This window comes from Mustela lutreola, chromosome 12 (assembly GCF_030435805.1).
Source record: "Mustela lutreola isolate mMusLut2 chromosome 12, mMusLut2.pri, whole genome shotgun sequence".
Taxonomy (NCBI): Eukaryota; Metazoa; Chordata; class Mammalia; order Carnivora; family Mustelidae; genus Mustela; species Mustela lutreola.
The window spans coordinates 26,982,463-27,229,786 of record NC_081301.1 but is presented as its reverse complement, the minus strand read 5'-3'; the positions used below and the strand labels follow the sequence as shown (position 1 = coordinate 27,229,786).

The 247,324-nt window shown below is 41.3% G+C and overlaps 6 protein-coding genes across 12 annotated transcripts; 4 read left to right on the top strand and 2 right to left on the bottom strand.

Annotated features, from left to right (window-relative positions):
• The first annotated feature begins 10,259 nt into the window (after positions 1 to 10,259).
• Positions 10,260 to 11,213, top strand: LOC131812745 (olfactory receptor 13D1-like). Its single transcript, XM_059142608.1, has one exon. It carries the CDS (start codon positions 10,260 to 10,262, stop codon positions 11,211 to 11,213), a length of 954 nt encoding a protein of 317 aa, XP_058998591.1.
• Positions 11,214 to 19,937: 8,724 nt separating this feature from the next.
• LOC131812732 (olfactory receptor 13D1) lies at positions 19,938 to 20,876 on the top strand. The gene has a single exon (XM_059142590.1). It carries the CDS (start codon positions 19,938 to 19,940, stop codon positions 20,874 to 20,876), a length of 939 nt encoding a protein of 312 aa, XP_058998573.1.
• Positions 20,877 to 46,327: 25,451 nt separating this feature from the next.
• Positions 46,328 to 72,500, top strand: LOC131812563 (protein NipSnap homolog 3A). 5 transcript variants are annotated; one of them, XM_059142268.1, is made up of 7 exons: positions 46,328 to 46,631; positions 50,101 to 50,311; positions 52,111 to 52,269; positions 54,017 to 54,166; positions 70,245 to 70,326; positions 71,487 to 71,573; positions 71,668 to 72,500. In XM_059142268.1, the coding sequence occupies exons 1-6, from the start codon at positions 46,572 to 46,574 to the stop codon at positions 71,548 to 71,550; spliced, it is 726 nt and encodes a 241-aa protein (XP_058998251.1). In that variant the 5' UTR covers positions 46,328 to 46,571; the 3' UTR covers positions 71,551 to 71,573; positions 71,668 to 72,500. The 5 variants fall into 5 exon arrangements, with proteins under 5 accessions (XP_058998251.1, XP_058998254.1, XP_058998250.1 ...); XM_059142267.1 differs by lacking the exon at positions 70,245 to 70,326 and having other exon boundaries at positions 46,343 to 46,631; XM_059142270.1 differs by lacking the exons at positions 46,328 to 46,631; positions 70,245 to 70,326 and adding an exon at positions 46,739 to 46,836.
• Positions 72,501 to 82,651: 10,151 nt separating this feature from the next.
• On the bottom strand, positions 82,652 to 85,129 carry LOC131812697 (phospholipid-transporting ATPase ABCA1-like). The gene is made up of 2 exons (XM_059142546.1): positions 84,909 to 85,129; positions 82,652 to 82,874 (listed from the first exon to the last, which is right to left on the bottom strand). Exons 1-2 carry the CDS (start codon positions 84,999 to 85,001, stop codon positions 82,653 to 82,655), a joined length of 315 nt encoding a protein of 104 aa, XP_058998529.1. The 5' UTR covers positions 85,002 to 85,129; the 3' UTR covers position 82,652.
• Positions 85,130 to 95,096: 9,967 nt separating this feature from the next.
• Positions 95,097 to 105,068, top strand: LOC131812851 (protein NipSnap homolog 3A-like). Its single transcript, XM_059142802.1, has 6 exons — positions 95,097 to 95,268; positions 98,603 to 98,813; positions 100,579 to 100,734; positions 103,120 to 103,269; positions 104,473 to 104,559; positions 104,652 to 105,068. The coding sequence occupies exons 1-6, from the start codon at positions 95,209 to 95,211 to the stop codon at positions 104,726 to 104,728; spliced, it is 741 nt and encodes a 246-aa protein (XP_058998785.1). The 5' UTR covers positions 95,097 to 95,208; the 3' UTR covers positions 104,729 to 105,068.
• Positions 105,069 to 109,120: 4,052 nt separating this feature from the next.
• ABCA1 (ATP binding cassette subfamily A member 1) lies at positions 109,121 to 237,279 on the bottom strand. 3 transcript variants are annotated; one of them, XM_059143293.1, is made up of 50 exons: positions 237,202 to 237,279; positions 216,141 to 216,304; positions 206,947 to 207,040; positions 202,782 to 202,923; positions 201,334 to 201,452; positions 183,920 to 184,041; positions 181,476 to 181,652; positions 167,392 to 167,484; positions 162,881 to 163,121; positions 160,788 to 160,927; positions 160,345 to 160,461; positions 156,765 to 156,962; positions 155,808 to 156,013; positions 154,728 to 154,904; positions 152,840 to 153,062; positions 151,621 to 151,842; positions 150,993 to 151,197; positions 149,875 to 149,988; positions 147,835 to 148,006; positions 146,684 to 146,815; positions 145,723 to 145,865; positions 145,392 to 145,529; positions 144,234 to 144,454; positions 143,135 to 143,213; positions 142,046 to 142,248; positions 140,644 to 140,692; positions 140,336 to 140,449; positions 139,122 to 139,270; positions 137,522 to 137,646; positions 136,392 to 136,490; positions 133,461 to 133,650; positions 132,288 to 132,382; positions 130,704 to 130,736; positions 129,535 to 129,640; positions 128,646 to 128,720; positions 128,030 to 128,199; positions 126,545 to 126,722; positions 124,267 to 124,382; positions 124,026 to 124,170; positions 122,459 to 122,582; positions 121,259 to 121,388; positions 120,878 to 120,998; positions 119,800 to 119,862; positions 119,073 to 119,179; positions 116,325 to 116,466; positions 115,794 to 115,928; positions 114,706 to 114,809; positions 114,090 to 114,182; positions 113,187 to 113,430; positions 109,121 to 112,580 (listed from the first exon to the last, which is right to left on the bottom strand). In XM_059143293.1, the coding sequence occupies exons 2-50, from the start codon at positions 216,204 to 216,206 to the stop codon at positions 112,440 to 112,442; spliced, it is 6,792 nt and encodes a 2,263-aa protein (XP_058999276.1). In that variant the 5' UTR covers positions 216,207 to 216,304; positions 237,202 to 237,279; the 3' UTR covers positions 109,121 to 112,439. The 3 variants fall into 3 exon arrangements, with proteins under 3 accessions (XP_058999276.1, XP_058999275.1, XP_058999277.1); XM_059143292.1 differs by lacking the exon at positions 237,202 to 237,279 and adding an exon at positions 236,950 to 237,179; XM_059143294.1 differs by lacking the exons at positions 143,135 to 143,213; positions 237,202 to 237,279 and adding exons at positions 143,241 to 143,313; positions 236,950 to 237,178.
• Between the last annotated feature and the right edge of the window lie 10,045 nt (positions 237,280 to 247,324).

Sequence of the window (247,324 nt, the reverse complement as noted above, 5' to 3'; positions counted from 1 at the left end):
AATAGCCAAGATGACAGAACAATCTAAATGTCAAAAGATGCATAAACAGTTAAAGAAAATGTGAGATAGATAGATAGATGTGTGTGTGTGTGTGTATATATATATATATATATATATATAAAATATTCTGATGAATATTCCATCGTGCATGTGTATGTATTTGTATATATATACATATACCGCATATATATATATGTGTGTATATATATATATATATATGCGGTATATGTATATATATACAAATACATACACATGCACGATGGAATATTCATCAGTCTTAAATATGAAGGAAATCTTGCCACATGTGGCAACATGGATAAATTTTGAGGACCTCATGCTAAGTGAAATAAACCGGTCATAAAGGAAAAATACCCTCTAATTCCATAATGAATTTAAAATAGTCAAACTCATAGAAGCAAGTGGAATGGTGGTTGCCAGAGGTTGAGGGGAGGAATAAATGGAGAGTTATTATCCCATAGGGTATAAAGTTTCAGATATTTACAAATAATAAGTTCTAGAAATCTGAGATACATTTTTCCTATAACTAACAATATGGTATTGTACACTTATAAATTTGTAAAGAAGGGTTAGATCTAATGAAGGTGTGGTATATATACATATAGTGTATACACACACACACATTACACACACATTGGTATATTACTTGGCCATAAAAAATGAAGTCTTGCCATTGGCAATGACAGGGATGGAGATACAGAGTATTATGCTAAGGGAAATCAGTCAGAGTAAGACAAATACCTGGTGATTTCTCTTATATGTGGAATTTAAGAAACTAAACAGATGATCATGGGGGAAAAGAGAGGAATACCAAGAAACAGACTCTTAACTATAGAAAACAAACTGATGGTTACCAGAGGGAAGCTGGGTAAGGGAAATGGGGTGAAACAGGTGATGGGGATTAAGGAGTACACTTGTGATAAGTACCAGGTATTGTATATAAGTGTTGAATCACTAAATTGTACACTTGAAATTAATATTACACTGTATGTTAATTAACTGGAATTCAAATTTAAAAGTTAAAGATTTAAAAATAAATAAACAAATAAATGCCTTCCTGAAATGGCCAACAGTATCCAGAAAATGAATGAGGGCAGTCAACACTTGTTAGAAGAAACAGCACCAGTTGAGTTTCCCTTTTAGTAGTTTTAAGATAAGGGAAGGACAAAGTCCTTCTACAGGGTAACTAACATTCAGATAGAAAATGCAATCTCAACAACTTAAAGAAACAGAGAAGCGTTTGGGAAGATCACAATAGTCAAAAATTTAGAAGAAGAAAAAAAGACACAGAAAGAAAATAGCTAAAGAATGAGAACCCCAGATTTCTACATAAGCTCTGCCTAAATATTGACTGATCCCTAAAATACACATAAGTACAGCTAAGCTTAAAATATTTGAGTAGAGATTTCAGTGGCTGCCCACCTTAGAGAACACAAGTTTGATATTTTGTTTAAATTATATTTATTTATTTGGCACGGAGAGAGAGATCACAAGTAGGCAGAGCAGCAGGCAGGGAAGCAGGCTCCCCGCTGAGCAGAGAGCACAGTGGGGGGCTCGATCCCAGGACCCTGAGATCATGACCTGAGCTGAAGGCAGACTTAACCCACTGGGCCAGTTTGAAATTTGAGCCCTGCCAAATTACTGCCCACTAAAACAAAACACGAATACTTGTGGCAAATTCAATATCCAGGGGTGCCTGGGTGGTTCTGTCACTTGAGCCTCTGCCTTCAGCTGAGGTTATGATCCCAGGGTCCTGGGAGTGAGTCCTAAATAGGTCTCTTTGCTCAGCGGGAGCCTGCTTCTCCCTCTGCTTGCTGCTCCCCCTGCTTATGTACTCTAGCTCTTGCTCTCTCTCACTCTAACAAATAAATAAATACAATCTTTTTAAAAAATCCAATATCCAAAAACAGTTGCAAAGAGTTATACTCTAACAAGCTCTGAAACTTTGCTACTCCCTCCATCAAGAAGTAGAGTCTTTTTCATTTTTTTATGTATCCCCACAAAATGGAGTGAATATATTTGGCATTGGACTTTAGCAAAGGTCCTGAATCTTAAAATATGAGTAGAATTGTGTTCTTCTAACTAAGGCCTATACAATTTTGGAGTGCTAGAAAAATAGAAGTGTAGATGGAGCTGAAATACTAAAACCTGGAAGTGCACAGCAGGGTCAAGGGCCAGAAAGTTGTTAGGAAGTAAGTGAAGTCGAGGGGACAATGGGAAGCAATAGCAGGAGAGCACTGGAAATTCCTTGAGTTGTGCCTCCCTTTTCCTCACAGGAAATAAAATGAAGGGAATCTGATCCCAGTCCTCAACATTGTCATTCATTCAAAATGCCAAAAAAGTGAAAAATTACTGAGAATCCAGCAAAAAACTGTTTCATTTCTACTTACATTTTTTTCCTATTTATCAGCTGAAGATACTAAGAAATTCATTAAAACTGCCTAATATGGGAAATACACACATTATATTGTTAATTATTTTAAAACTTAATAAATCAAGAAATGCAGCATGGTCTTATGCCTGTAAATATAGTACTTCAATAGATAATATGTCAAAATACTAGTATTTGTTCTATAATAATGAATGACTTTGATTTCTTCCTTGGATTTTCTGGACTTCTCAAATTTCTATACTGAGTATACATAATCTGTATAATCAGGGAAGTAATAATTTAGAGGAGAAAATTACTGTTTATTAAGTTAAGTATAATCAGTTCTTGAAACATCATCCCTAAAGTACCTAAAAGTTACTGCCTTCTATATTATTAAAAGAAATCACTTCTGGGATTACAATGTCTCTTAGAAGAAAACAAAGGAGGATTTAAATTGGTTACCAGAACCACTGGTGGGGCCCTTGAAAATAAATATTTAGGGCCCAAAGGTACGAAAGTACTTATGTGACTTATTAATTTTCTATTGCATATACATTTATAGCATGATGTTTCTCCCTCTTCTTCACCACTACTAATAGTTGTGTGTGTGATTATGGAATACTCAACCTAGGTTTTACTTAGCGTTAGTTCTAAAAAGAAGAGTAAGAAGCCAACTCATTGAGGAGGAGCAACAAATTGTCACAAGAAGTTAGTGAAACACTGAGAAAAAAACAGCAGAGTGTTTTCCTTGCTTTGAAAACTGAAATCCTAATTAGCCATGCTATCTATTATAGATAAAGATGAAAATCCTGAAGATTTAATGGAGAACATTAGGACAAAGGTGAGAAGAGATATTTCCAGAAAGGAAAGGGTGAATGGGAACTGGGAATAATGAATAATTTATTTTAGAAGTGTTGAACAAGACGAAGCAAAAATTAAGGAATTATTGGGCGAAGAAAATATCATGAATATATGTGAACATCATTTTAGATGTCACTTTCCATTATCATGGAAAACGAAAGAATATCACTGTAGGCATTTAAATTAACTAACAAGTGCTACGCATTCAATCTATGCCAGTGACTTTTAAAGATGTTACATTAATCCTCAAAACAACTCTAAAAATAGGTATCATCACCCCATTTTAAATGACACATCATGCTGTGAGATAATGTTTTGCACAAGATTTATAGATCCATTAAGCCAAAGATGCAAGACTGAAGTTTATGTCCTCCAAGCCAAGTACTTCCCAATAAGACAGAGTGCTGCTCTTTAGCAGCTGCTAACGGGACACAGGAGAAAGAGGACTAGGACATAGTAGGTTTCCAGAGACAGAGGGCTATGCACTGTACTATACAGACCTACAGATGGTTAGTGCGTAAAGAAGATGAGCTGGAGGAATTGATCCTAGCAGTGAGCCCAGTTCACTGGAGCTCCCAGCAACAAAGTGTTCTTTGTTTCCACACAGAAATGAAAATGAGAAAACCCGGGGTTAATTCCCAACACCATATAAGAAATGAAAAGAAGCCTTGCTATCAGCAGCTTTGGGGCTGCTACTTATTTGGACAAGCACTGGAGATCTAGCACCAGGGATGTCTGATACCATGAAGAATATGTTTTTCATAAACAGGAGGGGAAACCGGCTGAAGCAGGAGCAGGACACAATGGTACATTTGGTTTCCTTCTGAGGGGAATGAGGCACAGCCTGTTTCAAGAGGTTCCTCAGGTTAAAATCAGGAAGTCTGGGTGAGTTACTGTGCTTTACAAACTTCTACTCCTTTCTCTTGGTAAATGTAGGAAGAAGGGTGAATCCTTCAGGATCCAATTACTCATGCAGTTTGCTTTCCTTCTACAGCTGATCCCTGAAGATGAGCCTCAATTTAAGGATAGACCCTTTGGAGACAGATTGACAAAAAACAGCCAGAAAAGAAACTGAAATTTCTCCTCTTTGGTAGAAATAATGAAGCCGAGGTAATAGTTCTCATTAATATCCCACACACTCGTCATGTTGGGTCTCTCCTCTGCCTTATCTTTCTACTGTGTGATATACTTGGGTCCCACATAAACTACATCCTATCTACACAGCCCACCTGGACATTCTAACTGGTGACCTCTAGAAACTTATTCCAAGTATTGGAACAGTTTCAGTGTCTCTGCTCAGGGTCCATATATTTGTGAAGTGATTGCTTGAAATCAAAACACTGTCTTAAGTCAAGTCTGTGTAACAAATCAATGAAAATTTCTCTCAAATATCCATTAACTATTCTTACCCTTTCTTGGGTTTTAATGAAAACTGAGGACAGAATTCCTTCAATTTTTGCCACAGTTTCCTTAAAAGGACTACTTTAAAATACTTCTGATTTTTTATTAAGTTATTTTAATTCCGGTGTAGTTAACATAGTGTTCTATTAGTTTCGGAGGTGCAAAATAGTGAGTCAACAATTCTCGACATTACTCAGTGCCCATGATAGTAAGTTTACTCTTTTATTCCCATCGCCTATGTCACCTGCCCCTCCACCTACCTCCCTTCTGATGACCATCAGTGTGTTCTCTATAGTTAAGAGTTTATATCTTGGTTTTTCCCTTTTATTTTCCTTTGCTCATTTGTTTCATTGCTTAAATTCCACATATGAGTAAGATCATATGGTATTTGTCTTTCTCTGACTTATTTCACTTAGCACTATACTCTATAGCTCTATCCATGTTGTTGCAAATGGCAAGATTTCATTCTTTTTTGACTGAATAATACTCCATTGTGTTCTTTATCCATTCATCTATCAATGAACACTTGGGCTGCTTCCACAATTTGGCTATTGTAAATAATGTTGCAGTAAACATAGGAGGGCATGTACCCCTTTGAATTAGCATTTTTTTATTTTCGGGGGTAAATACCCAGTAGTGTGAATACTGGATTATAGGATAGTTCTATTTTTAACTTTTTGAGGAAGCTCTTACTCTTCTGCAGTGGCTGCACCAGTTTGCCTTCCTACCAACAGGAAATGAGGATTTATTCTCCAATCCTTGCCAACACTTCCTATTCTTGTATTTTTTATTTTAGCCATTCTGACTAGTATGAGGTAATATCTCATTGTGCTTTAGATTTGCATTTTCCTCCTGGTCAGTGATGCTGAGCATCTTTGCATGTGTCTGCTGGTCATCTGGATGTCTTCTATGGAGAAATGTATGTTCATGTCTTCTCATTTTTAAATTGGATTATTTTTTGGTGTTGAGTTGTATAGGTTCTTCATATATTTTGGATACTAACTCTTTACTGATATGCCATTTCCAAATATCTTTTCCCAAAGGGAAAGCTGATTGCTTCCCTCGCTGTGGAGAAGCTTTTAATTTTGATGTAGTCCCAAATGTTCATTTTTGGTTTTATTTCCCTTGCCTCAAGAGACATAACCAGAAAAGTATTGCTACAGCTAATGTCACAGAAATTACTGACTGTTCCCTATTCTAGAATTTTTATGGTTTCCTGTCTCACATTTAGATTTTTAATCTATTTTGAGGTTATTTTCATGTATGGCATAAAAAAAAAAAAAGTGGTCCAGTTTCTTTTGCATGGAGCTGTCCAGTTTTCCCAACTGGACTTTGGTTAAGATTATTCCATTTGTTGAATTTCCCATTGCATATTCTTTCATGCTTTGTCAAAGACTGATTAACCATATATTTGTGGGTGCACTTTTGGGTTTTCTATTCTGTTCTATTGATCTATGTCATACTGTCTTGATGACTACAGCTTGTAATAAAAATAAACAACCTGAAGTCTGGAAATATGATGCCTCCGGCTTTGCTTTTTTTTTTTCAGTGTTGCTTTGGCTATTCAGGGTCTTTTGTATTCCATACAAATTTTAGGATAGCTTGTTCTAGCTCTTTGAAAAATGTTGTTGGTATTTTGATAAGGATTGCATTAAATGTGTAGATAGCTTTGCATAGTGTAGACTTTTTAACAATGTTTGTTCTTCCAATTCATGAGCATAGAAAGTCTTCCCATTTCTTTGTGTCATCTTCAATTTCTTTCATCAGTGTTTCACAGTTTTCAGAATACAGGTCCTTCATTTCTTTGGTTAAGTTTATTCCTAGGTACTTTGTTATTTTTTGGTGGAATTATAAATAGGATTGTTTTCTTAATATCTCTTTCTGGTACTTCATTATTAGTGTATAGAAATGCAACAGATTCATGTATATTGATTTTGTATCCTGTGACTTTATTGAATTCGTTTATCAATTCTAGTAGTTTTTGGTAAAGTCTTTAGGGTTTTCTATATATGTATCATGTCATCTGCAAAAAGTGAAAGTTTTATTCCCCTCTACCAATTTGGATGCCTTTTATTTTTTGTTGTCTAATAGCCTTGGCTAGGACTTCCAATACTGTGTTGAATAAAAGTGATGAGAGTGGACATTCTTGTCTTGTTCCTGACCTTGGGGAGAAAGTTCTCAATATTTCCCCATTAAGGATGATGTTAGCTGTGGGATTTTCATCAGTAGCCTTTATTATGTTGAGATATGTTCCCTCTGCACCTACTTAGGGTTTTTATCATGAATGGATCTTTACCTTGTTAAATGCTTTTCCTATATCTGCTGAAATGATCATGTGGTTTTTGTCCTTTCTTGTATTGATGTGATGACATTGATTGTTTTGTGAATATTGAAACACCCTTGCATCCTGGGAATAAATTCCACTTGATTGTGGTGAATGATTTTTTAAATGTATTCTTGGATTCAGTTTGCTAATATATTGTTGAAGATGTTTAAAATACTTCTGACTTTCACAGTCATAAAATATATATTCTCCGTGTCTTGAAAATTTGGACAATGAGGGAAAATTGGGGGAAATGAAGAAAAATAAAAAATATTAATAATGCTTCCAAATGCATTTCAGAGAAAACTAGTTAATATTTTGCTGTGGCTCTTTTTCAGCCACATATATACAAATTGTAATCATTTATATCGCTATGAAACTTCCCTTTTTTTTTTTAACCCATTTATTTGACAGACAGAGATCACAAGTAGGCAGAGAGGCAGGCAGAGAGAGAGAGGGGAGGAAGCAGGCTCCCCGCCGAACAGAGAGCCCGACGCAGGGCTCGATCCCAGAACCCCAGGACCATGACCTGAGCCGAAGGCAGAGGCCTTAACCCACTGAGCCACCCAGGCACCCCGAAACTTCCCATTTCAATGTAACATTATACCATGAGTATTTTCCTTTCCCTTTACTCCTCTCCAAAATTACAATTTTTATTGGCTGTATAACACATGAAGGTATGTCATCTCACAAATATAGAATGACCCACGATCAACACAAACCAGATTTCAGCAACCTAAAAGAAAAAAAAATTGCTGCAACTGTTCAAATACTGATCAAACTTGAAACATGGAAGGACGTGCAAAAAATATCAATCAATAAATATTATTTATTTCTCTTACTATTTCTACTTGGTAGATTATTCAGGAAAAAAAAGTTAAATAATAGTAATAGTGCTGGGCACCTGGGTGGCTCAGTGGGTTAAGCCTCTGCCTTCAGCTCAGGTCATGATCTCAGGCTCCTGGGATGGAGCCCCACATCTGGCACTCTGCTCAGCATGGAGCCTTCTTCCCCGCCCCCCCGCCCCTGCCTGCCTCTCGGCCTACTTGTGATCTCTCTGTCAAATAAATAAATAAAATCTTTAAAAAATAATAATAATAATAGCGCTAATATCAATCTTTGATGATGTTTACAAATACACTCCAGAGTTTCGTCATTTTGAATTATGTGGCCCAATGATTTGATAGAGATGATCTTTACTATATTAATTATGTATCATCCCATATCTAGATTTCTAAGGGATTTTACTATAAATGAGTATATTTTATCAAATGCTTTCTGGCATCTTATAAGATGAGCATGTGTTTTGGTTTTTTGTCTATTTGTTTAGTGTATTATATTGATAGACTTTCAAATATTAATTTGGACTTTCATTAATTCACAAAATAAATTATAGCACTTTAGTATACAGTTTGGATGTATTTTATGATTCTTATACATATGCATGAGTAATATTGATCACAGTTTTCTTCTATCCTTGACAATTTGAAATAAATAACAGGCTATTTTAGCTTAATAAAATGGCTTTATAAAACTTTCTATATTTTTTCCACATTGAAACATGTCATATAGCACAGACACTGTTTCCTGAAAAAAGAAACAATTTTTAACAATTTTAAACAATATTTTAAGTTTAGGATAAGCTTAAAATAACTCTCATAAACATTCTACATCCAGCTCCATTTTTTTGTAATTAAATTTTTATATTTAATTCCTTATGAATTTTTATTCTTTTTTATTTTTTTTATTTTTTTTTAAATTTTTTATTTTTTATAAACATATATTTTTATCCCCAGGGGTACAGGTCTGTGAATCACCAGGTTTACACACTTCACAGCACTCACCAAAGCACATACCCTCCCCAACACCCCCTTCTCCCAAACCCCCTCCCCCCAGCAACCCTCAGTTTGTTTTGTGGGATTAAGAGTCACTTATGGTTTGTCTCCCTCCCAATCCATTTTGAAAAATAAGTTTTCATGATGGGATCTCTATTATCTACATATGTAAAGCAGAGCTTGAGCGGTATAGATGAATAAACAAAGGATTCTATGAGAGACATGAAGTACAGAGTGCTGTGAGTGACAGAGAGTGTTTATAAGGGACATCCTCCTCACAAGAGGGGTTGAGATTGTTTTCCTAGAAAAGGTGGTGTCTAAGTTAGGAGAGGTCCTTCTAGCTTAAGAAAGCAACATGTACAAATACATATGCATAAGGAAGAGTATAGTGTTATGGAGAGACTCAAAGAAATAGCATGGCCTCTGCAGGGCATTTAGGGTGTTAGTGGTACCTCCAAACTTCTACAGTAGAAGAATCAAGGGGTAACAATGTGGTTAGTTGAGGAGCTGGAGGACTTTTCTTAAAATTGTTTTACACAGGAAGCACACTGTTTTACATGGATTATATTTTCCTATTAAGATGTTTTTTGTGCTGTTGCTGATGAAGATCATGAGGAAACAAAACCTCCCTTGATACTACCAAAGGAGAAGAAATGGCAAAAGTGAAAGCAAAGGTAACTGAAGTTGAATAGGCCCACATGACAGGCTGCTTTGGTGTTTCTGGTAAACTTATTGTTTCAATTTTCTCTTGTTTTGACCTAAATTCTGAGAAGTGGCTTCCCTCATCTGGGATCTTTTTAGAATAGATAAAGTCACACCTCCTTCATCTTTGTGTGTATATGTCTGTATTACATGTGTACATATTTAATACTACTTTGTTATATGATTATATATTATATATATGCCATGTTGGAACCATCTACTGATGTAGGTGCCTAACGGATTTTACCTAAGTTGATTCCAATGGCAACTTGACAAATAATTACTGCTTTTTCCAAGTCAGCTATGAGCTGAGACTCTGAAAAAATAAACAGTTTACTAAAGTTATATCCAGGTTAAATGACAGGTGCTTGATCTACATAATCTTTTAAATGGAGACCAGTTTCATCAGGAAACACCTTTAATTTAAAATTCTCCATTAATAATGACATCCCCAATATCTACATTTGAAAGCAGTTTGTCTTAAATTTTATTTGGCACTTCCCAGTAGGACTCTTGGAGTATTAATAGCCTTGACACTGTTTCTGTTAGGCCTCAGATGTGTTGGATTTCTCCAAAGCCTTACTACCATCCATCGTCAATAAAATAAATACCATATCCCTCCTCCTTTGATTCCTAGGACTGTTTCAAGATGAATCAAATACAATATTGGAAGAGAAGGTATACTAAAAATCTACATTATAAACTTAAATTTCCCTGATCTTGTCCTTTCCTAAACACTGAAAGTGAAATGGAACACATGAAGATGGGGAATTACTCGCCTGTGACTGAATTCATTCTGGTGGGAATTTCCAAATACCCAGAGCTCCAGCTTTTTCTTTTCATGCTCTGCCTCATCATGTATGTGATAATTCTGCTGGGAAACAGCCTCCTCATTACCATCAGCACACTGGATTCTCGCCTCCACACCCCCATGTACTTCTTCCTTGGGAACCTCTCATTCCTGGACATCTGTTATACATCATCATTCATTCCTCCAATGCTCATCATATTTAGGTCTGAGACAAAATCCATCTCCTTTATTGGCTGTGCTCTCCAGATGGTTATCTCCCTTGGGTTGGGCTGCACTGAGTGTGTCCTCTTGGCTGTGATGGCCTATGATCGGTATGTGGCCATCTGCAACCCACTGAGGTACCCCATCATCATGAACAAAGTACTTTATGTGCATATGGCTGCATGGTCATGGATCATAGGCCATCTGACCTCCCTATTGCAAACAGTCATGACAATGATAATGCCGTTCTGTGGGAATAATGTCATCGACCATCTTACCTGTGAGTTACTGGCCGTTCTCAAACTCATCTGCTCAGATATCACCACCAATGTGATAATCATGACAATGATAAGTATTGTTATATTGGTGATTCCCCTATTGTTAATTTTCATCTCCTATGTTTTTATCCTCTCTTCCATCCTGAGAATTAATTCTGCCGAGGGGAGAAAGAAAGCTTTTTCTACCTGTTCAGCCCACCTCGCTGTGGTTATCTTATTCTATGGTTCAGCCCTTTTTACATACATGAAGCCCAAGTCAAAGGACACGAACACTTCTGATGAGATTATTGGGCTATTTTATGGAGTGGTAGCCCCAATGTTAAACCCCATTATCTATAGTTTGAGGAATAAAGAAGTGAAAGAAGCCATGATAAAAGTTTTGAAGAGACACCAGCATTTATTGAAATCATGAAATGCTTAAAGACATGTGATATCCTAAATGGTGAAATGGATCTTGTCTTTCTTTTTAAATTCAATTAATTAACATAAAGGGGCACCTGGGTAGCTCAGTGGGTTAAAGCCTCTGCCTTCGGCTCAGGTCATGATCCCAGGGTCCTGGGATTGAGCCCTGCATCAGGCTCTCTGCTCAGCAGGGAGCCTGCTTCCTCCTCTCTCTCTGCCTGCCTCTCTGCCTATTTGTGACCTCTGTTAAATTTAAAAAACCCAAAAACCATATAATGTATTATTGGTTTCAGAGGTAGAGGCCAGTGATTTATCAGTCTTATATAATACCCAGTTCTCATTACATCACATGCCCTCATTAATGTCCATCATGCACTTACCTCGTCCCCTCACCCCTCTAACCTCAGTAACCCTCAATTTGTTTCCCCTGATTAAGATTTTTTTATAGTTTGTCTCACTCACTTTGTCTTGTTTCATTTTCTCCTATTTTCCCTTATGATCCTGTTTTGTTTCTTAAATACCATATGATAATTGTCTTTCTCTGACTGATATTCACTTAGTATTATTCCCTCTAGCTCCATCCACGTCATTGCAAATGGCAAGATTTCATTTTTTTTTAAGATTTTATTTATTTATTTGACAGAGAGAAATTACAAGTACACTGAGAGGCAGGCAGAGAGAGAGAGAAGGAAGCAGGCTCCCTGCTGAGCAGAGAGCCCGATGCGGGACTCGATCCCAGGACCCTGAGATCATGACCTGAGCCGAAGGCAGCGGCTTAACCCACTGAGCCACCCAGGTGCCCCAAGATTTCATTTTTGATGGCTGAGTAGTGTGTGTGTGTGTGTGTGTGTGTGTGTGTGTGTGTGTGTGTCTTCATTACCATTCATCTGTTGATGGACTTCAGGGCTCTTTCCATAGTTTGGCTATTGTGGACATTGCTGCTATAAATACTGGAGTGCAGGATCCCTTCAGGTCACTACATTTACTTTGGGGTAAATATCTAGCAGTGCAATTGCTGGGTTGTAGGGTAACTCTATTTTTAATTTTTTGAGGAACATCCACACTCTTTTCCAGAGTAGCTGCACCAGTTTGATTCTCACCAACAATGTAAGAGGGTTCCCCTTTATCCACATCTTCGTCGACATCTTTTGTTTCCTGACTTATTAATTTTATCCATCCTGACTGGTATGAGGTGGTATTTCACTGTGGTTCTGAACTCTATTTTCCTGATGCCAAAAGATGTTGAGCATTTTTTCATGTGTCTGTTGGCCATTTGTATGTCTTCTTTGGAGAAATGTCTGTTCATGGCTTCTGCCCACTTCTTGAATGGATTCTTTATTCTTTAGGTGTTGAGTTTGTTAAGTTCTTAACAGATTTTAGATACTAGCCCTTTATTTAATATGTCATTTGCAAATATTTTCTCCCATTCTGTCAGTTGTCTTTTTTGGTTTCAGTGACTATTTCCTTTACTGTGCAAAAGGTTTTTACCTTGATGAAGTCCTAATAGTTTATTTTTGCCTTTGCTTCCCTTGCTTTTGGAGACATGTTGAGAAAGAAGTTGCTACAGCCAAGGTCACAGAGGTTGCTACCTGTATCTTCTAGGGTTTTGATGGATTCTTGTCACACATATAGGTCTTTAAGGCATTTTGAGTCTATTTTTGTGTGTGGTGTAAGCAAACAAAATGAAATAGGATTTTTACATTTGCCAAGCTGATCCTTAAATTAATGGAAGAGTAGAGAGCTAATAATAGCCAAAACTATGGTGTAGAAAAAGAAAAGCAGACTCACTATACCAGACATCGAGAATGATCATAAAGATAGTGTGGTACTGGTTCAGGTAAAAACAAGTCTATCAAAGGAACAAAGCAAAGAATCCAGAAATGCGTTGAACTATGTATGGAAATTAATATATAACACAAATGAAGTGGTATTTTATATAAATTAGCATTATTAATCAGGATAAAATGGATGAACTATTAAACAAACCATGACTGGATATTGAACATATTATACTGAAAAAATATTAAAACTCTACCCCACACTGTGCCCAAAATAAATTTGAGACAAATTTAAATATCTAAATTAAAAAAAAAACAAAATCCAAAACTATAAAACATCCAGAGAAAAATAAACAATATGCTCTATATAGTTGAAATACAACTGATTGTTCCACTTTTAAAATTATGTGTTACATCCCCTTATTTCTTGGTGTAATTATTCTAGATGAGCTAAAGTCTTCTAGCAGTAACTCTAAAGCCTTTTGTGGAGGTGCTGAAAGAAAATAAATGTAGGAAGAATTAAAATACTAAAACCTACTTTTACTGAAAAAGAATAGACAGTGAAGGATGCTGTTTCCACTCCTCCAACATTGTCATTACCTTCAAAAAGCCAAAAAGAAAAAAAAAAGTGGAAAATTGCCAAGAATTGAACAGGAAACAATTTCATTTCTACTTGTTTCATGTGCTCCCCCTCCCTTGTGTACTTATGTAAAAAGCTATGATAGTCATTAAAAATGTCTAATAAAATAACATTTATTTATACATATTTATTTTAAATAGCAAGTTACAAAACAGGAAATGCATTGTGCTCTAAAGTTTTTACTATATGTAGTACTTGCATAAAAGCAATCAAAATACCAAGTTACATCTGAAATTGTGGGTGACTTTCATTTTATCCATTAGGCTTTTCTTTATTTCCCAAATTTTCCACAATAAATAGGTATCATTTCTATAATCAGGGGAAAAAATGAACTCAAAGAAAGAAAACTGCTTTTGAATAAGTAACATACAATTTAGGTTTTTGGACATTATCTCGAACGTATCTTAAAGCTATTATCTTCAGCAAGGTTTAAGAGTTCAACTTTAAATCACTTCTGGGATTAGAGAGTCTCTTAGAAGAAAACAAAGGAGTATTTAAATTGGCTACCAGAGCCACTGGTGTGCCCTCTGGAATGTTTAGGGCCTAGAGGTTAGAGTACTTATGTGACAGCTTGACTTACTATTGATACAAATTTATAACATGAATCTCTATGGAGAATGAAAGCTTTGTTTTTGATCTGCCCCCTTACCACTACTAGAAGTCAACTGGAACTGTGGGATATTTGCCTGTGGGTTCTAGTAATATGACTATAGCTCTTGGAGAAGATAGTTAAGATTCTAGCGAATCTAAGTAGGAATAGCAGCAGTAACTTCTGTAGGCAGAAAAAGTTAGTGAATCACTGGAGAAAAGAAATGCTGAACAGAGGGATCCATGCCTGTGTCTAAAATGGCTTCTTTGTTTTGAAGACAGTAGTCCCAATAAACTATGCTACCTATTGTGAATGGAGAATTTGAGGATCCTACGCTGATGCATAAATGAGGTAGACTTGAGCAGAGTTGGAAAGAGTCTTTTTCAGAAAGGAGAGAAGATAAGGCAGTTAGGAATTCTGAATCATTTATTTTACTTGAAAAGTTTTTAATAAAACAGTGAAAATCTGGGGAAAGAGGTATTGGTGGGCGAAGGAAATATCTTGGATAGTTATGAACATCACTTTAAATTAGTTGTTTTTCTTTACCATGGAAAATAATAAATAAATAATAAATAAATAATAAAGCCTGGGAGTTTATATTAAACTAATACATATTGTGCACTCCCACTGTACCAAGATCTTCCAACCACGTCATGTTAATTCTCACAATGATTCTACAAAATAAATACTGTCACCTCATTTTTACATCATGTTCATGTTAAGTGTGTTGCTTAGGATTTGTACAACTATTCAGAGCCAAGACTGAACTCTAGGTCCCCTGACTCTAAGACAACTGTTCTTTTGATTCAAATACAACTTACTTGCATTAAGAACAAAAGTGTAAGAGGACTTGGAGCACAGTAGCCCTAGAAATTAGTATATAGCATATTCTAATCAATCCCAGAATTGACTCTACAGGTCAGACAGAAGCTTCTATAAGATAAGAACTTAAAGCTTCAGCTGTGCTACAAGCAACAAAGAATTGCATTTCGTAACCACACAGCAATGTTAGTAAAAACAAAAACAAAACAGAACAAAAAACTCAAGATAATTCTCAAGATCATACTGAAAAAGGAGAAGAGGACCTATTTCTAACTCATCCAGTATTGCTTATTATCCACACCTTTTGAAGCTAATTGGACAAGCATTTAGGATCTCCTGCCAGAGATGTTGTATTATATAGAACAAGAGTACTTTATAAACAGTTGGAAAAACTGGATATAGAATGCAATACTCAGTGCTAAAAATTTATTCTGAAGGAAATCTTCCATAGTGAGTGTGCTACACTCTGCTTCGAAAAGTTCCCTGGGTTAAAAACCGGAAGCATGGGTGAGTACCTGTGCTTTACAAACTACTACCCCTCTTCTGTTGGTAAACACGGGGAGAGGAGTGAATGCTTCGTAATCCACAGTCCTCAAGCAGAGTTTCCTTTCTTTTCATAGTTGAAGCCCAAAGGTGAGAGGACGGATCTAATGACCAGGCATTTGGAAAGAGATGAACAAAACCTGGAGAACAAGAAACTGAATGCTACCCTTTATGGCAGAAAGAAAAAGCATAGGTAACAGAAATGCCTGATGTTTTCCCTCGCTCCTTCCTACCTACCAGGTATCTCTCTTTGTCTAGTGTACCACTAAGCTTGGTCACATTCTAAATGGTGAGTTCTAGAATCCTTTTGCAACACTTGAGTCAATATGTCTGCTGATGGTGGATGTATGTGTGAGACTGACTGAACTTGGAACATTAGTGGCATTAAATTAGTCTATGTAATATAAAGCAACATAAATCCCCTTCTCAATTTCCTGTCCATATCTTATTTCCTACTTGAGTTTTAAAGAAACTGCGGCAGAACCTCTGGATATCTTAGCCACTATCTCCTTCTAAGAAAAATTTGAAAATGTTATTTCTGATATTTATAACCATAAAATATAGGTTAAGTAAGAATTATTTGGAAAATATAAAGAACAGAGAGAAAATTATTAGTGCCCCAAATCCCATATTCCAGAAGAAACTACAATTAAAATTTTGGAGTAGTTTCTATACAAATATGTGTATATATGTGTGTGACCATTTATATTAGTTGTAACCATTTATATTACTTATATTAAGAACTTATTTTTATTCATGTAATATCATGAGCCCTGTCCCTTATCTTTAATTCTTATCCAAGACTACAATTTGTACTGTTGATAATACATATGACATTATGTCTTCTCATGCATATACCATAACCATAACATGCCAGAATGTCAACATCCTAGAGGAAAAAAATGATGGCACCTATTAAAGCATGACTGAACTTGAAATATGATATTACATGCAATGTCATTTATTTTGTTTTTCTATTCTATTGTTGGATGTTTTAGGGGTAAATGTTAAGTAATAATAATAATACATCTTCGAATGACTTTTAGGGAAATAGTTTCAGCATCTCACCCTTTGAAATTATGTTGACCAACAGTTTGAGAGAGAATCTTTGCCATCTTAGTGATTTTTCCTCCTAGACCTAGACTACTAAGGGGTTTTATCAAGAATGAATTTTATGTTCTATTGTTGCTTTGCAGCAACAATAGTTAGATGACTATTTTATTTTTATTACCTGTTTATTATATTAAACTGATAGATTTCCCAAGCATTAACTTAGAATTTCATGTATTAATAAAAATAAATGATATAGTTTTAGCTAAATGGTAAAATGATATCATTTTAGCTTGATACACTTATTATTCTTTGCATATGTATTTATAAATGGGATTGATCATAGTTTTACTCTGACAGTTCTGGGTATAAAGGCAATTTTAGTTTGACAAAATAATCTGCAAAGTGTTCCATAATTTTTTCACACCAGAACATGTTATAGAACACATAAATTGTTTCTCTTTTTTAAGATTTATTTTATTTTATTTATTGAGAGAGAGAAAGAGAGCATGAGAGGGGAGAGGTCAGAGGGAGGAGACTCCCCACTGAGCAGGGAGCCCAATGTGGGACTCGATCCCAGGACTCCAGGCTCATGACCTGAGCCAAAGGCAGTTGCTTAACCAAGAGAGCCACCCAGGCACTCCAAATTATTTGTTTCTTAAAAGCATAAAAAAAAATTATGATAAGTATTCTGCATCTGGTGTCAATTTTGAAAGTCTAGTACTCACAGTGAGACTCCTATACACATCACAGTATTTGTGGCATAGTATGTGTTGAATAAATGAGTAAATGAAGAAAACCAGCAGAATGGAAAGCATAGGGATCTGTGACATCACACAGTAGGGACATCCTACTTAGATCAGGAGGTAAGAAATCTTTCCTAGAAAAGATAATATCTAAGTTGGGAAAAGCCCTTTCAGCTTAAAAATACAGCATTTACAAATGCATGAAGAAGAAAGAGTGTAGTATTTTCCAGGAAGTAGAAGAAATTCAGCATGGCCATTTCAGAGCTTTGAAGGTATCAGGAGTGACTTCGGTATTTCTACATAGAGGAATTTAGGAGTGGCAGTGTGGTTGAAGGAGGGACTAGAGAACTGTGCATGAAGTCATCTTTATAGTAAGCACGTTGCTTCTCCTTAGGTTGTACTTCTCTGTTAGGAAGTCATTTATGGTGAGGCTACTGAAGATTACTGGGAAGCAAACCTACTGAATAATCCTTCCTCGATACCATCAGAGGGGAGAAATAGCCAAAGTGGGAGAAGAGAGCTGAGGGGATTAAACTAGGCTTCTTGTGATGGGTTGTTTTTACTTTCTCTTATTCACCTTGGATTGGATAATATCCTCCCTCATCTAGGACCTTTTCTGAACAGAAAGACAGCCATTCCTCCTTCATACCTTTCCCCTCAACTTTACCCTAGGATACAAGTTTTAAGTTGAATGTGTTTTCTATGATAGTAAAAACTGGCTCCTTTCCTCCTTCTCCTCCTTTACAACTAATGTCTTCAAACAAATTAAACCTTCAGCTTTAACTGGTTCCTTTGTGGAAATAAATCCATGTGCTAATGTGACCGGAAACAGGAATGGAGGTGCATGAAGAAATAAGTATTTGCTATGATCCAGCCTTTTAGAGTTCACTATCAAATTATGCACATCACAAATAAAACTGAGGGCACAGGGCAGCAGGAGGGAGCCGCGTGGGCTGGGGTTCCCATGCCTGAGGTCCTGAGGGGCCAAGGGACCTGGGGCCAAGAACACAGTGAAGGTGTGCGCTGGGAGGAGCGCAAGGTCAGGAAGAGAAGTGCAGGAGGGGAGAGAAGATCTGGACCTCCGCTTTATTAATAATAAACATTTACTATTTGTATAATGTTTAAAAAAAGAAAACAAATTGGGGCACCTGGGTGGCTCAGTCATTAAGTGTTTGTCTTCAGCTCAGGTCATGATTCCAGGGTCCTGGGATCGAGCCCCACATCAGTCTCCCTTTTCAGTGGGAAGCCTACTTCTCCCTCTGCCACTCTCCCTGCTTGTGTTCCCTCTGTCTGTTTCTCTGTCAAATAAATAAATAAAATATTTTTTAAAAATTACAGAAATTAGGGGCGCCTGGGTGGCTCAGTGGATTAAGCCTCTACCATCGGCTCAGGTCATGATCTCAGGTCCTGGGATTGAGCCCCACATCAGGCTCTCTGCTCAGAGAGCCTGCTTCCCACCCCCACTCTCTGCCTACTTGTGATCTCTCTCTCTCTATCTCTATCTCTTTGTCAAATAAATAAATAAATAAATTCTAAAAAACAAATTAGGAAGAAAAGTAAGTGACTTATAGGAGGACAGATTCCAGGCCCTGATTCCTAGACTCCTTAAAATTCTGGATCAGATTATTTCTTAGATCAAGAAATGTTCATATTCTATTAATTATAGCCCCCCAATTCAATGGCTTTCCTAAAATTAAAAAAAAAAAACTAAAGCGATTTTCTTCCTTCTGAGCCAAATAGACTTAAAAGTTACAATTCTATGAACATATAAGTACTTAATATTGTTATATTCTATTACATATTTTATTATAGTGCATTCCATTATATATGTGTATTTTATTTTTTGAGAGAGAGAGCACATGAGCAGGGGAGAGAGGGAGAGAGAGAACCTCAAGCTCCTGGGTGTGGAGCGGGGCCCAAGCTCATCACCCTAAGATCATGACTTGAGCCAAAATCAAAAGCCAGATGCTTAAGCAACTGAGCCACCCAGCCAACCCTATATTGCATATAATTTTAGATGACATGTTATAACTACCTACTATGCATGTTACTTTTAGATGTTATCGAATTTAATTCTCACAACAAACTACCAAAGAGTTATAGCTTCCCTGCCCCTCCCCCTAATTTTATTAGCTGAGACTAGCAGCTGAGCCTCAAAAAAGTTAAGTAACTTAAAATAGTCATACTGAGGATAAGTGTCATGGTACCAAAGATATATATTTCAAATTACATCCAGTTTTATTAGGATGCAGTTACATTTCAAAATATTTATTAATAGATTCTTAGGTAGCTACATTTGGGAGCAGTTTTTGCCTAAGTTTTATTAATTAGAGGCCTGAAACTTTCTAACACAATTCTCAGCTTTCACTGCTATGTGAGCCTCAGTAGTGTTGATCTCTCAGTTCCTGTTTCATCATTAATAAAATTAATGTAATATCCCTATCTTTGCTGATTCCAGAGGCTAAGAATAAAACAAAGTAATAGAAGTAAAAGTAATTTGATAAATCAATTTATTTCCTGAGTCATATCCTTTTCTCAAACGTTAAGGTAACATGGACACAGGAAGATGGGGAATTACTCAGCGGTCACTGAATTCTTTCTGGTGGGACTTTCCAAATACCCAGAGCTCCAGCTTTTTCTGTTCGTTCTCTGCCTCATCATGTATGCGATAATCCTCCTGGGAAACAGTCTCCTCATTGTCATCAGCATACTGGATTCTCGCCTCCACACCCCCATGTACTTCTTCCTTGGGAACCTCTCATTCCTGGACATCTGCTATACATCATCATCCATTCCTCCAATGCTCATCATATTTAGGTCCAAGACAAAATCCATCTCCTTCATTGGCTGTGCTCTGCAGATGGTTGCCTCCCTTGGGTTGGGCTCCACTGAATGTGTCCTCTTGGCTGTGATGGCCTATGACCGGTATGTGGCCATCTGCAACCCACTGAGGTACCCCATCATCATGAACAGAGTGCTTTATGTGCACATGGCTGCTTGGTCCTGGATCATAGGCTGTATGAATTCTTTAGTGCAAACAGCCCTGACAATGGTGTTGCCTTTCTGTGGAAATAACATTATTGATCATCTTACCTGTGAGATCCTAGCCCTTCTTAAACTCATATGTTCAGATATTTCCATGAATGTGCTTATCATGACAGTGGCAAGTATTGTTTTACTGGTGATTCCTCTGCTGTTAATTTTCATTTCCTATATTTTTATCCTCTCTTCCATCCTTAGAATTAACTCTACTGAGGGGAGAAAGAAAGCTTTTTCTACCTGTTCAGCCCACCTGACTGTGGTTATCTTATTCTATGGTTCAGCTCTTTTTATGTACATGAAGCCCAAGTCAAAGGACACAAAAGCATCTGATGAAATCATTGGACTGTCTTATGGAGTGGTAACCCCAATGTTGAACCCCATCATCTACAGCTTGAGGAATAAGGAGGTGAAAGAGGCTGTGAAGAAAGTCCTGAGCAGATACTTGCATCTATGGAAAATATAAAAGGTCTTAAAGCAAGTGATATCCTCAGTGTGAGACCAGATCAGATCTCTTGTGTTCACAGATGAAGTTACTGAAGCTAGTGTTAAGAGAGATTATCTGCTCATAAGTCTAAATACAGGACTTAAACTCTTTTCAAGACAGAATTCTCAAGTAAGCCTTCTGAATAGTCTCATCTGCAGTTTCTAGTTGTATGCAGCTCTGCCATGAGGTCCCATGCAGAGCACAAGGCTTTTCCTCAAGATAAAGCTCTTCTCTCTCTCTCTCTCTCTCTCTCTCTCTCTCTCTCTCTTCCTTGTTTTTCTCTCTTCTCTTCCCCACTTCCTCCTCCTTCTTTTCCTTTCCCCTTCTGCATCTACTTTGTTTCTCCACCTTCCTTCTGTTTTCCTGGTCTCCTTTCTCAGTCAGTTTGAACTGAACATCTATTATTTTGTTTTCTAGTATCCCTTATTCTGGTATAAGAACGTACTTTTTCCTCTGACATTCAAAAGTGCCACCCTCTGAGTCCATGTGTACTGGACGGGGCTGGCCCTACCCCCTGGAAATAGTGGTACAGCTTGAAACAAAAGCAAATCCCTCAAGTTACAGTGATTCATTCATTCAGCATAGCAGGTGAGTTCTGCCAGGCTAATCAAACACAATCCAAGAATGCTGTCTCTGGCTAAGAAAAGAGGCATTCTTCCTCCTACAGTTGCTAAACAGGGTGAAATGTGAGCCTGGGTCAATCTCTGTCAAAAAGAGCAGGAAGCCTATCTGAGAGGCAAAGAAGTGTTGAGAGAAGGAGGGAAAGTATGTGTGTGATCCTATTTTAAGACCTTGATCCAGCTGTGCCTAACATCAGTTCACAATTATTTTATTTAATTTAATTTTTTTTCAGTGTTCCAAAATTCATTGTTTATGCACCACACCCAGTGCTCCATGCAATACATGCCCTCCATAATACCCACCACAGGCTCACCCAACCCCTTACTCCCCTCCCCCTCCAAAACCCTCAGTTTGTTTCTCAGAGTCTACAGTTTCTCATGGTTTGTCTCCCCCTCTGATTTCCCCAATTATTCTTTTTAGCAATATATCAATAAAATGCCTTTATTAAAAAATACTAATTTTGAGTTGGATTTAGCATTTCTTTGTACTCCCTCTTTCCAGTCATATTTTTGAGGAAAATACATGAGGATATATGTTCCCTAAGTGATCCCAAGTTCTCCAGCCTTCAGAGGCTCTCCTTCCTTTAACAACTAAATAATCTAATTTCTATTCCGTGTGGCTATAGGCATTCTCGTCACCTACCCAATAATTTCTGAGGAGTGTTTACATTTTCCTGGTTTGTGGTCTTCATTTTATGTCAGACTACTCTAAATTTCCTTATCATTCCTCTCTGGTAATCATGAGTACTTCTGTGTTGTTTAAGCTCTCAACAATACCTTTTGACCACAAAGAATCTACATAAATCTCCTGAATATCCACATTCAAAAGACCACTACGTTTAACACCTTTATTTTGAAAATAACATAAAGGGATTATGTATTAATTATGTATTAAATATTAACTGTTCTTGGTATCTATTAGCCATCCCTTTTCATACAGGCCTCAGCCCATTTTCCTCTTTAGCTCCTGTCTGCTACAAGACTGAGTTTCTGTTCGTTTCCTCCTCCACAAGGATCAGCACTTCTCTCAACAAAAATGAATGGATACATAACTCAAAACACTCTTCAGCATGGTCTTTCTCAGAACAGAGAGTGAGCTTATCCCAAAAGCAGAATGCAGCTTCTACTCTTAGAGCTACAGGAAAGAACTTCAGGAAATCTCTGAAAAACAGTGCTTCCTCACGACCAATGATTTAGAAATACTGAAGCCCAATATACAAGCACCTTGAGTGATATGTTCTGTTTGTGAAAATACATTAATACACTTTCAATAAAAAATCAAAGAAAGAAAGAATCCAACCACTGCCTGCCGTCTATTATTAGTATTACAAGTATTACAACCTAGAATCTACATGGTTTGTTCTTAAACAAAGAAACAGAATCCAACAATCTAAAGTACTTTTAACATCCCCTACTCGGGTTTCTTAAAACGTATAATACCACAGCAATCTAATAAAAGTTCCATTTGCATTACGGCCCACAGCTTCTCTGGGGTATCTCCTTTCCACCATTTTCTAAAACCCAGTCTTCCTGCTGTTTTCTACCTGTCTTCCCCACCACCCCATCTCACCCTTCCTTGACCACAATAGCCTCTTTCAAGTAAAATAAGAGTGTGTCCTCCAAGGGTAAGGGACTTGGAGAAAGATGAGTTTTGAAAGAAGTAAGAAACAGGGGTGTAAGTTATGTGCAAACACTTGTTAAAATTCCCAAGCTAAGAATTTTTGTCCCCTTATTTTCATCATGATTCACAAATGCCACTTTTTCACCACTTCATCAGTTCTTCCAGGAAGAAACGGTTTCTTCCCCTTTTCCTTCCATTCTTCCATAGATTTTTAAGTGCACTTCTATTACACTTCTTATTATAGTGTATTTTATTTACTTGATATGGCGTCGTTAAAAATTAATGAACAAAAAACATAGGGCTTTTATAAATTCTTAATTCTCCAATTTATTAAGATTATAAATTTAATCTTTCAGATTCTCCATTTGTCCTGACACAAAATGTGGACTTCAGTCTCTGAATAGTGGAACTGTTATTCAGAAGGCTTTATGAGTATTGAATAAGAAAAATTTAAGAAGCAAAATGTCTTATTCAGTGTTTGGTTAATACCACGCAATGAATAATATACTCTTCCCTTAGCTCTTCCCAGACATGCCTGTCTCATCTAATAGACTGTGGGTTCCCTGAGGGCAAGATATGAGTAATATTTATTTTAGGGCCGCACTGCCAAGAAGAGACATTCATTCAGCATTTATAAATTCATGACTGAATGAATCAATGACTGTGTGACTGTCTTCTTATACTGAAGGTAAAAGAGCTGATTTGCCATTGCCTCACTAACCCTCATGACTGCTGCCTCCGCATCTTTGCTGATGCCATTTTATCTCCATCTAAAATTGCCCTCATTTTAACCTATCCATAAAAATTCATAGTGCCCCTCAAAAAAGTATCCTCTGACTTAAAGCCTTTTATTATTGTCCTAACAAGACTCCATCTCTTCTACCAAATTAAATTCCTATAGTTATCTATTTCAACTTTGGGTATTTTTTATGTGAAGATATATTCCTTTTGATTATGTACAAATTTTGATTGTTTTATTGAAATGTCATTAGAAACAGAACCTGTGAGTTATTTTCACTAGTCCTGCAATTATAAACAGAATGGGCTTCAATCAATACATTTATACTTTGGATTTTGCTTTTTGTATAAAGTCTGTTAGTTCTTAAAATAGAATTTTCAAACAATATGGGCAGTATACTGTTACATGTGATATATATAACTAACAATAATCCTGGTTAAAATAATGTTCCATTTTGTTCATTCTAGGCACCAGAAGTTTGACTGTAATAAATCAAGCAGAGTCCATGTAACCACTGTACATACATATAATCCCTTAGTTTATTGGGTTTATAGCTTGATAATGACAAAAATGAAAAGATACTGATATATAGAGTAATGACTCCTACATGTGTCCTAGGATCTAACCTAATAGACATTTCAAATATGGTATATCCAAAACAGAAATCTCAATTTTTCCCATCCTCAAACTATTTCTCCTCATCTTCCCCATGTCAAGAACTGGCAATGCCATACAACCACATCCAATCCACCACCAAATCCTACCAATTCTATCTTCAAAATTTACTCTGAATCTGACCACATCTATTGCTACCACTCTAGTTCAAACTACTATCATCTCACCTAGGCTACTATAATGGCTTTCTGTATCATATCCCTGTTCTACTTTTATTTTCCTACAATCTGTTCTCTGCATAGCAGCCAGAGTATTGTTTCTAGAAAAGTATATATTAAAGTTCTAGAACAGCTAAAAATTAATCAGTGGTATTTTTAAAATAAGAACAGTGGCTACCTATGTGGGAAAGGGATCAAACTGAGAATCTATTTACCGGGTCGGGGCACGAGGGAACTTTTCTAAGGTTATGTTTATGTTCTATGTCTTGATATGAATTTTAATAATAAGCATGCATATTTCAAAACTATGAATATCACATTAAGATTCATGATTTTAATGTATATAAATTTTAAATTAAAAGAGAACTGTAAACACATATAGGTTAAACTCTATATGATACATGTGCTGAAGTATTTAAGGAAAGGGGTAATGATGTCTACAGTTTATTCTGAAATGTACCCAAAATGACATTAACTTAATGGGGGAATAGAAAGGTGAACAGACACTTACATATAAACAAATTTAATAAAATGTTGGTGGTAAAATCTAGTTAGTAAATGTATGATGTTCAAGAAAAGCTATTTCAGGGCGCCTGGGTGGCTCAGTGGGTTAAGCCGCTGCCTTCGGCTCAGGTCATGATCTCAGGGTCCTGGGATCGAGTCCCGTATCGGGCTCTCTGCTCAGCGGGGAGCCTGCTTCCTCCTCTCTCTGCCTGCCTCTCTGCTTACTTGTGATTTCTCTCTGTCAAATAAATAAATAAAATCTTTAAAAAAAAAAAAAGAAAATTAAAAAAAAAGAAAAGCTATTTCAGTTTTGCTTTATCTTTGAAATTTTTCATAATTCAGTGATGGAAAAAATTATACAAATCCTGTTAGAATACAGCTCTTGAACACATGTTCCAATGAGTGAGGCAAGGGTAGAAACTGGATAAATTCTCTTAAAATTAATTGATGAAAAAGTACTACTATTTTAAAAAGGCAAAACTTTTTAATAAGTTATTTATAGCTATTACAAGAGCGAAATTAAAAATAAATTTTAATGGTCCCTGTGAAATTTAATTTTCTACACTGAACTCTTGTCAGGGTTTCAGTTGCTATTCCTGGGGGATGGAAACAAGGAGAGGAGAAAGAAAGGGAAGAAAAGAAGTCTATCAGAAGATTTACCAGATCTACCCAATCTACCAGAAGATTTACTGCCCAAAGGCAGTAAGGAGATTTTTGGCATGATGTGATTTTGCCGTATTCCTTCAGGTGTTTTTGGCTTTTTCTGAGGGGACTACTAATTCCTCAAGAATATCAGATTGCACACACCTTACAAAAGAAATTTAGTTCTTTCTGTACCATTTATTCTGCAATTACACCTTTTTAATATGATTAAGGCCATAAAGTTTTAAATGCCATTCCTATATATTCACATAATAATCACCTATATATCTTGTAACATCACTATTTGTAAAATGACCAGAGTACATAATCACTCACATTTCCCAGGGCATTTTTTTTTTAAATGGAACTTGACTCAGAATTAAGAAGTTGAAGTTCATTCAAACGATGACAAACTATTTCTTCTTTTCTATTCTGCTCATATTCATACCAGATGTGAGACAAACACTGTTTATAAATGTGAGGCACTATATGTTAAAGACAACACACACTAATAGTGATTGTAATATAATAATGATTCTGGTGATGACTGAATATAAATGTTAATGTGTATGCTGTAATGCATAAGATTATTTAAAAATAGAAAATGAGACATTATCAATGTAATACACACTATTGGTACTGGTGATAAAAGGACTATTGAAAATATAACACTTCTCAACAAATGGTTTAAATTTCATAGCATTTTGAAAGATAGTGTAAGTGCACAAGTCAGTGACTGAACAAATGAAAGAAACTATTGAAGCAAACCAGTCAAAACAATTATAAGAATTAGGTATCATACTGATCTTGGTTCAGAATGAAATTATGTTTTCATAAAGAAATAAATGCCTGTAAATTTAGGTATCTTTGGGTTTAATGTCCTTAATTTTTCATACAGTAGATTAAAATTCAGGAACATAAGTCAAAAACATTAAAAACTTCCAGTGAAAGAGAGAAATGCCAAAATAATTATATAAAGGCACAAGGTAAAATAGATTTTAAGGAAGTACTTGTGCTCTATATTTCTTAGGTTTATACTGGCCTAGAAAATTTTACATTTTAAAACTATTTGTCTTACTATAATGGTGAAATCATTAGAAGTCCTAAGAATGATTGTGCAAATGTATGTAGTCTGTGCAAAACTACGTTATGTTTCAGTAGGTATGACATTAGTATTTGCCTTAAATTTCTTCTCTAAGATGTCAAATTAGGAAATCCAAAACGTACTTTTTTCTTTTTACAGTATAAAAAAGAAAAAGATAACCCCTAGAATAAGGTCCTCTGTATAGATACTGCAGAATATATCTTCCTCTCTGTTCTTTCATGTGTATAATATAGATGAGATTTTTATAGTAAGGTTCACCAGGTGCACTTAAATTTCAAAATCCAAAACTTATGAAAAGTTGTTTTGAATTCATATTTTCAAAATGTATATTTATAAGAAAGGAAATCACTTTTTTTCATTTATTTATTTTTTTATATGACAGAGAAGGAAATCACTTTTTAAAAATAATATGCAATAAATGTATAAGCATGTTTTTTTATAAGCATGTTTATAATTAGGCATGATATGGTGAGTAAAATGAGTGCCAGAAAGAAACTATGGGAACTGGTCTAAAAATGTCATGCTTTCCACATAGAATATTTATTGAAACTTTTTAAAAATGAAACAGAGTCTGTTCTTTTTTTTCTTTTTATTTTTGAGTTTTATCTACTTTTATTTTTTTGAGTGATTAATTTTTTTTTATTTATTTTCAGCATAACAGTATTCATTATTTTTGCACCACACTCAGTGCTCCATGCAATCCATGCCCTCTCTAATATCCACCACCTGGGGTACCAGGTGGTAAGTCTGTTCTTAATAATGACTTTATTATATCTTAATGTCATCAAACTTTTATTTTTCTCAAATGCTTCAAAATTAAGAATAGACTAAAACTGACATCAATGAGAAAGAGGCCCAAAGTCAATGAAATATATCTTCAAATTTTTGAAGCAAAATAACTAAAAACTGAGAATTTCACATTAATTTAAACTGTCTTTTGAGAGGCAAAATGAAGACAGTTTTAGAAAAAAATGAAGAGATTTTTCCACAGATAAGAAAGAAAGAAACTGTCCCTAGGTGAAAGGAATGGAATGAAAAAAAAACAGCAAATAAAGAAATTGATAAATGTGTAAGTGAATTCAAACTGTCTCTGTAAAAGAGAGTGAAAGAGAAAGAGAGGAAGAGACAGCATTTGCAACTGGGGGACTTAAAAACAAGGTAAAAACAAAACAACTAATATGGAAGATGATGGGAGGGGTTAGAAGTAAGAGATCAATACTTTAAGGTCCTTCGTATTATTCATGAGGATTGTAGAGATATTAAGGAGAGATTATGTTAAGTTAAACAAACACCTTAAAAAATTATGGTAATCATACATGTGTGTCTGTGTGTGTCACTCTGCAAACAGTAGAGAATGTTTTTAAATACAATAAAATATGTTTATAAAACTGATGATACATAAGAAAAAGAAGCAAGTCTCGGGGCACCAGGGTCGCTCAGTGGGTTAAGCTTAAGCAGCTGCATTGGGTTTGGGATGATCTCAGGGTCCTGGGATCGAGCCCCACATCGGGCTCTCTGCTCAGCAGGGAGCCTGCTTCCCCTCTCTCTCTGCCTGCCTCTCTGCCTGCTTGTGATCTATGTCTGTCAAATAGACAAATAAAATCTTTAAAAAAAGAAAAACTAAAAAAAAAAGTGTAATATATATATGTATGTACATATATATAATGGAATATTATTCATCCATAAAAAAGAACAAAATCTTGCTATTTGCAATGACATGAATGGAGCTAAGAGTATAACGCTAAATGGAATAAGTCAATCGGTTCAAGACAAATACCATATGATTTCATTCATATGTAAAATTTAAGGCAAAAAAAAAAAAAAAGCAAAGGGAAAAAAAGGAGAGAGACAGACAAACCAAGGAACAGATTCTACTATAGGGAACAAACTGATGGTTACCAGAGGGGAGGGGAGGCAGGTAGAGGGATGGGTGAAATAGGTGATGGGGATTAAGGAGGGCACTTGTTGTGATGAGCACCAGGTGTTGTATGTAAGTGTTGAATCACTATATTATACACATAAAACTCACTGTATGTTAACTAAGTATGGAGGAGAAGAGAGGGGAGGGAAGGGGGGGTGGAGGATTGGAGAGGAAATGAAATGAAATAAATGAAATGAAATGAAATGAACCAAACCAATATTGAAAAGAGAAACCCCGAAAATGTCTTTTAAATGTGAAAATGTTGAAACGTACTTTTAAATAATTTATAGATCAGGGCACCTGGGTGGCTCAATTGGTTAAGTGGCTGCCTTTGGCTCAGGTCATGATCCCAGGCCTGGGATTGAGCCCTGCCTTGGAAGGGAACCTGCTTTTCCCTCTCCCCCACTGCAAATGCTTCTCTCTCTCTCTCTATCTCAAAAAAATAAACAAATAAAATCTTTAAAACAAACAAATGAAACAAGTTTTCTCTCCCCAAATACTATTATATCATATAAAGAAAAAATTGATAGGTCAAAAAAATCATGACTAAAACATCAATGTATTTATAACTTTATGATAATGAATGATTATCAAAACTGGAAGAATGAAGGGATTTACAGTCTTAAATATATGTACTGGAAAATTTAAAAGATTGAAAATTAATACACTATGAATTCAGTTCAAAGAGTTATAAAAAGAGGAAATGGAAAATTCTGAAGATAGGTGAAGTTTGAATCAGTAGTTTAAAATTTTACCAGTCCCAAACAATTTCCCTGATTAATTCTAATACATTTTCCAAGAATAGGTAACCCCTACCATAAACAAATTGTTTCATAAAATACAAAAAAGGGGCTGGAAGGTCCTCTAACTCTTTCTATAAGCTTGATAAAACATTGAAACAAAAACTGAGCAAGGACAGGGTAAGAAAGAAAAAATTATGAGCTAATCTCCTGTATAAACATAAACAGAAAAATTATAAATAAAATAGTATCAAAAAGAATCTAACAATCTACAAAATAATAATGCTGAACATCCAGGTAGGGTTTGTCTCAGGAATGCAAGGATGTCTTAACATTAGAAAGTATTTTTTTTAAGATTTTATTTATTTATTTGACAGAGATCACAAGTAGGCAGAGAGGTAGGCAGAGAGAGAAGAAGGGAAGCAGGCTGCCCAACAAGCAGAGAGCCCGATGCGGGGCTCAATCCCAGGACCCTGAGATCTTGATCTGCGTGAAGGCAGAGGCCCAACCCAATGAGGCACCCAGGTGCCCCAACATTAGAAAGTATTTTAATGTAATTCATCACAATAGCAATTAAAGGATAAAAACAAACAATTATTTTAGTAAATGCAGGAAAAGCTTTTGATCAAATTCAAAAGCATTCATACTTTTTTTTTTTTTAGAAAACTTAGCAAACAAGAAACAGAAGAAAACTTTTTTAACTTGATGAAGAGTATTTATCAAAAACTTATAACTAATAAGTTCCTTTTCCCTTTAAATTTCAAATTCAACATCATACAAAACTCCTATGCAGCACAGTACAGAGAGAGGGAAAGAAAAGAGGAAGTGGGAAGGGAGAAGAAGAATGGAGGAAGGAGAGGAGGGAAAGGGAGGAGAAAGAGAGGAAAGAACTAAAAGAAAGAGAAAAATAAGAAAGAAGTAAAGAAGAAAGGAAAATAGGAAAGAAAGAAATAAGAAAGGGAAAAAGGAAGAGGAATGTGGGAGGAAAAAATCTTCAACCCTTCAACCCTTCTTCCATATATAACTCCATTATATATGGAGTTCTCATATATAGGAACTCCACATACATGAGAGGTGCAGACAGAAAAATAAATTAGGTTTATATGCCATTCTGAGCTAGGGAATGGGATGGAGGTCTGGAGCTTCAAAGGGGAAAAGAGCATTAAGAAGGGCAGATGTTTGGTCATTAGATGTTTGTCCTGCCATACAGATAAGCCATTAAGACAAAATTTATTTCTGGTAATAATTCTTGTTCTGGGAAAGATTCCCAATTTAGATTCTTCTACATAGTTAAGAGAGGGACAAAAGTTTCTCTTAAACCCTCACACTCACAAATGCCTTCACTTCAAAATTGTCCGCATTGGGGAGACTGAACCCCCTCAGGAGGAAGGAAAGGAGAAAAGGTGTAAAGATTGTAAAAGGAGAAACAAAATTGTCATTATTGTCTGAAAATAAGGTTTACAAAGTTAGTGAGAAAAAAATATTAAAAAAAAAAACCTTAAAATTTAAACTGAGGCTATAACAAGGCTGCTAAATACATGGTCAACTTATAAAATTCAAAAGTATATTTTACAGCAGTTACAACTGTTTAGAAAATGCACTTTAAAAACCACTTCACGATACCAACAAAAAGTGCTCATGAATAAATTTATAGAAGCTGTAAAAGTATTTATGAATTAAAGTATAAATCTTCACTAAAGCACATAGAAGAACAACACTTCCCACAAACTGGGGAGTTATATTTTGTTCATGTTACGAAATTCAAAAATAAATATGTTAATTCAACCCTAATTTCTCTATAAGTTTAGTGTAAATGTCAATCAAAATGAAATTGGAATTTATAAAAAATGTCTAAAGTTTACCTTCAAATAAAAATTGAATAGTAAAGACCAAGAGTAGCCAAAACAATGTTAAAACAAGAATGATACGGGCGCCTGATTGGCTCAGTGGGTTAAAGCCTCTGCCTTTGGCTCAGGTCATGATTCCAGGGTCCTGGGATCCAGCCCTGCATCAGGTTCTCTGCTCAGCAGGAAGCCTGCTTCCTCCTCTTTCTCTCTCTATGTACTTGTGATCTCTGTCATATAAATAAATAAAATCTTAAAAAAAAAGAATTATATATTTACTGTATCAAATGTCAAGATGAATGATAAAGCTACCATAATTCAGATAGCATAGTATTGGTTCAGGAAAAGATAAATATATCAGTGAAATAGGGTAAATAATTCAGAAATAGCCCAGGTATATGTGAAAGCTTATATGCTAAATAAATGATACTTAAAAAAAGTTGATATTGCAAATCAGTAGGGAACAACCTGTACCTTACAGTGTTACCAAAATCAATTTGAGACTGATCAAATGCCAAAAGCAAAGCTGTATGTCTAGAGGAAAATATAAGATATAGGACATCTTTGGTCTAGGATCTCTTTAAATACTGGATAGGAATAATGATCTTAGATGAGGAAAAAAAGGCAGAAAACAAAGGACAAATACTTCAAAATTAGAATCTATACGGCAAAATGCATCATTAAAAGATTTAAATAAAAGCACAAATGGAAGACTATATCAGTAACAAATGCAATGAAAAGAGGATCAGCATCCAGAATATTAAAAAAAATACTATAACATTAATAAGGAAAAAATGAACAACATAACAGATAATTGGGCAAAAGGTATAAACAGGGACCTCAAGGAAAAGGAAAGCAGCATAGCCTATAAAATTATGAAAAGATGCTCAATTCAGAGGTGCCTGTGTGGTTCAGTTGGTTACATGGTTGACTTTTGATTTTAGCTCAGGTCATGATCTCAGGGTTGTGAGATTGAGCCCCACATGGGCTCTGAGCTCAGCACAAAGTCTGCTTGAGATTCTGTCTCTCTCCCTCTACCTCTCTCCCAACTCATACTCATTCTCTCTCTCTCTCTGTAAATTAAAAAAAAAAATCTTTAAAAAAAAATGCTCAATTACATGAATCAGAAAAATATAAAGTAAATCAATGAGACATTTCCCTGCCAAAAGACAAACAAATATTAAACTTCTAAAAAAATTATCAAGACTGTGAAGAGGAAATCTCATTCACTGCCATTGGGAGTATAAATCCATATTATAAAAAGTGTGAAGCAAACTCATTAATTCCACTTACAGGTATATTCCCAAGGAGATATTTACAGTTACTCACTGAAGCATAATTTATAAAATAAACATCCTCCAACATCTAAATATCAATATGGGAAAGAATAACTACATTATAGTATTAGTTTCCTATAACACAGGATTATAGGAGAGCAATTAAAATGAACCAGCTCTAAATTAATCATTTTGTTAACCTTCAGCAGCTTTTTTTTAAAAAAGATTTTATTTATTTATTTGACAGAGATCACAAGTAGGCAGGGAGGCAGAAAGAAAGAGAGGAGGAAGCAGGCTCCCCCCAGAGCAGAGAGCCCAATGTGGGGCTCGATCCCAGGACCCTGGGATCATGACTTGAGCTGAAGGCAGTGGCTTTAACCCACTGAGCCACCCAGGCACCCCTAGCAGCTTTTTTGAGCTTCTTTTTGCTGCTTTTATTTTAATCTGTAAAATGGAAATAAATACCAATGTCCCAAACTTAAATGAAAGAGTAATAAAGAATTCAGTAGAAAGCATAACATACATGACAGCTCCTACGTGCTATCAGACTCATCAGAACCTGATGTTCTCTAATCTGGGAAACAGGTTTCACTGACGTTCTCTGAAAAAGGGACAGGATTGGGATATATGACTAGATATTTTTAAATAAATATTTACTAAAACTGTTAAGAAATGAGAAGAGCAGCTAAATAGGAGTGAGGATTAAACAACCAAATGAGGCCCTAGTTCCCATTAGAGTCTCATAAAGGAGACTCTAGTGACATGAATCTACCAACATGTCTCAATCTAAAATAGTTACAGGCTCAGTACCATTATTTAATTAAAAAGCACTATGAAATAAAAATTATACTGAGGCAGAGTGTAAAGTTACAATTTTCACTATTTTCAGTTTTTATTTTGTGCTGTGTGGGAACTTCGGATGACTCCAAGCGAGTAGGAAAACTGGAAACTGTATTTTCTTTTTTAAGATTTTATTTATTTATTTATTTATTTATTTGACAGAAACGCAGCGAGAAGAGGGAACATGGGCAGGGGGAGCGAGAGAGGGAGAAGCAGGCTTCCCACTAAGAAGGGAGCCCAATGCAGGGCTTGATCCCAGGACTCTGGGATCATGACCTGAGCTTAAGGCAGATGCTTAATGACTGAGCCACCCAGGCACCCCAAGGAAACTGTGTTTTTAATATCCAGTGTCTTTATATAAAAAGAAAATCATCTTGAATAGTAAGCCTTTTTCTAGGAGCACTATTAAGCTATCTCAAGCAGTCAACTTAGTATGTTTTGCAGAGGCGGTGTCAACCTGAATAGTGCTGACTTCCCATAAACAAAGGTGTCTGTCAAACCTTATAAGAGATAAAGGGACATTGAAACTTAGATCATAAAGTGACCTTGGGAAAATCCTAAGCCATATCCTGAAGGACCTAACAAGAGACAGAAGAGAAAACGGGCCCCCAGTGTTAGGACACAGCCTGCACGACCCATGCATTAATGCTCTGGCCCTTATTACAATGTGAGAGTAAATGAAACATAAAAAATTACAATGATTCAGCAAAAACAATCAATGGTCGTCAAGCAAAGCCAAAACAGATCAAAAAGTAAATTAATTATTCAGCTAGTAAGTATCTATGACAACTTTTGGAGGTGAAGAGAAATACATCAGAGAGCACTAGATAATGGATGTTCACGTGGAAGAGGAACTTGGTGAAAAAGGACCTGCCACAAACTAAGCCCCACAAGTGCCTGAAGCTAAAAAGTGTTTCAACTTACACTAAGGAAAGAAACCAGCCATATTTCTCAATAAAAATCCAAAACATACAGCAAAAGGTCCATAAATACTTCTCTCATAACATTTCTCCCCAACTACAGTAGTGAGGCATAAGGACCACCTAAAGCAAGAGACTTGCAAAGCCTATTTTAGAAAATAATTGCATTTATTAATATGAGGTTTTAAAATATCATTGGTACTAGAATTCACTTTCAAATGCAAAACATTAAGTCCATTAACATATCTAAAAAGGACATTGCTGCTATAAACATTTGAGTACACATGCCCCTTTGGATCACTACGTTTGTATCTTTAGGGTAAATACCCAATAGTGCAATTGCTGGGTCATAGGGCAGTTCTATGTGCTGTGAAGTGTGTAAACCTGGTGATTCACAGACCTGTACCCCTGGGGATAAAAATATATGTTTATAAAAAATAAAAAATTATATTAAAAAAATGAATAAAAATAAAAAACCTTACTAATAACCAAAAAAAAAAAAATCTAAAAAGGGATATAATGGATATAAAGCTCACATTTATGTGTTTCAACAATAAAAACAATTTATCTGGGGGCGCCTGGGTGGCTCAGTGGGCTAAAGCCTCTGCCTTCGGCTCAGATCATAATCCCGGGGTTCTGGGATCGAGCCCCGCATCGGGCCCTCTGCTCAGCGGACACCTGCTTCCTCCTCTCGCTCTCTCTGCCTGCCTCTCTGCCTACTTGTGATCTGTCAAATAAATAAATAAATAAAATCTTTTAAAAAAAAAAATTTACTTGGGGCACCTGGGTGGCTCAGTGGGTTGAAGCCTCTGCCTTCGCCTCAGGTCCTCATCCTAGATTCCGGGGATCGAGCCCCACATCGGGCTCTCTGCTTGGCAGGGAGCCTCCTTCCCCCTCTCTCTCTGCCTGCCTCTTTGACCACTCGTGATCTCTCTCTCTGTCAAATAAATAAATAAAATCTTTTAAAAAGAAAAAAAAATTACTTTATCAATAGAAACATTAAATAAATTCATACTATATTTAATATCGAGCTGCTTACAAATCTTTGTTCCTACTTATTCTAAGAAGATTAGTAGCAAAGAGGCTGATACAGAAATATCAAGACATATTGACAAGTACAAGAAGAGGCATCCAGTCTTTTTCTTCCCCACAGCATCTAACCCAATACTCAACACAAGATGTACTTAATAATATTACTGATATAATTGGGCTACTTGTTAAGGAACATTTTGAAAATTTAATTCATACATTATTACCACTTATTTATACTAATAATAAAGCAATTAATAAAAGTTATGATGGTAATTCAACTTTACTAAAGCTTTTCTCTCTAATACATAATCCCATATGGAAAAACAAAGAAATGTGAACTGACTCCACTCTATATCTTAAGTTGCGGAACTCAAAAATTCTAACAAAAATAGCTTAATTTGAGATTTTAATGATGTAAAAGTAGTCTTTACCACCATCTAGTGGCCTCAGTATATAACAGTATGAAGAAAAGTACTTACCAGGAATGTCACCAGAAATACAAGCATCTAGTTTACATGTAGAGCTGCGGCCCTCCTTCCTACTCATTTGGGACAGCATTGGTTCCACCTCTCTTGCTTCCTTCTGCAGATCTGCATGAGCTGGACCTCTGGACAAAACCATGCAGGAACACCATCAAGGGACTGTTGCCTTTGCTACCTTATGTAATTTCTTCTACCCTTAACTGATACCTATTTGTTACATTAGATGCAAAACCGCATCTTTATACTCATAGAACCAAACTGGCAATAATTAAAATCTGATAAGAAAAACCTCGTACACTGTAGTTGAGGGTATAAATTTAAAAGACAGTTTGGCACTGTTCAGTAAATCTAAATATGTGCATATCTTATGGTCCAGCAATTTCACTCCTAGGTATATAAACAAGAGCAGTGGTTCATAACCTCCAGTACACAGATCCCCAACCAGTCTAGGTATAGAATTCAGAGGGCCTCAAAACTTGGATGAAAAAAAAAAGTTACATCTTTAATGTCATTAACTTCTAACTAAAAATAAGCATTTCCTCTGAATATGAATGTAAGCAACAAATCACAGTATTTTTTTGTACAAATCACATTATCAGCAAGACTAGAAACTATGTAACCAATAAAAATCATAGATATTGTCAAGTTCTCTTGACAGATCAAAATTTCTTATATGCTTATCACTAATTCAAAATTATATCTCATATCTACTGATAGATCTTGCTATTTAGTGCCCTACTAAAGAACTATGTCTACTTCTTTTTGAAGATTTGCTTTTATGTTTTCCAGCTATTTTGAGATCTAACTGACATATAACATTATATAAGTCTGTTTTCTTTGTATCTCTTTCTTTTGAAATTTGTAATTTATTTTCTTTATAAACGTATTCATTTGTTATACATTTAAAAACATCCAGGGGCATGTGGTTGGCTCAGTGGGTTAAGCCTCTGCCTTCAGATCAGGTCATGATAGAAGGGTCCTGGGATGGAGCCCCACAATGCTGAGCAGGGAGCCTGCTTCTTCCTCCTCCTCTGCCTGCTTATGATCTCTCTCTCTCTGTCAAATAAAGAAACAAAATCTTTTAAAAAACAAAAAACAAACAAACAAACAAAAATCCAGAAGGGACACCTGGGTGGTTCAGTCAACTAAGCATTCACCTTTGGCTCATGGTCCTGGGGTCCTGGGACTGAGCCTAGCATCAGGCTTCCTGCTCTGCAGAGGGCCTCTCCCTCCCTCATTGTCTGCCGCTCTCCCTCTCTTTCTCTATCTCTCTGAGTCAAACAAATAAATAAAATCTTAAAAAAATAATAATTAGTAAAAAAACATCTATAGACCCACAAGATTTCCAAAGGGTTTTAAGACACTAAAAAGGTTGCTTGCCCGGAAAAAATACTTCCATTGGATGGAACCAGGAGATATCTACAAAGAAAAGCAGCTTTGTCCGTCTAGTCAGATGGACAAATAAATTAAGGAATGGAATAGTAAAGAGCACAGAAGTGAAATACTACAACTATATCAACAAGGATAATTTTCAAAAGTCTAAAGTTAAAGCCAAGAGTTATGTAACAAAATTTTAAAAAATCTGATTCCACTTAAAGAAATGTCTAAAATAGACAAACCAAAACAATATCTTTGGTAGTGTTATTTACAAATAAAAATTTTAAAGATATCAATGTAATGATTAACACAAAATTAGAGATCATGGTTAATTCAGGGAGATGACAGAGGGTGTTAAAGAGAAAATGTTACCAGGAAGGAAATGTATTGAGCTTCTAAGTTGCTGGAAATATTTTATTCCCTAAGCTTGGTGACAGAGGCACAAATGCTCATTTTATTATTTTCTTTAAAATGTAGATACACTGTGGCTCCTGGGGCTCAGTGGGTTAAAGCCTCTGCCTTCAGCTCAGGTCATGATCCCAGGGTCCTGGGATTGAGCCCCCACATAGGGCTCTCTGCTCAGCGGGAAGCCTGCTTCCTCCTCTCTCTGCCTGCCTCTCTGCCTACTTATAATCTCTGTCTGTCATATAAATAAATAAATAAATAAATGTTTAAAATGTAGACACATTAAAGCTACATTAAATAAACTTTTGTACTGGGGTGCCTGGGTGGCTCAGTAGGTTGAGTGGTCAAGTCTTGATTTCAGCTCAGGTCATGATCTCAGGGTTGTGAGATCGTGGTTAGTGGAGTGTCTTCTTAGGATTCTCTCTCCCTCTCCCTCTGCTCTTCCCCTGGATCACACACACACTAGCTCTCTCTCAAATGAATAAATAAATCTATAAATAAATAAATACATACATACATACATACATACCTCAACAAATTCCAAAAAATCAAATTCATACCAGAATTTTATCTGACCATAACGCTATGGAAGTTAAATAACGTACTACTAAACAATGAATGGGTCAACCAAGAAATCAAAGAAGAAATTAAAATTACATAGAAACAAATGAAAATGAAAACACAACAGTCCAAAATGTTTGGGATGCAGCAGAAGTGGTTCTAAAGTGGAAGTTTACAGCAATACAGGCTTAACTCAAGAAGCAAGAGAAATCTCAAGTAAAGTACCTAACCTGACACCTAAGGAAGGTAGAAAAAGAAAAATGAACAAACCCAAAACCTAGCAAAAGGAAGGAAATAATAAAGATTAGAGCAGAAATAAATGATATAGGAGGAAAAAAAACCAAAAAACTATAGAACAGATTGAAGAAATCAAAAGCTATTTCTTTGAAAAGGTTAACAAAATTGATAAATCTCTAGCCAGATTCATAGAGAGAGAGAGAGACAAAGAGAGAGAGGAGACCCAAATACAAAAAAAAATCACTAATGAAAGAGGAGAAATGGCAATCACCCCAACACTACAGAAATATGAACAATTCTAAGAGAATATTATGGAAACCTATATGCCAACAGATTAGATAATGTAGATGAAATGGACAAATTCCTAGAAATATATAATCTACCAAAAATAAAGTGGGAAGAAATAGAAAATTTGAACAGACCAATTACCAGCAATGAAATTGAATCAGCAATCAAAATACTCCCAAAAAACAAAAATCCAGGACCAGATGGCTTCACAGATGAATTCTATCACATATTTAAAGAAGAATTAATGCCTATTCTTCTCAAACTACTCCAAAATATAGAAGAGAAAGGAAAACTTAGGAATTCATTCTATGAGGTTAGTATCACCCAAAAGTAGATAAAAACACCACAAAAAAGACTACTTCAGGAAAATATTTCTCATGAATATAGATGAAAAAATCCTCAAGAAATTATTAGCAAACTGAATGCAACAATACATTAAAACAATCATACACCATGATCAAGTGGGATTTATTCCCAGGATGCAAAGGTTGTTCAATATTTGCAAAACAATCAATGTGATATGTCATGTTAATAATAGAATAAAAATCACATAATCATTTCAACAGACATAAAAAAGGCATTTGACAAAGTACAACATCAACAAAGTAGGTTTAGAGGGAATATATCTCAACACAATAATCGCCGCTAATGAAAAACTCACAGTTAACATCATCCTTAACAGGGGAAAACTGAGAGCTTTTCCTCTATGGTCAGGAATAAGACAAGAGTGTCCACTCTCACCCCTTGATTCAACATAGAAAGAGAAGTCCTAGCCACAACAATTGGACAACTAAAACAAAATACAAATAAACAAACAAACAAAAAAGGCATCCAAACTGGTAAGAAAAAAGTAAAACTCTCATGATTTGCAGAGGACAGGATACTATATATAGAAAACACTGAAGACTCCACCAAAAAAAATAAATAAATAAAAAAAATAAAAAAAATAAAAAACAAACTAGAACTAATAAATTAATACAATAAAGCAACTGGACACAAAACCAGTGTATAGAAATCTGTTGCACTCTTATACACTAATAATAAAGCCGCAGAAAGTGAAATTAAGAAAACATGCCCATTTATAAGTGTACCAAAAACTATAACCAAAGATTATAAAATATCTAGGAATAAATATAACTAAAGAGATGAAACACTTGTACTCTAGAAACTACAAAACACTGATGAAACAAATTCAAGACAATACAAAGAAATGGAAAGACATTCCATGCTCAAAGGCTGGAAGAATAAATATTGTTAAAATATCTATGTTACACAAAGCAATCTACATATTTAATGCAATCTCTATCAAAATACCAACAGCATTTTTTACAGAACTAGAACAAACAATCCTAAAATTTGTATGGAATCACAAAGTGCCTAGATAGTGAAAGAAATCTTGAAAACCAAAAACAAAACTGGAGGTATGACAATTGAAGATTTCAAACTATATTACAAAATAGCAGTAATTAAAACAGAATGGTATTGGCAAAAAAACAGATACATAGATCAATGAAATAGAATACAAAATGCAGAAATAAACCCACAATTATACGGTCAAGTAATCTTCAACAAAGGAGGAAAGAATATACAGTGGAAAAAAGAGTCTCTTCAACAAATGGTGTTGGGAAAACTGGACAGTCACATGAGAAAAATGAAGCTGGCCCACTTTCTTTCACCATACATAAAAATAAACTCAATGGATTAAATATTTAAATGTGAGAAATGGACCATAAAAACCCTTGAAGAGAGCACAGGCAGTAATTCTCCAACATCGGCCATAGCAACATTTCTCTAGATAGTCCCCCGAGGCAAGGGACATTGACACAAAAATATATTTTGAGACTATATCAAAATAAAAAGCTTTCAGCAAAAGAAACTATCAGCAAAACCAAAAGACAACCTACTGAATGGGAGAAGTTATTTGCAAATAACATATCTAATAAAGGATTAGTATCCAAAATATATAAAGAACTTACACAACTCAACACCCAAAAGATAATTACTCCATTTAAAAACTGGGCAGACACATGCACCCAAATGTTCATAGCAGCAATGTCCACAATAGCCAAACTATGGAAAGAACCTAGACATCAATCACCAGATGAATGGATAAAGAAGATGTGGTATATCTATATGTACCATGGAATACTATACAGCCATCAAAAATGAAATCTTGCCATTTGTAATGACATAGATGGAACTAGAGGGTATTATGCTAAGCAAAATAAGCCAATCAGAGAAAGACAATTATCATATTATCTCACTGATATGAGGAATTTGAGAAACAGGACAGGGATCATAGTGGAAGGGAGGGAAACATGATGAAACAGGGAGAGAAGAGATAAGAGACTCTTAATCTCAGAAAACAAACTGATGGCTGCTGTGTAGGGGGAGAGATGGTGTGGCTGGGTGATGGACATTGGGGAGGGTATGTGCTATGGTGAGTGCTGTGAATTGTGTAAGACCGATGAATCACAGACCTCTACCCCTAAAACAAATAATACATTATATGTTAGTTAAAACAACAACAACAACAAAACAGAAACAAAAAACAAACCACTCTCCTATGGCAGAAAAGGGACAATTAAAAAAAATGGGCAGGAGACATGAATAGACATTTCTCCAAAGAAGACATACAGAATGGCAACACACATATGAAAAAATGTTCAACATCACTCATCAGGAGGGAAATACAAATCTAAAATACAATGATATATCACATCACACCTGTTAGAGTGGCAAAAATAAAAAACACAAGGAACAACAAGTGTGAGAAAGGGTGTGGAAAAATAGGAACCCTGTTGACTGTTGGTAGGAATGCAAACTGGTGGAGCCAATGTAGAAAATAGTAAGGAGACTCCTCAAAAAATTAAAAATAGAACTATCCTACTTCCAGTAATACACTACTGGGTATTTTGCCCCCAAAATAGAAAGACACTAATTGGAAGAGATATATGCACCATGTTTATGGAAGCATTATTTGAAATAGTGAAACTGTGGAAGCAACCCAACTGTCCATTAATAGATGAATGGATAAAGACAATGTGGTACATATATACACAAGGGAATACAATTTAGCCATAAAAAGAATGGAACCTTGACATTTGCAATGATGTGGATGGAGCTGGAGAGGATAATGGTTTTTTTTATTTGTTTGTTTGTTTTAAGATTTTATTTATTCACTTGAGAGAGAGAGAATGAGAGGCGAGAAGGTCAGAGGGAGAAGCAGACTCTCTTTGGAGCTGGGAACCCAATGCAGGACTCAATCCTGGGACTCGGAGATCATGACCTGAGCCAAAGGCATTCGTCCAACCAACTAAGCCACCCAGGTGCCCCTTGAAGGATAATGTTAAGTAAAATAAGTCAGTCAGAGAAAGACAAATACCATATGATCTCACTCATATGAGGAATTTAAGAAACAAAACAAATGAGCAAAGGAAAAAAGAGAGAGAAAGAGACAAAACAAGAAACAGACTTTAACTATAGAGAACAAACTGATGGTTACCAGAAGAGGGGTGGTAGGTGAAATAGGTGATGGGGTTTAAAGAGTACTTATGATGAAATAACATAAAATAAATATATTTAAAGAAAAAATATTCTGAGTGAAATAAGTCAGCAGAGAGAGAAGTATCATATGGTTTCACTTACTTATAGAGCATAAGGAATAGCACAGAGGACATTGGGAGTAGGAGAGGAAAAGTGAGTTGGGGAAAATCAGAGGGGGAGATGAATCATGAGAGACTGCAGACTCTGAGAAACAAACTGAGGATTTTGGAGGGGATGGGGGTGAGGAGTTGGGTGAGCCTGGTGGTGGGTATTAAGGTGGGCACGTCTTGCATGGAGCACTGGTGTGGTGCATATACAATGAATCTTAGAACACTGGAAAAATAAAATTAAGTATATATATGTAAATGGTAGACTGAATTTGTTTTACAATCTGCCTTTAAACCCTGGCTGGGCCACTTAGCAGCAATGAACCTGGGGAAATAAGTTAATCTCTGTGAGTCTTACCTTTCTCGCTTATAAAGGTAGATAAAGCTTAACTTATAGCATTTTTTTTAAAGATTTTATTTATTTATCAGAGAGAGGCAGGGGAGAGAGCGAGCACAGGCAGACAGAATGGCAGGCAGAGGCAGAGGGAGAAGCAGGCTCCCTGCTGAGCAAGGAGCCCGATGTGGGACTCGATCCCAGGACGCTGTGATCATGACCTGAGCCGAAGGCAGCTGCTTAACCAACTGAGCCACCCAGGCGTCCCACTTATAGCATTTTGAGGATGATTAAGGTCTGTGAGAAACTGAATAGGAGACTGTCTTAAGCACCTTATACCACTTAACAATGTTCATCTATCTCTATGTTATAGTTGTAAATTTTACTCCTATGTTGTACGCATTTTCCTTTTAGAAGATCTTTCTGCTGGCTAGATCTTTCTGCTGGCTAGAAGCAATTAGTTATGGATAAGATTCTAGGGAGGAGTAAAATGACAAAGTGAAAGAAATCTGTGTCCTTAATTCAAGATGTATAGAAGAGCTGCCTATATACTAGGAAAACTCACTTTTGGATTCTATAAAAAATAAGTTTGAGTCTAACACATTTTTGGTGTTAATGTGTAAAAGCAAATTCACCTATGCTAATTAACAGATTCCTGAAAGACTACCAATACTGAGATCTCTGGCCTCCTTCCCTCCTCAATGTCAGGAACCTGGCAGTAAAGATTATATACTTCACAGATGGATACTGAAAGTTTCTTTGTAGGGGAAATCTTACTAGACAAGAGAAATAACTGACAGACAGTAACAGTTGAGATGAGAGAAGTCCACTGAAGGTCCAGTCAGGTCACATTACAGTAAAGCCCATTACTTAACAAGACCCACCCATACTCATATAGCTGTCAACTTTTTTTTGTCTCACTCCAAATATAAGCTGATAGACAAAGGTCATGAAACAATAAATTTTTCACAACTTAAAGAGTTTCCAGATTGGAGAGGGTCTACTGAAATAATAGATTGGGGGAGGTGTGAACTATTCCAAGGCACATTATTGTGAAATTTCAGAAAATCAGGAAAAATGAGAAAAACATAAAAGCTTCCAGAGAGAAACAAGTCACATACCAAAAAATCAGGAATCAGAATGGCATAAAATTTTCACTAGAAGCTATACTGCAATGAATCATTACCTTTAAAAATATGAGGAAAAACTACTGCCAATGTAGAATTTTATACCCAACCAAACTATAAATTAAGAGGGTTGATAAAATACAGTTTAATTCCCATGTACCCACTCCTAAAATTAGGAGGGGGCGGGGGGGGGGCAATAGACAAGATCCTGAAAACAGGAGTTAGAAAACAAGGCAAATGTTATTCCCCAGGATATTAGCGAAAGGAGATCCCAGAAGTATTACCATGTCACCTTAGAAAACAACTATCCACACTGGAGCAAGAGCACAAAGAATTCCCAAAAGATAACTCTATTAGAAGAAACTGATAAGCTGATTAATAGGTTTAATCACAGTGAGAAAAAAAAATGTATACTTTTGGCAAAGAATTTTGTCATCAGTAAGCGATAGGTATAAAGAAAATAATAGAAACAAATGAAAGAGAGAGAAAAATAAAATAGTCATCCTCCTATTGATGATAGTTATAGGTTTAAACGATGTAGCAGTGGCTTAAACTAGAAGATGATTTCTCCTGTAAAATAAGTCCAGAAACAGGTGGCCCACAGCTCCTATCATGGTGTTCGAACCATCTCCATCATGTGGCTTCTACCACAAAATTCAAAAGCTTTTCCCATTATATCCACATTTCAGCATGTAGAAATAAGAAAGGGCCAAAGAGGAGAATCACCCCTCCTACACTGCCTACGATCAATTACAGTTAAGTCATAAATGTGCTGGCCAGGACTCAGTCACATGACTACACGAGGCTGCATAGTTTCTACTGCAAATTTTTTAAAAAGGGGACCAGGTGAATGGAAAATGATAAACAGCTAACAGTCTCTGCTACCTCCCTCCAACACTTTGTATTCTTCAGATCTTACTTCGTTCTTCCTCAGAATATTGATTAATCTCTGACATATTTTTCTCTTCCTTTGTTTCCCCTAACCTTTACGTTCTAAGAGGATAAGAATGCTAGCTTTTGTTCAATTCTGTACCCCAGTCACTGCAAATGTGCTTGAAACATAAAAGAAATTTAACAAATATGGGTGGAATGAGTGAATGAGTTAATTCCAGAGGGAGCTAAGAAAATAAATTTAAATATTTTATTTATTTATTTGACAGACAGAGATCATAGATAGGCAGAGAGATAGGCATAGAGAGAAGGGGGAAGCAGGCTCCCTGCTGAGCAGAGAGCCTGAGGTGGGGCTTGATCCCAGGACCCTGAGATCATGACTTGAGCCAAAGGCAGAGGCTTACCCCACTGAGCCACCCAGGGACCCCCAAGAAAATAAATTTAAACATTAAAGATTCAGTCTGGGTACAGATAATTTTGTTTTGTCTGTATTAGAAATGGATGCCCGTCATCCAGAAAAACTGACTCACCCCCTCTGGAATTATAATTTTCAAAAGTCTACTCCCTGCTGAATACATCACCAAAAGGTCTTCGCACAAGGCACAACTAATTCCCTAGTCTTAATAATGTAAGTAACATGCCATTAATGCTTGCAATAATGTAATTATTAACAAGAATGTTAACAGTAACATAATGTAGATACTGCAAATTAATGAAATCAATTAACTTTTTAGTGTAAGCAGTAGACGCTGGAAGGAAAATTATTTTGATAGAGTGGTACATAAGAGGCTTAAATCCTCTTGCATAAAGGTCAACATATTTTGACTATAACTGAAAAAATCAAAATATAGCAGAATACACCTATTATTTAAAAATATACTAACAGGCATTAGAAGAAACAGCTTGAAATGCTGAAGATGTCACCGATCACCGGAGACAGGGACTACTGACTGAGTAGTTCAGAAGTCGGCTGTTTTGCTTTTAAAGTTTACAGAATTCTCTCGTTTTTAACAGCGTATGTTTAACTTTGACTTTTTCACGTCTGGTTCGACACCCTCATTCTTCTGAGCTCCTGAGAAATACAATGTCAATTATGAGAAGCCTTACGGGGTCACGCTGGGGTGACGATTAGGGAAAGAGGATGCACTTCATGAGGTCAAGTGAAGGCTCTCTGGTCTTTACGTCAATCACCCCGACTGAAGATGAACCACGGCAAAGACCTCGAGGATTTTAAATGCACAGCACCACGGGCGCACGCAGCATCCGCCCTCCTCCAAGGGCAGCACTCGCAGTCTGCACACGAACTCTTAAGAACTGATGCTCAGCTGCGCGTGGAGACGAGGTGATGGGCTCAGAGAGGTGGAACAGAAACGGTCTCCGCCTTCACACAATCCTAACGCGCCCTCTGACGCTGGGGTAAGAGAGTCTGAGGGAACAAGCCAAGGACCAAAGGGCACGTGCCTTCCGGAGGCGCCCGGCGCTGGGCCACGGAGCACTCGAGCCTTCCGGGCGGTGCCCGCGCCTCCGGCACCAGGGGCGGAGCTGAAGCCGCCGAGTCCCGCCCCCGCCTGCGTCCGCCAGTAGTCTAGTCGCTGCGCGTCTCCAGGCGGGTAACTCTTAACAGGAAGAATCTAAGAAACAGTACCGGCTGGCTGTCCTTCCCAGCGCCCGAAGCCCCGCCATGCTCGTCCTCCGAAGCGGCCTGACTAGGGCTCTGGCTGCGCGGACGCTCGCGCCTCAGGTACCCGCCGCCCCGACGAGCCCAAGCCGCTCCTTGGGGGAGGGGAGCGGGCGTTAGCGGGGGAACTAGCGGCCACGCGCATGCGTTGCCCAATTTTGCTCGCCCAGGCTTGCGAGAGCCGCGCATGCGGCCATCCGGTTCGTCGGTGCAGATTGCCGGCGTGGACCCGCCGCGGAAGTTCTAGTGCGGGTCCCAGATCCCGCAGGTGGGGCGTCCCGGGACGCGCGGGAGCAAGCGGCGCGCAGTTGGGGGATGGTCCGGTGGCCAGTGTCGCCTCCCGGCCAATTCGCGACTAACCGCGAACAGGGTTTTTCCGGCCTAGGTGCCAGGCGGCCCTGAGGACACCCCTGAAGCTCAGGCTGCTGCGTTTGCTGCTTTGGGACCAGTGCCTGGTGCTTTGCTTGCTGGTCGAAACTTCCCTACTGATTTTGTCGTTTGTCGTTTGACAAGCCACCGCCCCCTCCAGACAGAAGGTAGAAGCAAACTAGGCCAACCATACCAGGGGCAAAAGAACCGCCCCGCCCCCCTCGCAGTTTAAACAAAACTTCCGAGCGTTTTGCAGAGAACCTTGAAGAGGAGGGCCAAGGTGCCGGTGGTGGAACGTCCAGCCCACTGCCTCTTGCGGGGGTGTCTTAGCCCGACGGGGCCAGGAACCTCGTAGCAAACATGATGATGACCTCACTTAACCGTAGATGAGGAACGTACGTAATAGATTCTTGTGATTCAGCCTTAACTGTCGGGACTTGGCCTATTCTGCACATCTGCAGGGTTGTTTTGTTTTTCCCCTGACACTTAGGCTTGTACTTTTCTCGAAGGGGACAAGCAGAAGGGGATGAACCTACTCTAGAGACAGACGGTCTGCTGAAGACCGAGGAACCAACGATGGCCTGTTCACCCAAGATTAGCAATCCAGTCTTTAATGTTTCCTGATTCTCACTCTACTGGGGCAGGGCAGAGTTATTCCGGAAAACTTTATTCTGAACTTTGACTTTATTAAATGTCAGCCAGTGGTTCTCATAAGTGAATTGGAAGTCAGTGCTGTGGAAAATGAGCCTTTCTTTGGAGATTAGGGGGCCTGAAGCATTCATGTTTCCTTCCCTAGCATACGAGTCCTATATTGTGGCTGCACAGTTACCCTCAACAAAGATCGCCGTACCCCTTCCCACACACATAACACATCTCATTGCTTCATTGCTGTTAACCTCTCCCTGAGCTTTCCTATTGTACTCTTCCGCAGAAGATAATAAAAAATGTGCGCCTGTGGTCACTTATTTTGTTCTCCAAATACAAGGTCCATAAAAAAATTCAAAAGCAGTTGTTTCAAGTACCCCATTGGCCTAGTTTTGATACATTTATATTTTATTTATATTTTTAAGCTATAAATATTAAGCAGTTTTCATTTGCATAGCTTTGTTATTAGATTAGTAAAACGGCACAAAAAAGAATGTCTGTCAAACCTAGCAGCAGCTGCCATTGTTTTTGGTGGCAAATGTCAATCAGATAATAAGAATATAATTCATCATAGACATGAATGGTATGAACTCAAAATAGCTTACTATAATTCAGCCTTATACACAAGTAAAATACCATTGTGCTTTGTAAAACATATAGATAGATAGATAGATCACATATATACATATATGTCAGAGCAAGAAGCCAACTGCTTTTGATTGTTGTACCAGGTAGTCAGCGTAAGCCCAAAATTCATCTGTAGCTTTATAGGTATGAAAACTATCATAATAGATTATGCTGATGTAATCAGCTTTAGGAAATGTGCACATGCTAACCAAACTTATGTAAGATGGATTCATAAATTAGAATACCATATGAGTGTATCTGTGTTTACATATATCTGTGTTTATATACATACATATAAACACAAAGAGGATAATTTCTGGAAAAGCATTTCCCACTGAAAGTTCAGTTCACTCAGAGAACCAAATCAGAAATTTACAGAGTGAATAAAGGACTATTAGAAAAGGAACTAATGGTTCTTAAAAAGTATTTCCATTAACATGGTATAACTGGGTGGGTTAAATACCTTTCTTTAGACTGCATCTATAATGAAAAACGACTCAGGAGTACCTGGGTGGCTCAGGAAGGTAAAGTGTCTAACTCTTGGTTTCAACTCAGGTCAGGTCGTGATCTCAGGGTCCTGAGACGCAGCTAAGGGAGGAGCTTCCTCCCTTAGCAGAGTCTGCTTATCCCTCTCCCTCTGCTCCTCCCCACCCCCATGCCCACCCACATCCCCCACCCCTTGCTCATAAGAACTCTGTCTCAGATAAATGGATAAATAAAATCTCTTTTAAATTTAAAAAAAATAAACAACAATTAATCAGACAATTGTGTCTCCGACTTTTTTGCCTTTACTAGCTTTACACATTCTGTATTACAATGCAATTGGATAGGCCACAGTTTACTGTTACATTAGTTAAATTCCTACTAAATTCCTATCCTTTTTTTTTTAAAGATTTTATTTATTTGACAGAGATCACAAGTAGGCAGAGAGAGGAGGAAGCAGGCTCCCTGCTGAGCAGACAGCCCAGTATGGGTGGGGCTCGATCCCAGGACCCTGGGATCATGGCCTGAGCTGAAGGCAGAGGCTTTAACCACCCAGACGGTCCCCTCGCCTTTTTTTTTTTTTTTTTTTTTTTTTTTTTAAGAGAGAGAGAGCACAGTGGGAGAGCCAGATGGAGAGGGAGAGTGAGAACTTTAAGCAGGCTCCATGCTCAGCTCAGAGCTGGAGGCAGGGATCTCACAACCGTTAAATCACTATTTCAGTGGCAATCAAGAATTTGGCACTCAACCAGCTGAGCCACCCAGGTGCCCCTCTATCCTGTTTTTTGACCAGTGGTCTACTTCATTAGATTTAGGAAATACCTTGACTTGACCAGCAATTTCCATTGTAGAAAGAAAGGGAGGGAAGGAGGAAAGAAGGAAAGGAAAGGAGGAAGGGAAGGGAAAGAGAAACGAAAGGAAGGAGAAAGGAAAGCAAAGGAAAAGGAGAAAACATGTTCTGCTAGTAAATACATTTCCCTTGTGCCAGCCAAAATACTATATATTTATAAAATTGTTTTAAATGCTTAACTCTTAACATAAACATATACTATTGATTAAAGATGTAATACTGACTAAATAAGGGATAATTAAAACTATTTGCAAAACTTATTATGATCCTAATTATAATTTTGGGGTAAAGAAATGGCCCCAGTGGATTCTTAGAAGAAACTTCTCATGAAAAAGCAACTAGAGGTAGACCACCTACAAGCAGATAGTAGCTATATATTGGGAATACTTAAAAGTAGTTTACTGATACCTCTCTAAACAAATTATCTATGGAGAAAGGACCACAGAAATACAGATTGTGAGTCTACTGAGTGTCCCTTGTTTCCAGACTCAGATTTGGTTGTGGCATAGTATTACAACCGTACCTTCCCAAAATATTTAAATTTGCCTTATCTTTCTTCAGGTGTGCTCATCCTTTGCTACAGGCCCCAGGCAATACGATGGAACAGTCTATGAATTTCGTACCTATTATCTTAAGCCCTCAAAGATGAATGAGTTCCTGGAAAATACTAAGAAAAACATTCATCTTCGGACAGCTCATTCTGAATTGGTTGGATACTGGAGTGTAGAATTTGGAGGCAGAATGAATAAAGTGTTTCATATTTGGAAGTATGGTATGAGTCATCAGCTTAAGTATTCAGTACAGATTTTCATTCCGTTAGATGTTACCCGTGACTTAGCTACTTAGTTCTTGAATCTATATTGCTATAAATACATACAGGTGAAGTAAAACTTTTAAATAGCAGTACCAAAAAATAAATTCAGTGATTGTGCCTCCCAATGGTATACCTATTGTAACCCATTGCTGGAAACTTCCATTGCCATATGAGAATGTGAAAGTAAGAAAATGGCATCTCAGATTTCAAGTCATAAAATTATGAACCACACTTTAATTCTTAAGAAAAGTTAAGAATAGATTATTGTAAAGATGGTTTATGAAAAATTTAAAGCAGTGATTTCAAGAACCCAGGTGGTTTAAGATCATAAAACGAAAATAGAATTTTTTTTAATTGAAGTTATAGCTGGAAATCAGTGTTTTAACAAATCATTCAAATGCCTGGGGGCTCTAGTGAAATAGAATAGGAGGTAATAATAAACTTTGAAGCCCTCAGCCTTCTGTAAGATATAATAAATCTGTTAGGTTTGGGAACAGTTTTATTTGTATACACAGTTTTATTTCTATTCACTATCATTTTACTAGTTTAGGGAAGTAAAAGAAAAGGAATTAGAGTTCTTCTCATATTGAAGCTGATCCACCTCTGGTTTAGTAGAGGAAGGAGTATGGTTGATGGAATCCCCAGAATGTTTGTTAATCCATTGTCTAATCTTTCTGAAGTCCACAGTAGTACATCATAATATCCAAAAAAACTTTTGATAATTTCATTTAGTATTTGGTCATCAGTGTCCAAAGTTAATAGTCATAAAATACTTTAATGTGAAAAGTGCTCATTCTATACTTAGTAGGTCCATAGTTTAGAGGTTTTTCCCCAATTGTAGTAAAACAAACCCCATTAAAACACAATTTATGCTTTAATGCACCACCAGTTGAATTATATCCCAGTTAAAAACAAAAAAACAAAACAAAACAAAAACACAAAAATCTGCTAGTGCAATCCTCATAAAATTTACTTAAGCTCTAAGATAGATATTATTCTTTATCCTCAGCATGAACCATAGAAAACTATTTTGCCATTAGTTTTATGAAGCCCTAATTGTTAAATGTAGTACTGGGTCCATAAGTTAGCAAAAATATGTAGTTGTTTGGGAAACAAAAAGAAGAGAAATAGTACTAAGTAAAAAGAGGGAATGGCAGAGAAACAGCCCTATTCCTTTGGAAACTTAGATCAAAGCAGTAGCTGTCAAAGTTCATCTTAATTTCATTTACCTCAAATGTAATTCAAGGTACATCTTGACCTGATCACCCCTCATCACCACCACAGAAAAATACTCTAAACTGCTGCTATAATTTAAATGCCTTCAATTAATAAAACTAGTTAATGTATACCAAGTTCTAACAAGGTGCCCAACACTGTGGTAAGCTCCTCTTGTGTACTAATTCATTTAATCTAAACAGTCCTAGGGGGAGATACTATATCATTATCCCCATTTTACAGAGTAAGAAATAGGCACAGAAAGATTTCATAACTTAACCTAAGTCACACAGCTGCCTGCTAAATGGTAGAGCCTGCAGAGCCCACAGTATGACATTATCATTAGTTGTTTACATTTCTACTGCCCTTTCAGGCCATGGGAAACTTGGGAACAGATGTCACATCTGTATGTTATCTCCAGTGATACAATACAATGTCCTTCTGTGCCCCTGATGAACACTTGTTGAATTGAATGAAACCCAGAAAAAGTACAGGTGATTTTAAATTAATAATTTTTGGTTTTCTTACTCCTTTTCCCATAGATAATTTTGCTCATCGGACTCAAGTTCGGAAAGCATTGGCCAAAGATAAGGAATGGCAAGAACAATATCTCATTCCCAATTTGGCTCTTATTGATATACAAGAGAGTGAGATTACTTATCTGGTGCCATGGTGCAAACTAGAAAAACCTCCAAAAGAAGGTAAGTCCTCCCCTCTTAGTCACTTTGAATTCTGACAGAGAAATCATTGAAGATTTTAAGCTATAAAAACTCAAGTTCTACTAGAAAAGAAGTTAATCTTTGTTTAATATAGAACATATGTTGCTTGTTCAGGTAAAAATAAATTGGTGCTCTTAGCTTACCTTTTTTTAAAAAAATGACCATTAAATAATGAAGTGTTTTTCCATATTGGTATCTTATTGATTCTTAAAGCTTAGCTATATGATAGAAACAGTTGACATGGTCAGTAAAGGTTGAGAAGTTGGGCCTTGGGAGCAGAGAATACATCTGTGGGTAGGTGAGGGATAGTATGTGATGTGATACTCTGTCATAATTTTAAAATAATACAAACTTTTAAATATAAAAGTATTTTTCCATAAATGACAACTAATTTTAAATCTTAAGTATATATCTGCTTATTAAATTGACTAGGGGAATGAATTAACTGGAACTACCAAGCTGTATTACTCTAGTCTAACTCTCGTGTCTTCCTCTTTCTTATTTCTCAGTTTGAAAGTAATTCCTAAAGATTTGTCTTCTTGCTGATTTCACTTCTTGCTGACTTAAAGAAATTATTACTTCAATCCAGTTTTAAACAAAGGTCAGATTAGCAAAAGAAGAAACTAATTTAAGTGTTTTATTTCCCCCAATATTCCCAACTTTGTAGTGCATTTTAGATTATAAGAGATTTGAAAAATCTTACTTGGAAATTTATTCTCATAGCTCCCCCTCAGCTTTCAGCACTAACTAAATGAATTAGTTGGCTTCTCAAACAGTATCAAATCTTAGTTCTTTTCCTCTATGTTATTCATGATTCTTCAGTAACTTGTGTATGTTTTTCTTGTATTTTCTTGTATTTCTACTTGTCCCCTGGTTTCCTTCTCTTCACCTGGTCTGTATTTCATCCAGAAGGTAAAATGCTTTTCAAGTATTTACCTGGATATTTAGGAATAATAAAACCCATCTCCTTTAGATTATTTTTTTCCTCAGAACTCAGAGACCGGGGTGCCTGGGTGGCTCAGTGGGTTAAAGCCTCTGTCTTCAGCTCAGGTCATGATCACAGGGTTTGGGGATCGAGCCCCCCAGGGTCCTGGGATTGAGCCCCGCATCGGGTTCTCTGCTCAGCAGGGAACCTGCTTCCCCCTCTCTCTCTCTCTGACTGCCTCTCTGCCTGCTTGTGATCTCTGTCTGTCAAATAAATAAATAAAATCTTAAAAAAAAAAAAAAAAAACTCAGAGACTGTCACTTTACGTATATTATTTGCTTGCTGTTCCTGTTGGAAATGGAATCTTACAGAGGAAATTATATAGAGAGTTAAGTTAATAGAAACTGGTAAGAAGAATGGAACTATAAGACACTAGAAATACTTCATTTTTTTGTAAAACTATAGACTCAGACAACTAAAAAATACTACTACATTATAAATTCTTAATAACTTTTGACAAATTTTATAGATTAAAAATAGATAATATCTGAACTACAGATTCCAACCATTCTTGTTTGTTATGTATGATAAGTTTAATGACTGACCCTTAAACTAGGACAAGGACTTTCTAAACATAAAAGCAAAGAAGAACAATGCAGATTATTAGTAAATATGCCTATAGGTATTCAGGTATGATTCTCAGAATCTATAGATGTAGATAGCCTTCCACTGGAACCAAACTGAACATGATTAGAAATTGCTTGTATGTGTTCTATAAAATAATTATTTTTCTCCCTGTTCTAGGGATCTATGAACTAGCTACTTTTCAGATGAAACCTGGTGGGCCAGCTCTATGGGGTGACTCATTTAAAAGGGCAGTTCATGCTCACATCAACCGAGGCTACACAAAACTAGTTGGAGTGTTCCATGCAGAATATGGAGTGCTCAACAGAGGTACAGTTGTCCATTTCTTCTTTTGAAATTGCAAAATACATGAGTGATCCACATTAAGTTCCTTTGGTCAGTTTTTCTCTGTTCTCATTATGGAGTATATTTTGCTTTTTATTGCCCAAGTTTTAGTTTTGTAATTTTAAGGGTTGAGCAAAGTTGTTTTACATCTTTTTTTTTTAAAGATTTTATTTATTTGACAGAGATTACAAGTAGGCAGAGAGGCAGGCAGAGAGAGAGGAGGAAGCAGGCTCCCCATGGAGCAGAGAGCCCAATGTGGGGCTTGATCCCAGGACCCTGGGATCATGACCTGAGCTGAAGGCAGAGACTTTAACCCACTGAGCCACCAAGGCGCCCTGTTTTACACCTTATTTAGAATGTTTTTCACCTTATAAAATTTTTTTTAAAATACTGTTCTTTTCCCTGATATATCAAAATGATAAAATTTTAAATACTGGAAGGAACCTGAAAGGGTCACCTATTTCTTTTATCACTTTATTTTCCTCTGAGTGTACTTTCAGTGATTTTTTTTTCCTTTTTTCCCCAGTTTTATTGAGATATAATTGACATATAAGTTTAGGGTATGCACATAATGATTTAATATATGTTGTGAAGTGATCATCACAGTAAGTTAACATCCATCACGTCAGAGTTACAAATTGTTTCTCCTTATGATGAGAATGTTTTAAGATCCACTCTTTTAGCTTTTACATATACAGTATAGAATTGGGTGCCTAGGTGGCTCAGTTGGTTAAGTGACTGCCTTTGGCTCAGGTCGTGATCCTGGAGTCCTGGGAACAAGCCCCACATCAGGCTTCCTGCTCAGCAGGGAGTCTGCTTCTCCCACTGACCTCTCTCCTCTCATGTTCTCTCTCTCTCTCTTTCTCTCTCTCTCCCAAATAAATAAATAAAATCTTTAATATATACACACACACACACACAATATAGAATTGTTAACTGGTAGTCATCATTTTATATATTACATCTCTAAAATTTTATTTCTCTTGTAACTTCAAGGTTATGCTTCTTGTAATTTTTTTTTTTTTTTTTAAACTGGGCACCTGGGTGGCTCAGTGGGTTAAGCCTCTGCCTTCAGCTCAGGTCATGATCCCGGGGTCCTGGGATCGAGGCCCACATGGGGCTTTCTGCTCAGCGGGGATCCTACTTTCCCATCTCTCTCTGCCTGTCTCTATGCCTATTTATGAGCTCTCTCTGTCAAATAAATAAATAAAATCTTTTTTAAAAATTTATTTATTTTTAGAGAGAGCACACATGCACATGAGGGAGAGCGGGGGGCGGGGTAGAGGGAGAGAGGGTCTTAAGCAGACTCCACACTGAGTGTGGCACCCAATGAAGGGCTCAATCTCAAGACCCTGATATCATGACCTGAGCTGAAACTGAGAGTCAGACACTTAACTGCACCAGTCAGATGCTCCTGGGATTTTTTTTTTATAAATAGCATTACTTGGGGTAGAAAGATTGTTTATGGGTGAAAAAGCAACATGTAGTTATTATAAATACTGAAAACATGGATAAGCCCAAAGAAAAAAAATTATCCATATTCTACTATTTAGGTATATATATTTTTTATTTATATATATATATATATATATATATATATATATATATATATATAATACAAGCATATGGTTTACTGATTTAATATCTATTTAAGATTTTTTATTTTTTATTTTATATATATATATATATATATTTATATTTTAAAGATTTTATTTATTTGACAGAGTGAGAGAGAACACAAGTAGGCAGAGAGGCAGGCAAAGAGAGAGGGGAAGCAGGCTCCCTGCTGAGCAGAGAGCTAGATGCAGAGCTTGATCCCAGGACCCTGAGATCATGACTTGAGCCAAAGGCAGAGGCTTACCCCACTGAGCCACCCAGATGCCCCTGAGGTATTTAATTTTTTTAAACTTGAAAGATACTCCAATCAGAATTTCAGAGAGTTTTCTTGGTGGCAAACTCTGAAAAATGTTTATAAAGTTTACCTGAAAGGATAAATGACTAAGAATAGCTAATAAATATTTGAAAGACTTACAATATCCGGTTGGCTCTTCATCTTCTCTATTTTATGTCCAACAGGCATCTCAAAACCTAACATATCCAAAACTGAACCTAATCATTGCTCATAAAGTCAACTTCTAATACATGTGTTATAGATGTATAGTCAAGTTGGAAAATATATGAAGAGGAGAAAAAAATATCAGATGCCTGTCTCATACCATATGCTAAAATAAAATCAAGATATATTATGGATTTCAATTAAAAAATTGAATTCATACAATTATTAAAACAAAATCCCAGTGAATTTATTTAATAATGTATATGGAAACAGTATTTCTAAGCAAAAAAGCATATTAAGAGGACGCCTGGGTGGCTCAGTTGGTTGGACGACTGCCTTCGGCTCAGGTCATGATCCTGGAGTCCCGGGATCGAGTCCCGCATCGGGCTCCCAGCTCCATGGGGAGTCTGCTTCTCTCTCTGACCTTCTCCTCATTCATGCTCTCTCTCACTGTCTCTCTCTCAAGTAAATAAATAAAAAAAATCTAAAAAAAAAAATAAAAAAGCATATTAAGAAACTATGAAGGGAAAAAAGAATAATTTTATTTTAAAAGAATCATTTTATGGGGTGCCTGGGTGGCTCAGTGGGTTAAAGCCTCTGCCTTCTATTCAGGTCATGATCCCAGGGTCCTGGGATTGAGCCCCCACATCGGGCTCTCTGCTTGGCAGGGAGCCTGCTTCCCCCTCTCTTTGCCTACCTCTCTGCCTACTTGTGATCTCTGTCAAATAAATAATAAAATCTTTAAAAAAGAATGATTTTATTATTTTTTGCCTCCCAAAATACCTTAAATAAAATAAAAAAGGAAAAAATAAATATATACATACATACATACGTACATACTTCTACAAAGGTAGACACAGATGACTACTAAAAATATATTAAAGAAGATTCAGATTAAAACAATAATGAGATGTCAGTTTTTACCTAATAAGGATATATTATATAGATACAGTATTAGACAGGTTAGAGAGAAATCGGTTAAACTTGTAGGGTTCATATCTGCTTCCTCTTCCCTCAAAAAAATTGTCAATATAAATAAAAGGCTTATCTGTTTGTATTTCACATTTTTTAATTTTTCATTTATTTTTTTAATTTCAGTATAAGTAACAAACAATGTTACATTAGTTTCAGGTGTACAATACAGTGTTTCAGTAATTCTATACATTACTCAGTACTCCTCATGGTAAGTGTACTCTTAATTCCCTTCATCTATTTCACCCACTCATCCACCCACCTCCCCTCTGGCAACAAGAGTTCTTTATATTTAAGAGTCAGGGGGGTTTTTTGGTCTCTTTTTTTTCTGTTTATTTTCTTAAATTACATTATAAGTGAAATCATAATGGTATTTCTTTCCCAGATTGCTTATTTCATTTAATATTATATCCATTAGCATTATATCCATCCTTGTATTGCAGATGGCAAGACTTCATTCTTTTTATGGTTCACTAATAATCCATTAGATAGATAGATGGATGGATGGATGGTTAGATAGATGGATAGATATCACAACTTCTTTTTTTTTTTTTTTAATTTTTTATTTTTGATAAACATATATTTTTATCCCCAGGGGTACAGGTCTGTGAATCACCAGGTTTACACACTTCACAGCACTCACCAAATCACATACCCTCCCCAATGTCCATAATCCCACCCCCTTCTCCTAAACCCCCTCCCCCCGGCAACCCTCAGTTTGTTTTGTGAGATTAAGAGTCACTTATGGTTTGTCTCCCTCCCAATCCCATCTTGTTTCATTTATTCTTCTTCTACCCACTTAAGCCTCCATGTTGTATCACCACTTCCTCATATCAGGGAGATCATATGATAGTTGTCTTTCTCTGCTTGACTTATTTCGCTAAGCATGATACGCTCTAGTTCCATCCACATTGTTGCAAATGGCAAGATTTCATTTCTTTTGATGGCTGCATAGTATTCCATTGTGTATATATACCACATCTTCTTGATCCATTCATCTGTTGATGGACATCTAGGTTCTTTCCATAGTTTGGCTATTGTGGACATTGCTGCTATAAACATTCGGGTGCATGTGCCCCTTTGGATCACTACATTTGTATCTTTAGGGTAAATACCCAATAGTGCAATTGCTGGGTCATAGGGCAGTTCTATTTTCAACATTTTGAGGAACCTCCATGCTGTTTTCCAGAGTGGCTGCACCAGCTTGCATTCCCACCAACAGTGTAGGAGGGTTCCCCTTTCTCCGCATCCTCGCCAGCATCTGTCATTTCCTGACTTGTTGATTTTAGCCATTCTGACTGGTGTGAGGTGATATCTCATTGTGGTTTTGATTTGTATTTCCCTGATGCCGAGTGATATGGAGCACTTTTTCATGTGTCTGTTGGCCATCTGGATGTCTTCTTTGCAGAAATGTCTGTTCATGTCCTCTGCCCATTTCTTGATTGGATTATTTGTTCTTTGGGTGTTGAGTTTGCTAAGTTCTTTATAGATTCTGGACACTAGTCCTTTATCTGATATGTCGTTTGCAAATATCTTCTCCCATTCTGTCAGTTGTCTTTTGATTTTGTTAACTGTTTCCTTTGCTGTGCAAAAGCTTTTGATCTTGATGAAATCTCAGTAGTTCATTTTTTCCCTTGCTTCCCTTGCCTTTTGCGTTGTTCCTAGGAAGATGTTGCTGCGGCAGAGGTCGAAGAGGTTGCTGCCTGTGTTCTCCTCAAGGATTTTGATGGATTCCTTTCGTAAATTGAGGTCCTTCATCCATTTTGAGTCTATTTTTGTGTGTGGTGTAAGGGAATGGTCCAATTTCATTTTTCTGCATGTGGCTGTCCAATTTTCCCAGCACCATTTATTGAAAAGGCTGTCTTTTTTCCATTGGACATTCTTTCCTGCTTTGTCAAAGATTAGTTGACCATAGATTTGAGGGTCTATTTCTGGGCTCTCTATTCTGTTCCATTGATCTATGTGTCTGTTTTTGTGCCAGTACCATGCTGTCTTGATGATGACAGCTTTGTAATAGAGCCTGAAGTCCGGAATTGTGATGCCACCAACGTTGGCTTTCTTTTTCAATATCCCTTTGGCTATTCGAAGTCTTTTCTGGTTCCATATAAATTTTAGCATTATTTGTTCCATTTCTTTGAAAAAGATGGATGGTACTTTGATAGGAATTGCATTAAATGTGTAGATTGCTTTAGGTAGCATAGACATTTTCACAATATTTGTTCTTCCAATCCAGGAGCATGGAACATTTTTCCATTTCTTTGTGTCTTCCTCAATTTCTTTCATGAGTACTTTATAGTTTTCTGAGTATAGATTCTGTGTCTCTTTGGTTAGGTTTATTCCTAGGTATCTTATGGTTTTGGATGCAATTGTAAATGGGATTGACTCCTTAATATCTCTTTCTTCTGTCTTGCTGTTGGTGTAGAGAAATGCAACTGATTTCTGTGCATTGATTTTATATCCTGATACTTTACTGAATTCCTGTATAAGTTCTAGCAGTTTTGGAGTGGAGTCTTTTGGGTTTTCCACATATAGTATCATATCATCTGCGAAGAGTGATAATTTGACTTCTTCTTTGCCGATTTGGATGCCTTTAATTTCCTTTTGTTGTCTGATTGCTGAGGCTAGGACCTCTAGTACGATGTTGAATAGCAGTGGTGATAATGGACATCCCTGCCGTGTTCCTCACCTTAGCGGAAAAGCTTTCAGTTTTTCTCCATTGAGAATGATATTTGCGGTGGGTTTTTCATAGATGGCTTTGATGATATTGAGGTATGCGCCCTCTATCCCTACACTTTGAAGAGTTTTGATCAGGAAGGGATGCTGTACTTTGTCAAATGCTTTTTCAGCATCTATTGAGAGTATCATATGGTTCTTGTTCTTTCTTTTATTGATGTGTTGTATCACATTGACTGATTTGCGGATGTTGAACCAACCTTGCAGCCCTGGAATAAATCCCACTTGGTCGTGGTGAATAATCCTTTTAATGTACTGTTGAATCCTATTGGCTAGTATTTTGTTGAGTATTTTCGCATCTGTGTTCATCAAGGATATCGGTCTATAGCTCTCTTTTTTGGTGGGATCCTTGTCTGGTTTTGGGATCAAGGTGATGCTGGCCTCATAAAATGAGTTTGGAAGTTTTCCTTCCATTTCTATTTTTTGGAACAGTTTCAGGAGAATAGGAATTAGTTCTTCTTTAAATGTTTGGTAGAATTCCCCCGGGAAGCCATCTGGCCCTGGGCTTTTGTTTGTTTGGAGATTTTTAATGACTGTTTCAATCTCCTTACTGGTTATGGGTCTGTTCAGGCTTTCTATTTCTTCCTGGCTCAGTTGTGGTAGTTTATATGTTTCTAGGAATGCATCCATTTCTTCCAGATTGTCAAATTTATTGCCGTAGAGTTGCTCATAGTATGTTCTTATAATAGTTTGTATTTCTTTGGTGTTAGTTGTGATCTCTCCTCTTTCATTCATGATTTTATTTATTTGGGTCCTTTCTCTTTTCTTTTTGATAAGTCGGGCCAGGGGTTTATCAATTTTATTAATTCTTTCAAAGAACCAGCTCCTAGTTTCGTTGATTTGTTCTATTGTTTTTTTGGTTTCTATTTCATTGATTTCTGCTCTGATCTTTATGATTTCTCTTCTCCTGCTGGGCTTAGGGTTTCTTTCTTGTTCTTTCTCCAGCTCCTTTAGGTGTAGGGTTAGGTTGTGTACCTGAGACCTTTCTTGTTTCTTGAGAAAGGCTTGTACCGCTATATATTTTCCTCTCAGGACTGCCTTTGTTGTGTCCCACAGATTTTGAACCGTTGTATTTTCATTATCATTTGTTTCCATGATTTTTTTCAATTCTTTTTTAATTTCCCGGTTGACCCATTCATTCTTTAGAAGGATACTGTTTAGTCTCCATGTATTTGGGTTCTTTCCAAACTTCCTTTTGTGGTTGAGTTCTAGCTTTAGAGCATTGTGGTCTGAAAATATGCAGGGAATGATCCCAATCTTTTGATACCGGTTGAGTCCTGATTTAGGACCGAGGATGTGATCTATTCTGGAGAATGTTCCATGTGCACTAGAGAAGAATGTGTATTCTGTTGCTTTGGGATGAAATATTCTGAATATATCTGTGATGTCCATCTGGTCCAGTGTGTCGTTTAAGGCCTTTATTTCCTTGCTGATCTTTTGCTTGGATGACCTGTCCATTTCAGTGAGGGGAGTGTTAAAGTCCCCTACTATTATTGTATTATTGTTGATGTGTTTCTTTGATTTTGTTATTAATTGGTTTATATAGTTGGCTGCTCCCACGTTGGGGGCATAGATATTTAAAATTGTTAAATCTTCTTGTTGGACAGACCCTTTGAGTATGATATAGTGTCCTTCCTCATCTCTTATTATAGTCTTTGGCTTAAAATCTAATTGATCTGATATAAGGATTGCCACTCCTGCTTTCTTCTGATGTCCATTAGCATGGTAAATTCTTTTCCACCCCCTCACTTTAAATCTGGAGGTGTCTTCGGGCTTAAAATGTGTTTCTTGGAGGCAACATATAGATGGGTTTTGTTTTTTTATCCATTCTGATACCCTGTGTCTTTTGACAGGGGCATTTAGCCCATTCACATTCAGGGTAACTATTGAGAGATATGAATTTAGTGCCATTGTATTGCCTGTAAGGTGACTGTTACTGTATATGGTCTCTGTTCCTTTCTGATCTACCACTTGTAGGCTCTCTCTTTGCTTAGAGGACCCCTTTCAATATTTCCTGTAGAGCTGGTTTGGTATTTGCAAATTCTTTCAGTTGTTGTTTGTCCTGGAAGCTTTTAATCTCTCCTTCTATTTTCAATGATAGCCTAGCTGGATATAGTATTCTTGGCTGCATGTTTTTCTCGTTTAGTGCTCTGAAAATATCATGCCAGCTCTTTCTGGCCTGCCAGGTCTCTGTGGATAAGTCAGCTGCCAATCTAATATTTTTACCATTGTATGTTACAGACTTCTTTTCCCGGGCTGCTTTCAGGATTTTCTCTTTGTCATTGAGACTTGTAAATTTTACTATTAGGTGACGGGGTGTGGGCCTATTCTTATTGATTTTGAGGGGCGTTCTCTGAACCTCCTGAATTTTGATGCTCGTTCCCTTTGCCATATTGGGGAAATTCTCCCCAATAATTCTCTCCAGTATACCTTCTGCTCCCCTCTCACTTTCTTCTTCTTCTGGAATCCCAATTATTCTAATGTTGTTTCGTCTTATGGTGTCACTTATCTCTCGAATTCTCCCCTCGTGGTCCAGTAGCTGTTTGTCCCTCTTTTGCTCAGCTTCTTTATTCTCTGTCATTTGGTCTTCTATATCACTAATTCTTTCTTCTGCCTCATTTATCCTAGCAGTTAGAGCCTCCATTTTTGATTGCACCTCATTAATAGCTTTTTTGATTTCACCTTGGTTAGATTTTAGTTCTTTTATTTCTCCAGAAAGGGCTTTTATATCTCTTGAGAGGGTTTCTCTAATATCTTCCATGCCTTTTTCGAGCCCGGCTAGAACCTTGAGAATTGTCATTCTGAACTCTAGATCTGACATATTACCGATGTCTGTATTGATTAGGTCCCTAACCTTCGGTACTGCCTCTTGTTCTTTTTTTTGTGTTGAATTTTTACGTCTTGTCATTTTGTCCAGATAAGACTAAATGAAGGGGCAAGTAAAATACTAAAAGGGTGGCAACAACCCCAGGAAAATATGCTTTAACCAAATTAGAAGAGATCCAAAATCGTGAGTGGGGAGAAAGGGGATAAAAAGAGGTTCAAAAAGGAAGAAAGAAAAAAAAAAAAGAAAAGAAAAGAAAAAAAAAAAAGAAAAGAAAAGAATTTTTAAAAAAAGAATACACCTAAGAAAAATGTAAAAAAGAAAAAATATATATATTAGATAAACTAGTATAAAATCGTTAAAAAAGAAAAAGGTAACAGTTAAAAAAAATTTTACCCGAAGGCGAGAAAAAAAAAAAAATGAAAAAGAAAAAATTAAATTAACTGCAAGACTAAAAAAAATCACAGGAAAAAAGCCATGAGTTCCGTGCTTGGCTTTCTCCTCCTCTGGAATTCTGCTGCTCTCCTTGGTATTGAAACCGCACTCCTTGGTAGGTGAACTTGGTCTTGGCTGGATTTCTTGTTGATCTTCTGGGGGAGGGGCCTGTTGTAGTGATTCTCAAGTGTCTTTGCCCCAGGCGGAATTACACCGCCCTTACCCGGGGCCGGGGTGAGTAATCCGCTCGGGTTTGCTTTCAGGAGCTTTTGTTCCCTGAGCGCTTTCCGTAGAGTTCCAGAGGACGGGAATACAAATGGCGGCCTCCTGGTCTCCGGCCCGGAGGAGCCGAGAGCCCAGGGCCGCACTCCTCAGTGCGCGCTCAGAGAACCGCGCCCGGTCACTCCCGTCTGCCTGACCTCCGGCCGCGCTCCGAGCTCACCGAGCCTGCGACCGGTTCAAGGTAACACGGAGCTGTGAGCTTACTGTCGGCTCTGTCTCTGTAGCCGGCTTTCCCGTTCCAATACCCGCAAGCTCTGCGACACTCAGACACCCCCGATCCTTCTGTGACCCTGCGGGACCTGAGGCCACGCTGACCCCGCGTGGGCTTCGCCCCGGTTTAGCCTCTGGAGCGATGTCCCTCAGCGGAACAGACTTTTAAAAGTCCTGATTTTGTGCACGGTTGCTCCGCCGCTTGCCGGGAGCCGGCCCCTCCCCCCGGGGTCTATCTTCCCGTCGCTTTGGATTCACTTCTCCGCCGGTCCTACCTTTCAGAAAGTGGTTGTTTTTCTGTTTCCAGAATTGCTGTTCTTCTTCTCTTCGATCTGCCGATGGATTTTCAGGTGTTTGCAATCTTTAGATAAGGTATCTAGCTGATCTCCGGCTAGCTGAAGCAGTCTCAGCTTGCTACTTCTCCGCCATCTTGACTCCTCAGCTCCGATATCACAACTTCTTTATCCATTCATCTATCAGTGGAACTAGGGTTGCTTCCATATCTTGACTACTGTAATTAATGCTGCAGTAAACACCTGGGTATATGTATCTTTTCAAATTCGTATTTTCATATTATATATGTATCTATCCAGTAGTGGAATTACTGGATCCTATGTTAATTCTATTTTTAATTTTTTGTGGAACCTCCATACTGTTTTCCACAGTGGCTGCACCAGCGTGCATTCCAACCAACAGCACATGAGGGTTCCTTTTTTCTCAGCAGCACATGGTGGTTCCTTTTTTCTCCACATCCTTGCCAACACTTGCTGTTTCATGTGTTTTTATTTTAGTCATTCTAACAGATTTGAGGTGATTCCTCATTGTGATTTAGATTTGTTTTGATGATGATGAGGGATATTGAGCATCTTTCAATGTGTCTGTTAGCCGTCTGTATGCCTTGTTTGGAGAAATGTCTATTCATGTCTTCTGCCCATTTTTTAATTGGATTATTTGTTTTTTGGGTCTTAAGTTGTATAGGTTCTTTATATATCTTGGGTATCAACTCCCTATGAGATCATCATTTACAAATATCTTCTCTCATTTAGTAAGTTGTCTTTTAGTATTGATGATGGTTTCTTCTGCTGTACAGAAGCTTTTTTTTTTTTTAATTTTTAAAAGATTTTGAGAATAAGAGAGAGTGTACATAAACCAGGGGAGAGGCAGAAGGAGAGGGAGAAGCAGACTCCCTGCTGAGCAGGGAGCCTGACATGGGTCTTGATCTCAGGACTCTAGGAGTACCCCAGAAGCTTTTTATTTTGATGTAGCCCCAGTAGTTTATTTCTGCTGTTTCCCTTGCCGTAGGAGTCATATCGAGAAAGATGTTGCTATGGCTAATGTCAGAGAAATTACTGCCTATGTTCTTTTCTAGGAGTTAAGGTTTTATTTAGGTCTCACATTAAGGTCTTTAATCCACTTTTTAAAAGATTTTATTTATTTATTTAAGACAGAGAGAGTGAGAGCGGGCAAGCAAGAGAGAGAGAGAATGAGCGGGAGGCAGAGGCAGAAACAGGTTCCCCAGAGTAGGGAACCCTATATTTGGCTTGATCCCAGGACCCTAGGATCACATGAGCCAAAGGTAGCCACTTAACTGGCTGAGCTACCCAGATGCCTCTGGTCTTTAATCCATTTTGAGTTTATTTTTGTGTATAGTGAAAGAAAGTGGTCCAGTTTCATTCTTTTGCATGTAGGTGGCCAGTTTTCCCAGCGCCATTAATTGAAGAGACTTTTTCTTATGCTTCCTTTGCTGAAAATTAATTGACCATATAGATATCAGTTTATTTCCGGGCTCCCTATTCTGTTCCATTGATCTATGGATCTATGCATCTATTTTTGTGCTGGTACCTACTACAGATTTGTAGTGTATCTTGAAATTTGGGACTATGATGCCTCCAGTTTTTTTGTTCTTTTTCAAGATTACTTTGGTTATTGAGGATCTTTTATGCTTCCATATAAATTTTAGAATTATTTATTCTAGTTCTGTGAAAAATGCTGTTGGTATTTTGATGGGGTTGCATTAAATCTGTAGACTGCTTTGGGCAATATGGACATTTTAACAATATTGGTTCTCCCAATCCATGAGCATGGAACGTCTTTCCATTTGTTTGTGTCATCTTCTTTGATCAGTGATTCATAGTTTTCAGAATACAGGTCTTTCACCTCCTTGGTTAAGTTTATTCCTAGATATTTATTTTTGATGCAATTGTAAATGGGATTGTTTTCTTAATTTCTCTCTCTGCTACTTATTTGTATATAGAAGTGCAACAGATTCTGTATGTTGATTTTGTATACTACAGCTTTACTGAATTCATTTACCAGTTCTAGTAATATTTGGTGGAGTTTTTAGGGTTTTCTATATATAGTATCATGCCATCTGCAAATAGTTTTGCTTCTTCTTTACCAATTTAGATACCTTTAATTTATTTCTGTTGTCTGACTCCTGTGGCTAGGACTTCCAATACTATGTTGAATAAAATTGTTGAGAGTAGACATTCTTACCTCGTTCTTGAATGCAGAGGAAAAGCTCTATTTTTCATATTGAGTATGATGTATGATGTTAGCATAGGGTTTTTCACATACGGCATTTATTATATTGAGATATGTTCCCTCTAAACCCACTTTGTTGAGGGTTTTTTTTATCATGAATGGATGTTACACTTTGTCAAATGCTTTTTCTACATCTACTGAAATGATCATACGGTTTTTATCCTCTTATTGATGTGATGTATCATGTTGATTGCTTTGCAAATATTGAACTACCTTTGCATCTTGGGAATAAATCCCACTTGATTATGGTGAATGATTTTTTTTAATGTATTGTTAGATTCAGTTTGCTCATATTTTGTTGTAAATTTTTGCATCTAAGTTCATCAGAGATACTGGCCTGTAGGTCACTTTTTTGTAATGTCTTCATCTAGTTTTGTTGTCAGGGTAATGCTGGCTTCATAGAATGAATTTGGAAGCTTCCCTTCCTCTTCTGTTGTTTTGAATAGTATGAGAAGAATAGGCATTAACTCTTCTTTAAATGTTTGGTAGAATTCACCTGTGAAGCCATCTGATTCTGGACTTTTGGGGAGTTTTTTTATCAGTGTTTGAATTACATCACTTACACAGTCTATTTAAATTTTCTGTTTCTTCCTGATTCACTTTTAGGAAGTTTTATGTTTCTAGGAATTTATCCATTTCTTCTAGGTTGTCCAATTTGTTGGCATATAATTTTTCATAATATTCTCTAATTCTTTGTATTTCTGTGATGCTGGTTGTTATTTCTCCTCTTTTATTCCTGATTTTATTTAATCCTTGCTCTCTATTTCTGAACAGTCTGAGTAAAGGTTTATCAATTTGATCTTTCAAAGAACTAGTCCTGGTTCATTGATATGTTCTATTTTTGTTTGTTTGTTTCTATTTCTTTGCTCTTTTATTTCCTTCTTCTGGTTTTGGTTTTGTTTGTTCCTTTTCTTCTAGCTTCTTTCAGGGTAAGGTTCAGGTGTTTGATATTTTTCTTGCATCTTGAGGTAGATCTGTATTACTAAAAACTTCCCTCCTGGAACAGCTTTTGCTCCATCCTAAAGATTTTGGACACTTGTGTTTTCATTTTCATTCGTCTCCGGTATTTTTTGATTTCCACTTTGATTTCGTGGTGAAGGATTCATTGTTTATGACTATGTTATAACCTCAGTTATATTTGTGGTCTTTCCAGAATTTCTCCTTGTGATTTCTAGTTTCATAGCATTGTAGTTGGGAAAGATGTATGGTATAACTTCGGGCTTTTTTAATTTATTGAGACTTTTTTGTGGCCTAATATGCGATGTATTCTGGAGAATGTTTCATGTGCACTTAAAAAAATGTATATTCCACTGTTTTAGGATGGGGATATTCTAAATATACCTTTAATTCATCTTATCTAATTTGTCATTCAAAGCCACTGCTTCCTTGTTGATTTTCTGTTTGGATGATCTATCCATTGATGTAAGTGGGTGTAAAAGTCCTCTATTATTTTTGTATTACTATTGATTACTTCCTTTATGTTAATAGCTGCTTCATGCATTTGGATGCTCCCATGTTAGGTACGTATTTACAATTGTTACATATTCTTTTGAGATTGTTCCCTTTGTGAGTATGTAGAGTCTTTCTTTAATGTCTCATTACACTGTTTGTTTCCAATTCTATTTGTTGCTCTCCCAGCTTTTCATTTGCATGATAAATGTTTTCCCATCCCTTCGCTTTCAGTCTGCTTGTGCTGGTGTCTTTAGGTCTGAACTGAGTCTCTTGTAGGCAGCATATAGATGTCTTGCTTTTTTATCCATTCAGTCACCTAGATTAGAGTATCTAGTCCATTTACATTCGAAGTAATTATTGATAGGTATGTACTTACTGCCATTTTGTAATTTGTTCTTTTTTTTTTTTTAATTTTTTATTCTCTATTCCTTCTCTCTTCACTTGTGGTTAGGCGGCTTTCTTTAGTGATATACTTGGATTCCTTTCTCTTTATTTTTTGTGTATCCCAGTTTTTGACTTGTGGTCACCGTTAGGTTTAAATATAACAGTCTATATTAGGTTGATGGTCACTTAAGCTTGAACCCATTTTAAAGCACTAAATCTTTACTCCTCTGCCCTCTATGTTTTAGGTATATGGTGTCATACTTTACATTTCTTTGTGAATCCCTTGACTTGATTTTTATAGATACACCTTATTTTACTGCTTTGTCTCTAACCTCCATACTGGTTTTATAAGTGATTAATCTGTTACTTTTATTAAGTTTATACATACCTCTGAAATTTTTTTCCTCTCCTCCTTTTCTTACTTCTGTTTACAGTCTTCCCTTTCCATTCAAAGAATCCACTTTAACATTACTGGTAAGGCTGGTTTACTGATGGTGAACTCTTCTAACTTTGATTCATCTGAGAAACTCTTTCTCTCTCCTTCTGTTCTCAATGATAGTCTTGCTGCATAGAGTTTTCTCAGTGGCAGGTTTTTCCCTTTCAGCACTTTGAATACATCGTGCCATTTGCTTCTCATCTGCCAAGTTTCTGCTGTACAATAAGTTGATACAACCTTATGGAATTTCCCTTACATATAACTGTTTTCTTTGCTGCTTTTGAATTTTTCTTTTTCAGTACTTTTTGCCATTTTAATTAGTGTTTTGGTGTGGACCTCCTTGAGATGATTTTGTTAGACATTCTCTGTGCCTCCTGAATCTCCAGTTTTCAGCTATTATTTCTTCAAATAAGTTTGCTGGCTCTTTTGTCTCTTTTCTCTGGGATCCCTATAATGGGAATGTTATCACACTTTACCATGTCACTGAGTTCCCTTAACCTGTTCTCATTTTTTTAATTAATCTTTTCTTGTTCTCCTATTCAGCTTGATTGTTTTTCATTACAGTCTTCCAGCTTATTGGTCCCTAATATTATTCCTCTAATATATTATATATTCCGTCTAGTGTATTTTTTTTTTTTTAATTTCACTTACAGAGTTCATCTCTCCCTGGCTCTTTTTTGTATTTTCTGTCTCTTTTTTGTGGGTCTCACTGAGATATTTTCTCAAGTCCAGTGAGTATATTTATGAGCATAATTTAAATTCTCTATCAGGTATGTAGCTTCTGTTTCATTTGTTCTCTGACTGGATTTTGTCCTGTTGATTGATTTGGGACATAGTCTTCTGTGTCTTCATTTTGTCTAACTCTCTGTGTCTGTTTCTATGTGTTAGGCAAGTAATGGCCTTATGAAGAACCAGTTACGTAGTGCTCTGCAGTGCAGTATCCCCTGTTCACCTGGACCTTCCAGAGTGACTCCTATGTATGTTGCATCACTGTACTATTGTGGCTGAGCCACATTTGCCTTCAGTCCAGTTGCTGCAATGGTGCTTTTTGCCAGTTGCGAGCAGGGTTTGGTTCCTGTGTTGTGAAGAGGCCAGTCTGAGGCTGCCTTGAGCAAAAAACCTTAATTTTTTTAATCATCTTTGCCAATATTAAGGAAATATGCATGGATATGTAGGTGTGTTTAGTTATACAAGAAGGAAATTTGAAATAACATAAAATATATAGCCATATTTAAATAATGAGATTAAAGGTTTTTTAACATTTCTAATTTACTATAGTGGACACGTATAGTTTTTGCAAGGATTAAGTTATTAAAAATACGTGTGTACACACTGTAATCTTGGGGCGCCTGCGTGGCTCAGTCAGTTAGGTGTCCAACTTATGATTTTTGGCTCAAGTTATGATCTCATGGGTTGTGAGATTAAACCCTGAATTGGGCTTGCCACTTAGCAGGGTGTCTGCTTGAGATTCTCTCTCTCCTTCACTTTCTGCCCTTCCCCCATTCATGCATGTGTGTTCTAAAATAAATCCTTAAAAAAAAAAAAAGAAAGAAAATGTGTCTCTACACACACTTTTTAATCTTAATCCATTCTTAGTGTACTAGGAGAATGGTAATATGCTGCGTATAAATTGGTACATCATTTCTGGAGGACAGTGTATATTATATACACTGTATATTTATAAATGTCTATACACATAAGATATACTGTTTGGTTCTCTCAATTTAAATTTTAGGAGTTTATATTAAGAAAATATTCAGATCTAGACTGCCTGGGTTTGAATCCCAGCTTCACCACTTAAAACTTTGTGACTCTGGGTAAGTTACTTAACCTCAATGTGCCTTAGTTTCCTCATCCATAAAATGATACTAATAATCAACCACCTAAAATTATTATGAAGACTAAATGAGTAATACATGAAAAATGCTTAAAACCAGGTCTGGCACATAATCAACACCCAAGAAATATTACTAGTAGTCGTCATCAGCTTTGTAATTATTACAGATACATGTGTAGATGCTGCTCTAATGTTTATGTCAGTATTGTTTACAATAAAGAAACATTTTTATGTAATATGAATATAATCCAGAAAAATATATGTATCATCTACATCATATATTTATATATAAACTTTTATGTTTGTGTATAAATATTCATAAAAGTACATGTATATACACATAAATATGGAAAGAGATACAGCAAATACAAAAGCATTGTTTTTCTAGGTGGTATAGAAATGACTCCTCTTTTCTCTTTTTATCCACATTTTCCTATACAGCTAACATGTCTTACTTTGTAATAATTAAAAATTTACAAAATGTTATGCACAAAAACATTTATTCCATATTTCAAAAAAAAATAATAAAATGTTAATCTTATTGGTCGGGGGTTTGGATAAGAAGTTCTTATATCTATAGGGAAGAATTCACATAGCCATTAAAAATTAAGGTTACTGCCATGGGAAATATGCATTGTTGAATCTATGGGTAAGTGTAATATATAGTATGACCCTAATTTGATTTTACTCATTTGTTTAAAGGAAATGTGCTAAATTTCAATAGAGGTTCTCTCGAGGTGGTTAAATTATGCTACTTATATTTTGCTTCTTCATATCATCAAAATTTTCATTAGTAAACACAATTTTTATAATCTTCCTTTTTTAAATAAACTAAAATGTATTAGGAAGTCATGAAGCCTCATTCTAGACTTAATTGTGTGTTTAGTGTTATTTACTTTACCTTTCCAGCCTTCTGTTTCTTCATCTATAAAACCAGTTTGATTAATTAATTTATAAATCTCTCTCCCAAATCTCTGACCCCCTCTGAAATCTTATTACTAACATACTTAATGTTACCTTTCTGTTACTCACTATTTTGATTTAAAGAACAAGACTTAATATTTCTGATTAATTTTTCGGTATTTCTTATTTGTGCTAACACCACAGTCTTTAGAAGCTATTTTTGGTTTATTTCTGCAGTTCACGTTCTTTGGTGGAACGAGAGTGCAGACAGTCGTGCAGCTGGGCGACATCAGTCTCATGAGGATCCCAGGGTTGTGGCAGCTGGTAAGCTATTTCTCCAGGCATGAATTATTCATACAACAAATTTGATTGAGTTTTTAACTTTATATGCCTTCTTATGGAATATTTTTTTTTCCAGTTCGGGAAAGCGTTAACTTCCTTGAGTCTCAGCAGAATATGCTTCTGATTCCTATGTCATTTTCGCCACTGAAATAGTTTTCCATTGAAATACAAAGCATTTCACTAACTGTTATAGATGTGCCTGCTATGGTGCTTAAATTCTCCCAAGAGATTCACATTTTTATTTGAAGGAGATGGTAAGTTAATTTGCTATGTCCTTGCATTTTTAAAATCTGCCTCTGCCCATTGTCACTACCATGAGGAAATAGTTCTGTTCATTTTCCCTTTGGCATTTTAGTATCTGTCATACATTAAAAATTCTTGTCATTCCTACAAGATCTTGATTTTTCATTATTTCAGAGTATCTCTTGTACTCTGTTTTGACAACCCTCTGCTTTTATAGAATTTCCTTATGTTGAAGTGACTATGTCACATTTCCATGCCTATAATAATATTTTTTAACTATATACATTGGCAACCTTCTCATGTCTATTTTTCTGAAATTTTAAAAGTTTTTGTCCAGTAAAATTTATTTTGTAATACTGAATGGGATTCATAAAAATATTAAACATGTTTATTATGGAAAAGTACAGTATCATCTGTATCATCTCTATTAATTCTGGTTTTTACATTAATAATTACTTATGTGGAAAATAATGTTATTAGATCCTCATATTAAAAACTGTTGAAGACTCCTTGGTTTATATGCTGAAATATCTTCATTTACAATTTATTTTACTATTACTTCACTTTGGATTACTATTTAACAAAGGTACCTAGAACAATCTATCTGTGATAATGAGATATTTATGGTTATGAAAATGTTTGCCCTAATAAAAGCCTTCAAATACATTCTGAGTCTTTTTTTGTGTGTTTTATATTTGTATCCTCTTACCTGGAACTACTGTGTTGCTATAAGGTAATGAGATAATAATACATACACTGTCTTGAGGCGTCTGGGTGGCTCAGTCAGTTAAGCGGCTGCCTTTGGCTCAGGTCATGATCCCAGGGTCCTGGGATGGAGCCCCATGTTGGGCTCTCCGCTTAGCGGGAGCCTGTTTCTCCCTCTCCCTGCTGCTTCCCCTGTTTGTACTCTCTCTGTCAAATAAATAAAAAAAATCTTCTAAAAAAATAAATTAGACAAATAAATATTCTGTCTTTATTGTAAGTATTAAGTTACTTCAAGAAAACAGCATTCTAATAACCCTACAAGGAGAATTTCTTTCTTTAGTATTGCTGTCACAGATGTACTAGGATTTTTCTACCAAAAAACTTTTTTATTTTAGTTGAGTACCTCAGCATTCTTAAACTAGATTTGGTACTTCCAGGCTCTCATGGTAGTCTATATTTATAACTATATGATTTTATGTTTCTAACATATATTGCAAATATAACATATTAAATTATTAGCTGCCTGAGGGAAAACTGAAAAACAGGAAGCATACTCAGCTCTCACTTACCTGGTCCTCAAGAATTCAAAAGACAGATACATTTCCTAGTGAGGGAAACAACATCCTACCTCTGATAGGTAAAAACCTATCAGAGAGGTTTTGAGTTTTGACTGCTTCTTTAAAAGTTGTCACTTAGCAAATTAGGTGACAGTAGTGTTATCTGCAGTCGGTATAAACAGATATTCTCTCTGGCATAAATCAGCTCTATGTCATGAAAACATACAGCTGCTTCTGCCTTTTTCTTTTTCATTCATTAGATTAGCTAGAACACTTAGAAGAGACAGGGGCTCTCTCATCCAATCCATAGCCCTGACACGGAGATTTAGAAAGCAGCAGCAGGTGGGTGTTCTTACCATGTCCCACACAAAACTGGAGAGCCAGTACGTGACAGTCTACACTCTGCTGATGAATTGCAGCTGTTCTGCCTCACGGACCCACTCCTGGATCAGGAACTCAACAGAGCTGGCTTGAGACGAAGAACATCGCAAAAATGACACAGATGGACACAGGGATGTCCGTGACATGCTCTGCAGAGAGAAAGTCAGTGAAGATTTGAAGAGTCACTGATGGAGCTGAGAACACAATCAAGGAGGACACACACACACACACACACATCTGATGAATAGCCCAGGGAGAAACATCTGTTCAATAAATAAATACATTTCTTTTACTCAGAGTTTAAACATGATTATTTTCAAGTCAAAAATCTGAAAAACAAATGCATAACATCTCACTGGGTTAAAAAGCCCAGTACTGGGGCACCTGCATGGCTCAGTGGATTAAGCATCTGCCTTCACCTCAGGTCATGATCCTGGGACCCTGGGACCCAACCCTGTATCGGGCTCCCTACTCAGTGGGGAGTCTGCTCCTCCCTCCTCCTCTTCTCCTGCTGCTCCCACTGCTTGGCCTGAGAATGGCCAAATGGCATTCACTCTGGTCCACTGTTCCTGACCTTACAAGAGCAGCAGGTTGTAAATTCTCACACATACAATATGGCTTGAAAACTCAGCAAGTACAGAAATATTAATGTGAAACTACTCAAATTCTTCCAGCTATAGATAAACTTAAAACAATAGTATATAGTATATCAATCTACTAGACACAGAAGTTCTAAAAAAAAAAAAAATTCTAAGATTCTGGTTATAAGAATGATCCTATAAGCCCATTACAAAGGGCCTCTTCTTTTTTAAGATTTTTTAATTTATTTGAGACAGCACAAATGTGGGAGGGGGAGAAGGAAAAGTGCCTCCCAACTGAGCAGGGAGCCCCATGTGGGGCTCAATCCCAGGACCCTGGGATCGTGACCTGAGCCGAAGACTAATGTTTAACTGACTAAACCACTCAGGCATCCCACAAAGGCTCTTTTATAAAATTCCTAATGACCTATACTGATACTGTGTAGAAGAGAAAGAATAACTGCCATGCTCCATATACAAGATACACACTTTCAGATATTAAATAGAGTAGCTCAGTCCTGGCTGCCACAAGATCACTAAATACCAGTGATGACTTTGTATGCAAAAGTCCTAAATAAGCTGCTTTATGATCTGACTGACCTACAATAATTCCCACATACCAGCAACTCAGGGCCCACCTTCCTGACAAGTCCTGGACAACTTCAAGTGTTTCTTTACTTGCTTACTGGAATCTTTTGACTCAGAGGAAGTGACTGAAAATTACTGGCACCCAGGCCAAACCCACCATACCTATATTAACAGCCTGATATAAAATGTAGACAGTGTGGAAAATAATACCACTCAGCAGCAGACTCCACATGAATATGTACATGTTTCATTTAGATATTTCTTCTTAAAGAAATATTTCTTCCTCAAAGTTAGAATCTGTGAAAGTTACATCACAGCCACCTCTAATGGATTCTGGCAAACTTTTGACTCTAACAGTTCCTGCCCAGGTTGCTAAGAGAAGCTCCAGTGGGAAAGAGAAGGGACCTGAGCCTGATTATGGACTCTGACATCTGACACACTGAGGAAAGAATAGTTAAATGTCTCTGATGCTTCTCTGACGTTGGTAGCTCAGGCCTGAACACAGGTCTCAAGCAGGCAGATGGGGAGCCAAAACAGTGAGGATCACTGACCACAGTAAGCTAGAGAGGGCTAAACAGAAAGCTATGGCACTTTCCTGGCAAAAGGGCCACTTTAGGGGTCCCACTTTGCACTGTTCAGAGTTCTATGAGTACCAGCTCTTGGGGAAAAGACAAAGGAGGAAAAGTGGGAAAGAGTGAAAGAGCTAAGCTTTGAGGCAGCCATATAAGGCATCTCATTTTCCAGGAGGTATGAAAAGACTTCAAGGATTCCTCCTCCTCTTCTTAAGTCCCACCTGTTCCTTCAAAGCGCAAAGGAAGAAATGGGTTGGAAAAAAACAAGGAAAATAGGTAGTTTTAATACCATTTTTTCAATCCAAGTCTTTGGTCCATGTAAAAAGTGAAAACTGAAAAACTGTCTTGGAATCCACACAACTCTCTGGGAATCTGATTTGGAAGAAAAGTATAACTAGGACAGGAGACTCATACTTTGAATAAAACCAATTTTAAAATCACCTTATTTTATAACATGACTGAACTAGAAGCTCTGCAAATTTAAAGAAAGCACATGTGTCTTTAGGGTAGCACAACTGGGGCAGAAAACAAAATGGATAACAGTGACGCATGTCCCTAGAAAGTGGATCACAGTGTGACCAGACCCTGCCCACAGAGCCAAGGTGCTACCATCAGCCAAACACTGAGGTCTAGTGCATTCTGCCCTCACCATTGGCCGTTCACTTATGCCAAGCCAAGATGTCCCCCAGGAAATTATTCTGAGCTACTCAACAATAGACAGTGGAACATGACTCATTACAGTCACTAAGGCTCTCAGGAAGCAGGATCACTGACTACACCCGGTGACTACTTTGGTTCACTGGAGTTATAATGACGAATAGATTCACCCTTAATTTTAAAGAGAAGTATCCACGACTTAAGTTCTCACACCCATTTACAATTGCTTGTCCTCATCCTGCAACCTAGATGCTGATAAAGCAACAGAGGGAGATCACAAGCAAGCCTCTACCTGAAACTGTTCTCAGAAAAAGGCTCAGAACTGCTCCCCACACTCACAGTCTCAGAGACCGTCAGAGTTTTAAGACCCACAGAAATCTCATGGGCCAGCCTCCCTAATTCAGAGGTGAGGAAACAGGCCCAGGGGCTGAGCGGCCTGTCTGAGGTCACTAGCTCATCTGTGGCACAAGCAGGAATGGAGTCGGGTCTGTCACAAGATATTGTGTCACATTACCTCAGTGGGAGAAACCAGACTGTGCCTTCCAAAACCCATGGATCCAGAGTGCTGAGATCTGGTTTTAACTCAAACAAGTTGTTACTTGGGCTGACTTTTCAAAATAGAGAAAGAAGTTAAACTAAGGTACAGGAACTTGCAGACCAAGTCCCTTCCCCTCAAAACCCAAATGCTATTCTCTCCGATAAGAATTAAGCTCAATGGAGCAAATAATCCTAAAAATTGTATGGAATCAGAAGAGACCCCAAATTGCTAAGGAAATGTTGAAAAACAAAAATAAAACTGGCTGCATCACGTTACCAGATTTCAAGCTTTACTACAAAGCTGTGATCACCAAGACAGCATGGTACTGGCATAAAAACAGACACATAGACCAGTGGAACATAGTAGAGAGCCCAGATATGGACCCTCAACTCTATGGTCAAATAATCTTCGACAAAGACTATACTTTGGTCAAATATATTTATATTATATATATTTTGGTCAAAGATTATACTTTTGGTCAAATAATCTTCGACAAAGATTATACAGGAAAAAAATGGACCCTCAACTCTATGGTCAAATAATCTTCAACAAAGATTATACTTTGGTCAAATATATTTATATTGTATATATTTTGGTCAAAGATTATACTTTTGGTCGAACAATCTTCGACAAAGATTATACAGGAAAAAATATACAGTGGAAAAAAGATAGTCTCTTCAATAAATGGTGCTGGGATAACTGGACAGCTATATGTAGAAGAATGAAACTCAACCATTCTTTTACACCATACACAAAGATAAACTCAAAATGGATAAAAGACCTCAATGTGAGACAGGAATCCATCAGAATCCTAGAGGAGAACATAGGCAGTAACCTCTTTGATATTAGCCACAGCAACTTCTTTCAAGATATGTCTCCAAAGGCCAAGGAGACAAAAGCGAAAATGAACTTTTGGGACTTCATCAAGATCAAAAGCTTCTGCACAGCAAAGGAAACAGTCAGCAAAACAAAAAGGCAACTCACTGAATGGGAGATGATATTTGCAATGACAGTACAGACAAAAGGTAGATATCCAGGATCTATAAAGAACTTCTCAAACTCAACACACACAAAACAGATAATCATATCAAAAAATGGGCAGAAGATATGAACAGATACTTCTCCAATGAAGACATACAAATGGCTATCAGATACATGAAAAAATGTTCATCATCACTAGCCATCAGGGAGATTCAAATTAAAACCACATTGAGATACCACCTTACACCAGTAAGAATGGCCAAAATTAGCAAGACAGGAAACAACGTGTGTTGGAGAGGATGTGGAGAAAGGGGAACCCTCTTACACTGTTGGTGGGAATGCAAGTTGGTGCAGCCACTTTGGAGAACAGTGTGGAGATTCCTCAAGAAATTAAAAATAGAGCTACCCTATGACCCTGCAATTGCACTGCTGGGTATTTACCCCAAAGATACAGATGTAGTGAAAAGAAGGGCCATCAGTAACCCAATGTTCATAGCAGCAATGGCCATGGTCGCCAACCTGTGGAAAGAACCAAGATGCCCTTCAATGGACGAATTGATAAGGAAGATGTGGTCCATATATACTATGGACTATTATGCCTCCATCAGAAAGGATGAATACCCAACTTTTGTAGCAACATGGACGGGACTGGAAGAGATTATGCTGAGTGAAATAAGTCAAGCAGAGAGTCAATTATCATATGGTTTCACTTATTTGTGGAGCATAACAAATAGCATGGAGGACATGGGGAAATGGAGAGGAGAAGGGAATTGAGGGAAATTGGAAGGGGTGGTGAACCATGAGAGACTATGGACTCTGAAAAACAACCTGAAGGTTTTAAAGGGGTGGGAGGTTGGGGGAGCCAGGTGATGGGTATTAAGGAGGGAATGTATTGCATGGAGCACTGGGTGTGGTGCAAAAACAATGAATACTGTTATGCTGAAAAGAAATTTAAAAAAAAAAAATGAATTAAGCTCAAGACTGAAAGACAACCCCCTGACAGGTCAGCCATTCCTTCCTCCCCAGCAGAAACTCCCAGCCCGCCTGCACTGCCATCTGCTCAATCACATGGAGACTGACTCACCTGTGGAGGAGGCAACCCCCCTGCCCCCAGGGGACACACAGGCAGTATCTTCTTGATTTTGTCACTGCTACACTGGCAGATGGGCGAAGGGTTCTCCATCATCCAGTTCCCCTTTTGGAAGAGGTCCACGATGGTCTGGGGGACCGGAACGGTGGTCCACTCCTCCTCCCCCAAGGAGCAGGGCATGTTTCTGCAAAGGGAGGACATCAAAGGTGGCATCACCTGAGAGGACCTGGCCTTTCCTGGAGCCTCGGGAGCACAGACCAATCAATAACAACCACAAACAGGCATCTGTGCCCTCACCACTTGTTTGATCTCCTCACAGACCTGTAAGCTGCAAACTCACCTTATAGTTAAGGATGAAGGAACACAAAGAGGCCCTAAACGCTCATGTACCAAACTCCAGGCAATCCAGTCTGCCAGCATTTGGTCTCTTGCCCCTGTGTTCACTCAGTAAATATTCAATGAGCACATATTATGTGCCAGACAGTGTTCTGCATATTTGAGGGCCTGGGGTGAACAAGACAAAGTCCCTACCTCCTGTAGAGGAATCTGGCAATAAGCAAATGTCACTTAGCCAAAAATAAAGCAAAATAAGAGAACAGTGAATCAGGGGAAGACAGACTACTTCTTCCTAGGAGGGTAATACTTCTTCCAAGGCATGAACGATCAGAAAGAAGCAGCCAGGGAAAGATTTGGGGAGAGAAAACACTACAGGCAAAGGCAATGGAAGGTATAAGTACAAAGTCCCTCAAAGGAAATGAACTTCCACGTTTGAGGAACAGCAGGAGGGCAGTGAGCTGGCACGGGATGAGGTAGGAGGGAGAATGACGGGGAGGATGGTGGAGTGAAGCCGGCGCCAGATGACACAGGCCTGGGAAGGAGTCGGCGCGTTATGCTCAATGTTCCCTGAATCTGGCGCAGAATGGCAAGATTCGTTTTATGGTTTAAAATGAGGACAGAATTGGGGTCTGCAGGGGACGCAGTGAGGATGCTCAGTACATGAAGCACTAGGTTTTCTGCAAGGATCACGAGGCCTTTACGCCTGACGCGAGCTCCGATCACTGTGGACCATCACCAACACGCTTGCCCTCTTGGGTCTTATCTTCTCCACCAGTCAAATAAAAGTACAAAATGACATGTTGAAACATGTCATTTCTAATATCCCTTGCAGTTCCAAGATTCTACAATGCACAGCTACACTCTTTATGTTATTCTTCTATGTACTAAAAACATCAAAGGAACAGATTTGTGCACTGCTCTCTAGTTCTAAGGCACTGTAACTTGATGGAAAAGTCAAAGTAAGACACGATGCCCTCCTGAAGCTCATGCTCTAAAACCTCCAAAAGATGATTGGCTGAGATAAAGAGCCACTGGTAGGTGTCCTACTCAAATCTCCCCTAATTATACCACTTTTTGAAAAACTTCAAATCCAAATTTCAGTAAAGTTGTCAGCACAGAGATCTTGCCTTCAGACTGCCTCCAATACACATCAATGGTGCTCTTCATCAAAGCTGTAGCACTCGAATCAGGGTCATGCCTCTTTTGTCTTTCTAACCTGGACAACTGAACCCACCTCTACCAGCAGCGGGCTCTTTATCTCTTGTCATTGTCTTTATCAGTAATCCCTTTGGCCTCCCCTTCAGACACCTTGAGGGGTATGAACATTCACCAAATTTGCTGATACAGTGCCTTAAAAAAGGATTTTAAAGAAAAGGTTATAAAAAATACATGTTAAAAGAAGAAAATACGCATTTTCCTAAAAAGTGAATATATCATGTTTTCAGGTTGTCAAAGTGAAAAGGCTTATAAGCAAAACCAAAAATTATATATAATGGAGCAGCCCATCGCAAAACTTAGGTACAAGATTTAGTGGGAAGCACCTGACCTTTAAGTATAAAGTGCTATTAAATTAAATATTAATGTGCTATCACAGTTAAAAAAAAAACAGCTATAATGATTCACTTTGCAAGATTTTAGAACATCCTCCAAATGTTCGTTTCTAGATGTTCTGATTAGGTTACTTTATTAGCTTTTTAAAAAATAAACAAAATGATTCAAATGGCAAATGATGGTAGTCAACAGTGTGGCATGCAGCTGATAAATGCAATATTAGAGAGGAAACCAAGTGACAATGACAAGAAGCCAGTAAAGGAGGGTCTGAAACAGCACTCAGAGGATTTGTTTTCCTTCTATATGTTGGATCCTAAAGCCCGCATCTTTCCTGAGGGCATTCAAGAGTTCATGGTGCCCACATTCTCACGAGTGTCATCACTGTGGGTACATAAGAAGCAGCCAGTTCAGTAATTCATTAAAAACAGGAAGTGGGGGCGCCTGGATGGCTCAGTGGGTTGAGCCTCTGCCTTTGGCTCAGGTCATGATCTCAGGGTCCTGGGATCGAGCCCCACATCAGGCTCTCTGCTCAGTGGGGAGCCTGCTTCCCCCTCTCTTCCTGCCTGCCTGCCCCCTCTCTCCCTCTCCCCCTATTTGTAAGCTCTCTCTCTGTCAAATAAATAAAATCTTAAAAAAACAAAAATAGGAACCAGGAGGTAAAGTTTTCCAAAGTAAACACTTTATTAAACACCTCCTGAGTGTTAGGTTCTTAACACAAAAATGAATAAAACACAGACTCACCTATAAGGACCTTGGACACTAGCCATACATTTGATACCAGGATGATAACCAACAATCTAGAATATATAAATACGTATAAGTTGGATATATGTGTGCACATATATCTGTACAAACACACATACATAATACACATTTACATATGTATTTTAATGTTAAGTAAGGAAACGTATTAAGGATCTGTACTTCAAAAGGACTTTCAGGGGCACCTAGGTGGCTCAGTCGGTTAAGCATTCAACTCCTGATCGTACTTAAGTCTTCATCTCAGGGTCATGAGTTTAAGGCCCCCTCTGGGCGTGGACTACTTTCACAAACCTAGTAAGAATCAATATTTCAAAAGTACTTTCACAATTATCCACTGAGGCACTGACAACCAGGACTTTCTACAAAGGTTAGGGAGATTTTATCTGCATGGACAACTAAAAAATACAAACAATAATGAGCACAGATTATAAACATGAGATAAACCCATGTTCTACAGCCATGAGCAACACAAGATGAGCCTGGAAAAGAAAGAATAAAGTAAATCTGAGCCATACACACACAAACACACACACACTACACTATAGTATATATACTATATATGTACACACACATACACATACACACTATGCTATATATATATACACACATACACACTAATAAATATAGTATAAATACTATATGTGTATATATATATACTATATGTACTACATATTATATGTATACTTTGTGTGTATACAATGCGTATACACTATATATAGTATATTACATACATAAAGTATAACTGTTTTAAAAGAAAGCTTCCTTGTTCTTTTTTTAAACATTTACTTGTTTTAGAGAAAGACAGAGATTGTGAGTGTGGAGAGGAGGAGCACAGGGAGAGGGAGAGAGAGAATCTCAAGCAGACCACTGAGCCCAGACCCTGAAACAGGGCTTGATCTCATGTCTCTGACATCATGACCTGAGCCAAAATCAAGAGTTGGACCCTTAACCATTAAACCAAGCAACCTGGTAATCCCAAATTTCCTTGATTTTGATATCACTGACAAGTTTTTCCCCACCCAAAGATTTATAAATCCTACAGATATGAAAAAAAAAAAAATTCTGCCTGACAAGATTACGAAATTCCTATAACCTTTTGTTTGAAGTGTCGGATTGTTTGTTATAAGTAAGGGGTATTTTTGTCAAAAGAACAAATACTAGCTAATATCTAAAACTTAACAGATAAAAAGTGCAATAATTGCTTTGTGGAGAGAACAAAGCATTAAGTTCCTGGAGGTACCCGCGTGCACAAATACTTTAACACAACCACAAAATTAACATAGCTATAAATATCCAAATACATTAATAACTTAATCATAGATTGTAGAAGGGCAGATTATTTTCTTAAAATACATATAACTGTACCTGGCAATACCAGTATAAAGAGGAATAAAGTTCAAATATGACAACAGAGGACTATCATTTCAGGTTTAATTCACTGCCATTCTTTGCATACGATATTAGTTTGGATATTAGTTTGTGTCGGGGCTTTAGAACAGCTGATAAAATCCAACCCACCCTGTTACTCTTGAGTCCACATCCCCTTGGCCCTCAGCAGTGTCAACACTTGGTCTGCCTGAGCTCTCTTCTCTCCTGGGGCACAGAAGGCAAACACGCACCTGACAAATGTGTACTGTTCGTTGTACATCCAGGGCTGAAGTTCCAGGCTGGGGTACCTGCCAAAGGGGGGCACGATCAAGCTGAACACCAGGGCAATGCAGACAAACACAGCTGGCAGGACGATCTACAACCAGGAGAGAGGGGGGGAGAGGAAATGGCAAAAAAAAAAAAAAAAGGTGGGGGGCAAATGTCAGAGAAAGGGGCCTGGCACAAGCCCCTAAGAGTCCAGCCAGCCTCCCAGACCAGGCAGCAAGCAGTGAGTGCCACAGGACCCAGAACAAAGCTCCACCAAGGCATTCATGGCAGGTGGGAAGCAGCAGATCCTGAAACCAAAACCTCCTCCCTCCAGGCCATTTCTGGAGGCTGACAGCACAAAGCCAGAGGCTGTGGTCACCCAGCAGAGACATGAAGCTCAAAACTTTACAGACAAAATGGTGGTCACATGTCAGGGGGACTCCGAACTCTGGGTCCTGCCCTCTTCCCTCTGAAGACCCAAGAAAGACCACGACAGGCCATGAGCCCAGCTCAGCTCAGAGAAAGGCCGACAGAGCCAGCACTGCACCAGGAGCCAGAAGACAAGAAGCTTGGTTCTGTGTCTGCCATGAGTGTATCCATGGGAAGTCACTCCCGCTGTGGCCTCAGTAATCTCACTTGTAATCTACAGACTAACGGACCCAGTCAGATCCCACGCTCTGAAAGGGAACAGCAAACCCTAACACCATGGAATGGCCTCCAAAAGCGTCATTACCTAAATCCTTCTTTCTGAGAAAATACTGTATGACAATTATCTCATTTCATTATTGTTCCAACCCTATCACCAATCAAAAACCAAAGTAGTTGATCTCAGAGAGACTAAGTACCTTGCCCAAGGTCACACAGCCAGTAAGTAGCAGAACCAGAATTCAAACCCAGGTCTCCGTGCTCCAAACTCATACCCCCTCATTACCCACACAGTCTGCAGGGAAGAATTTCTGCAGATGCTTTCTCTGTACTTCTCGGTTTCATACAGCAGGATAACTTTATCCCTGCTGACCAAGTGCCTTAGCATGGAAACACCAACACATAGGCAACAGTGTAATGAGTCTTTTCTGTTTGCCCATTTTCTGCTGACCTGTCTGGCCACCTTTCTATCAATTTGCAGTTAAACATCGACTTAGAGAAAAGTCACGATTCCAAGAAGTTTATATGTCAAGTGCATCTCAGGTTATGAAAACTGAATTTGCCCAGCCAATGTTTCTAAACTCTGTCTGCTGCTTCCTGATGGCACACAAGAGAAGGAGGCACAAACACGTCAACTGTAACAGAGAGTGAGGAGGGGACAACTGAAAGGACTGTGGCTGGAAAAACTCAGTCCAGAAAAACTCTTCAGTCCTGTATTTATTAGATACAAGATAACAACCAACAAAGGAGAAGGTTATACAGTAGCCATAGTAGCCTTCTTGTAGGTAAACAAGAAGGAATTTGAGTCCTATGTTGATCATAAGTCTTATGGGAAAACAAGAAGAGTAGGGTGTGCCTGGTCAACCAGCAAGGAATTAGTAGTTGAGCAAGTGCACTTAAAGGGATTACCTTAACAGCAGGCTTTCTCTGAGGCAGGGGAGACAATGAAAACGGGAAGCAGGTGGTTGGTGTTCGCCAGGAGCCAGCCAGGTGTTCCCCGGGGCTGAGCTTCCCAGATGTGTACCATTCTCTGCAACAGAGGCCCGATGCTAGTACATGTTCTTCTCATGTCATCTTTAAGCATGCTTGCGTGACGGGTACAATTCTTAATTATTTATATTTCAAGCAGTATATTTTTCTGAGGGACGGTTACATCTGTCCTTGTTACACTGTCCTCTACCATAAAACTCACACAAATGTGCACACACACACAGCACGACTAAATGCCAGGCCCACTCTAAGCACTCATTTGAATCCTCATAACAGCCCTACATCATAGGCACCTTATCTTCATTTCTAAAGATGAGGACAAGGAGGCACAGAGAAGTAACTTGCCCACAGATGTGTGAGTGACAGGAAGCAGGACTGGGATTGAAAGGCGAAAAGTCTGGCTCCAGCATTTACCCCATACCCACGACCCTCTCCTGCCTTCACTGGTCAGGGAGTCCGCAGCCCACCCGTGAAGCCAGAGTCGCTGGCCTCGAGCAGCACTTGTCACCTGAGCAAAGAATCCCTTCCGACTCCGTCTGGCAATCAGCAGCCTCTTCCACAGAAGGGCCACAAACTGCTGCTGTGTGAGCTTCCAGCCCATCCCGCTGAGCAGGTCTGTTTCTCTGGATTCTGCAGGAAGCCAACACCGAAGGTCACCTACTATCTGAGGCTGTTTTGATACCGCCTTGCTCTTCTTTTTCAGGCTTCTCCAGCAAGACTTCAAATCAGTAATATAAAGTTGAACAATACAACAGAAAATTGGGCAACAGTAATAAAATGAGATCTCGAAAAATGAAAACAATATGACCTACGAAATTATGGAAAGATGCTGAATTCACAAGAAATCAGAGAAATGTAAATTATTTCTCATATATACATGAAAAAAATTACAAAGATTCCGTTAAAAATAATGATGGTCAAGTAAAGCTAAAACACATTAAAATGAATTAATTACTCAGTAGGTATCTACGGCAGCTTGTAGAAGTGAAAAGAAATATACTGGAGAACAGTGGACAATGGGTCATTTGAAATAGGAACTTCATGAAAAAAATGTATCACAAATTAAGTGCATGACTGTTTGTTTGTTTTTTTTTTTTTTTAAGCTAGAAGTGTCTCATTTATATGCAGGGAAAAAAACCAACATATTTAGTAGCAATCTAAAATAAGTAGCAAAAGTTACAAAAATACTTCTCCCATAACATCTCTCTCCAATACCAGCTGGGAGGCACAGAAATTACTCAAAGCAATAGACCTGCAAAGACTATTTCAAGAAATAATTATATTTATTAATGAGAAACTTAAAATGTTTAAACATTTTAAATAAACTGGCACTAGAATTCACTTTTAAATGCAAAACAAAAAGCCAATTAATACAAGATATCTAAAAAGGTATATAATAATATATATTAAACACATATGTTCATGTGTTTTACTAATAAAAACAATTTAAATACAAAAACTTCAAATAAAATCACACTATATTTAATACTGAGTTACACACAAATCTTTCCTACTACTAATTCCAAGAAGACTAGCAACTAGGAGGCTGGTAGAGAAATATCAAGACATGTTGACAAGTTGAAGAAGAACTCAATGCTCAACACACAACAGGTGCTTAACAAAAATATTCACTAATATGAGTAGAAAACTTAAGAAACACTGAATGAAAACTGAAACAATCCTGCCTTTTCTTTTGCTAATAACCTCCTTGCCCCACCCTCCTTCTGCCTATTCCATTTTGCACAACTCTTCCACAGAGCTATTTACTCAAGAGATGCTGCCCAATTCATGACTTGTTGAATAAAGCCAATTACATCTTCACATCTTCAAATTTTAAACTTGAATTTCTGTCAACAACCTTTACTGAAATGTTTCTCTTCTAGTAAATAATCCTGTATCATGCACACACCAAAAAAGGGAACTGTGAGGTAACTCCACACCAAATGACTATAGCTTAAATTACAGGAACTCAAAAATTACAATAAAAATAGCACATGCTAGTTCCTGCTTTAATGAAGGAAAGGTAGTCTATACCACCATCTAGCGGCCCTTAGAATATTGCACGAAGGTACTTAGCCAGGGACATCACCAAAATACAAGGCATCTAAAGTTCACACGTAGAGCTACTGCCCTCCTTCCTACCCCGTTCAGACAGCACTGGATGATCTCTCCTGCTTCCTTCTGCAGAGGTGCATGAGCTGGACCTTTGACAAAACGATGTAGGAACATCATCAAGTGGGTTATTGCCTTTGCACATGTATAATTTCCTCCAGCCTTTACTTGATACCTATTTCTTATGTAAGGTGTAAAAATGCATCTTCATACTCATCAGACCAAACGGACAAATTGGTCAGAAAAAACCCACACACTATGAGTAAAGGCATGAATTTGTAAGATGGTTTGTCATTGTTTAATAGAGATGAATATGGTTCATATCTTATGACCCAGCAATTCCATTCCTAGCTACATAATCTTACACAGTGCTTCCAGTACACAGATCCCCAAGGTTTCTATGGTACAATAAACAGGGTTTGGTAACTTAGATGGGAAAAAAATTACATCCTTATTGTGTTGTTAAAAAAAAAAAAAAAAAAAAAACAATAACTGGGCTCCTGGGTGGCTCAGTGGGTTAAGGCCTCTGCCTTTGGCTCAGGTCATGATCCCAGGGTCCTGGGATTGAGTCCCGCATCAGGCTCTCTGCTCAGCAGGGAGTCTGCTTCTCTGTCTCCCTCTGCCTGCCTCTCTGCCTACTTGTGATCTCCATCTGTCAAATAAATAAATAAAATCTTAAAAAAAAAAATTAAAAAAAAAAAACTAATTAAAAATACAGGCCCAAAATGGCACCAGTTCAGTTAAGGCCCCAAGTCAGTAAACCAGGACTTAATACCTAATTGCAATACCAACTTTTCCCAGAAATGTAATCTTAACTGGTCAGTCAGGAATTTTCTGATAGGTGCCTCTAAGACTGTCATGTGGCCCTCTCCAAGCCCCTAAAGATGAGGTAATCTGCATAAGAATCCCTGCTCTTCTACCACCCCCACCAAGAGAAAGTGACCTTGCCTCAAACAATCCTTTCTCTTCCTTTGTTTATAACTCTCTTGCCCCACCCTCGTTCCTATAAAAACCTTCCATCTTGTACAACTCTTCAGAGCATCCCTCCACTTACTAGTGGGAGATGCTGCCCAATTCATGAATCTTTTTAAAAACTGATTTATTTAAGAGAGAGCGGGTGCAAGCAGAAGAAGAGGCAGAGGGTGAGGGAGGGAGAGAATCTTCAAGCAGACTCCCTGCTGAGTGTGGAGCCCAAGGTGGGGCTCCATCCCAGAACCCTGAAATCAGGACATGAGCCAAACTCCAGAGTTGGCTGCTTAACTGACTGAGCCAGCCAGGTCCCCCATCATGAATCATTCAATAAAGGCAATTAGATCTTCAAAATTTACTCGGTTGAATTTTGTTTTTTAACAACTATCACCAACTTCTAACTGAAAATAAGCATTTCCTTTAAGTATGGATGTAGGCAACAAAAAACAGTATTATTAATAAGACCAATGACATTATGACCAATAAAAATCATAGATATTGTCAAATTACATCCAGAAGTGTTACAAACATACACAAATTTCTTTTATGCTCATCACTATTTACATTATGATAGGTGTCAAATCCAATGATTCTTCATCAATAATTTATTCTCAGGAGCACCTGGCTGGCTCAGTTAGAGAAGTATGTGACTAGATCCCAGGGTTGTGAGTTTGAGCCTCATGTTGGGTGTAGATATTACATAAATAAATAAACTTTTAAAAAAGAATTTACTTTCATATTTTGATCATTCTAGCTGTATATGTTTTCTTTGCAAACCTGTGTATCTGCTAAGCATGTAAAACATTAGGGTTGTATAAGGGAGCAAGAATTTCTCTCCTCTCCAACGGTTCTTCTAGATGGACTAAGAATCATATTGACAAGAGACAGAAGAACAGGACAAACCAAATCTAATAGCATATGTACAGAATCCAAATAGATATGGAAATTCCGAAGAGGCAAAATGAGGAATATATGTCATCCTGAACTGAAGAGAAATGTGCAGGGTTCTAGAACTTCACAGGAATAGAATGCAATTCATAGGGCAGTAAGAAGAGCAGACATTTGGTATCAGATGTTTGTCCTTCCACACAGATGGGTCACTCAGATAAAATTTATCTCTGGTAATAACCCTTATGCTGGCAAAGATCTTTAGATTTTTCTATGTACTTAAGAGAAGGGCAAAAGTTTCTCTTGAGCCTGCAGGGTTCTGATTGCCTTCAGCTCAAAATAATCTTTACGCCAATGTGGCCCATCTCGGAGTGACCTGACCTCAGTCCCTACAGTTCCATAGGCCTACAAGATTTCCCAAGGGTTGGAGAGACTGGGTGGGTCAGTTGGTTAAGCATCTGCCTTCAGCTCAGGTCATGATCTCAGGACCCGGGGATCGAGGCCATGTTGGATCCATGCTTAGTGGGGAAAATGCTTCTCCCTCTCCTTCTGCCCCTTCTCTCCTCCTCTCCCACTCATGTGTGTATATCCACATGCAGGCGCAGTCTCTCTCTCTCTCTCTCTCAATCTTCTGCTCTCTCAAGTAATAAAATATTTTTAAAGGGAAAGATTTCCCACGGGTGCAATGGTCATTTATGCCATTGCATAAAAAAGGTTAAAAATCCCTGCCATAGAGAAATTCTTCATATGGAAACAGGAGCAATCTATTAAAAAAACTCAAAACATCTTTGTTCATAATATCAAATGTACAAATATATATCCAGACAATGGAACAACATATAGCAGACATATGTATTAATTACTGACTTCATCAAAATGCAGGATTTCAAAAACTTTATGTCAAAGCTAAGAATCAACTAACAGAATGACAAAAGTGTCTGCTTTTAGAAAGTTCGAAAATAGGCAAACCAATGAAATTTAGAGTTATACACAATGTAGTTGAATTTTGAAGAAAATGAGTGCAATGATCAACACAAAATTCTGGGTCATGGCTGCTTCAGGCAAAGAGGTCGGGGAAGGTGTTGTAAGGGAGGAAAATGTGACCTGAAAGGAACACATTTTGGGCTTCTAAATTACTGACAATATTTTATTTCTTTCTTGGTGGTAAGGTAATGGGCATTCAATGTATTATTCTTTAAAGTATACTGATATATTACACCTACTTTTGGGTGTATATAATACATGTTTCATGTTAGACAGGCAACCTTATTCCACGCAATCTAAAATAACTATCTTATTAGCCTATTTTAATATTCCAGAGTTACCTAGTTTTCAACTGTGCCCAAAGTTTAGGATATACAAGGATATACAACATACATTGTATATCTTCTAGGCAATACAAGGATTTGTTTCAAAACAAAATGTCACATAAAAATGTTTCATGTTTTTCTCTGCTTGACTTATTTCGCTAAGCATGATACGCTCTAGTTCCATCCATGTTGTTGCAAATGGCAAGATTTCATTTCTTTTGATGGCTGCATAGTATTCCATTGTGTATATATACCACATCTTCTTGATCCATTCATCTGTTGATGGACAAAAAATAAAAAAAAAAAAAAAAATGTTTCATGTTTTTAAACAGTTCTTAGAGGCTATATTCTACCACTCATATTTTTAAAATAAATGGTAAAATGACCTGGCTTTATAATCTGGCTTTAGACCCCAAATGTGCCACTTAGCAGCAGTGAACCTAAGAAATGTAATTCTCTCAAAACTTCCCACTCCTCACTTGAAGATAAAGTTGAACTCACAGGGTTCTGAGGATGATAAATACCTGTGCATGAATAGGAGATTGTCTTAAGCACCTAGCAGCACTTAACCAATAATTTCCCTCTTTAAGTTCTAGCCATGAATTTTTCAGCGATAATGAATCACAGATAGTGAATCACAGATAGTGATTTGTTATGTATTTTCATCTTGGAAATTCTCTCTACCATTCAGCTGGTTAGATGAAGTTGATGACAGGGTGCCCCGGATGGTAAAACCACTAGGTCGAAGTCTGGATCCTTAACTCTGGATAGAAGAGCTGCCTGGCAATGAGGAAAACCCATTTTAGATTCTTAAGGAACAAGAAATAAAATCCTGTTGTGTCTGAGACATTATATATTTGGTATCTATTTGTTACAACAGTTTAGCAGGTCCTATTTAATATAGTCTTAAAAAGGTGAACCATATTCAGAAGTACCAGATACAGCTAAAGGGGTCAGAACCAGTCATAAACAAATTAAGTGAATGACCACTTACCAATAATGAGATATCTAGCCTTTTTCCCTCCTCAGTCACAGAAAACTGGCAGTAAGGCTTGTAACTCAGTCAGGAATCTGGAAGTTTCCTCACTTGGGGTAACTGACTAAACTTTTAAAAAATGACCTATGGGTGAAAACAAATGAGAGTTTTTCTCCTCAATGAAATAAACAGATAATCTACAAAAACCCTAGAGTGAAGCCCACCATTTGACAGGCCACACCCATACTCAAAAGGCTTTCAAAAAATTTTGTCTCACTGCAAAATATGAGTTTATTACCAAGGATTACAGATACAAAACTATTTTAGGAAAAACACTAGCAAACTAGTATCATGGCTGAAAACAAATCAAATGATAAAAAAAAAACAATAATAAAACTTGAACTCAGGAAGAAGACCCACAACAATAACTAAAAAATAAACATCTGTAATTAATGTCCTCTGAGACAAATTATGAACCCATGAAACAAAAAGAGCATATTAATTCTGATTAAAAAGGGAGAGAGAGAAATAATCTGGGGAAGGCATTAAAAAAAGTTGCTTTTTGGAAATAAATACTGTGAAAGTATACGTTTAAAATAAGTGAGAAGATAAAATTGTGGTACTTTATCCCCAAAACCATAGACCAAAAAGTAGAAATGTAAAGCAGTAGAAAGAATAAAATTAGAAGATCAAGTAGAGGTACAATGTTTGAATAACAAAAGTTCCAAAGATGAAGAATGTAAAAATCCAAGAAACAAAAAATTTTCAGGCTTGAAGAGTACCCCCATTATGAGGTTACACTGAGTGAGGAACACCATATACAAAAAACATCTACTCCATGGCACATTACTGTGAAATTTCAGAACACAAGGAATATAGAGAAAAACATAAAAGGTTCCAAAGAGACTGACAGAAACAAGCAAGTCACTACAAAGAATTAGGAATCAAAATGGCATGAATTTCTTACTAGAAGGTAAAATACAATGGAGCACTGCCTTTAAAATATGAGGAAAAGTTATTTCCAATGCAGAATTTTGTACCCACCCAAAATATAAATCAAGAGGGCTGGTAGAATAAAACACGTTTTACAGATACAAATCCCAAAAGTTTAATTTCCATGTACTCTGCCCTAAAATTATAAGTTAAAAGAAAAAGAAACAAAATCCAGACAACAGGAAGTCCAACACAAAGCCAAGGGGATCCTGGAATTACTACCACGCCATCTTAGAGAACTAGTCCTCACTGAAGCAAAAGAACAAAGAACTCTCCAAAGATAACTCTAAAAGATGAAACTAAAAAAGCTGATTAACAGGTTTAATCATATTTGTTACCGAAAGCTCCAACACAGCTGCTAACTCAGTAAATAAATGGGTAAGCCCTGGTGCACCGCCATGGCCTTTATTCTGTGGAGGCCGAGAAAAATTAAGGACATTCCACCTCAGGTTTAGCCTTAGCGTTAAGTACAGCCATCTCAGACCCCTGTACCCAAGGGCTGAACTTTCCCCTACTTTACTTTAGTTCTAAGGACCCCCACCCTGCTGTAGTAACAGGAACCCATAAATACCCCTGCCTTAACTAATCTCGGGTTCAAGTCACTACTCTGCTGTGTTGGGTATACGTGGGCCCAAGCTTAAGCTTGTTAAATAAACCCTCCTGTGACCGCATCGATGTGGGCTCCTTGGTGCTCTCTCAGACGCAAAAACTTGGGTACAACAATTCCATCCCAGCGATTGTGGAGGGGACAGGACAAATTGGTGGGGTTTGCCAACACCGTGGCAGAACAGTCAAATAAACTCAACTTTTGAGTTGATCTGAGAAGCCAAAAACTCAAGAGATAAGAGTTTGAAAAAGAGAAGGGAGAAAGTTATTTTGGATACTGACAGCCAGGAGAGGTAGCAAGCTCAAGACTTAACAGCCAACCTCTCTGCCTCCAAGATGGACACTTAACAATTCATAAAGGGAGGATGGTGGCAGGGTACATGCAAGAGAGCAGGCAGACAGCTTGTGATCATGGGGGAGGGTTGGTATGCATTCAGCCCCTGATCAGGAGCAAAAAGAAGATCCGTGGGTGTGGTCTTCTAGGTATTACATTGCTATCAGGGCTTTCCTTGGTGTGGTGTTTGGGATGCTCCCAGTTCTTGCAAAAAAATTTCACCATGCTTCAAGAAAGTGTGGTAAGAAATAAGCACAATGGGTTTTAGTTGACAGTATGAGATAAGCAGTCCTGCCTACTTCTGGTTTTAAATGCTGGGGTCTACAGTTGAGGAAGAGGGCTCCGTAATACACTGAGAGGTATATTTTGGCAAAGGGTTTGGTGATTAACAAATGACAGATATAAGGAAAACAATAGAAAGCAAAGATGGAGAAAAAAAGGAGTCACGCTCCTATTAAGATTACAGGTTATCTTAATAGATAGCCTGGGTGGCTCAGTGAGTTAAAGCCTCTGCCTCCACTCAGGTCATGATCTCAGGGTCCTGGGATCAAGTCCCGCATCGGGCTTTCTACTTGGCAGGGAGTCTGCTTCCTCCTCTCTCTCTCTGCCTGCCTCTCTGCCTACTTGTGATCTCTGTCTGTCAAATAAATAAATAAAATTTTTAAAAAGATTACAGGTTATCATACTATCTCACTGAGATGAGGAATTTGAGAAACAAGACAGAGGATCATAAGGGTAAGGGAGGGAAAAACAAAACAAGATGAAACCAGAGAGGGAGACAAACTGTAAGAGACTCTTAGGAAACAGAGGGTTGCTGGAGGGGAGCAGGGTAGGAAGGAGGGGGTGGCTGGGTGATGGACATTGGGGAGGGTATGTGCTATGGTGAGTGCTGTGAATTGTGTAAAACTGATGAATCACAGACCTGTACCCCTGAAACAAATAATATATTACATAATAGTCTCTGCTATCCCCCTCCAGTGGAACTTTCCACTGTTCATGTCCTACATTGTTTTTTCTCAGAGTATTTATTAATCCCTGATATATTTTTCTCTTTACTGTTAATATTTCCCTCAACCTGTAAATTCCAAAAACAGGGATTATGCCTTTTGCTCACCTCCGTACCCCAGCTTCTGGAAAAGTACCTGAGGCATAGTAGGAAATTTAATAATTAGGGGCCAAATGAGTGAATAAATTGTTAATTCAAGGGAGGGGGCAAAGTCCAAAAAAATAAATTTAAACATAAAGAAAGATCCAGTCCAGGCATAGATTATGCTTTGTTTTGTCTCACTTGGTTAAAAACGATGACTATCACCCAGAAAAACTTACTCACTCCCTCTGGAATTATAATTTTAAAAAGCCTCAGGTCATGATCCCAGCGTCCTAGGATCGAGTCCCACATTGGGCTCCTTGCTCCTCAGGGAGCCTGCTTCTCCCTCTGCCTCTGCCTGCCATTCTGTCTGCCTGTGTTTGCTCCCTCTCTCTCTCTCTGATAAATAAAATAAATAAATAAATAAATAAAAATAAAAAGCCTCTTTCTGAGCAGATAATTCAAGTCTTTGAAGAAGGCACAACCAATACAACCACGAGTGATATCACTGTAATAATTCCCTATTCTTGTGAGTATAAGCTGTATTATTTCAATGTATACAAGAATGTAACTTGTCAGTCTAATTATGCACTGTGTAATTGTTATATGTTATTAGTAATAAAAATGTAAACATTAAATACTATAAATTAATGTGACAATCTGTAATGTACCCATTATCAGATGAGGAAGAGGTTGTTATTTTGAGGGAGCGGTATGTAAGAAACCTAAATCCTCATTTTCCAAGCAACAGATACTATCTAAAATTGACAATACCAAGACACACCAGAAAAAGCCTGTAATTTAGAAAACGAGAAGAAAGCATCAGAAGAAACAAGTGGAAAATGTTGAAAACAGTTATTCTGGGAACCAATCATCAGGGATAAGGAGAACAAGATCGGAGGTCTGCTGGTATGTTTTAAGGCTTACAAAACTATATGACTTTTTAATACTAAGTTCGATGCATCCACTGCAATGAGCTTCTGGGAGATACCTTAGAAGCCTTATGAGGTCATGCTGGGTGGCGATCGGGGAAACAGGATGCACTTCATGAGGGAAAATTAAGGCTCCCTGGTTTTTACGTCAATCACCCCGACTAAAGATGAACCACGGCAAAGACCACGATTTTAAATGCACAGAATCACGGGCGCACGCAGCATCCGCCCTCCTCCAAGGGCAACACTCGCAGTCGGCACACGAACTCTTAAGAACTGATGCTCAGCTGCGCGTGGAGACGAGGTGATGGGCTCAGAAATGTCCTCTCTGACGCTGGGGTAAGAGTTTCAGAGGGAACAAGCCCAAGACCACGATACTGCCCGCCCGGACGCGCCGGACACTGGGCCACCGAGCGAGCGACCTTCGGGGCGGTGCCCGCGCCTCCGGCACCAGGGGCGGAGCTGAAGCCGCCGAGTCCCGCCCCCGCCTGCGTCCGCCAGTAGTCTAGTCGCTGCTCTTTTCCAGGCGGGTCAATCCTAACAGGAGGAATCTAAGAAAGAGTACCGGCTGGCTGTCCTTCCCAGCGCCCGAAGCCCCGCCATGCTCGTCCTCCGAAGCGGCCTGACTAGGGCTCTGGCTGCGCGGACGCTCGCGCCTCAGGTACCCGCCGCCCCGACGAGCCCCAACAGTGCTCTAGTTGGGGGGCAGCAGGGATGTCTGCCAGGAGCCAGTGGTGCCGCGCATGCGCTACTGGGTTCGCTCGCCCAGACGTGCGAGTGCCGCGCATGCGCCCAGTCTGTTCGCGTAAGCAGATCGTTCTAATTGCAGAGAGGGTCCCAGATCCCGGAGCTGGGGCGTTCTAGGATGTGCGGGTGGTAGGTTGTCGCCAGTCGGGGAGAGTACGCTGGCCAGTGTCGCCTTCCGGCCAGCTCTCGAGGACCCGTGAACAGGATGTCTGTGGCCTAGGTGCCAGGCGCCCTGACGACACTACTGAAGCTCCGGGTACTCCGTATTCGCTTCCCAGCGTTGCTCAGCTTTCGCCACGTTGGGGCCCGTGCCCGGTGCCTGCTGGTCGAGCCTTTCTTATTGATTTTGTTGTTTGGACAAGCCACCGCCGCCTCTACACCTAAGGCAGAGGAGAAATAGGCCAACCAGCTCCTGGCAAAACAAAACAGCCTCCCTGTGTTTAAATGAAACGTACGTAACTTCGGAGCATTTTGCAGAGAACCTTGAAGAGATGGGCCAGGGTGCCGGTGGTGGAGCGTCCTGTCCACTGCCTCTTGCGGGGAGGTGGGGGGGTGTCCAAGCCAGGAACCTAGTAGCAAACATGATTACAACCTCATTTAACCTCCGATGAAAAACGTACATAATCGATTTTTGTGATTCAGCCTTATCTGTCGGGGCTTGGCCTATTCTATACATCTACAGGTTTTTTCCCCTCTGATATTTAGGCTTGTACTTTTCTCGAAGGGGACAAGCAGAAGGGGCTGAACCTACTCTAGAGACAGACGGTCTGCTGAAGACCGAGGAACCAACGATGGCCTGTTCACCCAAGATTAGCAATCCAGTCTTTAATGTTTCCTGATTCTCGCGCTCCGGTGCCAGGGCCAAGAGTTATTCCCATTCTGAACTTTGATTATTAAATGCCAGCCAGTGGGTCTCATAAATGAATTGGAAGTCGGTGCTATGGAAAATCAGCCCTTATTTGGAGATAAGGGAGACTAGAGCACTAATGAATCCTACCCCCAGAATCCTTGTAGTTTCTGCCCTTAATAAAAGTCACCTCCCCCTTAAGCACACTCATTTATCTCATTCACTGTTGTTTTTCCAATCCGTGGGCTTTTCCTTCTTACTGTTTCTTCTTTGGAAAATAAAAATACGTGCCTTTGACTACATATTTGTTTCCAAATACAAATACCCTGAAAAAATGACTTAAAAGCAATTGTTATAAATACCACACTGCTCCATTATATTTTATTTATAATACTTTTTGAACTATAATACTAGGCAGCTGTTTATTTGGATAACATTCTCATATTAAAAAGTGGTTAAAATGACACAAAAAACATGTCCAGCAAAAACAGAAGTATCTGCAGTAGTTTTGGAGGGAATACTCACTTTCCAAGTAAGCTTAGACACTTGGGCAGTAGGAACCTAACTCAGGAGACATGAATGGGAAGAACTCAATTATATAATTATAATTACAAAATTATTCATAAATACGTAGACAACTGTGTGTTTTAACCTAAATTATGTCAGATAAAGAAGCCTACTGGTTTCATTTGATGTTCCAGGTAGTCACATAAGCCCAAAATTTGTCCATAGCTTTGTACCAAAGCTTTTGATTAATAAGCTTCATGAAACAAAACTTCATGAAACTGTTTCATGATAACCAAACCTACAGTAAGAAGAATTTATAAATGAAAATGCCATAGGACTGTGTGGGTGTGAGTATATACACATGCACACGTAATTATACACAGGATAATCTCTAGTGAGGCATTTCCTTTTTTTTTTTTTTAAGATTTTATTTATTTATTTGACAGACAGAGATCGCAAGTAGGCAGAGAGGCAGACAGAGAGAGGAGGAAGCAGGCTCCCTGCTGAGCAAAGAGCCCAATGCGGGGCTCAATCCCAGCACCCTGGGATCACAACTGGAGCTGAAGGCAGAGGCTTTAACCCACTGAGCCACCCAGGTACCCCTCTAGTGAGGCATTTCCTATCTAAAGTTAAGTTTATTCAGACTTGGAGGCCTAGATTAGAAGAAAACTTTATATGGGTAGCCTACAACTAATACAACAAGAACTAAGGTTGTTTTTTTTTTTTTTTTTAAGATTTTATTTATTTATTTGACAGACAGAGATCACAAGTAGGTAGAAAGGCAGGCAGAGAGAGAGGGGGAAGCAGGCTCCCTGCGGAGCAGAGAGCCCGATGTGGGGCTTGATCCCTGGACTCTGGGATCATGACCTGAGCCAAAGGCATAGGCTTTAACCCACTGAGCCACCCAGGCGCCCCAAGAACTAAGGTTCTTAAGGAATATTTTCATCAATCTGGTAAAATTGGATGAGTTAAATGCCCTTCTTCACATTGCATCTTTAATTAAACCTAAAAATGATTCAGACAATTCTAATTCATTGATTTTTTCCTTCACAGCATTCATACAGTCGACCAGTATGTTAAAATGCAGTTGAATAGATAGTAACAGTCCATTCCTATCTTTTACCAGTGATCTGCTTCATTGGGTTTGGGAAATACTTTGACCTGAATAGCAATTTTTATTTTTAAGAAAAACCTAAAAGGGAGTTTTGTTTTGTTTTTTTTTTTAAGATTTTATTTATTTATTTGTCAGAGAGAGAGCGAGAGCGAGCACAGGCAGACAGAGTGGAAGGCAGAGTCAGAGGGAGAAGCAGGCTCCCTGCGGAGCAAGGAGCCCGATGTGGGACTCGATCCCAGGATGCTGGGATCGTGACCTGAGCCGAAGGCAGCTGCTTAACCAACTGAGCCACCCAGGCGTCCCTAAAGGGGAGTTTTTTGCTAGTAAACACATTTCCATTTTACTTGCCAAAACACCCGCATATTTTATAAAGTTCACTTAAATGTGTAATTGTGACATGTATAGTATTGACTAAAAATGGAATATTGGTTAAATATTGGCTAAATAAATAATCTGCAAGTTTATTAGAATCCTAATTGTAGTTCTTGAGTAAAGGACTCTTATTAAGACCTCTGTGCCTTCTCATGATTAAATGTCATGAAAAAGTGGCTAACAGTGGATCACCACTAAGAAACAGTAACTATATGTTCAGCATTATTAAGGTTAGTTGTTTTTATTGACATTTCTCTAAACAAATGTCTAAGGAGAGATCACAAAAGAAGTACAAATGTGGATTATGAATCTAATGCATGGCCTTTGTTTCTAGATTCAGATATGGTTGTAATAATATTATAAACTCTACCTTTTGAAAATATTTAAATTTGCCTTATCTGTCTTCAGGTGTGCTCATCTTTTGCTACGGGCCCAAGACAATACGATGGAACATTCTATGAATTTTGTACTTATTGCCTTAAGCCCTCAAAGATGAATGAGTTTCTGGAAAATATTAAGAAAAACATACATCTTCGGACAGCTCACTCTGAATTGGTTGGCTTCTGGAGTGTAGAATTTGGAGGCCAAGTGAATAAAGTGTTTCATATTTGGAAGTATGGTATGATTTTTTCCAGCTGTGGGGTTCAGTATCGATTTTCATTCTGTTAAATGTTACTTGACGCTTAGCTCTTGAATCTAAATTAGTATAAATGCCCACAGGTTAAAATAAACTTTTAAAAGGGGGAACAGCAGCAAAAAATGAATTCTGACTCCTCCTCCCAGTGGTACACCTTTAACAATCCTTTGCCCAAGTTCTTATGTTACCATAAATGGGAAAGTGTGGCATCTCATATTTCAAATCATAAATTTCTTAGATAGACTTTAATTCTCAGAAAAATTATACAGTGGTTTGTCATAAAGATGATTTATGAAAAAAAATTAAAGCAGTGATTGTAAGAGCTCAAGTAAGTTAAGATCATAAAGGAAGGTAGAGTTATTTTTTCTTATTATTGAAGCTATGGCTGGATATCTGGATTTTGGTAGAAACAATTCAGTTATGTAGGGGCTTTGGAGTAGTAAAGGTTGATGGGGATGATAATTAACTTCTAGGCTTCACCCACTGCTGAGATTTAATAAGTTGTTATATTGAGAAAACCATATCCGTGTCATTTGTGCATTCCAGGGTTTCAGGAAATTCTCCGTCATTGGGCTGTTACAGGGAAGTAAAGCCAATCAGAGTTCTCCGCATATTGAAGTTGATTTACCCCTGGTTTAATAGTCAGAGAAGAACAGGTTGCTCAAATCCCCACGATGTTTGTTACTCAAGTGTCTAATTTTTGTGAAGTCCACGTCAGAACTTAATGAAATCCAGAGAATTTCAATACCTTCATTTAGTGTTTGATCATCAGTGTCCAAAAGTTAATAGTCATTAGATACTTTACTATGAAAAGTGTCATTCCATAGTTACCATGGCCCTAGTTCAGTGGTTTCCCGTATTATAATAGAATAAACCCATTAAAACACAATTTATGCTTTAATGTGCCACTGGTGAACTCGGGTCCTGTTAAAAAAAAAAAAAAATCATTAGAAAAATCCTGATATAACTCACTTAAGCTCTAAGATCCCCAATATAAACCATAGAAAACTCCTTTACCATTAATTTTAATGAGACCCTAATAGTAAATGCAGTACTAGACCTAAATGTTTAGTAAATGTATAAATAACAAACATAAGAGAAATAAATACTGGGTAAAAAGAATGGTGATGTTAAGAAGGAGAATCAGCACTCTTTCTTTGGAAGCTGTTCAAAGAGGAGGCTCAAAAAGCACATCTTCCTTTCATTTGTGTTAAATTTAATTCAGAGTATACATTGACCTGACCACTCACCATCACCACCAAGGAAAAAATAGTCTTTCTCTAAATGGGCACTATCATTTAAATGCCTCAAATAATAAGAATAATTAATATATGTTGAGTGCTGTCTAGGTGCCAAATACTGCTTAGAGCCCCTCTCATGTACTAATTTATTTATTCTTCACAACAATCCTGGAGGGAGATACTATGTCATTATTCCCCTTTCACAGAGTAAGAAACAGGAACAGAAAGGTTCAGTAACTTAACCTAAGCCACACAAATATCTACAGTGGTAGAACCGATAAACCCCACTACGCAACATTATCATTAGTTGTTTAAATTTCTACTCCCCTTTTAGACCATGAGAAACTTTAGGACTGATGTCACATCTATTTATGTTGATAGCTCCAGGGATAGAACTGTGTCCTTAAGTGGCCTGCGTGAACATTTGCTGAATTGAATGAAATCCAAAAGAGGTAGAGGTGATTTTAATTAAGTTTTTGTTTTTCTTACTCCTTTTCATCCCCTAGATAATTTTGCCCATCGAACTGAAGTTCGGAAAGCTGTGGTCAAGGATAAGGAATGGCAACAATCTTTCATTCCAAATCTGGGTCTTACAGATAAACAAGAGATCGAGATTACTTACCTGGTACCCTGGTGCAAATTAGAAAAGCCTGCAAAAGAAGGTAAACCCTTCCCCCTTCATTACTTTGAATTCTGATGAAGAAAAAAGATTTCAGGCTATAAAAACTTAACTTCCAGGGGTACCTGGGTGGCCTAGTTGGTTGAGCATCTGACTCTTGATCTCTGCTCAGGTCTTGATCCCAGGGTTGTGTTTTGGGCCCCATGTTGGGCTCCACGCTGGGCATGGAGTCTACTTAAAAAAGTAAACTTCCCTTGGGAAAACTAATGCTGTGTTTTATACAGGAATATATTATGATTATAGAAATGAATGGATTTTAGATCTTTGCTTATTAAAACAATGAGCACTGAATGATGAAGTTTTTTTTTTTTTTTTTTCCAGTTTGGAAAAGCTCTTAAAATTGAAGTTATAAATATAAAAAGTTGATGCGGGGAGTAAAGGTTGAAAGTTTGGGGGTTAGGTGAAAGATGATGTATGAAATTTTGTCATAGTTTGGTATTTTTTAAACACAAATTACAGCTAATCTTAAATTATTAAGGGATATCTTTGCCTGTAAGACTGTGTTAGGGGAATAAATTAAACTGTTAAGCTGTATTACTGTAATTTAACATTTTTGCTTTCCTTTTATTTCTCACTTTGAAAATAATTACTAAAGATTTGTCTTCTTGCTGATTTTATTTTCTTGCTCATTTAAGGAAACATTTACCTTAACATTGTTTTAAACAAAAGTCAGATTTTTTATAAGTATTAATTCACTTAAATGTTATTTTATTTCCCCCATTTTTTCCTAACTTTGTAGTGTATATTAGAGTATAAGAGATTCAAAAGTCTTATTTGAATCCTTATCCACCTAGACCTGTCCACAGGCTTCCAGCACTATCTAAAAACTAAGTGGCTTCTTAGACAATGTCAAATCCTGGTTCTCTTCTTCTGTGTTGTTCATAATCCTTTAATAACTTTGTGCTTGTTTCCTTTTTCTTCTCAAAGCTACTTGTCCCCTAGTTCCTCTTCCTCTACCTGCCCCATACTTCTGATCAGAAGTCAAAATGCTTTTCAAGTATTTGCCTGGATATTTAGCAACAATAAAATCATTTCCTCCAGTTGTTTCAGTTTTTATTCCCCCGCACTCATAAACTCAGACATCACTGGATCCATCATTTGTTCCTATTAGAAATGTAATCTTGTAGGGGGAAATTATATAAACAAAAATTATTTCCCCTCAAAATTGGAAAGAAGAGGAAATACAGGAGATTAGAAAATGCTTTTCTTATTCATTTCTTATCCAAAAGTGCAAATTCAGGGAGCTCAGAAATCCTAGCCCTTCTATAAATGTTCAATATTTGTTTTATTAACAGAGTATATAGATTAAAAATATATCAGGTGCACCTGGGTGGCTCAGTGGGTTAAAGCCTCTGCCTTCAGCTCAGGTCATGATCCCAGGGTTCTGGGTTCGAGCACTGAGTCCGGCTCTCTGCTCGGCAGGCAGTCTGCTTCCCTTCCTCTCTCTCTGCCTGTTTCTCTCCCTACTTGTAATATCTGTCTATCAAATAAATAAATAAAATCTTAAAAAAAAAAAAAAAAACTTCAGGGGTACCTGGGTGACTCAGATGGTTAAGCATCTGCCTTGGGCTAAGGTCATGATTTCCAGGTCCGGGGATCAAGACCCACAGCAGGCTCATGTTCACTGGGGAATCTGCTTCTCCTCTTCCCTCTGCCTCTCCCCCTGCTGGTTCTCTCCCTCTGTCTCTTTCTCTCATGAATAAATAAGATCTTTTTTTTTTTTCATTTATTTATTTTCAGCATAACAGTATCATTATTTTTTCACCACACCCAGTGCTCCATGCAATCCGTGCCCTCTATAATACCCACCACCTGGTACCCCGACCTCCCACCCCCCCGCCACTTCAAACCCCTCAGATTGTTTTTCAGAGTCCATAGTCTCTCATGGTTCACCTCCCCTTCCAATTTACCCCAACCCCCTTCGCTCTAACTCCCCATGTCCTCCATGCTTTTTGTTATGCTCCACAAATAAGTGAAACCATATGATAATTGACTTTCTCTGCTTGACTTATTTCACTCAGCATAATCTCTTCCAGTCCCATCCATGTTGCTACAAAAGTTGGGTATTCGTCCTTTCTGATAATAAGATCTTAAAAAAAAAAAAATCTCAGATAATAGCTTAATAGATCTTCCCTTTTTTGTTTTTCGGTATAAGCTTAACAACTGATCCTTAAACTTGGACAAGGACTTTCAAAACATAAAAGCAAGGAAAACTAATGCCATCATCCATAAATATAGCTACATACCATGTTCATGTGTATGATCTTCCAAATTGGTGTATGTAGATTAGCCTTCCAGTGGAATTGGACTAACCTGATTAGAAACTTCTTGAATATCTTTTGTAAAACTATTTTTCTCCCTACTCTAGGAGTCTACGAACTGGTTAGTTTTCAGATGAAGCCCGGTGGGCCAGCTCTATGGGGCGATGCATTTAAAAGGGCAATTAATGCCCATGTGGATCTAGGCTACTCAAAACTAATTGGCGTTTTCCACACAGAATATGGAGAACTCAACAGAGGTATAGTTGTCTATTTCTTCTATGAAACTACAAAGTATGTTGGTGATCTGTTAAGTTTCTTGGGTCAGTTCGTCTCTTTTTTCCATTATGGTATATGTTTAAATTTTTATTGCCAAATTTTTAGGGTTTTTAATAATTTGAAGGGTTGAAAAAAACCTGATTTATATCTTATTTGTTTGGGATGTTAATACGTCATAAAGCCTTTTTCAAATGAAATATCATGCCTTCCATGACTCATCAAAGTGATTAAAAAACTGCAAAGAGCCTCAAGAAAATATATGTTCTTTCATCCTTTTTTTCCTCTAAGTATACTTTTATTGACTTTTTAAAATAATATTAGTTGGGGTAAAGAAATCATCTTGAATGAAAAAGTAGTACATATTTTTTGCACATACTAAATAGATGGACATGCCTTAAGGGGAGAAAATATTTCCCCCTCCTTAGAGATAATACTGTTAACATTGTGGTCTTTAAAATAAATTAAAGTTACTGCCATGGAAAACAATAAGCATTGTTGATGTTTTAAAAATACTGCTAAGCAGAGACGCTTGGGTGGCTCAGTAGGTTAAGCCTCTGCCTTCGGCTCGGGTTATGATCTCAGGGTCCTGGGATGGAGCCCCGCATCAGGCTCTCTACTCAGTGGGGAGCCTGCTTCCCTTTCTCTCTGCCTGCCTCTCTGCCTGTCAAATAAATAAATAAAATCTTTAAAAAAAAAAATACTGCTAAGCATAATATACAGTATGACCCTAATCTGATTTTACTCATGTTTTTAAAAGAAATACACTAAATATCAGTAGAGGTTTTCTGTGGGTTGTTAAAATTATGTTACTTTTAATTTTCTTCTTTGTATTTTCCAAATTTTCAGTAATAAACATTTTTTATCATCTTTTTTTTTAAATAAAGTAAAACATGGTAGGAAGTCATAAGACTTGGATCTAGCCTTGACTGTGTCTTTCGTGATGTTACTTTTTTTCCCCAGCTTTTCTTTTCTTCATCTATAAAACTAGTTTTATTTAATTTATAAATTTGTCTCCCAAATCTCTGACCCCCTCTGAAATCTTATTACTAACATACTTAATTTTACCTTTTTGGTATTCACTATTTTGATTTAAAGAACAAGACTTAATGTTTCTGATTAGTTTTTCTGTATTTCTTGTAGTAATGCCATAGTCTTTAGAAGCCCTTTTTGGTTTATTTCTGCAGTTCACGTTCTTTGGTGGAACGCGAGTGCAGACAGTCGTGCAGCTGGGCGACATCAGTCTCATGAGGATCCCAGGGTTGTGGCAGCTGGTAAGCTATTTCACGAGGCATGAAGTATTCGTACAACAAATTTGATTCGGTCAATAACTTTATATGCCTTCTTATGAAATGTGTTTTTCCAGTTCGGGAGAGTGTCAATTACCTCGTGTCTCAGCAGAATATGCTTCTGATTCCTACATCATTTTCACCTTTGAAATAGTTTTCCATTGAAATATGAAGCGTCGCATTAACTGCTGTAAGATGTGTCTGCTAATGGTGCTTAAATTCTCCTAAGAGATTCTCACTTGTATTTGAAGAAGGTGGTAAGTTAATCTTTTGTGTCTCTGCACTTCTAAAGCCAGCTCTGTGCTTCCTTCCTGTTCCTCTCCACCCCAGGAAATAGTCCTGTTCATTTTCCCCTTGGCATTTCAGTGTCTGTTACACATTAGAAATAGTTGCTACTACTTGATGATCTTGATTTTTCACTGGTTTCAGAATATCTCTTATATTGTTTTGACAACCCTTTGCTTTTATATTTTATATTCAAATGATTTTACATTTTGTACTGAAAGACCCTCCCCTAGAAGATAGATAGGATAACTGACCGCTTGTTTGCTTTTCTGTGAACCGCTGGCTTTTAGGCGTAAATTAGGTTATTAATTGCTTATTAATCGCTCTTTTGCCCTTCTGTAACTGCTTGGCTTATAGAAATAATAGAAGACGCCATGATGGCACTCCTACCTTCCCCCTTCTTGTTCCCCTTTCCCGCCTCTCTCCTCCCGCGCGCGGGCCCTCAGAACCAATCAGCTTGTTCCCCCTTCCCGCCTCTCTCTTGCGCGCACGCGCGCGCACGCCCCCAAAGCCAATCAGCAAACTCCACGTATGCCTTTTTCAAAAGTTCTGTCAACCAATCAGTTGCGCCCCACCCAAAACTTGTTTGTACCTGTCTATAAAAACCCGGCACCACCCCAGCCAGGTGTGCTCAGCTAGCAGGAGCTGCTGACCACCCGCAGGCGCGCGCTGACCACCCGCAGGCGCCTGCGTAATAATAAAGAACCTCTTGCTGATTGCATCCAGTGGCAGTGTTGGATTCTTGGGTAAGGGGATCCGTGGGTCTTTCAGTACCTGATATTATAAAATTTATATATAATGTCTATTCATGTCAATTTTTTCTGAGATTTTTTTATTTTATTTTTTTTGCTCAGTAGGTTTATTTTGTGATCAAATGGGAGTCTTTAGAATCTAAGATCAAATATATTTCTTTACCTTGGCAAAGTATAGTATCACCTGTGTCATCTGTATTAATTATGGTTTTCACATTAATTATGAGTCACTCTAACTTGGAAAATACTGTAATTAGGTCTTTGTTAAAGACTTTGGAAGACTTGTTTTATGTACTAAAATGTGCTCATTTAACAGTTAATTTTTGTTCATTTTGGATCACTAACAAAGATACTTGGGACAGCTATTTATTTTAAAAATATCTATGGTTATGAGAATGGTTACCTGAATAAAAGCCTACATACCCATTCTGCAGATTTTTTTGTGTTTCATATTTATACTATCTTCTCTAGAACTTATACTGTGTTGCTATGGGGTAGTGTCACAGTAACAATTTCACAACTTTACTGTAGATGTTAAGTTACATCAAGAAGATAACATAATAATAATCCCAGAAAGTTTTCAGTACCACACAGATCCTAGGGTTTTTCTTGAAACACCTTTAATTTCCATTTTAGTTGAGTGCACCTGCCTTCTAAAACTAGGTTTAGTAATTACAAGCTCTCTTGAAAGTCTATATTTAGAGCTATCTTATTTTGTGTTTCTAAAAGTATAAAATAGTAAATCATGAATTAGCTGTCTTAAGGGAAACTTGGAAAACAAAGTACAGCAGAAGACTGTGGAGAGAAGAAATGTCTAAAGGGTTAAATATAACAACAAAATTGAAAGGTGAGATGGTGTTCGGGTGCAGCCTGTACTATTGACAGACAAGAATCCAGAAAAAAGCTTTGTGATCAGCTAGTGGCATGTTTTCTGCTTCACAGTAAAGCAGAACTCTCAGTAGACTGACGTATATTCCCCGTCTTTACCTCCTACTCTTCCCTCAACCTGATCCTTGTCAGTCTCCTGAAAGGAGTCTTCTCAAGGTCACCAGGGACCTCTGTCTTACCAAATTTAGTCATTTCCTCTGCCTTTACCTTGCTTATCTTCTCAGTAGTGTTGGACACAACTGACCACGTTTGCCTTCCTGAAACACTTGATTCTGGGCTTCAGTAAATGGCATCATACTCAAGATAATCCTCCTCACTGGCCAGACCCTCTCTTTCCTTTGCTGGCGTCTCTTCTAGATGTGGGTAGGATCTCAGGAATGTTCTCTTATCTTCGTTCTCTCTAGGTCAGCCCATTGAGTCGAAAGGCTTAAATACCATATATGTGGGGATGACTTAACACATTTTTAACTTCCTTCCCATCGTTGTTCCTGAGCACCAGACTGTTGTATGAATGGCCCTTTTAGCACAACCATCTACCTAGTTTGGGCCACAAACTAGAAGTCATCTTGATAGCTCTCTTGCCCTCAACCTCTACATGGTGCTTGTCAGCAATTCCTGTGGGCTTTGTCTCTAAAATAGATCCTGAACATTTCTCTTCCTCCCTGTGTCTACTGCTATACCCTTGCTCAATCCACCAACATGTTAGCCTCCTTACTGTCCCTTCTCCCCACACAGCCAGCATTCTTTTTGAAACAGTGATTACATCAAACCATTAACCTTGTTTAAAACTCTCCAGTGGTTCCTCATTGCACTAACAGTAAAATCCAGATACCTTAACATGGCCTGCGAGGCCCTACAGGTTCTGGTTTTTGCCCCTTCTACCACTTGAGACATTAGGATCCTCTCCCTCCTTCCCCAACCTGCCAAGTTTTTTCCCACTTGGAGCTTTTGCACCAGGTGCTCTTTCTTCCAGGAGCAGTCTCTCTGCCCCCCTTCAAATGTTGGCTCCTCTTTCTTTGATCAGATCTGAGCTCAAACATCACTCTTCAGGCACCATTTCTGACTCATTTCCATAATTAACTTATTACCATGGCTCATTTTCTTCTGAGCATTTACTGTGGTCTGAGTGTATTATATGTGTTTGTCTACACATCCATTGTGAATGCAAGTAAGACTTCTCCACTGAAATTTAACTTCAGTAGAGCAGGAATTCAGCCTTAAACACTGCATCTCAGAACCTAGAAAATACGGTGCACAACAGAGCTCAATAAATATTGGTGAAATTACTGTATGATGATACCAGGCAGATTTTATGATACTCAACTTCACCAGAAAGAACCCTCTGCCACTCTAGTAGCCGCTGAACTTTAAACAAGTTCTTTCTTTATCCACTGAGCCACAATTTACTCATACATCAAATGGTACTGCTTACCTCATAGGGCAGGTAGTTAATTGGGGATTAAATGAAGTGCCTGACAACACAGTAAAACACTTTTTAAAAAGTGTAGCTTTTTTCCCTTCCAGTTTTTTGTACTTAATGCATGCATTAACATTTCAAAGGTTCCAAGGTTTTTTGAACCTACCAATGTTTATATAGGCTCTTCTCTAGACAGGTTTTCCTCCGGACTCGTGGGTGACTTACACGGTTATCTAAATTACTTGCCTTTTCATCTTTCAGGAGCTTTCTTCTCTCGATTGTCGTTTTTCACCAAGAAACACAGTTTTCTTTCATTTCATTGAAGTCGCTGTAATGTGAACTTTAAGAGAGAAAGACACAGCTGCGACACTGATTCCAAGTGGTCAAGAAGGCTCACTCTCAGACCGAGATCCTTCCTCCGCATTCAGTGTGATGCACACCTTAGCAAAGGGCCACTCACTCAGTACCTGTCCTCTCGGCCATTAGAGGAGGCCCCACATAGAGCCGTGACTCTGCTGTGCTGCTTATGAGCGGGTGTTTGACGGAGGTTTCTTCAGGTACTGAGATAAACAGACATCTTTCCTGAGACTTTGCTAGTGAGCTATAAAAATTACATCCACAAGTCTCATCACAGCCCCACATAGCCCTGGCTTTCAGTTGCCCAGCACTTGTTACAGGAGGAAGAGAAGGCACCGCCAATGTTCCTCTACTTCTTCCACTTTCCTGCTCACCCAGGCCACCACGCCCAGCACACCCCGCCAATACCCTTGCCACACTCTGTCCATGTTTTCGGTTGAACAAACAAAAGACATCGGAAGGCGGCCTTTGTAGTTTCAATACCAAATAAAGCAGTGAAGTTTTTACCGAACAGGCTTAGCTACAGAGTATTTTCAGAGATCTCTCTATAGCTTCAAAATCAAGCCGAATACATTTTACCTAACAGCCTCTTAAACTTGTTATTTACTATCTTAACTGATTATGAAAGTGTAAACACCCTTTGTCTCCAAGTAATCCCTTCACTTCTCTTTTGTGAGAAACAGGACATTTAGCCTTTTCTAAAATTTCTACTCCAGGCAAAAGAAAGAGCTTCCCCACTAGAAGTGGACGAAAATTTCTTACTTTTCTTACTTTTCTAATGGCGTTATGAGCCTTAACAGTAGGTGGTGCTGCGAATGCATGGAAATAAATTTGCATAGACCAGCAGAACTGTCACAGCTTTATTTCGTGACTCATTACAACATAGAAATATGCCTTTTTTTTAATACTTCATATAAAGTTATTGACATACAAAATTTTTTTTCTTTTTTTCCTTTTAATGAAAAGGATTTAACTTAGAAATCTATTGTGAAACTTTTGTCTAGTTTTGCAATTTTCAGATATTCCAGTGCAAAAATAGATCCCATTAGAGACAGCATAAAGTGCTTGGAATGAAGAGCCAATGATAAAGAAAAAGCACAAAAACATAGCTTCATCCTAGGGTATAAGAAGAAAGAATACTTAATCCTTATGGAAATAGAAACATTCTATAAAAGGGATGCAACAACTTTGAAGAGAATTAGAGCTATATTACTATAGTACTTTATTATTACTAGTAAATAGTAACAAGGGTACAAATTAATATCTCAGTATCAAAGTGGTTCAATATTATATATGACACATGGCTCTTTGGAAAAAAATTTACCTGATATATACAACCACGAGAAGAAAACAGACAAATCCCTTTCATCAATGATCACTATACAGTGACTGAAAGATGTGCAGCATTTCATCGCCACAATGCACACACTTCAGTACAGATATGGAAATACAGTAGTCTGAGGTTTGGCTGTTTTTTAAGAAAGAGCTGTGCTGAATGTTTATGTGTAAAGGGCTTTGTGATTGTTTTCTTTTGTATTTTCATATTCACAGTTGTTAATGGAGTTTCCAAGGTGTCCAAAAGAAGCAAAAGTGGCAACCTCTGAACACTTTTTTTTTTGAGAATTTTGGAAACTCGCATACTTACATTTCCACAGGGAATATATAGAAATTTTACCATAGGAGAGAGTTGGTAGAAATTTGTACTAGAATTAGGTTTACACAGGAAAATGTAAAAGATGATTATTTGGATAGTCTAAAAGGTTAACAGTGTGAAGTCAGTGTGTAGCTATAGATTGTTTCTAGCTTCAGAAGAGATCCTTGTAAATCTATATTGAATTGTTTTTTGTTTTTTGTTTTCCGAAACAGTTCACAGTGTCTTTTGATTTTTTTAAATATGGCCTTGAAGTCAGAGTAATTAAAGCCAGGAGCTGCTCACTGATTTAGTAAGATAGAGAATTAGAACATGATTCTAGTAAAATGGGAATACTAACAAAAGTTTGATTTTGAAAAATATTAAATAAGGAAAAACTAAATTACTCTATGAATTTTATATCATTAAAGATAGCACAAAATATAATGACCTCATCATGCCAATAGTTACTGGAAATGGGCCTTCATTACTTGTTTATCATTTTAGAAGATATTGGCATTAATTTCTAAGTCATTTTTTTCCAAACAAGTTATGTGGTAACATTCTATAAATTTTAAAAAATACAGACTTGAAATAGATCCGAAATCTTAATACCTTTAGAGTTAATATTTAAATTTTAGAAAAAGAAATTAATAATGATACTGAAAGATGGCTTGAATTTCACCCAGTAGTACTCCCCACATATTTTTGTTGTCTCAAAGCAGATCACATTAAGCATTAGTAAAATAATATTTCTTAAAGTGTTTGTTGACTAAAAAAAATAAGACTGGGTCAGGAAAGTCAAATATATTTCACCTGGGGGCATATGCTGTTGTTATTTTTTTCATGAGAAACTTAGGACTGAAGAGATGAAAAAGTTGAGATTGTCAGCATGGGATACCTAAGATCTTCAAAGCCGATTATTTGACAGAACCAAAAATACCCACAAGCACAAGTTGTGTTACTCAACAAGTTTTGCAGTTAGTGATCTTTTTTGTGAACGTATTCATTGTTTAATCTTGTAACCCTTATGACAAACTTTTTTGGCTTTTGCACTGTTGCTATTAAAAACAAAAACAAAAAAACTGCCCAGTATTCTTTCACTGGGATCCCACGACCACAACAACAAAACAACCTCTATTTGTAAACCTGTTAGCTGAATAACATGGCACAATACATCTACTGAGACTTAATTTCTCCCCACCCAATCCACCCATACATAGTCAGTTCAGCTATAACATACACTCAAAAACTACTTGATTAACATACCGAGATTAAGAGTATTTTAAATGATCTTTAAAAAAAACTCAAATACAATGCTGTCATGAGATCTTGACCACCACATTGTTTTCTGGTCACCAGGCACTAGTCAGAGGACCCACATGCAGGCTTCCATGAGAAATAAAGCCGGTGAGGCAGTACGGCCTGACTCCCCTACACCACGGGGTTCTACAAAGAGGCCACTCCAAGGATTCACATGTCACTGACAGACCATAAGATTCCAAACAACATCAAAAGTACGAAGAATTTTATTAAAATATAACTCTGTCCTTTCATAGTCTAGATTAATTTAAAAAGCCAGAAATAATACTACACTCATGTCAGACAGGAAGATCTTGAGATGCGATGTACCGTGTTAGCAGACAACCAGGACAAATGGACACAGGCCTCCCTAGGTTTGAACAAGCCACATAACGTGTTCAATCCCATGACCTGGCCTCAGCAGCCTGCAGCCTCAACGGTCTGCCAGCTCTTTACTGCTCACCAGGATCTTAGTATATTTAAAGAGTCCCAGAAAAATGGCCCTGGAGACCCATGGCTCCAAGCATGGGATAACCTAAAAATGGAACCGAGTCTCACCTGTCTTGAGCTACCCACACCAGAGCAGCTCATCAAAGAGGGAAACAAAACAGGACTTTCCCCATCCAGGGCACCATTTTGTCACCTGATAATGATGCTGATGGACTCTAAAGCAGAACAGCTTTTGCAAAAGTGTGCATGACACACCACAGTCCTTCAGGCTTTCTGAACAACTTGGCACTAGTAATTCTGGCACACTCATTGCCAGCAATGGATGTGTCACTGGGAAACCAGTGTCCTGGCATGGCATGGCTTACTGAATGAAGATGTATATGCCTTTTGACTTTGATAAATAATCACTGGCCATGATTACTTGATTAATTATTGTTGCAACCCCAGTGAGACTACAAAGGGAAAAAAAACAAAAAGTGTGGTTTCAAACCCATCTGTCCGCTGGGTTCCATACCAGAGTTTCACATAGGTGTAAGGTAATAAACTAAATTCAAGTCTTTTTCACTTGAGAGCCATACGAGACACAGGCTACAAAGGCACTGCCCCTGTAATGGAATTTTGTTTTCATTGCATTGAATTGCATTGCATTGAATTGTATCAGTACAGTATCCAGTTTACTTCTTCCCACAAAAACGTCCAGCTCTTGCTTTTGGAACGCTTGACGTGGTGCAAAGGAAGGGCTAGTTCCTCCTTTCTTTTAGTCTCCCTGTATGAACAGTATTCTTCATACATAACTTTCTTTCACTTTCTCATCCTGGAGAAAAGACGTAAGAACCGCAACATCGACTACTGTCTGGTTTTTGTGTAATGACAGGTCCTTTAAGTGGTCATCATCACTTTGGTCCTTGGCAAAGTTCACAAACACCTGTCAAAAGAAAGGTTGGCCTTTATAAATAGCTCTCTCCTTGCTCCTCCTTTGTTCTTGTTGCATTTTTCACCATGTGGAGCTTAAGCCACAGTAGGAGAATACAAGATCGCATAAATAAAGTAGGAAACTGTGTGTGAGGAAGAGGGGACACTGGAAAAACACATTAACCATTTGAAAACTGAGCTTCCCTGTTGCCCCTCAAATCACCAATTACTCGATCATCTATTTTGATTCATAGAGGCCTGATTAAAAGGGAAGGGAGACAAAAAAACTAACATTTACCGAACAGCTACTAAGTTCCAGAATCCAGGTAGTACTTGATGCTGTCTCATTTAAATGGGATAAGACACCTGGCAAAATGTCTGGCCCATAGTAGGTATTCAGAAAATGACAGTTACTGTGATGATTATTACAACCTATTCTCACAATAATCCTCGGAAGTAAACAGAATCATCTTCCTTTACACCTTCAGGGTGGTTTAGTAAAAAGCAAGAGTCACAGTAAATCAGATTCAAGCTCAGTCAGACCTGCTCTAGGACTCATCGTGGGAGTGCGGGACAGGGATCGGGAATCTCCACCCTGAAAATGCCATTCAAAGCTTACTTGGTCAAGTGTTGTCTGAGAAACAGAGTAGTCTTCTATGTGGAGTCTCTTTTTGCTCTGGGAGAGGATGCTGAATATCCTGGCCAGAGAAGAAAGGGAAGACGGAAGCTGGTACTGGAGCATGTTCCGGTGTTTCTCTTTGAGGACGCTTCCCGGAAAGGCAAGTCCAAAGAACTCCTGGACAGGCTTTAGGTCAGGGTTGGACCCTGCTATTCGTACCACTATTGTATAACCATCGCCAAACCTGAAAGCAGAAAAAAAAAAAAAAAATCCAATGGAAGATCCTCAGGAAACTTCTCAAAATAGTATGTAACCCGACCCAACTGGTGCTATAAAAAAGGAAGCTCCCAAAAGTTTTACCCAGAAATAAGTACCTAAGAGAAGGAACTGGTTACCATTTACTGATGATCTAGTCTATGTGACGTGTCATGCCGAGTGCCTCAGACACATGATTTCACTGATTCCTCACCTGGACATGTGAAGTCCGACAGATGTTAGTTACAGAGAAACTGAAGTCCACGGAGCTAGTCGCTTGCTCATGGTACAGAGCTCCTAGTGGTGGGGCCATGGTGTAGACTCGTGTGTGTTTGATCCCACAGCCTATGCTGTGACCACACTGACGTATGTAAAATTCCCCATTTCATTTGTTTAGCAAAGCCAGAAAGCAGATATTCTTGGATACAGACTCTTAGAAAAGTTAAGCAATCTGTCCAAGGGCCCACACCAGGAGAAGGTAAAGAGAATTCAAATGCAGCTCTGGCTTCAAAGCCCTTATTCCTTCCACTATACCATTTTGTTCAGTTTATTTCCCTTTATTTTTAGAGCCACCATTTATACACTCACAAAAAGAATAAATACAAGTGTCCTCAGTAAGGGTTATCCCAAAGATACTATCTTTGTTACCTATTTTTCAGATGTTGAACGCTGCCAAGACACCTGAACCTCCCATTGACCATAATTGCCATCCTAGTGCAAAGAGCTTCACATTCTTCCATACTGTGGGAAAACAGAGATTTTTGTTTTAGAAAGATGCTGCTCTAACCATCCGAACATCATGTGACATCTGGAATTTCAAAGAGATAGATTTCCAGCATCCTAGGGCATAATTGCCTCCTATCACAAATACATGAAGATGTAGGCATGATGCTGTCTACTGCCGTGCTGTTTATACTTGTAAAAAAAAAAAAAAGTTGGAAACAGTCCAAATGTCTACAAAAAGAGGAACAGCTAAACAAACTTGGGTATTTCCTATTGGAATACTGTCTACATATGAAACACAGCTTGCGTTTTTGCCTGTAAATATACACACGTCTGGGGTGTGTGTGTGTGTGTGTGTGTATACAGATTCGCATTAGAAAACTGCAAAGATACATAGCCTGATGACAGCGATGTTTATGTCCTCATGATGCAATTTCAGGTGATTACCACATTTTCTCATTTTTATACAATGATCACATTACTACTTGGAAAATCATAAATATACACAACACAGATGCCAAGCCCAGTCTTCACTGCTGACCTGTGAGATGTTAGCACTACTGATCTGCCTTCCTTGACAATACTTAGAGCACAATTCCACAAGAATCGCCGGGCTTTGGGGTCCATGCCTGTGGTAGGTTCATCCTGTAATGAGAATAAAATAAGCCCTATTACTTCCTGAAAACACAAAGATAGATTTCTTTTTAAATGCAGAAGCATCTTTAAAATAGCCAAATGCCAACTTACCATTCTAGTTATTTCTTGATAGACCAAAAAATCAGACCTCACATACAAAAATAAACTGCGTACTTGTTTGTAACCAGTTCACTCTTACCAATATGTAGGAAGTAGGAAACTCAATTTTTTTTTTAAATTAAATTTCTCCAAATGAATAGAAAGGGAAAGGAAAAAGCTATTTAGTTTCAATCATCTTTTCATGACTGACAAATATACACTGAAAATTCTTTTTGTCTGAAGTCTCTATTGAAGTCCATAGAAGGTTTGGGTAAAATTACTTTTCTTTTTTTATTCTAGTTCATTATAGCTTAGCCTGTTATATTGTACTTGCTAGTCTTAGAGAAACAAATTGCAGATCCAAACGGTACAGATAACATTAAAGCCCTAACCCAAGGCTTCTTCCTACAATAACTTCAAAGCAGAAGAAAAAGGGCCAAGGGGCTCCTGTCCAGTTTAATCTTCTGTTTTCCATCTATCTATGTGTTAGAACTATAACCCAGCTGCCACCCTGGGGATCTTGAAGCTGTGTCCACAATCTCCATTTTCAGGAGATGAATACACAGACGGTCTGAAAGAATGATCCAGAGAAAGTTCAAATCACATATCCGAGACTCAGCCACACGAGCCAGCGTTCCCCAACACCAGAGAAACAAAAGGGCCCTAGAGCTTCTCTTCTCTGGAGCATCAGAGGGCATGGCAAAGCCACCCCAACATGTATCAAGGAGAAGAACAAAGGAACTTCCCTCTGGTTTTCTAAGGTGGCTCTGCGATTCCCGGTCAGAGGAAGGATGACTTGCCATTAGTCAAGCCAGTCCGGCAATATCCCTGGACATACGGGACTTCATTTTCCATTCAGGCCCACACAAGAGTTCTCCACTCAGTCACACTCACCAGAAACACTACAGGGGGCCCGCCGATCAGAGCCATGGCTGTGGAGAGCTTGCGCTTGTTGCCTCCGCTATAGTTCCCAGCATACTTTTCGCCATACTTGACGAGGCCCAGTTTCCGAATTGCCCATTCACCAACCTGGAGTAATAAAACGCACCTTGACTTTTGTCTGGTGTGTTTATCATGTTTTCTTACACGTGCAGATGATTCTTTACAGAGCAGGACTAGGAAAATTCTTCTCACTGAGTAGATTCTATAATAGCAAGTGCCAAGGAGCCAAAAAGCAAAGGGAAAGAACTCGTGGGGGTGGGCACAGCACTTCCTCTCTGCTCTGCAGCATGTGAATGTCCACTCACCCCTGCCCCCCGCCACGGATTCCCACCTCGCAAAGTAGGTGCGAGCAGCCAGCATCTCATATTGCTGCACCCATGTGTAAAAAGAGCCTGAAGCCAACGGTCATTTGTGAAGGCCAAAACCATAAGGCATACTGTCAGCCTGCGAAGGGGGCAGGCTGGCTTCTGGTGCCCACGGTACCTTGCCAACTTCTTTCTCTGGGACTCCTCTCAAGAGGGCAAAGAACTCCACGTGCTCTCTTCCAGTCAGTAGCTCCGTGATGGCATCGAACTGAGGGCAATAGCCCATGTTCTGATGGACTTCATGGATGTCTGACAAGATACTGCAAAGGAAAAACTGGTCAGGTTTTAAGCATTTAGAGAGAGACTGATTGGACAGTCTTGTCTCATATTCCTAAAAAGTGTACTTGCATGTGACAAAAATAACCAGTGAGCACCATCTTTTTGTCCCCGGAGGCCAGCCCCTCCTGGCAGTCAGGGTTCCCGCCTCTGGCCCACCTATTGCTTGTACCTCGCTCTCCCAACACCTCAGTCTGCAGGTTCAGTCCCATTTCAAGATTCCCAAGTCCATCCCAACTGCTGCACTCTCTCTACCGACAACCTCACTCACACAGTCTTGGGGCTTTAACACTAAGTCTCCATCCCAGACTTGACCCTGTGATCCAGTCATACCCACCAAGTACTCTGTTACTCCCAAGTCTCCCTCATGGCCCTGCAGACCCAGAGGAGGCCCAGCAAATCTGGGTGTGGCCTTCCTCCCTCTGCTGTTTGCTGCCCATACATTGGCCACAACATGGTCCAGATGGCCTGGCCCCACTATTTATCCAGCCCAGGCACCCTCTTGGTTTTTAAGGGGTTTGTTTGGGAGATTTTTGTTTTGTTTTGTTTTTGTTTTTTTATCACAGGCTCTCTAAAAATCTGGTGACCAAAAAAATACATCTACAGACACAGCTTTAAATATATTGGTGGAAGCAGCTTTTGCACTCTATGAAGCCAATCTCAGGTTAAGAATCCTTGATGTGGGAGAAGTTCAGTGTCCCATCCAATCTGATGGCTGCACTTATCAGCCACCCTTGGACAGCATTTGGCCTTTGTTTGGCCTGTTAGCAGTATTCATTCCCCTTTGCCTATCTGTTTTACACTCTGAAGTCCAGCCTTTCCCAGAATTATGACTGAGATGCCCACAGACACTGTGCCTGGCTCTCACAGCAACACTGCCCAAGCCAGCCTCTTACAACTGGTCACTGGGATAAACCTTAGTTTGAGCCAGTTACTGCTCCCTCTGCTTTATACCGCAGGAGCCTGGTAGAAGGAACGAGCCTGGGGAAGCAGATGCACAGTCTTAGGCCTGCTATTTCAGCATTGGTTCTCTTAAACCTTCTTTACCCTGCTATGGAAAAAACTGATAAGAGAAAAAAGGGGGGACCCCTGAGTACATTAAGTCCCTCATTCTTTTCAAATGTTACTGGCTAGTAGGCTCCTATCTACTATTTCTAAATTGTGAGCCATCACCCATTAGCAGGTGACAAAATAAATTTAGTGGGTCATAATCAGATTTTTTCTTTAAAGATATGCCTGTTTGGGCACCTGGGTGGCTCAGTGGGTTAAGCCGCTGCCTTCGGCTCAGGTCATGATCTCGGGGTCCTGGGATCGAGTCCCGCATCGGGCTCTCTGCTCAGTTGGGAGCCTGCTTCCCCCTCTCTCTCTCTGCCTGCCTCTCCATCTACTTGTGATTTCTCTCTGTTAATTAAAAAAAAAAAAAAATCTTTAAAAAAAAAAAAAAGATATGCCTGTTTATGTGATTTTGTGTATTTACTAGGTTGAGAGGTAAATGAATTTGCTACTTTGGGTCATGGTCAGAAAAATTCCAAAGCCATGGTCTTTGTACCACCTCTTCATATAGAAAGCCCATAAAGCCTCACATATTTAGAGTACACAAGGGCAACATTGCCTAATATAGGTCCCTAAAGTGGAGGTGCACCCCTAAAGATCAGATTGCTTAGTGACCTGTGCATTCTCAGATAATGGCCTTTGCAACCTCAATAACCGACACACCCTTCAGGGAAGGCAATTTGGCAAATACACACCCTTTTACCTTGTAGGAATTTTCCCTTTACATATGTACATAGATGTACATATGTAAAGGGCATAGTTGCATAGTCAAAAACAGAAACTAATAAATGTCCAACAATAAGGAATTGATTAAACAAACTGCAGATAAAAATACATAGGGGGGTTTATGCAACATTGTAAAACCTACATCTTAGAACATGTAACCCATTGAGAAATATCCGTATTAGACTCATTAATAATAAACTAATTTCAAAAATCTAGATACAGTATGATCTCAATTTTTAAAAAACTTTTATATGTGTAAAAGAGAGTTTGGGGGTGATGGGAATGTTCTAATTGTGGTGATGAGTGCATAGCCTTGTAAATCAACTAGAAATCACTAGGAATTATATCTTTTTTAAAAGATCTTGTTTGTTTACTTGACAGAGAGAGAGACAGCAGGAGAGGAACACAAGCAGTGGGGAGCAGGAGAGGGAGAAGCAGGGAGACCGATGTGGGGCTCAATCCCAAGACCCTGGGATCATGACCAGAGCCGAAGGCAGATGTTTAATGACTGAGCCTCCAAGGCGCCGCAAGCAATTGTATTCTTAAGATAAGTGAACTATACGCTATGTAAAATTATACTAAATAAAGCTGTTAGAAAAAATAGAGGGAGCCTGGGAGAAAAAAATGTAAATAGTAGTTCTCTCTAGGTAGTGGGATTATGGGTGATTTTTATTTTTGTCTCTACCCTTTATAGATCTCAACCTTTTTATAAGCTATATAGTACTGTTAGAATCAGAAAAATAAAAATGTCTTTAAATAAAAATAAGAAAAAGAGTCTTTGTGGCAAAATACAGTCCGTGTCTCTTCTCACCTATTTTTGTTAAGGAAAGCATCTCCTCTGGTAACAGTGGTATCTCCAGTCAACATCTTGAAAGTTGATGATTTCCCAGCCCCATTAACTCCCAGAAGTCCAAAGCACTGAAAAAGATTGGGTAAGCTGTTTAAGCAAACAACTGCAAATCTGAATATAAATGACCCTTATATAATAGTCTCCTCAGCTTAGTTTTGACATAACATGATTCTAAAACATTCTTAAGTATCAATGAAGAGTTGAATTTTGGGGAGTTTTAAGAACTTCCATTGATATTTCAACATTTTATAACAAGACATATTGAGCATATTGGTAAATATTATTGGAGTTACCAGGGTGAAGCCAGAGTTAATGTGTAAAAAACAGTAATGAAAGCTAACCAGTCACCTTTCACCATCTAATTTGTCTAAAGGGCATAAAAGAACACAAACATGAACAAGAAAAGAAAAAAAAGTATTTAAAAAAAATCTACTTAAATTTCCTCATCTTGAATGGATCACAAAGACACATTTTGGATGTACATTCTTTTCTTAAACTGACTGAGGTTATCCAAAATTGTTGCTTTTTAATATATGCAGTCCCCATCTTCTCAATGACTGATTGCTCCACATAGACATAAATAGAGAAGGCTTTAAAAACTACTTTCAAACCCTTATAGATGTTGTCATTTGATTGGGTAGATAATCCGAATTAACAGGGACAAGTAGAGTGTAGACAGTGCTTTTACCTCGCCAGGAGGAATGCCAACACAAATCCTGTCAACAGCAGGCTTCCTCTTTCTTCTATATATCTGCAACCAACAAAATGCAAAAATTCAAGGGCCATAGCGAACCACAACTATCCCAAGCAACTGTGAAGACTGACTTATAATCTCACGATGAGGTAAGGCTCATCAATAAAATAAAGTCACATATCTGATATGCTAAGAGCCATGGTCTGTCTCTGCGGCAGCCAGCTTCTAAATGATTCGAGAGCTTAAAATAAAAATAAATTTCTTTTCTTCTTTAATTTTTTTAATAAACATATAAGTATTATTAGCCCCAGGGGTACAGGTCTGTGAATCGCCAGGTTTACACACTTTTCTTTTTATTTTTGATCTAATATCAACCTTTTTAAGAGACAGTGGTCATCAATATTTACATAATTTTTCATTTATTTGATATTGTAGGTATTATAAAAATTAAATTCTAGGGACATCTGGATGGCTGGATAAGCATCCAACCCTTGATCTCAGCTCAGGTCTTTATCTCAGGGTTGTGAATTCAAGCCCTGCACTGGGCATGGAGCCTACATTTAAAAAAATTAAAAATTAAAATTAAAAAAAAATTCTACATGGTCAAAATGTACAATCAAAACACTGCAAATATTGTACATATTATAAAAAAGTGAAGTACTGGGATCCTGGCACCTAGAGTGGGCTGAAAACAAACCATCTTCCTGAGTAACAGACATATCAGTTCTTTAGACCATGATACTCAAAAGTCAATCATTTATTCCTCTCACATCAGCTTTGACTGGATATACAATTTTAGTATGTTTTAATAAACACATAAATATAAGGGTGAAAAACAAATACACTTGAGAACCAGATTTCCCATTATAGAAGTAGTCTCAGGATTTCTTTAATGAAGAAGTCCCTTCGGTGTATTTTAAAAAAAATTAATTTGATAGAAACTTGGTCTAGATACATATATTTTTGGAAGTATGCTCTTTTCATTAATCAAATCAGAAAAAAGCTCATCTCCAACACGCAAAGCTGAGAAAAACTGAAGACGAGTTGTTACAGCCTGTACTCACTGTCTCACCTTCGTCAGCTCCTTGATCTCCAAGATATCATTCTGTCCTCCACCATCAAGAATTCTCTGTCTTTCCCGCTTCACGTCTTCATCCTCATCATTCAAAGGAGGAAGCTTGGCATTTACAGGTCTTGAGGAAAATATTTTAAGAAAAAATCAATCTTTCAAGGTATTTCTCAAGACAAGGATCCAATTTCTAAGAAAGTCCTTTAAATCTATTCTCCACAGTTTTTAGGATCAGCAGTGCTGTGGGCTAGAGAATGCCCATGTCAGGAAAATCATCTGTATCATCTTGAGTTCAATGCAATGCGACAACCACTGATCAGTGTTTCCCTGTGTTCCTCTGTGACCCTCAACCAGATACTCCATGAGTTCTGAGAAAAAACTTACCTGGGTCTGATGAAGAATCTATACTGGATGAGAACAGTGATGAGGAAGAACACCACCCCTTCCACGGCCATGGCAAAGAGGTTTCGTCCCACTAAGTCCCAAGACAGTGGTGAAACAAAACGGTTCTCCCCTGGTAGACACAATGCAGAGATCCAATTAGAATGGAGGCACCAAAGAAAGACTCTGAGCCCTTCCTCAAATTCAGGCTCAAATTCACCTCTGTTCCTTGGAACACCAATGATTATTGCCTATGACAAGGGGGAAAATTATAGGAGTGACTACTTTCCATGTCTGATTTTTTTTTAGGGTAAGGTTTTGGGAAATTACACTGTGACCCATTATCAGTCGCAAGTTCAGAACCAACATGTATTAGATCTATAATTTCATATCTTACATTTCTTTTTTAAATGAGACATGCTGAAAATCCTTTTTAAAAGGGCAAACAATCTGGGGTAACTTCTAGGGTACTTTTGCACACTGTAAATTTCACTAAAGGAAGATTAAAGAGTACTCTAAAAAGACGTCCCTTTCAGAAAGTAGCATATAATATAACCTAGTGAACCTATGAAATCACCTGGCTCTATGGGAATATTCCTTACATTCCTTATACATCTCCTTTGCACCTGCTAGATGGAAAAAAAAAAAAAAAAGTCCCTCTCCTATGCCCATTAAATAACATGGCCCATCTAGCTATATGAGCCAGTGGATAAAGAATAGTAATGTGGCCACAGGAGAAATGTTTTTAAAGACTCTAAAGAGAGAAAGAGCTGCAGTAAATTAACTTTTTATAGACTGTGTAAAAGGTAATAGATGACCACATCTTCAGGCCCACGATCTTCCTCATAGTCATAGCCAAAGTTTGCACCCTTCCTACTGATCCTCTGGCCTGTATCCAACTTTCAGACTGTGCTCTGACTTTTCCGATAACTAAGAAAGGCAACTTGTGGCATTACGCACTGGATTCAGAATAAAACCAGTATTTTTTCCTTGCCTCTAAAATTCCCCTCTCACCTTTCTCAATGCTCTCTGAGGCACAGATGAATGTTGTATGAAAAGACCCATGCCACATCCAGGTTCATTTTCATGAACCTTTTCTCAGTGGTGGAAGTCCTATGCCCATTCCCTAGCCTCTTTCCACACCAAAGTCCAGAGTACCGAGGCTCACAAAAACCACCATCTCGAGTCACTGCTGTCACTCACCAAACCTTTCCAAGGCATCGGCCATTGCCTGGTTTTTCACCATGTCAATAAGCCCCCGTCCCAGGCAAAAATGTGGGAAAATCAAGAACACAGACTTCAGGATATCATTGATGTTATTCAGCTTCTAAAAAAAAATATAATAAGACAGAGAGAAACTGAATGTCATCTATGGTTTAGGCTAAAAATATATCAAGGTCTGAATTACGGGAGAGATGAAAAATTTGATTCCCTGGGGTCAAACTGAACCTTTGAATTCAGACAGCAATAAAGAGCAGCAGCCACAGTTGATGACATATAACATAATAGAATTTCCCCTTTAGAAGATTTGGAGTAATGCTATGCATATGGAGAAATATGAGCAAAGTTTAGAAACACGGTTATGTTAAATCAGAAGCAAATCCATAATAAAATATTGGCTTAACATTTCCAAAGCAAATTGCTCATATCTGGGTCAATATTTCAGCTTCAGGATTTTGTCGGCATTTTAAAAATTCTTCTTGTATACATCAAGCCAGTGGCCAAATATCCCACAATTAAGTTGCTGTGGGCTGGAGGCCTTGTGCTAGGGCCCAGGGGAAGCAAAGGTTAATAAACAGTCTCGACACTGCGGAAAAGAGTACACCACTGGATAGGTGCTGTACTGCAGGCATGAAGGGAGGGCTTCAGGAGCACTGGGGACAGAGAAGCACCTCCCATAGGCAGCAGGAAAAGAAAGCTTCATAGTTGGGTGCAGTCTTGAGGGCTTAGAGAGATAAAGGAAGTCAGACCTACAGGAGTATGGGAGGGTTTAAGGAACAACCAGCTCAGGTGAAGTTACAGAGCCTTGGGAAGGGGGGTGGCGGGATATGACCAGGAAGGGCTATAGAGCTCTGAAGGCCTGGCATTCTAAGTTAAGGTGTCTGGACAAAGACTATGAAAATAGGCAGAGACCCTTAAAGAGATTTGTAACTGGAAGAACTGACAAGGTAAACAGTTGAATGCGGGCGGTAAGAAAAGCACAACATATACGATGCCCATACCGTTGCCAGCCAGGGTGACCGGGTGGATGGTAGTGCCACCCACTGTGACAGGAATGGCAAGAGAAATACTAGGTCCTGAGGGAGAAGATGAGGAGGACAGGTCAAGTCCCGGGGAACTGGAAATAACCTAGATGGAGCCTCCTGCTAGGCAAGTGAAAACGTGAGACTAGAGATCGAGGGAACAGGGTCAAAGGCAAAGATCTGGGAGATAACAACGTAAGACCCAGAGAGGGGAGTTGGTAAAGGTGAAGGGCATCACACAGAGATAGCATCTAAAGGGGAAAGCAAAGATGGCAGAGCAGCACTGAGACAGGGAGGGGTACAAAGGAAACCAAAGGGTTGGATCAGTCAGAGAATATAAGGAATATAAGGAAAAGGAGGAGAAGGAGGCGCTATGCAAACCCAGAAAGGAGAGAATCTGAAAAAGGACAAAGAGGTCCATGGTGTCCGCACCACAGACCCATGGCATTAAGATCATGACTCGGTGCAGTCCTCGGGCTCACGGAGACGCCCATCCCTGCAAGAGGTGCCCCTTCTGCAGGACTCACATTGTTGGTAAAGAGCTCCAGCACAAAAGTGGCCACACTGCCATTGATCCCGATGAAGAGGTTTACACTGGTGAGGACCACGTAGGCTGTGCTGGGGATCTTGAACACGAAGGAGGCTGGGTACATGAGAGGTGTGATCGACCACCTGGTGAGGCACAGAGACAAATATTCACTGGGTGTCCCCTGCCTTCCCTTTGACTCTGGGCACCATATGCCTTCCAGCCCTCCAGGGGGGCCTTACCCGTACAGCAGAAGTAGAAGCGCTAGCACAGGCAGGTTGGTAGAGGACACATAGGACTTCTGCTGGAAGCAGATGAAGATGATAATGACCAGCGTGGCAGGGACCACATAATTGCACTAAAAGTGAAACAAGAAAATCAAGTTCACCCCTAAGTCAGAGACACAATACACCTCAAGTCTTCACCATCACAGGACAAGAAAGGGCAGATAAACATAGCAGAGAATAACTTTGAATTAATGAAGCCACATAAACTATTCATCAAAATAGTGGACAATACATTTTGACAAGCATTTTACCCTTGGCTGATTTTATAAACTGCATGCCCTTTCTGTCTTTCCAACAGCTAAGCCAAGGTGTCACGCTCAGTAAACTTACTGAACGATGGATTCCCAGTCAGAGTAATTACAATTTCACAGGCAGCAAATAAGCTTCCAGTATTCTTCCCCAAGATGATTGTGTGTTTCATCATTAATGCTATATTAGCGTCTGCCCAAGTTCAGGCTCACATGTAATCTATTTATAAGCGCTTACCTTATAACATGAATGCCAGAATTGTTTCATCACATGAGAAGTATTTTCAAGTCTGTCCTGACAGTGTATCAAGCCTTACAATGCAGATATAAAGACATGACTACAGGACAATTAAGAGAATTCATAGCTAGCAGGGCAAAGCACAGGCAGGGAGGTGAAAGGCGGCTTGTTGGCTGTTTGAAGAATTTGAGCTTCAGACTACAGGGCTCTGCCTCGGTCCCATCCTTCCCCACATGTTTATCAGTAACGCAGGTGAAGACCTGCTTTTAGCAAATTTCAGAGTCTTGAAAGCAGGGAGTGACAGATAACACACAGACAGCTAAGTGAGGTCTCTGAGTCCACAGACTTGATCTTTCATCTCTGAATCCCCTGCCACAGTCAGATACATCATGAGTACTCAGTATGTGTTTATGGGATGAAGTAATTACTGGGGCAAGACAAAAACAAGAGCAAATGGATACGAAACAAGATGCAGTGTAACACGGATAAATGTAAAGTTTAGGTTCAAAAAGTCGGGGCTCCGGGGTGGCTCAGTGGGTTAAAGCCTCTGCCTTCGGCTCAGGTCATGATCCCAGAGTCCTGGGATCGAGCCCCGCGTCTGGCTCTCTGCTCGGCAGGGAGCCTGCTTCCTCCTCTCTCTCTGCCTGCCTCTCTGCCTACTTGTGATCTCTCTCTGTCAAATAAATAAAAAAACAAAATCTTTTAAAAAAAAAAAAAAAGTCAACTGCATTAGTGTAGAGGGAAAGAGACCCCATTCACCAATCATTCTGTGAAATGGAAATTTCAGTTCACTACCAAGTTGCTAACAAGACAGCTCTCCTTCTGCATGCAAAACCATGGGCTGAGTAATGACAGTATGGGATAAAGATCCACTCTAGGCTCGGAACACAGAGCACAGCCTGAACACAAGGTTACTTCTGGGCTTGGCTTTTAGAAAGGAACATTAACAGTGTGGAGCATGGCCACAGAAAGGCAACATATCACATGTCTGAGAGGTTCACAAGTCTGAGAGGCTTGGTATAATCAGCAAAGACATCATCCTCACCGTCATCACTCGCGTTTGTACAGTGCTTTGAAGATGACGAAGTGTGTTCTCATATATCTTACATGGGGAAGACTTAGGTGAAATGAAAGTTGTCTTCAAATACCCAAGGGGCTGTGCAGTGGGAGGATTAAATTTGTTCTGTATGGCTTACAGTTAATAGAAGTCAAGGGAGATACATTTCAACTCCACTTTACAAAAATCAGAACTACAGAATTCTTTGAAGTCCTCCATACTGGTCTGAACAGAAGCAATCTATTAGAGCTGGCACAAAAACATATTTGGAATGGATGGATAAGCCTCTGGGTAAAATGTATAGAGTTTTCAAAGGAAAGACGGATTTCATACTAAGGCAAAGAACACCCTGCTTCTGGAGGTGAAAGCCTACCAGACAGGGTAGAGACACTGGGTTGTGACTAAGCATCTTCCAGCTCGACGTTACTTTGAAAAGTAGTCACTCAAGAAATTAGTGGTAGTGATGGTGGTGGTATTCATTGCAGTGTAAACAGATTTTTTTCCTGTGGTGTGAGATCAGATCTGTATTTGAGGTCATGTTTAGTGTCATGGGTGTACATACAACTACTTCTGCCTTTTTCTTTTTCATTCCTTTTGACTACCTAAAACAATTTTAGAAAAGCCAGGGGCTCTTTCATCCAATCCACGGCCCTAATGATTTATAAAACAGCAGCAGACGGAGGTTCTTACCATATCCCACACGAAATTAGAGAGCCAATAGATGACAGGCTTCACTCCACTGATGAACTGCAGGTGCTTTGCTTTGCTGACCCGCTCTTGGATTAGGAACACGACAAAGCTGGCTGGGACGAAGGACATTGCAAAGATGACACAGATGGACACAAGGACATCCACTGATGTGGTCATCCTGAAAAAGAAAGACAATGACAATATGAGGGGCCACTAATGCAGCTGAGAACTCAAGCAAGCAATATACACGCATGCAACTGCACACACACCCACACACACGCGTGCGAACACACGCACGCTTGCATGCAAACACACATACACAGATATCGGAGATGTGAGGCACCGCCCAGAGGGAAAAACCGACTGACCAAACGTATTTTACTCAGCGTTAAAGATGATTATTTTCAAATAAAAAAACCCTAATAATTAAAATGCAAAACTAATTTCAATGAAGTAAAAAAGGATCCACTGCCATAATGAAATTATCAAGGGAAGTCTAAGAATGGCCAAATGGCATTCACTTTGGCCTTCTGTTCTTGACCCTGAAGAGCATTAAGTTGTAAATGTTCACATATATAGGACCAGTGTACTCTGAAAAATGAAATAAAGCAGAAGTATTAGGATGAAACTATTCAAATAATTTTTGGCTATAAATAAATTTGAAAACAATAGTGTGCAGCATATCGATCTAACACACAGCAAAACTTCTATCAGATTCTATTAAAGGAGCATAGTTACAAGTCCATTAAACAGGGTATAACATAAACTATTTTTATATGCATTAATTTTATATAAACTTGGTATAAAGATCCTAGTGGTATATATTGGTATTCTACAGGAGTTAAACAGAAATAGCTGTGCTACACGCTGTACACAGGAAAGAATCTAACATGTGCTGAATATCAACAATGTGCTGAGTGCTAGACTTGGCAATTTACATGAATTGCCTCATTTAACACCATACATCTAGAAATATAAAAACCAGAGTCAAACGCAGATGTCTATGATTCCAAAGGTTACGCACTTTAAACTGTATCATACTGGCTTTAAACTTCTTTCTCTCTCTCTCTCACACACACACACACACACACAAGCTTGATTCAGGAATTAAAAGGACAAGCTGATAAAAGCATGTTTCACCAAGTTTACAAACAGTGGTTTCAAAACTAAAAGAGCTGGTTTTCTCTTAAACACTGTGTTAATGATGAGTTAAATTATTTTAGGATTTTACCGACAATTTCACTTTATATAAATTCCCTACATGTAATGGTTTTTATCCATCAAAATCCTTGGTCTTCTGCAGTTTAATCCCTGCTGGCCGATTCATAAAGCGATCATTTTCTGCTCAGAACCTGAATTCATAATGTAACTGTATCCTCAGCTGGTACTCTACAAGCAGCTTCACACTTCCCTCCCCAACATGGTGGTCCCACCAACAGCTTCTCCTGTCCTCACCCCCACCCAGTTAGATACAGCCACGCTTACAGAGCCACTTCTGAGAGCTGCTGCTTGGTGAGATTCAGGGGGTGGTTGAAGGCCGTAATCCCATACTGGCTGGGGTTCTCTCCCTTCTGCAGGTTGGCCCGGAGAATGGCATTGTTGATGACATTCAAGAAAGAGCTGATGGCATGCCAGCCCTTGTTGTTGAACCACACCTGAATAAAAGACGCCAGGTACAAAGTAATGCTTCCAAATCCTGCTCCGGGAGGTCGGTGCACATGCAAGACATTTTTAGAATTCCATACACCAGGAGAAAACATTAGGGTCAGAGAACATGGCAAAGAGGTAACAGCAGCCACTGCGCTACTTCTGATCTTCAACTCACTCAATCCTTACCACATCTTTAAAACATGACTCCTGCCTCTGTTTCTTGGATTAGGAAACAGAGGCTTAAATAGGCTAGGTAATTTGGTCAAGGTCACAGCGGTTCAGTTGGTACATCTGTTGGAAAGCCAATGCTCTTTATCATCATACTGTCTGGGCTCCATGGTAAAATTAGTAGCCTGCTCTTTTCTGTCCTGAATATGCCTATCAACATTAGGAGCTGAAAATACTTAAGTACTACTGTTCATCAAGAAGCTACCGGCACACAGGGCCTCACCTTGACATTATTTTTCGTGTCCAGTCCTGTCATGAACCTCCCCAGGCTGCTGAGAAATCGATCGGCAGAACTGTCCTGTGAACAACAGAAACCTGCCTCAGTTGGGATGGTTCACAAGGGAAGGGCAACAGGACAACCCTGTGAAGGGCAACGTCGTTGTTGCCTTGTTCAGCCGAGCAAGACAGGAAACTACAGCAGGGCGGGCGCCCAAGAAACAAGTGACCAGAAATCTAAAGCACTGGTGTTGCCATAAACCACGAGTTTTTGAAAGAATCACAGGGACACCCTGGGACTCCAAGTTGCCAGGGGCAGAGGTCTTGCCTAACTGGGTGGGGAGCATGCTTCAAAGTGTTCCCCAGGGGTCCTCTAAAGACCTAGAACTAGGCCCAGTGGGCAGATGTGTCGGACACATGGGATCTGGGCCTCAAAACTGGAGATACAGACTCTAGGATTATTATGGATACCATGATCCTGGAATCCAGGCCCGCGGAGCCCTCATTCTCATTTAGAAAACGGGAAACTCAAAACCCTGAGAAATGAAGTGAGAGCCTACAAGGTCCTGCCATCAGTATAAAGGAAATGATTCATTTCCTTTGTAACCAGTGATTGTTTCAGGGAAGTATGTTCGAAGCCCAGTTTATTTACCTACTGGCTAAATTCATAAAGGAAGTTATACTGAGAGCTTTTAAACCTCTGAATTTTTTTTTGATCTATGTTTTCAGATATTAAATATATACTGAATAGCTCAGTCTTGGCCGGTGCAAGATCAGCTTTGTATTCAGTCCTAAAAACAGTAAGTGGCAAGGTGATTAGATGTACCTGCCAACTACTCCCACTTAGTGGCAACTCTGGGCCCATCTTTCTGACACGTCCTAGGATGGATACCTACCTTGGCCAGCTTCAAGTGCTTCTTCACTTCCTTGATGGCATTATTAACTTCTTGACTTGAAGGAAGTGAATGAGAATTACTGGCACCCAGGGAAAACCCTCCATACCTAAAAGGACAGCCTGACATTAGAAGACAGAGCCATACACAGTATCATTCAGCAGCAGACATCACATGAAGGAGTGTATGCACCATGGAGGTGAATGTTTATTCGAAGCAAGACCAAAGTTAAAAGTTAGACTTGGAGAAAGCTTCATCTTGGCCTCCTCTGATGTCTTCCGGCAATCTCTTGATTCTTAGGGTTACTGCCCAAGTGGGAAAGAGCTGCTCTGGGATTACACACAGAGTGAGGTGTCTTTCATCTCATAGATACTCCTGCTGCCCCTCCCCCAGTGACCCCAGTCTGCCCTTCCACATGGGTCTCTGAGTGTCAAGGCAAGGAGACGGGGAGTTAGGGGAGGACAGTGACCAGAGTAGCCTAGGGAGGCTTAGAGACAGGCCATGGGCCTTTCCTAGCATAAAGGCACTTTAGGGGCCCCAGTCAGTATCTGCTCTGTGCAGAGTTCTACGGGTGTTGGCCCCTGGGAAAAAGGAAAAGAGGGAAGGTGGACAACAGTGACAGAGCTGAGTTTGGAGGCAGCCATAGAAGGCTTCTCATTCTCTAGAAGGACAAACTGGCGTCAAGGGTTGCTCCTGCCTTTCTTCCCTAGTGCCGCCTGTTCCTTCAAAACCAAGGAGAGAGAATTTCAAATACTGTGGCACTAAATAGCTTTGATGCCTCTTATTTCATCCAAGACCTTCTTGGTCTCATTCTAAAGGCCTGAGAAATTGTTCCGGAGTCCCCAGGGCCCATGGGGAGTCTGATTTGGGCGGGGGAAGGGGGGAAGGAGGGGAAGTATAAACAGAGTAAGGTACTTCCCTTCCAACACCGTGCTTCCCCGCTAAATCCCTAGAGACCTTCAAGGAACCACTGAATCTCCTCATGGGGATCAGAATGCCACATGTTTCAAGGGCATCTAAAGTGGCAGCTGAGCACTGAGCAGAAACACCAAGGGCAAAACAATCCCCACATCCCAACTTGCTGGGACCCGAGATACCAGTATCAAAGTCATCCTTCTGAACTACAAGAGTCCAGACAAAATATGGGCTAGCACAGAAAGAGATCAACTTACCTAAACTCATTCACCCAGATCTTGTTCTTTAAACTGCAGAAGCCAAAGAAAAAGAAACGAAAAATCAGTTCAAAGAAACATTGATCGTATTCCTGTATTACTGATGATACAAAAGAAGTTACTATCTACCTGAGGAGACAAGCCAGGATAGAAAGAATCCTGTGATCAGTCTTGGGCAGGGGCGGTACGCATAGAAGGACATCCACCCCAGTCACTTTCCTTCTCCCCATCTTAAAACCTTGTTATTTATATGAAAATCATGCTTTGGATTAAACCACTTCAAAAACCACCTTACAGACAAAGATGTGACTGAACTAAAAGCTTTTTTTGTTTTGTTTTAATTCTTTTTAAGGAGGCTCCATGCCCAATGTGAGACTTGAACTCATTACTCTGAGACCAAGAGTCACATTCTCGGGGCACCTGGGTGGCTCAGTGGGTTAAGCCTCTGCCTTGGGCTCAGGTCATGATCTCTTGGTCCTGGGACTGAGCCCCACATTGGGCTCTCTGCTAGGTGGGGAGCCTGCTTCCCCTTCTCTCTCTGCCTGTTGCTCTGCCTACTTGTGATCTCTCTCTCTCTGTCAAATAAATAAATAAAATCTTTAAAAACAAGTCACCTTCTCTACCAACTGAACCAGCCAGGTGCCCCAAAACTTACTGAATTCAAGGTAATCCATCAACTATGGAGGACGTGGAAATGTTATGCCTCTTTCTTGAAGCATACCCCTGTCATTTAAAGTCACTGAGAACACCTAACAGAGAAGCCTAACAAACGAAAAAAGCCTAACAAACATTTCCTGGGCATCAAGTAAGTGTTCAACACTGTGCTTTGATAGCCTCAGAAACTTCGGGGCTGTTCCAAACCTCCACAGCCATGTTAGGCCACTGAGCTGGCCCAGGGCTCACTTCATAATGCCAAGTATCATCCACATTACCACACATTCCATTCATGAGAAGCACTTTATACATATCAATGTCATTTAATTAACACAACAAAATAATAAGAGCAACCAGAAAATAGTAAGAATATCACATACTCTACAAATGAAGACTTTTTTCAAGGACAACTGGCTGCTCCTGGTAAAGCGGATGGTAAGTGACAGAATTCAAATTTGAAGCCAGATTTACTTTTTTACTGACATATAACTGACATAGAACACGATATAAGTTTAAGGCGTATAACAGTCTGATAAGACATATTTAGATATTATAATAGGATTACCACTGTACCTCCATCATGTCCTGAAATCATCATCCCTTTTGTTGTGGTAAGCATATTTAAAATTTAGTTTCTTCGCAACTTTGGAGTTTATAATTTGGTATTGCTAACTATAATCACAATACTGTACATCTGCTCTCCGGAATTTTTCTCTTGCACAGCCCTATAATGATATAGGCTGCCTTACCTTGATGCTGACAATTAAAACTTCAAAAAATTTATCTGTTCTAGGTTGGGAGAATATCCTAAACTTCCAAAAGCCAACATCAGGCCAAAATTTGATATTTTTCCCCAGAACTAAGCTATTTTTAAACATTTAATTCCCCTATTCAGGACTGAAAAAAGGGCCAAGTTTAGTAAATAATGACCTTTTGGCTATGATCTGCACATAGGTCTTCACCAAATAATCTGAAATGTTTCTTCCCGTCAGGTTCTGAAGGATGTCTGCAGTGTTCTGTTTTCTCTGTCATCATAGAAAAAACAAGCACAAATGTCTTTATGGACCACAATTGAAACAGGAAAGAAGAAAGAAAAAGATTAAGAACTACAATGACACGTTTCTTGATCATGGATCACAGTGTGACCAGACTTGTCCACAGAGCCAAGGTGCTGCCATCAGCCAAACACCAAGGCCTAGTCCATTCTGCCCTCACCATTGGCTGTTCACTTATGCCAAACCAAGATGTTCCCCAGGAAATTATTCCGAGATACTCAACAATAGACAGTGGAACATGACTCGTTACAGTCACTGAGACTCTCAGGGAGCAGTATCACGGACTACGCCCAGTGACTTCTTTGGTTCATTAGAGTTATATTGATGAATAGATACACCATTATTTTATTTATTTATTATTAACATATAATGTATTATTTGTTAGATACACTGTTATTTTAAAGAGAAGTAACCAGGGCTCAAGTTCTCACACCCATTTACAATTGCTTGTCCTCACCCTGCAACCTAGATGCTGATAAAGCAACAGAGGGTGATCACAAGCATGCCTCTTCCTGAAACTGTTCTCAGAAAAAGGCTTAGAACTGCTCCCCCCACACTCACAGTCTCAGAGACTGTCAGAGTTTTAAGACCCACAGAAGTCTCATGGACCAGTCTCCCTAATTCAGGGAATGAGGTGAGGAAACAGGCCCAGGGGCTGAGCGGCCTGTCTGAGGTCACCAGCTCATCTGTGGTACAAGCAGGGATGGAGCCGGGTCTGTCACAAGATATTGTGTCACATTACCTCAGTGGGAGAAACCAGACTGTGCCTTCCAGAGCCCACAGATCCAGAGTGCTGAGATCTGGTTTTAACTCCAACAAGTAAGCTAGGCTGACTTTTCAAAATAGAGAAACAAGTTACACTAAGGTATAGGAACTTGCAGACCAATTCTCTTCCCCTCAAAACCCATATGCTATTCTCTCTGATAAGAATTAAGCTCAAGACTGAAAGACAAGCCCCTGACAGGATAGGTCAGCTGTTCCTTCCTCCCCAGCATAAGCTCCCAGCCTGCCTGCACTGCCATCTGCTCAGTCACGGAGAGCGACTCACCTGTGGAGGAGGCAGCCCCCCTGCCCCCAGGGGACACACGGGCAGCATCTTCTTGATTTTGTCACTGCTACACTGGCAGGTGGGTGAGGGGTTCTCCATCGTCCAGTTCCCCTTTTGGAAGAGGTCCACGATGGTCTGGGGGACCGGGGCGGTGGTCCACTCCTCCTCCCCCACGGAGCAGGGCATGTTTCTGCAAAGGGAGGACATCAAAGGTGGCATCACCTGAGAGGACCTGGCCTTTCCTGGAGCCTCGGGAGCACAGACCAATCAATAACAACCACAAACAGGCATCTGTGCCCTCACCATTTGTTTGATCTCCCCACAGACCTGTAAGCTGCAAACTCACCTTATAGTTAAGGATGAAGGAACACAAAGAAGCCCTAAACACTCATGTACCAAACTCCAGGCAATCCAGTCTGCCAGCATTTGGTCTCTTGCCCCTGTGTTCACTCAGTAAATATTCAATGAGCACATACTATGTGCCAGACAGTGTGCTGCATATTTGAGGGCCTGGGGTGAACAAGACAAAGTCCCTGCCTCCTGTAGAGGAATCTGGCAATAAGCAAATGTCACTTAGCCAAAAACAAAGCAAAATAAGAGAACAGTGAATCAGGGGAAGACAGACTACTTCTTCCTAGGAAGGTGATTCTTCTTCCAAGGCATGAACGATCAGAAAGAAGCAGCCAGGGAAAGATTTGGGGAGAGAAACACTACAGGCAAAGGCAATGGAAGGTTTAAGTACAAAGTCCCTCAAAAGAAAAGAACTTCCCACGTTTGAGGAACAGCAGGAAGGCAGTGAGCTGGCACGGGATGAGGTAGGAGGGAGAATGACGGGGAGGACGGTGGAGCGAAGCTGGCGCCAGATGACACAGGCCTGGGAAGGAGTCGGCGCGTTATGCTCAATGTTCCCTGAATGGCAAGATTCGTTTTATGGTTTAAAATGAGGACAGGGGCACCTGGGTGGCTCAGTTGGTTAAGCAGCTGCCTTCGGCTCAGGTCATGATCCCAGCATCCTAGGATCGAGTCCCACATCGGGCTCCTTGCTCGGCAGGGAGCCTGCTTCTCCCTCTGTCTCTGCCTACCACTCTGTCTGCCTATGCTCGCTCTCTCTCCGTCTCTCTCTCTGACAAATAAAAATAAAATCTTAAAAAAAAAATTAATTAAAAAAAATAAAATGAGGACAGAATTGGGGTTTGCAGGGGACGCAGTGAGGGTGCTCAGTACATGAAGCACTAGGCTGTCTGCAAGGATCTTGAGGCCTTTACGCCTGACGCAAGCTCCGAATCACTGTGGACTATCACCAACACGCTTGCCCTCTTGGGTCTTATCTTCTCCACCAGTCAAATAAAAGTACAAAATGACATGTTGAAACATGTCATTTCTAATATCCCTTCCAGTTCCAAGGTTCTACAATGCACAGCTACACTCTTTATATTATTCTTCTATGTACTAAAAACATCAAAATCAGTGCACTGCTCTCTAGTTCTCTCTAAGCACTGTAACTTGATGGAAATACTCCAAAAACTTCACAAGATGACTGGCTGAGACAAAGCTCAATGCCACAGTCAATGTCCCAGTAAGACTTCCCTCAGTTGTACTCCTTTTGGTGGAACCTAGAATGCGAATTCAGGAAAAGCTGCCTGAATGGAGACCTTCCATCACCCCCCCCCACTCCACATACACATACACACATACACACACAGCGGTGCTCTGCCCCAACCCTGTGAATCCTCTGACAGCAGGGACCAGACCTCCGCTGTCTGAACCTGTCTAGCCCTGAGCCCAGACCCAGCTCCTTCTATGCTGCCACTTATCTGAGTCCATACTACTCAGCAACAGTGTATAATGACTGCACCTTATCTCATTCTTCTACCTCCCCTATGAAACATGCAGGTATGTTAAAAGTCAAAAGTCTTGTGACCTCAGCGAGGATGTCCCCATGCCGTTTTCCATCACAGTCATTTCATTCTTTAGGAACTGATATTGGCTGCTAGGGCTTACTTACCCATGAAGCAGTAAGTACCAGCAAATGCTTAGGAAATATCCAAGAATAAGAGCTAGCGAGGACATGGTAGTTATCTATCTAGAAATCTGCTCTGAAACCTTGCATGCCTAGGTACCTGGCTCCCTGGTCTGTCCACTTGCAAAGTCAGTAACTTCCCTTTAAAACCTGGAATTCAAGTTAGTCCTTCTCCAATCTTCCTATACCTTCCACACTCTCTATAATTCCTCCAAGTCTGTGTTATAACTGAGCCAGAATCTCATTCTACCTGAGCCTGGAACCTGCATGGGCCTTGGCTTGGGTCACTTGGAAACTCACCTCTCTTCACAGTTGTTATGCATGAAGACCTCCACACGCCCCTCCCCCCAGCCCACTTAGAGACACAGGCATTACACCGCATTTATCCATATACTACCTACTTCCCCTAAAAAGGATTTTGAAGGAAAGTTCAAAAATATGCAACCCCAAAAGAAGAAAATATCCATTTTTATACACAACAATATAGAACACGTTTTCAGGTTGGTAAAGTGAAGTAGCTGATAAATCAAACTGAAAATTCTATATAATGGCAGCTTATCTCTGCTTTTAGGTACAGGAGCTGGCAGAAGGGAATAATGGGAAAGCACTGGATCTGTACAAAGTGCTATTTGAATTAAATATTAATCTCTAAAGCAGCAAATACATATCTGTAATGATTTTGCTCTGCAGGATGACAGAAAACTCTCCTAGTTGGCTCTGTTCATTCCTAGATTCTGGTTAAGTTATTACATCAGTTTTTTAAAAATAAAAAATGCTTCAAATGACAAATGATCCTAGTCACCATGTGACATCTATCATAGTTGATAAACATAATACAGCAGACATCGAACCAGGTGAGAAGCAGAAGACAATCCAGAGATCAAGGGTCTCAGAGCTCAAGGGGCACTTACGGGATCGGATTTCCTTCCATACAGCGGGTCCCGAAGCCAGGGTGTCTGGTGAGGGCATTCAGGAGTTCCTGGGTGCCCAAGTCCTCAGGAGCATCATTACTGTGGGTACATGAGAGGCAGCCAGCTCAGCGATTCATTAAAACCAGGAACTGGGAAGTAGAATTGTTCTTCTGAATGGAATACTTTATTAGGCACTTCTTGTGTGCCAAGCTCTCTTCACCGAAATGAGCAAAATGCAAAATGTACCCAAAAGGAGCGGACACTGATTGTGTATTTGAGATCAAGGTAAGGGACAGCCCTCTCGGCTTGTGTAAGTTGTAATGAATAGAGTTGTGCATATGGGTGTGCACACATGTATAAAAACCCATGCACATCTATCTATCTATCTATCTATACTTCTTTAATGTGAAGGAATTCGTGAAGAACCAGTTTTTCAAAAATACTTTCAGAATTATCCATGAAATGTGATCCAAACAAGAAGAAACACAAGGCTAAAGAAGGAAGAACCGATTTGTGTTCATAAAAGCTTCCCTTTTATATCACTGAGATACTTCTCCCCATCTAAAGGTCTACAAATATTACAAGACAGAGGAAAATTTCTGTGGAAGGAAGTAGAGAAATTCCTTTGTCCCTTTGTTTGAAGCACTGGATTGTTACAGAGTAGCTAGCATTCTCTAAAGAACACTCTTTAATATCTGTAACACAATAAATACACAAAATTTACTGTGCAAACAAGAACCTGGAGGTGTAAAGCTGTGACCATGTACAGAAGCCCTAGGACAAAATGACAAAATTAAAACATAGCTATGAAAAGCCCACAGACTATAGCTTCCTCACAAATGTTTTGCAAGGACAGATTATTTAGGTAAAACACCGATGACCGTTCCCAGTGACAGCAGAATAAAAAGAAAGGAGCTCAAAGCAGGAAGAGAGGTGGGTCTGTTAGTGGAGGTTCAGTTCGCTGGCATTCTTTGCATACGATATTAGTTTGTGTCGGGGCTTTAGAACAGCTGATAAAATCCAACCCACCCTGTTACTCTTGAGTCCACCTCCCCTAGACCCTCAGCAGTGTCAACACTTGGTCTGCCTGAGCTCTCTTCTCTCCTGGGGCACAGAAGGCAAACACGCACCTGACAAATGTGTACTGTTCATTGTACATCCAGGGCTGAAGTTCCAGGCTGGGGTACTTGCCAAAGGGGGGCACGATCAAGCTGAACACCAGGGCAATGCAGACAAACACAGCTGGCAGGACGATCTACAACCAGGAGAGAGGGGGAAAGGAAATGGAAAAAAAAAAAAAGTGGGGGGCAAATGTCAGAGAAAGGGGCCTGGCACAAGCCCCTAAGAGTCCAGCCAGCCTCCCAGACCAGGCAGCATGCAGTGAGTGCCACAGGACCCAGAACAAAGCTCCACCAAGGCATTCATGGCAGGTGGGAAGCAGCAGATCCTGAAACCAAAACCTCCTCCCTCCAGGCCATTTCTGGAGGCTGACAGCACAAAGCCAGAGGCTGTGGTCACCCAGCAGAGACATGAAGCTCAAAACTTTACAGACAAAATGGTGGTCACATGTCAGGGGGACTCTGAACTCTGGGTCCTGCCCTCTTCCCTCTGAAGACCCAAGAAAGACCACGACAGGCCATGAGCCCAGCTCAGCTCAGAGAAAGGCCGACAGAGCCAGCCCTGCACCAGGAGCCAGAAGACAAGAAGCTTGGTTCTGTGTCTGCCATGAGTGTATCCATGGGAAGTCACTCCCGCTGTGGCCTCAGTAATCTCACTTGTAATCTACAGACTAACGGACCCAGTCAGATCCCACGCTCTGAAAGGGAACAGTAAACCCTGTCACCATGGAATGGCCTCCAAAAGCGTCATTACCTAAATCCTTCTTTCTGAGAAAATACTGAATGACAATTATCTCAGTTCGTTATTGTTCCAACCCTATCACCAATCAAAAACCAAAGTAGTTGATCTCAGAGAGACTAAGTACCTTGCCCAAGGTCACACAGCCAGTAAGTAGCAGAACCAGAATTCAAACCCAGGTCTCCGTGCTCCAAACTCATACCCCCTCATTACCCACACAGTCTGCAGGGAAGAATTTCTGCAGATGCTTTCTCTGTACTTCTGGGTTTCATACAGCAGGATAACTTTATCCCTACTGACCAAGTGCCTTAGCATGGAAACACCAACACATAGGCAACAGCGTAATGAGTCTTTTCTGTTTGCCCATTTTCTGCTGACCTGTCTGGCCACCTTTCTATCAATTTGCAGTTAAACATCGACTTACAGAAAAGTCACGATTCCAAGAAGTTTATATGTCAAGTGCATCTCAGGTTATGAAAACTGAATTTGCCCAGCCAATGTTTCTAAACTCTGTCCTTGTTATGCCATCCTCTACCATAAAACTCATACACACACACACACACACACACACACACATACACACAGCACTACTAAATGCTAGGCCCACTCTAAGCACTCACTCATTTGAATCCTCATAACAACCCTACGTAACCGGCACGTTATCTTCATTTCTAAAGATGAGGACAAGGAGGCACAGAGAAGTAACTTGCCCACAGATGCGTGAGTGACAGGAAGCAGGACTGGGATTGAAAGGCGAAAAGTCTGGCTCCAGCATCTACCCCATACCCACGACCCTGTCCTGCCTTCACTGGTCAGGGAGTCCGCAGCCCACTAGTGAAGCCAGAGTCGCTGGCCTCGAGCAGCACTTGTCACCTGAGCAAAGAATCCCTTCCGACTCCGTCTGGCAATCAGCAGCCTCTTCCACAGAAGGGCCACAAACTGCTGCTGTGTGAGCTTCCAGCCCTTCACCTGGTAGGAGCCTTTGCCATCCATCCCGCTGAGCAGGTCTGTTTCTCTGGATTCTGCAGGAAGCCAACACCAAAGGTCACCTATTATCTGAGGCAGTTTTGACATTATCATGCTCCTCCCTCCAGCATCCTCATGGAGGCTTGTGTTTGAAAGCCAAAGCCTCTCAGAAGTCAAGGGCTTTCGTGACAAATCATTGTCCCAGGAAAAGTTAGGACCCCAGATGCCCCACAGTGGCACTTTCTGCCTATGGCTCTTGTGTGGGGAGTGCAGAAAATGAAGGTGCCTTGAGACAACTGAAGAGAAGTGTTCACACATAACTGTTGTACCTCAAGCCATTCAGATGAACCACGTCATCCTTGATAGAATATTCTATGAGACAAGCCATGCATTTGGCTGACAGAATTGAAAACAGACAATGCTGATTTGCCTACCATCTGTTATTTTGGTAAAAGGTGGATACGTTCAAATGATCTCAGTACTAACAATGTCTGAAATCACAGAAAACATGAGGGCCACACACTCATAGGAGCAGGACTGGGAGAGCCAAAAAAGTTTCTGTATCTCAAAATTGTATAAAATTGTACAAAAATCCTTGTCCTAAACTAATGATTCCTAACTGAGGTGCTTTCACATCTTACCAATATTTGCTTGACTTCTTGCCTCCCTTTCTCGGTCTCAGTCAAACACACGGGGACACACTCTACCAGAATACCTAAGTCTTAGGTACAATTAGCCCTAAAAGGTGACTTAGTTCAAAAACCATTCACCCGTTCAAAGAATATTTATTTAACAATTTAAACACCCTATCTAGGCAAGAAACTGGGTCTGCACAGAAAAGATAATCAATGGATTCAGAAGACGGAGGGGCCGTCCTTTTATACATCTCTCAAGTGAAAGATCTCAACTAAATGAAGAAAGTGAGGAGGGTGGGAACCTTCAGGTTTGATAGTTTGCCCAATGTTGTAAGGAATGCAGCTTTTTTCAACTTCCCACTTCCCTTTGGACCCTGTAGGCATCTATCATCCATGCTCAAGGCCGTTTGTTAAAAGGAAATGTGGGAGTATACTAGGCAAGAATTCACTTTCAAACAATGGGACACAAATCTCGCCCAAACAGACCTGGGTCTACATCAGAATCATTAGGATCAGCAGCATCATCTTCAGTGAATGGGCGAAGGCAGCTCTGCTTGTCTCCAAAGGCCCTTCTGTTTCGTCTTGCTGGCAAGGTGCCATCTGCAGGCAAAAGGAAAGAATCCCACATTTTATTTTATTTGTAACAAAACAAGCCATCCTCATCTGCCACAAATGTATACACTAAAAATAAGAATAGGATAAAACAAGTGAAAGGGAAAGGCACACTACTGGTGAGCTAAGACAGCCTACAGGAGGCACTGCCCAGAGAGCGTACAGTTGCCCCAGAGGCTTACCGGAGGTCTCCGCATCCACCCCACTCTCTTCAGCCACTTTGAGAAATATCTGAAAAACGGGAGTGAGAACAGTATAAGCACCATATGATGAGAGCAACCATCACCGCCATGATTATTACATTACTGAGTGGCTTGTTAGCCCCTGAAGACAAAAAGTAAAAGCTGCATTTATCAGTAATACTTTGCCAGTCACTTGGGAGTGAAGGCATTCTTCACCAGAGAACACGTCCCCAGTTGTGAGAACTATCAATCCAGACAATCATTTTCAAATTAAAGGTAGGACATTAGAACACCAGAGAAGAAATGTGTCCTGAATCTAAAGGGAGCATGTTAGGTGGGTTCTTCCAGGTGGATGGCCCCCAGATCTCTGAGTAGGCCAGCATCGTGATAAGTCATCTCAGACCAAATGATCAAAAGATGATGGGTTCCCCATTACTAGAAATAGTATGCAGAGACTCAAACATCATAAGAGAATGTGAACTAGCCAATGATTTCTAAACTCTGAACTACAGACCACGGCCCAGAAAGCATGTAATAAAAGCACTGACGTTGAGGTCTTACCTCTACAAATTCTGATCCAAAGACCCTGGCGCTGAGGACTCAGAATTTCTATCGTCAATAATAACCCCACAGATGATTTCTCTGTATGGCCAAACTTGGGGACCAATGGGCCAGACAACTTTTGTATCCTTTCCAGCACTCCAGGTTTATGAAGCTGTGATCTCTAAAGGGAGGTGATGCTGCTACACAGTAAAGAGAGCATGGGTTTTGTAGCCCAAACCCTCAATGCTGAACCCTAGCTCAGATTCCTGAGTGCCCACTTTATTATCTTATTATGGGAATAATATTAAGTCGCAATGATTTTTAGAAGATTTTATTTATTTAAAGAGACAAAGTATGCATGAGTGGGATGGGGGGATAGGGGTGGGGGTGGACAGAAGGAAAGGGAGAGAGAGAGACTCCCAAGCAGACTCTGTGCTGAACACGGAGCCTGACACAGTGCTCAAGCTTACAACCCTGAGATAATGACCTGAGCCAAAATCAAGAGCCAGATATTTCATCAACTGAGCCACCCAGGAGCCCCTACAATAATTAAAACAAACAACCCCACACACCCAGTTCAGCACCAGGCACACGTGGATTTTCCATAAATGTTGGCTCTTTCCTATCCATGGTCACAACACAGCCATGTCAGGGAGCCATCCTAATACAGCTCTCCTGCTATCTTCCACCACAACTTTAAAGGGTTAACTGTGGCCAATAATACCCCAAATGCAATGATGTAAGAACTCAAATGACCAGCTCCATGGTAATCCTATTCCTCTGGGGGAAAAGGAGGCTACCTGTCTGGCCTTGGGCCTGTGGAACCTACTCCACTCTGATAGTCAGTCACCGAACTTACTTCTTCCAGAGTGGTCTCCGAGATGCCATAGCTAGAGATGCCCAGGTCTGAGAGTCGGTCATCAATCTCATGGAAGAGTTCCACGAAGGCCCCTTCTTTGGCAGCTTCGTAGGGCAGCACGTAAGTCAATTCATGCCCAATGTCTTCCACGAGCCGGGCCTCAGCCACATGCTTCCTGATGAGGTTGGAGATGGCAGAGACATCTGTAGGGACCAAAGCACAAAGACGGCTCAGCCAGCTCAGAGGCCTCCCAGCAAGAGCCGGCCATGCCTCACCTTCTCCCCCTGCCTACTCCTCAGAGGCCAGCTGCCCACACATGATACCCGTTTCTGATACTCAAGTCTTTCCACAGGTTCATCTCTGGCCTGAGAGTCCCTGAGGCAAGGACTAGGTCTTATTCACCTCTGTATCACCAAAGCCTGGAACACTATAGGTTCTCGGTACATTGTGGGCGGGTGGGTAGGTGGGTGGGTGAGAGGAAGAAAGGCCAGAAGGGCTGAAGGAAGGAATGGTGGGTGGAAGGAGGGAAGACTTTCAGAGGTTGAAAGTCTTGTGTCCATTGCCTAGACTCTAAGATTCTTCCATGGAAAACCTGAGTAAAGAAAAATTAAATGATTCTTCGCCCTTCCTAACCTTTTAAAGGAGGCTCCTTCTCTTTATGTCAATAAGGGACTAATCAGTTTGTGGAAGGAGACATCTCCTTGGAAAAAGCCAAGTATTAGGACTGGGCACAGATGAACACAGTAAAGGCTTCTGCTCCATGGGTGTTACTGGTGACACTGGTGTCCTATATGTAGCTCCAAAGGAAGACCCAGCAGACTGCTCTCCATCTCCTGGGCTCTCAGTCTCCTGAGATACTGAGATCCAATCCCTTCCCCAGGGCTTGGCCCTCAGCTTCTCATCCCTGGTCGCCAGTGTCCAGCCAGATCTATTCCCCAGGAGATCCTCCACCCCCAGTCATGTCAGCCTCTCGGGGACACTGCCCTGCCAGCTGCCACACCAAGCTCCGGGCTCCCCAGCAAGCATTAAGCCAATCTGCACCCTCTCCCAACCCCCACCCCAACCCCCAGCCCCAACCCAGCAGCAAACCTTGAGTCAGCGCCACCAGCCTCTGCACCTCTCCTCCTCTGCCTCCACTCTGCCCAGCTCGGGGAAGCTCAGGCACCACCTGAATAAGAAACCCCAGAGTCCTTACCGATGGTCAGCGTGTCACTTTCATGGTCACTGCCCAGGCCAGCATCAGAACTGCTTTGAGAAACACTGTCCTCCTGATGGCAAAGAAGGAGGTGAGAATGGGTCAGGGACTGAGCAAGGTACAGCCACCAGCACCTTCGCCAGGGAGGGCTTCCATGAGGCTCTACCATGTGGCTCCTCCTGGGAGGCAACTGACTGGGCAGCCGTGGCTTCTGAAGCCCCCGTCTGACACGTGTGTGCTGTGCGCACGGGAGGCCAGCACAGAGCTGGCCGCAGAGTGCTGTCACCACGCACTCACTGACCCTCCTAGGCATGGGATTCACCTGCCTAGTTGTCTGGCTCAGGGCCTCTCAAAGCTTGATTTCTGTTGAGCCACCAGGGGACCTTGTTAAAATGCAGATTCTGATTTAGTGAGTCTAAGCTAGGCCTGCGTTTCTGCATTTCTAACAAGCTCCCAAGTAGTTCCAGTGCTGCTGGTCCTCACAACTTCGAGTAACCGGGCACTAGTTAAAAGGTAAATAAGCAGATAGGAGTTGAAGTTTGGAATGTCAATGTTTTAGGTGCCACTGGTTTCAGCACACAAATGACTCACAGAGGTGTACTGTGGAACAGAGGAAAACCTACCTGGTTATTGGGGTTTGGTCCCACCTCTGTTATTTACCTGCTCAGTGACCTACAGGCCTCATTTCCCTAATCTGAGATAATAATCACAATACCTCCCTCCCACTATTGCTCTGCACTTGGAGATGACTGGAGTTTAAAAAAAAGTTCATAAGTAATAACATGTGTGATTCAACCTCACTCTGACTGCAGGAAGAGATGTGGCCTGAGCTTTCTACAAAGGAAATACAAGGTGACTCCAAAGGGACCGCAGTGCAGGGAGATGGTGACCCCTCAAGTGGCAGAGTGGGGTGGATGTGGACAGGCCACTCCCAGCCAAACAAGTTCTGACTCCCTGGCCTGGCACCAGCCCAGCACCGAAAATACAACGCACCTTTTTCAGGTATGACACAGTGCTACTGCTGTTTCTGCAGGAACTGAGGGAGGATTCCACATCCTTCTTGACCAGGGTCAGGTAGTAGCCTGTTCCCAGCTGGTTCTTCAGAAACAGGGAGGAGCCCACACAGCACAGCTTTCCATGGGAAATGATGGCAATCCTGTCCCCCAGGATGTCTGCTTCATCCATGTGGTGTGTGGAGAGAATAATGGTGCGGCCTGCCAGGCACAAACACAAGGACGTGGGACAAGTGAGGCCTATTGGTTCTCAACAACAGAATTAATGGAACTACAGACAGATCAGCAGGGGCCACTGAGGCAGAAGAATCTGGAAGCCTGTGTAGCAAAGCCACCCTCACAGAAATCAGAACAGGAACATTCATCTGGGAATTTGCCACATACCAGGCAGGGTGCTGGGTGACCTGCATGCGTTCTTATTTAACTACATCTTCTGGGAGGCAGGCACTACTGTTATTGGAGGCAAAGAAATGGAGACAAGTTAAATGACTTTTCCAAGGTCTCAGGGCCAACGGGAACTGGCTCCAAAGTCCATATTAAAATCTGCTTATCTGCTCTTTCAACAAACATATACAGAGTACCATGCTGGGGACAGAGATAAACAAAGACACAGCCTCTGTTCTCAGTCATTGGTCTGAAAGGGAACACAGCTACAACAGATATTGTAAGCTCTAAGCTAGAGGTAGTTCTGGGGACCATGCCCTTATCCCCATTTCTCTTCTTGCCAGCCCCTAGATAATGAAGGGAATCCACGTTACGTGTCTTAGAAACCAGGCCTTCCTTCCACATCCATACCATGCATGAGCATAGAGCTTTAAGAAAAGAAGTCCCTGGGGCTCAGTAGGTTAAATCCTCTGCATTCGGTTTGGGTCATGATCTCGGGGTTCTGGGATAGAGCCCCACATCGGGCTCTCTGCTCAGCAGGTGGCCTGCTTCCTCCCTCTCTCTGCCTGCCTCTCTGCCTACTTGTAATCTCTGTCAAATAAATGAATTAATTTAAAAAAAAGAAAAAAGAAAAGAAGCCCCTTATTGCTCTTGAAAAGCAATTCTGCTGCTCTGTCAAGGACAGCCATGAGCCACAGGCGTACCGCTCAAGAGCCTCTCCCTCCCTCCCTCGAGACAAACACATATCAGCTACCTTGTCGGTATTTCAGCAGGAGCTCCCATATTCCCCTGCGGGAGTAAGGGTCCACACCGGCTGTGGGCTCATCCAGAATGACAACCTTGGATCCCCCAACGAAGGCCAAAGCCACAGACAGCTTTCTCTTCATTCCGCCTGTGAGAGAGAGACATTCCAGGACCGGCCCCAGACAGCGAAAGCAGAGGCATTGAGAGACAAATAGAGGCACCCACCAGGGACAAGCCAGGGACACATTTCTGACCTACTCACCCACCCCTACACTGGGACTCTGGGGCAGCTGTTGCTTTTCCCATGACGGGGGCAGGGTGTTGGAGGAAGGGGAACTCACCTGACAGTTGACTTGTTTTGCTTTTCAGTTTGCTGGGTGGCAAACCAACATCCAAGGCCATCTGCTCCATCTCTGCTTTCACGTGCTTCTCCGAGAGCCCCTTCAGACGTGCATAGAACCAGATGTGTTCTTCCACGGTCAGCCTGGGGATGCAAGGGCAGGTCAACTCCATACCCCACAGTGCTTCCTGACCCAGAACAGAAGAAAAGAGGCACATTTCCACTGCCCCCTCCCTGACCTTTTCTAACTTTATCAACTTCTGAAAAATAATAGGAGGAATCAAGACAGAACAACTGTAAGCAACCACTGGAACTGCTGAAGACGCCAAAGCTGGAATGTGACTGGTCTGTTCCAGCCTAGTTCCAGCAGGCCTGGCCACCAGACATCAGGCAGTTGCAACTTTTAATCTCAGACCCTCAAGGGGCTCACCCCACAGCTCCATCGACCAAGTAACTGGGTCAGAATTCACCTGGAGCAGCCCCCTCCAGGAACTCAGAATGTGCAAGAAGGGAGGTCCCTGTGAAGAACATGAACCTGAGTTGTTCAATTTAGGTAAGAGCAAACGGGGACCCAGAAGGGGAGAAGTCCTTGCCCAAGGTCACAGGGGCCTGAAGGGGCCTGAATTGCAGACAGGCCAACCTGAAAGGAAGCAATGTCTTCAGCGGGAAATGCTGGGCCAGAGTGTAGTGGGAGAAGGGACCGGCTAATTGGCCCCTAAAGGGTCAGTAATGGAAAGCACCATTTCCCAAGGGCTCACCCACCAACTGGACTGATGGGACATCTCTCACCTGACAATCACCTCCTGCTTCTCCTAAAACGTAAGGACAACCAGGTCTCACCGTGCAGAGCGGTAAGACCCACCACCCTCACAGAAGGTAGAATGCTTAAGTCCCTCTCCGCCCATGACTTATGACACACGCATGCAGGCGGGGTCTGCTTCTCAGTGTGCACTGGTACTCACATGTCAAACAGCACGTTATGCTGGGGGCAGACCCCCAGGTTCTGCCGGATGCTGCTCATCTCAGAGCGAATATCTTTCCCCAGGATATAGGCAGTGCCCGAGGTGGGTGGGAACAGCCCAGTCAGGATTGACCTGAGTGCAAAAGGTTAAGAGGCAAGAGTCAGTGTTATCCCCATTCCCCCGGAAATGCCCCATGCCGGGTGCAGAGCCTGGGCACCTACAGCAGAGGCATCAGTCCCCCTATACATACCCCCATTCCTTCCTAACAGACCCGAACTGACCCCTACAAAGCAAACAAGTCTTTGCTTTAGTGGATAACCAGGAGCAGGCCTATGTGTTGGAAAGGGCAGTATCAGGACAAGTGTTTTTTAATGACCACTTTGCAATGGAAAGTACAGTTTGAAATATACATTTTGTAAGTCTAAAATCATGTCCATGATAAAAGAATTATTCAGTGATAAAAATAGTGTTTTGTGTTAGGCAGTAGGATTTCTGTGCACCTTTTAAAAATAACCTGCAATGTTCATATATTGACTTTGCATTAACAACAACAACAAAAAAACAAACAAACAAACAAAAACCAGGAAAAGATATACCCTTGGCAATAGTTGAGGAACCGCACTGAAAGTCACTGAGGCTAACTCTGGTGTTTATGGCCCATGCTCCCCCGTGAAGCTGCCTGTCATAAGGTCTTTATAGGTCTCTAATGGTCCCAGAAAAGGCAGTACATGGCCAGCTGTTTCTCACACCTCCTTAGCGACAGAGCTCCTGGAAATCACTACTTCCCTCCAACATATCAAATCTTCCCATATTCTTACTTCATAATTCTAACAAAACCAGCTCAAAAGGAGACCATTTCTCAGAGCTGTCACAGCCTTAGGGTTCCAGGAACAGGGCAGAATTCTGAGAACCAAACGGGAAAGGTCACCAAGAGGGTTGCCAGGCTGCTTTCAGGCTGAGGAAATATTTAGCCAAAACTGGCAGTGAGGAAAGCACTCTTGTGATGAGATAATATCTCACATTCCTCAACCCCTCCCCTCAGCGCTGCTGCCCTTGCCCCAGTGACCAAGGCAGTGCCCTTGCATCCTGATTTCTAACTGCACTCTGGAAACTGCCCACAGCGGACTCTGACAGTCACACCCTCCTCTTACATGGTGGTGGTCTTCCCAGCTCCATTGTGGCCCAGGAAGGAGGTGATCTGGCCCTCATAGAAATTCAAAGCCAGGCCATCAACAGCCACCTTCATGCCATCCCGGTAAACCTTCATCAGGTTCTGAATGGACACGCCCAGCTTCAGGTGCGTGGGTTCCTCCTCCATGCAGACTGTCAGAAGACAGAAGACAGGATGGGAATGAACCCACGGCAAATACCGAAGAGCACGGCACAAAGACACGGGGGCTCAGCTCGTGCTCTCACAAGTGTCCTCTCTCCACAGATACTTCTGGTTTCTCAGGCAAACGTTTACTTAGGGCCTATTTGGGCAGGAGTGTTGGTGATGGGAATTCACTGATAAAGGCACATTCACAATCTATAGACTTGACAAGCAATTAAAACACAGGAAGCTAAAAGCGGTTTAAAAAACACATCTAAAGATGCCGTAGAGCTGTGGAATACCCAGCGCATGGAACACAACTCAGCAGGGAAAAGGAGTGAACTGTTGATACACATCACAGCCTGGATGGATCTCAAGGGAATGATGCTAAGTGAAAAAACCCAAACTCAAAATGTCCCATAGTATATGGTTCCATTTACATCACATTCTAGAAATACCATGTGGAGAAAGGAGTAGTAGCTGACAGGTCTCAGGACTGGGGAAGAAGGTGGGGGCGGCTTTCAAGGGGCAGAATGAGGGAGTCTGTCTCAATGGAACAGTTCTGCATCTTGACTGAGCTGATTACATGAATCTCCATGTGGCAAAGTGCACAGAACTAAATGCACACACATGAATGAGTACATGTAAAACTCTACAGTCTGAAGGAGGTCTACACACTGTATCAGTGTCAATGTCATGGTTTCAATAATGCACTGTAGTTATGCAAGATATTACCACTGGGGGAAACGAAAATGAAAGGCACAAGGGAAACCTCCCCAATACTATTTTTTGCAACTTCCATGATTCTATAATTATTTTAAATAGAAAGGCCTTTTGCTTGTTTGTTTTTAATGTCATGAAATCTTGGAGGAGGAACTGTCTGACTACTTGGGAATCCAGAAGCACTACTTCAGCGGTAGGGATACAGAACTAGATCTTGAGGAAGGAGGAGGAAAGCAGGCAAGTCAGAGAAAGGTTCTCCTGTGAGAAGACAGAGTACATACAAAGGCATGGGGATGTGGAATAACAGGACATGTTCTAGGAGACTGAATCCAAAGGCTGATGTTAAGAGGAGTTTGGGTAAGGGGTGCCTGGGTGGCTCAGTGGGTTAAGGTCTCTGCCTTTGGCTCAGGACATAAGCCCAGGGTCCTGGGATTGAGCCCTGCATCAGGCTCTCTGCTCAGCAGGGAGCCTGCTTCCCTTCCTCTCTCTCTGCCTGCCTCTCTGCCTACTTGTGATCTCTGCCAAATAAATAAATAAAATAAAATAAAAGAGGAGATTGGGTAAGAAAGAAGAGTAGGAGGAGCAGGAGAAGAAGCTGGGACAGTGGGCAAGGGCCAGCTGTAGTTGTCTAGAATGCCTAAGAACAGCAGACTTTTCCACTGGCAACTTGGGGAAGGCACAGAAGAGATCAACAGAAAGGAACTCATTAACTACTTAGGAAGCCACACTAGCACAAAGATAGTTTTTTCTGCAAGAACCAGAGCAAAGAGCCCAAAAGACAGTTTGCTAAACTGTGGGTACCCCCACCTACAATCAGGAGCCAGGAGAAGATTAGGGCCATCAAGAAGCACAGGTTGAGCTCTGATAGCCACTTGGTGTCAGCCTACACAGGCTCATATATCTATCAGGGCCTCTTTCCTAGAAGTTAAGAAAACAAACGCAATGTCCCTCAAGGACCCAGAGAGTGACTCCCCAATAAGTCGACAATAGCACTGAACATGAATGTTATGGGAGAATTTGGAAAGATGCACTGTATGTGATTTCTTTGCTCCTAGAGTGGTTTCAGACTCTCTAAAGGGCAAAAGCCATCCTTTGTCCCTGACAGTGGGGGCAAAAGCACTTAGGCTAAGGGGAGGGCAGGTTTGGTAGCACTTACTTTCTGATACCCCCTTCTGGCTGGAACCAGGGTGGCTCTTCTCATCACTTTTCTCACCAAACCAGTAGGATTTGGTACAAGGAAAATACCAGGGCCTGGGGATTCCATACTGGCCTGCAAGCAAATATAAAAACCAAGATGGAAGCCAAGCACAGCAACATCCAGCAATTCCTAGCCAGAACTACTCCCTCCTTGACACAGCCTCTGGCAGTGGCACCCTGGAATGGAGGTGGGGTAGTGGGAGCTCACATCTCCTGAGACCTACTATATAGTCAAACGACCTCACAAGGCAGGTTATCAGCCCCATTTTACAGATGAGGAAACTGAAGGATAAGTAGCCTACTGAGGTCACTCAGCCAGTAAATGAAGGACTCAGAATCTGAACCCAGATCTGCAGGATACAAAACTGCATATCCACTTTAGGAAGCTCATGTAGAGGTAATGTACATTCCGCATACATTCCCTCAGAAGAAAACCAGGGGAAGCAGAAAAAAATTAAACCTCATTCTCGTAGAATTTGATCTATCCAAAAATGTATCCACGGCAACTCTTGGTCAAGGAGATTTATTAAGGGAAGAACTAAAATGAATTCTTATGAATGTTAATTTGATTAAATCACAGATAAAGGCTTAAAGCCAACATATATTACTCTTCACAAACTATACTCAGGGAACTCTGCTGGTGGTTCATCCCGGGGATACAGAATCAGAGAACTAGGCCAGCATTGGAAGGAGGAATCTCCTGGACTAGGTGACCCAGTATGACCCAACTGGGGTCACTTCCAAGCACCAACACTGACCAGCAATGTGTCCACAGGCAAGTTAACTTGAGTCCTAGTTCTCTCATTTGCAAAAAAATGGGTCTAAGAGCAACTCCCCTGGTCTACACAACACTTTGCACAGCACCAGCACAAAGGGCTCAAGAAATGAGGGCTACAGCAGTAGTAAGCATCAGCTGCTTTTCCTTGGTCTGTTTGCTTGCCGTGGGGCTAAAGTCATAGTCACTTTCCAGGGAGCTCCAGGCCCTGCAGAAATTCTACCACAGACACAGCAGAGCTCGGCAGCCAGGAATTACATTTCCCTAGCTGAAAGCTAAAGGTGTGTGGAAGCTCCATGTACCTGGAAAGACAGCCTCGATGTACCATGTCATCACTCCATAGAGAAAGGTGTCGAATAGCATCATGGAGACTGAAGTGGTGAGGTTGAAGCCATCCTCCTCCATGGGGCTCTCAAACAGGTTGTCCCACTGTACCCCAACGCCCTGCTCCTCGAAAAGGGCAAAGTACTCACAGCCAAACCCAAAAGCCACAGGAGACATCAGGCTCTGTGAGAAAGAGGCAAAAGTCACTTATCCATCTCCTCGTCTCTCGTTTCCTAACACTTCTAATATAAATTCCACCTAGAGAAATTTGAATTTGCAAAATGGATCAATTACAAGATATGGAAGTATTCACCTACAGATCCCTTGAGGGGAGTGGGCTCACCAGCAGCATATAAAAGGATTCTATTTATAACCCCTCATTATGCACACACATTTCAGAAATGCATGCATGAGAGAGCGTAAAAGTTTTAGAATTTTATGCTTCCAAAGATGCCCCAAAGACTCAGCAATCCTGTACCGCCCCGCACACAGACACACACGGACACGGACACACACTCTCATTTTCTGCTCTCAGCTTGGACTGCGAGGGGGAGGTGAACCACCAGGGGTGGCTGTATGCAGCTACTGCCCAGGGGTGGTTCTCACCACAAAGATCTTGAGTGTGAAGCCCACGTAGTCTTGCCATGCCACACACAGCACATAGGGCAGGTAGAGGATAAAGTAGATGATGCCCCCACAGGCAGCCGCCAGGTTGGCTCTGGAGAATAGCGTGCTGATCAGGAAGCACTGCAGGATGGTCACCACAGCGAACACAGATAGGAAGACAAACACCACGCTGGGGTCACTGTAGGGCAGCAGGTTCCCTAACTGGGAAGGAAGAGACCTATTAAATGCACTGCCTCAATAAGCAAGCACGTCCTCACATGATCTGTAGGAAAAAGGGTTTATTCATACTCCTTTGAAAGGTATTAGGGAGGAGCAGTGCTGCTCACTGTTCTGACCAGGAAATCGAAGATTAAGTATACTTCCCTCTCTTTGACAACACTTATTTTTACATGATACCTCCTTAAATCATTGTAAGGAAAGATTAGCATATAAACTTATTACTATATGGGGTGGCACAGAACAGCACTGCCCAGGGCCCCTTGCAGAGGGAATGTGTTGCCTGGTTGCCACAGCAGACACACTCTAGATGTCAACTTCTCTGGGTCTGTTACAGCCATAGAAAGCTGCCCGGCCCTGGGGCTCATGATTCCAATGACTGATGGAAGGGCCCAAGGTCTGGGATGTCAGGGTGGGAGACCTTGGGCCTGGATGGCACAGCTCAACAAGGGACAATTCCAGTAAGCTGTATATGCCCCCAAGGGCCCATGGAATTGGCCCTATCCTGCTTCACAACTCCTTCCCCTGCTCAATCTTGCACTTTCCCCATCCCTTCCATAGATGCTGATCCCTAATAAGTACCCCTGCACCAAACTCTCTCAGCCTCTGCTTCCAGAAAAACCTAATCTGCAATAATACATATCCCTCTGATTAGTGTTTTTAGAAGTTCTGGCAGAATCACCAACCAATACATCTGAAGAGATGAACAGCTCTCAGATGCTGCATAAACCACTGCCTGGCAGACGTCATGGCGCAGGTAAGTGGATGCCTATGTGAGAAGCATGAGCCCTGGGTTCCAGCCCTGCTCAGCTGCCAACCAGCTGAGTTGACCCTGGGCAAGTCACTCTCATTCTCCCCAGACACAGGAAACCGAGGAAACTGGAGATGACATGTCTGACCCCTTCCTTCCCAAATAATCTTTGCTTTTCTCCTCACAGCTTGTAAGTCCCCGGGGAGCAGGGAGCCAGTCTGGCAGCCTTACTTTCAGGATGACCACCAAAAGGGCGGCGCTCACGAGCAGAGGAATGAGGCTGCTGATGAACCAGCTGAACCAGAGGATGCCATTGTCCAGGCCCATGATGCGCATGGTCTCCTTCAGCCGCGCCTCCTTCTCGTACACGATGCCCTTAATGATCACAGCCACCGAGTAGATCCAGGCCAGCGTCATGAATAGGGGCATGGACCGGCTCATCACCCGCAGGAAGCTGGAGGCCCCAGGGAAGGGCGGGGGAGAATTATAGGGAGTGAGATTCAGGCTCAGAGCCCCAGGCCCCCCAGCCGTGCGTGGGAGAGGAAGCCCCGAGACTCAGTGAACAAGGGGCAGGATCGCTGGAATCCCAAATGTACAAGTTATCAAATGCTTCATGAGGAGCACAACGTAGTGTTAACAGTTAGACAAACGACATGCTGTTGAGTCGAGTTTCTCTGGGGCCTGCTTCAGTCACTAGATGACTGTGAGGTGTGGGTTTTTTTAAAGATTAAAACAAAAACCTAAAAACCAACTCCTTCTCTCACAGGAGTTCGACATGCCTTGCACAACTTTTATCACAGATAACCCAGAAATAGACTCCAGGCAGCTCTGGTCAGTCATAATTCAGATTCCAAACTAGAACAGAAAGGCAGTGCCATGAAGTAAAAGGGACACAGAATTTGGACCCTGGAACTCCAGGCCCAAGTCCCAGCTTTACTACTTAGGCACCTAGCAGCTACGTGACCACAGGCAGAGGCACTTAATGCCACTAAGCTCCCCTCCTATCCTCATCTAAAGGTATCCTTTCTAGAGTGAATCTTGGCTGAGGGAAATCTTTGGAAAACTCTAATCTTTCTGACGGTGAAAAAGACAAGATCATTCAGGGTGACTTGGAAAAGCTAGAGTGAGCCACACAAGGAAACAGCCGCTCAGTGCAAAGCAGAGAACAAAACAGAAGAGGAACCCCACCCCTCCTACACTCTGATCTCTACACATGCACACCACAACAGAGACTGAGAGAATTTCCAGAGTTTGGAGGGACATTACAGATCCTAGATGCCTACAACTACACCTCTAGCTGTGCTCTCTCCCAAGAAATCTCTAGGGGGCGGGTGCCTGGTGGCTCAGTCCGCTCAGCGTCTTGACTTTTTGGTTTCAGCTCAGGTCATGATCTCAGGGTCATGGGATCAAGCCCCACACCCGAGTGGAGCCTACTTAAGATTCTCTCTCTCTCCCTCTGCCCCTCCTTTTCCCCTCCCCGCTCTCATTCTCTCTCTTTAAAAAAAAAAAAAAATCACGGTTCCCACAACAAGATCTTGACCGCTTAGTGACTTAGCACTGAAAGATTATCTAAAGTCCAAGATAAAAAGGCCTTGTTCAGTTTTATTTGGATTGTTTCAAAATGCCGTTTATCACTTATAAAGAGTAAGTGCACAAATGGATTGCGCAGGCAGCTTTTATAGGTCTAGACCACTGTTTCTGAGTCTGGGGGACATACAAACACGTGTATGTGCCTGCACGTGTTTATCACAACACATCTGAAGTTTGCAGACTGAGCAATAACTGACCAAAAGGGCAGCATACGTGAAAAATAGAAGCGCTGGTAACTACAGAGGAGAAAGGAGAAAGGATTCCAGGATGTGCACATGTGTGTCAGTGCCGTGGCTGGGACCATCAACTACCGATACCCGCATCTTATTTCCTAAAATCTTCAATGAATTTCAACAGTCTTTTTTTTTTTTTTGTATCAACACATACGTGAAATACATAAAACCAAAGCGTCCGATCTCCTCCTTCGGATATATGTGCACGCATGTGTGTAAGTATGTATGTGCAGGTACTCTCTCTGGGGACAGTGTTACCCAGTTCCATGAGGATAGCGGCTCAGTGGTTAACTTACATGTCATCAACGTAACAGGGGTAGGGCATCTGCTGCACATAGACACCGGTTTTCTTCTCAGTGCCCGTCAGCACCCTGATGATCGCCTGTTCCACTACGTCTTGCAAGTAGGCAAAGCCCCCCCAGACATAGCGCATATCCTCAAAGGGGTCAGCCCGAGGACCGGGGTCCCAGTACCTAAAACCAGATCACAAGTCATCAAATATTCCCAAAAAAAAAGCCAATCACCCACAATCCCACCACCAAGACAGAACCCCTATTTTCATCTTAAATGTTTATACCTTATTTTCTAGTCTCAAGCGTGCACATTTTTTACTTTTTATTTAAATTCAACTAGCCAACATATAGTATGCCATTGGTTTCAGATGGAGAGTTCAATAATTCCTCAGTTGCGTATAACACCCAGTGCTCCTCACATCACCTGCCCTCCCTAATGTTCATTACCCAGTTTCCCCATCCCCCACACCTCTCCCCTCCAGCAACCCTCAGTGTGTTTCCAGAGTTAAGAGTCTCTCACAGTTTTCTTTCCTTTCTCATGACATCCCATTCAGTCTTCCCTCCCTTTCCCAATGATCCTCTGTGCTGCTTCTTATATTCCACATATGAGTGAAATCACGTGTTTTTTAAACAGATATAATGAAAAATGAGCATACCACCACCAAGATGTTGGTTGGGGTTTTCCCCCCCCTTCTTTGGCTTCCTAACGTAGCATCAAGTGGACATACCAAAATCTGCTTAATTATTCCCTTTTTTACTGGCAGTTTGCCCTTTTTTGTAAAAATGGGTAATGCTACCGCAGGGAACCTTAATGGCTTTATTTCTTCTTTTCTTCCTGTTGATTTAATGCCATGGGTTTAATTCTCTTGAGCAGAAATGCTGAATCAAAAGATGGTATTTTATGACCTTTGAAATAACTGTCTCTAGCAATGAATGTGCCATTTTCAACAAAATCATGCCACCAATTAGAGTTATTTGGGGGTGAAATTTCTACCAAATTATTACTTAAAACAAAGTGTCTCTAGTCATTTTAGCTGCTCTTGACGTCTCCCAAACTGGCTGGTGTGGTGGGATTGAACTCACCCATCCTTAATTTTATTTGTCCTCTCCACATTGTCAATGTCCATTCGGATCTTGTACTTGACATGATGGGGAAGCTCCACGCTGCCAGGAGTGATTCCAGTGAACACAATACCAGCCCAGAACTTCCGCTCATCCAGCAACTCCATGGACTTGTTGATGAGCCGGACTTCTGTTGCTACCGGTTCGAGCTTGTTCAGGTTGACACACTGACGGAAGAACAGCCTTCATGAGAACTCTGGTGGCCCAGAAAACACACGGCGCCCAAGAGAGACTGTCCTGGGAGGGGCGTGCTAACTGCGTGACAATTCTATCCTCACCCTCTCATCTTCTCCTTAGTCATTTTCCAGTATTCGACTGAGAACAGATCCTTTTGTTTTTTTAACGGCAATTTAAGAGAAATGCTACAAGTATTTAGAGTTAAGTTACTTATATTGATTTTTGCGGACAGAAAGAGGTTGAAACAATGATCATACCTCATTTTCCTCTGTTTTCTTGGCCATATTCAACCATAACTAACCAAATAAGCAGACCCCAAAAACCCTTATTTGCTCCTATGAAGTCACATAATTTTTAAAACTAGATTTTTAAAATATAATGTATCCTATTAGCTCTCAGATAAGCTTCATAAATAATGCCTTTTTAAGGGCATGCTTTCTTGCCGTGAGGTATTGAGCTATGAAACCTTGGGAAAACCTAGAAGGCAATGGATAGAAACACTTCTTGGAGACCGAATAAAGCTAGCATTAGTCTGTTTATTCATTCATTCAGTCATTCAACTAACATTTAGGAGTGTCTTCTGTACACCAAGCCTTATATTGGACTGGAATTTAGCCCAGCATATACTGGAAATAAGATTATACATAATTTCTGAAGTTTCCTGCAATCCAAACCTTATTGTACCATCTCAGAGAAAGAAGCAAAAGACTTTTCCAAAAGATCCATGGAACGGGTTCTCACCTCCATGAAGCGAGAGATCGTCTGGATTGCCTGGTCAGTCTCATTGAAGGCTTCTCTCCAGGTGTACACAGAGCCATTAGCAGACTGGACATCCTCTGGGTGCTTGGCCAGAAATGCAAGGATATCTTTGGCAGTCCAGTCTAAGCCATCCAATTTCTGTTCCCAGAAGTGGTCATTGCTTCTGCTGGCCAACAGCATCTGCCATTCCAATGACAAGGTACGATCAATAAACACCAACTCAGATACTAGTCTAGATACTAAGTCTTATATGATTTATAAAACCTAACCTTTTTACATATGTTGTCTCTTTTATCTTCACAGAAAACTGTGAGGTAGATAACAGTGTTGCCACTTTACAGGAGAGAAGAATACAGAGGTCAAAAAAAAAAAAAAAGTATGATCTTAAACCAAGGTTGAGTTATAATGTTAATAGACATGGAGCTGAGACTCAAAGTTAGACTAGTCTGAATCCAGAGTCCATGTTTCCAGCCTAGCTTAACAGTGCTGACTACAGTAACAACAGTGATCATACTTACTCTGCACAATTTTTATATTAGATCATTTATATGTTTTACCTCACCCAGCTCCATGAGGAAGATCTGACTAAAAATTCCCAATTTGCAGATGAGAAAAAATTCCCTAACAAGGTCACACAGCTAAAAAGTAGCAAAGCTGGAGCATGAAACATGGACTCTGATTCTACCATACCTTCCCCCCGCATTATATTTTCTTCTTCTTTTGAGACTCAAGCTGATGACGCCTCATACACACCTTATCTCTAGACTGAATTAAGACTGTTTACTCTGGGAAAATGTTGCCATGATAAAACCAGGTAAAATTTCAGCATGCATGGATTGTGGTGCAGAAGAGGCCTGTCTTCCATGTCTTATTCCCTGGGTTTCCCATGGAAGTCAACACGGAAGAGAAGGACAAAACTAATCTGGTGTTCAACCAGTAGACCCAGAGGGCTGGGGCAGAAGCCTGCGCAGGTGTTGCCAGAAAAGGGGGTTAGCTTCAAACTCAGCTCATGGAAAAGGAGAAGCAAGTGTAACTCCTGTCACAGCTTCAAAGGGGAAGATGAAATTCTAGCTCTACTGAAATGGAATCTCTAAGGAGCCAAACACTGCTACTTTTTAAATCAGTCTTATTTCCACTAACAATTTAAGTTTTTCCCCCATGTGGCTTCATATATATTATTTTAATGGGAGCATAATGGTATTATTGAGTATATATACTATAATTTCATTAAGTATTCCCATACTGCTAAGAATTTAGCCTATTTCTAATTTCTCACAATAACAATTATTATAGCAATAACATTTCCTCTCATACAGTGACTTCTTTAAAGTTATTTCTGTAGGGTACATCCCCAAGGGTAAAGAGAATGGAGACATACAGGATAGCACTTTTTTTATGGCTCTTGTAATTCTCATCCCAAATTGCTTTCCTATAGGGAGTAACAATTTACAATATCATCAGTAAGACATGTGAAATATTTTGTTAACATTACAAATTTTTACTTCACAAAATCACAAGGGTACTGGTTAGTAATTCTGAAATGGCTTTCTTTGGAGACTCGAACAAGTAAGAACTGAATGAAGACACACGGCGTTTGGGGTTAGGCCTGCCTTGCCCAGTGTGGCATCTGAGCACTATGGTTCAGGAAGGCAGCAAGATGGGAAAGATGTGCCCCGTGAGACCACCGATCACGTGGCCATTCTTGGGTACTTGGGGGATCAAGAGACCTAAGATCACCCTCAGGAGTGGTAGCAGGGAGAAAGCAGGGTCTTGAGATGAAGGAGGCAAAGAGCAGCTCAGAAAGGAGAACAGTTTAGTGTCACTGGGTTTCGTGACTCAGCACAGAAGTGCCTCCCGAACTGGGGGGTGATGCAGTGCAGGCAGACACAGCTGAAAACAGCAGAAAGATAAGAGCTACCACAAAGTAGAATGGTGGTTGCCAGGGGCTGGGAGGGAGGGAAATGGGTAGGTCAAATGGTACAAAGTTTCAGTTACGCAGTATGAGTAAGTTCAGGAGATTTAATGCACAGCAGAATGACCGTAGTTACAAACACTGTACTGTTGGGGTGCCTGGTGGCTCAGTCAGTTAAGCATCCAACTCTGGTACTGGGCTAGGGTCATGGTCACTAGGTCCTGGATTGAGCCCAGTGTCAGGCTCAGCACTTAGTGTGGAGTCTGCTTTCCCTCTTCATCTGCCCCTCTCCTGGCTCACTTGCACGCTCCTGCTAATAAATAAATCTTAAAAAAAAAAAAAATACTATATGCTTGAAATTTGCTAAGAGGCTACTTTGTGAGGTAACATATGTTAATTAGCTTGATTTGTGATGACCATTTCACAACGTACACTATATCAGAATGTGTTGTACAGCTTAAGAATATACAATTTTTATATATCAATTGCACTTCAATAAAGCTGAAAAAAGAAAGGAACACAAGAGCTACCCAAAAGAAGCAGAAGCCTCAGGCATTACCTCACATACCAGACTCGAGACTATAGCGGGTACAGAGGACTGAGCAGCCCAAGCTCGTGGACTTAGAGAAACACTCCTTCAGAAAGAAGAGAGCAGCTGAGAGGCTCCTTCAACTTCCACCCACAGACTGAGGAGTCCCAAGTCAGTGTCTCCAGCTGAACCACCTTCCTGCACTCTGGGCCTCAGTACCCATGGGCCCATTGGACATCCCCACCATCTTCCTGCTAGAAATCTTTCCCCCTCCACAATCAAGCAACCACGAGGCTTTACCTCCCATGGAAGCCTTGGTCCCCCACTTGGCTAATCTCCCTGGGTATCACACTTCCCACCCCCTGCTCCGAACCAGGGCATCAGGGGAGAATCCTAAGCCTGGAAGAGTAGCTTTCAAGTAGGCACTGCCTCTAAAACCCAGCTGCCCCCTCTTATCGATGAGGTGTCAAGACAAGAAACCTGGTAAAATCCATTCCTGCTTCTTAATGGCAGCAGAAACAAAAGAAAAAGGCCTCCCTCACCATGGAGATAGGAAATAGTCAAATGACTCTCTGACTCAGCCCGAGGCAGGGATGATGTGATTAAATGGCACTCAGGCTCATACAAAGGAAACATTCTGTTCTTGCTCAGACTCCTCCGCTTTTGAATCCAATTGTCTCTAGAGCACTTATCCCTTTCAAGGGGCTCAGAAGCACTCAGGGCAATTCCCCTCCACACCTCAACGGTGGCTCAGCACTCACACAGTGCCTTAGGAGGGAGGACCCAGGCCTTTGTGTCAAGAACTACCAAGATACAGGAAGAATAAATAAGATGCGGTGGTTGGCTTTAGGACCAGAGCTGACAATAGGCAGGGGCCTACAATCACCAATACCAACCCTCACCAAGTTTTTTGGAAAACTGATTTTTGACCACCGGACACAGGGATGTGGGTGTGCATGAAAGAGTCATCCATGCACTATCACCGGCAGCTGGAGCTCTGCTATTAATACATCTATCCTGGTTAAATGTAAGAACTCCCTTCTCAGTTACCTCTAACAAAGTGACCAGAAACTCACCTCTCTAGCATCAAGCAGGCACATAGTAATCCGAGGGACACTCACCCGAACAAGGTCCATTTCTGGGTTACTCTCCATGAAGGTCCAGATCTTGGGGCTGAGCTCTTCCCACATGCCTTGCATATCATGAAACACGGCCAGTTCCTGAAAGGTCTTATTCACCTGAAGTCAGTTGGGGAGCCAAAGGCAGCAGGAAAAAAGGAGAGGCAGAGCCATGAGATATTAGGCTGACCCTGGCAAGATGCTCCGTCACTGTTTCCAGTCTTCCCCATCCCTAAGAATGCCTGCAGCAATGACTCAAATACCCAAGGCTGGAGAGCTGGCCCTCCACAGTCAGTTCTGGCCTGGCCACGCTTGTGGTTCTCCCTCTTTGGAAACCCCGAAAAGCCATGAGCATAGTCGATATAATCCATTTGAAGCCACCTTCATCTTCCTGCTATAACCCTAGGAGGATTCTGGAGAGGGATTTCTGGGCCTGGGCAACCTACCTCAGCCATAACCTGTCTAGTGGCTGGAGTGTCAGGTGTATACAGGATCTTCCCAACAAGCAGAGGCTTGAGAGCTTTCCAAATGATGCGGGAAAGAGGACTGGACTCCAAATTCTTCATCAAGTCATTGCAATAAGGAGCTATGAAGACAATGAAAGGCAGATATTCACATGCACGGTCATAAACTGGTGGGAACTAAAAAGGGCTCTAGAGCTAGCCAAACAGTCCTGGGTTCAAATCCCAGCTCCACCACTTATGAGCTACATAACAAATACCTTCACTTGTCTGAGCCTCAATTTGCTCCTCTGTTAAAATAAAGTTACTATGTACTTGGCAGAGATGTGGTGAGGATTAACAGATGTTATCAAGAGAGCCCCTACAGGAATGCTTGACAAGTAATCAGAGCTTATTATAGAGAGGGATAACTCATAACCAAGAAGATCTAGAAAAATGTTTTTACTATGCACATACATGCATAACTCTGGATTCATAATCTCATGTCAGCCTGCCTACTCATTTTCATTGAGAACAGAGAGATGAATTTAGTCTTTAGTTTTCTAGAAAAATAAAACACTTCCCTTAACACGTGTCATCACAAGTATATCTAACATACGTAATAAAAATTCCTAATGGAAAAATCCAAAGTTATAATAGACAATGAGGTTTGGTTACCTAGAAGGATTTCTGAATTTTTTTTTTAAATTTCATTTTTTGTTCTTTTGGATGGCAAGCATCCTCTATATGCTGCAGAGAGGATACATAAAAAAAAAAAAAAAGGATTTGCTCATAGTTGTATCTGCTTTGCAAATGAAGGTTCCCTTGGGTTGACTTGCAAGTGAGGGAGTAGAGCGGATGGCATTTCAGAAAACTGTGTCTAACGCCATCCCCTTCAGGCTTGCAAAGCAGCCTGCTATGTCTGGAGTGCTTTACTCCAGAGAAGAAGAATAGGTTCTTGTGTTACAGTAATGCACAAAAAGCTGCCTCACTCAGTGTCTGAAAGAGACACCTGCGGTTGGAAATGGAGAAAGGTTCACTTGCATCATGTTTTCAAGGAAAAGGATGCCATTGTCTAAAACTGTAACACTGGCTCCTTGCTGCCACCAGACACAGAACACACATCCCCACAAAACCATCCAAGTGTGAGCAGCAGATATGGAGTTACAAGATTCTTTAACACCACCTTGCAGCTAAGCACCAAAAACAAACAGCAGATCAAATGTCTGAGTCTGACGGTACACACGCCATGTTAACAGAGGCCATGTGGTTTACGGGGGGAAAAGCACCGGGCCAGCCCGATCTGGGCTTAACCCCGGATCTTGTGGATTTGCTATGGTGTGGCTCTGATCAAGTCACTTAACCTTGCTGAGCCTATAAAATGTGGGTTGTACAACCTTCCTTGTAGGGTTCATGGAAGGGTTAAATGAGAAAACTTCAACAGAATGCCCAGTACACAGGAAATCTTCCCTGAATGTTAGCTTTTATTGCTGTCATTATCACTGTTATTTCAAAGTTTTTAATATAAAGCATGCCTGGGGGGGGGGGGGTAGAGGAGCGCAAAGAAGAAGATCCTTGATTTCTCTGGGAACTCCCCTCCTACAAGCCCCAGGAAACTGCGGAGCTGGGCTTTCACTCACTCTTTTTTTTTTTTTTTTTAAAGATTTTATTTATTTGACAGACAGAAATCACAAGTAGGCAGAGAAGCAGGCAGAGAGAGAGAAGGGGAAACAGGCTCCTGCTGAGCAGAGAGCCCTATGTGGGGCTCGATCCCAGGATCCTGAGACCATGACCTGAGCCGAAGGCAGAGACTTAATCCACTGAGCCACCCAGGCGCCCCTTTCACTCACTCTTGAATTTAATAAACACACCATGTACCTGAGATGCGCCAGGCCCCATTCAAAGCAGGGGGGATGGTTCACTGATAAGGAAAAGACTCCTCTAGGAGCTCAGCCTCCTGGGCAAACAGACGCGTACATCTTCAGTGGTGCCCCAGAGCACAAGGGTAAACACTAGGGAGGAGGCACAAGGGACCCAGAATAGCACTAAGCAGGGCGGGGGGCCAGCCGGCCAGGGGTTCCATCTATGCAGACACTCACTTGTAGAATTGTCATAAAAGCTGCCAGCATCTTCATCCGTGCCGTTGCCACCAAAAAGGGCTTTGTAGTTGTTGTCCTCATACCAGTTGAGGGACTTGATCTTCAGGCCACCCCCCTCGGGATGGCCACAGACGATGCGGGACACAGCTTGGTAGATCTGGGTGGACGAGCTGGAGCTGTTCGCATTGGTCAGGAATAGGACTTCCTGCCGCATGTCACTCCAGCTGTTCATGCTCAACAGCTGGTGGCCGCGATCAGGAGGAGAAAGGGAAGGAGGAGGGAAGGAGGAGAAGAGGGTATCACGAGGGTGGGGGAAAGAGAGAGAAAGAAAGCTTATTTTCTTGACCTCTCCAGAGCCACACCCCAGAACATACTGTGCCCTGTCCTCTGAGCCTTGTGATGGGATCCACAGAACCCTGCTACTCTGCTGGGGACCAGTGAAGGGTTATCGGCAAGGTGTGGATCTATCCAAGTACATTCAAATCTGCACCTTCACAAGACACCCAGGTGATCCCTATGCAAAGTAAAGGTTGAGAAGCAGAAACCAGAAGTCAATGGAGCCCCCTGGGGATGGGCTTTACTTCATTTGGATTATCTTCGGGCAGACGGAAGAGAAGGCTTTCTCTGAACAGTCATGTGTTCACATACATCCGTGAGGAACTGCTCATATCCTAGAGCATGTCCTCACCTCTAAAACACCTTCAACTTCCCTGTGGAAACTGAGGCGGCCTCTGTGCCTTGGAGGAAAGGCAGAGGGTATGAAGTGCCCATCCTGGTCACAGTGAAGTGCTGGATGACACGAGAAGCATAACACGGGCGACCCGAGGCTATGTCCCAACTCCGGGCCTCATTCACTTCCAGCCTTACAAAAGTCACTTCCTGAGGGCCCCCACTTCTCGCCAAGATGATGAAGATAAACAGAGCATGGGGCAGAGTAAATCATAAGGAACAGAAGGCCCTGAACAGGATGAGTCCCACGTTCCTGCAGCCGCGGGCTGCGTCTGTGACTCACACCAGACTGGCGCTTTGTCTCAGAGACAAATGTGCTCCGGCACCTTGTAGAGTTCCTGGCCCAACTGTTCACATCATTAAATATTTATCACGCACTTTGCATTTCTACATATTCCACAATAAATCAGTAATACACCTCTACATTCCCTGAAAGGTCACTTGATGTTCTCACCACCTGACAGAGCCATGGAGGGCAGAGGAGAGACCCAGGGCCCTGCCCACGTCCTATAGAAGGCCTAAATTCTGGCACCACGTGCCCAGTTTTCTGTCTCAGCCTCCTGGTTCCTTAGGGTCCCATGGTCCTTGATACTCTAGATCCTGACTTTGCCTTTTGCCTCCAGGGGACAAACCAGGGACTCCAGGGGCAGGTCAGAAGTCACAAACATTTCTCCCTCCAAAGAGGGAGCATCTGACACATACTACAAGATCACAGTTAGGTGGCCAGCTTTTCCTTACTTTATCTTTTCATCACTTGGATGAGGCATCTACACAGAGAGGAGAGAGGTCACCAGACAACTCTTCCTTTTGTTGGTGGGTGAACAGCCCTGGAGATGTTTTAGTGATAATAAGTGAGAGCCACTCACTTCCCTTTCCACAGACTGCCTCACTACCACCAGCCCACTGGCCCCCAACCGAAAGAACAAATTTCTTCCCACATAAAACCAGTACATTTTTGGACAGAGGCACCAAAATGACAGAATTATTCCAGACCGTTGGCTCTTTCCAGCACCTGTCTCGGGGCAAACTCCTACTCATTTTCCTACACCTCAGCTCACACTCCACAATTCCTCCGTGAAGCACTCCCACTCATGGGGAAGGGTGGCCATTTGTCCTTCAGCCCACGAAAGACGGTATTTGATAATTATCTATAGTCTGAACGGCTGGCTGACTACTTTCTCAAGACACTTCAACGCCCCCCTTCTTTCCATGCCCTCACCTTAGTCTCTTCTCAATTTAAGAGCCAGAACGTAAACAGCCTCATACTCTTTGTCACATCATATGCCCTCTGCTCCAAACCCCCAACTGGCTTCCATCTCGCTCAGCAAAAATCCAGCCTTACCAGGCCTGCACGGTGCTCACCTCCTTCCTGCGCCTCAGCTCCCAGCGCCCTCTCCCTCGCTCCCTCACCGTGCTCCTTCCTGGATCTTTAAATACACTCCTTAATCCATGCCCTACCTCAGTGTCTTTGTATCTGTTCCCGCTTGGAGCAGACAGTACGTGGTCATTTCTTCGGGTCCAACTGTCCCCTCGTCAGAGACAACTCCTCTAATCACCCCTTTGAAACACCTCAGCACCCTCTATCCTTCTTACCCTGTTTTATTTTTCTTCAGCACATTATACGCTGACCTGTTTATTTCCATCTCTGACCATGCATGTCCTTCTTTAAAGAGTATCCTTTCTATTCTAGTCTAGTTTCCATCAGAGTTCATCACACAAAAAGGAAGCTAAAGGCAGAAGGAACATAGGATTTGTAGTCCAACAGTCCTAGGTTCAAATCCTAGTTTATGCCAATTAACTATATGACTGTAAGTCCCACTCTTCTAAGCCTCCGTGCCATCCCTAAGATGGGAAGAATAAGGCCCACTCACGTTTGTCATGTGAATGATACAGGGAAATTGGGGGAAACTGCACAAGCCAGGGGGAGGTCCTTGGAAACTGCTAGCTCCCTTTTCCTACCGAGGGTGGTGCTTTGGTCAAAACATCCAACTTTCTTTCAAACACTATACAGATACACACGTGCATTTATTTATGGTCTGTCCATTTGTCTCAGGGAAATAGCAAGTTTGACAATAAGTTACTCATGGTCACGAGGGCTTGAAAGTATTCCACGGAGAGGTGTGGGTGGCCCTTGCTCGGCCTGGCCCAGGAAGCAAGCAGGGCACAAGGAAGCAGCTGCCAAGAAAAATGATATATGGCTCAATGGAAAGTTTCTGCCTCATCAGTAATGGGAACATCGCAGGCTTTCAATTATTTTTCTTACCCCGGACAAAAGGCAGGCCAGTGATGTAAGAGAAAACACTGTACCCAAGACCCTAAATTTAGAGACACCCTCCCATATCAAGTCTCTGCTCTGCTTGCTCTAAGACTGGAGGGAAGCTGGGAGTGCACAGGGTATACTGGAGCCCGCTAATGGGACCTGAGAGAAATGGCTATGGACTTGTAGGTCATTTTCTGTTTTTCTTTCTGCCTTCTGGAAGAGCCCCAGGTGATCCAGCTTCTGCACCTACATAAAGGTCACCAGCATTCACAAGCAGAATAACAAACAGCAGGCTGGAAAGCACTTCTCCTGAAAGGGACCCAAAACCCAAGTCTCTTCAGTCACACACCCATGATCAGAATTCAAAGAAAAAAGAAAACAACTTAAAGCAATACACCAAATTGTCGATAGTACTCAATCTCCGTGTTTTCTAAATGTTCTTTGGAACATTTTGAACATACAATACTTTTATTCTTGGAAACCTAAATTTTGATATTTGAGAAAAATAAAACAAATACCAAAATAATGATTTAGAGAAACAATTCAAAATAAGACTGGACCAAGTCTGAGAAGAGTATTCCCATCCACTGTCCTGGACATTTAGGCCTGATTGTTTCTGATCGCCACCTCCCACTCAGTTCCAGACAGCTCCTCCTCTCCAAGTCTAATCGGATACAAGGTTGGGCGTCACGGACAGGAAGCACATGCAGGCTGGCAGGCAGAGAAAAGGTTAACTGCTTTTGGCAGCACCTACAGGCCCCCAATCTTGCGAATATAAGGTTATTCTGATATGTTTGTCAACATGCAGACCCAAAAGGCAAATCTGACTTGATGCTCATCAAGAAATGACATTCCCAGGACACCTGGGTGGCTCAGTTGGTTAAGCAGCTGCCTTCGGCTCAGGTCATGATCCCAGCGTCCTGGGATCGAGTCCCACACCAGGCTCCTTGCTCAGCAGGGAGCCTGCTTCTCCCTCTGCCTCTGCCTGCCATTCGGTCTGCCTGTGCTCGCTCTCTCCCCCCCTTTCTCTCTGATAAATAAATAAAATCTTTTAAAAAAAAAAAAGAAACAAAAAGAAAAAGAAATGACATTCCCAAAGGAGAACATCAGAGGCCAGGTATTTACAGCGGAAGGTCTGAATGAGGGGTATACTCTATTAGTTGGCAAACAAATGTTTTGGTAAAAAGACTGGCCTTGCTACTGAAGAAGAAATATGGTTAAGTGGCTGGTGAGACAAGGAGTCATAAACTAAGGGCAGGGAATAACACTAGGAGAAAGTTCTAAATCAGGTACTGAACCTTCAACCACAAACTAATTAGCTCTGAGACATCTCTACATCTTGGTTTTTTCATCTCTATAGTAAAGAGCTCCACCCGGGTAATTTTTAAGATACAGATGCTTCTGAAATTGATTTTATGGGTCACACAATATTCAAATCAAAAGGACCCTCTAAGCACACTCAGGGTGAAGAAAAATCCATAGTGGTCTGCCTCCTGGGGCTGGAAAGACACAACTTACTTACCTGTTGGATCAAACTCCCAAGACTATCCAGCAAAGTTCCTGTGGCTTTACTCAGTTCCTTGCTCGGGATGGGAGAGGTAGAGTTTAGCTCCCTCTGGAATGAGAAGAAAAAAAAAAAAAAAAACTTTGTTTCTAAGCTCAAATATAAACCTGAACTGTCTACTGAAAATAAACAAGTTAATTAAAACCATTCACAATCTTGAGTTTAAAACACAAGAAACCCACTCCTAACCAAAATAAGACACTAAAATTATTCTAACTGCCAGTCTATAGGTTGTTTCAAATAAGAATTATCTTCAGATAAGAAACTAATCTTCTGACAAATGCTTTTAAATGGTGTAGAAATATCTATTTAAAACTATTTGATATGCAACAAATAAAACCATCTCATGCTGGGGTGTGTGTGTGTGCGTGTGCACGTGCTCCCCAGGCAACTGTGACCACAAATTCCCAACTCCATCTGCAAGATGGACAATAGAGAAATGACCTTGACAAGCAAGTTCGTAATGGCGCACAAGAAAGAAAGAATATGTAAAGTTTAAAGCTGCCAAAAGCACAGAAAGGAGAAATTCTCGCTCATTCCACTCAAACCAGCACTCACACTGGAAATTTGATACAGAACGCTTATTTTTTTTAAATCTACTTTTAGTCAGATCTTTATGTTTACTCATGTGTATATGTAATTGCTGTTATATGCCACTTAGTTTCACAGCAAATATAAGAAAATAATTAATTGGGCCCAAGGAAAAGATTAGTTAGGACAGAAAGCCTAAGCTAGAGAAGAAAAAGAACAAGGATGCATGGACCCTGAAGCCAGAGCGGCAAGAGCTGAGGAGCCTCAAATTCGAGTTCTGAGTTTTCAGGCCTCCAAAAAAAAAAAAAAGATATAAGGTCAGTTTCATCATTTTCATCATTTTATTTGTCAAACAGAAAAAAAAGGTTTCTGGGAAAACCCATCTTTCCTTGGCACTTCTGAGGGCTTCGTTTTACTTATTAATATCATCTACCTCTTTAGAGAAGGCTGGGCTACTTTTTTTTTTTTTTTTAAGATTTCATTTATTTATTTGACAGACAGAGATCACAAGCAGGCAGAGAGGCAGGCAGAGAGAGAGAAGGAAGTAGGCTCCCTGCTGAGCAGAGAGCCCGATGTGGGGCTTGATCCCAGGATCCTGGGATCATGACCTGAGCCAAAGGCAGAGGCTTTAACCCACTGAGCCACCCAGGCGCCCTTGGGCTTTTTTTTTTTTTTTTTTTAATTTATTTTAGAGAGAGAGAGCATGAGCACCGTGAGGAGCAAAGGGAGAGAAACTCAAGCAGAACCTGTGCTGAGCATGGAGGCTGATGCAGGGCTCAATCCCACGACCCAGAGATCATGACATGAGCTGAAATTGAGAGCTGGACACTTAAATGACAGAGCCACCAGGCAATCCAAGGCTGGGCTATTTTGCTCTTTGTCTTGTGTCAAGGAATGTTGTGAAATCATCTTACAGACTGTGGAAAATAGCTGGAAGTGGATAGAAATCATTATTATCTAAGAAACAGCAGCTGGGGGATGTTCCTTTAAAAAGAACTCCAGGAGAAGGGGAGCCCCTGGGTGTCTCAGTTGGTTAAGCAGCTACATTTGTCTCAGGTCATGATCTCAGGGTCCTGGGATTGAGCCCCACCCTGGACCCCACCACGCTGGACTCCCTCCCACTGGGGAGCCTGTTTCTCTCTCTCCTTCCCACTGTGCTCTCTCTCACTATCTGTCATATCTCCATCTCTCTAATAAATAAAATCTTAATAAATAGATAGACATAACTCCAGGGGCACCTGGGTGGCTCCGTCGGTTAAGGAACTTGACCTCAGCTCAGGTGTTGATCTCAAGATCATGAGTTCAAGCCCCCTCCTTGGCTCCATGCTGGGTGTGGAGCCCACTTAAAAATAAAAAATAAAATAAAACAAAATAGAATAGGATAAAATAAAAGTCCAAATACAGAAAATTGGAATTAGAAGTTAGTACCATGATGATCATCATACTATCCAAGCCAAATCCTGAATGTATATTTCTGATAATATCCGTCTAATGGTTCTATAAAAGAATCTGTCCGGCCTGGTTCATGAGCTCTCCTAGAATGGCTTAATCACCAGGGTCCGCCTTTCCCACACTCCCCATCCTCAGATGGGCCTCCAATTCCCCTTCACCACTATACTCAAGTAGGTCTCCGTGATGCCACTCACCGATTATGTTAATGATCTTTCCTTCAATTAAGTAATCCTGAGCAAAAACAAGTGGGAGATTTTTGGTTTTTTCACTTTCTTACTACAAGTTTACATCATCACTAAAGGTTAACATATTAAAAGTTGACCCTGCAGAACCTACAATAAGAAAACTTTCACAAACTGAGAGGTCTTCCTTGGAAGGCATGGGAGATAAAGTGTCTCTGCTTACATCAGGCCCACAACAGGATGCACGCTCACGACTGTGCAACAAAACAAAACAACAAAAAAAGTCAAATTAACTTAATGTCCTTTTTCACAACTTAAATTTGGTAGCCCATCCATTTCTTTATAAAATCTGAATGGAAAAAAGATTCTGATGATTCTTGTCACTCTGTCCCTTCTTCTCCGGTTATGGAGACCTGGGGTGGCTACAGAACCCCAGGCAAATGTCTCGAACTCCGCACGGCCTGATTTCTGCAGCTACATGGCAGTGTTCGTGGTGTGCAGATGTGCTAGTGGTATCAAGAATGCTGAACAAGAGGGTGTGTGCAGAGCACCTCACGCAGCACCTGGCACACAGTGAGCCCTCACAGTTCTCAGAAAGGTCACCTTTGCCTTCCTGTTCCCTTCCCTAAAAGTTTCCTACCAAAACTGAAGGATTTTCTAGTTCTTGAAAAGACACTCATCTTCCCTTCTGTTTCCTGGCTAGCTCTCGAACTGCTGAGGGGCCCTCCCTCCACTGAAAAGAGAGCTAAAGGTGTCATCTCAAAGCACATCAGCCATACCGATGTGCTATTTCTAACATTAGAAATCCTCTTCAGTGCAAGACTAAGACGTTAATTCCTGAAGGCTTGAGATGAATGCTCCTTTCCTCCCTACGCCCCCTTTCCCCTCAGTGTTTGCAAAACTGTGAAACAAAAGATGTTAAGCAGATGAAATGCATACTTAAGTAATGTTGAGTGGATGCAATACAACTACAGATGTATATTTATATCACACATGCACACATATAAACTTGCTCCAAGGTTGACATTTAAACTGAAAAACTGGAAGGAAAAAATCCTCACCTACATTGAAGTACACATGTATATCTATCCCTACATACATACACTCATGTATATGCACACTCCATTTATCTTAATGCATATGTATGTGTACCTTCTATTTATAGTGATATTGATTTTTACCTTTACAGTAGATATAATTTCTAAGTCTACTAAGCAAAAGAAGGGAATCTACAAAAAGAGACTATTAAATTGAAATGGTACCAACTGCCCTTGATGACAACCAAAATCATGGTGGACAACTGTGAAGAAGCAGCTTCCGCAGATGGATCCGGTGTGGTCTCAGAGCTCTCACACCAGCACCTGCTGCCATGTTCGTCCAGTGCAGCCTCCCAGCCCTCAGAGACCTGCTGATTCATAATTGAGGCATGCGAGCCGAGAAGCCTCGGGAATTTTTTGCACAGAGAAGTTTGAGAACCACTAAGCCATAGCCCCTTGGACGATGTTCATGCCTCTTTTTCACAGTCTGCTTTTCATGAAGGTGGTTGTTTGTGTATTCCATGTCTGGTCAGCACAACGCTGTCTGCTTTGGATGGTGAAGCACTGAAAAGAGGCCAAGCCATTCACCCAGCCCCAACTGGGATGGGAGATGGTACAAAATGCATGAGGCCAGAAAAGCACACCAACAGAGGTCTCGGCCACCAAGCGCCAAAGGCTAAGTCTCTGAAACCACAGCTATGCCACTGGCCTGTTGTCACCATTAGCATCCCATCCCCTGAAGGGTACAATCAATCAGCAGTTCATGTTGTTCTTAGATGACGTCCTTCCTCATCTGAATGAATTTAAACTTTCATAGGTACTAATTTTCCCTCGGGGGTTTTCAACTTAAATGTCTTAACCTTTGAGGCAGGCTTCTTATTCTTGTTTTAAAAGCTACACAATTCAGGAAAGCTGAATTCAGCAAAGCATGACTGTTTAGCCCATGAACACCACCTATGACCACACACATAAATATGAAGACTTCATTCCATTTACCATGGATATCAGACCTTGACATATTCAGACACAAATGCAATACCGCATCATACGGCTGTCAATAGTCTGAGCTCTAGTTTACTTCTTTTTTATTTTTTTTAAGATTTTATTTATTTATTTGACAGAGAGAGAGATCACAAGTAGGCAGAGAGGCAGGCAGAGAGAGAAGAAGGGAAGCAGGCTCCCTGCTGAGCAGAGAGTCCAGACTCAGAGAGTGGGACTCTGGGATCATGACCCGAGCTGAAGGCAGAGGCTTTAACCCACTGAGCCACCCGTGCCCCTCTGGTTTACTTCTAATTTACGTTTTGGTCTCTAAGAGAAACATTGGCTAAAGCCATCCATAAGTAATAGGCAGAACAATCAACGTCATTATTAGAATCCTTTTTACACTAATTGTTGTTTGAGATTAAATGTGCAGTATTCATGAACAGAAGTACTCACAACCTATTGTCAATACAAATAAATTCCCATTTTCAAAGATGTGTTGGAATTACACACTGGTGTGGGTTGACAAGACAGGGTTTAAAAAAAAAATTCATATGCAGCATTGTTTAAGAGCTCAGCATATCCAGATATTTTGTTCAGGACTTCATTTTACTTTTCTGTGCTTGGATGTTATAAAATACAGAGAAAGACTGATGAGAATCTGCAAACTAAATATTATAAATTCATGGGGGAAAGACAGGCTACTTAATTACTGTTGCTGGGACTAGTTGTTCATGTCAGAAAAATTAGAAAGTTTTCCATCTCACACCACTATACAAAATTAAGTTCTTGGCAGATTATAAAACTAAAAGTAAAAGATGAAAGTTGCAAATATATAAGAGAAGATGTCTTTATGAACTCGGTGTAGAAAAGGCCTACTTAAAATATAAAAAGTCCAGGGCGCCTGGGTGGCTCAGTGGGTTAAGCCGCTGCCTTCGGCTCAGGTCATGATCTCAGGGTCCTGGGATCGAGTCCCGCATCGGGCTCTTTGCTCAGCAGGGAGCCTGCTTCCTCCTCTCTCTTTCTCTGCCTGCCTCTCTGTCTACTTGTGATCTCTCTCTGTCAAATAAATAAATAAAATCTTAAAAAAAAATATATATATATAAAAAGTCCAAACCAAAGTGGAAAAAAATGACTTCAACTTTTAAAAGTAGAAACTGCACCAAAAGACACCATAAGCATTGTGGAAAAAATAAGCCAGAGACTGGAAGAACAGATTTTTATTTTTTTGGAAGAACAGATTTTTTAAAATTTTGGTATATAAAGGAAATACCAGGTAGCAGTTAAAATGAATCAGATGCCTCAGGTATCAATACTGATTAATCTCAACAGGATAATGTGGAGTGAAAAAGACAAGCTGCAGATGAATATACACGTTTCCACGATGTGAACACCTACAAACCAACAGGGTATGCTGTTATTACCGAATGCAAATACATCTACATGATAGAAAGCAGAAAAGCAAGCAACTCCAGGGGAGTGTCTGAGGGAAAGAGGGGGCATCGACAATGCCTGTAAGGTTTTATTTTGAAAAGAATCAGAAGCAAGCAAGGTGGACAACAGATGATGTTGTGTACAAGGGTGTTCTCTGTGCCTTTTTGAAGTTTTCACTAGTTCATACGTTCTAATTAAATGAAAGACTAGAAGAGTGAGAGAGGAGGAAAGGAAACAGAGCAGGCAGGAGTGGAAGAAAGGTCAAGAGTGGAAGCTGGCTTGACCACATATCTGATCTGAAAGATGTCTAAGCTCCTTGAATAAAACTGACCCCAGGAAACATGCCCTGAAACTGGGTCACAAAAATGAGGTCTGAGAACCACGTGCTTGCACCTACTATGAACTGTGGTCTCCTGCTAATACTTGACAAAGGCAGGCAAAGCTTGCCAACTAATATTTTGGAAGAGTTCCAGTAAACAATCTGTAGTTCAGAATTCCTACTATTATTTTTCCTAAACAAAAACATTCCCTTGGCTATGAACTCACATGGTCCCCATTGACCATAGGAGGCAAGTGATTTTCTCATATGATGAAATAGGGAAAGAGACTGAAAATAAAACCTTTAGTGAGGGACTACATGACCTATGTTAAGCTAACCAGAATTCATATATCATTTGATATTTTTAGAGCATAACTAAGTATTGTAATATCATTACAGGAAGAATAGACAAAAGCATATTCTATTACCCAAAAGGCACCCACCCACCTCTGCAGTGTGTCAATCACAACATGGCAACACTGCCTAAAAGCATGACATTCTGGAACACTGTCCCTAGAATGACAAAGGCCATCGTGCCCCATCTTTCTTGGGTCTAGCACATGATTTCATTATAGTCTTTCTATCCTAGTAGCTTAGCTAAATTGTAAAAGATTGAAAATTTAAAAGGCAGTAACCTAGCCAAGTCAATTTGACTTTAATTTCTGAGCTGATATTTCATCTCAACCCAGCATCCAACATAGCTCCTGGCACAGAATAATCTGGTGCCCAGTAAATGTGCATGGAAGAAAAACCAAAAGCAAAAGAGAAGCACTTCAGGAGAGCAGGAAATGGACCGGTGTGAGTCCTGATTCAAAGGTCATTCAAATTCACCTCATCAAGTCACTTACCCTCTGGAGCCTTTCAGTGGGTTCACTTGCTCTAACAGATGAGGCCCAACAGCCTAACACAGATCCTGAAAGTTGGCCTCTATCCTGTGGTCACCTCCGCAGCACCCTGTCTCACCATTCCTTCTATCAGCAAACTCCCCATAGTTATAGCTGCTCCACTCAGAACTCTGCGTTTCCCCTTACCACCACCTTCATTTCTCTCTCCACTCTAGACCCCATTCACAAGCCAGGTTCAGGAACATTCTTCTCCCTGCTCTTTACTTGATTGAACTCTATTTTTTAGGTCCCAGCTTAACAGATGCTTCTTTCCTGATCCTCAAAGACTGGGTTAGTGTGGGTTAGGCCTACATAACACCCAGCAGAGGATGCATCTGCTCTGTTCCTGATCTGTCCCATCCACTGCCCACCAGCAGGGAAACAAAGAAAGCTGTATCTTGCTCACCACAGCCCCCCTCCCCAGTGCATGGCACAGATTAGGGCTCAACATTTGTTGAATGAATTAATTTGTTTGTTTATATATAATCACTATATAAAATAAAGACTGGGAGAGATTACCAATGCATTGAGAAGCTACAGCCAAATGGAAATAGAAGACAGAACACCTACGAAATTAAATGTAATTGAAAACTCCTTTCAATTTACAAAAATCTTATTTCCATCCAAGTTTTTCAGGGACCCTACTACTAAATAATGTGGATGCATATGTATTTGAATAGGATTTTCAATATAATGCACAATTTTATTTTTCCCCTGGGAATACATGTTACAAGGTGTTCATGAGGACATTTCAAACTTCCCTTACTCTCAAAGAAGGCTAAAAACCTCTACTTTTGCCCATATTCAGAAAATCCAACTAAGGGCCAAGATTTTATGTATTAGCTCAACCTGAAAAAAAGTAAGCCAGATACCAGGAACAGAGACTACTGCCATCCAGAAGATGTCTACCTCTTTCCAATGGTTCATATGACAAGGAAGTTTTCCTTTGAGGGACATTTTAATATTTCTAACCAAAGTAGAGAACTTTTAAAACTCATGTCTGAGAGAGGTACTAATCTTTTAAAAACAACTCAAAAACTTAAATATTAACTTTTAAATTTGATGTGTTTAATGCAATTAAAATAATTTTTTGCTATTTCTTTTTTTAAAAAAAGATTTATTAACTCATTTGAGAAGAAGAAGAGAGAGAGGGAGTGCACGGGAGACGGGGGCAGAGGGAAAGGGAGCAAGAACCCTGAGCAGACTCCACACTGAGTGTGGAACCCAATAGAGGGCTCAATCTCAAGACACTGAGATCATGACCTAAGCCAAGAGTCAGAGGCTTAACCCATGGCACCACCCAAGTGCCCCAATTTTTTTGCTATTTCTAAACACAGTTTAATACATCTATTACCACATAATTCAGGACCAAAATCAAACCGAAACCTTAATTTCAGAAATAGCAGTACTTTTCAAGGAAGAAACAGTCTGAAGCAGAAATGTCTACACATATGGAGTAGAGTAAGTCCTATTAATACTGTTTAATTCACCCATTTATCTCCAGTTGTGTGCTCCCTTTTTCCTATAGGAATTAAGGAAACAGTTAACATTATTTATTTATTTATTTGACAGAGAGAGAATGAGAGAGTACAAGCTGGGGGAGCTACAGAGAGAGAAGAAGACTCCCCACAGATCAGGGAGCCCAACGCAGGGTTTCATCCCAGGACCCCAAGACCATGACTTGAGCCAAAGGAAGATGCTTAATCAGCTGAGCCACTCGAGTGCCCCTAAACACACAGGCTTAAGAGTAAATCTATGAGTTGTGTCATTCTACCATTTACCAAATGATAAGGATTGCAATGGATTACTGGATGAAAGCATATGCTGTGAACAGATGGGCAGTACAACCAAACAACACCAAACAAAATCTAATACTTATCACAAATGTATGAATTTTATGCAGAAGGAGAAAAGCAACAACTTTCTCCTGCAAAAAATTCACACAGATGCTTAAGGACTGTATGGGATAAGCTGAAGTATGTAGCCCCCAAAATGAATGAGCCATGCCCCTCTGTGTTCTAAGTCTTTGTCTAAGGATCAAGAAGATGCTAAACAAAGAGCTTGCAAGACAATAATGACTTTGTTTCATCCTTCTCTGTCTGTTCCTTCAATCTACACAGAGCCCAGCTGTGAGATCACTGTTCTTCTGGGGACCTCAGGGCACCACTCACTTTACTTCCTTTGTCCCGTGAAATGAGTTCTGCCTTTGCAAGAATATGCTGCCTGCACCAGAAGACATGTGAAGGGAGCGCTTTGTTCCACAGAAACTGAACTTTCCCTTTTAGGGTAAAGGTATCCAGAGAGGTCAAGGCAATCTAACCACATGGTTGTGCAGTCCCCAAATTGTTATTAAAATGAAGATAAGTTCATATGCCTGTCCTTCCTAACTCAAGAATCAGACACTGTTTGCCCCACCTCAGGGATCAGACACCATTTTTACATCACTGCGACAACGGTGAGCCAAGACGAGAACCCAAGCTTAGCTAACCCCTTGCTCTTTCCAGCCTTCCAGTGTCCCATGCTGGCAAAGATTGGTGTCAGGGAGCTGCAGAGGGCTCATCAGGAAAACTGGGATGGAAAGACAGCCCTCAGTCTACAGACCCAGCACCTGTGAAAAATTCCTCAAATTCCCAAAGCCTGAAAGTTGGTTCCCAGTGCCCATGAACTCCATGAACATTTGTCTGCCCTGAGTAGGACCTGGTACAAAGCAGAACCACAGTAAATCTTCCTTTGTTGGCGAACATCTCATGTCTTATTCAGAGACGTTCTACTTCCCAAAGTCACTGCTGCCTTCGGTTTGCGCATTAAAAACTCTAGTGGGGGCGGGGGAAAGTTCAGTTTCTGTGGAACAAAGTGCTCCCTTCACATGTCTTCTGGTGCACCTGGAGAGAATCCAGGTGGCTCAGATGGTTAAGGGTCTGCCTTCAGCCGAGGTCATGATCTCAGGGTCCTGGGATCAAGCCCCACACTGGGCTCCCTGCTCATCGGGAAGACTGCTTCCCCCTCTCTCCCTCCCTGCCTCTACCTACTTGCGATCTCTCTCTGTCAAATACATAAATAAAATCTTAAAAAAAAAAAAAAAACCTAGTGGGTAATGTTTATTATGTGTTGGAGTCACTCCCAGAATATGGCCAAGAAAATGTACAGAGCTGAAGAGGGACTAATAAAAAGCCAAGAGCACTGAGGAAACATTTCAAAGCCATAATGAAATATACCTTTCAGTAAAAGACATTAGTGGCAGGATGAGTGCCCTCCCCAAAGCAGTCCAGGTCCTAGGCCCTGGCACCTGAGTATGTTAAATCACATGGTAAAATGTACTTTATAGATATCATTAAATGTGTAGGCTTTCAAATAGGGAGATGATTCTAGATTATCTAGATGAGTCCAATCTAATCACGTGAGCCCATATAGGCAGAAGACTTCCTCTGGCTAGAAACAGAGAGATATGGCAGAAGGAAAAGAGAAAAACTTAAAGCATGAGAGTCTTGACCCAGCGTCCCTGGAGAGAATCCACATGAAAATCATGAGAAGAAATGCTGGCAGCCTCTAGGAGCAAAGACCAGCCTCTAGCTGACGTCCAGGTAGGAAACAGGAGACCAGTCGTACAACTGCAAGAAACTGAATTCAGCTAACAACCTGAATGAGCTCAGAAGCAGATGTATCCTCAGAGCCTCTAAAAAGGAATACAGTGCTATAAAGCTTCTGGTTTCAGTCTCTTGACACTCTAAGGAGTATACCCAAGGGAAACACACACTGTGCCCCAGACTTCTGGCCTACAGGATTATGAAATAATAAATTCATGTTACTCTAAGCTGCTAAGTGTATGGTTATTTGTTACAGCAACAGTAAGAAACCAACACTATGAGCAAGGACCTTGACGAGAGAAGCAAACAAATCCCTCTGGCCAGAATTTGCTAGTCCCCTGTCATGGCTCATTCTCACAGTCCAAAACAGATTGGAGGTTACTGGAGGACAGCAGAGAGAGGTCTCCCCATGAAGATGACTCCACTGTCTGGGAAAGGTAGGTGCTGCTTCAAGAAGGACATGCAAAGAAAGCAAAGGGAAGTTCACCTGCCCCAACCAACTAACAGCCAAATCCACCTTGCTGAGCAGTGAGGCAAAAGAGTCACTGTTAATAGCCACGATCCCCTCCTAGAGGCTGTTAACAGTACAAGTACTATGAACATTAAGTCTCCCTTCACAAATGCATTTAACCTGGAGATAATATTTCATATATTGCCCTATCCTTGTACTCCTCAAAGCCATCCTTGTGAGGATCTTAGCTGAGTTCAGCTCCCAGAACATACCTGACACATAATGAATTTAACATAGTTCAATAAATGAATATGTTTTTAAATTAAAAGGAGAATGCCTAATGGAAATCACTATTAATCCCAGAGAACTTTAAGGATGCAGTAACATTCTGACATCTGGTATTAATTTTCATGCAAGGTATAAATAATTGAGGTGTACACATAAACAAGAATCCAAAGGGTAAGCAGCCTTGACAACATCTAGACAAAGAATAAAATTTTTCACATTGGGGAGGGTATGTGCTATGGTAAGTGCTATGAAATGTATAAGCCTGATGACTCACAGACCTGTACTCCTGGGGCAAACAGTATATTGTATGTTAATAAAAATTTTAAAAAAGAATAGAATTTTTCACTGAAATATTCTTCAGAACTACTTTGCTTGGCACAACTGAGTCCTAACACAGAAGAAAATTTCTATCTGGCCAGCAATTGCTTTCAGCATGAAAATATTTCTATTGATGACTAACTTCTGTTTATTGAACACCTAACATATGTCAGTCCCCTTGTCATGCTCTTCGTATGCATGACCAATAATGACAAAGGATAAAGTGTATATAATCTGTATGTAAAAGAAAAAGAAACTGAGGCTCACTCACACTCAAGTTATCTAAGGTCACACAGCTGGTAAAACTGCTGATGCAATGTTTGAATTCAGACACAGCTGACCCCAAGCCCATGGCCCTTCCCCTCTGCCACACTTCCCCCCAAATTGTCAAAACACTGTCATCCAGAGGTCAGCAGGAGACAGAGGCAGCACAGGAGAAAGAGAATACACTTGGCTGAAAAACAGAAAAACACCCACGCTAACCAAAAAAAAAAAAAGAGAGAGAGAGAAAGAGAAATATTTCAAAACATGTCTTTACTGAAAATCCACTTCTAGGACAGAAACACACACTGACACCCCAGTTTCTCTCCCCACGACTCTGCACCATCCATCTGGTTGCAGCTCTTGTGTGTTTCTCAGTGTCATTAACTGCCCATTGCCAACAATGTCGCATGTCACATTCATCTAACATCGAAAATGTTGAAATGTCAACCAAGCGGCAGGAGTAACAGGCTGTTTACTATAAATCAAGTATCAATCCCAGTGCTCCAATTAAGGCACCATTTAACTCGATAAATAAAAGTCACATTTTAAAATGTTTGGAAGTCATTTCATCCCAAAGGTATCCTTTAAAAATCACCTTACACAGAACAATTCTGACCACTCACTACATTCTAATTCAAGAGCCTCATTTTCTGACTTTATGGAGAGAGAGATCTCAGCAACAGCAGATGGACAGGAGCAGAACTGGAGATGCTCTCTGTGCCCAAGAAATGTGCAAAAAGCATATGGTAGCCACCTTCATACCCAGTTGTGAACCAAATGATCTACAAGGCGTAACCACAACAAGATAGGCTACGATGTAGCTGACAGTTTTGATGGTGCATTTCCACATACAGTGTCATGCTAACCCGCCCAACCAGGAGGAGTGATCATCGGGCTGAAACCTAAGCTGCTGACCATCAGATCATGAAGGCTACACTGTCACTCTACTTGGAGGGCAATTCATACATTATATGAGTGGAGGGATTTTCTGGGTTGTGCACACAGTAAGTGGTTATTAATTAAACAGAAATGAAACAATGAATGGGCACCAATATAAATTATTATGTCTTTTAAAAGCACCCCTACTTCCAAAATTTGCATCATTCTGGCTGAAAGGATGAACATTTCTGTCTTATAGATAAATAAAGCAAAAATAACTAAACCTGTACAAGGAAATGGTCGACCATTTCTAATAACCTTTGGCCCTCTGTGTCACACAACCCAAAAAGTGCCAACAGGCTGCATATGTCTACATCAATGAGCTCAGGTAGCCACTTGGACCAGTATTCTGGAAGTGCAAACCTTATCCCCATTCAGAAATACAGATCTTATTTGAAATTATACCAGAGAAACATTAACCAATAGAATCACAGACCACTGAACAAAGCAACTCAGTATTTTTTTTTTAACTGAAACAGAAAATGCTACTTCTGAAATAAAACAAAAACAATCTTGGGCACTAGGCCTCAACCCTTTATACTGACTAATTCACCATCAACCCTACCACAGAAAATCCCAAGAACTCACAGAGTTCTATTACCTTCATATCAGGCAAAAGCTGCACCATCATAGAGTCAAGTAGGATACAAGAACTTCTTGATGGTCACTAGTGTATAAATGGCAGGAGATGTTTCTAACGTCGCTTTCTAGGGTATGATCCAGCCACAGCATCCAAAAACTGGACATTCTTAATATACCTGGGATAATGGATCTCTCTAGAAAGAAATCATGCTCCACAAAGTCCCAAAGGTTTCTGATTTCTTTTTATTATAATGAGGAACGTCTTTTTCCAGGCACATCCTTCTTCTGTGGAAAGACACAACCAGGGTCTTTCCCTGGTTTTAAGAGAACCTACTGACAAATCAGAGTGCTATCTGGTAAGAAGGAGACCAGAACACCAAATGCTAAATGCTGTTGTTGGAGAGGTATGTCAACTAGAGCTCTCAGAAAATCCAAAGAAATATACCCATTCTGGAACTATACTCAACCCTAAATTTAAAAATTTAATATTTAAAAAAATTAAATATTTAAATATTAAAAAATAAAATAAAATAAAAAACAGGTCTTCTCTGAAATAGTCACAAAGGACCTTACGCTTAGACTCAAAGCCATACCCAACTCACTCTTCCCACCTTGACCGTTTGGGAAAAGTCCCAGAGGTTTCAAAGAACACGATACCACTGAGCTAAATCACCTCTCAAACTCCCAGCCAGCCCTAAGTTTCTACAAAAAAAACAAAGTTATATTATCCAGGGAAAATGTTCACATTCCAAAAGCACGAGTGTTTGAAGCTTCTCCACGAGGCAGGCCTACTCACCAGGATGGGCTTCAGGATGTCCATGTTGGAATGAAGCACTTGCTCTGCTGCATCTAGTTTCTCGCTTGGCAAGCTGCAAAGCTTGGAAAGTTCTTGTTCACCAAGCTGAATCACCTCCTCAAATTCTGATCCACTGCACAGATCGGTCAGATATAACTGGTAGCCTTGCAAAAATACCTGGGAGCAAAGAAAGACAAGCAAAACCGGGTTACAAAGATGGGAGGCAGGGTCAATACAGCTTTGAAGAATGGACACTGTCACAATAGTGCAATGCATCAGATCTCTTTACGGACCTTTGGAATGTATCAAGGCACAATTTGACAGGAAACCTAAAATCTGAATGTTGTATTTGACTCATCATCTCCCACACTCTTGTCCTTATGAAGGAAAATCCTGATTCCAACTCTTTTTCTCAAAAGAATGGGACACATGATTCAGGAAATAGGAATTGTAAGTCTAAACTCCTGAAACCATTTTAATTATTTTATTAGAGAAAAACAATCTCATTATTTTGGAACTTGTGATATGTTAAACTGGGGTTGGGCTGAATTATGGGGACAAAAAAGCATTCATACTATTTACTTACAGGGATAGATATTTCACAGATGCAGAAAACTATGTTGAAGCAATTTTAGAATTTGGAACTCTTCCTTTGTCTGCCCCAGAGCAGAGTATGAGAAATCCAAGCCTCTCATGAAAAGGCCTCATTAAAGGCCAACTGTAAATCATTCTTACGCATTCATTATACCAGACCTCCTAGAGAGCCTCTCCTTGGCCATATTTTGTCTACTTAATTAGCTTTCCTGGGCCTAACAGATGGCACCTCTTCATACATGGTCCTTCCTGCCCATGAAACAGCAAATTCTGTAAGAGGGGCTTGCTTTTCTTGCTCACGTTGAGTCCATAATACTGAAACATTATCGACAGTAAATACCTGTGGAATGAACGGATGATGCAGATTCTGCATTACTCCATTATTACCTCCCCCTGTTAATTTAAATTAGTGTAGCTTGACCTCCTTGCAGTACAACCCAGTGTGAGTGATGGACCAAAGCCGCTGCAGGCCTGTGTAGCTTTCTAACACTGCAGAGCATTGGGCCTGCCATGGTTTCCATGAAGTTTTCACCTACTACCAGACATGCAAGTGCCCTTCAGTTTTACTCCTTTCCCCAAGCAGTCCTTGCTGTTAGCCTACCTTCAGTATCTGGGTCTGAGAGCGTGGACTACAGAGAGACCCTAAAACCATGCGAGGACAACCTCCACACTTAGGATGCCCCTCATTTTAAACTGATCTGATGTGGCAGATACAAAATTGGCAGGGAGAAATGGAAATTGTGCTAAATGCAACTGTTTTCATAAGCCTGCTGTCTTTGGCCCATCTCCCAACCATACAACTGGTAAATACAAAGCATATTTTCCTAGTTTCATAAGGGCAAAGCAGTAAGCACATTTTTCTAATTTTAAAAATTCTACATCATGTAAAGCAAGGATCTTATTTTCAGGCATAAACATTTCCACTTCTGCTTACTGTAAAGATAAGCTAGTGTGTAGATATTAGATAGGGTTAAGAAGCAGGGCCCTTTTCTGCCAAAGAATAAACTTGGGAAGCTTCTCAGAAAATCAATAACCATACAACCTGGGTCTGCTACTCACTGCACAGGAGCTCTATGATATTTAATTATGCCAAAGGAAGTTTTCTAAGAATCTACGATTAAAATTCTATATAAACACCAATATTACTTCCTGGCTTTACAAATTAAGGGAAAAACATTTTTTTCTCCTTATATAATTTTCTTATTCATCCTTAAAGGAAGCATGAAGTTTTTTAAATCTCCTGTCTTAGGTTTTTTTTTTTTTTTTTTTTAAAGATTTTATTTATTTACTGACAGAGATCACAAGTAGGCAGAGAGGCAGGCAGAGAGAGAGGGGGGAAGCAGGCTCCCTGCTGAGCAGAGAGCCCGATGCGGGGCTCGATCCCAGGACCCTGGGATCATGACCTGAGCTGAAGGCAGAGGCTTTAACCCACTGAGCCACCCAGGCGCCCCTCCTGTCTTAGGTTTTATAGACAGCTGCTCTGTTCAATAATCCTCAACTCTGGTTATAGTCTGAGAATTGTGAAAAATTTTTAAAAATGCTTAATTCATCTTAACTTAAATTCACCTCCCCCCTTTCTAGGGGAAAGATATCAACAAATGCCAGTTGACAGGCAGGAAATCAGTGTATTTCAACCAGCTGGTCCACGACCCCAGGTTGCACATTCCACTCTCTAAATGCTTTGGCAATGCCTCCCTGAACAGAGAAGTAAAAATGGGTAAGCGGAACTTGAGTTAATAACCTCCTTAGGCACCATAACCAAAACAGGGGCTGATTCATTTCTTTCCAGACACTCTTAAACAATATAACTTCCATCAGCCCCACGGAGGAAGCTGAACATCGCAGCTTACCTTGTGAAGACTGACATTGGCCACCTGTATTTTGTCCACGGTAGGCCTTGGCAGAGAAAGGTTGTAAGTCAGGAATCCAGAGAAGGTTTCATTGTCCACCAGGAAATCCTGAAGCTTCAAGCCTGTCGAGAAAAGTATTTTATTTTCATTTAATAAGTTAAAAAAAAAAAAAAAAAAAGAAAGTTAGGACAATGAGGCAGTTGGAGAAAACATCTTAATATTGACGGTCTCGTTTTAAACCAGTTGATAACCACAGGCTTCTGGCTGAAACATACAGAAAAAGGACAGGAGCTTTGCCCTACAGGAGAGACGAAAAGTGTGCTTTCTATAGATTAACAGAACCAACTCCGAGTGTGCTCCTAGACTCAAACAGTGTGAACACTTACACAGCCTTTCCTTCTTTTCGAGGAAAAAGCCAAACCTTTTTTTTTTTTTATATAAGATTTTATTTATTTATTTGACAGACAGATCACAAGTAGGCAGAGAGGCAGGCAGAGGGAGAGCAACGGAAGCAGGCTCCTCGCTGAGCAGAGAGCCCGATGCGGGGTTCGATCCCAGGACCCTGAGATCATGATCTGAGCCGAAGGCAGAGGCTTTAAACCCACTGAGCCACCCAGGCGCCCCAAAAGCCAAACCTTTTAAGTGATCTCACCCATCCCATCTGAGATTTGTGAACTTAACCCTACTACTCCTGTCTCCCACATGCCACCTCAGCTAAACACCGGAGCTACTTAAAGCCTTAGACCCACAAACCCCGGAAGGCTGATCTTCCTCTTGATGCAGAACAGTGGTTCTCAAACTTGAGTGGACAACAGAATCATCTAAAGGCTTGTTAAAACAGATTTTCTGCCTCCACTCCCAGAGTTTCTGAATCAGCCAGCCTGGGATGAGACCAGAGAATCACATTTCCAAGGAGCTCCCAGGTGATGCAGATGATGCCAGTCTGGGACCCACACTTTGAGAACCATTGGAGGAGAGTGTTACGCATATCAAAGCACTCTCACGGATGTGATCTCACTTTAATTTCAACCGTGAAACACATGATACAAAGCTCCAAAGCCCAGGTCTGCTAGATTTTAAGAAAACACAAGCATATATTTAAAAATCAACCCACCTAAATGACTCGATGGCTGCAGGATTTCATAAAGAATCTCTTTAAAAATAAAGCCTCCAGGTACATTCCAGGGTAATGAAGCAGAAAGAGCACGGGCCAGAAATCCAGAATTTTAGTCCCCGGAGTTGGGAGTCTATGACTAGCGGTGTCATTTGGTCATTTCATATCCTCTTTCTGAACCTCAGCTTCTCCAAAATGAGAGGTTTCTGACCAGATGTTAGGTGGGAGTCCCCTCACTCTGAAATGCTACCATTTTCCCTGCTCTCTTTCATTTGACTGTCGACTTCTTCTTCTGCCCCACCCTCTTAATAACCCAACTTCTTTCAATAAAGAGAAAACCAGTCCACCCTTTCCTTGTGACTAGGCAAGGCTCATTTGCAAACGGCAGCCCACAGACCCAGGCACTAACAGACCTCTAGGGGGCAAACCTTACAAACCCAATCATTTAACTGAAGCAAAATAGAGGGTTGATCTGAAATGGAGCTACAGTATGAGGCTTAAAGAGGACAGGAATTAATCCTGGGGGTGAGGGGGGGGGGGGGTCACGTGCATAGATAAAGCAGAAGGAGGGCACAAATGCCCAACCAGACTCTCATCTTTGCTGTCAGATCCAGGCATGTTCTCAAGCAAACTTGAACAATTTAGAGCTATTAGAAAGGGTAAGTTAAGCATGATTCACACCTATAAAGAAATGACTGTCTGGTTACACCTGACATACTAACACCTGGTATTCCTCACGACAATTTCAAGAAGCTATTCCTTGCCCAGTTAGTGTCCCTCCTCAGAAGATGTCCTCCTACACATGAACACCAGCCTGGTGGTAGCCATCATACAGGACACTATACTCTTACTGCAGCACTCACTCCTATAATCGCCAAACCTCAAGGCACCTAAGATTCACTTAGGGGGCATACTAAAATGCTGTTTCTTGGACCCAATTCCCAGAGACTCTAAAATAGTGGGTCAGGAGTGGGGGAAGGACATTATGAGAAGGAAAGGAAAAGTGAATTGGGGAAAATCAGAGGGGGAGATGAACCATGACAGACTGTGGACTCCGAGAAACAAACTGAGGGTTTTGGAAGGAAGTGGGTTGGGGGGTTGGGTTAGCCTGGTGGTGGGTATTAAGGAGGGCATGTATTACATGGAGCACTGGGTGTGGTGCATAAACAATGAATCTTGGAACACTGAAAAACTAAAATTAAAGTTTTTAAAAAGTACAAAAAAAAGAGACTACATTTTAATAAGCATTCCTTATACTCCTAATCCAGAGAGGCTGGGGACCACACTTTAAGGAATGTTTTTTTTTTTATTTCCATATTATCTCCACTAAACTCTGCCTCTGAGATACATAATATGTGTATGTGGGTTGGTTTGTTTGTTTTTAAGCAAACAACATGGGGCTTGAACCAACACAGGGCTTGAACTCACAACCCCGAGATCAAGAGCCACCTGCTCTATGGACTGAGCCAGCCAGCTGCCCCCAGGATATGTGTTTTACCTTTGTATCCCTGTGCCCAGATCAAAGCCTGGCAATGAATTACTGGTCATTACAAAGAATGATGGCTAGATCATAAATACCAGGAGGTAAGATCAGGGCTGGGAAGATTCGAGAAGTATCTCAGCAGTATCAGATTTTCTTTCAGTCGAGTAGGACCAAGAAGGGCCCAGAGATATCAGGACAATCCCCAGGCTACAACCCAGGAGTAAACAGGATCCCTTTGTTATATTCCCAGGGACACAAAGTAACAGCCAGGTGTTAACCCCAATCATAGCTTTCAAGAAGGAAGGTAGGAAATCTGGTGGCTTCAAGTGAAGCCCGGCATGAAAAGCCAGACACTGACCACTGTGGAACAATGGGAAAAACAACACAATGGGAGTCAGTAGAGCTGGGATCTGTATCCATTTATTCGCCAGGACATTTCACCCAAACTGTGCCTCCACTGCCTTGCTCTATAAAATAAGGGGTGAAATAAAGACATCTCTGAGCCCCAGACAGAACAGAATACACACATGAGTTGGCCCTCCTCAGCCACGGGGACCACCAATTCCTCCCGAGTGTGAAAAGCCGGAGCCGAACGTGCACACTGTGCTCGGGAACTTCGGGTCAGCCTCCTTGCTCCACAGCAGGACTGCTGAAGTGTGGCAGGACGACCCAGCCTGCACTTGCAGTGGGTCGAGGTCATGACACTCTTGAGACCAGCAAGTAGACTCAGTGTGTTTATAAGACTCTTCTGCTATGTCAACAGGCTCTGAGGATGAGAACAGCTGGGTGTGATCAAACTCAAACCGCCTATCAGTGACACCCCCGGGTGACACAGAAGAACCAAGAGGCGGACCTAATAGTCAACAACCCTTGGCAGTGCATGTGCACAGGGTGATGAGATCGCTGGGTGGGGGAGCAGCAGGGCGGGCCAAAGATCCCTGGCTACCAAGGAGTATGTTCTGGTCACGTGCGTACCACACACGTGGACCTAGATTCACATACTACCGCCAACAGCTATAGCCAGCATGGACAAAGAAAGGCAATGTAGGGCAGTGCACTGCTTCTCAACCTTGGCTCGTGTTACAACAACTCCAATGCCCAGGCTACAGCCCCTGACATCAAATGAGAACCTCCGGAGCTGATACCCACGTATCAGAATTTTACAACTTCCCAGGTGACTGTAGTGGAGTTTGAGAAACAGTGAAGTGGTACAAAGATCAGGGATGTGGGAGCAGGAAAACCTAACTTTGACACTAGACCCTGCCATTTACTGACTGTGGCTTTGAGAATGCATTTTGCCTTCCTGAGACCAACTTTTCTCACCTAAGAGGCAAGGATAACAGTATCCCCACCTTCCCAAGATGGAAAGATTGGAGATCGTCATCGGTAAAGCATGAATAGTGAAAAACTGGTTCATGGCACATGCTCAAAAAATGGTGATAATTTTTCGATTATTGAGAAGGGTTTCTTTCACTGAACTTTACCAATGTACCAAAGTGAAGTGTAATGAGAAGGTGAGGACACAGTTCTTGCCCTCAAGGAACTTTCAAGACTGATAAGCGAGATGAAGAAACCGTCACTAAAGGACGAGGAGAAATGAAGAAGACAGGTCAGGCAAGGGACCAAGATGAGGCTTGTCTGTAAGTGCTTGGAGGGAGGGGGGGAATTGGCTGAAGCCAAATTCTGGAAAAGGACAAGGGGCCAAAAATCTCTTGAGGTTGTGGCTGGGGAGATCTCTCAGCATGGCAGAGCCAGGACACCCTGTAGTTGTAGTGCTCTATTCATACTAGGTGCCCATAAATGTTCTTCCACGAATAAATAAATCAACAAGCAGATAAACATACAGAAGATTCCTCAATACCTAAGATATGGGGAGTAAAATGGGTGAGGGAAGACCAAGGAGTATAGTGGGGGCCAGAATGGGGTGGCTTTGTACCTCTGGTCTCCATTTTCTCTATTATATAGCTGGCAGGAAAATGAGTGGAGAAGCCAAGAATATAAAGAAATTCAAATGTCTAAAACAGCCCTTCTTCCCCCTTTGGCCTAGCTAATTTCTACCCACACACCCCCCTTTTTTAATGACTTGGTCCATGAGTCATCTCCTCCAGGAAGCCTGCCCAGACTTTCCCACCCTCAAGCTGGGTTAGGAGGTCCTTTGTGTTCTAATAGCCTCCTTTACTTCCCTCAAACAGCACACAGATGGAGCTACCCTTGTCTAGGCACACAGCTTTTTGCCAGAAGAGGGGCACATGGGTATCTGAGTGGGTTAAGCATCTGACTCTTGGTTTCGGCTCAGATCATGATCTCAGGGTCATGAGATCGAGCCCAGTGTAGGGCTCCGTGCTCAGCGTGGAGTCTGCTTGAGATTCTCTCTCTCTCCCTCTGCTCCCCCTGCTCATTCTCTCTCTCTCACTCTCTCTCAGATAAATAAATAATTTTTTTTTTAAATGTCTCGAGGGCCAGGACTTTGTCATTTCAAAGTACAATAGTGCCCAGCCCAGAGGAGGCACCAGAAGATCCAAATTCAAGTCCTGGTTTTGCTCTTTCCTAAGTGTGGAGCCATGAACCTTGCTTTTCCCCTTTCCTTTATCTCTCTGGGCCTCAGTGTCCTCTGATGTGAAATGGAGCCAACACCACTGACAAGCTGTTGTGAAAACCAAGATCAAGAATGGGAAAGCAGGGGCGCCTGGGTGGCTCAGTGGGTTAAGCCGCTGCCTTCGGCTCGGGTCATGATCTCAGGGTCCTGGGATCGAGTCCCGCGTCGGGCTCTCTGCTCAGCAGGGAGCCTGCTTCCCTCTCTCTCTCTCTCTGGCTGCCTCTCCGTCTACTTGTGATTTCTCTCTGTCCAATTAATAAATAAAAGCTTAAAAAAAAAAAAAGAATGGGAAAGCACTCTTTTCAGAGGGAAAGAGCTGATGACCCTCAAGAGTTTACACTGGAAACTGAGAAGGTGTAGATGCTTGCCACAGAGCATGGTCATCACGGAGCTGGACTGGTAAATTCAACATGAGTCCCTGCTGCCCACAGAGAAGACTCAGAGTCACTATCTATCAAAAGGCCAAGAGCGCTTTCCTGATGCAATCTCTCCAATATGGACCAAAATACCCCACCCTTGCAACTCAGCCTCCTTGGTCCCACCTGGAGGAGCAAACCGTGGCCTCTCTATTCCCCAGGTGCTTGCATGCAGGAAGGTAGGGCAAAGGAAAGAAGAAAAAAAAAAAAAAACCAATTCAGGATCTTGGAGTCTAAAGAACAAAACAAGTGAAACGTGTGTTTGTGGGCTGAGCAAGAACAGGGCAGATTCCTCAGTTTCTTGCCAATCCTCTGGGCCAGGCCTCACTGACCAAGCTAAGGAAACACTTCCACTGCAGCCAGGAGAGAGGCCCTGCACCCAGCAAATGCTTTCTCGGCCACTTAGCATGGTTTCTGCTCCTCTCCCGCCCAGCAGAGGACCGGGAAGGAGGGGGAGGGCCCGAGCGGAAGAGGGAGGGCTAGCAGGAAGGCGGAGGAGGGAAGCCCTCCGCAGAGCCGGCTGGGGTTACTCTCGGTCAGTGCCCTCCAGTCCCCAGCTCAAGTTTCAAGATCCCTGTAGTCTCTTTTGTTCAACATGAAAAAGAACCACAGCAATCAGCAGCTTGAGAAGTGGGTGGAGGAGGCAGAAGGAAAAAAAAAGACTTAGAAAGTGAGCACAGCGGCATCCAAGGCCCAGATACTTTTTTTTTTTTTTAAGATTATTTATTTATTTATTTGACAGAGAGAGAGATCACAAGTAGGCAGAGAGGCAGGCAGAGAGACAGGAGGAAGCAGGCTCCCCACCCAGCAGAGAGCCCGATATACCAGGACCCTGGAATCATGACCCAAGCCAAAGGCAGAGGCTTTAACCCACTGAGCCACCCAGGTACCCCACAGATACTTTTCTTAAAAGGATCCCAGGAGGGTCTCCCAGCCCTAACCCTGTCAATTGGGCAATGGCCTGGAGGGAACCAGGCTGGATTCTAACTCATGGCTTTACTCAGCCTAAGTTTGTACGGCCATGCAAACAAAACCTTAAAACATTTCTCTGCTACACAAGGGCTAGTAACAAGCACACTCAGGTGTTTTCGTTAGGGTTTTTCTTTTTTTTTTTTTCCTGATATTAGGCCTCTACTTTCTTCTACAAGGATAGCTACCTGCAGCTTCCTTGAGATGGCTGGACCCTCCTCTCTGGGAAGATTGGGGCTTCTCTGGGAATATGGGGGCTCTGGGCAGTAGAGTGAGACAGAGTGAGTGACTGCTCCCTACGTGACTCCTTAGGACAAGTGAGAGGGGGCCAGGAGCTTGGGGTGTATACAGCCTCAGAACCTCTCTGCTTTGGGGTTTGGGGCTCCCAACACAGCAGATTTCTTCACTTCAGTGAGGGCTTGCTGAGGGGATAACCTAGGCATAACCAAACAGTCTCAGGTTCTGGAGTCCGGCTAACCTGGTTCAAACCACAGTTCTAGAATTTTCCAGTCATGGAGCCTTGGAGAGGTTTACCTTTACTAGGAGCCCAGGTTATTTTAAACAAGTACAAAGTCACAGATGACAATTATGTGAAGGGGTCCCAAGAGAAACCAGAATATTCCGGGTTATGCTCCCTGAACCCTCTGCAGCAAGTGCCAGGGAAGCTGGACTCTCCTCCTGAGACCAACATAAGTACTCTAACCCTACAAAACATATATTCCTTGGGGCGCCTGGGTGGCTCAGTGTGTTAAGCCGCTGCCTTCGGCTCAGGTCATGATCTCAGGGTCTTGGGATCGAGTTCCGCATCGGGCTCTCTGCTCAGCAGGGAGCCTGCTTCCCTTCCTCTCTCTCTGTCTGCCTCTCTGCCTACTTGTGATCCCTGTCTGTCAAATAAATAAATAAAATCTTTAAAATATATATATATATATATGTAATATATATATATATATATATATATATATATATTCCTTAAAGTATTTTACACATAGGGTTAGCTTGTATTAATTCAACAAACTACGGAATGGCTACTGAACCCAAAACACTAGTACTGTGGTTTAAAGGAGCAATATTTCTCAGTGCTCCCTGAAGGCTTGAATAACGAGATGCTCTATGAAGACATGATCCCTGTCCTTGCCAAGAGGAGATGGAGAAAGGATCGGGGGCAGACCTGTGAGCCTCCAGCCCTGTCTGCAACTCCACAATCAGACATCATTAAAATCAGGGAGTGGAGAGAGACATCTACAGAGGCAGTAGCAGACCCATGTCTTACTGAGAAGTGGGCAAGGCAGACTGTTGGTAGCCGCTGGAATAAGGACTAAAGTCAGCTGGTAAGAACCCGAACAGCAAACAGATCCCCAAAGAACAAGTGCAGACAGAGGCCCCGCGGGGAAAGGGTGATGGGTTCACACTGGCCAGGAGCACTCCTGATGCAGTGAGGGTGACAGGCAGCTGGGCTGACTTTAGAAGCCCAGCAGAAAATGAAGATAATATGAGATGAAAGATAACAGACATCACGTCGGCCCACGTGAATTCTGGGCCTGAAGAGAGTGGTAGAGACAAAGAGCCAGCATTGACAAAGTAAGCAAAGAGCTGAAGACACTGTGCACGGGGAATGCTTAGTGAAGGTCAGGGAGGTGGGAAGGCGGGAAGAGATGCCTGGAAAAGGCAAAGAACAAAGAGAAGGAAAGAGGCCAAAAGTATGAAGAAGCACAAAGTCCAGGGACAGGAAAGACTGAATCAAAGAGAAAGAGATGAGAGAAAAAGGGCTGGAAAGAAGAGAGGTTGGGGCATCAGTGCTCACTGATGAGCTGGTAAATGCCACCAGACACTCCAAACACCAGGCGGCGTGGGACTGTAACTAGCCCTAGGACCATGAGAGGTCTAGGGAACACGGGAGAGGAAAGGAAGAGTTCACAAGGAAGTAAGGGCTGAAAGGGGCTTCTTTCCAGGGCTGAGCTAAGGAATAACTGTGAATATATATAATGTATAAATAACTTAGCTTTCCCTTACTTCCAAAACAAATAAAATGCATCAAGGTAGGGACAGAGTTGTGATCTGTGGGCAGAGGAAGGTGATTAGCATTTACAGAGCATCAGACTGGTTATATGTATTCTTTTTCTAGAATGCCTAAAACAAGCTTACGAGAAGTGTCATCCCATTTTTCAAATGTGGAAAAAGACCCAGAGGCGTTAATACCCTGCTCAAGGTCACAGAGCAAGCAAGTGGTAAATTTGAATTCAGTCAGCTCTGGGTAAAAAGCTTTGGCTCTTTCTACTTTATGGGGAATTCAATGAATCGCTTCACTCTTTAAAATCACTTCATCACATTTTTGGCATCAAATAATGGATGATGCCACCCATGCTTCCTGGTATTGGAATAAGGCAACATGGCAGCACGGTGTGGGGGAAAGATGCTAAGCCTTGGGGTCAAGGCTTTACTCTGTGACCTTAGGCAACAGACATGCCCCTTTTGAGCCTCAGTTTCCTCATCAATAAAATGGAGATAATACCAACCTGCTAATTATGCCTTCAATGTAACAATGTATTAAAATGTAAAACAGTACCATTATTTGCTGCAACTTCATCTGTTGGACGAAGTGTCACTCCAAGATTGTCTTTTGTGCCTCAACACAACAAGTGATGAGAGGGCAGGAAATGGGAGGCTTTCAGCTAGAAGCACACTGGACTCCCAAACTGCTCTTTCCCACCCACAGGGTAAATAAATCTTGTACTGGAAAAGCAAGACACATGAAATACCATTCTTCATGTTAACAATCCAACTTTTTAAAGGCAGTCTGCTGTTGCAGGGTACGTGCTGTCCTGTAATTGAGTGTAATTGTATTTTCTATTCTTGTCTGGGTAAGGTTGACCTTTGATTCAATTTAGTTCAAGTAATATTTCAACATAGCAGTGCATCACTGCATCTACCTGGTTACAGCCTAGCCGGGGCCAGACCCCCACCCTGGATGGAAACCAGCAGCTTAGGCTCCAGGACACAGCCTGGCCGTGACAGGCCTGGGAAAACTTCCTCACAGTAGGTCGGAAAGATTCCAAAATATGAAACCCCAGGCCCTAGATCAGAGCTTTCAACAAGTGCATGCAGAACGTGAATTGCAATCATGCAAAGATTTCAAGAAATTTCCAGTCTGATGATATAATGTTGACACATATGTCATCAGATCTCCCCAAAAGATGACTCACAGAGGGCCCACAAGGGCAGAAAACAAAGTATGGGGCTGCAGCCTCAACTTCGGTGGCTATCAGATGGAAAGAAGGGGTTTGGGCAGGGAAGGAGAAATGGCTGTGAGTCACAGGATGTTCTTTCTAGATGGGTCTTGGGGAACCTTCCACCCATGCCTGTTCCCCAGGGAACAGGGAAGTGGAGGAAGTCTGGTATTTCTCCCAGAAGACCTCGTCTCCTTGCTGATGCCAGCCATTCATACCCTGTTATCCTGTGACCTTGGAAGTTTCTGGCTACCCCGGGGCTACTCTCTTTAGGATGCATTAACAGCAAAGTATAAAAGACTGAAGTTCCAGCCCTCTTCCTCCCTTTGCCAGCTATGCTGCTTTAGGCAAGTTACTTTCCCTCTCTGAACTTCAGCTCCTTCTTGGGCATAAAAAGGAACAACCCCCCCCCCCACCTCCCATGATGGTAGTTCCATGCGGTGAATGAAAGTCAAGCCTGATGCCTCTTACGTGCCAAGCACAACACTAAATGCTTTACCCATATTAGATCCCTGGTATCTCCATTTTGAGGAAATTGAGACAGAGGTGTTACGGAATTATCCAAGGTCACACAGCTGATAAGCAGAAAAGCCAGGATTTGAACCAAGGCTGCCAGCTGCCAAGTGTTCGCTTAGAGCTAAATTATACTACCAAGTGGATGTTTACAAGATAACAGTTTTATATCCTCCTCAACTCCCTGCTACAGCCAACTACCTTGCCCATCACGAAAGCCTGCCCTGCCCTCGGGGGATCAGGTTTGCCTGACTTCAAAGATCAGAGCAGAATCAAAGGTCCACAGGGTGAGAGCACAGTATTACCAGTAAATCCAACACTCAGAAAGTTAGGCCCCATTTCCCTAATAAAATCCAGCATAACCCAAGGACTTATTTCATAGAAATCTTACAGAACCACATCAGAAAGGCCCAAAAAACCAGATTTGCCCTGTGGACATACAGAAAATGGCACCTATGGCATTGACATATAAAATCTAGCTGACGAGACAGAGAAGCTCAAGGCCCAGGTCAGGATGTTGGGGTGCACACAGCCCTGCCCTAGACCTCCCCTCCATGCCTGCCTCTTTCCAACTCTCAATCTCTATGATGTGGTATGACTTCCAAAGTGACATCTCCACCCCAGTGAAAAATGGCCAAAGCCCTTCCTGTTCCTTCCTAGGAAAGTTCTCGTAAGCTTCATTGGGCTCTACTCCCTGGATAGAAGGCATTTCAGAAGTCCCTGGGCCAGGCGCAATGGGGGGCCAGTTGTCACCTTAGTCCTCATTGGGAGGTGCTGAAATAGGTCCTCCAGGCCACAGCAAAGAGCCACATAGGCCAGGCAATACCCAACTCCAGGGAGCGTAATTCTCAGGGGGAGTGTCATTCACATGGATGGCAGTACACACGGCATCCACACAACTGTGTGACTTGCCAGCCCTGTGTATACAGCTTGCAAGTCATCTCTCAACTGTCCCACCTACCCGTCCTGGCCTGATTCAGCGGGTCCCGAAGATGATCTTCTGAAGTCCCACAGAACACCTACCCAGCTTCTGTTAAAAACCATTACAGTGGCTGTAATTTGGGACAGGGCCTGACCCCTGGAGAGTTAAGGTCTTGGCTAAGGATGGAAGTTACTGAGTCTCTTACACAGGGGAGGCTGGGGATCTAGCATCCAGCCACACCACAGAACCTTCCCCCATCAACCGTAATCCTCTCCATTGCACCGGTCAGAGCTGAGAAGACAGAGAACTTCCACGGCACCTCCATAAGCACAGGAATTGTCCTGGAGCAGATACGCCATGGTGAGGCTGAGGGAGAAGCCATGGTGAGGCTGAGGGAGCAGCCATGGGCTAAAGCAGTGGATAGTGGGGGAGCTGGGAACTTATTATAGGCATGTGAGGATGGCTCACCCAGGAAGCCAAGACTCGGCCCCAGGATGTACATTTCCCAGCTTCCAGCCAAGCAGGAAGCGCTGATGGTGCTTAGTGTAAACTCAAGATGAGCTTGGGTTGGGCCATGGGGCCATTTACAGATGAAGGAGTGTGCGGAGTGGAAATTCCAGGATTTGGGAAATGAATGAGACACTGGGGTAAAGTGGATGTATGAGCAGAATTATTGAGGAGGAAGTAGGAAGAGCCTGGTGGCGTGTAGCACTAACCGATGCATTTAAATAGCTGAAAAGGAAATAAGTAGAAAAGACAGAGCAGAGAGCTCTGATCTGAGAGCTTTCCCAGTCCTGATCTGAGTCCCAGTTCTCAGACCCAGTCCTGATCTGAGTGCCACCAGCCCCAGTGGGGAGGCCTTGGCTCTGGTCAGTCAGCTAGTCACCCCATCTGAGTCTCCCGGATTCACCAAAGAGATGCAGGAGGGCTGCGGTGGTGACAGAGCCTGAGGAGAAGGGCCAGGAGGGAGGCTAAAAATGATGGCATTTCTTCCTGTCTCCACAAGGCCTCTGGCAAGAGCAGATGCAGGTCTGTGAGGCCTGAGCCTGACATGATTTGAGAGGCTCTCTCTATGAAAAAGAGTATTTTTTAAAAATCCTACTGAGACACTTTCTGAGAGCTAAGATCTCTCCCAGGGCCTTTGAAGGGGCTCAAGAGGGTGAACCTTCCTTAGCTTCTCAATAAATCCACTTCCGGCCTCCAGACTCATGGCAGCACGTCCTAGAATGTTCTGGGGTGAACCTTGTGGAAGAAAGCAAGCTGAAACTATTTGAAGAACCTTTGTCATTATTATTTAGCCTGATTGACTTGGGTTCACACAAGGGAATTAACTAGAAAATTACACATGCTGGGATTTTACACCTTTCCAAGCACTTTACTTGATCCTTAAAATAGTCTGTGAAGGAGAAAGGGCAGGTATTTTTTCTTGCTTTTACTCCACGAAGATCCCCTGATTGCTTACCACATACTGGCTACTACGCTAATGCTTGGGATAGAGCCATGAATAAGGCCCTATCTGCCTTCGAGAACTATAGTCTAGGGGACAGCCACATCACTGGCTAGTCCCAGCTGATCCCCCTCACCCCTTGCAAGAACTGACCAAGTTTCCAAGAAGAAACATTTTCAGGTTGTCTTGCCAAAGTTCCAATTTCAAGGCAAGGAAAGCCGAGGCCCAGAGAGGTTGAACAAATTGATAAAACCAAACAGTCCACCAGGAACAGAAGAGAGATGAGACAACTCAGATTTATTGTGTGTCATTTGTGCTGTGCCCCACTATTAGCCATCCACAGATGTCCTCTGATCTCATGTTCAATGACTCTTGGGTAATCTCTATTTTCTAGGTATTCTGAGGGTCAGAGATAATCTAAACATGCTCAAGGTTCACAGATAATGAAGGCTAGAGCCTGAATTTGTTCCCAAAATGAATCTTCACACAAAGCCCCAAATTCTTTCTCTTATACCAGCATTTTCCAATTCTCCATTATTTACAAACTGTTCTCACAAGTTTTACTATATGCACAGAAAACAATGTATTCTTTAAATTAACTCTTTCCATTTAACATCCCCCTAAGCGATAATACCCTTGAAGTTGCAATTTGATAGGGGTTAAAATTAAAAGCTGTCATCTGTATACTTCTTGAAATAATCTCAGATATGACATCAAACACACTCAGAGAAACACTCTTCCTTGCCTGTCTGCATCTCAGAGACAGAATCTAAACCTGTCACTTTTTCTACAGGTCCAAGAATTTGTGCAGTTTTTACATTTTCACTGTGGTACAGTCATCATGGGGACTTATGAAGAATGAATGCTCCTCACATGGATTCCCAAACATTAATTTAACCTCTGCTCAACCTGTGTAGTCATAGGTTTAGGAAGAAAATAACAGAATGTCCAAAAAGTTCCAGTGATGAGAAAATCGGGTAAAGGCCCCTCTGTGAGGCTTCTTATATGGGTTTCTCATCAGGATGGTTTCAAGAATAATTAGACTCGTCTGTGATCTAATTCTTAAAACTAGAGACCTTCTCAGGTAAAAGATTACTAGACCAGCAGAAGATACCACTGCAGAAAGAGAATTTTGTGGAGCAGCAGACATTTACCTGTGCTCCGTTCCTAGAATAACGTTCTCATGGCTGTGCAAACTGGAAAAGTCACTCCCCCTTCTAGATCAAGCTATTTTCTAGAATGGAAGTTCCAAATGAACTGGATACATTTTGTTTTGAACACCTCTGTGTCCCAGCACCTAGAACACTGGGTGGCACATATTAGGTTCAATAAATATTGGCTGAATGATTGAGTCAACCCATTTATCTGCAAATGAACTAAAAGACCTCTAAGTTCTCATCCAATAAATAGAAACAAAATGATGCTCAAGTCCAGGAAACCATTAGAAGACAGTATCTGAGTCCAGATCTCCATATCCACACATTATCTGCGGATAGTCTAATGAATCCAACTTGGAGGAAATAACAAGTCCTCCAACTAGATCATAGGGCAGGGGCTCAGCACGGATGACACCATAGGTTGGTGAATCTGTAAGAGCCTGAGTAGGAGTAATCCAAAGGGGTTATTAGTCTCCAGTGGACTGACCCAAACCTCCTGCCTTAGTCCAGCTATTAATGACCTGGATGAGAACAAAAAAGAGCTAGTTATCAAATTCCTACATGACAGGAAACAATAAGCAGCAGCAAATGTACACACGGCAAAGTCAGAATCTAAAATGGTTTGTGTAGAAAGGACAAAACAACACAGGGAATTTAAAAATGCAAAATAGAAAGGAAATAGATGATTTCCCTTTTGGTTTAAAGGGCCAACAGCGTGATTAAGAAATGGAGAACAAGTAACTTGCAATACTGTGTATTTAAAAGACTGCAATATTGGTTGACTGCATGAGGAATAGGCGTCAACAGTGTGACGTGAATGCCAAAAAGTCCAAAGCAATCTTAGATTGCATGAACAGAAGTAGAGTGCTCAGAACAGGGAAGCAAAAATCCCCTTCTAGTCCATGCTGGAAAACCGTTGTAATTTCTGATAAACTTCAAGGACATAAACACACTGAAACACAGCCAGAACAAAGGCAGAAATCAGGGAGGAAAATATATTCCAGAGGAAGAATGGAGGATATCTATCCCAGAAAAGTTAAAGACTTCAGGAAGAAAGGGGAAAAAAAACACAAGAGCTATCTTTAAGTATTTCAAGGGAAATCGAATTAATAACCTCATGGACTGGAAGGTATAGCAGGGTAGTGAATATGTTCTGCTAACTGGAGCTATTATTACCCAAAATGAGCGGCTATGTGAGAGGTAGGTCCCATCACAGGGAGAGGGTGTGTGGTAGAGAAGGTTGATGAGGGCAAGACTGGAGACCAAGGATACTTCCAATCCTAACAGTGATGTTTAAGAGGGTTAAGCCCATTATCATACTGCGAGTAGGGCCGTCGGTGCAGAAAAACACAGGTCTCTAGGTTAGGATCTACAGTGACATAACCCAGCCTTGGATTCTCTCTGAAATCTAGAGTGTTATTGAAATTTGGCAAAAAGTTACTGATTTCACCTAGGAAGAAGCAACATTTCTGTGCATTTCCCTCCAGCCTGAGGCCTGGCTTAGTGATGCAAGACAGGCAAAGAAAGGTGGGAGCAATTTAGGAAGGAGCTGCAGGGCAGAGATGGGAATGGACTGGGTGAAGGCAGAGATAAGTAATAAGCATTGATATAATATAATCAAAATCAGAGGAGATCCTCTTGTCAGAGCTTTGCCGAGAAAGTTTTTTGGACACAGGTTTGCCTTGCCTTCTCTACCCTAACTCATGTCTCCAGTTGCTCAAAGAAGAAAAATGGATCTGTGTGGAAAGAACTCCCCACTAAGATCTGAAACTTGGCTCCATCCATTAGTCGGTTTCCCCAGCCATGACGTTGAGAGGCAGGAGGGCAAGGCCAGGTGCTCAGGAATGCCTCACTGACACCTAAGAATAATAGTGGTTCCCACTGATCGGACATCTACTATGTGTCAGACACTGTGCCAGGTCTGACATTCTACATTGCAAGTTTTTCTTATCTTACAGCTGATGACATTAAGGCTCAGAGAGGTAAACTGTTTTGGCCAAGAAGTCACCTCTTCAAAATAATCACAGCTCATGTTCCCTAAGTGCTTCCTCTGTGTCCAGTGCTGTTTTGAAGCAGTTACATGTGTTATCTCATCTGTTCCTCACAATAATCCTATGAGATAGGTTTTCCTATTGTCCCCACTCTACAGATTAGAAGAGTAGCCTCAAGGGGTCTAAAGACTTATTCACAAAGTCACAAAGCTACAAAGTAATATACCCTAGCACTCTTTCCTATGGGACACACTAAATCTCCACAGTAGGAGAAATAACCCCAGCTCTGTCTCTGGTCTGCCAGGCAGGGGCTCTCCTGCAGATCAGAAAGGACAGACACTTTGGTGGCTTCAACCTCTGGGTCCTATGCTGGGACAGAGGTGTGTGTGCAAGAGCAGGGGCCTATAGGGCAAGGAAAGAGCACCCAGAGGGCCAGGCCATGCAGCCCAGAGAGGTTCAGCCAGGAGCTCATTGCAACTAACCCAGGAGCCCAAGCACAGCCAGGCCTCTCTCTGAGTGGAAGTGACACCTGCTCCCTGCCACCCACAGCCCATCAGGCACCATGCTGCTCAATGCCTCTTCTCTTGCCCAGGGAAAGCACAGTTCTGTCTTCCCAAGAAAAGGCTCTAAGTCTGGTGGAAAGTCTAGCACTTTGTATCCCTTCTTCTTTTGCCAAGTGGGTCCCATACTGTGAGGCTTTTCAGCAGAAGCTGACCCTCCCCATCCCTCCTAAAACACCAAACTAAGTAAAAAGCACTTTCCTGGTTAGAGCAGAGCAGCAGTTGGCCCAAGATGGAGAGTAATTTATGACTGACATTGTTTAGAATCACCGGTACATGGTGATGACAAAAAGCAGACCCCTTTTAGTCAGCTTCACTACTGCTTTTAAATTCTCTACAAACCAGGCACGCCGTGACTGCCCATGCCCAGGAGACTGTCCCCCTGGCTGGCCACTGCCTAGCAGGCTGTTCCATAACTTCTGCCCTTGCCCATGCCTGCTCCTTGGACACTTCCTCAGTGGCCGGCAAGGAGTTCCCTGGGCACTTAACCAGATCAGAGATGAAGACTTCACTTTTAAAAGATCAGAAGTCAAGTGCCCATCAACACGAAATCAAATGACTAGGTGGAAGATGAACTGCATTTCCCTTTTAGAAATAAAGGCTTACCTTTCACCTATCCATATCAAGTTGCAACTTTAATAGCTCTTACGTGCACATAAGCATCCCTCGTCTATAAATCTGTCCATTCACTGCAACCATACGGGCAACTCCAAAAAAAAAAAAAAATGGGGAGTTGGCAGCATCCCGTACCCCCCAACTGCCCTAATGCCAGGCCTGTGCCATTCCTCTCTGGTGATTTCTGTTTTGTCTCCCCAGAGGAGGCCAGCACATTCATTGTCTTCCTAGTTTCTTCTCAAATACCTCCTGCAGAGAAGCTGAGAGGCCGGACAGCCCAGCCACTGAGGAGGAAAGCTCCCTAGGAAAGCACTGAAGAGCAAGGGCGAGGGCACCTGGGCTGTCCTCTCACCCCCGTGTAGGTCAATTTCCAATTTTGAGCCAGTGCACAGAAGGCTTTTGCTTACTTGAACTGGAACTCTCTAACTGCTGTAATGTCCTCAGAACTTGGTGCATGTCCTTCATGCTGGTGTCTTTCTGGCTATATAAAAGAAGCCGCCGAGCATCTGCGAACAGGCGAGACACACTGTAGGGGGTGCAAGAAAAGAAGAAAAGCCCTGGTTAGACCTGCTGCCTCTCTGCTTGAAGGAAGTATCTGTCAGGAAAATATGTCCCCGCCTGGCTACAAGGTGTTCCACAGGCCAGCTCTGGTCCACTCCTACTGCTCCCCACACCCAGGTGCACCAATGCCCCAGGCTCCTACCTGCTCACCCACCATCTCTGCCCCAAATGCTCTTCCTGTGTGTCCACACAATCACATCCTACCACCCTTCAAGGCCCAGCCCATGTGCCTCCATCCAGGAAGCTCTCATATCCACCTCGCCCCCACCTACACACATACATATCTAGGGCCAACTTATCCAGGAGACCCAATAAGCACAGTGCCTAGGGCCCAGGATGCTCTTAGGGTCCACAAAAAAGTTTACTACCTTCTAAAATCAGAATGAAAAAAATGAAATCCAGAAATTCAGAAAGAACATATATGATAATGAATCCAACCTGGATTATAGTCATCTTTACACCAACACAGTTATCAAATAAAATTTTTAATATTTCTGGATGCAAGGAGAGGGCCCCTGAAAGCTACAAAGTCTAGGGTCCATGGACGTTATAATGTGGCCCCGTCTGACTCTGCAGAGCTTCCTCGGGACTATCCTGATACATCTCCTACAGTCCTTTGTCCACTCAAGCTCATGCCATGGTTCCGTGCATTCCAAGACTCTTCAATGGCTCAATCAGCAAACACTTATTAAGCCCATGTTTATGTCCAGTATTGGACCCAGGAGCCAGGAAGATAAAAGCAAGGAAGAAACATCCAGGCCCTCAGGGAACTCACACCACAGAAGAGAGAGACCTGCGGACACTGGGACACCGCAGTATGACAGGGAGTAACAGAGTAAGAGTGAATCGGGAAGGAAAGGGACAAATTCGCTCAGCCCGGGCTACGAGCTGCTTGTGGGCAGGTCCCCTCCCGTGCTTATCTCTGTACCAACACCCCCAGGGCCTAGACCAGCCAGTTCAGATGCACAGGAAATGTGCTAAGTGAGTAGGCTAATAATGAATGGACAGAGCTGACATGCTGTGCCTCCCTCTTCTCTGACCAGTTTTTGTAAGAATGACCCCCCAACCACAGGAGCCTTATTGTCATAAGAGCTACATATTGTTACTCCTCAAATGCACCAAAGTGAGATCCACAGTCTTAGGTCCTGGCAGCAATTCTCCCTGCCCTCATTCTTCAAACCTTTACAAAAGCAACTTCACTCAAATTGAACCCTTCAAAATTCTCCAGAGGTTGAGAAGGAAAGAAAGAGTATTAACTGACAAGTTTGGAAAGAAAACCCGATATAGTACTTACATGGATTTGTTAAAGTTTCCAACAACCCCAGGGGCCTCACCAGGAGTTGGATAACGGAAACAGGGGTTATTGGCATTACAGATAATCCCCTGAACCCAAGGAAGCGTTCCTGCAGAGGGCATGGCTTTGTTTGGAAAGTGGCCTATGAAATCAAGAAGAAGAAAAACACAAAGAGAAACATTAATTCTTTGAGGCGATTTTCGGGACTCGATAGGAACCTTCCTTTATCTCTTTTGGTTGCACCCACACATTGCTCCAACCCAAACGTGTTTGTCCCATTCCTCACATCCCAGACACCTGCCACCTCTGGACTGATCCCAGCCTGAGCTGGAAACTTGGCATCAGATAGAAGTTCTTAATCTACTTGCATCATCTGTAGAATGGGGTTCATGACCTCAGCCTTGGGGAAGTGATGCGAGGGGCAGAGTAGACCACACACAGTAACTGCCTGATGTGCAAGTACCTGACAACCCTTACCTCACCTTCCACTGCCTGCCTCACCTGCCAGAGACCTGGAGGGCCCCCGGGAATGGCCTGATTCAATTCCTTCATGCTCTAAGGAAACCACAGCAAGATGAAGTGGCAGGTGAAGAATGCTCAAGGAGGGGTGCCAAGGTGGCTCAGTCAGTTAAGTGTCAGCCTTCAGCTCAGGTTATGATCCTGAGGTCCTGAGCTCAAGTTCCACGTTCAGCTCCCTGCTCAGTGGGGAGTCTGCTTGTCCCTCTCCCTCTGTCCCTCCCCTCCTCTTATTCTCTCTCTCTCAAATAAATAAATAAATAAAATCTTTTCTTAAAAAATGCTCAAGAAGTCAGTGGGCAGGACTGGGAGTGGAACCCACATTTTCATGATCCCAATCCATGTTCCTTCCCTTATATCTGAGGCTTCCCTTGTGCTCACTCTTCTCAGTCCCCTCAGGTTCTGTCCTCTGCTGGTTTCTCCTCCTCTGCCAGCTCAAAAGCTCTTCAAGGGCACCTAATAAACATGCTAACTTGGGGTCAGATGTCATCTGTGAAGCCACCTTTGTTGTCAGTGCTATTCTGTCACTCACCCAAACAACGAGCCCCATCCCGTAACTCACCTCCTCACTGTCCTTTCCCTTCATTATGGAGGAGCTGCTGACAAAGAGCAGGTGTGGGGGACATGGGTGGGTCCCAGGTGTCAGAGGCACACTTTGGTGTGTGGTAGGCAGCCAGAGGGGCCACCAATGAGGTTCAAGATAAATGTGCTCTGGGACCAGGGCTTTTAACCAAAGGACCAAGCATGTGTGAATTCCTTTGGACAGAAAGGCCATGGCTCCAGCTTTCATCATATTCTCAGGGTTACCTGTGACCCTGAGAGTTTATAGCCATTAAAAACAATAGCTCTAAGTGGGGAAGGGCTGTAAAGCTGTAGCTTTACAGGGGTTGGGGTCAGATCTATGGAGGATTCATATCCGGTCCCCAAAACTTGCTAAGTAGCAACTTTGACCAAGTTACTCAACCCCTACCTCAGCTTCCTCATCTGAACATGGTGATAGAAATATAGTCAACTCCACAGAGCTGCAGTACTGTGTGAGTTCTTACAAGCAAAGCAGGGAGCAGAGTGCCTGGCCCAGGGCAAAGGCCCCCGTTGTGGGGGGTGCGGTGGTGAGGCTGTCGGGACTGCTGCAGCATTCTGGGTGTGAGCCTACAACAGGACTCACTCTGCCACTGTCCAGCCAGAAATACTCCTTCTACCCCACAGCTATGACCTTCCTCCAAAGCAGGAATCCTGTTCTATTCATCTTACTCTTTCTGTGCAGATATGCTAACAGAGTCTCCCCAGAAAGTAAGCCACAGCCGGGGAGTGCTACCCTTTGCTGTTCCAACAGTGGGATCCCTTTTTTCTTTTTCTTCTATCATAATGCAACCAGAAAGGCAACTTCCAGAGCAAGGATGTAACAAGATCTGATCACTATGGGCACCCTCAGCAGGGACTCTGGCCTGTTGAACATTTACTCAGTTAACCTCCTTATCTCCCTGTTAATAGTTCAAGGAAAACCAAACAATGTCCCTAGCCTAGGTCAGCTGCTCCTCATGCAGGGAAAAGCTTATGTAACCCAACCAAATACTTGAAGAATCAAGGGATTCTCTTGAATCTCCTGCAGATACTGGCAGCCAAAATAGGGTAATGTTGGTCCAGGCAGCACTGGGCAGTGGAGGGGAAGTATTTCAAGCTAATCCTTGGGGAGTAAAACAAAGACTTTTCCTAGAGGTGGGGTCCTACCCGATTTGCCCCCCCACCCCGGCAAAAAGCAGTATGGGGACCTGGCATTTGTTATACAGGATGACAATCAAATAGCATAAAGGACTCCCATGACCCAGGGAAATGACTAGGACCGTGACGGCCCTTGCTCAAACTGGGTAAGATTTATGAAAAACAATCATACACTAATCCTTTGTTCCCAGGCACAAGACACCTCTGTAGGCTTCATCTTAGCTCTTTGCCCTTCTAGCTAGGTCCCCAGAAGGTGGTGAGAATAGGAAGTAAGGTTACAAGACGTGCACAGGTGGGAGAAAAAATCTCATCTGCCTTCTCTAAGTATAGCAATTTCACATTTCCTAGAATCTATAGTCTAGATCTAGAGGGATCTGGGTTACAATTCAACAGCATGCCCAAGATCACGACCTCAGCAAGCAGGGTAGCAAGGATCCAAACAAACCTCAGTTTGTCTAATGCCAAGGTCTGCATTATTTCCACTACACTGTCTTGCCTACTTGTGATCATTCCTGAGAGAGCATCGCCTAGCCGATAAAAAGGCTGAGTTTTCCCTAAAACTGTACTTCAGTGAAGCTTAGGGTAATGCTAAAATAAAATCAAATAAGCATTTGTTCATTAATCTTTGGGGCACCAAAAGAGAAAGCAGAATTCCCTTCCAGGTCCACAAATTGAGTGTATATTTCATTTTATGCTCTTTTCGTTTCTGGCAAAATCAGAAAATCGCATGTAGTAGGATGTTCTGGAGGTTTTGTGGATTTAGGGGTTTTTTTAAAACTTGAAAATGTATATGCTATATTAGCAAATTAGCAGGTAAATAACTACCAGTGTGTGCTGTGTGAGACTTGGGACCAGGATAAGAACACAATTAAAAGGTGACCCTAACCCCATCTCCTCCATGAAGAACAGTATCCTGGCAAAAGCCGGTGCAGTTGGCGGGCTGTGAGCGGAGCTAGCTAATGGTAGGAAAAGACATGGAAGCAATGGAACAGAGGTCCCAGGGAAACCTCCCACATAAATGCTGACCCTTCAAACAGGCACATTTCTGCAGACAGTCCATCCAATGAGCAGAGCCAGGAGACGAAGATGGTGATGACAGAACGACACTCAGGACAACCATGTGGGATAGTTGTTGTCGTTCCTTTTTGATAGAATTTGGGACACTCGGGTACAGAGAAGCGATGTCACTTGCCCAGGGTGATATACCTACTAAGTGTCGAAGCCAGGATTCAAACCCAGGTCACCTGACATGAAGAGCTTGTGTTCTTAGCCACTACTTTCTATTTTCTACTATTTTCTGCACTCTACCGGCCATCATCCAAATACAGGCCCAGGAGCCAAATGATCAGGGCTCGATTTCATTTGAGTCACTTATTAGATGTGTGACCTCGGGCAACTCCCTGAAATTTTTGGAACCCCAATTTACTTATCAAGAAATTAAAGTAAATGCTAACAATGAGGGTCTACTGTACAAGGTTGTTACAACAATCCAATGAAATCATAATGCTCAATCTGAGCAATTCTATACAAACGCTGTTTAAAATGATATGTTTCCCTGATTTACAACTGTGCAATTAAGACATAATGACATGAAAAAAACCTGGCAGGTCCAGATGACAACTGAGTTAAGGCACGGCCTCAGGGGGCTCTTTTAATCACCATCCTCTGACTTATCAGTAAGCTTTTACTTTCATGATCTAAAATGTATGAAACAGATGTTGGCTTTTATTATAATTACTGTTATTACCATTGGCTAGGACTAAAATGGTTTCCTGAGGTCACACCTTATCAAAAAATTGGAAGCGTTTCTATTCCAAACCATGTGCAGTGTTTCCTAAAGATAGTGTCTTGGAACAGGTCAAATGTAGTCTATACCCACTCCTGGATGTCATGTGCCAGTAGACTCTCCAGCGGGCTGCTCAGTACTTACATTCGTGTTGTTCATAGGGTGGGTAACTCAGCCGAACGGAGATCAGGATCAAAAAGATAAATAGAGGCCAGGCCACTTCCAGCAACAGCTGACACTGAGAGGGAAATAAAACAGAGCACTGTGCATTTAAAAAATAACATGGATGCTTAACTCTACTCGCCTTTGGGAAATCCACAGTTGTTAATTAAACAACTGATGGCCCCTCCAGCCTCTGCCACCACTCTCCCAGCTTCAACAACACCTGAATTGTTGGCAGTTCTCATAGCATACTATTCCATACCTCTGTGTTCTCCATAAGAAAGGGAAACCCCTCCTATCCTAATTCCTCTGGCTCATTACTTACTATCCATTCTACAGAATACTCCAACACCATTTCCTTTATTAAAATCTCAGGCTGAGTGAGAAACCCTTCTCCTGTAACAGTAACCCATGCATTTTCCTCCCAGAGCCTTTTCCTCCATCCTGAAATCATCTATCACTGGCCACTTCCGGCAACAGGAGCACTCTGAAGGCAAGCACTGAGTCAGCTTCGTATTCCCAGCCCTAGGAGCTATATCAGGTAAGGAAGGACCCTTAGTGGAAGGAGGGGGCGGGGCAAACTGCTGTGCTCAGCACACCACCTCTGCACCTTTAACTGCACACAAAGGTGCCCCCCTACACACACACTGGGCTGAGAAGAAGGCACCAAAGGACAATGGAAATTGACACAGGGTTCCATATCAACCTTTGTGCCTCCAGGACTGCAAAGAGCTGAGAAAAGTGCAAAGTTCTTCTTCCCTGTCTAGCAAGGTCTCAGTACCATATTCTCCAGTGGGTTAGAAGATCATTAAACTTACTGGTGAGCATGATCCACTCTGGTTGAAACAATGTGGTGTCTCTAAACCTAAACCCTGCCTTGGTGAGTTGCCAAGGGATAAATAAGCCCAGGGACAGTATGGAAATCTTTAGGCATAATTTAATTGAACCAGGGGTGTTCAGAAAACTAGCTTCACTTCCTGAAGCTCTCACCTCTTCCATTCCCATCATTTCTAGATCCTAAGGTTCTAATTAGGATGAACACCAAAGAGCCCAGAAGAGTCACGGGGCCTTGTGGTTAAGAGTAATTATAACTGTGGCTGCAGAGCCACAAAGTCAATAGAACACTGGCCTGAAATCCTCCCTTTTTTTTTTTCAAACAGAATTTTTTTCCCTTGATCTTTAAGTCCATATATTTTTATTATGGAAAACTTGAAATTAAAAAATTCTAAAAAAGTAGAAAAAAGTAAATACAAATCACCCTTAATCCTACTTTCCAAAGACAATTCCTAATAAACTGAGCTAACAATGCCCTCTATTAATATTTTTATCTTTTTTTCTAGGCATACATGAATACTTTTACCTACAAAACTGCATCATACAGTACATATAATTTCTCATTTTCCTTTTTCATTTAACATTATAATTGGGGGTGTTTTCCATGACATAAAATATTTTCTTAAAAGATGGATTTTAATGGCCACTTTGATATTCCATACTGTGAATAGATCATAATTAATGAAACTCTCTGCTCTTGCTGGTACTTCAGAGTGTTTTTGCTTTTTTGTTTATCATTTGCTATTGCATTTTGGTATTTTAAATAACCCACTTTTAATTTCCAAAGACCTTTGATATGATTACCCATTAAACTCTTTTTTAAATCTTCTTTTTGGAAGGAAATACAAAGATGATAATAGTAGATGTCCTGGGGTGATAAAAACACAAGTGATTTTTTTTTTTAAATACATCCCTGTGTTTCCTAAATCTTCCATAATAAGCATGTTATTACTTCTTGAATGGAACAAAAATCCACTGCTATCATATAACCATGAAGAATAATTTATACTATTTGATACCACACAGCAACATGGGGGGAGGAGAGATGGGGAGGTATAAATGGGTCTCTCTTTGGAAGAAAGTATGCTGTCAATGGGGTCTCCAAGACCAAAGACATGGCTGTACTTCCTAATATTTCTATACATAATCCCAAAGAGGCCATACATATTGAAATCTCCAAGCTTTCAAATGACATTTGGTCTCTTCTACCAGCAGAGTTGGAAGTCCCTCCTTGGAGTCTCCCAGGTAAACCCTGCCTTCACCAGCACTTGGCACAGCAGGGGCCCTATTTAAAAAGGACTTTCTCCCACACCGTCACTTTCTTCTCACTAAGCCTGCCACACAGAAAGTCTTAAAAAATGTTGAGAAAGAGAATGAATTGAAGTTTATAAAAGAATAAAGATGGAAATATACATCAGTTGAGCCCTCTCGGAAAGCAATTTGGCCATATGTAGTCAAAAGACATGTTTATCGGGGCGCCTGGGTGGCTCAGCGGGTTGAGCCACTGCCTTCGGCTCGGGTCATGATCTCAGGGTCCTGGGATCGAGTCCCGTATCGGGCTCTCTGCTCAGCAGGGAGCCTGCTTCTCTCTCTCTCTCTCTCTCTCTGCCTGCCTCTCCATCTGCTTGTGATATCTCTCTGTCAAATAAATAAATAAAATCTTTAAAAAAAAAAAAAAGACATGTTTATCCCCTGTGACCAAATAATATGTATAGGAAGCCATCCTACAGAATTGAATTTAAAATATCAAAAAGCTATATACATGAAGTTATTCATCCACTGAAACCCTATAATTGCAAAATATTGGAAACAACTTAGTTGCACAACACTGGGGAAATTATTAAATTACAGTACACCTACTGGACAATGTATTACACTGTCATTACATCTACGAAACACAGACACTATTAACCATGTAATATTAAGTGAAAAAACCAGAACACAAAATTGTATGTTACAAGCATACAGCTAAATAAAATCACTTACAAATATTAACAAACAATTATGCCATTTTAAAAAATGGGCTGTGAATGAAGTCAGAAAAGAATAATGAACTCAGAAAAAAACAAAAACAAAATTAAATGAAGAGTATGAATAAGTTACCAACCTTGGCACTCAGAAGCTAATATTTGTACATTTAGGATAAATAGTAGCTATCATTTATTTATTTAGAGTCCAATATGTAGTAGGCACATTACATATGGATTATTTCATTCAATCCTCCAAACAACCTTGTGATATAGGAGCCATTATTGTCCCCATTTTATGTGTGGCAAGGCTAAAGCCCAAGGAGGGGTAAGTAATGGAGACAGAGGCAGAATTAGGATTAACTGCTAGTTCTGCCCAACTCCAGAGGCCACATGGCATTGACAGAGCAGGTGACCCAGCTGGGAAATGACCGCATTCAGTGGCAAGGTCACAAAACATCAACTGGTTCCACAGAAGTAACATGAATTATAATATTTACAGCCAAGAGTGAGCACCTACTGTATACCAGGTATTTTTAGGTATCTCATCTCTAATATTTAATTTTCATAATAACTGAGATAGGATGAACTGTTACCATGAAGCTAAGATTTAGAGAGGTTATCACCCATAACCTCGTAATAGAGTGCACTAGCAGTTGAACCCAGCTCTAGTGACCCCCATGTGCTTTTTTTTTTTTTTAAAGATTTTATTTATTTATTTATTTGACAGAGAGAGAGACCACAAGTAGGCAGAGAGGCAAGCAGAGAGAGAGAGGAGGAAGCAGGCTCCCTGCTGAGCAGAGAGCCCGATGTGGGACTTGATCCCAGGACCCTGAGATCACGACCCGAGCCGAAGGCAGCGACCTAACCCACTGAGCCACCCAGGTGCCCCCCCCCCAATGTGCTTTTGCATTCATTTTACAGATGGGGGCACTGAGGTCCAGAGAGTTAATAAATAAGCATTCAAATGTTGGCAATAGGGTATGAATTTATCAAATTAAAACTACTATAAACTACCAGGAATGTCAGTGGCATCCTGCAATGGTAGATTTTGGGCCAAAAGATCCTTCTCTTGCTAACTTCCTAAGTCACAATACTTTCTTTACCTGTGAAACAGAAATTTTAATGCATGTCTCTCAGAACTGCTTTGAAACTTAAGAAAATAATGGATATAAAAGCATTTCAAAACTATAAAACACAGTCTACACATCAAAAATCAGTATTATAACGATGAAGATTATTTGAAAACATGGGATTATACACACCAAATAACGTTAAATGAAAGCAGAAAACAGAACATAAAATGGTACATATACAAGTGATGATTACAATTGTCTCCTTTGGCTTATTGTCACTCAAGTCCCTTCAGTGCCAAGGACCACACAATCCGACCCTCACAATCATGACCCATCTACCTCAGAGACTTCTTTTGCACATAAAATAAAATTCAACTGCCCTTCCCAGCTCCAATGCCAGGCATGATCTGGCCCTGCCAGTCCCCAACTCATCCCTAGCCAGTCCTCATTCACCCCACCAGAGCCACCGGCTTTTCTGTTCCTTGACTCAGGAGCACACATTGGGTCTCATGGCCATCATACCTTCTGTCTCTCTAGGAATATGGTGCTCCTCATCTCTGAGCTCCTGATCTTCCCCAGCTTTATGTTCAGAGCTCTTGGCTTACCTGTCATAATGTTCCATCCTAAATTAAGTCCCTACCCATAGCCTTGTGGTATCTAACACAGTGCCACAGTGTGTCTGATTTATTGTCTTCCTAACACCTGATATAGATTATTATTTTATTTTTACTTCTGGGATCATGAGTCTCGTATCTGCTTCCCTCACTGAACAGTAAGCTCTGTGAGGACAAGGATCGTGTCTGTCCACTTCTTCACCACACACCCAACACACTCCCCCACATGTAGTAGGTGCTCCGTAAATATGTATTCAAATGAAATAATAAATGACTATGGGTTCTAACTTTCTTAATTCCACAGAATACGAAACTAAAACTCAAGAGAAGTGAGTTTCCCTCAGCCATTGAGGCACATGGTGGCCACACTGGAAGTAGACCTGAATTAAAATTGAATAGAAATCAGAATTACTATCTGGATTTGAACCATCACTACCAGCCCAGGAACAAGGACAAGGAAGAAATTCATCAGCTGGAACTGGAAGTGGGAAGGGAATGTAGAAATTTTTCATCTGCCCTGGAAAATTCTCTAATGGCTTTTAAATGAGGAGTTTTAATTTTTATTTATTTGTTTATTCCTTGTCATTAACCAATGTCCAAATACTGATACTCCATGCAAAAATTAGAATTACCTATTTTCCCAGCCACATGACTAATCAGATCTCACAGAGACAATAAATAGCAAAGGCACAAGAGAGAGGCCATATGGCCCCACACTCCCATCTGTTCCATGGGACCTTGGCCTTTGGCTCAGCCTGAAACTAGAGGAGGATCCTGAGAACTCTGAAGCCCCTCGCCCTTCCTGTCCCAAGCCCTGTTTGTGCTGCAAGACTGCCACCCACACAAGTTAACCGTTACTTTGAACCCAAACTGAGCTTTGCCCCCAACTTTCGTAACTTAGTGTATTCTTTGCCTAACAGCAACAACGGAAAGCTAACCCTGGTTGATGGTCCCCATGAAGGGCATAATTGGGGGCACAAGAGAGGTCCCCAGGATTCATCAGCAAACAAGGAGACAGAGAGAAAGGGCAAATGCTGGCTTTCCACGGGGCTATTCTGGGGTGTACTGTTCAGCACCCAGCTTTCAAACATTCTTCCCGGCAGGAGGACACAAGGCCTCTACAACAGAGGAGCCTCCTTGAGACCTGCAAACTGATGGCCCACTGGACACACTCACCACTCGTTCAGCAAATGTGTTTTCAGCATATCCTGGGTGCCAGGCTCTAGGCCTGAGGGTGTATACTCTAGGATCTGAGAAAATGGGAAATAAGCAATGGTTTTCCACACATTGTAGGCAAGAATTGCCATGGAGCTTCTTCCCCTGTCTAGTGGACAGGGTTGGTTCTGACTATGTGAGCTAACAAAGTGGTACCAAAACCCTTAACAGGTCCCACTGTCTCAAAAATAATCCAGAAATCCAAGCCAGGTGGGTTGGGAAGTAGCTTAAGATCCATGGGCATTAAACTTTGAATGCATACAAAGCAAAGTCCAAAAAAAAAAAAAAAAAAAAGCCTGTAGGGCCACCAAGAAACTGGTTCTGGTGTTCCTTCCATGATTAACCCACTCTCGACCCCTGCCCCGCTGCCTGGAATTCCAAGTTCCATGAACTGGACAAGGGGCAGGTCAGATCTTTCTAGCTCTGACAATCTAAGCATCTGTAACCTGAAGTAAACCACCTTTTTTTCTGGTTCAGCAAAATATATTTTCTTTAGATATCAGGAAGGGAAGAAGGACAAGCCAGTAGGCTTGTGCTGTATCACCTAGAAAATCCCTTTTGAGTCAGGATGCTGTATCTTTACTTCCCCCAACAAAAACTTCCATACGATTACAAATCGCCTTTGACTAAGCCTGCCTATCTCTCCAATCCTAACTTTTTAAACCCACAAGCAATACTAAGCTAGAAGCAGCAAGCTCCAGACTAGTCTGGATAGCCCAACCCCATCTCTTATTCCAGGCCCCTGTGCTCCTGAGTCCTTGCTTTGATGTTGGGGAAATCCCTTCTCTGCTTTGCGTCTCAGTGTTCTTATCTGTAAAATGAGAGGTCTATGCCGGACTACCCTAGAGCCCCACTTTCATTGCTAAGATAATACTATTCTTTCCATCTCTCAGTGGCTAATGGACATACTATGACAGAGACAGTTCCCCATCATGTGACCTGCTGCCACCAGGATGAGAAGAGGCAGTAGTTAAGAAGTCAGGACAGGTGATGAAAACACAGAACCTGGAAACACCAAGACCTGGGAACAGCTATGAGAAACAGGGGCAGAGGCAAGGAAAAAGCCAGAAATGTCAAGATTTTGAGACTGAAAATAGAAAAAATAATGATACTACTGAAAAGCAATTTGGCATAGTGATTTAGAGCACCAATGCTAAAGTCAGGTCATCTAGATTTGAACCCTGCCTGCATTTGCTCCTGACCAGTGGTGCGGACCTCAGACTGATTACTTAATCTCTCTCTGTACTTCAAGTACCCCAGATACAGCACAAGGAAAAAACAGTATTTCATGGGGTTCTAAAGAATTCAACCAATTAATAACCCACTTAAGTGCTTAGCACATGGAAACTCGTTCTAAGTGTTTGCTTTTATTATATTATATAATAATATGTTATATTTTATGATTACAATTATCACCAAGACAGATAAGATACATAGATTCTAGTTTCCACTCTCTAGCTAGTGACCTTAAGATTCAAATCCCTACCTGTAACATTAAGGACTTAAAAAATAAAAATCATTGTTTCTCAGACTATAATACATACTCCTGAGAGATTAAATATGAGGCCTTTGTGAGGATTTTAAACAATTTTCTGTTTTCATTGCAATGGTCATCTAAACAAATTCAAATAAACATAACTGAATTTTCTGAATGCCTACTTTATAACTACTTCTGGCACAAGATTTCAAAGCCCAAGTTTGTATTTGTGTCTGTGATTGTGTTGGCACCAATATAATTATAGCAGACTAATGAGAAAGGAACAGATGCAGACGCAATTTATAAATGATGAGATTGGACCAACTGAAAGCCAAATGACATCAAATGAAGGTCACTAGAAAAGTGGTTGAAGAATGGAATCATTAGCACAAAGTAATATAGACAGTCCAGGCAGCTGTCTTACTATATTAACAATGTGAATTGGATTGTATTGGTTTTGCAATTTTGTTTGCATTTCCTTTGTAAGTATGAACGGGTTGTATGGTTGTGTAATGACCTATAAGTACAGAGGTTTCACATGTGTACACATTTAAATAACATTACAATAAAAAAGAAATTTCATGAACACAAGGAGACCTTGATACTTCTGTTCTTTAAAGAAGGTCTAAGCATTATGCTAGTTTGAGAAACACTAAGTTCTCTCAAAGGTCTCTTATGGTACTTTGAGTCTAAGAAAGATGATCATTTTGGTTATCCTTTTGGTTATAGACCTGTTAAGCCTAGTTAAGATAGCTCAGTAGGGGGGCGCCTGGGTGGCTCAGTGGGTTAAAGCCTCTGCCTTCGGCTCAGGTCATGATCCCGGGGTCCTGGGATCGAGCCCCGCATCGGGCTCTCTGCTCAGCAGGGAGCCTGCTTCCTCCTCTCTCTCTGTCTGCCTCTCTGCCTACTTGTGATCTCTGTCTGTCAAATAAATAAATAAAATCTTTAAAAAAAAAAAAAAAGATAGCTCAGTAGGGATACAGGCTTAGAACTCAGAAAAAAAGGCAAGGCGGGAAACAGATTTAGAAGCCAACTACAGGGGCAGCTCAGTCGGTTGGTTATCTGCCTCTTGATTATGGCTCAAGTCATGCTCTCAGGGTCATAAGAGAGAGACACCCATGTTGGGCTCGGCGCTCAGCAAGGGGTTCTGCTTAAGATTCTCTCTCCCTCTCCCTCTTCCCCCAGCCTCTGCGGGCAATCTCTCTCTCTCTCTGAAATAAATAAATGTCTCTTTAAAGAAAAGAGAAAAAAGAGGCCAACTACAGATCCGTACAGCTAAACCCAGGACACCTAAATGGAGTGTCCAAGAGTGTTTGGAGCTAGACAAGCCAAGAGCTAATGTCTGGGCTTCAGGGAATTCACCATGCCTCACAGCCTTCCCCTTCCTCTGTGTAAAAATACCATTCACCCGAGCATTAAAGATGATCTTCTCAGGATTACGCAAAGAGTTCTATGTCCCATCCAGGAAATGAATGGCTTAGAACCTCCACAGAAATCAAACAAATCTCATTTTTACATTCCTCCTGGCTTACAGTCAGAGCTGAGACAGTCCACGAGAACCAGTCTCTACAGGAGCTGGGCCCTTAACTTACTTAACTCACCTCCCAGAAACAGATGGGGCCTTGGGTGCTCTCGCAGAGCCAACAGACCCCCAGGGCTGCAGTAAAAGGAAAGAGTGGGATGCTCAGAGGCAACTCTGTGACAGATTCCAGAGGTCAGAACCCATGCCTGGGCACTAGCACACACTAAAGCTAACGTTTCTGCCTGGCTCCTAATCTTCCCTCTCTGATAAGCAATAGAGCTACTTCAGGACCACATGGACCTGTGCCCACCAGGGCCAGAGTCATCCAGTCCCTTTGAGAAAACCGAGAGGATTCCCTCTCCTCCTTCCTCCCACCCCTAACTCTAAACCATGAAGAAAAGCAAGAGAGAACACTGCCCCCACCACCACCACCCCAACCCACCACCCCGCATCGGAGAATCCCAGGCTTACTGTTTGTCTTCTTCTGAAAGTGAGGTTCTTCCACAGCAGCAACCTCAGCTGAGGCCAGTAAGCCATGTTACCGCTGCTAGCACCCCCAGCAGATGCGTGTGGCTCAGGAGCCCGTGGAGGCAGTGGCCGCAACTCACGGCAGGGCCGCTGTGGCTGGTCATTAACTGAAAGATAAAGCAGGAGGGGAGAGCGCTATCAGCTGCTGCTCCAAAGCCAGACGCCAGGGAGGGCTGCTGCTCCAGCCCCCTCACCTTAAACCTCAGGACCCGGATGGGCATCCTCATTGCTCTCAGGAAGTCCCGAGTGCCCAGCTTCTGGCTTCAGGGTTTTCCTGTAAACCCAAATTCTGGAGGCTTTCCAGCAGCCGCCTGGAAGCTAGTCATTATAATTCTAATCATTTTAGCTCCATGGCTGTGATCGTCTGGGATTGAAAAATGCCCTTATGAAAACAAACTCAAGTGTTGGGTCAAAACACTGAGGTTGGAAATGGCATATGGGAATCCCAGAGACCCGCCACCCCTAAGAAAATGCCTCCCTTCTGATAAAATGTTAGCCGCGGTTATAAACTTTGCCTCGAATCTGGAGTAATTTCTGCTATTCCTTGAAAATCTGCTGTGGGGTACATTTTCATCTGGCCACACAGTTGTGTCCTTCAAATGATAAATGGCACCATCGAGAAAGCAAGTTTCCCAATCTGGAAAGCCACAGTGCATGGGAGAAGACCCTGAGGAAACACCGGGAAAGTGTCATTGACACCTGGTTCCCAGATGATGGGGCCAATCCCGGCGCTGTGTGTCTGTGGAAAGAAAACAACACTCCGTGGAGAAACAAGTCAGCGAACGCAGGCGGAGAGCATCACCGGTGAGAGCAGCAAGCTCCCGCTGTCCAGACACATGCACGCTCTGGCTCTGCTCCACCTGCGCCTGCTTACGGCCAGGCTGCTCTGCCCGCGCCTGCGCACCGGCCCGGCTCCGCCGCATCAGGGGCCACGGGTACCACGGCGGGGACTGCTTCCCTGTGGTGGGAGAAGGGATGGTTCTCATAAACGGGGGATACAACATTCTATGTTTCCCGGCTGCCCCTCAACAACTGTATTTATTAAATGCTGGAATTTATACTAAGCACCTGTACTAAAATTAAAGTTGGAGAAGGGGCAGAAAGTAAAAATAAATAAATAAATAAATAAATAAATAAAGGTGGAAGAAGAAGGGAGGGACACACAGTCAAAGCTAGGCTCTGCGGGCCCTCCGTAGTCACGAACTCTTGCTCAGAAACCAGCTTTACTTCTAAATAGCTCAGTTTATCATGGTGGCCCCGAGTGGAGGGGGAGGTGGGAGTGGTAGATTAGGCATGAGGAACAAATAGCAAAAAGAACGAATGCAGTGACTACCTATGGATACAAAACCAAGTATTGGACTAAAATTTGAGTCCAGGGGCGCTTGGGTGGCTCAGTGGGTTAAGCCTCTGCCTTCCTCTCAGGTCATGATCTCAGGGTCCTGGGATCGAGCCCCTCATCGGGCTCTCTGCTCGGCAGGGAACCTGCTTCCTCCTCTCTCTCTCTCTGTCTCTGCCTGCCTCTCTGCCTACTTGTGATCTCTCTCTGTCAAATAAATAAATAAAATCTTTGAAAAAATATAAAAATAAAAATCTGTTGAGTCCAAATGAGATCTCAATGCAAAGATCAACCTCTAGCAGGATTTTACTCTTTAGTCACTTACCCTTCAAGGACTTGCATTCAAAACCTCCAGAGAAGATAAGAGATTGGAGGGAGTTTTCAGTGTCAAAGAAGAAAGAGTGACCCTACTATTACATTATGTTGTTGTTGGGTTTTTTTTAAGATTTATTTATTTATTTATTTGTCAGAGAGAGAGAGAGAGCGCGAGCGCGCACACAACCTGGCAGAGTGGCAGGTAGAGGTAGAGAGAGAAGCAGGCTCCCTGCCAAGCAAGGAGCCAGATGTGGAACTCAATCCCAGGACCCTGCAATCATGACCTGAGCCGAGGGCAGCGGCTTAACTGACTGAGCCACCCAAGTGTCCCTGTATTTTAATTCATTCATTGACAACCAGACAAATCGGGAATTCCTCCCAAATATTCAAGCTTTAGGACCTCTTTTTTCTCTTTATCATTTGCTCAGCAAATCTCTAGGACATGGACCCTCTCCTCAAATTTCTCACCCCAGAAAGAAGAGTTAAACCAGCAATTCATCCGTTCTGTTGGCAATTTGATTGTTTAAAGATGTCAACTGACCTCCCAGGCACTGAGAGCTAGAATGGGACTGTGAGACATGTTTGTAATCCCAAATTGTTTTGTAAGTGGCCTAGCATAGGGCCTGCATTCCAGAAACACTGAAATAAACAATTAGCTAGGTTTTTCTCATGCAAAAGCTGCCCTCCAGAAATTACTTAGTTGATTTAGAAGCTACAGGAATCTTTTCAGATCCCCAAAGTAACAGTGAGGAGGTTGAAATGCAAGTTTGTAATTTCAAAAGGACAATTAACTTAGCAGAAAGAGCCCCAATAGGGAGTAACCCCAGCTTCCCAACTATGGGCCCTTGGCCAAGCCTTTATACTCTATGGGCACTAATTTCCCCCATCAAAATAATGCAGATGACAATAACTACCTTGCATGAGTGTTCAAAGACTAAATAAGATAATATAAATAAGTTCCTGACACAGTACATGGCACACTGTAAATGCCAAAGAAATGAGTTCCCTTCTCCTCACTTTTGTCTGTTCTATCAGTACCTTCTAACAGAGAAATGGTTATGTCCTGTCCAAACATTTATTTCTATTCCATTATTTCTAGCAAAACCATCATGGGTTTCAGGAAAGGTAGTAGGGGCCAGGTAGGAAAGACAAAATCTGAATAGCCTAGTGTTAGAGACCCCCATGGTCAAACCCGAGCACAGACCCCCCCCCCCTAATCTGAGGGGGAAATCTCAGCAGAAAATAAGACACACCTCGATAGAGTGTTCATGAATTGAGAAAGGCCAGGAAGAGGTTTTTTTGGGGACTCTTTTCCTTTAAGTAGAGTTTCTGGATCTCCAGACAAGGGTTCTGGGCCCAGGGACCCTCCAAGAGACATAGAGAGAAGGTTGTCAGGAAGAAGTAGCCCAAAGCAGCACTGGAGACTCTGCTCTGGCTTCGCTGGGTGCACACAGACAGGCTTCTCTTCCCAAATGCCCCTCGCAACTTGGCATGGCCCTGGCCTTCTGTGTAATTCCCTCCTCCCACTTCAGAACACAGCGATCAGAGCAACTCTGTCCACAGAGGAGGGTTTGGCAATGCCCAAAACGCCCTGCTCAGGTAACTGAAGCCAAAGGGATATTTCTACATTAGTTTTCCAAGGAAGTGAACAAACAAACCAAAACCAAGAAGAATGCAGTACTATGTACTAGATTTCTCAATATTTCAAAGTTAGTCCCACTCTTGCTTCTGCCCTTATGCACATTTCCAGTTACTGGCTGGAAAGGGTCCTACTTCACAATCACCGCCAGTCAATAGGCCACTCTCATCCCACTCCTGGGTGGCCACAGCAGCCACGTCACTGGTGTCCCTGCCTCCAGTCTTGTCCCCTCCCATCCATTTATCACAAAGCAGCTGCAGTTGTTGGATGGATGAATTGTGTATCCACATATGCTATCCCCCTCTCAGAAGCCTTTGTCAGCTCCCCACCGCCCTGAGGACGAGGTCCACTCCGTATGATGGTTTAGCCAGTCTCCCTGATGACTCCTACTCCTCTCACACTGCTCCCCACCTCCCAAACCCTGCCCAGAAGAAACTGCTTACAAGCTCTGAATGGGTCAAACTCTCTCCTACTCCTCGGTGTGTTCTCTGTCCCAGAAACCCTTTCTCCCAGTACTGTCAGCCTGGCTAACTTTTCCTCAATCTTAGGTCTCCATTTAGCTGCCCCTTGCCTGGATCCTGCCTTGATGACCTCCCCGGCACCGACACCTGGGTTAGGAGTCCTTCCGGGGTGCTTTCAGGGATGCCTCTGTTTTCCCCGGAAGCATTTCTCTCACATTCTGAGTCTGCAGGGACCATTTCTGTTTCCTTCATCACTGTGTTCCTAGTACCTGGCATGTGGTAAGCAGTCAGGGAATGTTTGCTTACTTAATTAACTAAGAGATGGACAAGAGAAATAGGGTTTCAGGATGTAAGGGCGGTGGCATTCCTGGGCCTGCGGTAACTGATTTCTCAACCTTGATTAACCGATTCCAGCAAATTGTCCCCAGAGAGGGAACTCTAGGTTCATCAGGCTTCTACCACACAGTCTGCAGCCACAAAGGACTGCTGAGCTTTCCCAGGTGATTCCTGGGGCATCCGGGAAAATGTAATTAAATCACGGTCTACTTCCCACAAACACCAGGTTTAGCTAAGGCCTGAGCAAGCCATCCCCAGGCCAGCAGAGCCAGGAAATCTGCCTTCTGCCAATCTCCGTGCTCACGTCCTAGGTGCTGCTCTTTCTCTCCAGCTCTTGGCATCAGTCACTCAGGTGGACCATCTTTTGCCAAATATAACATAGTTTCCACACCCTCACCTTCTTTTGTACAGTATGGACCTTTTTCAAATCTTTTGCTAGTTTTTAAGTAGGCTCCATGCCCAGTGTGGAGCCCAGTACAGAGCTTGAACTCATGACCCAGAGATGAAGACCTGAGCTGAGATCAAGAGTTGCACACTTAACTGACTGAGCCACCCAGGTGCCCCCAGGACTTTTCAACTCTTTAACCAGTTTTTTAGAGAAATTTTCACTTCAAATGCCCCTGGTATTATAAAATTATTAGTAACTAGAGAATACAACAGGCTGCTAAAACTTAACCTTCTCAAATAAGCAAAGGTGCTCAACATCATTAGTTGCAGAGAAATGCAAATTAAGAACACAATGAAACACTACTACACATCTGCTGGAAGTATAAAGATTTAAAAAAAAATTTTAAGATTTTATTTATTTATTTGACAGAGATCACAAATAGGCAGAGAGGCAGGCAGAGAGAAAGGAGGAAGCAGGCTCTTCGCGGAGCAGAGAGCCCGATGGAGGGCTCGATCCCAGGACCCTGGGATCATGACCTGAGCCGAAGGCAGAGGCCTTAACCCACTGAGCCACCCAGGCGCCCCAAGATTTTTAAAAATTTTAAAGTGATAGCAAGTTATGTGAAGCAACTGGAACTCTCACGTGCTGCTTATGGGAATGTAAGATGGAACAGATACTTTGTAAAACAGTTTGGCGATTTGTTGTAAAGTTACACACAGACTTATGATACAGCCCAGCCACCTCATGCTAGGTATTTACCCAAAAGATAGAGGATGGTCTATGTTCAAGCAAAGACTTGTGTGTGAATGTTTATAGAAGTCTTACATGGACTTATATAGCCGAAACTGAAAATAACCCAAATGTCTATCAACTAAGGGGTAGATTTAAATGGAATACTACTCAGCAATAAACAAAGAACAAACTACTGATAGGTACAACAGCATAGATGAATCTCAAAAGCCTTACGCTAAGGGAAATGTGCAAGACACAAGAGACCACCTATTAGAGGACTCCTTCTACAAGACATTCTGAAAAGGTAAAACAATGGGGACAGAAATCAGATCAGTGGTAATGGGTGGAGGTAAAAACAGGTTGCAAAAGGAGTATTGGCCGATGGAAATGTTCTAGATCATGATTCTGGCAGTTATTAGGAAACTATAGAGACATCAAAACTCATCAAACTGTATATGTTAAAAGGGTAAATTTAACTGTATGTAAATTCTACATCAATAACCTGACTCCCTCCCCCCAAAAATCACTTGCCTTCCATTTTAATAGTTAATCTATTCCATACATCCAATCATGCCTTTGAGGACCTGGGACTGTGTGTAAAGTCTGATTATTGTGTGATTCACTAGCAAGGTGAACAGTTGATAAAATATTCACTGCATATTCATTCAACAAATAAGGAAGCCTTCACTCCGCAAGGATCCCTTTAGCACAATAAATATTACTGAGTGCCTATTATGTGCCTGGTTCTGTTCTAGACACTGGAGATTCTTCAGTGAACAAAAGAGGCAAAGGTCTTGTTCCTGTGGAACTTCTACTCTAGATGGAATATAGACAAATCGCAATGGGTTGTTAAGGCAGTGGGCGGTAGGAGTAATGAAGAAAAATACAGCAGAGTCAGGGGAAAGTATGGGGGGAGGGGTAACTCCTTTCTGAGGAAGTGCCTTTAGGACAGTGAAATGACACTGGGCTGTGCTAGTAGCAAAAGGGTCACCAAATGACAGCTGAATTCTTTCAACTTTTCCCTAAACCAATACCCGGAATGTCAGATAGACTTAGTGACACTGCCAAAAGAAACAAGAAAAAACAACAACAACAACACCTAATTATAGGTTTGCAGAAGGCTTGGTGTGAAGAGGAAAATAGATGACCCCAGTTAGCACCTACCCCACTGCTCTCCCACGCCCTTCCTCACCAAAACGTGTGGCTCTTTTGAACACCACGTGTAGATTTCAAAGAGAGATGAAAAATATAAAGAAGAAACGAGGGGAGAGAAAGAAGAAGTCCTGCTCAAAACCAAGGTAGGAGGGTTTTTTCCTCACTTGGCAAAGCCAAAAGAAAAACAGGAACTACTTCCCGTGACTGCCTTCTACCCTTCCCAGGCATTAAATCTGTCTACGGAAATGTAACAGGGGAGAAAAAATGCACATGTTTGCACTGCTGCCAGGATCTCCTCCTAGTCTCTACAGTAACCAAAGGGTGGGTTGGCCATTTTCCTTCCGCAAGAACGCTGGGAGCACAAGAAGCCAGGACTTACAACTATAGACCTGAGCTTCCATCTAAGGCCGGGCGGGGGACAACCATGACGATAACACCTCAGCCAGGACACATGCCAGAGGAGGACCGTCCTCAAGCAGGGACCACACCATCACCACTTCTCACTGGGGCAGAGAAGTTAGCCCCTCTAGGCAGAAGAGAACAAGCCCTCACAAAGCCCTCCTCCAGCCGGTTGTCTCCTCAGATAGAAAGAGTTCCATGTGGTTTTGGAGACCCATTCCTACCACACCCCTGTCCCAACTTTAGAGAGAAGCTGAAGGCTCCAAAAAAGCAAGTGACTTGCCCAGACTCAACCCCTAGAGTTAGAGCTACCCCCACACTCCTCAAGAAGTAACTTTTTTCCAACAACTGTTCTATGCTCTTTCCTATTATCATATTTCTCTTATGGTTCTGTTCATTCTCCCGAACACATTTTTCTTACAAGTTCTACCCAAATAGTTCCTACACCCAGAACATGCAGTCAGCAACTGGTTTTCATTTTTCCCAAACAGTGGTCTTATAACTGTCAGTTCTTTAAATTTTCAATAAACAAACAAAGTGTATGTTCTGCTTCATTGACAAATATCTACATAGTTACTAGGAGTGAGACAGAAGTTGAAATTTGTGACAACAGCTTAGCATCTTAGCATCTCTCCCGATGAAACCTCTTATATCAACTAACAGCCCACCAGTAACCTACAAAGCAGCAGGTAGATTTCAGGCAGAATTGAACCATATCACATATGAACTGAAAATGAGTTGGCACTAAACCTTAACTGATCGTCTATTCATGAGATGTTGATACAAGAGAAAGAACCCCCGATGTAGATGCCTCCTCATCTCCAGAGAGATATGGAAAGTCCTGCAAAATTAGGATAGGAAACCCATAAAGCCAGCAGAGCGTGCTTGCTTTGGAAAAGGTCTGTTCTTTAACTGCATCTCTGAGCACATGGCTCTGGATCAGTAACCACATTCAGGGAAAAGGCTAATGAGATTACTGACAAGTCAGAAAACCGGGCTGCCGCAGGTTCACTGCACCCATGACTGAAGACAGGATGGGGCTGCTGCGATGGGAAGAAGACATTTGGACTGTGACTTCTCCCCAGCTGACCCTGGCTTTAGTCAGTCTAAAGCTCATTTGACTGCCTCAGTTTAACTCCTCTGGGTTCCAGATGCCACCGAGCTCTCCACCTGTACTTAAAGCCATCTTGGCTAATCCCCTCAATTCCACCCCTCGCACTTCCTAACCATCCTGTAGACCCATAAACTTGGTGAAACTGGCCTTAATTGTCACTAGAGCCTACAGAAAGATCACTTGTGGTACTCAACCACCCCTAAGGGTGTATTCCTACTTAAACCGTAACATTTTAATACTCAAATTTGAGGAGAAAAAAGATGTAAGAAATCCTCCAAGATAAAAAGTCAAGGATAAAAGGAAGCCATTCTATCATTCAAGAAGATTTTGATTATTATAGAAGAGGCTCTGCTGCTATCACAATACCCATTTTTAAAATACAGATTCAATGAATTCTAGCAATTCTAACAATCTGTGATTCCGGGGACCTTTTTAAAAAATATCAAATGCATCATACTTGATTATTACTACCAATTAGTTTATAGAGGAATATATATTCAATTTCCTGGACAAAAGTATCTGCTAATAGCTAATTTCAAAATGAAGGCTACGAAATGAATACATAAATGAATACATAAAAACTGAAAGAGATCCACAAATACTATCAAATCCATAACTAGCCCTGGAGAAGAATCATTCCTCCTGTAGTTCACGATTCTATTTTAAAGGAGACTCACAAGGTTTAAATCTATTTCTATCACATCACCGATATTTGGACAAAGATCCTAGTTATCACTCTCAACATGGCGGTTGCTACTTTGCTCAAACAGTCTCAAGACTTCTAAAACTGTCAAGAGCCACAGGTTCCAAAAGCAAATCCATCCTGTACCCAAGTCCTTGTTTCACTGTTGTAGAATTATGGAGAAATTCTAACAAAATGTTAGAGATAGCCCTTCTCCCCCTGCTGATTTCCATTAAACAAACACGGGCCAACCTTCAAAGGAAGACTTCAACAAACAATACAACTATTTGCTTTCTCTCTGGTGGGGGGCAGGGAGGCGGGCAGTGGTTACCCAGGACGCAGGAAAAAGAACCTTTCCTGTTGAAAAGAAATTAACCTGTCAACATTATAGATCATAGAAAAACATTTTTTTAAAAATTTTATTTATTTATTTGACAGACCGAGATCACTAGTAGGCAGAGAGGCAGACAGAGAGGGAGGAAGCAGGCTCCCAGGCGAGCAGAGAGCCCAATGTGGGGCTCGATCCCAGGACCCCGAGCTAATAACCTGAGCCAAAGGCAGAGGCTTTAACCCACTGAGACACCCAGGCACCCGAAAAACATTTTTTTTAACCACCCTCATAATGCCAAAATAAGAAGGACGTGCAAGAGAAGGAACTATTGAAGTCACAAACCCCCTGCGCTGTAGAAACACAAGCAAGCAAGTCTCCAAGAGCAATCAATCCTCTATTTGCAGACTATCATGTTCCTTCCCTCTCGTTGTTGCAGGAGGGTATTCCAAGAGAATATTAGGATAAAAGGCTTCGTGACTGGATCAGCAAAAACCACTTTGTTTGGCTTACATCTCTGAAGGGTCAACATCTTCAGATGTCTAAACTTCTCCTAGCCTGAAGGGTTTAATTTTATAAAAGTGCTCAAAGGACTTGGGGACAGAAAAACCCAAATCCCTTCACTGGCTTCCCCCCTTCCTTTGGGCCTATGCTACTTTACAGGAAGCTCCCCCCAACCATCCTTAACTCTTTTATTTTCTTGAATTACCTGGCCTAGCAGCAAGAAGGGAGGTTTTGGAGTCAGAGAAAACTGGGTTGGAATCCTGACTCTGCTCAGCAGAGCGCTGGGACTCTAGGGACTCTGAACCCCTGGATCCTCTTCATAAAATAGGACTAATAATGTATACAAAACATTAAGTCAGTTCCTGGAACAAAGTAAGTGTCCAGTAAATGGTAGCTATTATAATGATTAGTGCTGCTGACTTCACAGGGTGAAGCATTCATGAAGGGTGGGGCACAAAGTGGGCCGTTTATTAAAGGAATCTCTCTTCTCTCGTCTTTGTTCACAGAAGGTACTATTTCCCTCAAAGGCCTTTACAAAATGAACTGGAGCTCTCTCCAGGGCCCAGCTCAATGTGACGGGGTGACCCTGAAATCCTGGTGCCACTTCTGGCATTGCTTTACCACAATACCCCCTCTCAGGGACCCCCACCGCTTACTTATACAATTGTCTCCACACTCTTGGCAATTGGCTCCTATTCTTCATGGAAGCACGCTGCTGCCTTCCTCCAAGTCCTCAGGGCCTGGCTCCAGGTCCCTCTCCACCCCACTTGCTGCAGTCACTATGCCAACTACCTACTTGCTATCTGGACCTTCTATTTCCTCTATCTTCTCAGCTCTCCTTACAGTCTTCTCCAGGGCACTGACCTATCGGGTGATCCCTGCTAAAACTGTAAGCCACGTGCACGGAGCAAGCTAGTCTGTCTCACCATCTTATTCTCTGCCATACGAACCCCAGTGGCCCGGATGACTCCACGCTCCATAAACATTTGAGGAAAGAGGGCTTCTGAAGTCCGACCTCAGGAATGGGAGAGAAGAATTAAAACAGGTTGCCTACAGAAACAAATCAGAAATTGCATTGAAAGGAAAGGTTCAGTTAGTTCAAAAGCATGACAAAATTTCCAGCTGTGCTCCAAGAAACTCGGGTTCAAGCTGGAGCACCTTTAATTTGGTTGTTCTCAAAGCTGCTCTAATTTGCTGGGAAGCACATTTATTTTCACTGCGTTCATGTGAGCAAAGAAGAATCTATAATTTTCCAGACATAGGCTCTAGAACCCCCATTAAGCATGCCAGCTTCAGGAACTCCTCCTCTGGGGGCTCAAGCCTAAACACAAGACTACCAGCACTGCTCAGGACTCTTGAACTCTACACCCATAGGCTCAAGTCAAAATCTCGCTCAATGAAGCATAGCAACACCTGGGTAAAACTTTTGCACCTCAATACTTTATTCCCTTTACTTTATTCCCTTTACTTTTGCCAAAACGAGTTATCTAATCTCCAGGCTTTTGTCCAGTTCTAGCTCACTCGGTGTGTGACCAAACCCAGCAATCTTGTCCAGAACACCTTTCACCAGCCAGCTCTTACGGCTGAGAAGGCTTGTGTCCTGTGTCTACGACGCTTGCTTCTGCAGCCCAGCAGGGACCAGGTAACTAGGCAAGTGGGAATTTACTCCTGGTTCTTGGCCAGACACACAGGAGTGCAGGTAAGCCCTGCCCTCCCAACTTGACCATTGAAGTCCTTCTCTAGAGTGACCCAAACAAACCATGTTGCTGGCTCTTGCTAAGAAGAGGAATAAGATCACAAGTTTAAATCCGCATACTTGTGATTCTGAAAAATAAAAACTGAAGGATCTTAGCCTTTTTTTTTTTTAAAAAAAAAGTACTAGCCACATGAACTCTATTATTTGAGGTTTGGGAGGTTCTTCTCAGAGGAAACAGAGTTGCCTTATTCCAATATTAATATGATGATAAGTATTCCTTCTAGAAAGCAGGGTCGCTGAGATTTTCACAAGTCAAACATTTTATGTGTCATATTTTAAAAAGTGCTCAAGGAGAAAACAACATGAAACTTGGGTAGAACTCTTGCTAGCCTACTTTTTTCAACAGTGGTTTTATAGCGGCATTTAAATACCTACACAATCAGGCAGCCATGCTAAGCATCTACTTCAGGAGAGCACCAGCATCCCCAAACGGAGCTCAGCATAAAGAACAGAGTGCCTTTTGGTCCCTGAATCCCACGGGGGCACCAGCACTCCCCTTAATGGAACCCACTGTCAGACAACCCTCCGTTTGCTCAGCAGAGGAGGAGAAAGCCAAGCTGTGATCATGTGAAATGTGACCGGGATTAAAAACTGGAAAATGGCACTAATTCCACTAAATTTGCAAATCCTGCAAAAGGACTGACAACTGAATAAACATAACTTGACCAAAGGCTTTCTTTCTCTTGAATTCAAGGTCCTTGTTCAATGAACACAATCATTAAAGTTAAACACACACACACACACAGCAGTCTGCCTTGAATCACAATTCATCTTAACCAGCCAAAATTAGCACAGGGTTTTGTACTTTTGCATAAAGGAAACAGATCCCAGCAAAGGCTGAAACTTCAGCACTGCTGTGGGGATTTCCTTCCGATTCAAACTCATAACCAAAGAGCGTTTTTACTGCAGAGAGAGAACGAAAAAAAAAAAAAAGTTGAAAAACCCCCTTAAGATTCAAACTGGATCAACAGACAATGAGGCGAGCCCAATTTTCAAGGATTCAGTGTCCATTGTAAGCTGAAAAGGACAGACCTTTATAGACACAATTTCTTTTTTCTCTCCTGAAAGGACACTATAAATATCACCCAAAATGTTGGTACATCAGTAAGAACCCCGGATTAAAGACATACGGGGCCAAGTTTTTAATTTCCAGTTAATGACCGCCGGGGTGTGAATCTAGGCGAGTCCCTCTCCTGCTCTGAGCCACAGTACAGAAAACAAGTCTTGATGATGAAGAGGTTGGAGGAGAAGATCTTCTGAATCTAAAAAAAACTGCCTGGAGCTTGGGGATCAGACTCGAGTTTGAATCCCAGGCATTGCCATTAGCGAACTACGTGAACTGAACAAGTTACTAACCCACTCTCTGTATCAGGTACACCATCTGAAAATGGTGGCGCCCTCCACATTCCCCCAATGTGAGAGGAGGCCACATAAGAAGGATTTAAGAGCTACTCAAATTCCAGAGCCTGGGTTGCTCAGTTGGTTAAGTTTCTGCCTCCAGCCCAGATCAGGACCTGGGGTCCCGGAATCGAGCCCCCCGGCTCGGTGGGAAGCCTGCTTCTCCCTTTGCTCTTCCCCCAACTCATGCTCGCTCTCTCTCTCAATCTCTCTCTAATAAATAAATAAAATCTTTAAATAAAAAAAAGAGCTACTCAAATTCCACTTGGAGGATTTTAGATGGCCAGGCACAGTATTAAACCCGGACTCACACCATGAGAAAAATTTAATCTTTTCAGCATTTTTTGGGCCTTTACAAAAATTTTTGTTACATTAAGGAGAAAGTCTGTGTTTGGCCTTTTCTTCAGCACCTCTTTAACACAGACCAATTCCGCTTTTTAACAAAGTAAGAAGAAGTGTCACAGTCCGTTAGCATGTTTCGAAAACAAGTTTATTTTATAGACAAGACTGTTGAGAAAAGTTGTTTTCACTCTATTTTGTGACTAAGCTTTTATTTGAGGCAACTGTGATCAGTTCTCAATTTAGAGGACACACGTAAGGTTGACTTTTAAAAATCCATTAATGATTACAAAAACGTGGGTCAACTGAAATAACTTGAATGGGTGATGTGCCGCCTACCAAAGATACAGTGACAATGACAGGAGGTGACCTGGTGGAAGGCCTAGTCCTCGGCCGTGCTCGCATCTACCCACGGCTGGCGGGAGGAATGTCAGTCAGTGAGGAACAGGAGCAGAGGGCATAGTGCAAACAGAAGCAGCCGCAGAGGATGAATGTGAGACTCCAGAACAATGAGAAGCCAAAAACTAGCCAGGAGGGGCTCCTCAAGTCAAAGTCAGAGGTATGAGGAAAACCTGTAGAGGGAGATTCAGTTAACAAATTGTTATTAAGCCACACTCATCACTGGCGAAAAACCGAGTCAAGTTCAGGGATGCCTCTTATAATGGAGGACAAAGCTGTGAAAAGTCTTATTTCAAAGAGCCCTGAATGCCAAGCTAAAAATCGTTATGGTGGCAGAGCCTCAAAGTCTTTTGACATTTGTTCAGAACCCCAGCACTTTACACAGTGTTTGAAAAAATCTCTGCTGAAGAAACGAAAACCAGTTTCGTGGTAGTTTCTGCATATTAACACATTTTTCTAATCATTCATCTTCCTCTTCCCTCCCTCTTCCACTACCAAGGACCACACCTCACCCCAGCCACCGCCACCTCCATCCCAAAGTCCTGCATCTGGGAGTAGAGAAGGATGCTCAGGTCAATGTAAACTCTAGTTTGGGTCTTCACATACTCGCTGCCTTTCCAAGGAAAGCTATCGCTTCCCTCAGTGTTGCCTTTATGACAAACTTCGATCATCTAAACACCAGATGCAATCGATTTCACACTGCCACCGCCTTGGGGACTTGCTTCTTCAAGGAAACAAGCTTGGTTTGACCCTTGGCAAAAGCAATTATTCCCAACCTGGCATCCCACAGGAATTTTGCAAAGCAAGTGTAAATAGGGATATGAAACTTCTTTGCGGCATCTTTCCTCCTCTTGTGCCCCCTTCCTCCAAGTCTAAAACCTCTTGTTCCTTTTTCTCCCTTCTTCTTCCTTCTGGTCCCAATCTGTTTTGATCTCTGTAACAACAAATTCAGGACAATGCTTCAGAAAGCTCTGTGTCTTGCCCACCTACCCCCAGTGAGAGTCTACTGCGGTATTTAGGAATATCCTTATCTGGTTAGTCCAATTCTCATCCTCTCATGGGCACCGGCACTCCTTTCCACATAATTGCTTGAATAGGACTACGGCGTGAGTATGAGACGCAAAACCTATACCCATAATGGAGATATATCCAGGCCTGAGAGTCCAAATGAATATTTTATCTCCGAGAGATCCTCCAAATGGTGAAGTGTAGACAAGAACGATATCTCAATAAATCATATTTGCTCTATTGAAATGTATTGAGATGAACCAACTCCCCCTTCCTTTGCATTTCAGATGAGAACGCCTTTTTGGATCTATGATTCACAACTTCCTCCATTAACACAGATAAAAAGGCAATTTTAACAGCTTTTTGCCTGTACTTTCCTCTCTTCCCATCACCTTTTTTTTTTTTAAAGATTTTATTTATTTATTTGACAGAGAGAGATCACAAGTAGGCAGAGAGGCAGGCAGAGAGAGAGAGGAGGAAGCAGGCTCCCTGCTGAGCAGAGAGCCCCATGCGGGACTCGATCCCAGAACCCTGAGATCATGACCTGAGCCGAAGGCAGTGGCTTAACCCACTGAGCCACCCAGGCGCCCCTCCCATCATCTTTCTGTGTCACCTTCACACTCATCAGGAATACTCGTAGGCATTTCCTGGGCGTCTTCTCTCAACCTCACAAAACCCACATGATCTGTTACACTAATGTTGAGGAGGCCCTGCAGGATATATCTCTGAGCAGCCACAATCAAAGAATCATCCTTTTCCTAAATTCAGACCTAGAGCTGGAGGATGTAAACATTAGAAGGGCTCTTTAAAAGTCATGTGCTTCCTCCGCTTTCATTTTATAAACCAAGAACGTAAATCCTGGAAAAAGTAAAATGACTTCCCTGAGGACACATGGCTCTTTAGTGGATTTCTGAAATTATATGTAGAATATAATTATATGTAGTTACACATAAAATTTGAAATGTACATAACTATGTATGTTTTTTCTGAAGAGAATCCATTGTTTTCATTATATGCTCAAAATTGTTAAAAATCCTCTCCCAATAAATGATTGGTTATATATGTAAAAATTTTTTTCTGGGAAATGTCCCACACTAAATACCAGTTATGATAAAACATCTGGACTTCAAGACTAGCCAGATAAAATGCTTTGGCTTCCAAAAGCTTCTTGGAAGTTGGATTTGGCATAGAAAATGCTGCAGAGTTTTAAACAAATACACACACATACACACACACAGAATGAAGAACAGATCTTATGCATAAAAGGTTATTTTGTTATTTTCAAAGTATTTAAATTCTATATTCCTTGGTGAATTATCTCATTCTTGTCTTAAAAATTAATTAATGTGCAAATCAAAGTATTTGACAGTGAGATGTCACAGATTAAAGCATTTTCGCAAATCACAGCTGCCTCAAAAAAGAGAAATGAAACTGAATGGAATCAGAATTGTTTGTTCTACAAAAACTAAGCTGGCCTAAATTGACTATGTGCTAACATTTCTCAATCTCTATCATAAACCTAACCTTCACTATTATAACTCACATCCCTCTATTTCTAATGCTTTTCTACAATTAATCCATCATTCTAATTTGTCTTTTAGAATACAGCAAGGAAACATTAGTTTCCTGTTGTCTTTGTCTGACTGGTTCAAGTCAGCTTTTATTGAACCCCTTTCACATCAAGGGGGTTGAATTAAAGACTGGGGAGAATGAATCAAAGACGTTCTCAAGGAGAAGCTTACACTCAAGAGGAATACAAACAAATGTTAACTATAACAAAAGAATGCAATTAAATACATGGCATGAACACTGCAGTGATCCAATCTTAAGGGAGTAAAAAAGAAGGGGCTAATTTTCACTCTGTGTTGGCAGGGAGGAGGGAATCCAGCTTACGAAAGGGATGGCATTCAAATCAGGTCTTAAAGTTAAGTTTTCAAAATGGAAACAGACAGGACTTCAAAGTTTATTTTGTTCCAGGACCCATGTGTGATGCACCTGCAATTTGTTGTCAGCATGAATCCTTTGCTTTCATACAGTTCATCATCTCAACGGAATGCAGAGTAACTGAAACTCTATCGGAAAGCAATTTTACATAAGAGATTTTCATTCTCTGGCCTTAAATACTTCCAACATGTACCATTCTAATAGCATGTATGCTGGTCACCTATCCAGGAAACTATTTTGGGGTTAAAATAACCAGATGAAAAGGAGAATCACTCTTTGCCTTTTGCTACTATTTCTTTTGTCAAAACTGGGTATTTTGACAAAGTCCTTACCTGGATATTGGTAAATTCATGGAAATTGATGCAACCTCAGCTTCACTACCTAACAAACTCCATGAGCAGGCTCCTTAACCTGTCTATACCTCAGTCTCCCACTCTGTAAAATGAAGATAATAATAGTACCTACCCTCACGTTGTTCCCATGACAATGAACGGAAGCATCATCGAAAATGCCTAAATCAACATTCAGCACCCAGGAAATCAACAATAAATGAAACTGCTTCTAACCAAGCAGAAATACTTTCTAAGAATTGATTTCTAATTTGCTATCACAATTTCATTTTTTACAAAGCAGACTTTGAAACTGTAATTACTTTCAAAGAAAGATGCCTTAAGAAATGGCTAAATTTGATTCCTAGACAGTAATAGCAATAACAGAGAAATAGCTTATTTCAAAAGGTCCACAACATAATGAAGGATAAAACAAGCAGGAACTGTATTGTACTACAATCAAAAAAAAAAAAAAAAAAAAAAAAAAAACCTCCCATGTTAGAATTGACAGCTAAACTAATAGTTCTTCTTCCTTTGTCTTTTGTTCCTTAGATTTTTATGGCCAAATACTCTGCCCTTCCATTCTATATGTATTACACAGGAAAACACTTTGATAGCATAGACCTACTTACAAATATCTGACTGAAGCAATAGTAAAATTTTCATTTTAAACCAAGAAAAGTATTCGAGTTGAGTACATTTTATTGTCTGTTCTTTCCATGGTGTCACAATCCCCTGCGCAACCTATGTCCCAAGCTGAAGAGAATTTGGTTGGCTCACTCCCAAAAAACAAGGGAAATACGATACAGGCTGTAGAGTCTGATAAGGTCTCCAGCAGATGAATGTACCATAAACATAACAAGCATCCTCAAAAGTCCTCTGCTTACAGCAGCTGAAATTGTTCCCACCTCAACGTTTAGTGTGGGCATTAAAGTACTCTGGGACTCACTGGCTGGGTTCAAATCTTAGTTTTGCCAACTCACAAGACGTGTGAGCAGGGAAAAGTTCGCTAACCTCTCAGTCTCTTCATTTGTAAAATAGGAATAATAAATGGGTTTGCTGTAGAGATTAAATTGGTTAGAATTTGAAAAGCATTTGGACTAGTGCTTGGTACATAGTGCTATATAGTGTCTATTAAATAAACATTGCAATAACGTTGGCATTTATGATTATTTCCACATGCAGATATGAAGAGGGTCTCCGTTTTTTTATGTAGGCCCTCTCCCAGAACAGTTAAATAAAACAAATTTTCAGAAAGATCATTTAAAAGCTGATGTCGAAGTAACAGCCATAAAGAGCATTTTACTTGCATTATTTAATACACAGTAAATTAAAATGTATTTGGATTTGAGAAATACAAAACCACATGTCTACTGGTAATTTCTAGATATCCAAAATGTTCATAATTAAAGAATCTAAGGTAATGTCACTTAATTACAAGCTAAAAACTGAAATAGCAAAACTATTGACAATTCTCAATCGCTATGAGCCTAGCATAAGTCGCTTGGTTGATGGGAAGTCAGATCCCTAAACAAATATTTTTGATGGAAAAATATTCCAACTTCTCTCCATATAAGGTAAATACTACAGAAGATAATAAAAAGCTGTGTTGCTGAGTTTCATTCATTTTTAATAATGTAATCATTGGACTTCCTAGAGCAGAGGTTGAAAACAACCAAGCCCTAACCACCCTTTTTCAATCCTGAACTGACCATAGTCTCACATGAACTATAAATATGCCCTAAGTAAAAAATGTGTCCATTATAGGCCTCTATTTAGATGTAAATTAAAAGATTTAGGAGAGTTGGGATTTCAAAAGCTCATGAGGACAGGATACACACGTATCACTGGTGGCCCCTTCAAAATCAGGTATGTCATTCTGGAACATGAGACTTGTCCTTGCAAGGGAATTACTCTGACTAGAATAGCAATTCTTGTCCCTTAAGTGGATTGTGGTTATCATTAAGCCTGGTCACTCTGATTCTACCGCTGTTTGTTTTTGTTTTTTCCAAGCAGATACCTGCATATCCAATATTTTTTTTAAGATTTTATTTATTTATTTGACAGATCACAAGTAGTCAGAGAGGCAGGCAGAGAGAGAGGAGGAAGCACGCTCCCCGCTGAGCAGAGTGCACCATGCGGGGCTTGATCCTAGGACGCTGGGATCATGACCTGAGCAGAAGGCAGAGGCTTTAACCCACTGAGCCACCCAGGCGCCCCGCATATCCAATATTTTTTTAACTCTATCATGAATTATTTGCTTTATAGGAGCAGTTGGGGAACAGGCTGACAATGGAAACTTTGTACTTGAAAATTATTATTCTATCTGAAGAGGTTCTACTCCAAAACATTCTTCATGCTTTCACACTTTCTTTGATATGGGAGAAGTGTCTCAAGGGAATGATTCAAACAACAGAAAGCCTCCATTATTTTTGTGGTAGGGATGAGGGAAAATGGGCTGAAATCAAAAGGGAGATGAGAAATGAAGAACTTTGTTAGTTAGGATTTAAGTTCTGTCTGAAAAGAAGACCAAAACTTAGGTTTGGGTCCCAAACTATTGTTAAAAGAACCAGTAAGACTGCCTTTGAACTTGGAAAATTCTGTGAGGTATGGGGGGTGGGGGGGGTGCAGATGGGGCCTTAAAAAGTAACTTGCTGATTTTCATCACCAAGGAAATGCTTTATAATATCAAATTTGTCCTCCTTTACGTTAATGCATATATCACTCACTTTGTGAGGTGTCACTGAATAATAGTTTGGGGCTTTAAAAAGCTGAAGATATCAACACTGCAAAAGATAAGGGCCGATTACTTCCCAGAGCCTGACGCTTCTCTCTCTCTCTCCATCTCTCTCTCTCACACACACACACATACACACACACATACACGCGCACGCACACCTTGTTTATTTCCTTCTATAAGATTAAGTGCTGAAAAACAGACACCTACACACATTCATGGCACTGGCCCACGCCAAGAACCTTCTCATGTAACAAGGGTCTGGGAATCGGGAAACGTTCTGATTTAAAAAAAAAAAAAAAAAAAAGACTTTTTCGCCTGATCCCCCAGGCTTCCTCCCAATCTCCAACCATCCGTCTTCACCGGATCTTAGTCGGAACCCAAAAGCGACAGCCCCTTGTGAAGCCCGGTCCCCCCCTCCAACCACAGAGTCGATTCCCAGGCCGTTCGGACAGGAGGCGCTACGGGCCAGTCCCCCGGGGCCACCGGCAGCCAGAGCCCAGCCTTCCCCCCCTCCCCACCCAGCCCAGCCCGGCGGCGGAGCTTCGAGTTCTGCGCCGCCCGCCGGGGTTACTCCCGGTCATTCCGCGGCACCGGCTTGCCCCAGCTTCCCCATCCGTGCCCGGCCTGAGGCCGCCCCAGGAGACTAAACGGCAAAGGGCAGGAAGGATGGGGGGGGGGGGGGGGGTCGGGGAACCGGCATCTCAGCTCCAGGTCTCCGCAGGCTCTTCTTCTAAGTCTTTTGTTTTTAAAAGGAATAAAACGCGTCCCCTCGCTGCGCGAGGGACACCAGCTGGGTGAGCGCACGGGGACCAGACGCAGGACCCCAAGTCAGACAAAGCCCCCGAGGCCTCAAATGATCAACAGCGCTACAGACCCCGTGTGGGACACCACCCAGTCGAGTTCTTGGGGAACAAGAACGCGCCACTCCAATCCGGGGGCGGACGGGGCGGATCCCCAGGTCAGACCCCGACTCAGACCAGCTCCTTAACGCACTGGGGAGTCAGTACTGGCATTTGTCCCGGTGGGCGCCGGCCGACCCGCAGCCACAGGGGTTTCCAGCCGGCTCAGGCTCTTCCGAACAAAGGGAAGCGCTCGGAGCTGGGACTGCCACTTTCCGCTCCCCCACCCCCAGCCCGTGCATCAGCGCCCCCAGTAAGACCAGAATCCACCCCCGCCCCAATCGCACTGCGCCCGCGATACCGCTCCCGGGTCTCCACGCCCAGAGATGCTTCCCCGGCCCCACCGCCGGGTGAGCCCCGAACGCAGCAGCGCTAGCGTCTCTGGGTCGCTGGAGCTCGTCCTAGGACGTCCTCTCCATTTACACCGCCCCCGCCCCACTTGCGCTGCAAGAGGTGGGGGTTCGGACTAGTCCCCGAAACCCAGCGCTTCCCAGAGCCTCCTCGGCCCCGAAACAAAACAATAACGCCCAAGTCACTGGAGAACCTCTTACCTGTTTTCCACTTTTGTGCGTGCGTCTTTGTCCCCAACCCCTTGAAAAACCCTTCCGGAGAAGGGGAAAAGAAAAATAAAATAAAATAAAATAATAAAATTTTAAAAGGGGGAAAAGAGCAAAGCGGCCCCGAGAAATTGGCTCTGGCTGCGCCGGTCCTGCGGCGCCCCCTGCCCTGCCCACCTGCCCGAGGAGAGAGGTGTCGGCTGGGCTCGCCGGGTCCCTGCCCCACTCACTCTCCCTCAGAATTACCGGGGTTTTGCCGCGACTAGTTCCTTTTATAGATTCGGCTGCGCTGAGCGCCAGGGTTACTATCGGTCAAAGTCTGTTCTCTCCCTCCTTCCCCGCCCCCTTCCCGGCCTCTGTTTATGTAGTTCAGTCACTCAGCAGAAAGCACGTGGAGCCGCGTCCCGCCCCTTAAACGGGCGACGTCCCGCTGCGCCCGGCAGGGCTGGGGGCGGGGGGCGGGAAGTGGGGGGCGCTGCTGGCCTAGCGGGTCCAGGGTGGGTGCCCCCTGCCCTGCACGAGTCTGCCCGCCTGGGAAAAGCGGGAAACCTGGGGCTTGGGGCTGAGTCAGAGACTGTCTCCTCCACGTTTCCTTCGGCCAATAGCAAGAGTGGAAATCGCTTCCTCTAAACTTCTGCTTTCAGCATTTTTTTTTCCTTTGTTACTTTACCCAGTCGGAGGGATTGAGGGCCAAAACCCCTCAGGACACCAACCCTTTGGCCTTCCATTTCAAATGCCCAGGGTGTGGGGGGAGGACGGAGAGCCTCCGGATAATTAGCAGTTTTTGTTTTCCACCCCAAACCCTGACTTTGGTATTCAATAGGAGATTTATTTATTGCCTTTGGGATTCCCAGCCTGGGCCTCCTAGGTCTGTGGAAGGGACAATGAAAAGCCTCTTCCTCCTTCTCTTTGCAAACTGGGGGGAGGTAGGAGGCCACAAAAAAATGGCACAGTGAACCAGTCCCCTTTATACTTTCATTATATCGGTCAGAGCCCCAGTGATAAATACACAGAGCCTGTGTTTTGGCTTCTATAGATTTGCAAAGTGCGGCTAGAAAATCACCGTTGTGATATTATATAGCCATTCCAGTTCTCCAGCTTCCTCCTCTGGCTGAGCCACAACAGTCAGCAGCAGACTGCCCATAACTTTTGAGGGACAGAGGCAGAAGTACCAACAGAGGCCCACATACTTTGTCTAAATATCTAAGTCATAAATCAAGCCAACAAACTTGTAAGATAAAGGTCTCCTACCTTGACAAAGATGTATTTGAAGCAATCTGGAAGGGCAGGTTCACATTAGGACTCCTCACAGTCTGCCCTGACTTTTGGCAAGAAAGTGGTAGAGTGAGATGGTGGCCCCCCAAAGCCCTGCTCTTCCCACATCCAGCTCTGTCATATGCCAGGAAAATTTCGACTGTGTGCATGTGGACCCCAGCTGCACAAGGTCCCACCACACTACACCACTGTCAAGGCCACAACCTGGGCACGTGCACACACCAGTGGTTCTGATGATACTCAGGACAGATGTGGTGAGGAGGCCCATGCAAGCTCCAGAAGTGCACTAAGAGGCCTTAGGGCAAGGAGTTCTGGGTAGTCATAACGCTGGTGGCATGGCCCCTTGGCCATGTGTATGGCTCACCCTTAGGAAGGATTGAAATTTGAGGAGGGCCAAAGTCAAGCCTTCTGAAGCCTGGGGCCAGCATCTTGCCTTGGCTCAAAGGATAGCCATGGCCAACAGACTGGGTTCTGAGTCAAATGTGGCCAAACCCCATGATGTACAAATTTCTGTCTCCATTTCTTCATCTGTAAAAGAAAGAGACGGGGCACCTGGGTGGCTCAGTGGTTAAAGCCTCTGCCTTTGACTCAGGTCATGATCCCAGGGTTCTGGGATCGAGCCCCGCATCGGGCTCCCTGCTCAGCAGGGAGCCTGCTTCCCTTCCTCTCTCTCTGCCTGCCTCTCTGCCTACTTGTGATCTCTGTCTGTCAAATAAATAAATAAAATCTTAAAAAAATAAATAAATAAAAATAAAAAATAAAAGAAAGAGACTATGTATGCTCTCCCTGCTTCACAGGGATTTTCTGAAAGTGAATTTTGTTCATTTGACCCCCTTGGAAGAATGACACTGTAAACAAAGAGGGTGTTATTAGCTGATTTTTACTGTCATTTTCGGATACCAGCCATGGCCTACAAAGTTTTTCCTATGCCAAACCATTAAACTCCAGGTCTTGCCAAGAGTTCAAAGTAAACTCTCTGACCCTCTAGATACAAAGGAAAGCTCCTGGAGGAGCCGATACCGTAATTCCAAGTATGATCAGAAAATTGAACAGGTGTCCCAGACTCTCCATCCCCTGCCTTATCACCCACCCTCCACCCACCTGTCACGGTGCTTAAAATCCCACCACCAAGGGATCCCTGGGTGGTTCAGTCAGTTAAGCCATTCCCTTTGGCTCAGGTCATCATCCCAAGGTCCTGGGATCAAGTCCCACGTCGGGATCTGCCTCTCTCTCTGCCTCTGCCTGCCACTCTGCCTGCTTGTGCTCGCGTGCTCTCTCTCTGACAAATAAATAAATACATAAAGTCTTTTTTTTTAAAATCCCACCACCAAAATCATTGTTTTTGGAATTTTGAAGCCAATGTTTCTCAAGAAAACACCTATTAAAGTAATCCCTCAGAATGTGCCACTGGAGAATGAGTGACTGTAAATTCTGTACAAGACAAAGATAGGATTCTGGAGAAAAGAGATGAGCCCAAGAAGAATAAAAGCCTCAGAGAGAGGAAAGCCGATGATTTGAAATTAAAATTAAAATTAAAAGTCTATGGCTCCGGGGTGCCTGGGTGGCTCAGTTGGTTAGGCAACTGCCTTCGGCTCAGGTCATGATCCCAGGGTCCTAGGATCAAACCCCAAGTCAGGCTCCTTGCTTGGCGGGGTGCCTGCTTCTCCCTCTCCCTCTGCCTGCTGCTCCGCCTGCTTGTGCTCTCTCTCACTGTCAAATAAATAAATAAAATTAAAAAAAAAAAAAAAAGAAAAGAAAAAAGAAAAAAGTCTATGGCTCCAACACCAAATATGACTTTTTTTTTTTTTTTTTTTTTTTGAGAGGGAGGTAGGGGTTGGGGAGGGGCAAAGGGAGAGGGAGAGAATCTCATGCAGGCTTTACATCCAATGCCAAGCCTGACCTGGGCTTGATCTCACAACCCGGAAATCATGACAAGAGCCACAATCAAGAGTCAGACACTTAACTGACTGAACCACCCAGGTGGCCCATGGGTGGTTTTTAACTAAGTGCTAGCAATCTGTGGTGTCAAGAATCTGCTCACCTCTGCAACAAACACATGAACACACATGTAATGGTTGAAACATGTTTATTAGTCTTGTTGATTTCAACCAATAAAGGAGCCCAAGCCCCTGAAGAGACTAAGTGACTTAGCGAGGTGACCCAAGGACTTACGTCTGAGGATACCAAGCCCGTATTTGCAAGTGTGAAGGGTTCATGTGACAAAAATACTGAATTCCAAAAGTTGGAGTGTAAGGGGATGTATCTCTTGAGAAAGTGTCAGTGCGAGTGCACTCCCTTGAGTAGCATGCGTTGATCTGTTCCTGAGTATGCCATAGTGAGCTTTTCTCCACTCTTTTGATTCCTGCTAACACCAACACAAAAAATCCCAAGTCCCCATATCAGGTGACCTTTTCCAAACATTAAGTAGGAAGGCCCATTCTTTGTTGCTGTTGCTCTAGAGAAGCTGATTCTGTAAATGTAGCCCAGGTCGCTGGAAGTTCTATTCTGAGATCACCCTGGCGTCTCTTCTAATTACAGACTTGCTGCCCTTCAGGCAGCTGTGGCCTTGGGGACCCTGCTAGAGGTCATGGAACTTCAGAAAAGCTCCGTTTTATCACTCCATTGAGATTTTTAAATTAGGGATTGCCTAAAAGGCTTTGTTTGGATGTTTCTTTGTTAGATAATATCTATTAAGTGGTCTGCATAAATGTACAGATACACATTGTTTAAAACATAACTGATTTTCACTACAAATGTGTTTTTGGTTGGTAGGCACACTCTGGTTTCCTTTGGAAACTGAAAAAATACAGTATTCCAGGAAGTTAATGAAGAACAAAAAAGAAAGTATTCTAAAAAATAAAATAGCTTTTCAAGCTTAATGTGTTACAATTAAGACCTAATAGCTGGATTTTTTTAGAACTCTTGGAGAATGTGAGGTGCCTCAAAATTAAGGGTAAAAAAAAAAAAAGGTAATTCTTTTCCTCATATAAGAAGGAATAAAAGGACTTAGCATTCATATTTGAGTCAGTTTAATTCCAACACATGGCTGGACACAAATCATCAAGCAATCAATATTCAAATTAATCATTCAAATTAAAAATATATAAGGAATACTATTATCTATAGAGTAAACCAGGAAACACACAGGCCCTGAATACATACAAATTCAATTTAATTGGGCCAATGCAATCAGTTGCCTTCTGTATTAATGTGATTCCTACTGACATGTAAGCAACATTCAAAATCATTATTGCTTCTGGACTTGAGTAAGATGTTTGTTCTGCTTGTCATTGGGATCAGCAAGTTAGCCTGAATTATAGACAGATATATTCCTCTGAATTACTAGTTGATCAATGACTTGTAATTCTTTTTAAAAGCCATCCTGCCAGGGGAGCCTGGGTGGCTCAGTGGGTTAAAGCCTCTGCCTTCTGCTCAGGTCATGATCCCAGGGTCCTGGGGTCCTGGAATCCTGGGATCCTGAGATAGAGCCCCGCATTGGGCTCTCTGCTTGGCAGGGAGCCTGCTTCCCCCTACTCTCTCTGCCTGCCTCTCTGTCAAGTAAAGAAATAAAATCTTTAAAAAAAAAAAAAGAAAGAAAGAAAGAAAGAAAGAAAGAAAATCTTAAAAAAAAAAAAAAAGCCATCCTTCCAATATACGACTCTTTAAGCGCTCCTTCTCTTAATAGCCAAATTCCTTCTCTTAATAGCCAAATTTCATCTCTGCTCCTTCCCTTTTATCGAAACTCTCCAGCCCACTTCAGGCCAACTCCTGCTGCCATCACTGAGTGTGTTCTGTCCAAATTCATTAATGATCTCCTTAAAAAGAAAAAGAGAGGCATATGTGTTGTCTTTTTTAAGATTACAAAATAGTTTCAATGTAGAAAAATATCTCAAACACAGAAAGACAGCTTCACTGGTAATGCCGATGACCTCTTTTAAGTCCTTAGGCTACCTGATCTCTGTCTGGTACTTGACACTTTTAACCACACCTTCCTTCCTGAAACTAGTTCTTCTCTTGTATTTCATAAATCTGGTTTTCTTTCGACTCTCCTGTCTCTTTAGCTGCTCTTTTTCTGACTCCTCTTTCCTTACAGAGATGTCTCCCGTTACTGGTTTTCTCGTTTTAGTTCTACATGCACCACTCCTGTGGCTTCTCGTAAACCGTGTATCTCTAGCTCCCTTCTCTTTGCTCAGCGCCCAGACTGTGCTTCATATCGCATAGCAGAGCATCCCACAGGACCAGCCGCGCTAGAGTCAGCTCAGTCCTGCTCAGAAGAGCGGTCTGTGTATATTCCTCTCAACTCTGCGATGAGTGACTTCCATGGAGCTAGCTTAAAACTCAGCCAACAGTGAGAATATTTACATCATTGGAAATTGGATATAGCCAAGGCTTTCTTTTTCTTTTCCTTTCCTTTCCTTTCCCTTTCTGTTTTTGGAAAGGAGGTTGTTAACACTTATTAGCACAACACTCAACAGGACAATTTCAAGTAAACCCCCAAAGCAATTTTCTTATCTTCTCTTTAACTTGCCCTTCTCCATCTGCATTTTTTCTTTTTGCATTTTATTTTTAATGTAATTTAATAACCTCATCATCCACTCAGTGACTATGGGAAATCATAGTCATACTTGCTTAACTTTCTATCTTTCTCTCTCTGTCTCCATCTTTCTCTTATCATTCTAAAAACCACCAAAGTCAGGTCACCTGGACTCCCTAAGTATCTCTTAAATCTATCCTTTCTCCATTGCCCTGACAAAGGCCAAGCCAAAGGCCTGGGGCTTCTGTGTTGTAGTAACCTCTAAACTGCTATTCCTGCCTTTAGTTTCTTCCCCTTCCTATTTATCTTCCCTGCTACAATGGATTTATTTTTGCTTGGGGAGGGAGAAAGCTAAGAAAACCAGCAGAAAAACAAAAACTGTCTAATCGTATCTCCTCCCCACCCCCACCCAAAATTTCCTAGTTCTCCACTGCTTACAAAGAAAAAATGCCCTCAATTCCTTAAGAAAGCCTACAAAGGCCTCTGCAAACGTTGACATCTGAAAGTCTTTGATGCCTAATTGTAGGCCTGGCTGCCTCCTCCATCCCCCAGCCCCCAACCCTATCTCACCTCACCCCAAGCCCCATTCCACAAACTTTCCCAGTCTCTGCTCCAGTAGCTTCCCCATGTTGGGAAACCCTACTCATCTGTGCCCCTAATCCTCCTGGGGCAGAGTACATACTGGGGAATGCGGGTGGGGTTACACAACTAACTCCGTTGTCCTAGGCTTCTAGAAGCAGGAGGCCAAAGGGACGGAGGAGAGAAAGGGTACAGAAACCACTTCCTTTAGTAGATGGAAAGGTGTGGGACACAGGGTGTATGAAAGAGAAGGAGAGAGAATTATTAGAGACAGACTTAAAAAATTTTAAGTACCCAAATTAGTGGGCAAATAATACTGTCAGCTCAGAGCCATTTGTAAGTGTAACAACAGATTCAAAGGATAGACAGTGCCTTTCAGCTTGGAAAGAAAATAATTGGACTCTGGGGATTAAAAGAAATCAAGCATTTATCATAACAGAAGGGATGTATGTGCATTCTTCTCTCCTTATTCAGTGTGTTGTTTTGTTTTGTTTCCCTCTCAGTGTGCTTTTTTGACACCTGTTTAGAATTCATATTCCTGGCTGTGATTTCTGGGAGGGAGGACTGGTTTCATTTCTTAGCCAGGAACTTTTCTTCTCTCTGATATAACAGTAAGAGAGTAAGTCATTAAAAACAAAGAAATCCTAGAAAATTCCAGATTCCCCTTTTCTCTTAAGCCTCTAGAGACGCAAGCCTCTCTTTTTCCCCTTCAGCATTTTGAGGACAATTCCTTGAGGAATGGTTTTTCCCTTTGTCGACACCCTCGATGGCCTTGTATTGGTTTGACCTATCCTTGCACTGGTACCCTCCAGGGCTTCTGAAATTATCTAGATGGCATGAATATTTTTGTCTCCTCAAAGACAAAGGTATCATGTTGTGACCATGCCATGGGAGCAGGGCTTGATGTCCCTTCCTTGTTGCCACACTTGTAGTAAGGGATGTTGTCCAGTGAAATCCAAGCAATTTCTTAGCTGGTTACTTGGTCCAGAAACCTACACGTGCAGAATCACTCACAAGTTGTAATGTAGTGGGAAATGGGCTTCATTCCCAAAGGCTTGGGGCTTCCAACAGAGCTGACCCTAAAACTGGTTTCTTTTTGATTGACTCCATTAGCCAACAGAGCTCAGCAGGAAACTCCCACATCTGTCTACTTCCTGCTGGGCACAGGCTGTCCTGGACACACACTAGAGTGAGAAAAGAAAGCTAAATTGAGGGTCTAGTCTAAGACATTTAACGAATTAAAATCAGAGATTAAGGGAAGTGGGAAATGGTGTAAACATAAATATCCTAAAAACCGAGGGTGCTAGTGACCTCTGAATTGGCCCAACATTCTGACAGGCAACTTAGCAACATGTATTCAGAGGGTTTGACCCACCAATTTTACTGGAAGGAATTTATTCTAAGGAAATATCAACAAATATGGTCAAAGACTTATGTTCAAACTGTTTGTCCCTATGTTATTTGCAAGAGTGAACATTTTAAAAATATTTAATCATCAAACGGCATGAAAATTCTACAATCAACTCCGGTAAACTCACATGATACAATTCTATGTAGTCTTAAAAATAAAAATAATGTTTTCAAAGACAGTCATGTGGGAAATGGCTCACGACGGACATTAACTGAAAAAAAAAAACAACAAAGCTACAGTTATATGTATATATTATTTATATCTGGTAAAAATAATTAGTAGTATATTCAAGGCTTTTTAGTTGAGTGTATGTACACAGAGAAGAATGGAGAGAGTCCCACATAAAGTGAACAGTTCTCTTCTGCGGATGATGGTTCTAGGAGCGATTTCTTTCACATATGTCTTATTTTTTATGAAATTTCTTAGGATGAACATACGCTATTTTTTAGCTAAGAAAAATGGCACTAAGAGGAGAGTTTGTAGATAAGTGGTGGGAGGATATAGTTTACAACCACAGAAAGGCAAACCATAAATTACCACATGGAAATAGTAAACCCTAACATATTTCAGAATAACACATGCACGGTAATGAAGAACAGAAAGGAATATGGAGAGATGAAAATGATTAGGACAGCTAGAACCTCTTGGTGAGTAGATTTATAAACTGTTTTGTTTTGTTTTGTTTTGTTTTAAAGTGAGAAGATTTTAAATTAATCCAAGGGATCCACTGCTAAGTGAATATTCCTTATTTGTATGACACATCTGTGTGTCCTCAGGCAAGTTACTTCACCTCTCTGTGCCTCGGTTTCCTCAGCTAGTAAATGGAAGTAATAGTAGAACGTGCCCTGTACTGCTGCAGGTGTTAGATGAGTTCGTGCATGTAAAAGTACTTGCCCTGGGCCTGGCATATGGAAGTTCAATAAATGACAGCTGTTAGATTATTATTACCATTTTTATTGTTACTATTGTTATTATCATCCCCAAAACAGTATAATCATTCCTCGGTGCTTAATAATGACTTCATAAATAGGACCCCCTTTTCAAAATTCTAATTTGTGAGTTTCTTCTTTTTTTTTTTTTTAAAGATTTTATTTATTTATTTGACAGAGATCACAAGTAGGTAGAGAGGCAGGCTCCCTGCTGAGCAGAGAGCCCAATGTGGGACTCAACCCCAGGACCCTGAGATCATGACCTGAGCTGAAGGCAGCGGCTTAACCCACTGAGCCACCCAGGCGCCCTAATTTGTGGGTTTCTTAAATTGATACTTTCAGTTGGATTCACTAGTATAAACCACCTCACCAGGCTGGGGTTCCAATATGGTCAGATCTCCTTTTAATCTTTAATTACTCAAACCCCACTTGCCTATTAGCAGGATGTCCAAAGTCTCCTTCTTGAGATTTCCTTCCTGAGAACTGCCTAAGAGCCCTCTGGGCTTCCAAAGCGATCCAGAGAGGCTAATCAGGCTGTCATTTTTAGCAACCAATTGTTTTGTTGCTAACATACTACGGAGGTACTACTAAAGTCCCATGTACCCTGCCCACTGCTGTAATAACGTCCATGGTGGTCCTGATCTCCAAACAGCCTTCAGCGGCACCTGCTTTTGGACTCCCAAAGTTCATGCATGCTAGTTTTCATCAGAAGGTGCACACTGTTGGCCCATGGCTACAGACAGCCCTCTGACACACAGCTGGTGCCAAAATGTGTTTGTGCTTTATTTGAAGTAGTTCATAAGACAGAAAATGTGACACAAAAATCTTCATTTCTTGGCTTCTTTTCAAAAGGTGGAAGATCTGACCATATGTAGCCCATGCCCGCACAGCAACAATTGGCTGATGCTGAGAAAAAAATTCTTGCTGGAAGGAACATGCTGTTTTCACTTTGCTCCAGTCCCCACTAATCCCTGTCTTCTCAAACAGCCAGACTTATTACGCTGCACCACTGGCCCAGCCCCTTTAAGCTTTTGAGTTTGCAGCCTGTTGGCCTAAAAGTTCCCGGGGGAGGTGTGGTGGTACAGGAAAGACTAAGTACCTTGTATACCCCAGGAGGGGGTCAGGAGAGGTGGCTGAGCACGTGAGTGGGGTAGGCAGTGAATTACCTAAATCTTGGTGAAATTAAACCTAGCTGAAAGTCCTTTTACCACATAGCTCTCATGTCTGCATCAATAACAGGGATCACATCTTTCCTTCCAGATGGTTCCCTAGACTTTCTGCTTTCACCAGTTTGATTTTTTTTAAGGCACACTCTTACAACTATGACCAAACACAACTTGAGACACAAAACAATAAAAGGCTTTGCAACCTCTAACGAAAGCAACCCCACTTCCTCAAAATCTCACCCTTCACTACTATCAAAGGCCTAGAAAAGTCAGCAGAGAAGAGTCAGAGAGGTCAGAAACAACACTCTCTTTTGGTAATGAAAAATGCCACCAAAGAACATGTCCACACCCAGAAGAGCCCAAAGTTTGGTCTGAGCCACTTTGTTTATTGAATTAAACCCTGGAGATAAACAAAAAAGCAAGATGAAAAGGAGTCAGCACTCCACTGGGGGTGGTCAGCAAGGCAAAGCTGGAG

Excerpts from the sequence above, each read along its gene's own strand:
- LOC131812563 (XM_059142267.1), top strand. The coding sequence starts at position 46,572 with ATGCTCGTCCTCCGAAGCGGCCTGACTAGGGCTCTGGCTGCGCGGACG. Across the intron at positions 46,632-50,100 it reads CGCGGACGCTCGCGCCTCAG|GTGTGCTCATCCTTTGCTAC; the intron begins GTACCCGCCGCC and ends ATCTTTCTTCAG. Across the intron at positions 52,270-54,016 it reads AGAAAAACCTCCAAAAGAAG|GGATCTATGAACTAGCTACT; the intron begins GTAAGTCCTCCC and ends TCCCTGTTCTAG.
- LOC131812851 (XM_059142802.1), top strand. The coding sequence starts at position 95,209 with ATGCTCGTCCTCCGAAGCGGCCTGACTAGGGCTCTGGCTGCGCGGACG. Across the intron at positions 95,269-98,602 it reads CGCGGACGCTCGCGCCTCAG|GTGTGCTCATCTTTTGCTAC; the intron begins GTACCCGCCGCC and ends ATCTGTCTTCAG. Across the intron at positions 103,270-104,472 it reads ATATGGAGAACTCAACAGAG|TTCACGTTCTTTGGTGGAAC; the intron begins GTATAGTTGTCT and ends TTATTTCTGCAG.
- LOC131812697 (XM_059142546.1), bottom strand. The coding sequence starts at position 85,001 with ATGGGCTGGAAGCTCACACAGCAGCAGTTTGTGGCCCTTCTGTGGAAG. Across the intron at positions 82,875-84,908 it reads GGAAGGGATTCTTTGCTCAG|ATCGTCCTGCCAGCTGTGTT; the intron begins GTGACAAGTGCT and ends TCCTGGTTGTAG.
- LOC131812732 (XM_059142590.1), top strand. The coding sequence starts at position 19,938 with ATGGGGAATTACTCAGCGGTCACTGAATTCTTTCTGGTGGGACTTTCC.
- ABCA1 (XM_059143293.1), bottom strand. The coding sequence starts at position 216,206 with ATGGCTTACTGGCCTCAGCTGAGGTTGCTGCTGTGGAAGAACCTCACT. Across the intron at positions 184,042-201,333 it reads GTTAGAGAGTTCCAGTTCAA|GCTTGAAGCTTCAGGATTTC; the intron begins GTAAGCAAAAGC and ends TTTTCTCGACAG. Across the intron at positions 167,485-181,475 it reads ACATCCTGAAGCCCATCCTG|AGGGAGCTAAACTCTACCTC; the intron begins GTGAGTAGGCCT and ends TTCTCATTCCAG.
- LOC131812745 (XM_059142608.1), top strand. The coding sequence starts at position 10,260 with ATGGAACACATGAAGATGGGGAATTACTCGCCTGTGACTGAATTCATT.